The 288,358-nt window shown below is 43.8% G+C and overlaps 8 protein-coding genes across 19 annotated transcripts in view; 5 read left to right on the top strand and 3 right to left on the bottom strand.

The window, feature by feature from the left end:
* LOC125446727 (pro-neuregulin-4, membrane-bound isoform-like) overlaps positions 1-34,115 on the top strand; it is a 51,651-nt gene extending 17,536 nt beyond the window's left edge. Inside the window, exons 1-5 of one of the 2 annotated variants that reach the window (XM_059640193.1) lie at positions 17,355-17,686; positions 20,069-20,115; positions 28,140-28,230; positions 31,457-31,612; positions 33,937-34,115. In XM_059640193.1, coding sequence (XP_059496176.1) covers positions 20,103-20,115; positions 28,140-28,230; positions 31,457-31,612; positions 33,937-34,078 — 402 coding nt within the window. In that variant the 5' untranslated portion in view covers positions 17,355-17,686; positions 20,069-20,102 and the 3' untranslated portion in view covers positions 34,079-34,115. Of the gene's footprint in view, positions 1-17,354; positions 17,687-20,068; positions 20,116-28,139; positions 28,231-31,456; positions 31,613-33,936 lie in introns of those variants that run through there. The other variant, XM_048520486.2, reaches the window with a different exon arrangement.
* Positions 34,116-48,245: 14,130 nt separating this feature from the next.
* Positions 48,246-71,805, bottom strand: fbxo22 (F-box protein 22). Its single transcript, XM_048520846.2, has 7 exons — positions 71,437-71,805; positions 69,732-69,873; positions 67,148-67,232; positions 65,908-66,021; positions 61,742-61,909; positions 53,671-53,836; positions 48,246-49,194 (listed from the first exon to the last, which is right to left on the bottom strand). Exons 1-7 carry the CDS (start codon positions 71,544-71,546, stop codon positions 48,777-48,779), a joined length of 1,203 nt encoding a protein of 400 aa, XP_048376803.1. The 5' UTR covers positions 71,547-71,805; the 3' UTR covers positions 48,246-48,776.
* A 19,104-nt stretch (positions 71,806-90,909) lies between these two features.
* si:ch1073-459b3.2 (growth arrest-specific protein 1) lies at positions 90,910-92,883 on the top strand. Its single transcript, XM_048520711.2, has one exon. It carries the CDS (start codon positions 91,570-91,572, stop codon positions 92,359-92,361), a length of 792 nt encoding a protein of 263 aa, XP_048376668.1. The 5' UTR covers positions 90,910-91,569; the 3' UTR covers positions 92,362-92,883.
* Positions 92,884-105,376: 12,493 nt separating this feature from the next.
* On the bottom strand, positions 105,377-161,544 carry ulk3 (unc-51 like kinase 3). Its single transcript, XM_059640132.1, has 16 exons — positions 161,184-161,544; positions 157,241-157,381; positions 152,951-153,071; positions 151,414-151,518; positions 148,178-148,321; positions 146,406-146,488; positions 136,823-136,978; positions 135,541-135,646; positions 133,937-133,977; positions 130,902-131,004; positions 130,002-130,066; positions 124,741-124,819; positions 121,542-121,582; positions 121,315-121,362; positions 119,985-120,051; positions 105,377-108,649 (listed from the first exon to the last, which is right to left on the bottom strand). The coding sequence occupies exons 1-16, from the start codon at positions 161,280-161,282 to the stop codon at positions 108,633-108,635; spliced, it is 1,416 nt and encodes a 471-aa protein (XP_059496115.1). The 5' UTR covers positions 161,283-161,544; the 3' UTR covers positions 105,377-108,632.
* An 8,013-nt stretch (positions 161,545-169,557) lies between these two features.
* On the bottom strand, positions 169,558-210,190 carry scamp2 (secretory carrier membrane protein 2). Its single transcript, XM_048520617.2, has 9 exons — positions 209,989-210,190; positions 190,645-190,725; positions 186,646-186,741; positions 181,440-181,551; positions 180,532-180,660; positions 179,955-180,114; positions 177,316-177,417; positions 174,479-174,596; positions 169,558-172,208 (listed from the first exon to the last, which is right to left on the bottom strand). Exons 1-9 carry the CDS (start codon positions 210,043-210,045, stop codon positions 172,062-172,064), a joined length of 1,002 nt encoding a protein of 333 aa, XP_048376574.1. The 5' UTR covers positions 210,046-210,190; the 3' UTR covers positions 169,558-172,061.
* Positions 210,191-216,492: 6,302 nt separating this feature from the next.
* Positions 216,493-226,453, top strand: mpi (mannose phosphate isomerase). Of its 3 annotated transcripts, none has more exons than XR_009442988.1 (8): positions 216,493-216,599; positions 217,223-217,350; positions 218,405-218,605; positions 220,058-220,199; positions 221,562-221,741; positions 223,126-223,299; positions 224,281-224,495; positions 224,890-225,005. XR_009442988.1 is itself a non-coding variant. In XM_048520705.2 (8 exons), the coding sequence occupies exons 1-8, from the start codon at positions 216,584-216,586 to the stop codon at positions 226,278-226,280; spliced, it is 1,263 nt and encodes a 420-aa protein (XP_048376662.1). In that variant the 5' UTR covers positions 216,493-216,583; the 3' UTR covers positions 226,281-226,453. The 3 variants fall into 3 exon arrangements, 2 of the variants coding, with proteins under 2 accessions (XP_048376662.1, XP_048376663.1); XM_048520705.2 differs by lacking the exon at positions 224,281-224,495 and adding an exon at positions 226,068-226,453 and having other exon boundaries at positions 224,890-225,098; XM_048520706.2 differs by lacking the exons at positions 217,223-217,350; positions 224,281-224,495 and adding an exon at positions 226,068-226,453 and having other exon boundaries at positions 216,533-216,599; positions 224,890-225,098.
* On the top strand, positions 226,268-251,835 carry stoml1 (stomatin (EPB72)-like 1). Of its 3 annotated transcripts, XM_059640084.1 has the most exons (8): positions 234,505-234,842; positions 238,443-238,549; positions 239,860-240,009; positions 241,708-241,911; positions 243,975-244,209; positions 246,370-246,564; positions 250,044-250,113; positions 250,640-250,780. In XM_059640084.1, the coding sequence occupies exons 1-8, from the start codon at positions 234,539-234,541 to the stop codon at positions 250,668-250,670; spliced, it is 1,296 nt and encodes a 431-aa protein (XP_059496067.1). In that variant the 5' UTR covers positions 234,505-234,538; the 3' UTR covers positions 250,671-250,780. The 3 variants fall into 3 exon arrangements, with proteins under 3 accessions (XP_048376666.1, XP_059496067.1, XP_059496066.1); XM_048520709.1 differs by lacking the exons at positions 234,505-234,842; positions 250,044-250,113 and adding an exon at positions 226,268-226,374 and having other exon boundaries at positions 250,640-251,835; XM_059640083.1 differs by lacking the exon at positions 250,044-250,113 and having other exon boundaries at positions 234,509-234,842; positions 250,640-251,835.
* Positions 251,836-275,152: 23,317 nt separating this feature from the next.
* On the top strand, positions 275,153-285,572 carry islr2 (immunoglobulin superfamily containing leucine-rich repeat 2). 7 transcript variants are annotated; one of them, XM_048520918.1, is made up of 5 exons: positions 275,510-276,120; positions 276,837-276,955; positions 278,023-278,086; positions 278,427-278,777; positions 282,848-285,572. In XM_048520918.1, exon 5 carries the CDS (start codon positions 282,852-282,854, stop codon positions 284,736-284,738), a length of 1,887 nt encoding a protein of 628 aa, XP_048376875.1. In that variant the 5' UTR covers positions 275,510-276,120; positions 276,837-276,955; positions 278,023-278,086; positions 278,427-278,777; positions 282,848-282,851; the 3' UTR covers positions 284,739-285,572. The 7 variants fall into 7 exon arrangements, with proteins under 7 accessions (XP_048376874.1, XP_048376875.1, XP_048376877.1 ...); XM_048520917.2 differs by lacking the exons at positions 276,837-276,955; positions 278,023-278,086 and adding an exon at positions 275,153-275,499 and having other exon boundaries at positions 275,930-276,120; XM_048520920.1 differs by lacking the exon at positions 276,837-276,955 and having other exon boundaries at positions 275,510-276,144.
* The last annotated feature ends 2,786 nt before the right edge of the window (positions 285,573-288,358 follow it).

The raw sequence follows: 288,358 nt of genomic DNA, 5'->3' as shown, positions 1-288,358 counted from the left end.
TCTACCTGACTTTAGGTAATAATTGGAAATTAAACAGGTGGACAGTAATACCTAAAGTGAGAGCATCAGGTTTTTCTGATAAACTGGATTTGGATATGTTTGGGTCAATACTGCATTTTCCCACAAATTGTTTGGAGATAAAGCAGTCTTGATGGGATCAGACAAAGTCGAATGAAGGATCATGTGAAACTCAAACATGACCATCGACCACTTGGCCCCAAATGGCCTGCTCCATCAAATTCTACATCACACCAAAAGTTGACATGACATAATACTGGCCGTGGGTTGGGACTCTTCATGATGCTTACTGGATGTTGTTCCCTATTTAGTAGACATGGGCAGGAAGATTCAATCTGGATCCTAATTCATCACAGGACAAAAGAAACAAGGTCACACATGGGAAACCAGAGTTAACCAATGGGGGAGAGAGAGACAGAAGGGCTGGATTTCAGCTTTGTTCAATGATGTCAAATGTCATGGAGTGATTCCGTCTGATAGCAAATTAAAGAAAGAGGAGTTAGAGATGTTGCGAAATATTGGTAGCTCTGGTAAATTGGTTGGCTGTTGGTTTGTTCGCCCAGCTTGGCAAATGAGTTGCAATTCATTTGCCAAGCTCGGTGAACAAACCAACAGCCAAGAAAGAGGAGTAAAATACTTTGCTAATTCTCTGCTCCCCATTGACACAACGACCTGAATTTCACAATATGCACATGTGACCAGAGACTCATCCCTACGTAAATATCAGACATGTTCTCTGTCGCACTTATCAATAATTTCTCAAGCCCTAGCAACTCACTCTGAATTGCTTCATTTCCCTGTGATATGGAATGTAAATCTGACTGACCCACAGGGATAGGTCATGATTAGCATTGTAAGTACTGTTGTTTCTCTAAACAGATAGGGTGCTATAGGCTAGTTCACAGACAGTGGTTACTGGTCTGGCTCATTGCAGATGCAGAGTGTGACTGGGATCATAATCGGCAGCATTCTCTTAATGGCTTCTAGTTTGTTTGAACAGTATGAGTGAAAGATTATGGTTCGCTACTGCTGTAGCATAATACTGGGAGAGTTAGACTGACTCCTGCATGGAAAATCCTCTGTGACCTGTCAATATTCCAGAGAATGCATAACTCAGTGTACAGTAACAGAGTTCACTATAGCTAGTGCTATTCCAATACCTTCCTTTACAGAATGTTATGGAGTGTTGTTATTCTAGCTGCTATAGGCAGATATTGCATGTTTAAGTCTGGTGAGAGGAACACAAGAAATTGGAGAAATAGGCTCCTCAAGCCTATTCTGTCACGTAATGAGAGTATGACTGCTGCTCTTCTACAAAAAACTATTCTCTTGCACTATGTCTGTGTCCCTTGGTGTTTTTAATATCTAGAAACGTAGCCTTTTCAATCTTGAACACACTGAATGACTGAGCCCTCACAGTCCTCTGGGGCAGAAAAATTCAACCTTATCCAAATGCACGATCCTATCCGAGCCTACAGAGTGAATGCCAATGGACTTTATGAGCATGGAGGCAATCAGAGCTGTATCAGCTCCTGTCCACAGTTGGCATTCACACTTACTGACTGTCGGCCACTGGGGAGTGTACACAACTTTGGCCAAATTCTCCCCTCAGTAACATAGACTGATTATGTGGTCACTTGACTGCTAACGCGGGCTAAGAGCAGCTAACTTAATTCACCCGTTAGCCTTGTGTCCACTGAGCTAAATTGGTTACTGGCTGATCTGTGCCTCAATCTTAAAATTCTCATTTTGTTCAAATCCCTCCATGGCTATGTTTCAGGCCACTCCTGCAAACTCTTCCACCCCACAACCCCATAAGATTTATTCGGTCCTCCAATCCTGGCCTCTTGCACAAGCCCAGTTACATTTGCTTCTCCATTTGGGGATGAACTTTCAGCTACATGGGTGTAAAACCTGGAATTCATAGAACCCAGAGAGCATAGAGGCCATTTGGCCCAAAAAATCGCTGCTGAACCTTCGGGGAGCACCTCACTGTGCCGGTCCTCATTCCTTCCATGAATCTTTCTCTTCCTTCCTCCATCGAGTTGTTCCTTAAAACTATGGACTAAGCAATTGGTCATCTCCTCTAACATCAACTTCTGCAGAATGGTGTTGAATTTATCTTTATTAATCCTCTTCTTCTAATGCAACATGGAAAGTTTTGCTCTGTTAAAGTGCTATACAAACACCAGTTGTTATCACTGCAAGATACCATCCAATACAGTACTACCATACATTCAGACAGATATGAACTTTTGAGGTTTTGTGGTTGAATGAAGTAATCAGAATTCAAATCGTCCCTTCTCCAAGAATTTGTCATACCATCTCTAAACAGGTTGATATTTAAAAATATTCATTTTGCATTCCTCAAAAGTAATATCTTTCTTTTTTCTTATTATTCTTAAATTATTCAAAATGGCACCAAATTGTGATGACAAATGAAAGCTTTTCACTGTATTTGATTGTATTTTTACTGTAAAATACACATGACAATAAAATTAAAAGCAAAAATTAAATCAAATGTTCTATAGTGACTCTCAGCTTTCAGCCTTACATTGCTTCAGATCATTTACTTTCGGAATTTGCGGGGCAGAATGCATTTAATAAAAATGTTTTGAATTAAAATATTAATGATGTCCCCAGTGGCACGCTCTTATTGATATTTTCATTGTGAACAACAGCAGGTTTTTCCATTCGATAGAGTTGGCAAGAAAAGTGCCACAAATCTTTTCACAAGCAAAAACAGAAGTTTCCAGAAAAGCTCAGCAGATGTGGCAGACTATTTAAAGAAAAAATCAGAGTTAACATTTTGGGTCCAGTGACCCTTTCTTAGAGCAGATGGTAGCTAGGCAAACGTTGGTTTACATGCACAAGATAAGGAGGGACATGGGGTAGGGAGTAAATGATAGGGTGAAGGATAGAGGCCATAGAGAGAGAAAGGCAGTTGGATAGACAAAGGAATTGACAACCATCTGGCTAGGAGTGTAAATAGATGTTAATCTTTAAAAGTCAATTACTTCCAAAAGTCATGGCGAGTAAGAAGCCCTTTAAGAATTACCAATAAACAACAAATTCAATAATCTCTGTAAATAGTGGACGCTCATGACAATAGAAAAAAGAAAGATTTGTACTTAATGAGATCTTTCATATCAGTAGCTGTGCAGTGTGTAGCAAGATTCTCTCTGAATTACAAGGTTCCAAGTTCAATCTAGGCTTGACTATAAAAACCAAATCTTCTGTCTGAGTGCAGTTCCCAGGAAGGGCTGCACTGTTGCAGGAATGATCTATTGGATTTGACAATTAACCACGTGCCTCGGCTATCTGTTGGCAGATGTCAAAATTTCCATGGCACAATTTTGAAGAAGAGCAGGGGCATTATCCCAGCTGTCCTGGACAATATTTGCCCCTCAGCACTGCAAATAAACAGACCATCCAACCATGTGGACCTCGAATGGACACAGGGACCTCAAGTGGAGGAGAGTCAGCCCAGCGTGAACCTCAATGGGCTCACCATGGAGGACAGTGGGCCCAGCGTGAAGGAGAGTGGGCACAGCACAGAGGAGTTTGGGCCCAGCTCAGAGGAGAGTGGACCCAGTGCAGAGGAGAGTGGACCCAGTGCGGAAGAGAGTGGACTCAGCGCGGAGGAGAGTGGGCCCTGCACGGAGGAGAGTGGGCACAGAGTGAAGGAAAATCGGCTCAGCGTGGAGGAGAGTGGGCCCAGAGCTTGACCTCGAGTGAGACCCTATTTACTTTGCCAGAGTAATCAGAGGACCTGGAATTGGCAGCTGCTACATCGGCGAGGTAGACCCAGTGGCAAAGATGGTGCCTGAGGATTGGCAATTTCATTGTTTGTTGGGTCTGCCATTGATAGTGGCAAAGTAATGGCGGAAGTGCATAACTATGACATTGAGACAGGCCTTGCTGCAAGAGACTTGACTCTGACACTTGTCGGTCCGACACAGGTGGCAGCGAAGCAGTGGTGGATGACAATCGGCCCAGCAACAAAGGTGGCACCTGAGGACCACTATGTCACTGGTTGGGTCTGTATGTATGGTAGCACAGAGGTGGAGGAGTGATGGAGTCTCAGGCATCATTGATGGCGATGAGCTGGCTCAGGACCAATGCGGTCTCTTCAAGTTCTATCTTTCTTGTTTTTTTAACCAAGCCTTAAATTATTGAAAACAGCACCAAATCATGGTGACAAATGAAAGCTTTTCATTGCATTCTTACTGTATTCTTACTGTAAAACGCACGTGGCAATAAAATCAAAATTTGAATCAAATCAAATTATCAGGTGTAGGGGTTTGCTGGTTCGCAAAGCAGCTGTCATTTTCTTTTAGTTCTTTGAAAAGCTATGGGTGTCACTGCATTTGTTTCCAATCTGTAGTTGAACTTGAACTGAATGTCTTGTTGGGGCATTTCAGAGGGCAGTTAAGAATCAACCACATTGTAGTGAGTCTGGTGACACCTGTGGGTGACAGACCAGGCAATGACAGTGCTTTGATTTCCCTAAATGGACATTCGTGAACAAAGTGGGCTTTTTCAATCAAAACAGAGATGAGGAGGAATTCCTTCTCTCAGGCAATAGAGAATCTGAAGTTTTTTTTTACCACACAGGGATAGGCCATTAAGTATATTCAAGGCTGAGATAGACAATTTTTTTAACCAGTAAGGGTATCAGGGGTTTTGGAGAAAAGACCAGAAAGTGAAGTCTAGGATTATCAGAACAGCCATAATCATGGAATCCTGAATTCAGCCCATGAAGTCCACACCGACCCTCCAAAGAGCACCTCCACCCAGAACCAAGCCCCTCTATCCTATACCTTAACCTTGCATTTTGCATGGCTAACCCACATAGCCTGCATACCCCTGGTCACTATGGACAATTTAGCATGTCCAGTCCACCTAAATTGCACATCTTTGGACTGTAGAAGGAAACTGGAGCACCCAAAGAAAACCCATGCAGACACAGGAGGAACATACAAACTCCGTATAGGCAGTGACTCAAGGCTGGAATGAAATCTGGGTCCCTGGCACTGTGAGACAGCAATGCTAACCACTATGCCACCTCAATGTATGGTGGAGCAGACTTGGTGGGCCGACTGTACTATTGCTGTTTGTCTTATGAAGACAATAAAAGACTACTTTACTCTTTTAAAAGCTCATTAGCTTTTTAAATTCCAGATTTATTAATTGAAATCAAATTCCACTACCTGTTATAGCGAGAATTGAACCCATGCTGCCAGAGCATTTTACACCAATGGCCCCATAACATGACCACTATACCATTACCTCCCCATATACTACAAGCATGACAGTGACCACACTTAAAAAATATTGTATTGGCTGCCTTGTGACATCTTTGTAATTACAAATATAACTTTTTTTTACGAAGAAGTACTTTTGAAATCTCGTCAAATTTGCATTGTAGGAAACCAATTTACACACAACGAAGTCCCTGATAATAACTAAGCAATTCGTGACTTTCTTTGTCTGTTGATTAAGGATTGAACATTTGGGTTCCTAATACTGATCACCGTCCAGTGGTTTTGCCAGGAACCTGCGCGCACCAAGAGGAAGCACGTTCACGGTTGATTATAATTTCTCGTACCAGCATTTATTTAAGAAGCGTCACTGTGACGGTGGGGGAAAGGTTGCCGGGGGGCTGTCAGTCCATGTTCCTCCAACCTAGCGATGAAGAGGAGGCAACTAGAAAATCAGAAAAAAACTACACAATGCGTTCAGAGATAATGGGAACTGCAGATGCTGGAGATTCCAAGATAATAAAATGTGGGGCTGGATGAACACAGCAGGCCAAGCAGCATCTCAGGAGCACAAAAGCTGACGTTTCGGGCCTAGACCCTTCATCAGAGAGGGGGATGGGGAGAGGGAACTGGAATAAATAGGGAGAGAGGGGGAGGCGGACCGAAGATGGAGAGCAAAGAAGATAGGTGGAGAGGGTGTAGGTGGGGAGGTAGGGAGGGGATAGGTCAGTCCAGGGAAGACGGACAGGTCAAGGAGGTGGGATGAGGTTAGTAGGTAGCTGGGGGTGCGGCTTGGGGTGGGAGGAAGGGATGGGTGAGAGGAAGAACCGGTTAGGGAGGCAGAGACAGGTTGGACTGGTTTTGGGATGCAGTGGGTGGGGGGGGAAGAGCTGGGCTGGTTGTGTGGTGCAGTGGGGGGAGGGGATGAACTGGGCTGGTTTAGGGATGCAGTGGGGGAAGGGGAGATTTTGAAACTGGTGAAGTCCACATTGATACCATATGGCTGCAGGGTTCCCAGGCGGAATATAAGTTGCTGTTCCTGCAACCTTCGGGTGGCATCATTGTGGCAGTGCAGGAGGCCCATGATGGACATGTCATCAAGAGAATGGGAGGGGGAGTGGAAATGGTTTGCGACTGGGAGGTGCAGTTGTTTGTTACGAACTGAGCGGAGGTGTTCTGCAAAGCGGTCCCCAAGCCTCCGCTTGGTTTCCCCAATGTGTTCACCAAGCTATCAATCGGTATAACACATAACCAGCGCACGAAAATTTAACGTAGATTTAAAATAGTGTTCCCGCCAGATTCTATTGTGAATGCATTGCCAAGTAAACACTGTTTGATTTGTTATTTTTCATTCACAACACTATATTGTTTAGTATTGTTTTGAGCCAAATTGCGCAACTAAGTCACACCAGGCACAAATATAACGTTTCACTATAAAGACCTTGTGCAGAGAAAGGAGAACTTACTGTTATTGGATGTAAGGTATTATAGCGAGTACTTCATGTGGCGGCACTGTTTTATGGAGTCTATAATTCTTTTGAACGAAATGTCGGGGGATAAATCTTGAATTAGTTCCCGAAGTCCCTGGCGCAAAGAGCGTAATTCACACAATAAATAATGTATGTCTGTGCACTTTTTGAATCAGTTATCTTGGAAGGAAAGAAGAATAAAACGCTTTCTAAGTGATCAACGTTTGAACAGTGTTAAACACGAGGTAGGAATGAACAGGCTGTTTCTCTCTCCTTCCTATTCAAAGAAAAACAGAGGGACAATAGAAAAGCTGTCTTTCCCTGTGTGGAAGAGCGTAATCAGAAGCCAATAAAACAAAATTAAATATGGGGGAAGGGAGCTACGGTCAATTTATGTTGGAGGTCTCTTGAGATTTTCTCGTGTAGTTTTCTTTTGATTTTTCAGGGGCTACTTTCTGGTTTTCGGGAGCTGTTTCATCATTCTCATTAACGAATTGGTGATGCAAACACATGATAACATTACTCTCTACATTTGTGTTGGCACAAGGGGGTTTTGGAATCTGACAGAAACAGCGTTAGAAGAATACTAGAATAACCTGAAATATCATCACCCTTCCATTAAACCTAAAGCCACTGCACAAAAGAAAATGAATTTCAAAACACCACAATATTTCAATTGCTATGGAAGACGTTGGCAAAAATAGTAACTGATACACAAATGTATACACAAAAAGATCCCTCTTAATATGCCCTCCATCGACTGATGAGGCCACTGTAGCACAAACACATATTTATCTTAAACAAGAGATAACAAGGTGTAGAGCTGAATGAACACAGCAGGCCAAACAGCATCAGAGGAGCAGGAAAGTTGATGTTTCAGGCTTAGACCCTTCTTCACTGTTACTGCAGTTCAAGGATGTGCGATGTCTTAAAGGAAATAATACAGAAATGTGAATATGTAAGAAAAGACGTGTGCACCATTAAATTATCCAATTGACTGTGTTAATTACAATAGCAGTTTTCATACAATACTCTATTCCTTTGTTCGAATATTTCAATGTGTTTTCCTTCTGGTTGCTCTTCTCACTCCTAGCGCCTAGATTCAGTCTTGCCGGCTTTCCCACCCACTTATCCCCACCCAACACATCCCCCTGTTGAACCTGACCATTGACTGCCTCCAGGCTGTGACTAAAATATGACTTTAAGAGGTGTATTTTTTCCTGTTTTATTTTTATGAAGAGAGATTGAGGCAGAGGTATCGAGCAGTCTGTTACAAGCCAGTAAAGTAAATAGCTTGTGAGGCCTTGAGCATTTATTTTATAAGTTGGAACGATCGAAGCAGCATGAAGGCTCCCACAGAGCCAGGGTTTTAGTTTTGCTTTCAGCAGTTGCTGGGTTTTGAAGTTGGCTGCAGAAAGTGTTACATATCGCTGTTATAGTTAAAAGCTTGGGTTCTCTTTCTGTGCCAGAGTCTCACATTAGACAATCTGTTTTACTGACTTTACCTTTACCAAAAGTGTGTTTATGGGATGTTACTATATTGGAACATTGGCTGTTTAAGTAGTTAAATAATCTATTACTCTGTAATTTATTATTATTCTGTAAAGTTTTCCAGTAGAGTTAAAGTTATACCAGTTCTTCTTTCTATTTTTTGTATTTTAACTGCAGGTAAGAATAAAGTGTGTTTCGCTTGAAGTGGAGCATTATGATCAATTGAATTGATCTGGAACACAGTATCTTACACTTGCCTTTAAATAAGCATTGGGGTCTAGACTATCTCCTTGATATATTTGCAAGGGGTTTGGTCTGGTCCATTACAAGGCCCCACATGTTCTGGCCTTGGCAGACTTGCTCTACCATCACCCACTATCTCTCTACTCCTCCAATCACAAGCCGCTTCCCTCCCATCCAGGCTGATGATAGGCTCAGAGTGAACCTATCAGCAGCAAGCTCAACAGAGAACCAGCTTTTGATTGATGAAAGGGTCACTGGACCCTCTGATTTCTCTCCACAAATGCTGCCAGAACTGCTGAGCTTTTCCAGCAATTTCTACATTTGTTGTTAATTCGAGGGGCAGCACCTCACTAATTCCAACTGTTCCAGGGTAAGGAGTGACTTTCCTCTGGTTAGTCGTTCCCACGTTACATTTTCCTGAGCAATTTAGCCACTTTTAGAATTCACCCACTAGCATCATGTATCTAGAGCATTGGAAAGGAAAGGTTGTGGTACTGTGGTAATATCACAGAGTCAACAATATTGTGCTGATCATGGAAACAATGGCCGACTCTTATGAACCTAAATGGTTCTCTAATGAGCTTAATGGAAAAAAAACCATCCTTAACTGGTCTGACCAACCTGTGACTCCAGACTTAAAGCAACGGGGTAGATTCTTAACTGCCATCTGTAATAGCCCAGCAAGCCACTCATGGCAATGGCAATTGAAGATTGGCATAAATGCTGGCTTATCTCGTGATGCCAGGTAAAGCATAAAACAGAAGGCCACTGAAGTGTAATGGGGAATTCTGAAGAAATTTCTTTACACAAAGAGAGGTGAAAACTCACTCCCACAGGGAATGGATGAAACAAATTTTTACAGATGTAGTTCAGAGGACTTTAGAAAAACATAGGAAGAAGAGGACAGATGGTATACTTAAATGAAGATTGGCCGAGGCCTGAACATAGTATAAACACATGACTAATTGGGCTGATTGATCTGTTTTCATGTATCCCATGTACCAGAAGTTAAGTTGGCACCACAAATCAAACCCTTCTCTCTCACACTCAGATCTTAACACACAGTGCATTGACTATAGGCTTCAGACATGGGAGTGAATAATATTTTTTTATCACTGGATGAGAAGACTAGTAGCCAATACATAAATAGTTCAGTGAGAATTTACTCAGTTTTTAAGATTCAGTGACTGTGATCAAAGGCTAATTGGGTCAAATCTGATAATGGACAGAACTACTTCTGGCTGATGGAAGTGTGGAGTTTTCAGACTGTGGGAAGTTTCTAATTTTGTTTCGTGACTAACCTATTTAGGATATCTGGCCAGGAAATGCATTGTTAAATTTGGAGATCACCATCTATGCGATAAAAGGTGCCTATTGGCAAATAAAAAATTCTATATCTCGTCATGCATAACCCAGTGTTCAAGATCAATTTTAGGAATTTGGCTCTGTAGAGAATTTAAGAACATTTTCACTTGTGTAAATATAATATCAGGATGTGCACAAAAGATTGACCTACAAAGGTATTGCTACATCTAATGGTATGCAAAGAATGCATCCTTAAAATTATATTTTAAGTTCCTCTGAATTGATTGTTTTGAACTGCTATCCAAGTATTTGTGCAGTCAGATTGAGCTGTAGGTCAAAGGGTAGCCGTTTTGCTCCATTGAGTGAGAAGACAGGATCTTGAGTCCAACTCCAGAAATGTGAGAACAAAAATCTCTGTGCAGCACTCAGGGAAAGTCAGAATATTAGAGCTGCTGACTTTCAGAGACGAGTTTAGATTTTTTTAATCAAGCCATTCAGAGATTACATTACAAACCTCTGGAGCAGGAGGGATTTGAAACTGGGCCTCCTGGCTCAGAGGTAGCACCATGGCTCTCTCAGGTAGGCAGAAATGACCTCATGGTATTACTCAGTTGAAGTTCTACACCCCAGTGTCTTGAGCAGTATTTACTCCTTAGTCAGCAACACCAGAAAAACTAGATTACATGTTTATTATGCTGACTGTCCAGGGTCTAGCCATGCACAAATTGGCTGTGGCATTGATTACACTGCAAATATGCTTCATTGCCTGTCAATGGGTGCTTTATAAATGCAAGTTTTGCTTCTCTTTGAATCAGAAAATAATGGTGTATTTTTCTTTCTGTATAATCATCTGATTTATAAATAAATCTGATCATTAAATGTTAGTAAAAAAGTAAAAGTAAAGTCACCATAGTCCTACGAGACCAAAGGGCTGCTATCTCATTGGAGAGAGACGGCCGGCGATGGTTAAACCTGAGGGTCACTGTACTTCAGACGATGGGAAAGATTGAAGACAGTCCTTCATGGTAGCCTCAGCCTGGGTGGGAATTGAACCCGCATTGTTGGCATCACTCTGTGTTACAAACCAACTGGTCAAGCTAACCACCCATGCACCGTCCTCCCCCAACTTCTTAAAAGTGACTGTCTACCTTAATAGTATTTGCTGGCTTTCTCAGTACACAGAGTGGAGGGAGGATTTCTGTATGTTCTCAAATGCGCTGAACTGCACTAACCAAATAAATGTTAACTAGTTGGCACGTTGTTCCATTTGTGACACACATAAGGAAGAGGTTTTAGTTCATGGGTAAACGCTTTGGGTTTAATCCCAAAGTACAAACTGTGTTGGTTGGCACAGTCTTTGCTTGGCATTGTCCTACTGTTGGAGGGTCTGAGCTACAGGGAGAGGCTGAATAGGCTGGGGCTATTTTCCCTCGAGCATCAGAGGCCGAAGGGTGACCTGATAGAAGTTTATAAAATCACAAGGAACATGGATAGGGTGAATAGTCAAGGCCTTTGCCCCAGGTTGGGAGAGTCCACAACTAGATGGTGCAGGTTTGAGGTGAGAGGTGAAAGGTATAAAAGGGACCTAAGGGGCAACTTTTTCACACAGTGGGTGGTGTGTGTGTGCAATGAACTGCCAGAGGAAGTGGTCGAAGCGGGTACAATTACTACAATTGGAAGTTATCTAGGTGGGCATGCAAATAGGAAGGGTTCAGGTGGATAGGGGCCAAATGCGGGCAAATGGGACTAGATTAATTTAGGATATCTGGTCAGCATGGGCAAGTTGATCTGATGGATCTGTTTCTGAGCCATACAGCTCTATGACTCTATGTAGCCAACGGACAGCACTAAGTTTCAGATAGACTTCATGTTGCCTGCTTCTTTATAGTTGAGAGAAGAGAGATGTGCCCCATGCATCACAGTCACTTTGGTGAGCTGCTGTTTACATCCCCTCAGGCATTTCCACCAAATATTTCTGTTTGGAAACTGACAGGAAAATTGGCTTAATTTGGTCCAGTACAACTTTAAATGAAAATTCCTGAGAAACTCTGCTTAGCCGCTGCTTAGGATCGAGGATGACTTGTTTCCACTCCAGTTGGATGGGTGTTCTGAAATGGTGATCAGTGTGATACACAACCTGCATACTCTGGCACAGGATGTAACAGAAGGGTTGGATTGATGGGTTATTTGGAGACTTGTCAACTCCCTCCAATGCCTCAACCTCTCCTCTGCACATTCTTGATTAAGTCTCCTGACATTGGTTAGAAAAACTTTTTGTTAAAAATCCATTCCACAAAACTTAGAATAGAAAGATTTTTTTTAACATTCACATTTGGTTATACATTTGTTCTGGGAACATGAACACTAACCCCTTTGCATCTTACAGCAAGAAAGGCTCATTAAGCCTAATTTGTCCTGGGGTCCTTTCTCTTTTCTAATACTTTTGGTCCATTTTTCTTTTTCAAGTGTATATCCTTTTCCTTTTTGAAAGTGATGACTGAATCTTGTTGCACTGTTATTCCAAGTGTCATTTTTGAAAATTGTAATAAATTTGCTGCGTTCAAACACTTATCATCATCTGAAAACAAAAATTGCTGGAGATCAAAGCAAGTCATACAGCATCCGTGGAGAGAAAACATGCTTAACATTTCGAGTCCGGATAACTCTTCATCAAAGCTTTCAGCATCTGTTTGCTCCAAAATTCTCATCATCTCTCCCTCTGGTACTTTGATCAATTATGGCGTATCGGTGTCCTCTGGTTGCTGACCCGCTTGCCATTGGAAACACTTTCTCCTAATGTTGGGGGTTTGTGCGAGTACAGGTAGAGAGGAATGCAACAGGATTCATCAGCAATCATGCTCTGTAAGTACTGTACACACTCTAAATCAGAGAATTCATTGCAAGCTATGATCAGAGTCCTTTATGCCTCTACCCTGCTCCATATTTCACTGTTAACAGATAATTGTTGCCAGATTTTGAACAGCAGTTTATCCAATTAAAAGTCAGAGTGCCAAATGGTGAGGTAATGAGCTTATTACAATCCTACATTAGGGTAGACAACCCATTTGGAATTTCGAGAGGAATAGACAGGTCAAAAAGATTCAGACTCCCTCCTTGGCTCAGTGATTGAATACAATAGCCATTCTGGTACTGAACTGTATGGGCACAGACTTGGGAACTAGTCAGTGCTGAGCAAGCTGATCTCATTGTGGGTCACATTGCAGTTTTATGATTCAGGATTCCATCTAAGAGGGATATCTTTAATCAGACAGTGTTTAGAGCGTAGAAGTCACATGGAGTTTTTGAAGTGAATAGTGTAGATATTATTTAAGAGGAAGCTCGATATATATCTGAATCTCCTATATATATGTACATGGAAAGGATTAAAGGGAGCGGTGTATACTATGTACATATATTATGGGTTGGCATAAACTCAATGACCAAAGGACGTACCTCTATGCCATATTACTGAGAAAGACAGACATGTAGTCGAAGCTTTTCATATTGCACCCATCAGGACAAATGCAAGAATGACAAATTTCAAAGGGAACAAATTGACACTGCATGAGAAAAAGGAGCTGATTCATTGGCAAGAGATTTTCTGAAGAAGGGTCCCAACCCAAAACGTCAGCTTTCCTGCTCCTCTGATGCTGCCTGGCCTGCTGTGTTCATCCAGCTCTACACCTTGTTATCGCTGATTCATTGGCAAGCTGGCTTTCATTGGTTGAGTTGTTGCAGCAGGGAATGCACCAGGGAGCTGTTGTCTCCCAGGCCTTTATTAAACTGAAAAATGGGCATATAGTTCAGAATCAAATAGATACATTTCTAGACACTGAAGGTCTTTGACTTTGACATAGATGATGAGCCATGATTATGTTGAATTGCAGTGCAGGCTTGATGGGTTAAATGGCTGTCTCCTGTTCCTATTTTCTTTGTTTCAATGTCCCCTTTCCCTGCAAAGGACAGGTCTTGAGCATGGGCTGTCCAAGTACGGTCAATACCAGCTCACAGCTGAAGGGACATGCAGTTTGAAACAATGCTAATCATTGGAATATATGGCCCCTGAATCTGGCATCACACTGGCACTTCACATACCACATGTCTCATTTGTGTAAAACATCTTTTATAGAACCCCTACAGTGTGGAAGCAAGCCATTCAGCCCATCGAGTCCCACTGACCCTCTGAAGAGAATCCTATCCAGACACAACCACTACCCTATCCCTGCATTTCCCACCCCCAGACACAATGGGCAATTTACCATGATGAATACATCTAACCTGCACACCTTTGGACTGTGGGAGAAAACCAGAGCACCCAGAGGAAATCCACACAGACATAGGGAGAACGTACAAACTCGACACAGACAAGCACCCGCAGCTGGAATCGAGCCTGGGCCCCTGGCGCTTTGAGGCAGTAGTGCTAGCCACTGAGCCATCCCACTTTTTTTTCGAGAAAAATAGAATCCTTGTTGCTTGTCAGCAACATCCTATGAGTAGAAAATGCCAGTCATGTTGCCACTGCATAATGGAAAACTTTGTCTGTTGGTCAAATGTTTGAGATATCAGTGTAATCCAAGGGCAGTGGGGGATCCTTCAGATCTGAAAAGTGCAGTCTTAGGCCCATTCATAAGTATGCACAATATACAGGGAGCAGTGATTGACGATTAATTGGTTAACTATCTGGCAGGATGGCTTTCATGTATCAAGCTAGACTGAGGGGAAAATGGTTCAGACCCTATTTCCAAGATTGTCAATAAGGACAGGTTTATACTGTGTACAGTTGTAGGAATCCCAATGTGTATATTGACCAGTGATGGTGGGTGGCACATGGCAGACCATAGTAGAGAACTCATTGTGCCTATCCCAATGAGCACATAGCTAGGCTGCCCATTCACAAAGACGAGTACGAGTGCTGGATCATGAAATCATAGAATCCCTACAATCTGGGAACAGGTCGTTTGGCCCCTCACATCTACATCGACTGTCTGACGAGCATCCCACAGAGACCGACTCCCCTATCCTATCCCTGTGACCCTGCAATTACCATGGCTAATACACCCAAGTGTATATCCATGCACACAAAGGGCGATTTAGAATGGTCAATTAACATAACCTGCACACCTTTGGATAGAGTTTGCTAATTTGTGTAAGGAGATTGTTACATGTGACTGTAGATTCAGATATTACAAACATATCATCCACAATTCAGAAAGTCACAACATAATGTCTAACATTAGATTCTTCTGTAAAAGTTGGCTGCTTTGTTTCCTGCATTGCAAGAATTCAATAGGAACAACTGGCTGTGTGCCACTTAAGGACATCCAAGGGCACTACATAAATGCAAGGACTATTTCCTTCCATTCGTTGTTTTTTCTGCTTAACCTCAAACAAAACATGATTGGACTTTTATATCAGAGGAGCTCAGTTGCATTTGTGCAGTTTCCCAACACAGTAACTGGATGGGATACAAGGTGTAGGGCTGGATGAACACAGCTGGATGAACACAGCTGGATGAACACAGCCTGCACCCAAAACGTCAGCTTTCCTGCTCCTCTGATGCTGCTTGGCCTGCTGTGCTCATCCAGCTCTACACCTTGTTATCTCAGATTTTCCAGCATCTGCAGTTCCTACTATCTCTGAAACAGTGACTGGATGTCCAGGAAATGTACCATTGTCTAAGATTGGCTTTTCCATTGATAATGCTGGGGAAGGGAAAAAACAAGGGTTTGCCAGTAGAAGCTCCTTCATGTTTACACTCAGGGTCTCTGTGTAACATAATGAGACTGTACATCAACACAGACCAACTCGAACCACCACATTACACAGATTATGTGATCATGAACTACAATGACCCATCCAATCCCATGATCAACATTGGTTCCAATGTTGCTCTTTCCAATCCTGTCTGGGCACTTGGCTGCTCTTGTTTGTTCATTGAGTCTAGTTTTGGTAAAATCACTGATGAACAGGCAAGGCAAAACAGATTCAACAGCAAAGCTATTTATTCTGACTCACCAAAATCTGATCAAAAATGCCCTTTAATGGTTTATCAAAATACAGAGCAGCTGATGGCCCTGCATTATATACACTAAATGCAACAACAGTTTGCATCGATAGAACACCTTTAACATAGTATGAAATATTGAGCCGGCAGGGAAGATGATCAACCAGGTCCCCGGAAGCCTGGCCAATGTCAACCATATTAGAAAACAGAAGACTTGTATTGTCAAACTGTGAAGAAAAGTCATACAGGTTTAGTTTTCATTCTTTTGTGGGATGTGGGCATCACTGGTCAGGCCAGCATTCATTCTCCAGCCCTGACTACCCTTGAACAGAGTGCTCACTCGGCCATTTCAGAGGGTAATTATGAGTGAACTTCATTTGCTGAGGAAGGGTCACTCGACCCAAAATGTTAATTCTGATTTCTCTCCACAGATGCTGCCAGACCTGCTGAGCTTTTTCAGCAACTTCTCTTTTTGTCTCTGATTTACAGCATCTGCAGTTCTTTCAGTTCTCATTTGCTGTGAGTATGGAGTCACATGTAAACTAGACCAGGTAAAAATGGCAGATTTCCCTCCCTAACCACATTAGTGAGAGACTTGGGTGAGACAACAATTGGCAATAGATGTAATAGTCACCATGACTTGACTGGCATTTGATTTCAGATTTTATTTTTGCTCTGTTAATTGAATTTGAATTCCAGCAGGTGCTGGTGGGATTTGAACCCATGGCCCCTGAATATTAACCTCTGAATTATTGCTGTAGTAACATTACTATTGTGTGAGGTATCGGGTGTGGGATATGAGATATTGTGTAAAGTGTGGACGGGTGTATTGTGTCAGGTAGGGGAGCAATGCTTCGAGGTGGGGAAGGTATTATGTGTAGTGTGGAATATTTTATTACGCGTGAATGAAATAACACAAGTAGCGATTAACTTCTAGCATCTTACATTTGTTGCATCTATAATTGTAGAATAAGTTACCAGGAAAACTTATTAAAGTGAAGACGAACAATTCGATGTTAGGAACATTTCTAAGAGAGTAGAAATGATTGGTAATTGAATCAGAAGAGTACGTAAGGACAAATAGCCTTGGTCTGGTGCTTAGAAATCTTACATGCTAACTTTGAGAAGTGAAATAATTTTGTGCAACTGCGGTTTTTATGCAAACCTGTTGAACATAGAGTGTTGTTACATGTCCCGACTAGTTATACATCGGAATGTCGTAATGAAAGGACCACGTAGCTATTTGTAAGAGGTGGTTTCCAAATCACTATTGCCTCGGGTAAAAGTCTTCGATGGGAAAAGTTCTGTTCACATTCTGACACTCCGCATCCTTTTGTCTTAAAATTTCGCAAATTCGGCCGTAGCCTCCCTGCTCATTCGTCAAAATAGAGATCACAGATAAGGAAAGAGATTTGAGACATTGGATCACACTGGGCCATCAGCCAAGGCAGAGCATGCAGGAACAAGGAAGTAGCAGAGATATCAACGAAGATTTTCGGTCCACCCAGAGTGAGCATGTGACTTTGATCCAGCAAAAGTCAGTCAAACGATATTGTTCAATTGTTTACAGAGCGCGGTGTTGAGATGCCCTGCACTGAAGAGCCCATGTGCTTGTTATAATGAGCACTTCACCCCCTACTCATGGGCAATTAGGAATGGGCAACAAGTACTAGCCCAGCCTGTGAATGAAGGAAAGCAAAACTCTTCGCTACACAGTGATTTTGTTCCAAAACCGACAGATTCTTTCATTATATTTGCCTCAGGGGAATCGGAACAGATTTCACACCCAGCACACTCCTCGCCAGCAGTGACAGGCCAAGGACTGAATATAAATTGGGCAGATGTCAAAGTATCTGTAGAGGAGCGGTAACCAACTGTGGACCGCATTGGAAGTAAGTATGGAGTACTTCATTTTGGATTCGTTCAGTCTTGAGAAGGTTCAGCTTATGTAAATGTGGCCGTGTGTTGATTTCCGTTGCAGTGAAAGGAGCAATTTCATCTCAGTGTGACAAATGATGCTTGTGAGCTGTGTACCCTCTTTCTGACAGCCGGTTCACATCGAAAAAAAATAATCTGGCGTTTATAAAATGCATTTTACAGCAAATTTTGAGTGCATATGCTGTTGTAATGTAGGGAATGTGGCAGTCAATTTGCACACAGCAAACTCCTTATAGAAGACAATGGAAATCGCCTTTATACCAATGTTGTTTTCATTGAGATATGCCAATGCATAACTAGTTAGTGCGTGTGATGAGAAAGTGATTTGGTTTTATTTTAAATGTTTTTTATTTTATTTACTGATGGAAAAATATCGGTAACAGATTTATCTCGTTTATCTTTGAAATTGCATGAAAGGAACTTTTATTTTCCCCCTCAGAGGAAATGCAGAGCCTCGGTTTAATATCCAATCCATAGGGGGACATCTCTGACAGAGCAGTATTTCTGCAGCACTGTGTGTGAAGTACCAAGCAAGATTTTCATGCTAAAGTCCAGGAGTGGGACATTAGACCCACAACCTTCTGAGTCAGAGGCACCAACAGTGAGCCATAGCTGAATGAGAAAGCCGTTAACTGCAACGTGGAACCTCAAGTGCGAAAAGCCTCCACAAAACTGAAAGATTTTCAAGGATGTTGTCTGTGTTGGAGGGTTTGAGTATAGGGAGAGGCTGAATAGGCTCGAACATCAGAGGCTGAGGGATGACCTTATAGAAGTTTATAAAATCATGAGAATCATGGATAGGGTGAATAGTCAAAGTCTTTTCCGCAAGATAGGGGACTACCCAAAACTAGCAGTCAGAGGTTTAAGGTGAGAGGGGAAAGATTTAATAGGGACATAAGGGGCAACATTTTCACACATAGGGTGGTCCATGTATGGAATGAGCTGCCAGAGGAAGTGTTGGAGGCTGGTACAATTACTGCATTTTAAAGGCATCTGGATGGGTATATGAATAGGAAAGGTTTAGAAAGATATGGACAAATGAGAATAGATTAATTTAGGGTATCTGGTCAGCATGGACAAGTTGGACCAAAGGCTCTGTTTCCATGCTGTAAAGCTCCAGGGCTCTATGACTCTAAACCAGAGTCTCTGATTTAACTCTCAATTTGTCCAAATTTAGTCGACAGCTGTAACTCAATTCTTAACACTCTTGTTTCTGGGTCAGGGGATCACAGTCGCAAATCATGTTCCAGAGACTTGTATGTAAAAATGTAGACTGATAACACCACCATTCTGAGCAAGTGCAGAGCTGTTGTTACCTTGCAAATAGAAACTTTCCTCTCAACAAAGAAATTAGAGAAGGCTGTTTATTTTTTACGTCCCGGCTCATGTTTAACCCTCACCCAATATAACAAAAGCATATTATTGCTTTGCTATTTGTGACACCTTTTGATGTGTGTAAATTGTCTGTCATGTCTTGTTTATGACAAAGTAATTTGTTAACCACCAAAAGGTTTGGGACATCCTGAGGTGCTATATAAATGCACGACTTTCTTTCTCTTTGCTGATAAGAAGACGGGGAAGTAAACCAGCTGGCACTTTCCTGCTTCTAATTGGTCTGACTCCTGATAAACATCACTTGAGGCAGGCCCTTGGCTCATTTCCTAAACACTTAAAGCTTCACCTTGACCTGGTATCTTGGTAGTAACTTCTCAGTGATTGTTTGCTGTTGTTTTCAATAATCAGAGTCAGATGGTAGGTCGAGCTTGGCTAGAATAGGAATTGAACGAGGACAGTTGATGCTATTCTGATCCACACACTGGCCAATCAGCCCAACTCCAGAATTAAGCAGAGATGTGCTTCTCCATGGATCTCACCTCTCCCTACCACCACAGCCTCCTCCAACCCTACAAGACTTTTGCTCTCCTCCAATTCAGCCTCTTGAGCATCCTCCGATTTCTATTGCTGCATCATTGACATCCATTCTTTCTGCTGCCTGGACACCCTGAATTTCCTCCCCAAATTCTTTTCCTTCTTCTTTAAAACCTATATCTTAAACCAAGATCTGGTAACCCATTCTAAAATTTCCCAAAGTGGTTTGCTGTCAAAATTTGCCTGGCTGTAAAGAAGTTCGACTATTTGAAAGTTGTAATATATATACAAGTTGTTGTTGCATGCTCTCGGTAGATTCCATTCAGGCTGTAGACTCTCAACAAAGTGTTACCCTGAGCATTGCTGATTTCAGCTGTGACTGATTTTACCGCTGCAGTGTGATAAAATACTAGTGATGCCATGTGAGACCATACCACCACCTAAACCGATCTTTCTGTCTTTTGTAGGAAGATTAACAGGGGTCACAAGGAGCACTGGGACATGGCAACACCAGGTAAGAAATGGAATCAGGATTAATAGGATGTGATGTGCATCACACCAAAAGGGGAACAAAAACATTCTAAACCCCATTGGGATTCAGAATTTTGACCATGTTATTAGATGATGTTGCTCGCGAGTACTATACATTTGTTATACTGCAAGAGGGGGTGGCATTGTGGGTCAGCGGTTAGCACTGTTGCCTCACAATGTCAGGATCTGGGTTCGATTCACAGCCTTGGGTGACTATGTTTTGGAGTTTGCACATTATCCCTGTGTCTGTGTAGGGTTCTTCCACATACCCCAGCTTCTTCCCATAATCCAAAGATGTGTAGGTTAGGTGGATTGGCCATGTTAAATTGGCCAAAGTGTCCAGGGATCTGCAGGCTAGATGGATTAGCCAAGGGAAATATAGGGAGGGAGGGAGGGTGGGTGGGTGGGTAGAGGGGAAGTGGGGCTGGATAGGATGCTCTTTGGAGGGTTAGTGTGGACTTGTCGGGCCAAATGGCCTGCTTCCATACTGTAGGGATACTAGGTATTGGGTGGGGTTAAAACAGACAAGGAAGACAGGAAACATACCTTCTTGCACCATAATTAAATCCACAGGCTTGAGCAGTGCCACAGTAATGCCCCTACCTCTGGGTCAGGAGGTTTGGATTCAAGTCAAGCAATAATATTGTCGATTAGAAAATATTGGTAATTTTTTCTGTGATAAATTGAACTGCTTATATTGGACTTGCACAATATTCCCTTGACTTATATTCAATATTCAACTTATTTTTCAAACATTTCCCTTTGCTTTCTTCCCAGAATGTGTTGACTCCTAGGGAATAACGTCCTGTGATAACTTGTCTAAGATACTAATCACTTACCCCGAGCCTAAACAGCAAATGTTGCTGCTTGATTTGATGGTGGTATTGTGATCTGAAGAAGAGTCATACTGAACTCGAAATGTTAACTCTGTTTCTTTCTCCGTGGGCGCTGCCAGGCCTATTGGGTTTGTTCCAGATTTTCAGCATCTGCAGTATTTTGCTTTTAAATATTGGTCGTCTGTTTTAAAAATGTTTGTTTCATAGCATGTGAGCATCACAGGCAAGGCCTGCAGTTTTTGTCTGTCCCAAACTGCCCTTGAACTGAATGGGTTGTTAGGTGTTTGTCGAGGGTACTTTAGAGTTATCCATATTGCTGTGGGTTTGGAGTTACATGCAGGACAGACCAGGTAAGGGTAGCAGACTTCCTTCCAAAAAGGAGCTATAAGCCTTGAGCCATATGGGGAGGCTGCAAAAACATGGGTTGTTTTCATTGGAGCAGCAGAGGTTGAGGCGAGACTTGATAGAAGATTATTAAATTGTGAGATGCATAGATAGGGTTGACAGTCAGAGTCACTTTCCCAGAGTTGAAATCTCTATTACTCGGGGGCACGCATTTAAGGTGAGAAGGGGAAGTTCAAAGGAAAGGGAGGGGCAAGTTTTTTTACAGAGAGTGGTAGGAGTCTGGAACGCATTGCCAGGGGTGGTGGTGGTGGCAGATAGGATAGGGGCATTTAAGGGACTTTTAGATAAGCACATGAGTATGCAAGGAATGGAGGGATATGGACCAAGAGCAGGAAGAAGGGATTAGTTTAATTTGGCGTCATGTTTGGCACCACATCGTTCCTGTGCTGTACAGTTCTGTGTTCTAAAGGACATTAGTGAACCAGATGAGTTATTACAATAGTCAGTGATAAAATACATTGTTATCATCACTGAGACTATCATTATATTCCAGATTTATTCTGTGATGGGATTCGAACTGATGTCTCCAGACAATTATTATTGACATCTAATTTAGCCAGGCTGGTCACATTGTCACTATGCCATAAATTTTTCCCCCCTCAGTAGGGCAACCCGCAAAGCCACTTGTTCCAAATTCTATCCACAGGCATACTCACAGTAATAGATGCTGGCAGATGAGTAAGTCTGTGCTTCCTGTCATCTTTGCACCAAGTCTTCATCCCCTGCTGACAATTCAATTATGCACAGAGTCATACAGCATGGAAATAGACCCGTCGGTCCAACCAGTCCATGCCGACCATAATCTCATTTCAAACCCACGATCATTTGAACAAGACAGTAACTCTACAGGAGCAGCTATATGGGATAACTATTGGCCAGCACCCCCATCCCTGGGCAATAGTTATCCCATGTAGCTAAGAAACAGACTTTCTCATCATAGAAACATAGAAGATTGGAGCATGACTAGGCTGTACTGCCTGTTGGGAGTTCACGGTGCGTAAATTGGCACAACATTTTCTCCATTTGAAGTGATATTTCAAAAGTACCTCATTCATTATAAAGCACTTTGGGATGCCACAGATTGGGAAAGGTGCTATATAAATGCGTGTCTTTCTTATTTTGATTCCTGTGATTATGGTCTGTTATAGCCATCAAATAGCCATCCCTGAGGATAAGAACTGGAGAATGTAAGAATGTTATAGTGTCATCTTGCACCTGAGGGCAGAATGGAGAGCCTAATGGATACCCATCACTGTAATTTGTGCACATTATTTAGCCTGATGTGTTAGTGTCACACTGCAGAAGCCCAGTATTGACAAAGGTGCCTCATTTCAGATGAGACATGTCTGATTGCAAGAGCGGCTGTAATGGATCGTATGATGCTTGTTGAATGTGAGCAGGATCCTAGGCAGAAGTTCCCTCCTGTTCATTCCATTTGAGATGGCTATGAAGAGAAGGTTTTTCTCTCTCAGAGGACCACAAGCACGTGGAATTCCCTTCTCTAGAGAGGCAGTGTCAGTGCCTATTTTCAAGACAGATAGATAGATAGATACAGGACCAACGAAGAAGTCAAAGGATAATGGGGGTGAGCAGGAATGTGCCGGTGAGGCTACAATCAGTTGATTTTACTGAATGGTGGAGCAGGCTTGAGGGGATCAAATAGTCTACTCTGCTCCTAAACGCCTTCACCAATTAATTAGTAATTAATCTTATTTTCTGCTTGTGATGTGTGTAAATTCGCAGTGCCACCTCTGAAGTTGAGAAACAGTACAATATAAATGCAAGTGCTTCTTCTTTAGTTGAAAAGTAATCTTTGGCCCCTTTATACTCCTCTCACTCTTTCCAATTTGACAGGTTCTGAGTGATCGCATGGTGAAGAATGTCAGGGCTGAGTTGTGGAAACTACCTCACATTCATACCCATTGTCAGTGTCAAGCATTCGCAGATCATTCATAGCATTGGTCGAATGATTCTGCCTTATGTCAGTCATCCGTGAGTGAACCTTACAGTGTGCTAACAAGGCGAAAAGCTGAGGTTGTGCAGCTTCTTTCACAAGGAGACCTTGTGACAATCCTCACTTAATCTGGAGAATTCCTCTCCCACTCCCTCAGTAGCTCACGTGACCATGTGTACAGTATCTGCCGATCTGCATACCCACTATTTGATGCCTTCCCTGCCCCAGTCAGGAGCCTGCCCAGCTCATGATGAGAGAACGGCTGCACTCACAAGACCCGCTGGTAATGCACTCCTCAGGTTCTCTTTGGAAATTTGTTAGCAGCGATGGTGTAATATTTATGTGAAATAATCGCAGTTGCTTTGACAACCATATTGAATCTGGATAGTAAGTGTCAACAGTTGACATTTCAGATCCTTGACATCATGCATTTTTAGCTCTCCTCTTTGGCATTCGAACATTCTATCACCAGTGAGATTAAGTTGGCAAAAGCAGAAGTGGGTCTTTCAGCCCATTGAGTCTCTCCACCATTCAATGAGATTCTGTCTAATCTGATTATTCTCAACTCCACTTTCCTGCCTTTTCCTCATTATCCTTGACTCCCTTTCTGATTAAAAATCCATCTCAATCCTGAGACCCAGCATCCATCGTAAATAATTTCACAGATTCAAAGGTGAAGTTGCTATAGTTTATAAGGGCTGCTCTTTCATAAAAGAGAGAGAAAGAGAGACAACTGGTGGTGGGCTAACCTGAGGGTCACAGGCAAAGGAAAAGGTGTAGAAGGAGAGTTCTTCATGTTGATTTCAGCCTGTGTGGGCACTGAGCCCATGCCATTGACATTATTAACTAGCTCTGTGGCCAACTGAGTTAATTGACACTACAGCCGCACAACCTTCCGAGACAAAAAATTCCTCCTTATTTTTGTCTTAAATGTGCAATCCCTTATTCTGAGTTGATTCCCTCTGGTCCTATTCTCCCACAAGGAGAAACAAACTTTCGACATCTACCCTGTTAAGTCCCCTTAGAATCTCGTATGTTTCAATATCTTTAATTCTTCTATATTCCAACAAGTACAGGCCAATCCACTTAACCTCTCCTCATAAGATAATCCTCCTATACCTGGTATAAGCCTAAAAAACCTTCTGTATGCTCCAATGCCTAAATACCTTTCCTTAGATATGGGGCCCAGAACAGTTCACAATATTCCAGCTCACACACAGTTCTGAGGAAGGGTCCCTGGACCCGAAACGTTAACTCCGTTTTCTCCTCCACAGATGTGGCCAGACTGCTGAGCATTTCCAGCAACGTTGCTTTTGTTCCTGACTTACAGCATCCGCAGTTCTTTTGGTTCTTATGCAATAATCCAGCTGTTATCTGACCAGTGCCTTGTATAGTTTTACCAAATTCTCCCTACTTTTATGCTCTATTTCCTTTGAAATGAAGTACAACTTTCCCTTTCCTATTACCCAGTGAACCTAGACGTGAGCTTTTTGCAATTTGCGGACAAGGACTCCCAAATCCCTCTGTTCCATAGTTTTCTGCTGGCCTTCTCCATCTAAATAATATTCAGTTCTGCTAGTCTTCCTGCCAAAGTGTATAGCCTTACATTTCCCCACATTATATTCCATCTGCCAAGTTTTTGCCCATTCACTGAACAAGTCTATATCCCTCTGCATTTTCTTTGTACGTTCCTCACCACTCAACTTCCCAAATATTTTCATATCATTAACAAACATGGCTACAGCACATTCACTTTCCTCATAAAAGTCAACATTATATTGTCAACAATTATGGTTCCAGCCCTGATCCCTGTGTCACACGATCGGGTACTGGTTGCCATTCTGAAAATGCATCACCTTATCTCAACTGTGTCTTCTTTTAGTTCAACAATTTTCTACCCATGTTAATAGAACTGCCTCCAACGTCATTGGCTTTTATCTTATTAATTAGCCTAATGTGTAGTACGTTACCAAATGCTTTCTGAAAATCCAAACGTATTATGTCCATGCTTCTTCTTTTCTATCCTACTTGTTACCTCCTCAAAGAATTCCAGTAGATTTGTCAAAGCGTGATTTCTCCTTCATGAAGCCATGTTGAAACTGCCTGATCATATTAGGTTTTTCTAAATGCTCTGATATTACATCTTTATAATGAACTCCAACATTTTTCTCAACAATAGAAGTTAAGCTAACTGACTTCTTTATTCATTCATTTGTGGTATGAAGGCGTCACATTTACTGCCCATCCTTAATTGCCCAGAAGGCAGCTAAGAGTCAACCATACTGCTGTGGGTCTGGAGTCACATGTAGGCCAGGCCAGGGGAGGATGGCATTTTCCTACCCTGAAGGGCATTAGTGAATCAAATGGGTTTTTCCCCAACAATTGGCGATGAATTCATGGTCATCATTGAACCCTTAATTCCAGAGTCTAAGGATTAATTTCAGTTTTTTTGATATTGAATCCGAATTCCACCATCTGCCATGGTGGGATTCAAACCCCAGGTCCCTGGAATGTTATTTCACTTTCTGGATTAATAGTCCAGCAATAATACCACTAGGCCATTGCCTCCCAACTGATTTATAGTTGCCTGTTTCTTGACTCCTTTCTTTACTAAATAAAGGTATTACATTGGTAGCTTTCCCCATCTTCTGGGGTCTTTCCAGAATCTAAGAATACCTGGAAGATTATTATCAGTGAATCCACTATCTTTGTTGCTACTTTCTTTAACATCCTAGATGTATCCCATCAGGCCCAGGGATTGTATTGGTCTTTAATTTTCCTGGCACTTTTTCTCCACCGCCGTCCATAATTCCCTAACAGATCATAAGGAATGGGCCCAATTTATCTTTTGGAAATCAAGATGAAATCAAGAGATGGAGGTGGCAGGTTTAATTATAGTACAGTTTGTCCATGGCTGATGCAATACCTTGACTGTCCTGATTATCTCTTGGGAAACCTCCTATCTTCCACTCTCTACAACTGCCTACTCATTCCAGGTTCTACTGCCTTCCTCTTAACTCACAATGTCCCATTCATCACCATGTGCAAGGATCTTCATTTGCTCCTGATCACTGCATATCTACAACTCCAAATCCAAAGTCTTCATCTCCAAATCCCTCCATGGCCTCACCCATTTCTGCAACATTCCAACATTGAGGTTCTCCAACTCTAACCTCTTGTATCCTTTCTTCACTACACCCTGGTTACCTGTGCCCTCACCTCTGTAAACTCTAAGTCTTTTTGCCTCTCCTTGTCCACCGTCCCCCACATTTACAAGAACAATTACACTTCAAAGGTACTAACAGGTTTGTCCTGCTGCCACCGATGTTTGTATTGTCTGCACAGTTTTGACTCTGTCAATCTGTCTAGGTGAACCCCTGCCCCTTTAGCTCTTGTGCGCTGGCTACCATGAGATTCTAGATTCTGGAGTCCTGGGAGCTGCACGGTCTTCAGTGTCAATGTGCTGTCTGAAGATCTGTGCCTTAACTAGTGTGACCATGGTCTGACACTTAAGAATTCTAATCAGTTCTTTTATTTACACACTATAGAACAGTGCTGCAGTACAAACGTCATTGTATTGTTAGAAATATAGATTCTCATTGTCTTAGTTAACAAGTTTTGAATCATTGTGGAGTTAAGAAAGGTGCTGTGAAAAATACAAATCCTTTATTAAGAAAACATCCCTTTGATCAAGCATATAGCAAGCTTTCTTAATATCTCCTGCTTTAGATCAGTGTCACTTGTGAGTCTGGCGATCCATTATGCGACAATACACATTATTCATTTCTTTGTTGCTTCTTTTGCCTGTTTTATCTTAAACCTGTGTACTCCAGCTATCGACTGTCCTGCCAATGGAAACAAATTCTCCCTCTCAATTATCAAACCTGTTGAACAGCTCGAATAAACGTCTCTTTCACCTTCTTTAAGCCTGATTTATCTCCCCATAATTGGAGCCCTGATCACCAGGGCCTTTCTAGGAAACCCTCTTTGTGGATTGGGGCTGTGTAGGTTTCAGAGCTTTCCTCCGTTATTCTTCCACGGGATGTGGATGTCACTGGCAACATTAATTCCTTGTCCCTTGAGTGGCTCACTGGTACTATTTCAAAGGGTAGTTCAGAGTTGACCTCATTGCTGTGTGTCCGGAGTCACATGTAGGTCAGATTAAGTCAGGATGGCACATTTCCTTCTCTGAAAGCCATTAGTGAACCAGATGGGTTTTTAATAATGAAAACATTAGTTATTTGCTCACCATTTGACGAGCTCTGTATTCTAGATATTGCTTCTTTAAAAAATAGGATTCAAGTTGCTACTTTGGCTAGATTTGAACACACAACCTCCAGAACATTAGCCTGAAGGCTTTGGATTACTACTCTGGTGATTTTACCGTTACATCACTGCCTCCCCTTAATTGAATGCAATAAACCAGTTAAGGTCTGCCCAATGATTAATAAAGGTTGCAGGTTGTTTCAATTATACACAAGGAGACTGCTGTCTAGCCGACTGTTCAAATCCAGACTCCCCACGTTTGGTGTCTGTCTCTTGTTTTGTGGTCTATATTTTTGCTGCTGGTTAAGAGAACTGGATTCAGTAACGCAAGTACCAAGAGTTGGTGTAGTTTCTTGGAATTTGAATTAAACATGCAATATGTAGAGAAGCAATTTTTGGACAGCTTGATCATGCTGTACTTGAGCTGTAATGGAATTGTAAGTACACCAGCAATATAAGATAGACATTTTGCTCACTCTATGGTTATTTTTTTAAAACAATTTTGCCATGTTAATCCTTACCTATGACTTTTATCTTTTCTGTTAGCACATGGTCAGCTCTGTCCAAACACCTACAGTTCCTACTGTCTTAATGGAGGCACCTGTTACATTCTAAGAACATCCTATCCATTCTGCTGGTAAGTCACATGTAGCTGTCAGTCTGTAATCAATCAGAATGAGACCCCAACAAAATCATTACATTGCATAGAGCGGGCATGGTGTTCCATACAGATTGAGGGAGAGGTAGGAGGTCCCTCTGTAGGAAATGCAAATTGAACTTTGACTTGTGTGATGAGAACCTGTCCTGTTCATTGTAAGGGACTGAAATTGAATGGCCTCACATTTAAAACATCGAAGATTGGAGCAAGAGTAGGCTGTTTGACCCCTTGATCCTGTTCCACTTGTCATTACAATCAAGGCTGATCATTGGGATCAATACCCTAATCCCACTGTCTTCCATGTTCCTTGATCCATTTAGCAACAAGAGCTACAGATGTCTCCTTCTTGAAAACACAATATTTTGCCCTCAACGGGAAGTGAATTCCCCAGGTTTACCAGTCTCTGGGTGCTGAGATTTCCATCATATCAGCCCTAAAAGGATTGCCCCCTTATCCTTAAACTATGACCTTCTGGTTCTCCCCACTATGGCGACTATCCTTCCTGCACCTATCTTGCTTAGTCTCGTCAGAATTTGATAGGTTTCTGAGATCCACCCTCATTCTTCTGAACTCTAGTGAATGCATATCTAACCAACTCAATCTGTCTTTGTATGTCAGTCCTGCCATCCCAGAAATCAGCCTTGCTGCATTCCTTCTGAAGCAAAGACATTCCTCCTCTGATAAGGAGACCAAAGCTGCACAGAATATTCCAGGTGTGGCATCACTAATGCCCTGTATAAGAACATTCTGTCTGTTCCATGAGCTAAGCCAGCAATTAGTACCCATCCCAACAATTCCCCTTGAGAAAATGGTGGTGAACTGTTTTTTGAACTGCTGCTGTACCATATGGTGTACATACACCCACAATGCTGTTAGGAAAAAAGAGTTCCTGGCCTTTGACTCAGTGATAGTGAAGGAACAGTGACATATTATTGGAATAGAAGGTGGGTTGAAGTGAGCATTGCAAGCAATGGTGTTCCCATGTGTCTGCTGCCCTTGTCCTTCTAGATGATGGATGCCATCAGTTTGCAACATGCTTTGACAGAAGCTTGAGGTGCTGAATTGCAACTTGTAAATGGTACACACTGTTGCCACTGCGCGCTGGAGGAATAGGGAGTGAATGTTTAAGAGTTGGGACATTAAGCGGAGCTTGTAAAGTCATTGTTGAGGTATCTTCTGGCATACCCTATGTTCAGGTCTGGTGACCCTGCTATGGGAAGGATATTATTAAGCTGGAAAGGGTTCAGAAGAGATTTACAAGGATGTTGCCTGCAATCGAGGGTGTGATTTTTTTTATATAAGGACAGACTGGGTTGGCTGGGATTTTTTTTCACAAGTGTAGGAAGTTAAGGGGTGACCTTTATAGAGGTTTATTAAATCATGATGGGTATAGAGAAGGTGCATGGTAAATGTTTTTTTTTTCTCCAGGTTGGGGAATTTCAAGACTAGTGGCATAATTTTAAGGTGAGAGGAGAGATTTTTAAAAAAGACATAGGAGCAATTTTTTGGACAGAGTGGCTTATTTGTTGGATGAACTTCCAGAGGAAGTGGTGGATGTTACAATTACAACTTCTAAAAGACATTTTAGATAAGCATGTGAATAAAAAATGTTTGGAGGGATATGAACCAAATGCAGGCAGGTGAGACTCTGTTAGAAGATAAGTTTGGAGCTGGATGAACACAGCAGGCCAAGAGATCTCTGATGGGTCTAGGCCCGAAATGTCAGCTTTTGTACTCCTGAGATGCTGCTTGGCCTGCTGTGTTCATACAGCTCCACACTTTGTTATCTTGGATTCTACAGCATCTGCAGTTCCCACTATCACTGAGACTAGTTTAGTTTGGGATTATGTTTGGCATGGACTGGTTGGACCAAAAGTCTATTTCGGTGCTGCATCACTCAATGAATCTATAAATGTGGTCTTGAATAAGTTGACTGCTTTATCCTGAGGTGTACTTGTGTTAATAGAGTTGCACTCACCCAGTAAAGTGGCGAGTATTGCTTCACACTCCTGACTTGTGCCTTTGTGAGATAATAAAGGTTTTGGAATGTCGAAGATCAGGAGTTGTCATCAATTCAAGCTTTGTCCTGTCATACATGTATTGCTGGGACTGGGTGGTCAGTTGAAAATTCAGAACTGAGGTTGATGGATTCTTTCTAGCTGCTCAATTCTTTATGGGATATAGGCATTACTGGCAAGATCCATCCTTAATGTAGTGACTTACTCAGCCATTTCCAGAAGGCAGTTAAGAGTCAACCACATTACTGGTAACCTGGAGTGTCTCAATGGCTAAACCTGCAGGCTTCACTGACTACTGTTACCAGCTAGGTTTTTGTCAATGTGGTCATAGCTTTATATTCAACATCTGTTTACGGAAATCAAAACCCACCAGCTACCATGACGGGATTTGAACCCTTGTCCCCCACAGCATTTAGATTATTGGACCAGCAATGCTACCTCTATACTACCATCTCACCTTGGAATTCAGCATTGTTAGGTGGAGTTAAGAAACAGTTCACTATGCTCAAAATGCATGCTTCTGTATGATTTTTTATTTGTAAAAGGGTATAATTTCACTGGAAGCTATTCAGATGCAGTTCACTTAATTAATTCTGAGGATGAAGGGTCTGCCGCAAGACAAAATGTTTTGAGGTTGGAGTTGACCAGAATGAGAGAAGGTCTTATTGCAATGTACAAGATCCTGAGGGGACATGACAGGGGTGACGACTGGAAAACTGTTTCCTCTTGTGGGAGAGACTCAAATATGAGGGTCTCACATTTAAGATGGGAATAGTGAAAAATATTTTCTTGCAGAGACTGTCTTTGGAAACCATGGAGCAAGTGTCATCTGGATTTATTCCATGCTGTGTTAGACTTTTTTGATGGACAAAGCAGTTGAGTTAATTTTTTTTAAAAAATGGAGTTGAGACCAAATCAGGCAGCCATAATCATTTCAAATTGCATAGCAGATCAAAGGGCCAAATGGCCTCCCCTTGCTCCTATGTTCCTAACAGGAGGGAGGGGTAAGTGTCAGATCCCATTTGCATGTTCCTGCATGAACCTTTCAGCTGAGCTCAACTCCACAATGTATATAGGTGATTTAACTGGTGTTAGCTGATACATGTAAATTACAGTAACCATAAAGTGATCCACACTGAGCCTCTTGTTCTGTTGAATGGGCTAATTCAGAGTAATATCTTCCCTAGGTGCGATAACAGTTTCCAAGGAAGCCGATGTGAAGAGTTCCTGCTACCGAGCCGTCAGTCACATAGGACTATAAGTCCATCATTGATCATTGTTATTGTGGGGGCCTTGATTATTGTATTCTCTATAGCACTCTGTGTAGCATACTTCTTCTGCAGGTTAGTATTCCTGGGTTAACTGTCAACATGACCTGCCTATAAAATGCGTGAGCATGGCTGGACTTGGATAGTGAGGAAGGGAACATGACAGTGGCAAGAGGTCTTAATTTTCCTTTGCTGGTAAATATTCTACTGACATCTTTTCATCATACATCCTAAGACCCAGCACATGACCTGCATTGAACCCTCTCTGAATCTTCAGCATCCTTCACCTTGTCTGAAACTGAGAATATTTGTTGGGTCTCAGACATTTCTCCGTAACACCAATGTTTCTGTTCATTGATGTATGGTAGTACAGGATTTGAATACTTTAATTTTTGGGGGAACAATAGTTCTCAATTGCGTAATCCATGGTAGCCTTGCAACCAATTAGTGTTGACATGCCAACCAATCAACACTGTTTTCCTTTTATGTAACTTGTTGCTCCTTTTGAAATTTGGGATTCTTGTGTTGTCCTGATGAGTGATGAAGAGAAAAAATCAGCAGCATATCCCTTTGTTCAGCAAGACATTGTTGTATGTTAGACTGGACAGAAAAGACCTTGCATTTATTTATCCTCTTTCACAACTTCAGGATATCCCAAAAGTGCTTTACAGACAAAATTTAGGTACCTTTTTGAACCGTGGGAAATGCAGTATGAACTAACTCTACAAAGGCCAGTACCCCATCACAAGTCAGCCTTTGTTTACACATGCAAAGTACATGACACTGAGCCACACCCTAGAGTGAACAGAATCCCTGACACTCCCATTTATATCTGTCAGTCAGTGCTCCCTGATTGGACCAGGTTAACAGCCCCAAGCAGAGAACACAGATTCAATGATAAGTCACCTAGCTGACGTCATTCCAACCTCTACACAGTAAATATGTGCTCAGCGAACTTCCACAAGCAACAGTTAAATACAGCTCTACATAATCCATCTTAGTGTTGGGTGAGGGATTCCTGTCAGTCAGGGCACTGGGACAACTCTACTGATGGTCTCTGCATTAGCCATGTGATCCTTCACATCCATTTGCCAGGGCAGATAGGGCCTTGATTTAAAGTTTCATCTGAAAGGGGGCGATTCCAACAGTTTTATTTTCCCCTTCTATGGGACATATCCCTATGGGATGTGGGTATCACGTTTGTTGACCATCTCTAATTAATTGCTCTTGAACAGAGTGGCTTGTTATTGCTGTTTCAGCAGAGTCGGCCACAATAGTCTGGAGTTACATGTAGGCCAGGCCAAATAAAGACAGCAGATTCCCTTCTTTAAGGGACATTACTGGAACAAATGATGCCTGGCAATGTTTTTGTAGTCACCTGGTTTTATGATTGCATGTTTTATTGAATGAATTCAAAAGCCATCAGATGTCATGGTTGGACTTGAAGTCACCTCCCCAGGGCAATGGGGAGCTAGACCACAATGCCAACAAATCCCCAAGCACTGTAATTGTCGGCCTGGATTTTGTGCTGAAGCCCACAGTGTGGGAATTGGGCACACAACCCTCTGACTGAGGCTCTAGTGTCACACGCGGGCACCACAGTGTCACCAGGATGGTTCACCACGGGTGGAGAAATGTTGGATTAAACAGCACCTGTAACAGAGCTACAGGTTCCCAAGGAGCTTCGCAGAAACATTATCAAGGCAATTTTGACATCGAGTTACAATAGGACAGCCAAGAAAAAGTGTATCGAAGATAAAGTTTATAGAGTCACAGAGCTGTACAGCGTAGAAGCAGACCCTTTGGTCCAACTCATCTTTGCTGACCAGATATCCTAAATTAAATCTAATCCCATTCACCAGCATTTGGCTCATATCCTCTAAACTATTCCTATTCACATACCCATCCAGATGCCTTATAACAGGGAACATCTTAAAGGTGGAACAGGAAATAAGTTTGAGAGCTGGATACGTTTAGGAGGGTGATTTCAGATTTCAGAGCTCAGGGCTGGTCAAGGCACAACCATCAACAGTTGGAGCGACTGAAATGCTGGCTTGCTTAAGAGATCAGAAATGGAGGAACACAGAGGCTTGTAGGTCTGGGAGAAAATACAGGGATAGAGAGGGGTGAAGTCACAGAGGCACTTCGAAGCAGAGGTAGGAATTATAAAACTGAGATGCTTCCAGACTGGGAGCTAATAAACACAGGGGAAATGGCTGGTCAGGGCTTGGTGTGAGTGAGGATCTGGACACCAGAGTTTTGGATATTCTGAAAAAAGTCCGCACACATACCACCCCAAGATATCACAGAATACTCTTTGCAGAATTGCACTGTTTCACAGTGAGCGCTGAAGACAAATGTTATATACATGAACTTTTCACAGCTTCTTGCATTTACAGGAAATGGAGACAAAAACGAAATAACCAGAGGAACACCAGCCTGTACTACGCAGTGACGGCACGTAGAGCGATCAACGTCAGGGAGATTCTGTCGGTCAGATCTGGCATCAAAAAACAAGATGTGGATTCCAGACCTGTTTAGACTCCTGAGGAGGGCATGTTTTAGGTGACAAGTGTTGAAGTGGGTGGCCCTTGTGAACTGCTGCAGGGAATCTCTCCTGGAGTGAATGAACAAACTGTTTGAGATGATCATTGACCAGTGTGCCCTCTTGCCCAGATCCTTGGTAACAAGGGCCTCCATTTTCATGCCATATCTGATTCTTAAGGGGTTTGACAGATAAATGCTGAAAAGATGTTTCTCTCCTCATGGGAGACTCTAGAACCAGGCATCATAGTCTCAGAATGAGGGGTGACAGTTTATGGATGATTTTCTTCTGTCAGAGGGTTGTGAGTCTTTGAAACTCCTTGCCACAGAGAGCTGTAGGGATAGAGTCTTTGTTTATATCTGAAGCTGAGATAGCGAGATAGATTTTTGATCAGTAGGGAAATTAAAGATTATGGCAAGAAAGTGAATGTGAGGACTAGCATTGGATCAGCTGTGATCCTATTGATTAGTGGAGCAGGCTCCAGCCTCAGCCTACTCATGTCCTATTTCTTATAGTCTTTGTATTTTTCTCGAAACACCTCTGCTGCTCCACCTCAGTTATAAAACTCACTTATTTTACCAGTGATGAAACATTTGCGACAAAAACAAAATGTTTTGGAGAAGCTCAGCGGGTCTGGTGGAATCTGTGGAGAGAGGAAACAGAATGAATATTTTGAGTCTGATAGGATGAAACATTTGCAGCTGCAATTAACTTTTTGTCAGTGCCTTACCAGTTCCTGGATTTGCCTGAAAGACTCAAAAACAGATCGTCCTTGTCAGCCATCTGATGTGTACATTTGTAGGAGAACAACTGAGGCATTGCCCAACTGTTAAACAGTGATCACGCTATATGGTTCATGCATATTCTACTTAATTCAAATGGTGTCTTTATGTCTTGCTATCTTCCCTGAGATCTCTTGGACAAGGATTGGGATGTTACTTCAGTTGGCCAGTGAGCATGTACTTGGACCCACATAGCCTGCCTCCACCTCCACATGATCCAACTCCACCACCATCCCTGTTCATGCGCTGCTGAGATCCTAATCCTTGCTTTTCTTTCCTCCAGATTTGAAAACTGCAGTTTACCCTTGGCTGGCCTTGTATCTTCCAGCCTTTATAAACTGGAGCTCATCCAAAACTCCACTGCCCATATCCTGACCTGTATCAAGTGCCATTCGCCCATCACTTGGATCAAACAGGGGACCTTCAAGCAATCGGAGAAATTCTTAGCCTAGTTAATAAAGCAGTGACTTTCTTTGTCAGTCTGGCATTATATAATTCAGCTTTATAATATAGTCGTTTTTAACTTTTCCACTTTCTTCTGGTCTATCAGAGTCTATTCTCAACAGAAACATTGCTTTAAGCATAAACTCTTTTATTCTTTATTGGCTGTGGGCATCGTGATCTGTATCCACTGTCCATCAGTAACCACTTTGAGAGCAACAGAGCTACATGTAGGACAGACTGAGTAAGAATGGCTGATTTCTTTTCCTCAAGGACATTAGTGAACCCAGAAAAGCTTTTGAAAAATTGATGTTAATTTCTTTATTATTTTTATCAGGGTTAGCTTCAAATCCCAGATTTATTATTAGACTGAAACTAAATTCCATCAGTTGCTGCGGTGGGATTTGAACCCACATCCCCAGGATTACTAGCTCATTGTCATTCTCACCACCTCCTCCAGAGATATCTGGCTGATGCTTGAGGGCCAACATCTCGTCTGAAAGCGGGTGTTTACAGGGTAGCAGGAGGCTGTTTGAAAGAGCTAACCAGTTGGCTCGAAAGGCTTTACCAGAAGCCCTGCAATATTCTTTTCCATTCAAATGTTTATTCAATTCTCCTTTGGAAACTATGGTCTGATCTGATTTCTCCATCCTTTCAAGATTCTGTATCCAGACAATAACTCACTCAATAAGAAAATATGTCACATTTCCTTACTGATCTTTTGTCAATTATCTCAGGTCTGTGCCTTTTGTTTAATGGCCCTTTCAGCAGCAGAAACAGTTCCTCCTTATTTGCACTAATTTTAAACAGTTCCCTTTAATTGTTTCGCTTACCTTACCTACTTGTAGAAAAACAATCACAGTTTATTTAATGATCTGTTTGAATTCAAACTCAAACACTTGATTCATGACATAGCGTCATACAACACGCAAACAGACTCTTCGGTCCAACTGGTCTGTGCCGACTGTAATCCCAAACTAAATTAGTCTCAGCTCCTGACCCATATCCCCCCAAACCTTTCCTATTCAAGTACTTATCCAAATGTCTTTTAAATGTGTAACTGTACCAACATCCATCACTTCCTCAGGAAGTTCATTTCACACGTGAACTGCATGAAAAAATTTCCCCCATGTCTTTTTTAAATCTTCCTCCTCTCACCTTAAAAATGCACCCCTTAGACTTGAAATCCCCCATCCTAGCGAAAGAACACCCTATCTGTACCCCTCATGATTGTATAAACTTCTATCAGGTCACCTCTCAATCTCTTACATTCCAGTGAAAAAACTCCCAGCCTATCCAGTCTTTCTTTATAACTCAAACTTTCCATACCAGTAATACCCTGGTAGATCTCTTCTGAATGCCCTCCAGCTTAATAATATCTGCCCTATAACTAGGTAACCTGAACCAAACACAGTACAGCATAAGCGGCCTCACCAATGCCCTCTACAATCTCAGCAATTGACTTCCCAATTCCTAAATTTGATGGAATGAAGGCAATTATGCTAAACGCCTCTTTAACCACCCTGTCTATATGTAACACAAAATTCAAAGAATTATGTACCTGAACCCTGTGTCCTTCTGCTCTACAACACTACTATTAATTGTATAAGTTCTACCCCTATTTGTTGCACCAAAATGCAATACCTTGCATTTATCCAAATGAACTCCATCCGCCATTTTTCAGCCCATTGACCCATTTGATCAAGATCCCTTTGTAATCTTAGGAATCCTTCTTCACTGTCTACAATGACACTAATTTTGATGAATGTCTCTGCACCCTCCATTTCCTTAACATTCTTCCTAAAGTGTGTTGCCCAGACTTGAGACGCAATACTCTATTCAAGTTGGGACCAAGCCATTACTGTACAAAGACTTAGCATAACTTGCCTCCTTCTACTGACTGTGATTAAAAGAACCGTTAGATAGATGCGTATGGTGTCAACAATGAACAACATTTAACTCAAAGATCTCATTAATCTGTTTACATCTCAAGTTGCTGTCGCCAACCGACCTTGGCTTTATGATCTGAAAAGTATTTACCAAAGGAACAACTCGGTTATTTTCCAAATCTCCAAGCCTACTTCAAAGCAAAAATACAGGTTGATTCTGATCAAGTTGCCCGGGTTTTGTGAGTTGGTTTGCTAAGGCCCGAATGTGAGGTAGAGTGGAGGTGATGGGCATCTTGTCCACAGACGCAGTTTGTACACATTGTCAGATGTCTGAAAGGCACTGGCAAATTCTATAATATCCATTAACTATAGGATTAAGCTCCTATTTAGAGAAAATGATAGTGAAAACAAAACAATTACAAAGAAGGCAGAACTGTATAGCACAGGAACGTGCCCTACAGCCCACAATGTTGTGCCGAACATGATACCAAATAAAACTCATTCCTTCTGCCTGTCCTTGGTCCAGATCCCTCCATTCCTTGCATATTTATGTACTTACCTAAAAGTCCCTTAAACGTCCCTATCATGTCTGCCTCCACCACCACCCCTGGCAGTGTGTTCCAGACACCTACTAATCTCTGTGTAAAAATCTTGCCCCTCACATCTCCTTTGAACTTTCCCCCTCTCAGCTTAAATGCGTGCCCCTTAGTACTGGAAGTTTCAACTCTGGGAATAAAGATTCTGACTATCAACCCTGTCTATGCTTCTCCTAATTTTATAGACTTCTGTCAAGTCTCCCCTCAGCCTCTGCTGCTTCCTGGGAAAACAACCTGAGTTTTTCTATTCTCTCCTCGAATATTATCAATGAATATAATTTCAAACCCCCAGCACTGTACCATTGTTGTATAAAGTCATAGTGTTTACTGCAGATAGGCAGGATCTTCAGCCCATCATTGATCCATGATTCTAATTTGATTTCCCAGCACTTGTCCCTCATAGCCTTGTCTGCTATAGTGTATTAAGTGTTCATCTAAATAATTCTTAAATGTTGTAATGGCTCTCACCTTTACCACCCAGAGTCGGGCAGTGAATTCTAGATTCCCACCACCCTCTAATAAAAGGATTTCTCCTTAAATCCCCTCTAAATCTCTTGCTTCCCACCTGAAATGTAATATGCCTGGTAACTAACTTCTCTACTAAGGGAAAAAAACTTAATTTTCACTGACCCTGCATACACCACTCTCAAATTTGTAGACTCGGTCATTCTCTGCTTGATTGCCTCTAGCAATGTCAACAAGATACGATGCAGGAACTCAGCAACCCTCCTTTGACAGCTCCTTGCAATCCAAAAATCTCCATCACCTAGGACAAGGGCAGCAGACACATGAGAACTTTGATACCTACTAATTCACTTTCAAGACACGCAACATCCTGACTTGGGAACTAGACTTGCCATTTCTTCCCTGTTGCAGAGTCAAAAACCTGGAACTCCCACCCTACAGAACTGTGTGTGTTGCTACATTTCAAGGGCCACAGTTGTCAATCACCATCATCTTCAGTGGGGCAATTAGGGATGGGCAAGAAATGCTGGCCATACAGTGATGCCCACATCCCTTGAACAAATAAAAGAAAAACTCTCAGAGATGATGCCTCATGACACTGTACCAACTCCAGGAATTCCTGTAAAAATCAACAGAGGCCTTACGCCTTATCAATTCTCTTTCTTTACATCTTCAGTGTTCTTACAATCAACTGATTGTTTTTTTTTCCCATCAACAAATCACCTGTGACATTTTTCCATCCATTAAACAACACCAGTAAGTCATGTGTTTTCCAACTGATGAACAATCAATTCTCTTCATAACTCATTCATTCATGGTTCATACAGTGAATAGTTAGGGTATGGAATGTAAAGCCTGGAAGTGGGGTAGATGCAGGTTCAATTGAGGCATTCAAGGATGTGTTGGATGCTTCTTTGGATAAAAATGATATGCAAGGATATGGAGGAAAAGCAAGAGATTGGCAATAGGTAATGATGCTCATTTGAAAGGGCTGGCATGATGGGCTGAATGTCTCCTTCTGCGCTGTAATAGTGTTGGGATTCTGAGATGTGGGTATCATTGCCAATGGGGGCATTTATTGCCCATCCCTAATTATATTGAGCAGGCTTCTTAGGCTTCAGAAATCCATACTGTGAATGTGTTTGCATACTATTGTTTGTTCGGAAGTTGCAGGGATTTTGATCACAATCTCAGCTGATATACTTCCAACAATATTTTCATTCTGCTCACTTGAGCCTGGGATCTTTCTCATGGCTTTGTTCAGTTTGCCACATTGCCAAATGAGTCATCAGGCAAGCCACTGATACATTAGACTCTCAGTGGGTATCTTTAGTCTTGTTTGCATTTGTGTACTTTGTGTATTTTTAACGTATTCAATTCTAATTCTTTTCTGAAGATAAACAATGCTGTTTTGCATCTTATCAAATATAAATTTCTGCACAGCATGAGAACATCAGAAATCAGAGAGGAAGTAAGCTATTCGGCTCATCAAGACTGCTCTGCTGTTCAACATGATCATTGCTGACTTTCTGACACAACCTCACTTTCTTGCCTGTTTCACAAATCTCTTCATTCCTGGTCTGGCCTTGAATATACTCTAATGATACAGTCTCACCAGCCCTCTGGGTACAGAATGCAAATTTTCACAATTCTCCAACTGAAGACATTTCTCTACATCTTATGCTTAAATGATCCACCCTTTATCCTGAGACTGTGCCCCTGTATTCGAGATTCCCCAACTCAGGGCAACAATCAATCATTCAGTGTCTGCTTTGTCAGTCCCTTCAGAATTTTGTGTTTCAATTAGATAAAATGTCATTCTTCTGAATTGCAATACGTATTATCCATTATAAATAGAAATCAATCTTACGCACTTGCAGGTTTTGTCTCTGCAAAACCCTAAGTCTTTGTGTCATCTTTTTTTTCAAATCACACTTCTTTGTCAAGTTTTGTCATAATGAATTTCTATGGAAACTTGTCACATCGTAATTACCTTTCCCATCAAATGCAGCACTATAGCATCTTTGTTGCACCCTCCTACATTTGCAATCTGTACAGAAGACTATCTGCTTGTGTCCAGCAATCTCTACTTCACAGATTCTCGAATTTCTGACTTATTTTATAGAGTCATAGAGTTGTACAGCCCAGAAACACACCCTTCAGTACAATTCGTCCATACTGCCCAGATATCTTAAATTAATCTCGTCCCATTTGTCAGCATTTGGCCCATACCCCTCTAAACCCTTCCTATTCATATACCCATCCAGATGCCTTTCAAATCTTGTAATTGTACCAGCCTCCATCACTTCCACATAAGAAACAAACGAGAGGCAAAAGTAGATATTGGGCCGCTCCAAATTGATGCTGGAAGGCTAGTGATGGGAGATGCCAACAATTAAGGAGAGCCAGGGAACAGAGTTGAGTACGGTAGGCATTACAAAAGAGAGAGTGCTAGAAAAGCTAAAGGGTCTAAAAATTGATAAATCTCCTGGCCCCGATGGGCTACATCCTAGAGTTCTGAGGGAGGTGGCTGAGGAAATAGCGGAGGTTCTGGTCGTGATCTTTCAAAACTCACTGGAGTCAGGGAAAGTCCCAGATGATTGGAAAATTGCTGTTGTAACTCCCTTGTTTAAGAAAGGATCAAGGCAAAAGATGGAAAATTATAGGCCGATTAGCCTAACCTTGGTAGTTGGTAAAATTCTAGAATCCATTGTCAAGGACGAGATTTCTAAATTCCTGGAAGTGCAGGGTCAGATTAAAACAAGTCAGCATCATTTTAGTAAGGGGAGGTCGTGCCTGACAAACATGTTAGAATTCTTTGAAGAGGTAACAAGTATGTTAGACCAGGGAAACCCAGTAGATGTTATCTATCTAGACTTCCAAAAGGCCTTTGATACAGTGCCTCACGGGAGGCTGCTGAGCAAAGTGAGGGCCCATGGTGTTCGAGGTGAGCTACTGGCTTGGATTGAGGATTGGCTGTCTGACAGAAGGCAGAGAGTTGGGATAAAAGACTTTTTTTTGGAATGGCAGCCAGTCATGAGTGGTGTCCCGCAGGGTTCAGTGTTGGGGCCGCAGCGGTTCACCTTATATATTAATGATCTGGATGAAGGGACTGGGGGCATTCTGGTGAAGTTTGCCAATGATACGAAGATAGGTGGACAGACAGGTAGTACTGAGGAGGTGGGGAAGCTGCAGAAAGATTTAGACAGTTTAGGAGAGTGGTCCAGGAAATGGCTGATGAAATTCAACATGAGTAAATGTGAGGTTTTGCACTTTGGAAAAAAAATACAGGCATGGACTATTTTCTGAACGGTGAGAAAATTCGCAAATCAGAAGTGCAAAGGGATCTGGGAGTGTTGGTCCAGGATTCTCTAAAGGTTAACTTGCAGGTAGAGTCTACAATTAAGAAAGCGAATGTAACGTTGTCGTTTATCTCAAGAGGGTTGGAATATAAAAGCAGCGATGTGCTTCTGAGGCTTTATAAGGCTCTAGTTAGGTCCCATTTAGAATACTGTGTCCAATTTTGGGCCCCACACCTCAGGAAGGACATACTAGTCCTGGAGCGTGTCCAGCGGAGATTCACACGGATGATCCCTGGAATGGTAGGTTTAACGTATGATGAACAGCTAAGGATCCTGGGATTGTACTGATTAGAGTTTAGAAGGTTGAGGGGAGATCTAATAGAAACTTACAAGATAATGTATGGTTTAGAAGGGGTGGACGCTAGGAAGTTGTTTCCGTTAGGTGGGGAGACTAGGACCCGTAGGCACAGCCTTAAAATTAGAGGGGGTAAATTTGAAACTGAAATGAGACGACATTTCTTCAGCCAGGGAGTGGTGGGCTTGTGGAATTCATTGCCGCAGAGTGCAGTCGAGGCCGGGACGTTGAATGCCTTCAAGGCAGAGATCGACAAATTCTTGATCTCAAAAGGAAACAAGGGCTACGGGGAGAGTGCAGGGAAGTGGTGTTGAAATGCCCATCAGCCATGATTTAAATGGCGGAGTGGACCTGATGGGCCGAATGGCCTTACTTCCACTCTTATGTCTTATGGTCTTTTGGTCTATTCACATACGATCGTTTGTGTGCAAAAGGTTCCCCTTAGGTTCCTTTTAGATCTTTACTCTCTCAACTTAAACCTATGTGCTCTAGTTTTGGACTCCCCTGTCTTTGGACTTTGGCTGTTCACCTCATTCATGTCCCTCATGATTTTATAAACCTCTATCAAGTCTCGAGGGAGTGCAGCAAAGGTTTACCAGGCTGATTCTGGGGATGGCAGGTCGGACATCTGAGGGGAGATTGACTAAGTTGGGATTCTTTTCGCTCAAGTTCAGATGAATGAGGGGGGAATCTCATAGACTTATTAAATTCTAACAGGACTGGACAGGATAGATCCAGGGAGGATTGTCCTGATGGTGGGTGTGTCCTGAACCAGGGGTCACAGTATGACAATTTGGGGTAAGCAATTTAGGATGGAGATGAGGAGACATTCCTTCACCCAAAGGGTGGTGACCCTGTGGAATTCATTACCACAGGAAGTAATTGATGCCAAAATATTGAATATATTCAAGAGGTGACTAGTTATAGCACTTGGGGTGAATGGGAGCAAAGGTTATGGAGAGAAAGCAGGATTAGGCTATTGAGTTGGACAATCAGCCACAACCATAAAGAATTGTGGAGCAGACTCAAAGGGCCGAATGGCCTCCTCCAACCCCAACTTCTATGTTTTCTATGTTTCACTCCTCAGCTCTGACACACCAGGGAGAACAGCCACAGCCTATTTGCTACATCCCTATCGCTCAAACATTCCAACTTCAGCAACAACCTCGTAAATCTTTTCTGCACCCTTTTCAAATCAAACAACATCTTTCTTTGACTATCAATGATGTAAATTATTTTTTTTTAAAAAAACAGAATATATGCTCTAAAGTTGGGGACACACTAACCCTGAATACTACGATCTGACAATTAAGCCTTACCCAAAAGCTACTTGCAAAAACTACTTTCACATTGTAGGGTGCTATGTGTTCCTTTTCCCACATGCAAATTGTTGGAGTTATTAGAAAGATAACAGAATTCAACCACTATGGTTGGCCCAGTGATATTATCGCCAGACTATGCATCCAAAAACTCAACTGATGTCTGGGTACCCGGAGCGTGCCAAACATGAATTCAATTAAAAAAACCTGATGACCATGAAATGATTGTCAGAACAAAAACCCATCCGGTTCACTAATGCCCTTCAGGGAAGGAAGCTGCCATCCTTAACTGGTCTGGCTTACATGTGACTCCAGACCCACACCAATTTAATTGACTCTCAATTGCCCTCTGAAATAGCCGTGCAAGCCATTCAGTTGTATTATTCACTACAAAGTTTCTTTAAAGGGAAGAGTGGAAAGTGATAAATGCTGGTCAGTTAGTGATGCCTACATCCCCCAAATGAGTTTTTAAAAAGCCTAACTTTGCAATCTTATAAGTAATAGTTACCAAGAATGGAGACCGGAATATTTTTCAGGCAGAATTGTCAGGAGCTTGATTTGATGTGGTGGATGCCGAAATCATAAATAAATTTTGAAGAGTTGAACAAGTACTTGAGGATGAGGAACTTAGGAGTTACAGCCAAAATCAGTGTTGCTATCAGCGTACAGTTCTAAACAGAGAAAAAGACACTAATAATGTGATCTATTTACATACATTTATTTTAAACTGTTCCTCTATTATAAAAAGAAAGTTAATGAGTGTAATTAGCCATTTTAATTATAGTAACAAAAGTGCTTCCAATTCAGATAATGATCTCTGATCTAACAACAAACAGGTCACACCTGCTACAAAGCTGCAGTTATCCCATCATGCAGTATCCTCACACACAGGGACTGCAGGCTAAGATTAGAAATTGTTAGCGACAATGGGGCTAACATCAGTTGCTACCTCTAGTTTGACTAATGCCTGCAGGCTTTGACATGCGACCTCCCAACTCCAATGGTCTGGCCTCATCAGAGATTTTCCCCTGCCATCTCCATAATTAATAAATTGAAAGTATCCCAAGAAAATGAAAAAGAATACATTTGTAACGCCTTCCTTAATATCCAGCAGCTGTAAACACAAAATTATGCAGAAAAGATTAGAGATTTATTTATTTAATGAATATACAAATTTCTGAAGACAAGCGGTAGTCTCCTCATTTGCTAAATTTAGCGTGATTAGTTTGCCACTTATTCGGGGGGTGGGTGGGGGGAGTGTGTTCCTCTACAACGTGTAGCATTGTATGTGTCTCTTTCTGAATGAATAGGCATTTGTCCTGAAATTCCACTGGAGGAGGCAGGCTATGTGGGAGCCCTGGCTTGTCTTGAATCTGTTTAGCAAGGATCACTCTCTCCATGGTGGTTCAAACCCCACCATCTGACTGATGGGTTTTTTGCAAAGAATTGGTTAGTGACTTCCTATGCTTCCCATTCCTTGACCCAAAGGATGTCTGTGTGTGGCACTGATTTGGGAAGGTTGCTCCACAAACAAAAATTTGTTTCACTCGGATTTGTCAGGATCTCTGTCTGAGGTGGTGGAGGAAGCTGATGTCATTAATACATTTTGGAGGAAGGTGGACAAGTACTCGAGGATGGCCAAAAGCAGGGGTGCAGAATCTAAGAAATACTCATTCCAAAAGTCAGCACCAGCACAAGGGGCTGGATCGTCCCTTCTGGGCTCTTAAGTTTCTACAATATTTCTCCCAGGTTAATTGAAGAACTCAATTATATATAGTTATACATTTATGTAGCAGTTTCCATGACCAAAGTACATCTCAAAGCACTTTACAGCCATTAAAGTACTTTTTTTAAGTGTAGTCTCTGTTGTAACATTTGACACAGCAGGTAACATTCGTTCAGCAAATCCTCCAGAGACCAACGTAGTAATAACCTGTTTTAAGTAATACCATTTGAGGTCTAGATATTGGCCAGGAACTGGGGATAATTCCCCATTTCATTAAAATGGACTTGTTACATCCACCCAAGCAAGCAGATTGGTCTCAGTTTAACTGACCCTACTGCATGCCCATCAATGCCCATGGGATTGATCTTCAATTCCTGGAGATTTTCAGGCAATTGTGGATGGTTTGCAATCCCAAGACCATCCATTCACTTCTGGTTGGACAATTCCACAGATTTGAAAATGATTTGCCTCCATTTCAGTTTCAGTGGACACAGTCAACTGGTAAATTGTGTGGAAGATTGGCAGTCTTTGTTACTTACAGGACAGGTAGCATTTAAAGGATTGGACATATAGGGAGCTTAGAGGTCTGTGTGCTCTCCCTGACACCTCAAATTTGCTCCTGAGAAGGTAGTGTATGTAAAGTCACTTGAGAGGAGAAAGATTTGAGAGAGACCAGAGCAGCAACATTTTCACACAGGGGGTGGTTAGTATGAAGAATGAACTGCCCGAGTAACTGGTACATGCAGGTACAATCACAACATTTAAAAAACATTTGGACAGGTATGTGAATAGGAAAGATTTAGAGGGACATGGGCCAAACACAGTAAATGGGACGAGTTTAGTTTGGGAACTTGGTCAACCTGGTCAAATTGGATTAGATGGTGTTTCCATGTTGTATGACTCTTGAGTATTAATCCAGAGGGCCAGGCTGACACTTTGGGAATAAGTCCCAATAATGGTAACTGGTGGAATCTAGTCAATTATTAAATCTGAAATTAAAAGCTGATCTGCAATAATGACCACACAATTATCCAATTGTTGTAAAAACCCATGTGATTCACTAATGGCATTCAGAAGGAAAAAAATGTCATCCTTTCCTACGTGGAATTTCAGAATCAGGAACGTGGCTGATTCTTAACTGCCCTCTTAAACATTTAAGTAAACCACCCAGTTCAAGGACAATTACTGATAAATAATAAACATCGCCCTTGCCAGTGATTCCCAAATTCCATGAAAGAACAGCCCTCATTTTTGGTCAGTTGTAACACAGGAACTGACAGGAGACTGTGGGAATGTTCAAACTTCTCAGGGATTCCCGTAACATTGCTAAAGCATTTTTTCTGTCCCCCCGAGAGTGTCCAGCTACACAACCATAAAAGGCTGGAAGAATTTAGTTCATTTAAAATTTTCAGCTTGGAGGGGGCAGGTAGAATGGGGAAGGATGTTTGTACATTTTCATTTTTTAAAAAAAGACAGTCATTACAGATTTTTTTAAAAAATGATAAATTTCCCAGCTCCGGGTTATATGACTTGACTGTTTGTAAGTTCCACTGCAGTTGTTCTTCCTCCTGATCCCACTTGGTCTCCTTCTACAGAACCCGTCCTCATTGCCAGACCTCGATCAGTGTTTGGAGAGAGGCGCTGTAGGGGCAATAACTCACACTTGATAGGTTACGTTTTGTTTGATTCTGCCTACATTAGTCACTTTGTTTATTTACTTCACCAATGACAGCTCAGAAAGAACTCAAAAACACTATTCTAGACCCATTCCAGGGAAGGGCTAAATATACTGGGCATTTTCCAGAATTTAAATTGAGATAGTGTCAGTACAGTCGTACAGTCATAGAATTGCACAGCATGGAAACAGAACCTTCAGTTCAACTCGTCTATGCTGACCAGATATCCTAAATTAATCCAGTCCCATTTGCCAACATTTGGCCCATATCCCTCTAAACCCTTCCTATCCATATACCCATCCAGATGCCTTTTAAATGTTGTAATTGTACCAGACTCCACCACTTCCTCTCTCATACACACACCACCTTCTGCATGAAAAAGTCACCCCTTAGATCTCTTTTAAACCTCTCTCCTCTTACCTTAAACTATGCTGTCTAGTTTTGGACTCCCCCACCCTGGGGAAAAGACTTTAGCTATTCACTCTATCCAAGCCCCTCATGATTTTATAAACTTCTATAAAAGGTCACCCCTCAGCCTCTGATGCTCCAGGAAAAATAGCCCCTACCTATTCAACCTCTCGCTATATAACAAACACTTAAACCCTGGCAACACCCGAGTAAATCTTTTCTGAACCCCTTCAAGTTTCACCACATCCTTCCTATAGCAGGGAGGCCATGCATGTAGTATTCCAAAAGTGGCCTAACCAATGTTCTGTACAGCTGTAACATGACCTCCCAACTCCTACACTCAAGGCACTGACCAATAAAGGTAAGTGCACCAAAAGCCTTTTTCTCTATCCTATTCAACGTGTAGCACTCCAACTTCTAAGTCAGAAAGACATGGGTTCAAGCTTCACTGCAGAGAGTAGAGCATAAAATCGAGGTTGTCACTCGAGCACAATGCTGCCTACACTGTCATCTTTCCTCAAAGATGTTACAGCTGAGACAACACGTGCCTCTCAGGTAGATACAAAAGATCCCATAATAGCATTCAAAGAGTAGTTTCCCTTGTACCACAGCCAATGTTTAACCCCCAGACAACATAATTGGAGCAAATTGCATGACTATTATCATGTGTCCAACACTGACTACACTGCAAATGTATCTTGTTGGCTATTAAACATTTCTGGATGGATGTGAGTTTGCTTGCTGAGCTGGAAGGTTAGTTTTCAGACGTTTCGTCACCATTCTAGGTAACATCATCAGTGAGCCTCCGACGAAGCGCTGGTGTTATGTCCCGCTTTCTATTTATCTGTTTAGGTTTCCTTGGGCTGGTGATGACATCACCAACCCAAGGAAACCTAACCAGATAAATAGAAAGCGGGACATAACACCAGTGCTTCGTCGGAGGCTCACTGATGATGTTACCTAAAATGGTGATGCAACATCTGAAAACTAACCTTCCAGCTCAGCGAGCAAACTCACATCCAGAACCTCAACCTGAGCTACAAATCTTTTCAAAATTTCTAGATGGCCTGAGTTTGTGAAAGGTGCTTTACAGATGCAGGTGTCTCTTTTCTTTACAAATCTGTTTGTTGATATGTGCATGTTTCCTGCATTCCCGTTTTCACCATTATTACTCTTTACCAAAGCATTAACAATAATCACAACAGAGATTCAACCAGCAGATTTATTGGAATGGTTCAGAAAGTTTGAGATTTTCCCTTAAGTCACAAAAAATCACAAGTTTTAAAAATTACATGGGAAGGATCACCAAAAATATTGTTTGTTTATTCATGATTAGTTCTGCATTCCAGTGTAATGAAGAGCAAAATCAGAACCATGTCAAAAACTATGAATCAATTAAACTGACAACATCCAAAAGCTTAGTTTTACCTCCTGTTCTATTGGGACATAAGAGAATTGTTTCAGTAGATCACTTAGCTCAAACATGAGCCTGTTTATTTTTAATCAGACCCCTCCCATTCAAAAATGTTGACACACCTCTACAGCAGATGTGACTTGACCCTATACTGTGCCATTAGAGTCCGAATTATTTGTACCCACTCTGCAAATTTGCTTGGTCCAGTAGAACAACTTTGTGCAAATATCTTCAAAATGACAAAGACAATCTCACAACAGCTATGCATCGTTGCATACCATGGGACCAATGTTCGAGCCTCTTGAAAAGATTTTCTGGTTTTTATTTTACAGGTCCCAGATGGACAAGCGCAATCACTGTAGTGTATCCATGAAGCAACTCATCACAATCTGAAGAGTTGCTACACTCCCTCAGAGAGAAGTTTTCAGTCACAATGCGATCACAGCCAATTTCTCCGTTTCCAAAGAAACCGAATAATGGAACGCTGGGAAACTGCTTCCTGAAGGCGTCTGCTTCCACGTTTTCCTTGCTGGAGTAATAGTTCTGACCCCGCCCGATGCACGCAAACATGAATCCCACTGTGTTGACCTCGGGTATGTTGGCCGCTTTGAGACGCTGCATTGCCGCTTCAGCGCTCTTGGGCGTCTCTACATCCTCGTCCAGGAGAATAGATGCTGCCTGGATTGATTTTCCACTTAATGACAAGCCAACAAAGCCGTACATGTGCCGTATGTCAATACTAGAAAGGTTTGGGGTGGTGGCGGTGAGAGGGAAGAAATGAAAGTAAAACATCGGCTGTGAGAGACTGCGCGGTCATAGGCAACAGGAAAAGTTTTCTGCAGTTTCAATGGAATAGAACAGAATGGATATTCGGTCCTTAAAGCACAATAATGTAAAATAACTCTATTCAGCTTATACATAACTTTGTTTCCAAAGCTCACAGGAAATGGCACATTTACAGAAATAATGTGCAAGCAGCGGACTGTTATAAATTATGTTGGGTGTCTCTCACCTCCGAGATCAGAGTTGGAATCACACCAGAATTAAGGGATGAAAATATCTTCTCTGTAAGCTGCAAAAGTCTAACTTTAAACAAGATCGTAATATCTTCATAAATTGGACAGCAGTGTAAAACCATCCTGACTGGATAAAGCCCACTAGTGGAACAAGTAGGACTCTTTAAAGGTTAGGATTATGACCCAATGTTTGGGGAAAATAGCGAGGATTATATGAATCTAAATTACACCTAACTTGACAGTAATCACTTAATCCTAAAGTTTAACATCTTATTCTGCTAAACATCTCTCACTTCAATGAGCGTAAAAATCACAAGAACAAACCAGGTGGCAGAAAACAACTTTAAGATCCATTTTACGTTTTAAGTTACTTGTTTAATTTAGTCACCTCAATAATGGACAGGTAAGAGGACTGAATTATAATTAAATGCTTTCCTTCTCTCTGTGGGTGTTAATTCTGTAGAATTTGTAAATTGGATTGAAAAAAACATTTACAGCTGAGCCCAGGTGGGCCAGAAACTAAAATAAACCAAGAGCATGACTCTCCAATGATTAACAACCGGTGAACAAAATCACTCGAACATATGGCTCTGAAATGTGGAAGTTCTAAGGCAATTCTAGTAGTGGATTTCTAATTAGGAAGACAAATACACTTCGCTACTTATTGTTGAGTCTGTAATTTATCGTCCAAGTTTTACCTCTCCTTGATCCTTCATATCTTTGACTAGGTGCTACTCGGTACTGTATTCTGCAATTTGTTTCATCACCTGGGAGTTCTTTGTCCTTACAGCATTGACTCACTTTACGCTCTAACTGGCAATCGATACAAAAAATGATGATGGCACTACCCACAGGAAATGAAGAACATACCTTTTGAAATGATAAGGATTGGATAGGAAAGCGATTTGTACTGAAACGAATGCCATTAGGGCTTTCCTCCTCTAAGATGCAAGTTCAAAACACAGTGAAGTCTTTTTTTAATGCTGACGATTTACTAGTGAGTAGACAAGGGCAGATTATCACTTTAATCAAGAGAACACAGGAAGTAAGCACATTCATTCTGACTGACAGGAACAGTCAATCACACAAATGCACTGAAACAATTCAGCCAATTTCCATCAACTGTGTCAAAGCAATCATTCCAATATTGAATTCTCCGCTGTATCTACTTACAAGGATTGTTTCTGTATACACGTGGAAAATTTTTCACTCAGCTTGGACATTAAAGAAATACCAGGGTCAATGCCAGCACATTGCATACATTAAGCTTTGGATGTGACAGGCAGTAGGAGCACCCTTGTCTGTTTTAAGAAACACTACGGGGTTCTCTCAGCTGCTCCTCCTGCAGAATAAAAAGTCACCAGAGGCAAGAGTTGTAGGAAGGATATTATTAATCTGGAGAGTGTCAGAATGGACTTACCAGCATGTTGCCATGTTTGGAAGGTTTGAGTAATAAAGGAAGGCTGGAGAGGCTGGGACTTATTTCACTTGAACATGGAAAGTTGAGAGGTGACCATACAGAGGTTTAAAAAAATCACTAGGGGTACAATAGGGTTAATGGCAGATATCTTTTCCCTAGGATGGGGGATTCCAAGACTAGGGGGCACATTTTTAAAGGTGACTGGAGACATTTAAAAAAGACATGAGGAGTAAATTTTTTACAGAGAGGGTGGTTTGTGTGTGGGATCAACTTCCTCAGGGAGTGGTGAACGTGGAATTTACAGCATTTAAAAAACAGTTGGATAAGTTTGGAGGGATATGGGCCAGGAGCAGGCAGATGGGACTAGTTTAGTTTGGGATTATGGTTGGCATGTTCTGATTAGTCGAAAGAGTCTGTTTTCGTGCTGTATGACTCTAAGACTGTCTTACCTTGATGAGGCGTTGCTGACGCAGAATGCCTTCCACTTTTACCTACGTGCAACAGCCCTGTCCTACTTCAGCTATTGTCAAAGCATCACAGGGCATTTGAACTACGTGATAAAAGATAGAGAAAAATGTATATACAAATTCTGGAAGCTAATCAATGTGAAATGTTAACTGTGCTTCTCTCTGGAGTGATGCCAACTATCTGCCCTGTATACCAAAAAGCTTTTGTTTTTGTTTGGATTTCCAGCATCCGCAGAATATTTTGCTTTTGCACCAATAAATATGGGTTGTTTTCCAATATATTTGGTACTTCTGCACTAATCCATCTTTTAACTTCACGAGATTGTCAAGGTTGTAAGACTGCAATATCAAATCATTGAGGGCTGAAAGGGGAACATAGATATCTGATCAAATTCTCATAGTTTAGTCACTCGCAAACATTGTTTCAATTGAATGACTTGGATAGTGATATAGGGAAGTTCTTAATCAGCACATCTTGTATGACATCTGTCTCAGTTTACTTATTTTTTAAAACAATGTATTTCACTTACTGCAGAGGCTAAGGACCTGAAATTTCTTATATTCCTGCTAAACCACCTCAGTTAGATTAGATTAGGTTTAGGTTCCCTACAGTGTGGAAACAGGCCCTTCGGCCCAACAAGTCCACACCGCCCCTTAGACCATCCCACCCAGACCTATCCCCCTATAACCCACACACCGCTGAACACTACGGGTGATTCTAGCATGGCCAATTCACCTAGTCTGCACATCTTTGGACTGTGGGAGGAAACCGGAGAACTCGGACGAAACCCATGCAGACACTGAGAGAATGTGCAAACTCCACACAGACAATCGCCCAAGGTGGGAATCGAACCCAGGTCCCTGGTGCTGTGAGGCTGCAGTGCTAATCACTGAGCCACCGTGCCACCCCACAATTGACCCACCGTGCCACCCCACCACTGAGCCACCGTGCCGCCCCACCACTGAGCCACCGTGCCGGATATTCCATCTGCCAAGTTTTTGTCCACCTGTCTCCTTGAGTAGAGTTTTTTTGTTGCTTTCATCAGTTGTTTTGTGTCTACTTTTGCAATATCACAAACGTGGCTATCCGACATTCACTTTCCTCGTACAAGTTATTCATATGTCTTGTAAATGATTATGGCTCCAGCTCTGTTTCCTTTGGAATTCTAATTGCTACTGCCTGTCATCCTGTAAATTTCCCCCTTATCCCAACTCTCTCTGTTCAATTAATTCGCTAATTGACTTTCCATGGTACACGCTGCCCAGTTAGTCATCACATGTAAAATGGTTGTAGAATAGGGCATCATTTGGGCCATTGAGGCCATTCCAGCTCTCTGCAATAACAATTTATACAAATCCCATTTCCTGCAAGTTTCTTGATTTCAGGCATTTTCCCAATTTCTTTTGAAAATTGTGAAAGAATCAGGCTCCAATACTTCCGGCAGTGTGTTTCCGCTTGTAATCAATTGTGAACAGCTTTCCCCTCACGTCACCTTAGATCCTTTTGCCAACTGCTATAAATCTTTAACCTCTGGGTCTGAACCCTACCATCAATAGGTAGTTTCTCCCTATCTACTCTCTGCTAACTTTGGAAGAATTTTGAGCTTGCCTTTTTCAATTTCATCTCAACCTTCCCTTTTTTAATTAGAACAACTCCAGCTTCTCCAACAAATCCATGTAACTGAAGGCCCTCATCCCTGGAATAATTCTTGCAAATCATTTCTGCACCCTTTCTAACTCTCTCATATCCTTCCTCAATTGTGGTGCCCAAATTGGATACAATACTTTAGTTCAGAACTCATCAATTGTTTATAAAGACTCACAATAACTTCTTTGCTTTTATACTTCACACTTCTAATAATGAAGTCAAGGATTTTGTGTGTCTTGTTAACTGCTTTCTCAGCATTTCCCTTAGAAAAGCACTTCCAACAATCGTTCATGAAAAAAATGCAGGAATCCTGGGCAACATTACCTCTGATTCTGCTGGAGACAACGAGTAACCTTCCTCCTCAAGAACAACTAGTTCAGCACAGAACATGGAACAAATCTGAGACTTCCGTGGTCTGCGTGCACTTACCCCTGGGCCTTCGGGGGAGCTGATTTGCAAATTTTACTGCAATCTGGGAGCATGCAGTTACACGGCAATGTGATAGAGTAGAGCTTAATTATACTGCAGGGAATCAGCTTGATGGACAGATAAATCATTCAGTGTCGTGAAATGAATTAATTGCGTGAAGAAAGCACAGGAGCATTTCTCCCCAGTGTTAACAAGGTATATGTTCACATAAAGACTCATTCATACAGGCACGTACCTTTCAGAACTGGGCGAAACCACTTGGTCAATGTGGCCCCCAATAACAACAGTGCTGCTCACATTGAACGATTTTGTGAGACGCTGAATGAAGTCGGCAGCTGCAGGTTTAAAGGTGTTGTATCCAAATAGGAAGACGACACGCAAATCAGGGTTATCCTGAAGGCCTGAGAGAGGAAGAAAAAAAGAATAATAAAGCTGTGCCTACGCTTTCTCAATGTACCCTGATCTGGGACAGATTTTCTTACAGGCATACGAATAAAGGCAAATCTAGAATTATTTCCAACAGGGAACTCATTATCTTTGTATATCAAATGAAAAGATGCTAGTAATGGCTCATATACATGCAGTCTGAAGACAATATTAGCATATACGTCCTTTTTGTTTCATTTTCACTAATATACAACAATAGGGGTTCCACTTTCTTATCCTTTATGGATACAATTTCAACTGGCTGCCAAATGTGTCTATGTAACCATGAATGCACTTCACAGCTATTCATCATTTGTGAAAAGGCTTTAAAAGATGTGACGAAGCCCTGTACAGGACACAGTCAACAACCTTCATAGGAGTCAATTTTGACAAATTTTCTAATTAATCAAAATCCCACCAAAATCAATCACAGAGCAATATCACTGTATTCATTCCAGTCCCTGAACTTTTCTAGTGGAAAGCATGGTAATGGACGACTACACTGAAATGAGCTCTAATGTTGATTGAATCTTTTCCAGAGTTTCACTGTGGATCCTATGCAATAATTCTCAGTTTAGGCACCGAGCAACACAACACAAAGCTTTAACGTAGCACCATCCAGTGGTGACAGATCAGATACCAAATAGCTTTTAAAAAGAAAGAGAAAACTGTGAAATGTTAAGAAGCTATGCAACTTGGAATTCCAAATGGCATTCATCTCTGCCTATAAAACAACTCCTCCACCGAAAAAACAGGACATCTCCAAATCCTTCTAATGTTACCACGCAAAAGAACAAGCGTAGCAAAATCAAAAGCACACCATCACCTAACGTCACAGTAACCTAGCTTGGAAATACATCATGGCTGATCTGCTCTAGGACAAGCGCAGCAGATATATGGGAACACTAACCCCTGCAAGCTCCCACTGCTGTCAACTCAATATTTCAAATCTACAAAAACCAAAAGAACTGTGGATGTTGGAAATCAGAAACAAAAACTGAAGTTGCTGGAAAAGCTCAGCAGGTCTGGCAACATCTGTGGAGAGAAATCAAAGTTAATGTTTCAGGTCCAGTGACTCTTCCTCAAAACTCCAGTTACGGAGGAGGATAAAAATTGCAACATCCCCACACCACCAACCTACAAACAAAAATAAAAAGTAATTCACTGACATAAAGCAACAACATATTTCCCAAAGACCTAAGATGGTATGTTTTCTCTCCTTCACATAAGCAAGGCACTAATACCTAGCTGTCCATCATTGACACTGAGTAGCAGCTGCGTGTATCATTACAAGATGCACTGCAGAAATTCACCAAGGATATCACCTTCCAAACTCACGACTACTTTTATCTAAAAGGACAAGCGCAGCAGATATATGGGAACACTAACCCCTGCAAGTTCCCCTCCAAGCCACTCACCATCCTGACTTGGAAATATACCACAATTCCTTCACTGTCGCTGGTCAAAAGCCTGGAATTCCCTCCCTAGTGGCACTGTGGGTCAACCTACAGCAGGTGAAATGCTGCAGTTCAAGAAGACAGCTCACCAGCACCTTCTTAAGGGCAACTAGAGATGGGCAATAAATGCTGACCAGCCAGCGATGCCCACACCCTACAAAACGAATAAATTTTTAAAAAGACAGAAGCTTAGAGAGAGCATTGCTGCCTGATCTGGATGCATATACATAGGTCTTTGAATGTGGCAGGACAGGTCGAGAGAATAATTAATGAAGGTAAAAGATCCAAGAGAAAAGGAGTTATGTTGAACTTGTCTTAAATATTAGTTGGACCTCAGTAAGTTACTGTGTCCAGATTGGGCTTTCAGGAGGATGAGAAGGCATAGGAAAGGGTGCAAAAGGATCAACAAGAATATTTCCAAAGATGTGGAACCTCAGTTATGAAGATAGATTGGTGAGGTTAGGACAATGTTCCCGAGAGAAAAGAAGCCCTAGAAGATATTCATAATCACGGTCAAGACAAGTGAACAAGTAGAAGCTGTTCGCAGTACTGAAAGAATCAGAAATGAGAAAGATATAAAGTAACCACAAAAGAAGCAAGAGTGACATGAAGAAAACTGAGTTCCTGTAGCAAGTGGTTAAGATCTGGAAGGCACTGAGTGTGCACTGGAGACCGAAGCACTTAAAAGGGAATTAGACAGTTATCTGGAAAGGAAGAACATGATAGTTTACTGGGTTTGGAATTAACTGATATGCTTATTTGGAGAGTAAATGGGCCAAACAGTCTCCTGCTACACAGTAACCCAAGAGAATTGGAAAAGCAGTTTGACCTTGTTGTCAAAATACTTGATTACATTATATTACAAATCTAGACTGTCAAATCAGTTGTGGGATAGATACAACATTGATAAAACAGGCCGTAGGGATTAATTTAAAACTGTCCAAATACTCCACTTAATACATTTAACAGCAGTTAAGACAGCAAAATGCAAGGTGCCTTAAACCTGCCAACTAGGCAGGAATCAAAAATGTAGACTCCATAAGGTCATGAGTCAGTCTGTGTAATGTCTGGAAGGCAAAGCAAAAGAGCTTGCTAATAAATTGGAGTTTTCCACATTAAGTCTGTCAAAATCCAGTAAATGGGCTACATGCTCAACCACCAGCACTTATTATACAGAGTCTTTATGAAATTTTGCTCTGTATTTGCATACTACTGGCTATCATTCTCTGAGACACAAATGCAGTTAGATCCATTTAAACATATTATGAATGGAAATCAGACATAGGAACAATTTTTGCAACAGGGATATCATTGTTGATTTGTTGTAATTGCTACTTTAGGGTTATGAGTAACTACGCTTTGCAAAAGAATGTGGAAGACGGTCAATTATTAAACAAACTTGCTATAAGAACGTAAGAACAAGGAGCAGGAACAGGCCGTTTGGCCCTTCGAGCCTGCTCTGCCATTCAATAAGATCGTGGCTGACCTTTTCATGGACTCAGATTCACTTACCGCGTTCTCACCGTATCCCTTAATTCCTTTATTGTTCAAAAAAAACCTTAGCTTTAAAAACGTTTATTGAAGTAGCATCAACTACTTCACTGGGCAAGGATCAACAACCCTCTGGGTGAAGATATTCCTTCTCAATTCAGACCAAAATCTGCTCCCTCTAATCTTGAGGCTATGCCCTCTTGTCCTAGCTTCACCTGCCAGAGGGAACATCCTCCCTACTTCTATCTTATCTATTCCCTTCACAATTTTATTTGTTTATATGAGACCAGTTACTAGTGGTGAAACGCAAGGGTCGGTGTTGGGTCCACTGCTGTTTGTCATTTTTATAAATGACCTGGATGAGGGCGTAGAAGGATGGGTTAGTAAATTTGCAGACGACACTAAGGTCAGTGGAGTCGTGGATAGTGACGAAGGATGCTGTAGGTTGCAGAGAGACATAGGTAAGCTGCAGAACTTGGCTGAGAGGTGGCAAATGGAGTTTAATGCAGAAAAGTGTGAAGTGATGCACTTTGGTAGGAGTAACCGGAAGGCAAAGTACTGGGCTAATGGTAAGATTCTTAGCAGTGTAGATGAGCAGAGAGATCTCGGTGTCCATGTACACAGATCCTTGAAAGTTGTCACCCAGGTTGACAGGGCTGTTAAGAAAGCATACAGTGTTTTAGCTTTTATTAATAGAGGGATCGAGTTCCGGAACCAAGAGGTTATGGTGAAGCTGTACAAAGCTCTGGTGCGGCCACACTTGGAGTATTGTGTACAGTTCTGGTCACCGCAATCTAAGAAGGATGTGGAAGCTTTGGAAAGGGTGCAGAAGAGATTTACTAGGATGTTGCGTGGTATGGAGGGAAGGTCTTACAAGGAAAGGCTGAGGGACTTGAGGCTGTTTTCATTAGAGAGAAGAAGGTTGAGGTGACTTAATTGAAACATATAAAATAATCAAAGGGTTAGATAGGGTGGATAGGGAGAGCCTTTTTCCTAGGATGGTGACGGCGAGCACGAGGGGGCATAGCTTTAAATTGAGGGTTGAAAGATATAGGACAGATGTCAGAGGTAGTTTCTTTACTCAGAGAGTAGTAAGGGAATGGAACGCTTTGCCTGCAACGGTAGTAGATTCGCCAACTTTAGGTATATTTAAGTCGTCATTGGACAAGCATACGGACGTACATGGAATAGTGTAGGTTCGATGGGCTTGAGATCGGTATGACAAGTCGGCACAACATCGAGGGCCAAAGGGCCTGTACTGTGCTGTAATGTTCTATGTTTCTATAAGATCCCTCCTCAATCTTCTAAATTCCAATGAATATAATCCCAATCTACTCAGTCTCTCCTCATAAACCAACCCCCTTAACTCTGGAATCAACCTCGTGAACCTCCTCTGCACCGCCTCCAATGCCAGCACATCTTTCCTCAAGTAAGGAGACCAAAACTGCACATAGTACTCCAGGTGTGGCCTCATCAGCACCTTGTCCAGCTGCAACATAGCCTCTCTGCTTTTAAACTCAATCCCTTTAGCAACGAAGGACAAAATTCCATTTGCCTTCCTAATTACTTGTTGTACCTGCAGACTAACCTTTTGTGATTCATGGACAAGGACACCCAGGTCCCTTTGCAAAGCAGCATGCTGCAACTTTTTACCATTCAAGTAATAATCCCTGTTACTGTTACTCCTACCAAAATGTATGACTTCACATTTATTTACATTGCATTCCATCTGCCAGACCTTTGCCCACTCACTCAATGTATCTATGTTCCTCTGCAAAGCTTCACAGTCCTCCGCACACTTTGCTCTGCCACTCATTTTGTGTCATCTGCAAACTTTAACACCCTACGTGTGATCCCCAACTCCAAATTATTTACAATAAAAATTGTAAATAATTGAGATCCCAACACTGATCTCTGAGGCACACCACTAGTCACTGATTGCCACCCAGAATAGAACTCATTTATCCCCACTCTTTGCTTCCTAGTCAACTAATCCTCTATACTTTACCCCATATAAAATGATGCATCTAGATTTCTCGATACGTATGCAAGCCAAAGGTGTTCTTTAAGTGGCAAAAAGCAGGTTACAATGAGCTCCAATATTCAGAGTTAAATCACATAAGTCAGCAACAGCTGTGCTTCCAAATGTGATCTTTTACTGGAAATGTTACATACAGCTATCAGGTTGGAGTCGGCCTAAAACAGCACCTTCTCTCAAAGCAGTCCTTGACCCTGCCTTGGAAACCCACAAAAGGGATGTGTCTTTTATTACAGTAAAAGTACAAAGTGCTTTTCCTGCCACGTGCCAGCATCCTCCCAGATGGAATTGGGTTCTTTTATTTTTAATCCAGTGGTTTCGATGTGCTTTGATACACCTCTGTGGCATCACATCCTGAAGCAGGACATAACACCATACTGGCCTCAACCACCACGCCATCTGATCACTAATGATCCGCAACTCATCTCTGTTTCCCCACTTTTGATCCAATCTCTGGACACAATTGCCCAGTGAAATGCTTTGTAACTTCGTTCAAAAAGGAATACAGAACACATAGTGAAAATCTGAAAGGAGTATTTGTTCTAATACCTGGGGTAAGTACAGCAACAAGCTGTATGTCCTGGTCAATCTTGGATTTTATTTAAGTAAAAGATAATGCTAATGCTGAAAATGCTGGTCCACTGAGCACATATAACTTAGGATGCATATATAAGCACTAGTTTTCCTGGGATCTTGTGACACAGCAGGAGTGTTGCACTTCAGGATATGATGCCCAGAAGGCATATCAAAACACATTCAAACCTGCTGATTAAGAACAAAAGAACACAACTCCAGCTGGGAGGTTGCTGCTGTGTGGATAGAAAAGCAGTTTGCATTTATGCTGTACAGAGAATTCTGAATAAACAAACCGTGGCAAAGACAGACCAGGTCTTGCTTCTTCCTTTGCCAGGTGGATATTTAACAGATAATACTTAGTCAGTTAATTTAGAATTACTAGCTTTACCTCTGTTTTACAGTGCTATATGGATTGTAGTCAATCTGAATACAACTGGATATGGTCAAATTTTACATCTGCTTGCACGCTATCACATGTACAGTCAACAAGGCTTTTAAGTCTTTACATCCATTGCTCAAGCCAACTTTCATTCCAGGATTTCTTGCTCTTAGCAATAACATGCCTTCTGTGTTTAAACTGTAACATCTTTATTTGGAAATACCCTTGCTGTGAATGTTCCTTGTGGAGAGCTTCACAAGCCATGCTGGCAGGAAATAGAAGCCTCATTTCAATGATGGATGATTTGCCGCCGTCAAAGTGGATCCAAAGCAGCCTAAATACTCCAATAGTCTCTCTCCCTTCCAGCCACCCACTGTGCAAGTAAAGCACACACACTAAGCTCAAGTATACAGTGAGTAAAATGTGACAGCAGTTCAAACATTAAATTACAAGTTTACTTACAAGAATCTTAAATCTTGTAGCTAGAACAATGAGATGCAATATGTTCTTATCAACCTTGCAAACAAATAACAAAATTTTTGAAAAGTTCACTGACAAAGGTGAATAACTGAATGGTTACAGCAGAGTGAGACCATTAAGCCCATCTCTATAAAAACAACTCAACTAGTCCCAATTCTCCACTTCTTTCCCAAGTATGATTTCCCTCCACCCCCCAATTTTGGATAATAGCCCAACTCCTCTTTGAAGGTCTCGATGCGAGCTGGTTCCACCACATTCTTAAGCAGTGCATTCCAGATCCTAACCATCCACTGGGTTTAAAAAAACGCTTTCCTTCAGGCTCCCACTGCTTCTTTTGCCAAAAATGAAGCTTAAAAATTTCACATCCTGAGTTTTCATAGTCAAAGGATACAGGGATAAGCCCTGCAATAGGGATAAACCTTCTCACTCCATCGGTTGTCTCAAACAAATGGCTGCTCAGCCATTGACTAAATTCAAAATGGAGTGATCATTTTCCTTGGCTAAAGGGAATTGAGGAATTATGGGGATCCGTTAAGTGCAAAGCTGAGATGAAAGGTTAGCCACGATCTGAGTAAATAGAATGGGCTCAAAGGACTGTGTGATCTATACCTGCATCTTTTTATTGTTCTTATGTTTGCAAGTGCATTGCAACTGGAATTCTCCAATCAAGCAATGAGACTATCCTTCTGCTAACCCACCATGATACAAGACAATACAGATGTACTCGCTAAAGTTGAAGTTTCTGGCCCACAAACTGAAGTAACTTCCAAATACCAAACAACAGTCAAAGCTCCTTACCAATAAATGAAATTCAATGGATTCAGCACATTCAATTATTGTCAAATTAGACAGTGTTCTCAGGGACTCTTGCGGTGTAGAAATCCATAGCAAACACAGGGAAAGCCGAACAAAATCAGCAGATCTGGCGGCACTCAGAACCCCAGGCAACAGTGTCTCTGCGCCAGAAGATCTGACTTCAAGTTCCACTTGTCGCAGAGATGTGTCATAACATGTCTGGACAGGTTGATTGAAAATAATTCTTTTTAGTTAGTCAATTATTTTATTAACTAGTAAGGATTTCCAAAACTAAATTCTTAAGTACTTTTTGTTTTAAGAAGTTTTACATCCTTGTTAACTATTCAATTATTGACTTGAACAAAAGCCATGATCTTTGCTAATAGCGCTTCAACTGTAGAAAGCATCCTTGGAGCATAAAATATCTCCTTTTACCTCATGGTAATTAAAGAGGAGGAGACATAGGTCATACAGCCCTTCATGCCCATTCTGCCATTCAATACAATCATGGGCAATCTTCCATCTCAACTTCACTCTCTCACCGGATGCCCATAAAACCTCAATTCCCTCAGTACACAAGAGATTTAATAAGCTCTCAATATTTCCAATTCAATGTTACACTTATCCCAACAATGGATGAGGGGAGAGCAGGAAGAAAACTTGCCTGCTTCTTGCAGTTTTTCTTGATCAAACACATTATTGTTCAAATCTTTGTTCGACAGGTGAAAGAATTTGACTGTCACTCCATCAATTTTGGGCAAGAGCAGGGCAAACCCTGCAATTCCATCTTCTATCTCAAGAGGTCTCTGTGTGCCACATCCCATAGGCGTGTCTGAAAAAACAAATCATTAACCAAGTGATAAATTCAAAGTTACAAAATATGAGGGAATAAAGTATTTTCTTTAGAGAAAAGATCAACCTTTGGTCATGCTTTTAGGTCAATATTTAACATTGAAACTGCCTCTGTAAACATTTAGAAAGGAAACTGTGTGTATAAACAATGATAGAAAATATAGGCTCTGGCCACTGGGTTTCTGAAATTTCTACTGCCAACTTTTCACACAAAAAATGTGTGCATCAACTGAGCACAGGCAAAACAATGGACAATTGCTTGTAAAATATTATTACTGACATTTAATCCAAAGTACAGAACGCTCAATAATATTACTAGTATAATCCCTTTGCCACCTCAAAATACTTCAATTTCCATAAAATGCTTTTACTTGCCTGAAATTTCATAAAATGTTCAATTACATTCGACTGTCTAATAACATATCCCTACTGTAAATGTCAGCAATTTAGTTCATCACTTTGACAGCTCATCTGAAACACAGATGTTGAAGATGATTATGTTTAAGTTGGGCTGTGAAACTGAACAGCATAAAATAAACAGAATGTCAAGTTTTCCACCTCAAATTAGAGAACACAAGGGAAAAGACCTCATTTTCCAAGTTAGGGAGATTACCATGTTGGAGTCCAGTTCAAGGAAAATATCCAAAGATAGCTTGTCAGCATCGAGTTGCTAAGCCATTTAACTTTTGGGAAATTGCTCCATGAAAGACTGGATGGCACAACTGAAAACTTAACTCCTTTTCTTTTACAGATCAGGATCTGGTGAGATGTACATTGAAACAATGTGCTCATGCTTAAAAGGCAGATAACCAACTATCGTATGCTATAACCACCATAACTGAGTGCAGTTCCACATTTCCATTCCAATTACACAGTCCATCTACTGAGCATCAGAATCGACTAATGATCACAGGGTAACAATTTATTGAAACCTTTTCTCTCCTTGAGGCATGGATTGGATAATCTATACCTTCCATGAAAATACAAAGCTGTAAATATTGTCAAATGTTCAAATTATGCAAAAAGTATTTTTATACCAAGTCTAATCACCCTGAATAAGTCCTGGATTTTACATTCATTTGGAAAACAAGCAGGTTGGACAGGCTCAAGGTCTTCAAAACTCCCAACGTGCAGGCGGTTTTAGTGCAGATTATAAAACTTTCAACACAGTTTACACAAGAAACTAATATGGGTTTGATAAAACATGCACCATCATTCCCCACTAAAAGGTGCGAATTTTGGTATACAGCTCTGCAAAGCATGCTTGGGAAACAAAAATTAGCTAAGGGTCCTATCGCTAAAGGGCAAACTAGGAGTTTCTGCTAAAAAGAATGCACAAGCATGTTGGCAGAGGTCAGAATCAAATTTAGTTTGTTTGCTGTTCCAACAACTAAACAGCCAGAAGGCATTCGCTTTCTTGGCACACATGACTTGTGATCATAGAATGGTTGCAGCATAGGAGGCCATTCAGCCCATCCTGTCAAAAACAGCACTCTGCAAGAGCAACTTAGTTAGCCCCATTCCCTCGTCCTTTCTCCATATACCTGCAAACTTTTATCTCTACAGATAATCATCCAATCCCATTTTGAAAGCTACACTGTAATGATTGGAATGAACACCAGGTGGATCTCATTGAGTATGAGATCCTTGATTTGCCTAGTTTAACAATCCCAATTAGAGTCTGCTGGCTGACATATATAAACAGGAGATTGTTACTGATTCCCTGGCCACATTGGTGTTTTTCCTGGTGCTGAAAATATTGAATAAAATTATTATTGGTGTTTTCACCGAGTCCCTATACTTACACACACACAACCGGTGTAGTGGGGGGAAAGGTAAGCACTACTGCTATACAGCATAGTGTGGGGATAACAAAAAAAACCAAAAAATAATAAACAGGAGATTCAGAGAGTCTCCTCACTCTACGGAGTGGCTCTAAGCAGGCTGGTGAGAGCCCATGTTGACTAGGAAACAATTCTGCGATTCTGCAAGCCTGCCCAGTGCCATTTGCCTTATGGACAAAAGTAGAAGCAGAAATCAGGAGACTAGAAAACAAAGGAATCATCAAACCAGTACAGTTTGTGGAACAGGCAACGCTAGTCATACAGATTGTGAGGCCTGATGGCTCAGTCCCCCTTTACAGAGATTTTAAGCAAACGGTAAACTGCTTCTTGTGGCTGGATAAATACCCATGCATAGAGGCCATGTACGCAAAACTAGCGTGTTGCGGGAGGGGTGTGGCACTGTTCTTCAAAAAGTTCGAAATGAGCCACGTGTTCCTACAATTCTGATTAGATGAGGGGTCCCAGAAGTATGTCACAATTAAATCAAATAAGGGTTTGTATTAATATACAAGACTGCCATTTGGAGTATCATCGGCCTGCGCACTTTTGCAGCGGACAATGGAGAACATTTAAAAGGCCTAACCCAGGTCACTATTTATTTGAATAACGTGCTAATAACCTGGAAGTCTAATAAATGGCACTTGGACATAGTGTTTAAATGTTTCTCCCAGGCGGGCTTACACATTCGAAGGGAGCAACGTGCATTCCTGGTGCCCTAAGTGGCCTAGTTGGGTTGCAGAGTCGACAAGACTGGTTACACCTGTTGGAAGATAAAGTGAAGGCAATTGAAGGTTCTCTGGCTCCCACATGTGTACCACAAGACGCCTTGAGTCGGCCGTCATTGACATACACCATCGGTGTTGACTCCCCTGAAACAGTCTGTTCCAATTTTAAACTTTCTGGACATCCTTCCCACCACTGCTGACAATATCTGATTGTAGACACTAAAAGATAGTGTCTTGGTAAAACTAAAGCGGCTGGTGGTTAAGGAGAAAACTAAAGGGCCATCGCAATGAAGAATGAAACCTTTTTGAACCTAGGGAGCAAGAGTGATTTTCCTGAGTAAAGGTCACTGCCAGATACTGGCTGAATTCCACCAGGATCATCCAGGGGGTTGGCAAGATGTTATGTGCAGTGGCCAGGACTGGATGCTGACAAGCTGCATTGGTGTCAACAAGGACAAAAATTACTGCCAGCAGCACTGCGATGTACCGTGGACTTGTGTGGGGCTACTGGGAGTCAAGGAGAAGTGGTCACGGGTACCGCATGGGCCCCACCAACGCCTGTCTCTTTGTGGGGCACGTGGAACATTCTTTGTTCCAATCCTAATCCAGCCCCCACCCACAACTCTGTCCTCAGTGTAACAATGATATCATTGGTGTGCTTCCCTCTCTTGTTCGGAATTGGAAAGTTTATCAATTTCACTTCCAGTTTCCACCACCATACATATATTTCTGCACCACCACCAAACCCCACCCCCCGCAACAATTCCTTGTCAGCCTTCCAAAAGGACCGTTAACTCCAGGACACCCTGGTTGACTCTTCCTTCACTATCAACACCCTTCCAAAGCCCTGTGGCACCTTTCCCTGCAACTGCAGAAAGTGTAACATCTGCCCATTCACCTCCTCCTCTCTCCGCATCTAAGGGCCCAAACACGTCTTCTAGGTGAAGCAGCACTTTACCTGCACACTTCATTCAATCTAGTCTACTGTATTCGTTGCTCACAATGTAGGCTCCTCTACACGGGGGAAAATGAAGCATAGACTGGTTGACCCCAGGTCTCCTCTCTAACTTCTAAGATCAGTCCCAGCTTCTTCAATTTAACCGAAATACCTCATTTCTGAACCTATCTTAAATCTTTTCGGCGCCCATATGCCTTCTCATCTTTGCGAAAGTGTGGCTCCCAGATGTAAAGGGTCACTCCTAATGCAGACAAAACATGCAAGTGTAGTAACAACCTGCAACCTGTGACTGACATCACAGCAGATCCCTCACATACAGAAGAATGATACTGATGGAATTTTAATATAGTTTCCCCCGTAAAGATTCTAACACTGAATCTTTTCAAAGTTTCAATCCAGTCCACTACACCTTGTTCAAACATACGAATGTCAGGACATACAGACAACTTACAGACAATTCCAGGGGAACTGACACCCAAAGTTTTGCACTCCGAAGGCAAAAGATTTTCCAATTTTGCTGCCATTTCCGCCGCTTTGCTTCTCTTTGACAACCCATCCCTTCTCTCTGTAACATTCAAAGTCAAAAAGATGGCAAAGTATTAGTTAAGGTCTAATGTATATATACATACAAATACAGAACATAAATGGAGACAGTGGCAAATGGTAGTGAAAATAACAACTAAACTATTTGGCATTATACCTGTATAAGGTAGCAGGGAGAAGAAATAAACTGTAAAAGGAGCCAAGAGCATGAAATTGCCATAAATCTTAAAAACCACATACTTGGAACTATACAATCCCTGCAGTGTGGAAGCAGGCCATTCAGCTGTCAAGTCCACATCGATCCCCTGAAAAGCATCCCACCCAGACCCACTCCCTAACCCATCCCTGTAACGCTGCATTCTCCATGGTCAATCCATCAATATTGCACATATTTGAACTGCGGGAGCGTACCGGAGCACCCAGAGGAAACTCACACAGGCACAGGGAGAATGTGCAACTACACAGAGACAGTTGCCCAAGGCTGGAATTGGAGCCAAGTCCCTGACACTGTGAGGCAAAACTGCTAACCACTGAGCCACCCCAACTTGGTTTGGAAGTATGAAGACAGATTTTAAGAAACTATTTTCAAAGTTTAATTTATCAACTTTCATTAGGTACAAATTTAGAGAATGCGATAATGAGATTTCTCTTCAGCATGAGATTGTTTATTGTTATTCAGCACTATCATTCCATGAATAAAATTGTGAGGAAGCACAGCTTTAAAATGTTGGAATGAGTAAATGGGTGTTAGTAGGGAGTGACACACTCAATGTCTGATTTTGCATTGAAAGAAGAATTGCCATTAGTTTTTAAAAACCAGGATGGTGAAAATCTGAAACTCACCAGCATAAGGACTAGTTGAGGCAAAGAGAGCAAGTGTGTTGAGGGGAAGCTTGTTAAGTATGAGGGAGAAAGGAATAGAAATAACTGTTATAGGATTAGATGGAAAAAGGTGACAGAAAAGTCACATGGAGCATAACTGAGAACCCCAAATTAAAAATAAAATAAATCTGGGTAACTGATCAAGTCACAGATCATAATACAAATTATTTGTTAACTCAATTAAAACAACTGTGTTATTTATAACTTAAATTTTAAATACAAAAAATAATTTTAAAGACATTTATATCCGAAGTACTGCATTTCACCTTTCTTCCGCCTGTTAGAACTCTGTGTGCTGAAAGTATCAGTGCCAGCCATGTAAAGTACCATCTCTGGCAGCATATACACTTCCTAATCAAGGGAAAGAGAGAGAAAAAAGAGTCAGAGAATCAATGAAACACTCTATTTAACAGGAAACAGTCTACAAACACTGTGAGAAGACAAAAGAATAATGCAAAAATGCTTTTATTTTAGAAGAGTAAGTACAGGTAAAACGTTCTTAAAGCAACAACATCTGGACAAGTTACGTGCTGGATTTCAGATCTTGCCAGTTTTGGGTGAAGCAGTGCAATGTCAGAATGGGTCAAGGGTCACTCAGACCATGGACACAACAGACACACAAGGCCATCCAGCTATTTTGCTCAACTAATAACAAATAAAATTCAATCACAATTGCTTACAGCTGGTCCTTCTGACATTGCCGTATATGGACAGCCATATATGAGATAATCTGAAATTGAAACGGGGAAGGCCAAAAATTGTAAAGGTGATAACTGGGTTTGCTGATTTTCATTGAGGGTGTTAATTACTCTTCAAAATGACAAAGTTACATTGAAAATATGTTGTTTATGGTCTCTGAGCAAGAATTGATAAACTCCTTGCAATCTGTAAGCCTTTTCACCCTACACTAAATAAACTCTGACTGGCCTCTGATTATGGAGGTATTAAAGCAATGCTTTAAAATACATCAACATCTTAATCACAGAATATATCGTTCCATAACAAAAGAACATGAATCCCATTCTTTGCGCTGAGGATGGCACCCGTTAGGAACGGTAAGTTCAGTTGAAACTGAACTGGACCAGGCACTGCTGCTACAAAAGCAGGTAAGAGGCTGGGAATGCTTCAATGGAGAATTCACATCCTGACTCCTCACTGCCACCATCTGCATGAAGCAAGTGCAATGAATGCTCTCCACTAGCCTGGTTAGCTGCAGCAACACTTAAAATGTTCAACACTATCCTAAGGTACATTAGTGAGCCAGATGAGTTTTTCCAACAATTGACAATGGTTTCAGAGTCATCATAACCTTAATTTGTTTTTTTTAAATCAAATTCAAATTATACCAACTGACAGTGGGATTTCAACCCAGTGCCCCACAACATTATCTGGTTTTCTGGATTAAGAGCCTAGTGATAATACTACTAGGCCATTAGCTCTCCAACGTAGCCAGTATGAATTGCGCCCTATTCACCACTGACAACTGGGTGGCAACAAGGTGTGCCATTTATTGGATGCATTGCAGTAGCTTACCGAGGCTCCCTACAAACTTGTAACCACAATGGGACAAGGGATGCAGATGTCTGGGGAAACCCGCAAGTTGCCCTCCAAACCACATACCATCCTGATTTGGAATAGATGTCACTGTTTCTTCACTGACATTATGTCAAACCCATCCATAACAGCATTGTGAGGGCTTTGAAAGAGGGTCACAGTTTAAAAAAGGCAGATCACTAAAACCTTCTTGAGGGCAGTCATGGATAGGCAATAAATGATGGCTCTGCCAGCAATGCCCACATCCCATCAACAAATATAGAATCACATGCAGGAAAGTGTTGTAAGGCAGTGGTTCTATTACTAGGACTAAGAACCAAAATATCAAATTTACATTTCGCCCTCCTCACCTCACTGCTAACTTGGAAAATTGACCTCAATAAATTTGGTGAATGTGATCAAACATTAATGAGGGGAAAAAAGTTATCTGTCAGATTTTTCCAAAAATACAACTGATTCACTGAAGACACTGTTAATCCTTTTTGCCAAATTCGTCCCTCAACTTGGAAATTATGACAGCAAAGTGATGACAATAAATTTAATGATAAATGCAAATATAACACCTCCCATACTGAAGGGCACATGACATTCACTGAGGCTAATGGGAAACAAGTCAGACACTGAGCCAAAGAGAGAGAAGGTTGACAAAGGCTTTTGTATTTAGATTTTAAGGAAGAAATGGAGATGGAGAGCAGAGTTTTGTGATAGGGAATTGATTGACTCTTGACTTCTGTAGATTAGTGAGTGGATTAAATATTCCTCTTCCTTTGATCCTCGTCCCTTGTTGGGGCTGAAATATCTGTGGGTAAGGATGTTGAAGGATGATGGAACAAAGGTGAGTAAATGCAAAAGAACCATGATGTATTTAAACTGAGCAGGTGTAAAGTATTAAATAGCATTGTACTGATCCTAACCTGGGTAGTTTAAATACAGGTAAAACATCCTGAGATGCTTCAAAGCAAAATACAGAAAGAAATGCTATAAATCTTACTTGAAATACAAAAACCAGACGAATGTAGTGTTACATTTGTTCCAAACTCAAGAGATGCTAATAAAATAAAACAATCCTATCACAACGCACACAGCCACACAATGTCCCAAAGCACTTTACAATGAGTAATGTACTATTGAAATGAAGTCACTACAGCAACTTCAGAAATTTGTGCTGGCGAATTGGCATTTTAGATCACCTCTCATGTCATTTTGACTTCACTCCATCAAACTTCTATCATTTACAGCAAACATCATAAAGTAAGAACAGCAACAGAGAAAGCCATTCGGCCTACTGAACGTTACCTCCAGGTCAACAAGCATTTTCTTCGCCAGGAAATGATGGCTATCATCATCAATGTAAGATTGGCCTCTTGTAGAGATCCATGACAGCCTTTGGCGTGTCCGAATGACCCTACGTGCACAGTCTCTCCACAGTCTGCAAACCCTAAAATATTATTTATTAAAATGTTAAAACACAATATGGCAGATTCTGCTTTGGAGTTCAGGATGACAAGTGATTTATTATTTTAGGAGGCTAGTTGCTGAGTGAGACTCCCAGGTTTTTCCAAGTTGCTAGGAGGGCTCACTCATGTCACAGTTGATGTGTCCCTATGCTTGGACCAGGAGGCTCGGGTTCAAGACCCACCTGCTCTGTAAGTGTGTAATAACATCTCTGAAATGTGTTGATTAGAAAAACAGGCGCATAAAAAAAGAATTCAAGTGATGGGGAGGGCCTTTTGTGGCATGGGGAGAGTCATGCTGTGCACATCCTTCCATTTCATATACCCACCCAGATGCCTTTGATAAGTTGTAATTGTACCAGCCTCCACCACATCCTCTGGCATCTCATTCCATACACACACCATCCTCTGCAGGAAAAAGTTAACCCCAGTCCTTTTCAAATCTTTCCCCTCTCACCTTTAACCTACACCTATCCTGAATGGATAAGTTGGACCGAAGGGCATGTTTCTGTACTGTAGGACTCCATGATCCTAGAAATAGGTTAAATAGAAAACAATTGCAAGTGGCATGAGAGATAATGGGAACTGCAGATGCTGGAGAATCCGAGATAACAAAGCGTGAAGCTGGATAAACACAGCAGGCCAAGCAGCATCTTAGGAGCACAAAAGCTGACGTTTCGGACCTAGGCCCTTCTCTTCCAGGCCCGAAACGTCAGCTTTCCTCTTCCTAAGATGCTGCTTAGCCTGCTGTGTTCATCCAGCTCCACATCTTGTTATCTTCCATCATCCTAGCCTCTCCAACAACAGAAACATCCTTTCAGCATTCAACCTGTCAAGTTCCCTTGGGATCATATATGGGGTGGTGTGTACAAATTGCAATCTACGAGGATGTAATTTTAATCTAACTTGTTTCCTTGGGATCATAATTAATAAAATCATGAATGGGTACTGAAAAAGCCTATCTATTTGTCTGTCTATCTATCTCATTATGGAAAACAGTTCCAGTGGATCTATTTTTTGTCCTTAACATTATTTGGAAATTTCTTACATACAAAATCTGTCATTGTTAGGTTGTCTGACATGCACATATGTTGTGCTCAATTCAAATATATTCTGGCTCAATGCAAATCTGTGTGAGCTGCTGTGCAAGTCAATTAATAGTGTTTCAAACCTATTATATAATTGTACTTCAGTTAAATTCTTAGCAAGGTGAGAGTGGTTCAACAAAAAACATTTTCTGACATTTTCATACAGGGTATTTTGTTTTACCTTCTGTTGTGCCAAGGGGGTGTCAGGGGGAGGGGGGGCAGGAGGAGGTGACACGGGGGGGTGGGGGCGCGCCGGGGAGGGTGACACGGCGGGGGGTGACCAGGGAGGGTGACGGTGGTGGTGGGGGGGGGAGGTTAAGGGGGGGGAGGTTAAGGGGGGGAAGGGGATTTGACGAGGGGGTGGGTGAATAGAGCAGTTAGTGTGGCAGGGGTTTCGTTGAGGGGGGGCGATCCGAGGAGTTGGGGTTGCTATGGTGGGGGAGGGGCTGTTGTGATTACCTGGCACTCCTCTGAACAGACTTTGTTGGCAAAAAGGTCAGGATGCGCTCCACCACCTCTGCCACGTTGCTAAGTACCGAGCTCCCGCTCCTTAAGTGCGCGATATCCATCGCTGCTGAGCCGCAGAGTCAAAAGCAACACCGCGGCCCTCTTCTCCCGGCTTCCGATGCAGGCGCCGCAACGGGCCCGGTCACGTGGACGAACGCGCCGACGCAGACTTGCGGGGCGGAAGTTCTCCTGCGGGGCGGACGTGGCCAAGGAACTGACACATAGTATCAGAGATAATGGGAACTGCAGATGCTGGAGATTCCAAGATGATAAAATGTGAGGCTGGATGAACACAGCAGGCCAAGCAGCATCTCAGGAGCACAAAAGCTGACGTTTCGGGCCTAGACCCTTCATCAGAGAGGGGGATGGGGGGAGGGAACTGGAATAAATAGGGAGAGAGGGGGAGGCGGACCGAAGATGGAGAGCAAAGAAGATAGGTGGAGAGGGTGTAGGTGGGGAGGTAGGGAGGGGATAGGTCAGTCCAGGGAAGACGGACAGGTCAAGGAGGTGGGATGAGGTTAGTAGGTAGCTGGGGGTGCGGCTGGGGGTGGGAGGAAGGGATGGGTGAGAGGAAGAACCGGTTAGGGAGGCAGAGACAGGTTGGACTGGTTTTGGGATGCAGTGGGTGGGGGGGAAGAGCTGGGCTGGTTGTGTGGTGCAGTGGGGGGAGGGGATGAACTGGGCTGGTTTAGGGATGCAGTGGGGGAAGGGGAGGTTGCAGGAACAGCAACTCATATTCCGCCTGGGAACCCTGCAGCCATATGGTATCAATGTGGACTTCACCAGTTTCAAAATCTCCCCTTCCCCCACTGCATCCCTAAACCAGCCCAGTTCATCCCCTCCCCCCACTGCACCACACAACCAGCCCAGCTCTTCCCCCCCACCCACTGCATCCCAAAACCAGTCCAACCTGTCTCTGCCTCCCTAACCGGTTCTTCCTCTCACCCATCCCTTCCTCCCACCCCCAGCCGCACCCCCAGCTACCTACTAACCTCATCCCACCTCCTTGACCTGTCCGTCTTCCCTGGACTGACCTATCCCCTCCCTACCTCCCCACCTACACCCTCTCCACCTATCTTCTTTGCTCTCCATCTTCGGTCCGCCTCCCCCTCTCTCCCTATTTATTCCAGTTCCCTCCCCCCATCCCCCTCTCTGATGAAGGGTCTAGGCCCGAAACGTCAGCTTTTGTGCTCCTGAGATGCTGCTTGGCCTGCTGTGTTCATCCAGCCTCACATTTTATCAACTGACACATAGTGTCGGGTCCTAGGGAGCACATTAGTCTGTAAAACCGCCGTCCCAAGTGGCCTATGAAATTCTATATAAATTTGAAGTGGTTGTCTTTGTTGAAAACTGCTTTCATGTCTTGTTTTCTTTTGCATTCTTCATCCAACCCCGATCTATGTAAACATTCCGTTGTCCTCAGACCCTTTGGCGTAGTGAATCTACCTTTGTAACCTTCGTCTGCTTTACACCCCAGCCTCTGTTTTCCCTCCTCAAACGTTGGTATCCTGCAGAGCTTGTTTCCAATTCCTGCCTCCTGTTCACTATCAGCAGCAAAGCTCTCAGCTGGCTTTGCACTACTGCCCTTTGTCTTCTGGATGTTTCGTGACGGAAAGATTTATATTTCTTTAGCATTTTACATGGCCGATGACATCAAAGTGCTTCACAGCTAATACAATACTTCGGAAGTTCCTATTATCTCCATTACTTCGGAAGTGTAACCACCTGTATTCTTATCTGTATTGTGGGAAGCACAAACTGATTTGTGCACCCCCGCCCCCCTCAACCTCTCACCCTGGCCATCCTAACCCTCAGCTTGGCAATCAGTCCTTCCCCTGGCAACAATCTCTGGTGAACAACACCTCCTCCTGCTAGGTGGTAGCCAGCTCACAAGAACAGCGATGTGGTGATTTTCAGGAAAAAAATTCTGGTGAGGTTGCTTGAGAAATGAATATCACTCAACAGGCTGGGGTATCTCCACACTCTTCTTCCAAAGTGAGTCACGGGGTCTTTTACATCCACCAGAGCTGATAGTCTGACATCATGTTGGAAAGATACCAACTCCAGCAGGGCAACATTCCCTCAGCAACTCACTGGAGTGTCAGACTAGATTTTTGTACTCAAGCCGTTGACTTGGAGCTGAATGTAGAATTTTGTGACATTGTGCCACAAAAGATATCAAAACATTATAATGTCTAACCTCACATTTGCCTTCTTTGCACTCCTTATGTGCCAGTAACAACATAATGCATCTATTAACAACTGTGTTTTCTTTTTCTTTTCATGGGATGTGGGAACCATTGACAAGGTAAACATTTATTCCCTAATGCCCTTGAACTAAAAGACTTTGTTGGGACTTTTCAGAATCAAACAGGTTGCTGTAAGTCTCAAGTAAGACAATGATGGCAGATTTCCTTCCCTAAAGGGCATTAGTGAACCAGATGGGATTTTAACAATACTTGTTACGATCGTTGTTGCTAAGACAAGCTTTGTATTACACATTTGATTGGTGCATCTGAATTCCACCACAGGTTTTGAAGTTATGCCCTGGAATAGCTCCTGGCATACCTTGTGCACTCCACATTGAATCCAGCGTTGGTCTCCTGATTTGATGGTGAATACGGTTCTAAAGGAATGCCCTTAGTTCTGGTGAAAAGTAATGAACCTGACACTTTAACCCTGATTCTCCCTCCCCAGCTGTAGCCTGACCTGCTTGTGTTGATGGTACTGGTAGAGTAAGGGATATGAGGTTACAGATTGTGGTGCAATGCAATTCTGCTGTTGTAGCTGCTGGTGATCCATCACTTCCCATTTATATCCAGACTTGAGCTGTTGGATTCTAATATCCACTTAGGGGATTTTATCTCCGTGAGGACTGCAGTCACTTCGAACAATACTTGCCTCTATCGGTCAGTGCACTGAGCATGGGAGTTGGGAAGTCATGTTGCAGCTGTGCGGGACATTGTTCAGGTCACTTTTGGAATACTATGTGCAATTCTGGTCTTCCTGCTATAGGAAAGCCGTTGTGAAACTTGAACGGATTCAGAAAAGATTTACAAGGAAGTTGCCAGATTTGGAGGGTGAGGCTGAAAATAGGCCAGGGCTATTTTCCCTGGAGTGTTGGAGGCTGAAAGGGTGACCTTATAGAGGTTTATAAAACCATGAAATGCTTGAATAGCTCTAGGTTGAACAGCCTTGGTCTTTTCGCCAGGGTTGAAGAATCCAAAACCTGAGGGCATAGCTTGAAGGTGAGAGGAGAACGATTTAAATGGGACCTGAGGGGCAACTTTTTCATGCAGAGGGTGGTGCGTGTAGAGAATGAGCTGCCAGAGGAAGTGATGGAAGCCGGTACATTTGCAACATTTATAAGGCATTTGAATGAGTACATGAATAGGAAGTGTTCAGAGGGATATGGACCAAATGCTGGCAAATGGGACTAGATTAATTTACCATATCAGGTCAGCATGGACAGGTTGGACCAAAGGGTCTGTTTCTGTGCTGTATATCTCAATGTTTCTATGACTCTAATATCAGTCTCTGGATTATTAGTCTATGACATGACTGCAAAACCACTGTGTTCGCCTTAAGACCAGAGGAGGTCACTGAGGTCATAGGAGCTAAGTCATGGAAGGATTTTTAGACAAGGCAAGGAATGACAGACAGAATCATTTCTTTGTATTTTATACATTGATTCTGAGCAAAAAAACACTTGACTCAGCAAGTTGGTTAGATTTGGTCTTTTCTGCTGATTGGAATTTTTTTATTGATTTAAGTGACTGAATAATAAATTACATAATAATCACATTTATTTCACTATCCTGCACAATATTGGAAAATGCAAAAGAATGCCAAAATATATCCAGAATAAATGACCATGATAAATACTGCCCTAAGGTTGTTTTTAAACATTGTTGTTTCTCTCTTGGTAGCTCAGCCAAGTCAACAGTTGTATGGAAATGCGGAAAGTCTCAGACTCAATGTCAATCAATACTTTGTTAGCTGAATTAGCACTTTAGTTTCAAGAGCAGAAAAATATCTAAGTCCTGATTGCTATCCCATGCTGGGTATCGCATAGTGTGAATAGCTCAGTAAGCACAGGATCCAGTCAATCTGTAGTAACCCTTGTGAGATCTCAGTAAGTACTGATACCCACGGCACACCCACTGTCAGAAATGTCCATTGGACTTAGAGTCATAGAGTCATACAGCACATCCTCTGGCAGCTCATTCCATACACACACCATCCTTTGCATGAAAGCATTGTCCTGCAGGTCCATTTTAGATCTTTCCCCTTTCACCTTAAACAGATGCTCTCTAGTTCTGCAACCCTGGAAAACCTTGACTTTTCACCTTATCTATGCCCCTTGTGATTTTATAAACCTCTATAAGGTCACCGGAGGTACATATTTGCATCTCGTGATTTCTGATGTTTATTTTGCTACATCTATGGTTTGATTGGTCCATCCTGTATTAGCGGCATCTCACAAAATTTCAGGCTGAAGCCCCCATTGCAGTGTTGAGCGAGCACTGCACTGCTGGAGGTACCTCTCGTCTCATGGATACGAGGTCTCTGGGTTCCATGCTAGACTTGCAAGTGAAGCAATGTCCCAAGCCCAGAACATTGGATGCCCACTTGGAATGGGTTAGAAAAAGTGGACAGCGCTGAACCTCAGAATGCATCACAAAAGGAAAGCGATACGAAAAATTACAAGGGAACCACAACAGTGGACAGTGAAATTAAAGATAACCTTGACAACACAATGACTCTTCACTAAAAGTTCACATAGAATTACTTAATGCCTGAACCTCCTGCACATCAGTCTGCAGGAAGTGGCTATTAAAACAAACCCTGGAGAACTAATTACAAAGAATCAGCTACTCTGTTCCTGTTGAGAAAATTGTTCTTGTATATGATTTCCATTCATAATACATTTAAATAGACCTAATTACAGTCACATCTCTCAGAATGGTAACTGTTAATATGCAAATTAAAAATTACATTTCACATTGGATTAAGCACTTAGTCAAGCCTTATTACTGCACACTGTGCTATCCCTTGTGTACTTTACGGGCTGGTAAATCAGTCATGATCGAACTGAGTGGCTAAGCTGACTCAAAAGATTCAATTGTTCCTTTTACTCCCCAAATTCACCTTTGTACATATCTGTCTCTTTAATGACTTTAGATCAAGTTTCATGACAATGCTACAGACATATTCAGGTCAGAGCAATTTCCTGGAGCAGTTTCCGTCGCCTAAGGGATTTCACATATTTTGTTTTACCCCCAAGTGCAACCCCACTCCAATTTGTTCTTGGTTTTCTAAATCAGTGTTTTGCCTCTCCTGAGCAATCACTTCCAATTAGGAGCATGCTGAGGCCATTCAGTTCCTGCTGCACCACACAATATGAACATGGTTATCTGAATCCAGACTCAAATCCGCTTTTCTGCCTGTTCCCTGCTATCCCTTAACTCGCTTGTTCATCAAAAATCTTCCCGAAAAATATTTCATGACCCACGTCCAGTGACATCTGCAAGAGATTTCCATTGATCCACAACTCTCTGAGAAATGGTCTCTTCATCTTCATCTTAAATAGGTGACCCTGTGGGTTTAATCTGTGTCCCTTCATCCTAGATAATGGAAACTGCAGATGCTGGAGAACCCGAGATAACAAGGTGTGGACCTGGATGAACACAGCATGCCATGCAGCATCTTAGGAGCAGGCAAGCTGACATTTCGGGCCTAGACCCTCCATCAAAAAATCAACATCATTTGATGATGGGTCTAGGCCCGAAACATCAGCTTTCCTCTTCCTAAGATGCTGCTTGGCCTGCTGTGTTCATCCAGCTCCACATCTTGTTATCTTCCATCATCCTAGCCTCTCCAACAAGAGAAACATCCTTTCAGCATTCAACCTGTCAAGTTCCCTTGGGATCATATATGGGGTGGTGTGTACAAATTGCAATCTACGAGGATGTAATTTTAATCTAACTTGTTTCCTTGGGATCATATTTAATAAAATCATGAATGGGTACTGAAAAAGCCTGTCTAACTATTTGTCTGTCAGTCTATCTATCCCATTACGGAAAACAGTTCCAGTGGATCTATTTTTTGTCCTTGACATTATTTGGAAATTTCTTACATACAAAATCTCTGGATGTAAGTTTGCTCGCTGAGCTGGAAGGTTAGCTTTCAGACGTTTCATCACCATTCTAGGTAACATCATCGGTGAGCTTCCGATGAAGCGCTGGTGTTATGTCCCGCTTTCTATTTAGGTGTTTAGGTTTCCTTGGGTTGGTGATGTCATTTCCATCGTTGGTGCCAAACAGAGACATGCACGAGAATTCCTAGAAGCATGGCATTCCAACAGGAACTCCATCAACAAACACATTGATTTGGAGCCAATCTACCATCCGCTGAGAAAAAGAACAGGAAATGACATCACCAATGCAGGAAATGACGTCACCAACCCAAGGAAACCTAAACACATAAATAGAAAGCGGGACATAACACCAGCGCTTCACCAGAGGCTCATTGATGATGTTACCTAGAATAGTGATGAAACATCTGGGAACAAACCAGCAAGCTCAGTGAACTAGCTTACATCTGGAACACAATAAAGACCCACTCTCTTGTGGACCAAGAGGAGGAGAGTGCTGTCTTGGAGGTGAAAGGAGGATGTCGGGTTGGCTGTGCACCCTTGTGACCAGTGGATCTTAAGCTGGCTTCGGCCTAACACTGGTTCAGGGGAGCAGCCAACCTGCAACGATGGCTGCGGCAAGTGCTCGTGCCCCAGGACAAGGGGTCCGGAACACCATCCGTGTTTCCGTGAAGAAGGTCAATGAAGGTGCACCTGTGGACCGCACCTTCTTCGTGAAGAGGGCCCTGTTGGACTGTTGTGGGTTCGCTGCTGCAGACATTTACTGCCTGCAGGATTTCCCCGGAGGAGGTTTTTACGATGTAACCTTCAGGAGTGCCAAGCTTTGCGAGCGCTTCCTGGAGGTTTTCAAGGAGAAAGGAGGTGAGGGCCCCCTCTCTGTATTGACCGCTGTCCCACTGTTTGTGATGCCAGCGCAGAGGAGCCGTACGGGGACTGTACACATGTACAACCCGCATGTGCCAGCAGTTGATGTCCTGACCTTCCTTGGAAGGTACGTGAAGGTGGAAGGGGACCAAACCAACATCATGGACCCCTTCGGGATCTGGACCAGTAAGAGACAGGTCAGGGTGACACTGAGGACGGGCGTGGACGGAAACATCGTACACCCACCGTCCAGCTTCACAATCGGTGGGAGCAAGGGCTACCTGACCTAAGCAGGGCAACCTAAAGTCTGCCATGCCTGTGGTAGGTCAGGTCGCGTGGCGGCCGACTGCAAAGCCAACATCTGCAGGGAGGGGGGACACCTTGCAAAGGATTGCCCAAAAGAAAAAAGCTGCAACCTTCGCAGGGAAGCGGGCCACCTCTATAGGGCATGCCCGCGGCGGGGTCCACCTACGCCCAGGTCGCCGGCAGGGGCAATGCAGGGCAAGCCCCCACCCGGAGAAGGGGAAGGCACCAGGCCCCTGCAAGGACCCCCCTAATGTGCAGGAGGGCCAGGTTGTGCAGGAAGTCCCAGCCCCGCAGGATGGACCTGAGGCCAGCAAAGCGCCCCTGCAGGCTCCGCTCCCCCGCAACAACCCGAAGTCGATGGAGGAGGTGACAGGTGACCCAGAGGAGTGGGCGACGGTCCAGAAAGCAAGGAGGAAGGTGTGCTGGCGGGCCCCGGCACCGCAACCATCAGGCGGGAAGAGGCAGCTACAGGGGGTGCTATAAGAGCTCCTCTGACGAGGGAGATTCGGAGGAGGCCCGCCCAAAGCAGAAGCTAAAGATCTCAAGGGAGAAGGAAAGCAGCACCCCAATTCCAGGTGACGGGAGGCATCCTGAGGCTCCCTCTGACACCCAGCCATGCGCTGCTGGGGCCCTGGAGGGCCCCCCGGAACTTCCAGGTGGGAAGCAGGAAACAGCGTGTCCCCAGCCTGACCCAGAGCCGGACTCTCCTGCCTCTGTACCCCCGACGGGGGGATGCCACCCGGAAGGCAGCACGGAAGGTTTCCTGAGCCCAGAGAGCGTCCGGTAGTTAGCCCGGGCAATGGGCATGAAGGGACAGATAGAGGGGCTGGACCTTGGACTCGGGGAGGGTACTGCGGTCACTGCCCACAATGGGGGTACGAGTTGCGAGCGTCAATGTGTGCAGCGTCAAGTCCACACAAGATGTGTGTCCACGTTGGCCTACCTGACCACCGTCAAGGCGGACCTCCTGTTCCTGCAGGAGTGCGGGATACCGCACCTCAGCAGGTATGGGAATTGGTCAGGTGCCTGGACCTGTGGGCCTTCGATCTGGTCGGGGGGTAACGACTGTCGTGCCTCAGGCCTGGCTATTCTGCTGCGGGGGCGCAACTTCACCATCTCTCAAGTTCAGGAGGTGGTGGGGGGACGCCTCCTAGTGGCTGACATCACCTACAGGAACGCTCCCCTGAGGCTGATCAACGTGTACGCCCCAGCGGTACGGAGTGAGCGGTTGGCCGTCCTGCAGCGGCTTCCACCCCTGCTGGCTGCGTCCAGGCCGGTCATCCTAGGCGGAGACTTCAACTGCATCATCGATGCAGGTGGAAGATCCGGCGTGGGGACAGTGGGTGGGGGGAGTCAACTGGACGTCACGTCCAGATTCCTGATGGGCACGGTGAAGGACGCCAAGCTGCTTGACGTCTTCAGCACCCCTGCAGACGGAGCGCAGCGGAGATACACCTGGTCACGGCCAGATGGGTCTATCTGCTCAAGGATAGACTTTCTGTTTGTGTCACGGGTGTTCTCGGTCAGGTCCACCGGTGTCGAGCTGATGTTCTTCTCTGACCACTGCCTCCTGCTGGCCGACTGTCATTTACAGGATGACCAGCCGGCTGGCAAGGGGACGTGGAAGCTCAACACAACTCCGTTGACCCCAGAGAACGTTGAGGAGCTTAAGAGGGAATACGCCGGTTGGAGAACCGTGAAACCCCTCTTTGAGTCTCCGGGTAACTGGTGGGAGACAGTGAAGGAGAACATCAAGAGGTTCTTTGTCCTCAAGGGTGTTTGGAAGGCGAGAGAGAGGTGGGGAAAGCTGTCCCGACTCCAGATAAGGATGCAGAACCTGCTCCTTCTGCAGTCGATGGGGGCCGATGTCACGGAGGACCTCCGCAAGGTGAGGGGCCAGCAAGCCTCGCTCTTCACCGCGGATGCCTCCAGGATAATCTTCTGGTCCAGGGTCTGCTCCGTGGAGCAGGACGGGACGTGCTCGCGTTTTTTCTTTCAGAAGATGCACAAAGAGAGCTCTGTGCTTAGCCGGCTGAAGGAGGACGACGGCTCGGTGACGTCATCTCGGCCCGACATTTTGAGGGTTAGCGGATCCTTCTATGCCGGACTGTACGACGCAAAGCCCACAGACATCATAGCCTCCGAGTTGTTCCTGTCGTCTATCACGGGGGTCTTAGACGACAGCATGAGGGAGTGGCTGGACTGGCTGATATCCCTGGATGAGCTGACCAGAGCCCTCAAGTCCTTTGAGAGGAATAAGACTCCTGGGAGCGACGGCTTACCGGTCGAGCTGTATTCCGCTCTGTGGGACCTGGTCAGCCAGGACCTGCTGGAGGTGTACGATAGTGCGCTTCGGGCAGGGGAAATGTGCAAGTCCATGAGGAAGGGCATCATCACCCTCATTTACAAGAGGAAGGGGGAGAGGGAAGAAATTAAGAATTGGCATCCCATTTCATTATTGAACGTGGACGACAAAATCCTGGCCAAGGTCATAGCCAACCGGGTCCGGTCTGTCCTGGAGTCGGTGATCCACCCTGACCAAACCTGTGCTGTGCCGGGCAGGAAGATCGCTGAGAGCCTCGCGCTCATCAGGGATATGATCGCCTATGTGCAGGACAGGCGGGTGGATACCTGCCTCGTCAGCCTGGACCAGGAGAAGGCCTTCGACAGGGTCTCTCATGCTTAGGTGAGGGACGTCCTCTCCAAATTGGGGTTCGGGGAGGGCATCCGCAATTGGATCTGGCTGCTCTACACCAACAGCGTTAGCACAGTCTCAATCAACGGGTGGGAATCGGACAGTTTTCCCGTCATATCTGGAGTCAGGCAGGGCTGCCCGCTCTCTCCTGCCTTGTTCGTGTGCTGCATGGAGCCCTTCGCCGCATCCATCAGGAAGGACGTGAGCCTGAAGGGCGTGACTATCCCAGGCAGCGGAGGCCTTCAGGTCAAGACCTCCCTGTGCATGGACAACGTTGCCGTCTTCTGCACTGATCGTTGGTCGGTGAGTAGGCTGTTGGACATCTGCGGCCAGTTTGAACTGGCCTCGGGTGCCAAAGTCAATAGGGATAAGAGCGAGGCCGTGTTCTTCGGGAACTGGGACGACCGCTCCTTCAACCCCTTCACCGTCAGGGCAGACTACCTGAAGGTGCTGGGTGTTTGGTTCGGTGGAGCTGGGGCATGCACTAAGACTTGGGAGGAGCGTATCACCAAACTGAAGCAGAAGCTGGGCAGGTGGACGCTTCGGTCCCTCTCCATCGCGGGTAAGAACCTGGTTGTCAGGTGCGAGGGGCTTTCGGTACTGTTGTATGTGGCGCAGGCCTGGCCTATTCCCTGGACCTGCGCCGCTGCAGTCACCCGGGCCATCTTCCACTTCATTTGGGGGTCGAGGATGGACCGGGTCCGCAGAGACACCATGTACAAAGACCTGGGAAATGGGGGAAAGGGCGTACCGAACGCCACCCTCGCCCTGACGGCTACCTTTGTGTGCGGCTGCATCAAGCTGTGCGTAGATCCTCAGTACGCAAACACCAAGTGTCACTACTTACTGAGGTTCTACCTGTCCCCGGTGTTGCAAAGGATGGGCCTGACCTCGTTGCCACAGAACCCTCTGAGTAGTTGGACCGTCCCGTACCACCTGTCCTTCGTGGAGAAATTTTTGAAGGGAAACACCTTTGACCACAAGGCCGTCAGGCAGTGGTCAGCACGTAGTATCCTCGAGACCCTTTGGGAAAAGGAGAGGGTGAATCCCGTCGTGTGGTTCCCCACGCAGACTGCCACAGTCGTTTGGCAGAATGCCTCATCGCCAGAACTTTCAAACAAGCACAAGGACATTGCTTGGCTGGCGGTGAGAGGGGCTCTGCCAGTGAGATCCTTTATGCATGCCTGGAATCTCTGCGCCACCGCACGCTGCCCTCAAGGCGGCTGCGGTGGGGACGAGACTGTTTATGACCTCCTTCTGGAGTGTGCCTATGCGCAGGAGGCCTGGAGGGGGATGCAGTGGTATTTGTCGAGGTTCGTCCCGAGCAGCTCTGTGACGTGGGACTCCGTGCTCTATGGGCTGTTTCCCGGGACGCACACCAAGACCGACATTAACTGCGTCTCGAGGACCATCAATGCGGTGAAAGACGCTCTTTGGTCTGCCCGCAACTTGCTGGTCTGCCAGCTGAAAGAACTGACCCCGACCGAGTGTTGCAGACTGGCGCACTCCAAGGTCCAGGACTACGTGCTGAGGGACGCGCTAAAGCTTGGGGCAGCCGCCGCCAAGGCGCAGTGGGGAAAGACCACGGTATGAAACCCCTCGTCCAGAATAGAAAAAAGGGCCCTATCTGGTAACTGGGCCCGGCTGGCGCCTTCCCCAACTGGTCAGGGGGCCAACGGGGACTGTGCGGGGAGACGACTGCCGGGGTATTTTCTTTGCTTTGTTTTTTTTTTCTTTGTTTTGTTTTTTCCTTTTGTTGGTGTATGTACCCCCTGGGTAACCCGGAGCGGCTTGCATGACTGGGTAGGTGTATAAATACTTTATTCATAGAATGTACAAAAATATAAATTTTTTTCAAATTAAAAAGAAAAGATGACGCAACGTCTGAAAACTAACCTTCCAGCTCAGCGAGCAAACTCACATCCAGAAACTCAACCTGAGCTACAAATCTTCTCAAAACTCGCTACAAAATCTGTCATTGTTAGGTTGTCTGACATGCACATGTGTTGTGCTCAATTCAAATATATTCTGGCTCAATGCAAATCTGTGTGAGGTGCTGTGCAAGTCAATTAATAGTGTTTCAAACCTATTATATAATTGTACTTCAGTTAAATTCTTAGCAAGGTGAGAGTGGTTCAACAAAAAACATTTTCTGACATTTTCATACAGGGTATTTTATTTTACCTTCTGTTGTGCCAAATATAGAATGACAAAATTTCTAAATTATTAACATGCAATGTTATATTTATGTTATATATATATATAGATTTTGCACAATACTATAATACAATATTATAACATTTATTTATGTTGTTTCATTAACATTTTTACCTGAAAGCCTCATCCAATCCTGGCATGCAATTGTAATTTTAATTCAAATCTACCAATCTACTTATTTCAGGGAGATAGAACAGAACAGTTGGGCCAAATGGCCTGTTTCTGTGCATTAATTTCCAAGTAGCTGCATGCCATTACAGGATTGTCTTACCAAAAGCAATCACTTTCATTGTTCAGCAAGTAATAAGAAAGGCACATGGCGTGTTGGCCTTTCTTTTAAAGAGGAGAAAAATAGGGAACAATCAAAAACAGATTTCTGGAGAAACTCAGCAGGTCTGGCAGCATCTGTGGAGAGAGGTGATCTGAAGGAGAAGAAAGATATATTGGACCATCATTGGAAACAGTCCAGAGAATGTTCATTTGGTTGATCCCAATTATGAGGGATTGACTTATGATGATGGGTTGGGTAGGTTAGGTTCGTACTAAATGGGGTTTACAACAGAGAGGTAATCTTGTTGGCAGGGTAAACACCAAGAGGTTGTTTGGTGGGTCTAGAACCAAAGGAAGTGCTTAAAAGACTTCCTGAAGGTTTCCGTCTAGAAATGCAACATGGATATTAATACCTGTGAGACCTTCACTCAAAAGAAACTAACTTGGAGGAAGCTCCTATAGATTTCGCCTAACACAGGCCTTTTGCAATCTAAGATAACAATGTGTAGAGCTGGATGAACACAGCAGGCCGAGCAGGAAGGCTGGCATTTCAGAAATTTTCTGGAGAAGGGTCTAGGCCCAATACGTCAGCCTTCCTGCTCCTCTGATACTGCTTGGCCTGCTGTGTTCATCCAGCTCTACACCTTGTTATCTTAGATTCTCCAGCATCTGCAGCTCCTACTATCCCTGTGCAATATAACCTTTTTGCCTCGGTCTAAGTCTTTTTAATCTGTGCATTCTTGCTTCCTATGGTCTGCTTGTACTGCTCATAAATAAATCTTTTCACTGTGCTTCGGTACACATGACAATCAATCAATTCCTTGAGAACTCCCATCAGCAAAACATAGCACAGGGAGGTACCTGAGAAAGGAATGCCAGCAATCTCAAGGCCAAGGGTCAATTCCACCTCTCGGAAACACCTGCCAAATGCACGGTCACAGATGCAGCGCTAGGATCAAACTCACCATGACCAGTGGCATGGAACTTCCTAGGCTACAACGTCATTCAGCATGGAATAAGGCCCTTTGATCAAACTTGTTTGCACTGACTAGACATCCCAATCTGACCTAGTCCCATTTACCAGCATTTGGTCATGCCCCTCTAAACCTTCCTATATGTGTACCCATCCAGATGCCTTTCAAATGTTGTACCCACCTCCACCACTTCCTCTGGCAGCTCATTCCATCCATGTACTACCCACTGCGGGAAAATGGTACCCCTCAGGTCCTTTTTAAATCTTTCACAATCACCTTAAACCTATGCCCTCTAGTTTGGGATGCTACCACCCTAGGAAAAATAATCGTACTCATTAGCAACTGATTGCCGGCCAGGACCAGGAGGCATATTCTCAGAATAAAGGGTTGTCCATTTAAGACAGAGATGAAGGAAAGTTTCTTCTCTCGGAGGATAGTGAGTTTGTGACATTCTTTATCATTGTGGGCTTCCTTCAACTGATCTGAATTGAAATTGAAACTTTTATAGCTAAAACAGCATGTAGTTCACATGGGAGCCTGTGTAGTCAGTTCAAATGATTCAGGATAGGGAGACTGCGCAGTGAGTTTCAGTGTATCAAGATAAACAAACTGTGGTGATTTCTGGTGTGCCAGGATAGAGGGACTGTGGAGCTGAGATCAGGGATGTATAGGTGAATTCTGTAGTAGGAGCAGTAAATCTGAGGCACATGAACTAATTTAGGATGTACATTTACAAATAGTTTAGAAGTTACTTACATTAACCTGATTAAAAAGTACTGGCAACTGAAACACTTTTATTTTGTTTCTTTTTAAGAACATAAGAAATTGGAGCAGGAGTAGGCTCACTGAGCCTCCTTTGCCATTCAATTAGATCATGGACTCACCTTTTCATGGACTCAATTCCACTTACCCTCCTGCTTACCTGAATTCCTTTACTGTTCAAAAAATATATCTATCTTTGCCTTAGAAACATTCAACGAGGTAGCTTCAACTGCTTTACTGGGCAGGGAATTCCACAGATTAATGACTCTTTGGGTGAAAAGTTCCTCCTCAATTCAGTCCCAAATCTGCTCCCCCTTATTTTGAGGCTATGCCCCCTAGTTCTAGTTTAGCCCACCAGTGGAAACAACCTCCCTACTTCTACCTTATCGATTCCCTTCATAACTTTATATGTTTCTATAAGGTTTCACCTCATTCTTCTAAATTCCAATGAGTATAGTCCCAGTCTACTCAATCCGTCCTCTTAAGCCATCCCTCTCAATTCTGGAATCAACCTAGTGCACCTCCTCTACACCCCTTCAATGCCCGTACATCCTTTTTCAAGTAAGGGCTCCAAAACGGTACATAGTACTAAACATTTCTCCCCATTTGCAGTGGTGGGATTGAACCTGTATCCTCAGACTATTAGGGAAAGCAAGAACTGCAGATGCTGGAGTCGGAGTCAGCACAGTGTGGAGCTGGAGGAACACAGCGGGTCAGGCAGGATTAGAAAAGCAGGAAGGTTGACGTTTTGGGTTGCGATCCTTCATCAGAACTGTCATGTGTGCACTTCAGGGGTATAACCCTATGGTGGTTATGTTACTGGACTAGTAACATAGAAGTCTTAGTGAATGCTCCATAGACATGAGCTGAATGCCCTCTGCAGCAGCTGGGGGAAATAAATTTAAGTAATTAATTAAATTTGGAACAGTAAGCCAGGAGTGGCTATGGTGACTGTGAACCGGCTACGTTTAGTGTAATGTTACTGGACTAGCAATCCACACGTCCAGGAAAATGCTCTGCAAATGCAAGTTCAAATCCTATCTCAGTAATTAGGTAAATGTGACTGAAACAGAAAATCAGTATCACATCCAGAAGGCATAATCTTGGAGTAAGGAGTCACAGCTAACAAGGATTATTTTTCTTGCAGACATACATAGAACATAGAACATTACAGCACAGTACAGGCCCTTCGGCCCTCGATCTTGTGCCGACCTGTCATACCGATCTCAAGCCCATCGAACCTACACTATTCCATGTACGTCCATATGCTTGTCCAATGATGACTTAAATGTACCTAAAGTTGGTGAATCTACTACCGTTGCAGGCAAAGCGTTCCATTCCCTTACTACTCTCTGAGTAAAGAAACTACCTCTGACATCTGTCCTATATCTTTCAACCCTCAATTTAAAGCTATGCCCCCTCGTGCTCGCCGTCACCATCCTAGGAAAAAGGCTCTCCCTATCCACCCTATCTAACCCTTTGATTATTTTATATGTTTCAATTAAGTCACCCTCGACCTTCTTCTCTCTAATGAAAACAGCCTCAAGTCCCTCAGCCTTTCCTTGTAAGACCTTCCCTCCATACCACGCAACATCCTAGTAAATCTCTTCTGCACCCTTTCCAAAGCTTCCACATCCTTCTTAGAATGCGGTGACCAGAACTGTACACAATACTCCAAGTGCGGCCGCACCAGAGTTTTGTACAGCTTCACCATAACCTCTTGGTTCCGGAACTCGATCCCTCTATTAATAAAAGCTAAAACACTGTATGCCTTCTTAACAGCCCTGTCAACCTGGGTGACAACTTTCAAGGATCTGTGTACATGGACACCGAGATCTCTCTGCTCATCTACACTACTAAGAATCTTACCATTAGCCCTGTACTTTGCCTTCTGGTTACTCCTACCAAAGTGCATCACCTCACACTTGTCTGCATTAAACTCCATTTGCCACCTCTCAGCCAAGCTCTGCAGCTTACCTATGTCTCTCTGCAACCTACAGCATCCTTCGTCACTATCCACAACTCCACCGACCTTAGTGTCGTCTGCAAATTTACTAACCCATCCTTCTACGCCCTCATCCAGGTCATTTATAAAAATGACAAACAGCAGTGGACCCAACACCGACCCTTGCGGTACACCTCCAGTAACTGGTCTCCAGGATGAACATTTCCCATCAACTACCACCCTCTGTCTTCTTTCAGCAAGCGAATTTCCGATCCAAACTGCTATATCTCCCACAATTCCATTCCTCCGCATTTTGTACAATAGCCTATTGTGGGGAACCTTATCGAACGCCTTGCTGAAATCCATATACACCACATCAACCGGTTTACTCTCATCTACCTGTTTGGTCACCTTCTCAGAGAACTCAATAAGGTTTGTGAGGCACGACCTTCCCTTCACAAAACCGTGCTTACTATCCCTAATCAATTTATTCTTTTCTAGATGATTATAAATCCTATCCCTTATAACCTTTTCCAACACTTTACCAACAACAACAGTAGTGAATCAGAGGGCTATTGAGTGTTGGTCATTAACTATATTCAACACTGAGATTTTTAATCATTAGGGAAATCAAGGGCTACAGGGATAAGGCAGGGAAGTGGAGTTGACAATTGTTGCATCAGCTGTGATCTCATTGAGTGCTGGAGTGAACCTGATGGGGCAAATGGCATACTTCTACTCATTTTATAGATTGTTGTAAAACGTGTTTAGTTTACCAAGGCCCTTAGGGAAGGAAATGTGATATCTGACCTACAGGTGACCTGCATCAATGTAATTGACTCATAACAGCCCTCTGAAATGGGGGCAATCTGTTGCTCCACTCAGCTACTTTCTCAAGGGTAATTGAGTTTGGGCAATGGAGTCTGACCATGTCAGTGTCACCCACATCCCATCACTGATTGTTTTCAAAATCAAAATACTCCCAGTGCATGCACTTTGTAATAAATTACACATGGCCTTCACTGTAGTATATGCTTTATAATTGTAAAATACATCTAGATCTTAAGTCAACTAATCTGTTAATTTCTTTCTTCCTAAACTCCTGTTTTCAAGTTTTGTTTTGAAAGATTGGGAATGCATTTTTGGTATCAGGAAAATAATAAGTAGCTTTACAATAATTCCCTTTATTGTCACATGTACTCACATGAGTACAATGAAAAGTTTACAAGTTATCACTGATAGTGCCATCTTAGTGACCAAGGCACCTAGATACAAATTCTTAAGTTCAAATTCTTAAGGGGAAAAAAATAGAAAAATAAAGCAATAAAGGCTGGGGAGTTCAAGTCCATGGTAAGGCTGAGGGTTCAAGTCCACGCTGAGGCCGGGAGTTTGAGTCCACGTTGCGGCCAGGGATTCGAGTCCATGCTGAGGCTAGGGGTTCGAGTCCTTGGAGAAGCTGGGGGTTCGGGTCCATGCTGAGGTCAGGAGGTCGAGTCCACGTTGAGCCAGGGGGTTGAGACCACGCTGAGGCCGGGGGTTCAAGTCTACGCTGAGGCCGGGGATTTGAGACCACACTGAGGTCAGGGGTTCAAGTTCATGCTGAGGCTGGGGGTTCGAGTCCACGTTGAGGCCATCGATCGAGTCTATGCTGAGGCCAAGAGTTTGAGTCTTTGCTGAAGCCAGGATTTTGAAACCACGCTTAGGCTGGGGTTTGGGTCCATGCTGAGGTTAGGCGTTCGAGAGCATGCTGTGATATTAGGACTGGTTAATCCACTTTTGGAATACTGCATTCAACTCTAGTCTCCCTGCAGAAGGAAAGATAATGTTAAACTTGAAAGAGTTCAGAAACGATGTTGCTGGGATTGAAGATTTTGTGCCAGAGGGATAGTCTGAACAGACTCTTTGAAGCATCAGAGGCTGAGATGTGACCTTACAAATAATGTTTATAAAATAATGAAGGGCATGAATAGGGTGAATAGCCAAGGTCTATTTCCCTGGGTAGAACAGTCATAACTAAAGGGCATAGGTTTAAGGTGAGAGGAGAAAGACATAAAAGGGCCCCAAGGGGCAACTTTTTCAATGCAGAGCGTGGTGTGTGTATGGAATGAACTGCCAGAGGAAGTGGTGGAGCCTGGTACAGTTACAACATTTAAAAGGCATCTGGCTGGGTACATGAATAAGAATGGTTTACAAGGGTATAGGCCATAGGAAGGCAAATGGGGCTAGATTAATTCAGGATATCTGTTCGGCATGGAGGAGTGGGACCGAAGGGTCTGTTTCCCTGCTGTGCAACTCCGGGGCTCGAATTTTTTTTTAAAGAGCTCTGAGCAAGTTAGTGTTGATGCCTTCAGAACAGGATTTGAGACGCCTGCCAGAGATGGGGTGGAGGGCAGGGGAGAGGAGAAGCCCCTTTCAAGGAAACAAAACTGGAGTCTCGTACTTTCTCTCCCTTCAGGATGAATCTCCCACCCTCTTTCTTATCCCCGACTGTCAAACGCGGTCATGGTGTCAGCCGATTTACTCCTGAATTCGTCGCTTTACATCTCAATGGGTGATGGGTGGGTGGAGAGACAGGAATCAAACTGGGGGCTGCTCGCCGTTTGGGGCGAGCTGTGTGTATTTGTGTGTGGTGAGCTTATCAAGTGAGGTTGAATGGGAGAATCTTCGGTACGTTTTTAAAAAGGGGACCCCCCCCCCTCCCATACACACACTCATTCCATCCCCCCGCAACCGCCTGAGCTTTTGGAAAACACTCACTGACCAGAGAGAGAGAGAGAGGGGGTGGGCCCCCATTCATGGCTTGCAGGGCGGAAACAATTCCCTCTGGCGTCCCGGCATGAGAGGTCTGCATGCAAACCCATCTCCCACAAAGTGAATCAAACGGTCCAGAAAATGCTATTCACCGCCCTGACTGGGTGTTGGGGGGGCGGGGGGGGGCGTTGGGTTGTAGATAGAGGTCGGCCTGAATCTCTTGCTGAAATGCACCCTGGCAGCTTCTGAGAATTACCCCTCCCCCGCAAAGTTTGAGGTTGCAACATCCACTTTTGCAAAATTAAATGACATTGAGGTTTGCTTGCAAGGGGTCGGCTGAGATTTCAGATTAAGCGGAAGCTGCACATTCAGATGCAGGCCCTGCTCCCCCTGCTGGTTCGCTACTTGTTAACACAAAATAACATCGAGACCACACATGTTGCTTTTTTTAGAGAAAATATATATACACTTATGTAAACATTTGCGCCAGTATGTAACGTGCTGGGTTTGCCAGAGAGAAAGAAAATAAGATGCTATGAAGATAAATCCAGGCTGCGCAACGCTCGTTGTTTTTAGAAAGGATCGACCGACTGAGTTTGGGAAAAAAGATTTTTTTTCTCGCTGTCTTTCTCTCCCCCTCCACCCCCCCGATTCGGGGAGAGAGGGAGGGGAAGGTTGGACAAGAGTTTGAGCTTGCTAAATCAAGCGTGATGTGGAACACTGGAGTGCAGCTATAGTTTACAGAGAGGGAGAGGGAAGGGGAGTCTGTGAGAAAGAAAGTACTTTGACAATTTGCATTTGGCCAAAAAAAACCGCGGCAAATTTCTGTTCTATGTGAGTTACAATTGCAAGGATTCCAGGACAAAGGGGAGGGAGGGTGGATAGAAACTTCGGTTCTCCGGCTGAATTGCTGAATTCTCCCCGGATGCAAGTTTGTTTTGGAGTTTTCTGGAATAGATTTTTGACTTTCTCGTTGTGGAAAGCGGGGAGATTTGGAGGGGAGGGTGGAGGAAGTGGGTGGGAGATCACTGCACCCGCTGTTATGCAACTCAGAAGGGACTCTGGAAAGCAGATTGGGGAGACGGTTTCCGGATGTATCCGATCCGGTCGCTCTGAGCCAGGGAGCTGCGGATGGTGTTAAAGGATGCCCCAGGCCGTGAGGGTCAGTTGGTACTCGCTGGCGATCTTGGCTTGTCTCAGCTCGGTGAGCGGAGCTGAGCCGGTGTGTTGGCAAGCGGTACTCCGTTGTCAGGAGGAGAAGGACTGTAAGTGGGCTTACAGCCAGTATAGCGCCGCCTGCGAGCCCTTTCTCAAGGGGCTGAGACGCCAGTGTCCGAGCCACTGTATCGGCGCCTTGGTCAAACTCAACCAGACTCAGAACGGTCCCGACCTGGAGAACTGTGACTGCGACCAGGACGTGCAGTGCAGGCGGGCCAAGCGGGCCATCGAACCGTGCATGCCCAGGCGGTACAGGGGCCAGTCGCCGGACGCGGCCGACCTAGGCTGCACCGCCGCCCGGCAGCGCTGCGAGGAGGAGTCGGTGTGCCACGGTGCCATGAAGGACTACCTCTCCAAATGCGGGCAGCTCTTCAATGGCAGGCGCTGCACCGCCGTCTGCAAGAGCACCATCCAACACTTGCTGTCCATTCCCAGTGGGATCTTGCTGAACACATGCGTCTGCGACGGGGTGGAGAGACCCTTCTGCGAGGTGGTGAAGGAGAACATGGAGAAGTTCTGTTCCATCGAAGGCCCCTCGCTCTTTACGGCCACCCCGGACTCGGAGGAGAACTATGAATACGATGATTATGAAATGAACAAAACGGATTTAAGGCCAGAAACTACAGACGGAGTGGACTCGCCCCTGAATGACTCTGCAGGACTGGAGACACACACGTGGTGTGCACTCCTCCTCCTACTGAACTTGTGGTTTCCCTAATACTTTGTGCAAACAATTATTTGCAGGTTTGTGTGTTTTTATTGTCAGTTTTAATTATTTGTAAACTCTGTGTGTATCAGGCACCGTGCGCCTCTGGTGTTTACAAAACACTTCACTGAAGCTGGGCACATCACGTGCTGATCAAATTAAAAACTTGGGTTATACAGTCTTCCTCATAGCTTCCACCTCCCGTAAATCTTTTTTTAACAAAGATTTATTTTTTTAAAAAATCTCACACGTATAAAACGGAACATTGTAAATTGCTCATCGAAGCCGCCTTGGGACTTGGTTCGATTTGAATTTAAATAAAACGAGAGAAAAGGCGTGTACAAAATGTTTCTTTTCGATGGTTCAGCTGATCTTTAACGCAAATAAATGGCTAAAGCTTGGGTCACTCGATTTGCAACTTTTCGACAACTTTTGTATAAACGACGGAAATGTTTTTTTAAACACTGTTTATGGATTTGCAGCCAGTACTTTTTTAAAAAAAGAAACAAAAATCAGGTTACAGTTTTGTATCTGTTTTGTCTAAAACAAACCCGCCATCTCCACCTCCATTGCCCTGTTGTTCATCAGCACGTCTCCCTCGGTCAGGCTACCCGTTTTCCCCTCCTGCCAGCGATTCCATTCCATCCCCGCAAGCCACTTCCATGACTCTGTGTCCAAACGTGGGTGCCCTCTTCGGTCTTTACAGCGCCCGTAAATCTTCCCGGTCGCCTACATCCAGACCCACATTGCCTCCTTCCTTACCTCAGCTCCTTTGAACCCCTTCTGCTTGTCTCATTCTACCTCCAGCGTTTGATAGAATTTCTCAGCCTCCACAAACCTGACAGTCGTGAAAGTCTCCATTGTCTGGAGGACCATAGGGGCTCGTGAGAGAGACGATGTGATAGTCTAACTGGAGGGTCACCATGCCTTCGGCAAGGGGCTACAGATTGTCGACAGACCGTTGTGCTAACCTAGATAGCAAAGTGTAGAACTGGATGAACACAGCAGGCCAAGCAGCATCTTAGGAGCTTTTCTGCTCCTAAGATGCTGCTTGGCCTGCTGTGTTCATCCAGCCTCACATTTTATTATTCTGTTGGTATTACACAATGGATTAGCAATGCAGAATCCAAGCCCAATGCTCTAGTGATATGGTTTTAGATCCTACCATGCCAGACGGTGAGCTTTAAATTAAATTTTTTTTTAAACACAAAACATCTGGACTATAGGCTGCCATAATAACCCATCTGGTTCACCAGTGTCCTTCAGGGAAAGATATCTACCAAACTTCTCTGCCCTTCATCTGACTACAAATCCATGGCAAAGCAGTTAACTCTTCACGGAATCTCAGAAGTGCTACTAGTGCAGAAAGAGGCCATTTGGCACATCATGCTTGCATCAGTTAACTCTTAAATGCCTTCTGGGCAATAATTGCTGGCCTAACTAGGGGCACTGAACAAATAAAAATTAAATCATCCTCAACTGGGTTGAAGCTGTTCCACCCAGCATGCCACATCCAGCTCTTTCCCTCCCATCTGTTCTCACTTATTCCTCACCTTGTGTTTCAACCTACAACTCCCAATTCTCTGCCCCTTTCACATGATTTGCACATCCTTCCCACACCATTAGCTACAGACCTATTAAATAAATCTGCTTTGTAATTGCCCCAAATTGTCCACGGATGTGCAAGCTAGGTGGATTAGCCATGGGAAGTGCAAGGTTATAGGGGTAGAGTAAGGAATGGGTTTGGGTGGGCAGCTCTTTTGAGTGTCATTGTGGAATAGATGGGTGGAATAGCCTTTTTCCACACTGGGAATTCTATGATTCTAAATCCATCATTAGGTCTGGACTGTCCTTTCTGTCACCTTAATTTCCCAGTTCTGCATTTACCCCTTTGTCATTACCTTTATTTGGGTTTAAATACTAGATTTAGTTCTGAAACAGTAGTCTTAGACCCACACTTGTCAAGTTCACGCTAAACCTGAAATTTTACCATGTTATAGTATTACTATTGTATGGAGACAGTGATGTAAGTCCTCATGTCACTGTGCAACTAACTCAGACTAATGATCAGACTAAGATATCAGGCTGACCATGAAATTGTTGTTGATGTTTTAAGGAGAGAAATCTGCCAACCTTGCCTGGCCTGGCCTATATATGACCCCAAACCCATAGCAATGTACTTGAATCTAGTTGGGACGGCATGGTGGAGATAATGGGAACTGCAGATGCTGGAGAATCCGAGATAACAAGGTTTGGAGCTGGATGAACACAGGAGGCCAAGCCGCATCTTAGGAGCACAAAAGCTGACGTTTTGGGCCTACACCCTTCATTCGAACTTTCTTCTCCTGAGATGCTGCTTGGCCTGCTGTGTTCATCCAGCTCCACACATTGTTATCTGGGGTGGCATGGTGGCTCAGTTAGCATTGTTACTTCACAGCCCCAGCGGCTCCGGTTCGATTCCACCCTCGGGCAACTCTCTGTGTGGAGTTTGCACATTCTCCCTGTGACTGCGTGGGTTTGCCCCAGGTGCCCCGGTTTCCTCCAATAATCGAAAAGTGTGCAGGTTAGGCGAATTAGCAATGCTATAGTGTCCAGGTGGATTAGCTATAGGAATTACAGGGTAGGGGTGTGCTGGTCTGGGTGGGATACCTTTCAGAGGGTACGTGGGGGACCAAATGATCTGCACCCACAGTGTATGGATTATGTGATTCTAATTGCCCTCTGAAATAGCTCAGCATGTCAGTCAGCCGAAGAGTAATGGGCAACAATTGCAGTGGAATAACAAGAATTGTCAAGGAGCCTGGGACTAACTGTCTAAATTCCCTCCACTTTTAAATCTACTCACCGCTCACCGCTTTCTTAGCCTTCGTTTGGACATGCGTTTTCACTCACCACATCTTTGAAGTACAGTTGATTCGATTTTAATACTGTTATGGCCCTATATAATAGCTTTTAAAAAATATGGCTCAACAGCAAGTTGGTTAAAATGTGCCAATCCACCGAGTCAACAAGTCACTCCCGCCTTTGGAGCTGTCTCATTTATTTAAAAAAATCTATTTTCATTGTGCTTTGCGCTTCATTATCCAAATATTTAAATAAACAGTACTGAGCCCCGAAGCGTGGCGGTGTAGGACGTGTTGTAGTATGATGTTGTTTATTAAACAGCGAGGAGAAAGTTTACACTGGCAGAGTGGGACCATCTGGATATATGTAGCTCCCAATGAATTCTCCCCGAGCGCCAGCGAGTGCAGAAACTACACCAAGTTATATAAACATTTCGAAAGTGAACACACACAGGAACTTGTGGAAAGTGAGTTTGGGGTATGTTGGGGGGGGAAACAATGAGCCATTCATTGTACAGGGGGAGCAATGATCTCAATAGGAATTGAACAGTGGACTGGGGGTAGGTCGGTTTAAAAAAAACCCCACAAGGGATTCGGTACCCAACAGAGAGAAAGGATAGGAGCTTTTGTGTTCCACTGGAACGACGTACCCAGAACAATCTGGTTGCTATTACAATTTTACTGCCACACGCTTAGGCATTAACTCGCAGTTTCTTTTGGTCTCGTTTCATTTATGTACAGTATTTTTTTAAAAAAGTGGCAGCGTTTGCACATCAGCCAATACCCGGAGCATTTATTTGCAGTCTGGTAGTTTTAAAGACCCCGATCTGATACGCACAACAGCAACAGCAGATTAAACCCTGATTAAATTACCCGCAGCCTCACAGTTAAAACATTCCATTCTTTAAATCCCCGAGGGGGGATTTCAGTTTGTGAACAAGTGCTCCATACAGATTCTGAAGTTTTATGTTACACTCCCACCCCTTCCAATCCGATGCAAAAATCACCGAGTTTTCACGCCGATTAAAGTGAGCGCTACTGAAGTTCTTTGAAAAATTCCGAAGGTTAAATTTTCTAAATTCTCCTCGAATTTTACTCTTCCATCTCCTGGGTTGGAGCAAACGGAGACTCACTGATATATATATTTATTCTCCCCTTTTCCATTTCACTTTACAGTTTGGTCCCTACTCTTATGTAAAGGTTCGGATAAAGGGGTTTACTTTAATTTTAAGAAGTTGCCGCTGACGGGAGCGCGAAGGTGGATATGTTCGGAAACTAGCTGTGGAATGGCTAGAGGAGCAGCCTCGTAGTTTGAACTGTCTTTTTCGCAGTCAAACCGAATCGCTTTCTAGGTATTCCCTCCCGCCCCCGCCAGTCAATCTGTCCAGACGTGTTGCGGTACATCTGTGGAGCAGGTGGGACTTGAATGCAGCCGTCCGCACGTATCCTCCCCTCCCACTCCCATCCCCCTCCAAAATGATAAAATGTGAGGCTGGATGAACACAGCAGGCCAAGCAGCATCTCAGGAGCACAAAAGCTGACGTTTCGGGCCTAGACCCTTCATCAGAGAGCTGCTGAGATGCTGCTGGGCCTACTGTGTTCATCCAGCCTCACATTTTATTATCTTGGAATCTCCAGCATCTGCAGTTCCCATTATCTCCCATCCCCCTCCACTCGACTTCACAAACCCCAACCCCCACAACTGACTCCCATTCCAGAGGCAGAGACGCTTTCACTACACCTGGACAAAAGAATCTGGATGCCAGGCATGTACATCTATTAGTCAGAGTTAGTCAGCTGGACCCCAAACGACAGGGGAGTTTATGGATCCAATCTGTAAATATACATCTTAAAAACGAGAACACAAAACAAATTTAAAAACCTAATCAATATCCTACCATTCAGATCAATTATACACGTGATTTCTAAATTTCTTTACGAGTGCGTTGCCTCGGACAGAAGCAAATTGGAGTAAATTAAAATTATTAATAGCATTTGTTGAAGTAGAGAGGTTTTCACTGTAGATCGCAATACTAATGACCTAACACAACACTCGACGTTTACTCTGCTTTTTAGCCAATCGTGTAGCGAAGAAAAAACAAAGCATTTTGAAATTATAAAAGCTGACAGAGCATTGAATGCAGGGCTAGGACTGTAGTTAAATTAGAATCAGAACAGTGTCAGGGTCTGCAGATTTTAAGCGAACACGGAAAGCGCTGGTGGATGGTATACGCCGAGGCCTCCACGTGGAGATGTTCCACAGAGAGTCAAAAACTCGATTGAGGGATCAGTAACGTTGTCATTAACTCGCCAATCTAAACAAATTTGCTCTCTTGAAAAAGTGCGGGAATTGATTAAACACTTCAAATGACTCCTTCAGATAATGGGTCAGACTATTTCTGGAGGACGGATACAGCCCATACAAGTGTCAAGTGGCCGTACGCTTTATCATTCAGATTAGCCTGGCAAACAGCGACTCGTTCATCTCCCAGCAGCAGCTCCAGAAACTGCTGAACCCAACTCTTTAATTGTCTTGTATGAGACAATGTCTCTCGGTGGGCGGGGGGGAACACACGTGGTAGGGACAGAATATTTTGTTTTGTTTGCCTGCCATTCTCTCGAGTTGGCAGAAATTTACTTTGGTAACCCGCACTACAACAGTCCAAACTACCCAATTGTGACTACTTCAATTTGCCTTGTCAACTTTCCTACCGTGGAGGTGCCGGTTTTGGGCTAGGGTGGATAAAGTCAGAAGTCACACCTGTTCGAACACCTAGCCGAACCCTTGTTGGACTATAACCCGGCGTGCTGTGACTGTTGACCTTATCTTTCCTATTATTCGTAGATTTGATGGAGTCGAATCACAGAATCCTTACAGTAGGGGAAACAGGTCACAGAGGCTCAGAACACAGGAGCATGCCCTTCAGCCCATGGAGTCTGTGCTAGTCAAAAACAACCACCTAACAATTCTAAGATAATAAAATGTGAGGCTGGATGTGCTCCTGAGATGCTGCTTGGCCTGCTGTGTTCATCCAGCCTCACATTTTATTATCTTGGAATCTCCAGCATCTGCAGTTCCCATTATCTCTGATACTAACCTAACAATTCTAATCCCATTTTCCAGCACTTTGGCCCATTGCCTTATATGCCTTAGTATTGCAAGTGTGCATCAAAAGATACTTCATAAATATTAGACATAGAAGATGATCAGTGATAATGGGAACTGTAGATGCTGGAGAATCCAAGATAATGAAATGTGAAGCTGGATGAACACAGCAGGCCCAGCAGCATCTCAGGAGCACAAAAGCTGACATCAGCTTTTGTGCTCCTGAGATGCGACAAGATGATCAGAGGATTAGATAGGGTGGACAGTGAGAGTCTTTTTCCGAGGATGATGACTTCAGCTTGTACAAGGGGGCATAGCTACAAATTGAGGGGTGATAGATTTAAGACAGATGTCAGAGGCAGGTTCTTTACTCAGAGAGTGGTAAGGACATGGAACGCCCTGCCTGCCAATGTAGTTAACTCAGCCACATTAGGGGTATTTAAACAGTCCTTGGATAAAGATGTGGATAATGATGGGATAGTGTAGGGGGATGGGCTTAAGTTAGTTCACAGGCCGACGCAACATCGAGGGCCAAAGGGCCTGTTCTGTGCTGAATTGTTCTATGTTCTATTGAGGGTTTCAGCCTCTACTACCCTTAGACAGAGAGTTCCAGATTCTCCCAATCTCTAAGGGAGAGTCTTGAAAATAAAACGCTGTCAGAGACAGACATTGTCAATTAAAAATACAAATGGATGTTCCAAACATTCAGAATAAATAAATGTAATAAACACACAGGAGCAGGTCGAGTACTAACTGTGTATAGAATCCCTAGTGCAGAAGCAGGCCATTCAGCCTATTAAGTCCACACTGACCCTTTGGAGGGCATCCTACTCAGACCCACCCCCTACCCTATCTTGTAACCCTGCATTTCCATGGCTAATCCACCCAGCCTGCACATCCCATGGCACTATGGGCAATTTAGCTTGGCCAATCTACCTAGGCTGCACATCCCATGGCACTATGGGCAATTTAGCTTGGCCAATCCGCCTAGGCTGCACATCCCATGGCACTATGGGCAATTTAGCTTGGCCAATCCACCTAGGCTGCACATCTTTGGACTGTGGGACAAAACCAGAGAACCCGGAGGAACCCACACAGGGAGAAGTGCAAGCTCCACACAGACAATTGTTCAAGGGTGGGATTGAACCTAGATCCCTGGTATTGTAAGGCAACAGTGCTAACCATTGAACTACCCTAGATAAAAGTTCAGACCTGTAAATTATGGAAATAAGAAATGGGGCAGCACGAAGAGACAATAGTGTTATCAATGAGATGAGAAAGTATTTGGAGGTGCTTTAATTCTGTATACAGGTAGAAAGGATGAGGAACAGAGGTTCAAGATAAATAGCAGAAAAAAGGCAGGATGAGAATTTGTTTTCAATGGAGCATTTGTTACAATCTAGGATGTGGAGACAAATTCAACAGTAATTTTCATAATGGAATTGGATACATGGTGAGAAAGGATTCATTTCCATGGGTCAAGGTTAATTGGATAACTTGAAGAGCCATTACACCAATTGTGGGCTGAATGGCCTCTTTCTGGGCTGTAAGGTTTTGCTTTTCTGATTGATGCAATGTATGCATCTTTGCCAAATGCCAGCAGTTATCACCCATCCCTAATTGTCCAGAGAGGGTGGAGGTGGGCTGTCTCCTAGAGTCACTGCAGTCTTTGTGGCGTAGTGACACCCACAGCGCTGTTAAGGAGTTTCGGGATTTTGAGACAGTGACACTGAAGGAACAGTTGTATGGTTCCAAGTCAGAATGGTAGCTGACATGGAAAGGAATTTATAGGTGATGGCATTGCCAGGCACCTAGAAAGAAGAGTTGTTGTAGTTCACCTTGTTAGATGGTACACACTGCTGCAACTGTGCATTGGCGCTGGAGACAGTGAATGTATGGGTGGAGTGCCAACTGAGCAGGCATTTTTGGCCTGGATGGGTCTATGATGAAGTGGGGGTGTGGTGAGGCAAATCATAATGAGATTGTATACACACCAAAAACTGAGTGGCAACTGAATGGTCACAATTGATAATGTGGGCAAAATCTTAACAGACCAATAATGTGCAAATAGGAAAACAGGAAGAGATGGAAAAACTAAGGACTTTAGCAGGATATTGCATGGTTTGTAGGGTATTAGCTATGAGAAGAGATTAATAAACTTGGTTGTTTCATTTGAACATCAAAGGATGTGGGGCAAACTAATAGAAATTTACAGAATTATGAGAAGCATCGATAGAATAGATAGTCAGAGACTTTTTCTCTGGGTAGAAATATCAATTACTCAGGGACATAGATTTAAGGTAAAAGGGTATCGGAGGCAGGTTCTTTTTATACACAGAGGGTGGTAGGTGCCTGGAATGTGCTGCCTGAAGAGGTGGAGGACGTCACTTAAGAGGTATCTTGACAGATGTATGAATAGGCAGGGAATAGAGGGATACAGACCATATGGAGGCAAAAGATTTTTAGTTTAGAATGGTATCACATGTTGGCACAGTCTTGGTGGGACAAAGGGCCTGTGCTGTTCTTTGTTTTTTGAAAACATAAGATGGTACCCACCAATGTGTCCTTACCATAATGGTGCTCTTGTGGCACAGTGGGTAGTACTACAGGGCTAGACGGTCTAGCTGTGATAGGGTTAGGGTCCACCTTTTGACCAGATGGCCGTGAAAGGTGTGCTCATAACATGGCCAAATAAGTTGATTGTTATCTGTTAAATATGTCCAATTTTGCACGCAAGAATTAAGGAGCTTCCTGGAGCAGTGCAACAATCTTCTGGCCTTAAAAGGCTCTACATGCAGCCTCCTGCATTGGCAGGTGCCCTCCTTGTTCCATGGGACAAGGGAACACGCCAACTCTGCTTGTATTTAATTCTGGAGGTTGTTCATAATCTCCCATCATCCAGTCACACAACTTTATCTCTAATATACAACCAATAAACTATCACGTTCAAAGCAAATAGGTATTGAAACACACCTACTGCCCTTTGACTTTCTGCCATTGTTTTTAGTTATATTCTGGAAATCAATCCCTGATTCCTGGAGACTTCAATTCACTTGGCCACCAAACAAAACATGTGTGTTGTCCCATGGTTGATCGACTGATTTCCTTTTTTTTTCTAGATTTAACCTTGTTTGTTTTATGAAAGGTGTATGCTCCAAACAACACTTGATACAAAATAAAACTACCACAACTTACTTACAACTTTGCAATCCCTGCTGAGAGTAAGGTGTCACTTAAAGACCACGATCATAGGATTAACAGCTACAATTACAACTACAAGTCACTGTTGTAATGTAGGATACACTATATATACATATCAAGGTGCCACAAAAGACAATCCATTTCACTAGAATCCACCTCCTCCCACCCACCTTCCTGCAAAAATGCCATTCCCTATTCCCAATTCCTTTGCCTCCGCTGCATCTGCTCCCAGGAGGAGGCATTCCACTCCCGAACAACTCAGATGTCCTTGTTTTTCAAGGATGCAATATCCCCCCCATTCAGTGGTCGAGAACGCCCTCAACTGTGTCTCCTGCATTTCCCACAACTCATCCCTCACACCCGCTCCACGCCATAACAACCAAAACATATTACCCTTCGTCTTCACGTACCACCCCACCAACCACCAGATCCAACGCATCATCCTCCGACTCTTCCACCATCTGCAATCCGACCCCACCTTCAAAGACATTTTTCCCTCCCCACCCTTATTTGCTTTCCAGAGGGACAACTCTCTCCGGGACTCCCTTGTCTGCTCCACACTCCCCTCCACCACCACCACACCCGGCACTTTTCCTTGCAACCGCAGGAAGTGCTACACCTGCCCCTACACCTCCGCCCTCATCCCCATCCCAGGCCCATGTTCACTTGCACATTTGCTAATGTGGTATACTGTATCCATTGTGACCTCCACTACATTGGGGAAACCAAGTGGAGGCTTGGGGACCACTTTGCGGAACACCTACGCTCAGTTCGCACTAAACAACTGCACCTCCCAGTTGCAAACCATTTAAAATCCCCCTCCTATTCTTCAGACGACGTCCATCTTGCAGTGCTACAACGATGCCACCCGAAGGTTGCAGGAATAGTGCCTCATATTCTGCTTGCGAACCCTGCAGCTGAATGGTATCATGTGGACTTCACAAGCTTCAAAATGTAACACCCCCAACCACATCCCAAAACCAGCCCAGCTTGTCCCCGCTTCCCTAACTTGTCCTTCCTCCCACCTCAAGCCCCACCCCCATCTCCTACCTACCAGCCTCATCCTGCCCCCTTGACCTGTCCGACGTCCCTGGACTGATCTATCCCCTCCCTATCTCTCCACCTACACTCACCTTTACTGGCTCCATCCCTGCCTCTTTGACCTGTCTGACTCCTCTCCACCTATCTTCTTCTTTATCCACATTCCCCTCTCTCCCTATTTATTTCAGAACCCCCTTCCCCTCCCCCATTTACGAAGGAGGGTCTCGGCCCAAAATGTCAGCTTTTCTGCTCCTCTGATGCTTCTGGACCTGCTGTGTTCATCCAGCTCTACACCTTGTAATCTCATTTCATTGATATTGGTTGAAGGATAAACTTCGCCAAGTTCATGGGGGGTGGAGGAGGATTTGTCTGCTCTTCTTTTAGAATAGTGGCATAGGATCCTTCAGATTGACACGAAGACAGAAGGGGCCCGAGTTTATCAACTCATCTGAATGTCAGCATCTCTGACAACATAGCACTCTGCACCCTGATTGTCATCCTGGATCTGATGTTCAAGCCTCCAGAGTTTCATTTTAAAATTTGTTAATGGATGTGACCTCCTCCGCGCCTCAAAATAAAACCAAATTAGCGAAGGCAGGCTTGGAAAATCAACTCCATTTAACTGTCACCCATCTTCAGTATTGCTTACTTAGTCTTTCTGACAAGTTGGCCAAACCCCTCTCTAATTCGCCTGGGTTTAACCAGTAGACCTTCTTTTTAAAAAAAAATCAGATTTTTAAATACTTAATAATTGCAGGAGTTAATCACTGACTCCTCTTCTATTAGCTGTCACTTCAATTCATCCCAGTTTGTAAAACAACTTATGCCTATGTAACAAAAACATAAATTGGTGGAAAGGTTCAGCAGGTCTGGCAGCATCTGTGGAGAGAAATCAGAGTTAATGTTTTGGATCAAGTGGCCCTTCCTCAGACCATCTCTGTTTTCTGTCTGAAGATGCTGCCAGACCTGCTGAGCTTAATCAGCAATTTCTGTTTTTGTTTCTGATTTACAGCATCCATAGTTCTTTTGGTTTTTATTATGCCTATATAAATCTTGTAACATCGTAAACCATAGTGAGGTGAAGTATAAATTTAATGCTGAGCTCCTTCAGGAGATATTAAGACACATGTTTAAATGGTTGGACAAAGAAGCAGATTGCTGAGCAAGGTGAGGGCCCATGGTGTTGAGGTGAGCTACTGGCTTGGATGGACGACTGGCTGTCTGACAGAAGGCAGAGAGTTGGGATAAAAGGCTCTTTTTCAGAATGGCAACCGGTGACGAGTGGTGTCCCGCGGGGTTCAGTGTTGGGGCCGCAGCTGTTCACTTTATATATTAATGATCTGGATGAAGGGACTGGGGGCATTCTGGCGAAGTTTGCCGATGCTATGAAGATAGGTGGACAGGCAGGTAGTACTGAGGAGGTGGGGAAGCTGCAGAAAGATTTAGACAGTTTAGGATAGTGGTCCAGGAAATGGCTGATGAAATTCAATGTGAGCAAATGTGAGGTTTTGCACTTTGGAAAAAAGAATACAGGCATGGACTATTTTCTAAATGGTGAGAAAATTCACAAAGCAGAAGTACAAAGGGATCTGGGACTGTTGGTCCAGGATTCTCTGAAGGTTAACTTGCAGGTAAGAGTCCGTAATTAAGAAAGCAAATGTAATGTTGTCATTTGTCTCAAGAGGGTTGGAATATAAAAGCAGCGATGTGCTTCTGAGACTTTATAAAGCTCTAGTTAGGCCCCGTTTAGAATACTGTGTCCAATTTTGGGCCCCACACCTCAGGAAGGACATACTAGACCTGGAGCGTGTCCAGCAGAGATTCACACGGATGATCCCTGGACTGGTAGCTTTAACGTATGATGAACGGCTAAGGATCCTGGGATTGTACTGATTAGAGTTTAGAAGGTTGAGGGGAGATCTAATAGAAACTTACAAGATAATGTATGGTTTCGAAGGGGTGGACGCTGGGAAGTTGTTTCCGTTAGGCGGGGAGACTAGGACCCGTGGGCACAGCCTTAGAATTAGAGGGGGTCAATTTAAAATGGAAATGAGGAGACATTTCTTCATCCAGAGAGTGGTGGGCCTGTGGAATTCATTGCCGCAGAGTGCAGTGGAGGCCAGGACGTTGGATGCCTTCAAGGCAGAGATCGACAAATTCTTGATCTCAGAAGGAATCAAGGGCTACGGGGAGAGTGCAGGGAAGTGGTGTTGAAATGTCCATCAGCCATGATTTAAATGGCGGAGTGGACTTGATGGGCCTAATGGCCTTACTTCCACTCCTATGTCTCAAAATAAGACCATAAGAAGTGCTGTAAAAGAAAGGGATGGAGAAGTTTACAGTGGAAATTCCAGAACTTAGGGTACAGGCAGCTGAAGGTACTATTAAAACTCCTGTCGGTTCCTCAGACAGTAGAAATAAACCAAAAGATGCCCCAATGTGCTGAAAATGTTAGGATGTGCAATTTAAGCTGACTTGTCAGCTTTTCACACTAAACTGTACTTTGGAAAGTGGAGCTGGGTAGTGGAGGGTGCAGAGTCTTCTACAAAATTGGAGGGACGGTGGAGAAGACAGAGAGAGAAGGAGATGACTACGGAACTGGAAAGAGCTTAGCTCCTGCAGCAGCTGTGTGCGCGCGCACGCACGCACACGCGCACACACACGTTTACTGAACTGTTCAGAATTAATGACCAGGTCTTTACTGTTGTCCATTTAGTTCCCAAATCCTGCACATCATTCAGCTGTCACTTCTCCTAAACAGTTCCCTTCAATTATCTCATAAGCAAATTTAAAAAGAATGCTCAAAATAAACCCAGAGACCAACACCAGCAGCAGGTAAGAATAACACAGACATTATTATTTCTAACAGTTTAGTTTCATAAAGGCAATGTGCATATTGAGACCATTTCATTGATCTTTCTTCTGTCTTGAGGTAAGTTCGGAACTGAATCAGGTTTTAACTTGGGACAGCCTCCTCAAGTATTTGGAGGATTCTGAAATGTAAATCTTTTTCAAGGTTTTATAGGGTCTTAAGTAGATTGGATCCTTTCTTCTTCTGGAAACGTTGAAAACCAGGAGCCATCAACATAAGACAGTCAGCAAGAAATCCAATAAGGAATTCAAGAGACACTTCTTCCCATATGGAGCAGGAGGGGTGAGAAGCTCTGATACATTTCAGGGAAAAGTGGATAAACACATCAAACCCTTTCACAGTCACAAAGACTTCAATCAGGTCATTACTCATACTCACTTCAAATTCAAATTTTTAAAATTCAGTGCAAGAGAAACGGTTGATTCAGCCCTTAAATTATTTCTAGAAAGTCAAGTAAAACTATTCAGGCATTAACGTGACTGGTGTCAGCAACAAAAACAAACTTACAAACGACATAAGCTGTCATAGAAATGATTTGCTACATAACATGTACAAACTGCTTCACAGGCTAAACAAAATTCTGCTTATAAGAGGTCATGTTAACTTATTTGTAAGTTTGAAATATCTAACCATAATGATCAGTGATATTGAACTCAGTTCTGTTTCCCAGGGCATTTAATTGGGGGTGGGGTTTGTCATTCTCGCTGTGAAAGCTGTGGCTCTGATTGAGAAATGGAACCAAATAAACTGAGCTAAGAATTCACCCACCACCTTCGTAAAGCAAAGATGCCATGATTGCTTCTTGGGTCACATGGAGAATGGGAGAGAAATGGCCAGGTTTATAGATAAATCAGCACTGAATGATAAAGCTTCACCCTCTGCTCCTGTACGTCCCCCTCCAGCGGCACGGTGGCTCAGGGGGCGGCACGGTGGCTCAGTGGCTAGCACCACAGCCTCACAGCACCAGGGACCTGGGTTCGATTCCAGCCTTGGGTAACTTTCTGTGTGGAGTTTCCACATTCTCCCCGTGTCTGCATGGGTTTCCTCCGGGTACTCCAGTTTCCTCCCACAGTCCAAAGATGTGCAGGCTAGGTGGATTGGCCATGCTAAATTGCCCGTAGTGTTCAGGGGTGTGTGGGTTATAGGGGGATGGGAATGGGTGGGATTCTTCAAGGGGCGGTGTGGACTTGTTGGGCCGAAGGGCCAGTTTCCACACTGTAGGTAATCTAATCTAATCAACCTGGACAATTACGTTCTAGGTGACTGAGGTGGTGGGCAGGGTGGTGGAAATTATGTTGACAAAGGTTACTAGATTTCATTTCAAAATAAAAAGCTCCCAGCACAGCTGTGATCTAATTGAATGGTGGCACAGGCCTGTGGGGCTGAATGGCCTCCTCTTCAACACACAGCTGTATATTCACAGGAGGTGGGCACCTGGTAATGGTGATCAGTGTCTCCTGGACTCATCCTGGTCACTTCAAAAAGAGCAGGGTGTTTCAGGAGAGTCTTTCTTCTTTCTTACATTCTTGTCTATTTGCCTCACGTCTCCAGGGAGATCATATCGACACAGCAGGCATGTGGAGTGAGTTCACCAAGAGATACCCTGACTGTCAGGGACAGGGTGGAAGGGCTTGCAGGTTATTTTAGCTCCTGCCTGTCACTGGGTGAACTTTAGACTTTCTGATCATTTCCAGAAGCACGTGAACCTCTCGGAGCAGAATTCCCATCAAGTGAGCATTCCTCCAGGTTCTAGTCTGCACAGGATTACAGCAACGAGGGCAAACCCAAACCCCTCTCTCCCAAAGAGGGTCTGGCTAGACACAGAAGCAATTTGAATCAATAACGCAGGCAGGGGTGGATGACGGCATTTGGAATTGGATAGATGCTACCAGATAAAACCACCACCCCTCACCATTGGGGTACCCTGGTACTCAGAAAAACATACGAGTCTGAAATCGGTTATCAAAATTAAGATCAAAATATAGCAATACAGTAGGCATAATATCAAGAAACAGTTTGAAAACTAATGCTGGAACTGGACAATCTGAAAGGACTTTTTGGAATTCCTTCTTGAAGTTTGGCAAATTCTCTAGCATGGCAGAAAGAATTTATTTGGAAACTTCAGTTGCAGCCATTCCGTTTACTCTTCAAAAAGTCACTGTGTCACTAAAAGGTTTGGATACAGTACCATCTAATTGCAAGCTCTTCCTTTTTCTAAACTTATTTGGCTCATTGTCTGGATGGTTAGTTGATATCTGCATTTCTGTATCCAATCAGTGGATACAAGTGTCACACATATGTAAGGCGAAACAGAATGATTAACAGCAGCCATGACGAGAAAGCAGCATGGAGTCATTTCCAAATTCAAAAGTCTAACTGTGGCCAAAATTAAACAGGACTGCTCAAGTGACAAAAATATTATGTCGTACCCATGAAAGGTTAAACATCCGGGTTTGTGATTGTGTAAAGAACAACTTGTTGCCAAAAATTTTCTTCTTGCATCCATCAGGACAAATTCCAGCAGTTTAGCTGATCGAATCAAATAGCAAGCTGTGTTTTTTTCATTTTTAATAAACAGATACAGACCAAACTCATTCAGCCCCCACCTCCAAAACACAATGCAGAACCTCTGTTTGATGTAGTTCCATGGAGGGGCAACTGCTGAGCAATCCAGAGTTCACTAATAGCTACTCTGACAGCCAACTTAAGGCAATCAAATTAAAACAGTTGAGCTCATAATATGGCTCATTTACACTTGCTAACAGGAACATACATTCATTCGCATTAATCTGTTCTCTGCAAACAAAAGGAATATGTTCAAGCCTTGCATCTTTCTGAACTACCCTGGATCTTAGGGAAGCATTTAGTTATTTGTTGCTACCTTAAGAGCAACACCTCAACTAGAGGTGTCAGCCAATGAGCATCCTTTTCTCCTGTAATATAAACTTGATTGTTTAGAATTTGGCATTCTTGTTCTTGTCCTGATGAGTGCAAGGTGAAAGGCTTCGACAACATGTCTCTCTTTTCAGCAATATTCAAGTTCTGCAATTTTGTTTTAAAGTGCAAGCATAAAACTGTTTCCCAGAAAGACTCTTGTACCGATATGATTTGTAGTACTATCGTTGCTTCAGTCAAGAGATTGTGATTCAATACCCTCAAAGTTACGTCCAGGAGAAAAGACAGCAGCCAGGTGTGAGCAAAGTGAAACTGACGTTCAAGATCACTGGAGTGAACAACCTGTAACACAAATTAAGAAAAGAATACAAATACAATTAAAACTTGGACAAGTGAGCTTACAGCCTTAAATTTCCTTCTCAGGAACTGCGGCGGTTATTAGAATTTGTAAATTGGGAGGAATCTTCCCCAATTACAAACTGCACTCATAGTGATAAATCTATCCCAAATCACTTCAGAGGAGTCTTTATTAAGCTTTAGCTTACAGTAAGAGACATTCAGACAGCTGATCAAAAAAAAACTGGCCAAAGGATGTGGTGTTAATGAGTGCCTTAAAGGAGGAGAAAGGATTTCTTACAGAAGGAATGAATCTGAGTTTGATTTAGTGTTGTCACACGTACCGAGATATAGTGAAAAGTGTCATTTTACATGCACTACAGCAGATCGTACACTGCAAAGTGCATCAGGGTAGCAGAACAAGAGTGCAGAATGTAGTGTTATAGCTGCAGAGAAAGTGCACAGGGAGAGAGATCAACATTAACATTTGAGAGGTCTGTTCAAAAGTCTGATAACAGCAGGGAAGAAGCTGTTATTGAATCTGTTTGAATGTGTATTTGAACCTTTATATCTTCTGTGCGATGGAAGAGTGTATGACCGGGGTGGGAAAGTTCTTTGATTATGTTGGTTGCTTTCCCAAGGCAGTGGGAAGTATAGATGGAGTCAATGGATGGAAGGCCAGTTTGTATGATGGACTGGGCTGTGCTCACAACTCTCTGTAGTTTCTTGATGTCTTGGGAAGAGCAGAGATAGGATCCTTCCAAGGTACCTCTTTAAAAATTGCTAAGAGTCCTATGGAAATACCAAATTTCTTTAGCCTCCTGAGAAAGCAGAGACATTGTTGTGCCTCCTTCACCATCGTGTCAACAGGATAGATTGCTGGCGATCATCAATCCTAGAAACCTGACGCTCTCGACCACTTCTACGTCAGCACCATTGATGCAGATGGGGTGTGCCTCTGCTTCCTGAAGACAATGACCATTTCCTTTCTCTTGTTGACAGTGGTGGAGAGATGGCATGGTATAAACACAACAATAAGCACTCAATCTCTTTCCCACACACTGTATTGTCATTGTTTGAGATCCAACCTACAACTGTGGTGTCACCAGAAAACTTGTAAAGAGATTTCAGGTGGAATTTGGCCACACAGTCATGTGTATATAAGGATTATAGCAGGGGGCTTACAGTGTTGAAGATTATGTTTGAGGTATGTTTATCATCTATTCTTACTGATTGCGGTGTGTGGGTCAGGAAGCCAAGGATCCAGTTACACAGTGGGGAGTTGAGACCTAGGTCTCAGAGTTTGGAGATTAGTTTGTTTGGATTTATGGTGTTGAAGGCAGAGCTGTAGTCAGTAAGTAGGTATCCCTGTTATCCAGATGTTCCAGGGAATAGTGTATGGCCAGTGAGATGGCATCTGCCACGGACCTGTTGTGCCAGTAGCTAAACTGCAAAGGATCAAGGCTAGTGGGTAGGCTGGAATTAAAGCGAGCCATGACTAAGCTCTCGAAGCACTTCATAATTATGGGGGAATCAGAGCCAACAAGCAGTGGTTATGAGGCATGCTGCATAAACTTTCTTTGGCACTGGGATGACGGTGGCCTCCTTTAAGCTTTGAACCTTGGCAGCCCAAGGCATGATTTGCCAATGGGGAATGTGCAAAAGACCAGAATGAGAGTAGTACAGACATATCAGAGGGTTGTGGTATTTAAGGACATTTCAGAGATTGGGTATCCTATAGCAATATGTGGTCCAACTTTTAACTTTACAGGAGCTGGCCATAGCTCAGAAGGTGACACAATGAGGATGGGTGAAATTCCTAGCACAGAAGTGAGAGAATTCTGCACTGCCAGCAGTGCCGATTTTGACTTTTGAGACGTTAAACTGACACCTGCACAAGGCGAATGCAAAAGATTTCACTCCATTATTCTGAAGAACACAGATGTTCCCTCCAGTCGCCTGGCTAATATGTAACAATCAACCAACATCACTAAAACAGATTTTACTACAGTCTACTACCTGTTGTCTGCAGGATCTTGCTGTGCATAACCTGTGCAGGTTAGGCGGATTGGCCATATTAAATTGCCCGTAGTGTTCAGGGATGTGTGGGTTATAGGGGGATGGGCCTGGGTGGGATGCTCCAAGGGGCAGTGTGGACTTGTTGGGCCAAAGGGCCTGTTTCCACACTGTAGGGAATTGAATCTAATTTAATAAGCAGGTTGCCGAATTTCCTGTAACTGTGAGTGCACTTTGAGAGGTCATCGTCTGCTATTTTGGTCACCCCATTTCTGGGATTTTCCATTTTTATTTCAGATTTCTGCACTATTTTGCAGTGGATTCATTGCAGACAGTAGGTAATGGGGCTGAGAAGTGGTTAGGGACTTCCTTTAAAGTTATGAGTGGCACTACAGAAACGCACATTACCTTTGATGATCAGTCAGTAGTCAGTGAGAGGTCTGCTGCACCAAAAAAAACCTCAAATAGTAATAAGTCAAACACACACCAGATGGAAGTACATTTCAAGATCCGTGTTAGAACTCAACAGCGGCACAAGGGGCTGTTTAATGCAGTTATCCCAGCCTCCTGCTTGAATCACAATTAACACAAGATCCACTCAAAATGCCAACATTGTATCTGCTCTCACACTCTCCTGCCTCCACTTACCCCTTCACAGCATTAAATGGGAATATTAAAAGCATATGTCTGCTTTACTGCTTCAGCTTTCTGCCTGTAATTTGTCCCAGAATGGAGACCCACCAATTTAACCCAGGCTCGCATTCTTTTCGGGCCACTGTCTTATTAGTTGCATCATTATTGCGATTTACCAGGCTGTGTTTAGACTGCACAGAGCAAGCAAGTCAGAAAGCCTTACAAATATGTGCCTTCTGCGCAGTGGAAATATAAACTGTGTCACACGATACATTAATTACATATTGTAAACAAAATTTATTGCTGCTGATCCAAATATAATCAAAACAAATGGCTCTTTGGCTTCTCCAAACTCTCTCTCCAGCAGCTGCCCCCCCCAGCAGAGAGAATCTCGCTGGGATTTTGTAAGAGATCAGGAACGTGCTGGAGATTCCTGGGATCCTGCAGATCTGGATGTTGGCAGTGTCAGGACACTTAATCCTGTATCCAAATATTACCTTCTCTTCCAGTGAAAGTTACTTGTCGGAAGAGCGGAAGAGGACAGGGAATTGCTTCCTGGTGTCCCAGTTAATATTCATTCCTCAATCACCAAATACAAAAGCTCGCATTGCAACAAGTTCCCTCAAACAGCAATGTTATATGCGCAGTTCATGTGTTTTAGCACTGATGGCTGATGTCTTATGCTTCAGTTGGACAGACTGCTGCATGAACACCAGGTTGCTGTAGGAAGCAGGTTCCCCGAGTATTGAGGTGACCATTCTCACTCAGCTACTCGCACTGGACAGGTTCCTGCATCAAAAATCCAAACACTTGCCCTCCAAAACTCACACTCTACTCTAGAGTATCAAAGGTCACAGGGCAGCCGGTGGAAACTTTTCAAAGACACCCTGAGAGCTTATTTGAGGAATACCAGCTTTGACCTCAATAACTGAGAACAGAGAGTACCATATGCCAAAGTATACAAGGCAGAAACTCTCATAACACTTAACAAGTAATTAGATGTATGCTTGTGATGCCAAGGCAAGCAAGGCTATGAGCCAAGTGCTGAAAAATGGGATTCCAATAATCACGTGGTTTGTTTTTGACTGGCGCAGACTCAATGGGCCAAAGGGCCTTTTTGTCTGTGCCTCAGACCTCTCACTGATCATCAATGTGGATTGGGCTTTAATGCTGTTTTCCCTTTGCCCCACCTCTGTTTCCTTTCACTGACTTCACCCACGTCTTTCAAAGCCTCTGTGTCTTTTCCTCTTCTCCTTCCTCATTCTCTCTTACCCTTTGTTCTCCCCCTTCTCCTTTCTTGTGTTCTCTTCCTCTTTCCCTTTCTTTCTCTCTCACTTCCTCTACAACTCTATGGTAGGCACCCTCCTCGGTCTGAGGGACTGCTGAGCAAGGTTGAAGTTTCAATGTTGGACAGGAGTTAGACGGAACACCACAACATCATCTTCGAAATAATCAAATCTTTCATGTATACCTGTGACAGAAGATGACACCTACATCTTAATGTCAACCTTGCACACAGTGTCAGACTGGATTTTGTGATCAGTGGGAGACCCTCTGACTTTGAGGTGAGAGTGCCACCTACTGTGCAGAAGGAGAAACTGTTTCCACTGGTCGAAAGATTGAGAACGCAAAGGTGCAATGTAAAAAAGGTGTAGAATATATTATCAATTGGGAATTTACATTTTAAGTTAGAATTAAAAGACATGTGGTTTCAGTTCTGTGAAGGCAATTTCTTTTTTTAAAAAGGTCAGCAAGTCATTTTGGAACAGTGAACTGAATACATGCTTCCCAAGAAGGTAAGTGATTTTAAGTCTAACACTTAGCAGGATGTCTGTGCAATTAATTGGTGAAGTGTTTACAAAATTAAGTGTTTATAACAGACAGAAAACAGGCTGGGCCCAGATACTAGCTTTGGCCATCAGAACGAGAAAGATGTTCCTCAGCTATTAGAAATAAAAAGGAATCCAGGTCATTATAGCCTGAAAGAATCAATTAGGCAATAAATTGAAGAGTTAAGCTTGGAGAGACACTTTCCCTGGATTGAGTATCTAAAGTATGTTGCTGAGAAACATATTGAAGCTTTTTTTTTGTATTTACATTGAGGTATTTCTAAACTGGTTTTTATACATACCATTTTCAATTTTAATTTGTGTAATTAACCTCTGATCTTTGTTAGAGAATATGGACAGTCTCATGTGAATATAGGGTGAAGGGCAGCATGGTGGCTCAGTAGTTAGCACTGCTGTCTCACTGTTCAAGGGACCCGGGTTTGATTCCAACCTGAGGCGACTGTGTGGAGTTTGCACATCCGCCCCATGTCTGCATGGTTTTCCTCCCAAAGTCCAAAGATATGCAGGTTAGTACATGGCCATGCTAAACTTTCCATAGTGTCTAGGGACTCCATAGTATAGACTAGGTGGATTAGCCATGGGAAATGCAGGGTTACAGGGATAAGGTACAGGGTTGGGTCTGCATGGGATGCTTTTCAGAGGGTCGGTGCAGATTCAATGGGCAGGATGACCTGCTTTCACATTGTATGGATTCTATATTCAGTATATGTCTGCAAAAACTTAAACATATAATTTGTCACACTGGGTTTCACTCCATGGATCTGAGTTGCCCGCTATTATAAAGGGGTGACATTATAACAATGGATTTAAGGTAACTAGCAAAAGCAGCATTAGTGACATGAGGAGAAAGTTTTACACATGAAGAGTGGTTACGATCTAGAACATGTTGCCTGAGGGTGTGGTGGAGATACGTTGAAATGAGGCATTCTAAAGGGAATTAACCTGTTATCTGAAAAGGATGACTATGTAGGGCTCGGGGCTTTGATTCTGTCAAGGTAACACCAACAGCTGACTCAGAGAATCAAACCCAAGACACAGTGCACTACATAATCCAAACAAAAACACCCCAGCTCAGTGCATTGACCCAACTGGAATGGAGCTGACAGTCAGACTGTACTGGGTCAGGAACCTGATCATTTAACCCATTCGCATTTCAACTTAAAAATCAGTAAGGCGGGACAACAAAATGAATGAGAAAAACAAGAGAGGAAAATAAGTGAGAAAACACTCATGTCCCACCTGAATCAAGAGAAAGACTCTCTTTATTTGAAAAGTCGACAAAAGTTTGCACACTGCCACCTGCATCCACTGTAAGGAAGGGGAGTGGAACACAGACTGCTTTGAAATGATTCAGTTCTGGTGACAAAGCATCACTGTTCTGTAAGCACTCAAGCTGACACTCAGACAATGTCAAAGCTCAGGCACTGAAGGACAACCGTAATTTTGCAGACCCCCCACCTTTCAGGCAAATGTAAAAGCTGACACGGTCCAGATGTTAAAGAGGACTGGAGGTTTGCTTGTTGGCAGAGGGGGGGGAGCAGTAGAATTTTTGACAAGAGCTCCTGTTCTCTACAGCAGTTATTTCAATTAGAACCCATGAATCAGCAATTATAGCCCACCTGGGATGGGAAATCATTGGTATCAGGGTGGGGTTAAAACTGCTGCACAAATACAAGGGGGTGCTGACTATGTGTGGGATACATGCTTCAATGAAGAAATCATGAATAGCAGAAGAATGAAAAACACAGATTTACTTCCCCGTAAGAATTAATACATGAATTGTTGGCAACACACCAAAATAATGATTTAAGTATGACACAGCTGAACAAGTAACATAAATTGTGCCCTAATAAAGCAGCATAACAAGCAACATAAGCTCCTTGTATGCCATGGTCATTTTCTTTCATTCTTTGATCTGGACTCACTGGTTTACTGTCCATCTCTGATTGTCCTTGAACTGAGTGGCTTGCTGGACCATTACAGGGGAGAGTCAACCAGATTGCTAGGAGTCTGAAGTCACATGTAGGCCAGACTGGGTAAAGCTGGCAGATTTCCTTCCCTAAAGAACATTTGTAAACCAGATGGTTTTTACAACAGTTGATGATAGTTTAATGGCATCTGCAAGCTCACTTTATATTCCAGATATTATTAATTAAACTTAAATTGTGCGCTCAGGATTTGAACCACTATCAGCCCAGGGATTCTGCATTATAAGCCCAGTGACACTGTTGCTATGACACTGTCTCCCCCTACAGTCACGAAATCACAGACTACTGACCAATCACAGTGAGGTGTGTAAGAATGCCACCCAATCACGGTCAGTGATAGGAGATCATTGTCCAATCACAGTGAGGTGTCCGAGGCCACCACCCAATCATGGTCAGTGATAGTAGATCATCGGTGGGTGGGGGAGACATCACACTACCACAAAGGAGCGATAGAATTGTACATCGCTATTGATTTGCTTGTTGGCAGAGGGGGGGGGAGCAGTAGAATTTTTGACAAGAGCCCCTGTTCTCTACAGCAGTTATTTCAATCAGAATCCACGCGACAACGGTGTGAAGTGACCAGTTTTCTCCCCAACACCAGCTGCACGATGAATTCTGTGGCAAATTGCAAATTTGGCAGCTCAGCAAATCTGCAGGTAATTGCTGTCTACAATCTGACATCATTTCAAAAAGTGACATTTTTAAAATATATATTAGCTGGCCTGGCAGTCTCTGTGGAGAGAGAAACAGAGTTAACTTTTGAAGCCCAATATCATTCACTTGTAGTACTCTTACAAAGTCGTTCCAAAGTAGAACTCTCAGCTATTCGCATTCCTCCAATTCCGAACTCTTGCAAATTCCCAATATTTTTCTCCTTTTTCATAGGATGTTGGTGCCACTGGCAAGTCCAGCATTTATTATCCATTCCTGATTGCCCTTAAACTGAGGGCAGTAAAGTGTTAACCACATCGCTGGGCCACATCACAGAATCCCTACAGTGTGGAAACGGGCCATTCAGCCCACACTGACCCACCAAAGAGCATCCCACCCAGACCCCCACCCCGACCTAGCATTTCCCCTGGCTAACACACCTAATGTACACATCTCGGAACACTACAGGCAATTTGGCATGGCCGATCGGCCTAACTTGCACATCCTTGGTCTGTGGGACAAAACTGGAGAAAACCGACGCAGACACAGGAGAAGTGAAAACTCTGCACAGACAGTCACTCAAGGGTCCCTTCATCATAGCCATTCATCATAGGCAAGGATGGCAGATTTCTAAATGCTCTGCACTGTTTGTGATTCCTTGGATACTGAAACAGTAGTCTAAATGCAGTGAGACCTAGACAATAAGCAGGTTTGAGTTGAAAGGTGGCAAGTAACACTTGTGACACACAACTGCTGGATAGTCAGAAGCTGAACTGGAATACGTATATATTCTGTGGCTACAAGGGCAGCTCAGAGGCTAGGAATCCTGCAATGGGTAACTCACCTCCTGACTCCCAAAACCTGTCCACCATCTACAAGGCACATGTCAGGAATGTAATGGAATACACCCCACTTGCCCTGGGAGTGTGCAGCTCCAACAACACTCAAGAAGCTTCACACCATCCAGGACAAAACAGCCTGTTTAACTGGCACGAAATTCAAAAACATTTATTCCGTCAACCACTAATGCTCAGTAGCAGCAGTGTATACAATTTACGAGATGCACTGCAGAAACTTACCAAGGCTCCCTAGACTGTGCCTTCCAAACCCAAGACCACTTTCACACAGAAAGACAAGGGTAGAAGATATGTGGGAGACCCTGCAAGATCCTCTCCAAGCCACGCACCATCCTAACTCAGGAATATATTGTCGTTCCTTCAGTGTCACTGGGTCAATTCTAGGACTCCCTCCCTAAGGGTCTACCTATGGCACATGGACTTCAGCGGTTCAAGAAGGCAGCTCACCACCACTTCTCAAGGGTTATGGTGTTGGGCAATAAATGCTGGCCTAGCCAGCAACACCAACCTCCCATGAATTAATTTTTAAAAAACCCACAAGTAGAACATGATGGAGTTTGAACTCATGCCCAGAGTTTTAGCTTGTGCCTCTCGATTACTATTCCAGTGACAACACCACAAGCCCGGTCACCTCCTGCCAGTTTAAACTGCTTCACTGCTGGATGGTTGTTCCTTCAGAAGTATTTATCCTACCATCTGGAATTCTCCCTTAAACTGCTTCATGTCTCGAGCTGGTTTAAGTCACTTCTTAAAACCTACCTTTTTGAGCATCTCTCTGGCATGTCCTCATGTGGCTCGATGCCCCATGATAGATTTAACTGCACTAAAAACTCCAAACTTTCTTTTTAAAGGTGGAAGGGGGGTTTCCCTAAGGCAAAGCCAACATTCACGTGAAAAGCTCCATTGCAAGCTGGATAACCACTGGAAAATGTAATCCCCACCCACCGCATGTGGTCCCCACATTGTGGAGATGGAGCATTCTGCAAGAAAATGACCTTTGACTTGACAGACAGAATGTTGGGAGGAGGGAAGGTGACAGTCAGCACAAGGGGAGACAGTCAGACGAGGGGTTAATTCACTCTCTCTCAGTGCTTTCCTCATTAAAATTGTCAGAGTGGAATCAAACACTGACAACATGTCTTACTTCAGCACAGAGAATCACGAATAAATCAAATTTATATTTAGCTGCAGCCTCTTGCCAATGAGGTGATCTTCTAAACTTTGGCCTTGTAGTCAGCTCCACTAATAACTTTATGAGACCTCTCTCTCTCAGCATTGTGGAACCATTCATAAAACCATTCAATGCATCATCTTCTGTCAAGCGCATCTAGGCATGGTCACTCCATGTCACTGAAGACAGGCCCATTATATTTGGGACTTTGTAAATAAATACAGATTGTCTCCGAGCCCTTGTGGCCTGTATCTAAAATCCCACTGAGACCGACTCACTGCCCCCACATGCTCGCTGGTCCCCACAATGACTCTCAATCGACCAACATCTCAGTTTTCAAAACCCAACCTTGCATTTAACGTAAGAACAGGAATAACAGGAGCAGGAATAAGCCTTCTGGCCCATTGAGCCTGCTCCTCCATTCAAAAAGATCATGGCTGATCTTTTCATGGACTCTGCTCCACTAACCCTCTCCCTGACCATAACCCTTAATTACTTTACTGTTCAAAAATCTATCTTTGCCTTAAAAACAGTCAACAAGGTAGGGTCAATGGCGTCACTGGGCAGGGAATTCCACAGATTCACCACCCTTTGGGTGAAGATGTTCTTCCTCAGCTCAGTCCTAAATCTGCTCCCCATGTATTTTGAAGCTATGCCCTCTAGTCCTCCCTGCCTCTATCTTATCCATCCGTTTCATAATTTGAACCCCCCCCACCTCATTCTTCTAAATTCCAATGAGCATAGTCCTCAGTCTATTCAATCTCTCCCTCTCAACTCTGGAATCAACCTAGTGAACTTCCTCTACACCCCCTCCAGTGCCATCCTTTCTCAAGTCAGGAGACCAAAACTCCACACAGTTTCAGAGAGAGAGAGAGAGAGAGAGAGAAAGAGAGGGAGAGAGACATGAACTCAATGGGGTGAATTTTGCATAGTTTGGGGGGTGGAGGTAGTGTTCATCACCGTTCCCCATATTCCTCCAACCCAGTAGGAAGAAATAGCTTCAAAACTTCAAGGTGATACGATCGGGATGGGGTCTTCTGCTAGGGCAATGGATTCTGTTGCTCAGGATTTGCCATCCAAGTGGCCTCAGCAGCGACAGAACACAGTAGTGGCCATGGCTGGAACCGCAACGTGTAGTCCATGGATGCTGGACTTACGGGATGTCAGGCTGTAGAAGGGGGAGGAGGTCAGGTTTCTGAGTCCAAGGAGAAATGCACAAAAGTGAGGGCGATCTGGTTTTGGGGTGGAGTAGAACTCCTCCTTGCCACCATGCCCTCACTGCTCCCCACCACCCCACCCCCTGCCCCTGAACAACCATTTTGCCTCAAGCCCACAAGTTGTGAGCTGGCCACAAAGACAGAAATTGCTGGAGAAACTCAGCAGGTCTGGTAGCATCAATGGAGAGAAAGCAGAGTTAATGTTTTGGGTCTGGCGACCCTTAGAAACGTTAATTCTAATTTCTCTCCACATACGCTGCCAGACCTACTTGGGTTTCTCTAGCAATTCCCGATTATTGATTCTGATTTCCAATGTCCAGTGTCCCGAGGAAGGGTCACTGGACCCAAAACGTTAACTCTGATTTCTCTCCACAACTGCCACTGCACTTGCTGAGCTTTTCCAGCTATTTCTATTTTTAATCCACAACTCTTTGTATTTTTTTAGGAAGAGTGAGCTACTTTCCTTCTATTTTCTCTTCCCGCATTTTTTTTTGCAAAGAGGCAGGTAGGACTTGAACCTAGATCTTCTGGCCCAGAGTTAAGGACACCACCGCTGTAGACTTCCTCGTCCACTGTATTATGGCAACAGAGGTGGAACCAAGCCTCTTTGTTCTCCTTTAGGAAACTCCTTAAAACCTACCACTTTGAACAAGCCTTCTTCCCCTCTTGTAGTCACTATCCAGTCTCACACTCCTGACTCCAAGACTGTCCTAATAATGTCTAATACAAGGTGTGGCACCCAAGGCAATGTAGCAATCCCTCAGTACCAGCTTAGAACCGTACTGGAAGGGAATTCGGATTGGAGCTTCCATCGGGCCATCCCTCAGTTGCCCATGTCAAGGATAAACAACCAGCTTTCTCCAGACTTTGCTCTGAATTCACTCAAAGATCAGCTTGTGACAGTCAGGCTACACTAAACAGTGAGAGGAAGAAGCGTAGCAGATCTTTATTTACTCACTGCTTTTGACGGACTCAGAGAACGGATCCTGATCCATAGTAGCTGCCTCTTTCTGAGTCTCTCTCATCTGAGGAAGACAAAACAATAAAATTCACTTTGACATAACTGCACCCAAAACAAAAAGATTGACAAAAATGCTGAAGTAACTCTTCAGGAAGAGGAGGAGCGAAGGAATGGCAGAACTGGCTCAAGGGGCTGCATGGCCTCAATAAGACGACGGCTAATCCACGATTTAACTCCCTTTAAGGACACATCGAGGAGACTCGGCTTGCGTCATCAAGGGATTAGAGGCAATGAGAAGTGATATCATTGAATCTTACAAAATTCTTAGAGGGTTTTTTGCGGTAGACGCGGGAATGATATTTCCTGTGGCTGGAAGGGATTTTAGGCCATGAGATATAGTCTCAGATTGAGAGGCAAGCCATTCAGTCACTGGATCATCACTGAAATCATCATTTCGCACCCATATGGGTTTGGTCTCTTTACTGTTGAATGGAAGCCTATAGATTGCAATGCTGGCCCATTCATGTCGTCCTGAAAGGTCTCAATGAAAACTTTGGGAGCCCAAAGGTTTCCCAAGGGACTTGTGCTGCTGCAGTGGATGCTGGGGTGGCCCAACATCCATTACATTATGTGGAAATAGTTGGAAATCCCTCAGATGGGTGGACTGTAAGAGAGAGAGACAGAGGGATACAGAGAGTGACAGAAAGTGAAGGAGAGAAAGAAAGACAATACAGCGAGAGAGAAGTAGGAAGGAGAGAGAATAAAAGGAACGGAGAGGGGAGAGGAGACAGAAAAAAGAGGAGCGAAATGGGGACAGAAAACAAAGCAAAGAAAGTGGACAGAAAAAGTAAGGGAACAGAGAAAGCAAAAGGAGAGAAAAAAGGAGAGGAGAGAGATGAGAAAAGAGGGAGGAAAAAGTCAGACAGAAAGGAAAAAAGAAAAAGAGAGCAAGCCAAGAGAGAAAAAGAGGAGATGAATAAAATTAGAGAGAGAAAAAGGAGTGAGAAAAGAGAGAGAGGGGGAAGGGAGAAGAAAAAAGAAGGAAAGGAAGGGGAGGGGTGAGAAAAAAAAAGAGAATGAATTGTGGATCAAACGTACTAGCCGTTTAGTTTAACACTTTATGATTGTATTTTTGATGAGGAAACTAGCTTCATACACACAGCATGTGTTATAATCTCAAAGCTGGTGTGTTTTGGACATTGACAACTCCAGGTTGCTGGTGCCAGCTCCCAGCTCCACACTGAGGCAAATCATTGCACAACAACAGGGTCAGTATTCCACTTCACTTTTCATTCTTCACTTCCTGTCAACAAACAATCAGCCTAACCTTGCGTTGTTCCTTCAGGTATTCAGCTCGGCTCATGAGGTTCTGAACCTGAGGAAATTGCGAGAAGAGGAGGTTTAGAATGTTTGAAGATATTTGTAGAACTTATTCGAGCAAGAAAAAAAAACGAACAAATAACATGCTTGATTCAATTCAAATGCAAACAGCAAATTTTGTCAGTAAATCAGTGCTGAATTTGTGATCTGAACAGGCCAGGCATTTAGACTTACCTCTTTATGTAAAATCACTCGTCTCCTGCCCTGTGGCTCACCTGTAATAGAGTTAAGAGAAGAGGTTGTTTCTTTACTGTGATGTGGAGACCAGTCCGATAGAATTTCGGCCAATTCGAAGAAAAAGTCAAGGGGAAATTTGATAATTAAGCTGGAGAGGGTTCAGAAGAGATTTACCAGGATGTTGCCTGGATTGGAAGGTTTGAGTTATAAGGAGAGGCGGGGACTTTTTTTTGCTGGAGTGTAGGAGGTTGAGAGGTAACCTTATAGAGGTTTATAAATTAACGAGGGATGTAGATAAGGTAATTAGAGGGTGTCTTTTCCCTAAGGTGGGGTTTTCATGATGAGGGGGGCATATTTCTAAGGTGAGAGGAGAAAGATTTTAAAAAGACAACATTTTTGTGGAATGAACTCCCAGACGAAGTGGTTTACGGAGGTACAGTCACAATGTTTAAAAGTCATTTAGATAGGTACATGAATAACAACCGTTTGGAGGGATATGGCCCAGGAGCAGGCAGGTGGGACTAGTTTAGTTTGGGATTATGTTTGGCATAGACTTGTTCGATTGAAGAGTCTGTTTCTGTGTTGTATGACTCTATGACTGTATAAAGTTGAAAGGCATTCAAAATCATGCGAAATCTGGACAGCGTATACAGGAAGAACTTGATCCTGTTCCCGTTGGTGGAAGGATGAGAGGACACAGATTGAAAATAACTGACAAAAAGGAGCCACGGCTATGAGGAAAGTCTTCCTCACGGTTTCAGATCTGGAATGCATTGCCCGAGTGGGTGATGGAGGCAGTTTCAATTGAGGCTCTCAAGTAGCAAGTGGATTAATATCTGAAAAGGACGATTATAGGGAACAAGGAGCAGGAATGGCACCAGATGTATTACTCATTTGGAGACCCAGGCAGACACAATGGGCTGAAATTGCTTCCTTCTGTCCTTCCTGCAAGTCAAGTGGTCGAAAGGCACAGCCATTCAGTGGGGCTCCTTCAAGTGAAGGGTGACGACAACATGTGTAACACCAAAGCACTCGGGTCACAAAATCGATCGCTGATTTCCATAGGTTTAACCACAAGCTCAAAATCAGCCAAGCTGTCAATCTGCCTGCAGGTTCAGCAAGAAATTTGGAAGGCGAACTGGAGTAATAAGGAAGATTCTTTAAATTTGTACAGGGTTTTGATGAGACCACATCTGGAACATGGTGCGCGATTCTGATCACCATATCTAAGAGACAGCACAGTCCTTGTAATGATGGGGTTGTCCTATCAGGCAATGAATTAATGATATTTTTTATTTCACATATATCTAGGAAGATACAGTGAAAAATGTTTTGTCACAATTCAACACCATTCTGAGTTACAAAAGGAATAAAAATAAATTACTTATTAATAGTTAATCTCTTGTTCGTTAGTCTCATGCATACTCCAGGGCATCTGCATGGTCTCTGCAAAGTGTTCCAGACCTCCAGGGGCTCCCCCCACTGCCCTGGGCCGACCGCAGCCAGGGATCCCAACACCACCCGCTCCCCACCCTGGGCTTACTGCAGCCAGGGCTCCCCCCTGCCCAGCCCGGGCCTACCGCAGCCAGGGGTCCGCCACCCCAGGCTCCCACCACACTGTCCCGGGCGCTCCCTCTCACCCCGGGGCTCCCACTCCACTGCCCCGGGCCTACTGCAGCCAGGGCCGCCCCTCACCCCGGGCCTACCGCAGCCAGGGCTCCCCCTTGCCTCCCTCAACCCGGGGTTACCGCAGCCAGAGGATCCTGCTCCATGGCAATGACGCTGCAGCCATAAAGGTGAAGAAATAAAAGAGAAGAGAAAATAACAAAAAAGGAGAGACAAAGAGACAGAAAAGAGTTCCACCTGCCTGCAGCAGATGGGCTCAGGTGCCCAAACACTACCTTACCAGTGCCACCATCTTTGTTCAATTGTAATCTTTCAGAGACTTTTAGAAGAATGAGAGATGACATTATTGAAATACAAAAAAATCCGAATGGGCTTGATTTGGTCGATTCTGAGAGATCATTTCACGTGGCCGGGGAATCCAGAGCAGGTTGGGTGTTGGCAACACCATTTCAAAGTTAAGGGGCTGACCTTTTACGTGACTAAGGTGAAAGAGAATTGGCTCGTTCAAAGGGCTGTGAATGTCTGGAATCCTCTGCCACAGATGGCTGTGGATACAGACGGACCTCAGATCTCTCGGGGAAATCTAGCAACTGGGGCAGCAGGTGGGGAAATGGAGTTGCGACCAAAGCTCAGGCAGGATCCGAGGTGAAATGGCAGAACAGGTATTACAGGCCGAGTGGCCTGCTCCTGCTCCTATTTCTTTTGGGTGGTATTGTAGTACAACAACTAATTGCATTCGAATGTCACCCTTAACAACAATGAAACATCCTAAAGTTCACAGGAACACGAGTGGAAAGATTGCAGGTAGATGTGTGGGAAAGACCAACTGCTTTAAAGTTTACCAAGCCGGCCCATACCGCACTTCCATGTCAAATATCAGTGAAAGCTCACGCATTCGGGGAGTAATAGCATAGTGGCAATGTCATTGGCCCAACAATTCAGAATCCCAGGCCAATGCGCTGGGGACAATTCAGAATCCCAGGACATTGCAGCTGGTGAGATTTAAATCTAATAAAATGCAGAACAAAGAGCTGACCTAATGGTGACCAAGTAACAATGTCAATTATCGCACAAAGACAAACTCATCTGGGTCATCGATATGACTTTTAGAGATGGGAGGAAATCTGCTATCTTTACCTGGTCTGGTCTACATACAGTCAGAGATGTACAGCACGGAAACAGACGTTTTGGTCCAACACGTCCATGTCAACCAGATATCCTAAATTAATCCAGTCCCATTTGCCAGAATTTGGCACATATCCCTCTAAACCCTCATATTCATATATACATCCAGATGCCTTTTAAATGTTGCAATTGCATCAGTCCCACCACTTCCTTGGGAAGCTCGTTCCATACACCCTCTGCGGGAAAAAGTTTCCCCTTTTAAATCAGATCCCCCCTCACTTTAAAACTTATCATTCCAAACTGGCTGACTCTTAACTGCTCACTGGGCAATTATGGGTCTGTTAATGGGCTAGAAACACAGGAATAGGGGAGGCCATTCAGCCCTCCTCAAGCCTGTTCCAGGGCTGCATTATAAACGATTGCCTTCCCCAGAAGATCGACTCACTCGCCAACATGAGCAGCAGTTCCCCAAGACTCTGTTGATAAAGGTCCAGAGTTTTCTCTGAATCATCACCTTCTTCATCCTGGTGGCAAAAACAGAAACAGAAGATAAAACATTCATGCACAAGGCCACATCCACAAGCTCACTCCTACCGGCCATATACAAAACCGAGCCCATCGACACCATCTAATTCATCTCCTGAGAGCACTGCTCCAACATACCTTCACTTCTTGGGAGGGTCCAATGAAGGAAGACTCCAGAACCTGCTGCCAACCTCCCACTGCTCCATCTTGCATCATTCCTCTTTCCAGACAGCACCCCCTATCTCCCAGTCTCAGCAGCGCAGAAATCAACATCTCTCTCTTTTAGGGGATGTGGACATTAATGACAAGATCAATAATTGTTGTACATCCCTGGAACAAAGTGGCTTGCTTAGCGATCCGTGTGGGCAGTTAAGAATCAATAATATTGCTGTGGGTCTGGGGTCACGTCAGCCAGACTGCACAAGGATAAGACCATAAGCCACAGGAGCAGAAATGAGGCCACTTGGCCCATCAAATCTGCTCCGCCATTCAATCATGGCTGGTAAATTTCTCAACCCCACAACTCTTGATCCCCTTGACAATCAAGAACCTATCTATCTCTGTCTTAAATATATTCAATGACCTGGCCTCCACAGCCTTCTGTGGCAGTGAATACCATAGATTCGCCACTCTCTGGCTGATGAAGTTTCCCCCCATTTACGTCCTAAATGGTCTTCCTTTTATTCTAAGGCCGTGCCCTCAGGTCCCAGTCTCTCCTGCTAACGGAAACATCTTTCCAACATTCACCCTGTCCAGGCCATTCAGTATTCTGTAAGGTTCAATTAGACGCCCCCTCATCCTTCTGAACTCCAACAACTATAGACCCAGACTCCTCAAACGTTCCTCATATATGAAGCCGTTCATTCCTGGGGTCATTCTCATGAAACTCCTCTTGACCCACTCCAGGGCCAGAACATCATTCCTGAGGTATTGGGCCCAAAATTGCTCACAATGTTGTAAATGTGGTCTGAAGTCCCTGCTTTTATATTCTTGACCCCTTGAAATAAATGCAAATATTATAATTGCATTCCTAACTACTGGCCCAACCTGTAAGTTTACCTTAACAGAATCCTGGACTAGGACTCGCAAGTCCCTTTGCGCTTCAGAGGTTTTAATTTTCTCCCTATTTAGAAAATAGTCTATGCCTCTATTCTTCCTACTAAAGTGCATGACCTCACGATTTCAAACATTGTATTCCACTTCTTTGCCCACTCTCCTAGTCTGTCTAAATCCTTCTGCAGCCTCCCTGCCTCCTCAATACTATCTATCCCTCTATTTATCTTTTATCATCTGCAAACATCGCCAGAATGCCCTCAGTTCCTTCATCTGGATCATTAATATATTAAGTGATGAGTTGTGGTCTCAACACTGACCCTTGCGGAACATGCTCGTCACTGGCTGCCATCCTGAGAAGGACCTTTTTATCTCCACTCTCTGCTTTCTGTCACACAGCCAATCTTCTATCCATGCGAGCACCTTGCCTCTAACACCATAGGCCCTTGTCTTACTCAGCAGCCTCCTGTAAGGATAGCAGATTCACCCCCCAAATGATTTAAAGGAACACAAGCTTTTGTTTAAAAACAACAATTGGTGATTGCCATTCCGGAGAATAATTCCCGATATTTGTTCTGAATTAGAAGTCCATCAGCTGCGATGATGAGATTTTCTTGATGAAATTTCCAAGACGACCCTTGTTCCTGAAGCAGCAAAGTAAGCGCAAAATACTGCGGATGCTGGAAATCTGAAATAACAGAGGGACATGCTGGAGAAACCCAGCAGATCTGGACGGGCTTTCCTCACCGACTCCGGAGAATGACAAGCAGCAACCAAACAAGACCACAAGAAATTACAGGGAGTGGTGAACACAGCCCCGTTCGTCTCACAAACCAGCCTTGCATCCACTGACTCCATCTACACTTCCTGCTGCCTCTGGAAGGAAACCCAACATAATCAAAGATCCCTCTCTTCCCAGTTATACTCTCTTCCACCCTCTTTCATTAGGCCGAAGATATAAATATTTGAATACACGTACAAACAGATTCAAGAACAGCCTCTTCCCTACTGTTATCAGTTTTTTTAAATGGATCTCTCAAAAGTTACTTCTGATCTCTCTCTTTCATGCAATTGCAACACTGTATTCTGCACTTGATGCACTTTATATGGTACGATCTGTGTGTACATTATGCTAAACAATATTTTTCACTGTATCTCGGTACATGTGACGCAACAAAATCAATCAAAAGCATCTAAAGGGACAGAAACAGTGCTAACATTTCGACCTGCTGCATTTCTCCAGCATTTACTAATTTTATTCCTGCAGCGTTAGTCTGGGCCTCTAGAATACCAGTTCAGGAGGGGTCACTGCTTCCTAAAACAATTTGTTTTAATCTCTCAAGTACAGTGGAACTATCCTGCTTTTTCACTGCATATTGTATTCATGTTAGTTGTGGCTCAGTGGGCAGCATTCTCGCCTTGGAGTCTGAAGGCTGAGAGTTTAACTCCCACTCCAGAGATTTGAGTTTTAGACCAGCGTCCCTGTGCAGCACTTTATTTTTGAGTAACAGAAAATACCCCCTTCCAATGTGAACAGATTCAGCTGTCAGTCTGTCCTCCTGAGAAAATGAAACAGATTTCTCTTCTGTTCTCCTGGTTCCCCAGGAAAACCTGTGGAAGATAGTGAAAAACTGGGAGAAATCAGATCTAAAATGAGCCAGAAAGTGTTTTATTCATTCACGGGAGGAGGCCATCACATTTCTTGCCCACTCTTAATTGACCAGAGGGCAGTTAAGAGACAACCCCATTGCTTGGGTTTGGAGTCACATACAGTCCAGACTAAGGCAAGGATGGCAGTTTCCCTCCCTAAAAAACATTAGTGAGCCACATAGGTTTTTCCAACAGTCGATAATGGTTTCATGTTCATCATTACAACCTTATTTCCAGGCTTTTGTTGAATTTAAGGAAATAGATTCAATAGGAATCTCATAAGGAACATGCCATGGGACTAGAATCATAGTCATAAAGTCCTATAGCACAGAGACTAGCCCTTCGGCCCAAACGGGTCCGTGCTGATCAAAACGTCCATCCATGCTAACCCCGTTTTCCTGCACTTGGTCCATGTCCTTCTAAACCTTTCCTATCCCAGTATTCGCCCTCATGCCTTCTCAATGTTGCTAATGTATCACCTCAACTACATCTGCTGGCAGCTCATTCCATATGCGTATCACCCTCTTGTGTAAAAAAGCTGCCCCTCAGGTTCCCACGTATTCTTTCCCCTCTTACCTTAAACTGATGCCCTCTAATCCTCGATTTCCCAACCCTAGGAAAAAGACTGAGTGCATTCACCCTATCCATGCCTCTCATGATCTTATTCACTTCTATAAGATCCCCCCTCAGTCTTCTACATGCTAAAGAAAAAAGTCCTAGATCGTCCAGCATCTCCCCATAACTCAGTCCCTTGATTCTCAGCAACATTCTTGTAAATTTCTTCTGCACTTTTTCCGAGTTTAACATCATCATTCAGAAAGGTGACGAAAACTGAACTCAATGCTCCAAGCGCGTCCTCACCAATGATCTGTACAACTATAACATAACTTCCCAACTTCTATTCTCAGTGGCCTAACTAATGAAGGCCATTGTATACTTCATTGCCCTGTCTACCTGTGACCCCACTTTCAGAGAACCATGCACCTGAACTCCATGGTCCCTCTGTTCCACTACACTCCCTAAGGCCCTACCATTCACTACAAAACTCCTACCTTCCTTTGACTTTCCAAACAGCAACGCCTCACACTATTCTATTTTAAACTCCATTTGCCATTTCTCAGCCCACTTCCCCAGCTGATCCTGCTGCAATTTCTGATAACCTTCCTCACTGTCCACAATACCGCCTATTTCAGTATAATCCGCAAACTTACTAATCATTCCTTGTACATTCTCATCCAAATCATTGATCTAGAAAGCAAACAGCAAGGGCCCTGCACCGACCCCTGAGGCACACCACATTAACCACAGACCTGCAGTTGCAATAAACAACTGCACCTCCCAGTCGCAAACCATTTCAACTCACTCTCCCATTCCTCAGACGACATGTCCATCCTGGGCCTCCTGCAGTGCCACAATGATGCCACCCGATGGTTGCAGGAACAGCAGCTCATATTCCGCTTGGGAACCCTGCAGCCCAATGGTATCAATGTGGACTTCACAAGCTTCAAAATTCCCCCCCTCCCCCATTGCATCCCAAAACCAGCCCAGCTCATCCCATCCCCCCACGGCATCCCAAAACCAGCCCAGCTCGTCTCCACCTGCCTAACCTGTTGTTCCTCTCACCTATCCCCTCCCCACTCCTCAAGCTGCACCTCCATTTCTTATCTACTCTCCTCATTCCGCCCCCTTGACCTGTCCGACCTCCCCGGACTGACCTATCCCCTCCCTACCTCCCCACCCATACCATCCTCTCCACCTATCTTCTCCTCTATCCATCTTCGGTCCGCCTCCCCTCTCTCCCTATTTATTTCAGAATCCTCTTCCCATCCCCATTTTCTGATGAAGGGTCTAGGCCCGAAACATCAGCTTTTGTGCTCCTGAGATGCTGCTTGGCCTGCTGTGTTCATCCAGCTTCACACTTTGTTATCTCAGATTCTCCAGCATCTGCAGTTCTTATTATCTCTGATCTCCCACTATTACTTCCTGCCTCTGGCCACCTAAGAGGGATTCTATGATAGAAATCAGTCAAGTGAACCTTGGGCCTGACCTGAAACGTCAGCTTTCTTGCTCCTCTGATGCTGCCTGGCCTGCTGTGTTCATCCAGCTCTACACTGCGTTATATTAAGTTCTGGTTGTGTTTGACAAAGTAGAAGCTGAGAAGCTGCTCCCTCTTGTGGGGGAGTCTGTAATTACGGGGCATAGCTTCAGAATGAGGGGGATGGAGGTGAGGAAGATTCATTCTCTGAGGATTGTTGGTCATTGCCCCAGTGAGGAGCAGAGGCAGAGCCATTGAATACACTTAAGGCTGGGTCAGGCGGATTGACAAAGGCAGACTGACAGGGAAGTGGAAGTGAGGCCATAATTGGATAAGACACTCGTTTAGCCAAACCGTCTTCCCCGCTCCTTTCCCTCTGAACACACGTGCACAATTCTACACGGTGCTTCATAAAATTTCAGGGAATGTCAACCCAGTCTTACCTTGGCGATCGCAGCAGATCCGACTTCCAGTGCGGCCAGGAGTCGTGGTTTGTCCTGGGACATTTCTGAAACAAAAATCAGAAGTGGGGGGTGTTAGGGCGCTGGGAGGTGAAAGTACAGATTGCTGTTGATACATCCTGACCAAGCTCAAACTGAACATAGAGCAGGTTCAAGGGGTTTAATGACTTCCACTTTTTTGACCGGGGCATCGAGAAAACTCTTCTTTCAGCAAAGCTCCTGTGGAATAGTGGCAGTGCCCCTGCCTTTGGGCAGGAATGTCCAGTTTCAAGTTCCACCTACTCCATGTCTGAACAGATTGATTTAAACTCTTTTTTTTCCTAATTCCTTCAAGGAATTAGGTGCTTATGGATGGTGATTATGCATGAGAACATTTATTGGCCATCCCAAATTGCCCAGAGGGCAGCTCAGAATCAACCACATTGCTGTGGGTCTGGAGTCACATCTAGGTCAGACCAGGTAAAGATGCCAGTTTCCTTCCCTATAGGACATTAGTGAACCAGATGGGTTTTCCCTGACAATTGGCAATGGTTACAGTTAGACTCTTAATCCCAGATGTTCATTCAATTCAAATTCCACCACCTGCCCTGGTGGGATTCGAACCCAGATCGTCAAAACATTAGCTGTGTCTCTCTATTAATAGTCCAGCAATAATACCACAAGGCCATCATCTGCCCAGATATCTCCCCCCCGCCTCGTCCAGTCGCTTTAATAGCCCATCAATGGCCTTTGACTTTTAGTATCATATGCCAGAACATGGCTCCTCAGGCTTTGCATCATGGAAAGGGTGGGATAACAAGGGGAAGTACAAGTCAGGAATAATGCTCAGGGTGGAAACTTTGGTTTGAAACTTGTGCTGATTTCTGGGAGAGGCATCCTTACCTTTCAGAATGTCCCTCGTAGATTTGGCCTGTTCAAAGTTAGCCCTGTTCCTCTTAGTAACTAATATCTTCAACTCCTCTGCCCTGGAGAGGTACTGAGTTACCTAGCAACAATTAAAAAGGAAAAAAATAAATGTGCGGGCTGGCTGGGAAATTTCACATGAATCAGGGGCTAGAGTAGGCATTCAGCCCCTCAAACCTATGCCACCATTCATTACGATCAAGGCTTCTTGGTTCAATAAGGCTCTAAAACCCTGGTGGCAGTTCAATGCTTCAATTCACCTCCACCTGAGAACAGGCAGCAATCTCTTGAGCCTCAATCTTAGAACCACAAAATCTCTACAGTGTGGAAGCAGATTATTCAGTCCATCAAGTCCACACCAAACCTCTGAACAGCATTACCCTATCCCTGTAATCCTGCATTTTCCACACTAACCCACCAAGCCTGTACATGCCTGGGCACTACGAGGCAATTTAGCATGGCCCATCCACCCTAGTCTGCACATCTTTGGACTGTGGGAGGAAACCCGAGCACCCGGAGGAAACCCATGCAGGCACAGTGAGAATGTGCAAACTCCCACACAGTCACCCGAGGGTGGTATCAAACCCGGGTCCCTGTCGCTGTGAGGCAGCAGTGCTAGCCACTGAGCCACTGTGCCACCACTAGAGCTCCTCAATCTTATTGAAGCAAATATTCAGTATTCTATTTGATACTACACGGTTTTCGTGCAAATTTGCAGCAAATTCCAAACCATCACTATAACATAATATCACAATTAATCACTTATGGGATTTATGTTGGTGAACAGCTACTAACTTTAAACCAGTAACATGGTTTTGTACAGGCACAGATGAGTGTTTAGTCAATGATGGCACACTGTGTGATCATGAATGTGTCAACATGCACAGAAGTACATTTACAATGTGTTAAGAAGGATTTTTCACAAGTTCCAATGATAAGTCCTGGCTCAGAGCTTCTACTTGCCAATGTGCAATTATACAAGGCACTGGTGAGACTGCATTAGGAGTACTGTGTCCAGTCCTGGTCCCCTTGCGTGAGGAAAGATATAATTGCCTTGAAGGCAGTTTAGAGATGGTTTATTAGATTAATTCCAGAGAGTTTTGAGAAGATTTGTAGCTCAGGTTGAGTTTCTGTATGTGAGATTGCTCGCTGAGCTGGAAGGTTAGTTTTCAGACGTTTCTTCAGCATTCTAGGTAACATCATCAGTGAGCCTCCGACGAAGCGCTGGTGTTATGTCCCGCTTTCTATTTATCTGTTTAGGTCTCCTTGGGTTGGTGATGTCATTTCCTGCATTGGTGATGTCATTTCCTGTTCTTTTTCTCAGCAGATGGTAGATCGATTTGGAGCCAATGTGTTTGTTGATGGAGTTCCGGTTGGAATGCCATGCTTCTAGGAATTCTCGTGCGTGTCTCTGTTTGGCTTGTCCTAGGATGGATGTGTTGTCCCAATCAAAGTGGTGTCCTTCCTCATCTGTACGTAAGGATACGAGTGATAGTGGGTCATGTCGTTTTGTGGCTGGTTGATGTTCATGTATCCTGGTGGCTAGCTTTCTGCCAGTTTGTCCAATGTAGTGTTTGTCACAGTTCTTGCAAGGTATTTTGTAGATGACGTTCGTTTTATTTGTTGTCTGTATAGGGTCTTTTAGGTTCATTAGCTGCTGTTTTAGTGTGTTGGTGGGTTTGTGGGCTACCCTGATGCCAAGAGGTCCGAGTAGTCTGGCAGTCATTTCCGAGATGTCTTTGATGTTGCTGCAATAAACCCAAACAAACAGACAAAACGGGCTCAGAAACCATAATCACTCTCCTCTACATCAAAGACGTTTCCGAAACGACTGCCAGACTACTCGGACCTCTTGGCATCAGGGTAGCCCACAAACCCACCAACACACTAAAACAGCAGCTAATGAACTTAAAAGACCCTATACAGACAACAAATAAAACGAACGTCATCTACAAAATACCTTGCAAGAACTGTGACAAACACTACATTGGACAAACTGGCAGAAAGCTAGCCACCAGGATACATGAACATCAACTAGCCACAAAACGACATGACCCACTATCACTCGTATCCTTACGTACAGATGAGGAAGGACACCACTTTGATTGGGACAACACATCCATCCTAGGACAAGCCAAACAGAGACACGCATGAGAATTCCTAGAAGCATGGCATTCCAACAGGAACTCCATCAACTAACACACTGGCTCCAAATCAATCTACCATCCTCTGAGAAAAAGAACAGAAAATGACATCACCAATGCAGGAAATGACATCACCAACCCAAGGAAACCTAAACAGATAAATAGAAAGCGGGACATAACACCAGCGCTTCGTCGGAGGCTCACTGATGATGTTACCTAGAATGGTGACGAAACGTCTGAAAACTAACCTTCCAGCTCAGCGAGCAAACTCACATCCATTAATTGCAGCGTTGAAGAATTTATCTCATGGAGACACTAGAGTTTAGAAGGGCGAGAAGAGATCTAATTGAGGTACACCAGATGTTAAAGGGGATTGACAAAGGAGATGTGGAGAGGATGTTTCCTCTTGTGGGGCAATCTAGAATGACAGGTGATAGTTTTAGGACAAAAGGTAGCAGATTTAAACCAGGCTTCTTTCAAAGGGTTGTGAATCTGTGGGATGGGATGAGGCTGGGACACAGAGTCAATGTAAGGAGGAGAGAGGCAGACTTTTAATCTGTAACAAGTACAAGGGTTATGGGGAGCAGGCAAGAAAGTAGCATTAAGGCTGAGTTGAGATCAGCCACAATTGTAGTAAATGGTGTAGGAGACTCGAGGGGTCGAATGGCCTACTCCTGCTCCTGGTTGTTACGTCCTGGTGTTGGTGAACTGGAAAACAATGTGGATCAGCGGCCATGGGGCTGAGGGATACAGGTTGCAGAGGTTTGGGATGAGCTTTAAGTTTATGAAGTGAAGGGGGGAGGCTGTGTAGGAAGGAAAGGGAATCACACACGAGCCATTCCTAAAAAGGAAGAGGCACCGCTCTCTTACCTTTGACCTGATGGCTGCCTTCCGTCGTTGATCTGACTCATCTAATGCATTAAATCAGAAATACCAAATCAAGGTTAGCAGAATTGTGCTAGCACCTGCCACTCATACACTGTACAGATTCACTGCCAGCACAGGTCCCAGCCTTGTGATGGCGAACATACTGCATTCAAGGCTGGAGGGTGCTGGTTCAACAGTAACTTCCAAAGGAATTGGATAGACACATTAAAAGCCTTCAATCACCGTTTATTCCTACACTGCTTTGATTTTTAAGCAACGCTGTGGGGCTGGGTTAGCTCAGTTGGCCGGACAGCTGAATCTGCAACCAAGAGTGACACCAACAGCGCGAGTTCAATTCTCAAACTGGCTGAGGTTACTGTGATGGTCCCTCCTTTACAATTTCACATGCTGACCCTCAGGTTGGAATCCCAATCCCTCTCCCATGACACAGCAGTCCTCTGGGACTGTGGCATCTTTACCTGGAACGCAGCTTTTAAAAGTTATATTGCAGATGTTGATTTGTGTGATTGAGTTTTAATTACATCAAGTAATTCATTGGATCAGCAGTAATATTATGACCTGCGGATCAGATTTTTCTCCCTTGCTGGCCAAAGTAGGGGAGGTGCACGTTTCTCTTGTATTTTTTGTTCTTCTTGAGATGTGGTACAATTAATTTGCTTACAATTTGACAAGTCTTGACTATAAGGCAGGGCAACGAATAGCCTCACACATGGGCTGGCCAATTATGGCAAGAGTTTGATTAATAATTTAGCACATCATTTGGTCTTGAATCACTCCTGTTACACTCAAAGCTCTGAACTTAAGTAAAACCCTGCAAAGAACACTCACACTTGACAGGAGCAGACAGTTTTTTTTGGGGGGGGGGGGGGGCGGTGGAAAGAGTGCAGGTAGGTAAGGTGGTCTATTCAGAATGCTTTTTCAGAGACCCAGCATCATCAATAGGTGTCCCCGCTCACCACCACACCCTGAGCCTCTTCAGATAGTGTTTTTCCTTAAAACTGTCATGAGATGATAATATATACTTTTATAAACATTCACTCATGGGACATGGGCATTGTTGGCTGGGTCAGCATTTATGGCTTGTCCCTATTTGCCCTGGAGAAGATGATGGTGAGCTGCCTTCTTAAACTACCACAGTCCATGTGCTGCAGTAGTGCTGCTAGGGATGGTATTGTAGGTTTTGGACCCAGTGAAGGGATATTCACGGACAGTGTTACTAAGAGTGGACTTGATGAGTTAGATAGCTGCTGTGTTCTGTTGGGGGATTCTGGAATAGGCTTTCAATCCAGTCTATCCAGGACAGGGCTTGAGGAAACATTCTTCCACACAAGGCCAGGGTAGGGGCTGCTCCTCCTCACAAGGAAATTAGACTCACCGTAAGTCTCTGGTCAATTGAATCTTACACAACCAGGGGAAATTGAGCCACTTAAGGTGGAGGAGTTAAGATACAGATCAGCTCAATGGGTTTGTATGGTCTCCTGGCAGTATCGAATGGGCACTAAGTCCTGTCCAAAAGGGAATGGGTTCTTCGAGAGAGTTCACTATCCGCTGAGCCCTGGCCACAAGACAGAGCAGCGAGGACTCACAGTGCAGAGCAGGAACAAAGTACTCCAGTGACTTGCAGTAGAGGGACAGAGCGGAAGATAGGTCCCCCAATTGATCCTTTTTCACAGCTTCCACGACCAACGCAGTCTGAAGGGCAAACAGTAAATTAGTGAAAACAATTTAAAAATGCTAACTTCTCAGGACACAGGGCAATGAGAAAGATGGACACAAGAAGAGCGTGCGAGGGAGGGAGAGGGCGGAGGACAGGGGGAAAAGGGGGGGGTGGAGAAGGACAGGGGGAAAGGGGGGGAGAAGAACAGGGGGAAAGGGGGAGAGAGGAGGGGGGAGGAGAGAGGAGGGGGGAGGAGAGAGGAGGGGGGAGGAGAGAGGAGGGGGGAGGAGAGAGGAGGGGGGAGGAGAGAGGAGGGGGGAGAGAGAGGAAGGGGAGGGAGAGAGGAAGGGGAGGGAGAGAGGAAGGGGAGGGAGAGAGGAAGGGGAGGGAGAGAGGAAGGGGAGGGAGAGAGGAAGGGGAGGGAGAGAGGAGGGGGAGGGAGAGGAGGGGGAGGGGGAGAGAGGGGGGAGGGGGAGAGAGGGGGAGGGGGAGAGAGGGGGAGGGGGAGAGAGGGGGAGGGGGAGAGAGGGAGGGGGAGAGAGGGATGGGGAGAGAGGGATGGGGAGGGAGGGAGGGGAGAGGGTGGGGGAGAGGGTGGGGGGGGGAGAGGAGGGGGGTGGGGGGGAAGAGGAGGGGGGTGGGGGGGAAGAGGAGGGGGGTGGGGGGGGAGAGGAGGGGGGTGGGGGGGGGAAGAGGAGGGGGGTGGGGGGGGGAGAGGAGGGGGGTGGGGGGGGGAGAGGAGGGGGGTGGGGGGGGAGAGGAGGGGGAGGGGGAGATGCAGTTTTAAAGTTGTGTCACAAAGGAGAGGGAAAAGGCAGGGATGTTTAAGGGCCATCCCAGAGCTTAGGGCCCAGGCATGAAGACATGGTCACCGATGGTGGAGTAATGGAAACTGGGGGTGTGCACTGAGCTCCGAGTTGGAGGAACACAGACATCTCAGAGGATAGTGAGGCTGGAGATGGTGACAGAGATAGGGAGGAGTGTAGGGGCTGGAAGAGACAGGGTGGAGTGTGGGCACACAAGCTGATGAAAACAAGAATGTGAATTTTAAAATGAAAGCCTTTCACAGGGAGAGCTAGGTTGAGGTTCAGCACAAAAGGTAAACATCACTGAGATATCAGAGTCACAGTGTGGGGCTGTGATGAGTGAACACTCTGTTCCCCTCAAACTGTGGAAACATAGTTACTGAACAGCACAGTGCATTCACATACCGCCTTCTCCAGGCTCTCCTCACTCGGCATGTGATCCAAGTCCACAAATGGGTGTGTAAAGAATTCCTCAAAGGTTATCCTCCGTTCCGGATCCCTCTCTAACAGCCGCAGCAGTAAATCTCTACATTCCCTCGAGACCCGGGAGCCTGGGGGAAGCTGAAGCCAAACAGGGTTTGGTAAGCATTTGGAAAAATGTCAAGGAATTACCCTGGAGGAGGATGAGTGCGGGAGGAGACGTGCGACAAATGTTGCACCTTGTCAGTACATATTGTGTTTGCAGTTTCAAATTCAGGACAAAATGGTAAATTTAAACGCATGTCAATATCAGATGTTTTTAGTGATTCCTATCTTCCTGTTGGGGGTACACCAGCTTCACACACAGGAGATCCTCAACCCTGCAGGATCCACCACTTCTGGCTAAGGGTCAGGAAATATTAACTCTGCTTTCTCTCTCCACAGATGCTGCCAGACCCGCTGAGTTTCTCCAGCAATTCCTGTTTTTGTTTCAGGACCCGCTAGTTAATGTGTCTCAGTATCATCAGAAACCCCAGTAAAGTTGGTATGCACGTCGGCATGACAGACGAACATCCAGATTCCACTAACAGTGTTCCTGGCTATGAAATGATTAACAAAGTAGAAATAGCAAGATTAACTCTTATCGTCTGTTGATTTGGGGATTGATATCACTCAAAACTCCAGATATAATTCCCCTGCTCCTCTTCAGGATACACATACCCCTGAACCTGAACTAAAGTCTCACCCCTGAGAGTGTAGCACTTCCCCCAGCGCTGGCTTCAGTTTTTAATGTGCTCAGCTCTCTTGAATGAGACTGGAACTCACAGCTCTGTGACTCAAAGGGGACCTGATCTGTAGCCACAGAGATCCTATAAAAAATTTTAATTGTGTAGGTGGAGACCCTCACAAATGCTCCAACGTGCTTTACATCACAACAAACTCTGTAGGGACTGCTCAGCGTGTATGCATAGCAAGATTCCACAAATGTAACCAGATATCCACGAGCATATACGTGGAGAGGGTTGATAGGAATGAACATTTCCCTTTAGTGTGGTGGAGTTAACTACCGAGGGGAGTTGGGGGTGGGTGGGTGATGGGGGGCAGGGTGTATAGATTTAAGGGATAGGAGATTTAGGGAATTCCTTTTCACCCAGTTGGGAATCTGGACCTCACTGCTTGGCAGGGTGGTTATGACATTTAAGAAGAATTTAGATGATCACTTGCAATGCCGTAGCAGACAAACGGTGGCCAGATGCTGGGAAATGGGAATAGGGTAACTAGGTGCACGGGGACTGGTATGCACACCATGGGCCGGAGGGCCGCCTTCTATGCTGCAAAACTCAATACTTTTCTCTCTAATTGCTGGTGACGCGGTGCAGTGCGAGCCACGGTTGCATAGCTGGCAGGAACCCAGCAGGTGAAGAACACTCACCGGATGACTGGAGGTCACAAGGATCGTTAGGGATCTGTCTTCAGCCTTGGGCTCTGACTCTCGGGACAAAGCGCGGCCCCAGCTGCAGTTGAAGGCAACAAACCCATCGGTGAACTGGAGAGAGGGGAGGTTGTGGGGAGGGGAAGTAGAACCCACAGTCTGTCCGATTGTAACCAAGGGGAAGATCCTGAGGGCTAATGGTGTGGAAACCCTGAACTCAGCCACATATTAGACCAGCCACACTCGGGCTCTTGTGGCCCAGTGGTAATGTCCCTGCCTCTGAGCCTGAAGACCAGGGATCATATTCCATACGTCTGAACAGATGTATTGATAGTGTCCAAGATAACAAAGTGTGAAGCTGGATGAACACAGCAGGCCCAGCAGCATCTCAGGAGCATAAAAGCTGACGTTTCGGGCCAAGACTCTTGCTCCCCAGAGGAGCTTGAACAGTTCATCCACTTCACCAACACCCTCAGTTCACCTGGGCCATCTCCAGCACATCCCTCACCTTCCTGGATCTCTCAGTCTCCATCTCAGGCAACCAGCTTGTAACTGATGTCCATTTCAAGCCCACCGACTCCCACAGCTACCTAGAATACACCTCCTCCCACCCACCCTCCTGCAAAAATTCCATCCCCTATTCCCAATTCCTCCGCCTCCGCCGCATCTGCTCCCACGATGAGGCATTCCACTCCCGCACATCCCAGATGTCCAAGTTCTTCAAGGACCGCAACTTTCCCCCAACAGTGGTCGAGAACGCCCTTGACCGCGTCTCCCGCATTTCCCGCAACACATCCCTCACACCCCGCCCCCGCCACAACCGCCCAAAGAGGATCCCCCTCGTTCTCACACACCACCCCACCAACCTCCAGATACAACGCATCATCCTCCGACACTTCCACCATCTACAATCTGACCCCACCACCCAAGACATTTTTCCATCCCCACCCTTGTCTGCTTTCTGGAGACCACTCTCTCCGTGACTCCCTTGTTCGCTCCACACTGCCCTCCAACCCCACCACACCGCCCTCCAACCCCACCACACCAGGCACCTTCCCCTGCAACCGCAGGAAATGCTACACTTGCCCCCACAGCTCCTCCCTCACCCCTATCCCAGGCCCCAAGATGACTTTCCACATTAAGCAGAGGTTCACCTGCACATCTGCCAATGTGGTATACTGCATCCACTGTACCCGGTGTGGCTTCCTCTACATTGGGGAAACCAAGCGGAGGCTTGGGGACCGCTTTGCAGAACACCTCCGCTCGGTTCGCAATAAACAACTGCACCTCCCAGTCGCAAACCATTCCCACTCCCCCTCCCATTCTTTAGATGGCATGTCCATCATGGGCCTCCTGCAGTGCCACAATGATGCCACCCGAAGGTTGCAGGAACAGCAACTCATATTCCGCTTGGGAACCCTGCGGCCCAATGCTATCAATGTGGACTTCACCAGCTTCAAAATCTCCCCTTCCCCCACCGCATCCCAAAACCAGCCCAGTTCGTCCCCTCGCCCCACTGCACCACACAACCAGCCCAGCTCTTCCCCTCCACCCACTGCATCCCAAAACCAGTCCAACCTGTCTCTGCCTCCCTAACCTGTTCTTCCTCTCACCCATCCCTTCCTCCCACCCCAAGCCGCACCTCCATCTCCTACCTACTAACCTCATCCCACCTCCTTGACCTGTCCGTCTTCCCTGGACCGACCTATCCCCTCCTTACCTCCCCACCTATACTCTCCTCTCCACCTATCTTCTTTTCTCTCCATCTTCGGTCCACCTCCCCCTCTCTCCCTATTTATTCCAGAACCCTCACCCCATCCCACTCTCTGATGAAGGGTCTAGGCCCGAAACGTCAGCTTTTATGCTCCTGAGATGCTGCTGGGCCTGCTGTGTTCATCCAGCCTCACATTTTATTATCTTGGATTCTCCAGCATCTGCAGTTCCTATTATCACTATTATTGATAGTGTCCAGCCCATCCACACTATAAAATGCATGTTGGCCTATCCATGTAGGAGGTCACCACCTTGTGTCAGGATATGAAATAGGTTGAGAGGCTCATTTCCTGCTTTGCCATGAAACGAATTGAATGAATGAATTACACTTAATGTTATGTGCACGAGCGCTGTCTCAGGTTGGGGCTACCTCAGCACAGATACTTTAGCATTTGGTACAAAATTGAAAAGAACAATAAATAAAAGTCCAGCATAAGAACAGTAATGGGAAATAACAAGTACTCGAATTACATCCACTTTCACACCAGTCCATGCCATAGCGCGCTGGTTCAAAACTCAAGGCCTTGCCTCCAGTCCACAAAGGACTCGCATCCCCCTAACCCCGGGGCCTGGGGCTCACCTCTTCTATCCCCCCAACCCCGAATAAGTTTAAAGTTAACAGTTGAAAAAAAACTCCAGGTCGGGGGAGGGGAGGCAGAAAAAGTAAAAGAATGGGCAGAACAGAGGAGCTCAGGATGGAGCATTCTACACTGCCGCCAACTTGACCATCAAACACTCAAGAGATGGTGAAGCCTTTTGGCAATAACGATGGTGGTTTCGCTGGGAATGACATGGGGGTGTTTAAAATGGTTTAATGGTGAGAAACAATATATCGGATTGAGGCTTACAAGATTCCGAAATAAGCAGGAAGTGCTAGAGAAACTCAGGATTGCTGGAGGGGGGGGAGGGGGAGAGAGATAGAGATAGAGAGAGAGAGAGAGAGAGAGAGAGAGCGCGAGAGAGAGTTAATGATTCTTCTTCAGACCTGCTGAGGGCTAGAAAAATGAGAGGACATTGAAGCAAATCACTGCTTCACCTTGGATGTGTTTTGGGCCTTTGGACAATGAGGGGATTGGGGGAAGGTAAAGGGAGACCTCTGACTTTACATGGGAATGTGACATGGCGGAGGAGTAAACGAAGGGGGGCTTCCAAAGGAGTGGGTCAAGGTGCTTCAGACGGAAGACTCTGGAGACTGGTTGGAATGGAAGATTCCAAAGTGATTTCATCGGGGAAAATATGGAGAGATTGTCGCTGTTGTTTGGGGAGATTAAAACACAAGACACAGTATCAGGATAAAGGATAATGAAGGATTCAGATCAGAGACAAGTAGAAATTTAGTCACTGAAAAGGTTGTGAAATTATAGGGGAGGCAGCAGCCTGGTGGTATTATTGCTGGACTGTTAATCCAGATCTGGGGTGCTGGGTTCAGGATCCTGTCATGGCAGATGGTAGAACTTGAGTTCAATAAAATTCTGGAACTAGGAACCAAATGATGACTATTGTCGATTGCTGGAAAAACCCATCTGGTTCACTAATGTCCTTTAGGGAAGGAATCTGCCGTCCTTACCTGGTCTGTCCAACAAGTGACTCCAGACGCACAGCAAATATGGTTGACTATTAACTGCCCTCTGGGCAATGAGGAATGGGCAATAAATGCTGGCCTGGCCAGTGGCTCCCACATTCCATAAAAAAAACTCTGGAATTCCCGACTCCTGAGGATTGGGAATACTCCCACTGTTAAAAGCTGGAAGAAACCATGGCTTCATCATAGGGAAGGGAATTGAGCCTCAATGGGCTGAATGGTGCATTCCTGCATACATTAATTTTGTTTCCTCTTGCAGAGGGGGTCCAGAACAAGACAGGTATAACCTTAAAATGTAAGCTGGGCCATTCAGGGAAGTTCTCCTTCACATAAAGGATGTGGAAGTCTGGAACTCGCTCTCCCCACTAAATATCATTGTGGTAGCAGATGCAGGGAGGCTTAGTTAAAAATTTAAATAGAATTTTTTTTGTCGGTTAGGGATTTTAAAGATGACTGAACCGAGGAGGGTGTGTGCAGTTAGGGTTCAGATTAGTTAAAGCTTGGAACAGTTTTGGTGGGCTGAATGGCCTCCTCCTGTTCCTATGTTGCTGTAATGGTCTCACCATACCCCAGGCTCTGTGCCCACTGGCTCGCATCTCACCACACCCCAGGATCTGTGCCCACTGGCTCGCATCTCACCACACCCCAGGCTCTGTGCCCACTGGCTCGCATCTCACCACACCCCAGGCTCTGTGCCCAGTGGCTCGCATCTCACCACACCCCAGGCTCTGTGCCCAGTGGCTCGCATCTCACCACACCCCAGGCTCTGTGCCCACTGGCTCGCATCTCACCACACCCCAGGCTCTGTGCCCACTGGCTCGCATCACACTATACCCCAGGCTCTGTGCCCACTGGCTCGCATCACACTATACCCCAGGCTCTGTGCCCACTGGCTCACGTCTCACTGGTGTGAGACAGCGACTCCAGATTTGGATCCGGCCATTCCTCGTGCCTGCTTCAACAACAGCTTTGAAGACAAGGTGGGTCTGAGCACGGGATTCCAAAGGCCCGAGTTTCCTGGCAGTTTCCGACGCGTCTCTGTGGTTGGTCCGGCCCGGCCCAGGATCTCCTTTCCCTGGCTTTGGTGGCTGTTTTCAGCAGCATCAGCCTGAGTGTCCTTCCAACAGCTTCAGTCAGTCCATGACTCCATGAGGAGTTTTCTTCAGCGTCACAGCAGGTCCAGCCCAGGATTCCAATGGGATCTGGGGGTGTGGGGGGTGAGGCGTGAGGCGTGTCGGGTTCTCGAGCACAGAGCTGGGAAATGCACTCAGTGAACTTTGTCCTAAATCCGCATTTTTAACTAATTTTTAACAATTGTGGAATGATTGCTATGTTGAACATTTTAATTCCTTATTTTTCATAGAATTCTTACACAGCGTGGAGGCAGGCCATTCAGCACATTGAAGACCACCCCACCCCACCCCCATTTCTCATGGTTAATCCACCCAGCCTGCACATCCCTGGACACTGTGGGATAATTTAGCATGGCCAGTCCACATAACCTTCACACGAATACCGGGAGAACATTCAACATCCACCTGAGGATGGAATTGAACTCAGGACCCTGGTGCCATGAGGCAGCAGTGCTAACCACCCAGCCGCGCCTAATTTATTAGTATGATTTTGTACTTTTGATGGTCTGTAATGTTGCTTATTTTAATTTCCTTATTTTTCTGCTTCTTTTTCCGAAGAATCTGTACACAGGTACCCTTGTACCTAAGTTACCTGACTGGCAACTTATAACCTTTTCACTGTGCTCCTGTGAGTATATGTGACTATAAAGCTAATTCAATTCAGGCCACTGACCTACATTTAGCTCCTTCTGATCGTTCATTCTGTTTCGCCTGTTAAATACAGTGCGGTCAGGAGATGGCTGGGGAATTATTAACGCTAATTACAGCCTCGCACCAAGGAACTGCGATAAGCAGATGTAGCTGTGTGAGATACCCAGAGGAATTAAGCATTAGATTCACACTTGTAATGGTGTGAACCAGGCAAGTGCTACCCTTGCAGAGTAACCTTGTGCAGGAATTAGCCGAAGTGTGATAAACACAAGGAAAAGGCGGTATGTACGTTCCCTGGTTAACAATGGTTTGTGCAGCCAGCAGTGACTCTGTAGTCAGCACACTAGCCCCTGGTTTGGTAGGTCATGAGTTCAAGACCCACAGCAGGGAAGCTGAGCACCAAATGAAAAACTGTGGATGCTGGAGATCTGAAACAAAAACAGAGATTGCTGAAGGAAACTCAATGAGCCTCCCACAGAACTGGGCAAACAGTCCCATGTGTGGGGCTGAGAGGGGTGCTGCACTGTCAGGAACATGGTCTTTTAGATGAAACACTGAGGGTGGTCCCACCTGGGTGCACACAGAAAAGAAAATGTCCATGTGTGTTCATTTGAGCACGAGCACCCCCTGGGGTCCAGGGACAATATTCTCATCTCTAAACAAACATTGCAAGAAGTTAAGAGGAAGCTGGATAAACAGGAGGCAGAAAGGAATGGACGGTCCTGCTGGTGATGCAGGTGGAACCTTGTATAGAGAATATAAACACCTTGTACAATGTTGTCTGTCGGTGGGAGCTTGCTGTGCTGAAGTTGGCTGCCGTGTATCCTCCTGTCTAACAATGATTACATGCTCAAAGTAATATAGCGGTACCAACGTGATTTGGGCCACCCCAAGACTGTGCAAAAGGTGCTACTTGAATGCAAGCTTTTCTTCCTTCCAGGAAAACTCCAACATGGACTTCTGGCTGGACATGAGTTGACTGGGCGATGAAATGTACTCTTCAGAGGGCAGTATCCCATCACCAATCACCTTTGTTTAGGCTTTGACTATAGCACTGTCTCTTTCTGAGTCAGTCACTAGAGTGTCAATTCTCCTGACATTCACCCTTTTATGTCAGCCCAGGCTCCTTGATTGGACCAGATTAATAGCCCCAATGAGGGAACTCATGTTCTACAAGGTCCAGCTGGCTGACCTCATTACAATCACTACAGGCACCAGTTGGCAACTTGAATGGAGTCACAGTCCCTCATTTCCCCAGGCTATGAAGAGCTAGAAGGGGGTCCTGAGCTAGGGTCTCCCCTCCTGATGGTTACCTAGCGTCTGCAACCAAAAAAAGGCTTAGAATGTGGACCTTGAGTGCCAGACTGGACCACCATGGTTCCTCAAGTAACGGCCCACAGTCGTTAAATGTACAGAAGGACGACCCACACCTACACACGCCTCCAAACTCATGACCTCTAGGAGGTCAAGGTCAACTGATGCTTGGCAACACCACCTTGTTCCCCTCCAAGCCGGTCACCATCCCAACTTGTAGAGTTATAGCGTCCTACAGTGCGGAAACAGATCCTTCCGTCCAATCAGTCCATGCCGACCTTAATCCCAAACTAAACTAGTCCCAACTGCCTGCAACTAGTCCATATCCCTCGAAACATTTCTTATTCATGTACATATCCATCCATTGATGGATCACTGGGTCAAAATCCTGGACACCCACCACCCCCAACAACACTGGTTGGATGTGTCTACAGCAGTTTAGGGCAGTGGCTCGCCATCTCCAGAGGGGTTGGAGACAGATAACAACCACTGGTGCAGACCCATAGCCCATGAAAAAATTAATATGCCCAGGATACATCAACATGACCAGGAGATACAAACAAAGCAGACTAAACAATTCCATTTGAAACTCCATATCCCACCTTCAGGTTGCACAGGGAAGCAGATTCCAAAATCCCTGTTCATCACCGGAATTAGAGATTGCAGCTTCAATTTTCCTTCCGGCCCACTCACTCCTCCCAAAAAGACACCCACCAAGAAGTTGCGACATTGTAGTTCGATTCTCTCCTTCATGTCCAATTCACTCCTTACCCCCATTCAGTAACCTCCAAATCCATGGCCCTCCCAGATCTCCCGTCACTGCCCCACCCTCTTAGCCCTCCAATTTCCACCGTGACAAACCCCACCCCCACCCTACCTTCAGCCACTTGGAAGACTCCTGCCCCGACCCTCAACACTCATCCCGACCCTCATCCTCCACTTGCTTCAAACTTGGAAGGTCCGGCCACAACTGTCCAGAATTGAAGATTCTCGTACAAACGTTTCTGAAGAACTCAGATTGGTCTCGAAACGCAAACTCTGTTTCCCCCTGCACAGATGCTACCAGACCCACTGAGTTTCTCCAGCACTTTCTGCAAATGCTTCAGATTTCCAGCAGTCGTAGTATTTTTCCATTACTCCTTCGAACTTACCTCCTTGCAGCCACCCTCCCCCCACCCAACCCCCTCCTAATACCTTGCATGTCACTCCTTCGTCCCCAGGGGATGTTTCACTGCGCTACACAAAAGCGAGCTTCCTTTTTCCTTTATTCATTCACAGAATTAGGGTGCTGTCGGCTAGGGCAGCATTTATTGCCATTCCTCATTGCCCAGAGGGCAGTTAAGAGTCAATCACATTACTGTGGGTTTGGAGTCACATGAAGGCCAGACCAGGTAAGGTCGGCAGTTTCCTTCCCTAAAGGGCATTAGTGAACCAGGTGGGTTTTGCCCGACAATCAACAATGGATTTATGGCCGTCATTAGACTCTTAATTCCAGGTATTTTGTTGAATTCAAATTCCACCATCTGCCGTGGTGGGATTTGAACCCGGGACCCCAGCATGTTATCTGGGTCCCTGGATTAACAGTCCAGCGATAATACCATTGCGTCCCCCTGTTGTTGCCACTTTCCCGACCCGTGAAAACACACGTTACCCTGACCCCTGGTGCCGCCCGCGGTCACCCACCTCGACGGCCTTGTTGCTGCGGATTTTCTCTTCCAGCTCCGTGAACGATTTTGATGCAAAAGGCGGCCGTCCAAACAGAGCTTCTGTGGGCCGGAGGGGTGACAGAGAAGACCAGGGTCAATGAGGTCCCTTTAACTACATCCCACGCCCTCACCCTTTGGTAATGGACTACCCCCAGAGTGTTATTAGAACAGGTACCTGTGTAGGTTAGGCCAGGTAAAGGTGGCAGATTTCACTGAATCCCTACACTGTGGAAGCAAGCCATTCAGCCCATCTAATCCGCACTCTGCTCCCACCCTATCCCCGTACCCCCACGTTTCTCACGTCCAATCCACCTAATCTGCACATCTTTGGTCTGCGGGAGGAAGCTGGAGCACCCGGAGGAAACCCGCACAGACATGGAGAGTATGTACAAACTCCACACAGACAGGCACCTAAAGGTGGAGTCAAACCTGGATCCCTGGCGCTGTGAAGCAGCAGTGCTATCCACTGAGCCACGATACCACCAGCATCACTTGGTGTAACTTTTGACACTTACTCCTGGATATTTAATTTGTTTCCTTTTATGATCAGTGCAACAACAAAGAATCCTCCCATCCAGAAGGAAACCAGAAACTATCGTGGTGTTCCATACTCTTAACTCCTCCCTTTGTCCCCTCGGCTCCAGGACCCCAAAACTGTGCAATCCCTTCACTTCCCCTTTGTTTTATAGAGCCTGTGTGAACAAAAGGCCATTCAGCCTTCAACATAGAACAGCAACCCAGGACGACAGCTGGGACAAGTGGGTTCAAATCACACCACAGCAACTGGTAGATTTCAAGTGTAATGAGTGAAATCTGGAATTGAAAGCTAGTGTCATCAATTTATCAAGTGCCACAAAAGCTTGGTTCACTAATGCTCCTCTCGGGAAGGTAACATGCCACCTTTACCTGGTCTGGCTGACATGTGAATCCAAACCGACAGCAACGAGGGTGATTCGCAAATGACGTAGCGGGACTCTCTAAGGGCAATCAGGGATGGCCTTGCCAGCGATACCCACATCCCCTGCAGAAATAAAACTAGAAAGACTTGAATGAACCAGAGGGGGTTTTACAACAATTATATGGTCTGTATTAGACCAGCTCCTTATACCAGATGTTTCAAACTGAATTCACATTTCATGCCTTGATGGGATTTGAACCCAGAGTATTAGCCTGGAGATGTGGATTACCAGTTCAGTGGCACTGACACTATGCCACCACCTTTGCTATATCTTCCCTTTAATCTTTCTACCCATTATTTTTAGATCCAGGCGACTAGTCACTGTTGAACAGGCCGACATCTACTCCCACACAGCTGAGGTTACCATGTAGGGCCTGCCTTCTCAACCTGTCCCATCCCTGAGGTGAGGTGACCCTCAGGCTAAATCACCACCAGTCATCTCTAATGGGGGAGAGAGCGAGAGAGAAGCTCTGATGTCTGGTTAGAACTAAGACAACTTTTATCCCAGATCCCTCTCAATTTTGTATATCTCAATTGAATCTCCCATCAGCCTCCCAATGGGGCCAATCATTCCTCAATAGTGGTGGATTTCCAATTCTGCCGAACTCTTCTGCTCCCTCTCTAGTTCAATCATCCCTTTTTGGGAGTCTATATGTAAAACTGAAACCGGGAATCTCAATCCCCTTTGCACTCAGAGGCTTTCAAATGGACAATTCCCTGGGCGATGAGAACCTCAGTGGAAATCCCCGTTTCCCAATCCCAGGATGTGTCGGCCAACATGTTGGACTCACCGTACAGGATGACGCCCACTGACCACAGATCCACGCGGGCATCATACTGTTGGCGACAAACCATCTCTGGTGCCATGTAGAGCGGGGACCCTCGCAGAACATGCTTTTCATCCCAGGGAGACATGTGCTGCGCAAAGCCAAAATCTGCATCAAAGACAAGACACCAGATCGTCACCAGGACCTTCCAAAAAGACAGAAGGTTTTTCAGTTTCTTTTTTAAACACAAATGCAGCATGGGAACAAGGGACTGTATTCGTATGTTGCGTACAATGTTGTGAGTCTCTACAAAAGGCACGTCACCGGAGGATTAGAACATAGAACACTACAGCGCAGTACAGGCCCTTCGGCCCTCAATGTTGCACCGGCCTGTGAAACCAAACTGAAGGCCATCTAACCTACACTATTCCATTATTATCCATATGTTTATCCAATGACCATTTAAAAGCCCTTAAACTTGTCGAGTCTACTACTGTTGCAGACAGGGCATTCCACGCCCTTACTACTCTCTGAGTAAAGAATTTACCTCTGACATCTGTCCTATATCTATCGCCCCTCAATTTAAAGCTATGTCCCCACATGTTAGCCATCTCCATCTGAGGAAAAAGGGTCTCACCGTCCACCCTAGCTAATCCTCTGATCATCTTGTATGTCTCTATTAAGTTGCCTCTTAACGTTCTTCTCTCTAACGAAAATAGCCTCGAGTCCCTCAGCCTTTCCTCATAAGACCTTCCCTCCATACCAGGCAACATTCTGGTAAATCTTCTCTACACCCTTTCCAAAGCTTCCACATCCTTCCTATAATGCGGCGACCAGAACTGTACGCTATACTCAAAGTGTGGCCGCACCAGAGTTTTGTACAGCTGCAACATGACCTCATGGCTCTGAAACTCAATCCCTCTACCAATAAAACCGAATACACTGTATGCCTTCTTAACAACCCTATCAACCTGGGTGGCAACTTTCAGGGATCTATGTACATGGACACCAAGATCTCTCTGCTCATCCACACTACCAACAGATTTTACCATTAGCCCCGTACTCTGTATTCCTGTTACTCCTTCTAAAGTGAATCACCTCACACTTTTCCGCATTAAAATCCATTTGCCACCTCTCAGCCCAGCTCTGCAGCTTATATAAGTCCCTCCGTAACCTGCAACATCCTTCCGCACTATCCACAATTCCACCGACTTTAGTGTCATCTGAAAATTTACTAACCCATCCTTCCATGCTCTCTTCCAGGTCATTTATAAAAATGACAAACAGCAGAGGCCCCAAGTCAGATCCTTGCGGTACACCACTAGTAACTGAATTCCAGGATGAACATTTCCCATCAACCATCACCCTCTGTCTTCTTCCAACTTGCTAGTTTTTGATCCAAACCGCTAACTCACCCTCAATCCCATGCCTCCGTATTTTCTGCAATAGCCTACCGTGGGGATCCTTATCTAATGCTTTACTGAAATCCATATACACCATATCAGCCGCTTTACCCTCATCCACCAGTTTGTCACCTTCTCAAAGAACTCAATAAGGTTTGTGAGGCACGACCTACCCTTCACAAAACCGTGTTAACTATCCCTAATCAAATTATTCCTTTCCAGATGATTATAAATCCTATCTTTTCCAACACTTTACCCACAACCGAAGTAAGGCTCACTGGTCTGTAATTACTAGGATTGTCCCTCCTCTCCTCCTTGAACAAGGGGACAACGTTTGCTATCCTCCAGTCTTCTGGCACTATTCCTGAACATAATGATGACATAAAGATCAAAGCTCTGCAATCTCCTCCCTAGCTTCCCAGAGAATCCTAGGATACATACCATCCAGCTCAGGGAACTTAACTATTTTCACACCTTCCAGAATTGATAACACCTCCTCCTTATGAACGTCAGTCCCGTCTAGTCTAATAGCCTGTATCTCAGTATTCTCCTCGACAACATTGTCTTTTTCCTTTGTGAATATTGATGAAAAATATTAAGTTAGCGCCTCTCCTATCTCTTCAGATTCCACACACAACTTCCCACTACTGTGTTTGACCGGCCCTAATCTTACTCTAGTCATTCTTTTATTCCTGACATACCTATAGAAAGCTTTAGGGTTTTCCTTGATCCTACCTGCCAAAGACTTTCCATGTCCCCTCCTGGCTCTTCTTAGCTCTCTCTTTAGGTCCTTCCTGGCTAACTTGTAACTCTCAAGTGCACCAACTGAGCCTTCACACCTCATCTTTACATAAGCTTCCATCTTCCTCTTGACAAGAGTTTCAACTTCTTTAGTAAACCACGGTTCCCTCGCTTGACCACTTCCTCCCTGCCTGAAAGGTACATACTTATCAAGGACATGCAGTAGAGCTGTTCCTTGAACAAGCTCCACATTTCAATTGTGCCCAAACCCTGCAGTTTCCATCTCCATCCTATGCATCCTAAATCTTGCCTAATTGCCTCATAATTGTCTTTCCCCCACCTATAACTCTTAAATTTGTTTTCACACAGCAGGCCACCTAAGGAGATAGTGTGACAAATGGCCTGTCGAAGTGACAAAGAAGAGGCAGGGAGGGGTGCAGAAGGAGGGAGAGAGGGGGCAGGAGGGAGAGAGGGTTAGTGTGAGGAGGGGTTGGCGGAAGGAGAGGTGGCATTAGGTGGTCAGAAGCAGAGAGCGGGGGAGACGGAGAGGGGGCAGAAGGAGAGGGAAAGTTGGACGGCAATTGAATCTGGTTCAGAGAGCATTCCAATTCCAATCTATTGCTGATTTAAGCCCAGATTGCATCTGTTCTGTCACAAGAACGTAAATCATCCCATGGTCACTCTTCCCTGGTGGTCCTGCCCAGCTCTTTTATGACGTGACAGGATGTGGCCATCGCTGGCAGGGCCAGCATTTGGAGTCTGTCCCTTCTATTACCATTGCAGAGAGCAGGTGAGAATCAATCACCAGGTCTGGAGTCACATATAGACCGGGCTGAGTAAGGGCAGCAGATTTCCCTGCCTAAAAGGACTTATGGGAATCAGATGGATTTTTACAACAACAAGGAATTCAATTCCAGCATTACTCGTTGAATTAAAATTCTACAGTGTGTGGTGAGATTTGAACCCATGTCCTCAGGGCTTAGGCATTGTTAGCTGGCAGAAGGTGCTACATAAATGCACGTCTTTCCTTTCTTTCAACTTCGACCTTCATTGCAATTTTGGAAACACAGGGATTTGTGGGGTGTAGGGTAGAGGAGAGAATCTGAGCTAACTTACCAGCAAGTTTGAGGTGAGGTGTGCTCCGGGAACTGACCAGAACATTCTGTGGTTTCAGATCGAGGTGAGAGATGTTTCGCTCGTGGAGGTACTGGAGAGCTGACGCTGAAAGAAGAGGAGAGAGAGAGGAAAGCTGCTAATTCTTAGAATTGATAGAAGTCTTATGAACTTCTAGCACCTACAATAACACCTTTGCGAAGTTCACAGGTTGATACAAAGGCTCCCGCAGAGCTCAGAAAGATCTTAAGATGAGTTTTGTCCTGGGTGCAGACTCTAAACTGCTAGCAATCTGAAATAAGAACAGAAACGCTGGTGTAATGCGCAGTGCTGTACTGTCAGAGGCAATATAGCATTAAATGCTGAGTCAGGTACACGAGATTGCATTATTCCAAACAGCAATGAGGTCAATGTTTATCCCTCCATTAACATTATTTACCTGTAGACCCTTCTGTGCACAGACAGAATGGGTTGGCCATACTGAAAAGAAATAATTGCATTTATACAGCGACTTTCACATCCCAAAGTGCTTTACAGCCAATGAGGTGATTTTGAAGTGCATAAAGGTAATGGCAGAGTCACCGCTGTCCCAGAGGATCGCAGGGTGGCTCTCTCAGCCAAAACAGGCAACTGGTGGTGGCTCAACCTGAGGGTCATCACACCTCAGGTGAGTGAAGAGGTGAGACCTTCATGGGAACGCTCAGTCTGTGAAGTCACTGTTGTAATGCAGAAAACACCAACACAAACACACAGCAAGATCCACCACACAGCAATGTAGGGACAACCTGACCCTCTGCTTGTTGATTGAGGGATGAATCATAGAATCCCTACAGTGTGGAAGCAGGCTATTGGGACCATCAAGTCTATACTAATCCTCCAATGAATGTCCCAGGCAGACGTATGCCCTTACCCAACCCTGTAATGCTGTATTTCCCCTGGCTAACCCACATATCCCTGAGCACTGTGGGGCAATTTAGCACTGCCAATTCACCCAACCTGCAGATCTCTGGATTGGGGAGGGAACTGGAGCAGCTGGCACAAACCAAGCAGACAATGGGAGAACGTGCAAACTGCACATAGACAGTTGCTCAAGGGTGGTATCGAACCCAGGACCCTGACGCTATGAGGCAGCAGTGCTAACTACTGACCCACCGTGCCACCCTGGGTTGGAGATTGAGGGGTGCGGAGAGGGAGAAAACTCTCTTTCATTGACAGGTACCAAAGAATATTGGACAGGACAGCTCTACACAGTTTGGTGTGATCTTTTATCTTAGCTTGTTCGAAAGATGGTTTCGAAAGATGGAACCTCCAACAGCGCAGCCCACAGCCCCCTTTTGGTGTTGGCATTACAGTGTGCCAGTTTGGTTCTGTGTTTACATCTCTGGGGTGGGAGCTGAACTCTCAACCTGCTGAATCCAATGAGACTGCCTCTCACTGAGCCAGGGGGAGGGAGATGGGTGTGGATGATACTATCTTGGCCCAGGAAGCACGTTGGAACATCCAGTGGATGGGAAAGGCGATACGCCAATGCAGCACTTACCCAGCTGCTGTAGAAAGCGCCTGGCCACTCTCTCAGGAAGTGCCCTACGAGTGCGGATAAAGTGGGAGAGATCGCCGCCAGCACAGAATTCCATGATCAGGTAAATGTTCTCGCTGTCCCACTGTTGAGTCAGGGTCAAAACGCAGGTTAGAAACTGCAACAACCAGGAGCCCACAACCCACACCTGACTTCCCTCTCCAGCTCCTCCCCACGTCTCTACAAGCAGGAACATCCTGCCACCAAGACTCTTCCCAAACAAACGCCACTGATTCACTGAAGACAGACTATACCCACTGACATAAAATCTCCACAGTGTAGAAACAGGCCGTTCAGCCCATCAGGTCTGTATCAACTCTCCGTACAGCATCCCACCCAGATCCACTCCCCCATCCTATCTCCATAACACTGCACTTTCCCCATGGCTAATCCATCCAGCATGCACATCCCTGCACACTATGGGACAATTCAGCATGGCCAATCTGCCCAAGCTGTCCATCTTTGGACTGTGGGAGGAAACTAGAGCACCTGGAGGAAACCCGCACAGACACAGGGAGAATGTGTAAACTCCACACAGACAGTCGCCCGAGGGTCAAATTGAATCCAAGTCCCTGGCGCTGTGAGGCAGCAGTGTTAACCACTGAGCCACTGTGCTGCCCATGAAGGGGATCGTTCTGACTCCATTATTTTCAGTAAGCGAGTTACTTCAATGCATGATGATCAGAGGTTACCACCCATTACCTACATCTTTATAGTTGGAATACTGAAGTATTTTGTTTATTAATTGAAAAATATTGGAGATTGGGAGAAATCCTCCTTCATCGACAGGTACCAAAGAATAGGTTCCTTTTCCAACTGACCAAGATAGATGGACAAATGGAGGACCTGAGGGGGCAGGGCAACGAAGAAAAATAAAACTTCCAGGAATACTCCCAACTCAAGTTGGTGACTTAAGTCTTGGGTTGGCTTGATCCTCCGAAGTAGCCAAGGAATAGGTTGGCGCTTTAAGACTGGCTTCTGGTGTTCCATCAGTCATGGCCACAGCCCTCACTTCAAGAACTCTCCATTCAATCTTCACTGAACGTAGAAAGGAGGTTGGGGACAGGGAAAGAATCTGCCACACTCCAGTTCCCTCACCCCACAGACTGGCAGAGGATAGGAAAGACAAACACACACGCACACACACACAGACAGAGACAACAACAGAGCCAAGACGTACAAGAGCAGTAATGCATAAACACATCGATGACAATGCAGACAAGATACACAAAAACACAGAAAACAGAAGCAACAGTAGACTCTTTGGTCCACTGAGCCTTCTCCACCATACAATATGATCACAGCTGATTCCCTAGCTCAATGCAATCGCTCTGCTCCCTCCTCATATCCCTTGACACCTACTGTATTTCAAAATCAATTTCTTTCTTAATTTTATTCAGTAAATAACATCCCAGGGCTCCATGGGCAATTGAGCATGGCTAATCCACCCTATCCTGCACATCTTTGGACTACAGGAGGAAACTGGAACACCAGGGGAAACCCACCCAGAGTTGCGGGAGACTGTGCAAACTCCACGCAGTCACTCAAGGGTTGTATTGAACCAGTGTCCCTGAAACTGTGAGGCAGCAGTGCGAACCACTGAGCCACCATGTCACCAATATACTTTTTACGTTCCTGACTGCTTGCTCACCTGCATGCCTGCTTTCACTGACTAGTGTACAAGGACACCTGACCATCCTTGTACATCAACATTTCTCAATCTAGCATTGCTTAAACAAAATTGTCATTCTCTTTTTGCCTACTGAAGTGGATTACTTCACACTAAGCTGCAACGTACTGCACCTGTCCACTCACCCATCTTGTCTAAATCACCCTGAAGGCCCTTTACTTCCTCCTCATCCCTCTCAAATTCCTCCTAGTTTTATATCAGCAGCAAACTTGGAAGTATAAAATTTAATGCCCTCATGCAAATAGTTGATAGATATTTTGTTGAAAGCTGGACCCAAGCATTGATCCCTTGCTAATCCACAAAATGATTGCCTTCCACTCCGAAATAAAAATAATTTACTCCCACTCTTGCTTTCCCTGCATGTGAAAACATTTCCAGTCCCTACCGGTACATTACCCGCATTCAATGGGCTTTAATCTTAGCACATTCACCTCTAAAGTAGGACTTCAGCAAAAGCTTCCTGAAAATCCAAAAAGACTACGTACGGGAAGGGTGTGGAGGCTTTGGAGAGATTGCAGAAGAGGTTTACCAGGATGCTGCCTGGATTCGAGGGGATGAGCTATAAAGGAGAGGCTGGAAAAGTTCAGAACAAAAACAGAAGTTGCTGGAAAAGCTCAGCAGGTCTGGTAGCATCTGTGAAGAAAAAAAAAAAATCAGAGTTAACTTTCTCAGTTCTGAGGAAGGATCACCGGTCCTGAAATGTTAACTTTGATTTTTTTTCTTCACAGAATTTGACAGACTTGCTGAGCGTTTCCACCAACTTCTATTTTGTTCCTGATTTACAGCATCCGCAGTTCTTTCAGTTTTTATCCGAAAAAATTTGGGTTGTTTTCTCTGGAGTGCTGGATGCTGAGGGGAAACTTGATAGAAGTCTGTAAAATTATGAGATGCATAGATAGGGGCAGCGTGGTGGCTCAGGGGCTAGCACTGCCACCTCACAGCGCCAAGGACCCAGGTTTGATTCCACCCTCAGGCTACTGTCTGTGTGGAGTTTGCACATTCTCCCTGTCTCTGTGTGGGTTTCCACAGGGTTCCACAGTCCAAATATGTGCAGATTAGGTGAATTTTGTATGCTAAATTGTCCCATAGTGTCCAGGGATGTGTAGGTCAGGTGCGTTAGCCATGGGAAATGCAGGGTTACAGGGAACGTTTCGGGACATGGTTCTGGGTGGGATGCTCTTCAGAGGATTAGTGTGGACTTGTTGAGACAGATGGGCAGCTTCCACACTGTAGTGGTTCTATAATTTAAAAAACAAATAGTGGAGCAGCTCAGTGGTAAGTACAGCTACCTCACACAGCCAGGGACCCAGGTTCGATTCCAGTCTCAGACGACTGTCTGTGTGGAGTTTATACATTTTTTTCCTGTGTCTGCGTGGGTTTCTTCCAGGTGCTCCAGTTTCCACCCACAATCCGAAGATGTGCAAGTTAGGCGGATTGGAAGATAGCCAGGCTGAATTGTCCATAGTATTCAGGGATGTATAGGTTAGGTGCATTAGCTGTGAAAAATACAGGGTTAAACGATGGCCTTCAGACTTGCTGGACTTGTGTGGACTTGCTGGGTCGAATGGCTTGTACCCACAGTGTGGGAATTCTACAGGTAGAATTAACAGTCGGAATCTTTCTCCCAAAAGTTGAAATATCTAATACTAGGAGGCATGCATGTAAGGTGAGAGGGGTTTTAGTTCAAAGGAGGTGTCAGAGGTAAGTTTTTTCCTCTGACAGAATGGTAGGAGTCTGGAACATGCTGGCAGGGTTGGTGGTGGAGGCAGATACGAATGGGGCATTTAAGGGAAGCATGAGTATGCAAGGAATGGAGGATATGGACCAAGGGCAGGCAGAAGGGATTAGTTTAATTTGACATCATGTTCACACAAAATTAAGCTGTCCGTGTGTTTAAACAGAGCGAGGGGGCGCGAGAGATTCATAGAACATAGAAAAGTACAGCACAGTACAGACCCTTCGGCCCACGATGTTGTGCCGTGGAATAATCCTAATCCTAAAATAAAATAACCTAACCTGCATTCCCCTCAATTCATTGCTGTCCATGTGCATGTCCAGCAGTCGCTTAAATGTCACTAATGACTCCACTTCCACGACTACCACTGGTAAACTATTCTATGCGCTCACAACTCTCTGGGTGAAGAACCTCCCTCTGACGTCTCCTCTATACCTTCCTCCTAACACCTTAAAACTATGACCCCTCGTGGCAGTCAATCCTGCCCTGGGGAAAAGTCTCGGGCTATCAACTCGATCCATGCCCCTCATTCACAACCAAAACACACCAACACACTGACACAAAAGACTGTGACAGATGTCAGACAGATGAAGGTACATTGTTACAGCCTTTCTCACACATACATGGGAAATCAAATGCCACTGGAAATCAGATAGAAACAAGCTGTAAACATCCAGCAAGTCAAACAGCCTCTGCAATGTTAATGCTACTCAAGGGAGAAGCCTGGGGGGAAAGGTGAAGGAAGCCCCCAAAATGAGGAGTGAAGTTACTTATCCAGCCCTTTTTTTTTAAATAACAATATTCGTTTTCAGTCTCCACTCAAACACACTTGAAAATCCTTCAGCTGCACAATATGAGGATGCCTGACTGTCTTCAAGATCTCGATCTCAGTCAGCAGATTCTCCACCGAGGCTTTGTTCAAACTTTTCTTACTCACGCACTTAATGGCCACAACCTCGCGACTGTTCACCTGTTGGAATACAGTGAGAACCACTTTAGGGAAACAGTTTCACAATAGATTGACTGTGTGAGTGGACTTCACTTGTGATGAGGAACAGTGAAAGCATTCTCGTATTGGTGCAGATTAGCCAGTTACAGTCAAGGTATGTGCCCATTTATCACTATCCACACTGTCAGAGAGGTGGTGGGGTAGAGGTAAGGTTACTGGACTTTATCACCCAGAGGCTTAGGCTTTGAGGGCCTGGGTTCAAATCCTGCCACAGCAGCTGGTAAAATTTAAGTTCAATTAATGAAAAGCTGGATTATACAACTGTGTCCAGATCTGGTCTCCCTGTTATCATAGAATCCCGAAAGAGTGGAAACAGGCCCTTCGGCCAAACAAGTCCACACCGAACTCAGAGCATCCCACCCAGACCCATCCCCCTATAACTATCCTCATCTACACATCCCTATGGGCAATTTAGCATGGCCAATCCACCTAAACTACACATCTTTGGACTGTGGGAGGAAACTGGAGCACCCATAGAAAGGATGTCATTAAGCTGGAGAGGGTTCAGAAGAGATTTGCCAAGGTGTTGCTGGGAATAAAGGGTTTGAGTTATAAGGAGAGGCTGAGTAGAGTCATACAGCACAGAACCAGACCCTTTGGTCCAACTCATTCGTGTCAAGTTTTCCAGACTAAACTAATCCCATTTGCCTGTGTTTGGCACTATTTATTTATTTCCTATTTATGTATCTGTCCAACGTCATGTCGTAACTGTACTTGGATCGACGTTCTGTCAGCTCAGACAGGTTGGGACTGTTTTCACTGGAGCGTTAAGTTGAGGGGTGACCTTATAGAAGTTTGTAAGATCATGAGGGGCATAGATAAGGTGAATGGCAGGTATCTATTCCCTATGTTGGGGGATTTAAAGACTTAGGGGACATATTTTTAACGTGAAAGGAGAAGGATTAAAAAAAAGGCAAAAGTGGGCAGTTTTTTTTTTCAAAACACACAGAGTGGTTCATGGGTGGAATGAACTTCCAGAGGAAGTCGTGTACAGTTACAATGTTTAAAGCTATCCAGATGAGTGTATGAATAAGAAACCTTTGGAGGGATATGGGCCGTGTGCACGCAGGTGGGGCTACTTTAGTTTGGGATTATGGTCAGCGAGAACTGGTTGGACCGAAGGGTCTGCTTCCATGCAGTATGATGACGCTCCGTAATAGGGGCCATAACAACTATAATGGATGGCTGTAGATTCACTAATGTTCTTCTGCTTCCCTTATCTGGTCTGTCCTATGCGTGACTCCACAACCACGTGGTTCACTGTTAACTGCCCTCCGGAATAGCTTGCAAACCACTCAAACAAAAACAGACGTTGCTGGAAAAGCCCAGCAGCTCTGGCAGCATCTGTGAAGCAAAACCAGAGTTAACGCTTCGGGTGCGGTGACCCTTCCTCAGAACTGATAGGAGCTAGGAAAATGTCAGCTGTATGCAAAAGATAGATGGAGGGAGGGGGTAAGAAGTAAGCAATGGGTGGGGAACAGAGCCCAAAGAGAGAGAAGAGCAGTTCAACAGACAAAGGAGTGGATAACGATCTGGCCAGGAGGGTGAATAGCTGTTAATGGAGACTGTTAGTGGCTTACAATAGGTAGTGTGTAATGGCAGGTTATGTGATAACAAAGCCTGGAGTGTGGGATTGGGGGCTAGAACACGGGAGAATTCTTGAACTCGGTATTGAGTCTGGAGGGCTGCAGGGTCCCCAAGAGGAAAATGAGGTGTTGTTCCTCCAGGCAGCAGCATTGCAGCAATGCCTGTGTTCAGAAGAGATGTCAAACCAAGGTCCTGTTTACTCTCCCAAGTACCTGTAAAAGGTCCCACGAGACTATGTCAAGCGCAGGACAAATTGTTCTCTAGTGTCATGGTCAATATTCATCACTTGACCAAATCACAGTAAAACAGATCATTAAGGCGATATTTCTCTGCTGTCTGTGGAGCCTTGCTTTGTATAAATTGCTGCTCTGTTGGTTACAACAATGTCATAAATGCTTCACTAATGTTGTTTGGGACACCCTGGGGTTCTAGGTGAATGCAAAACGTTCTGTTCTGTTTTCTCAGCTAACACCAATATAATTAAAATTACTATACAATTAAAAGTAGGGCCTTGAGTAATGTTGTAAAACAGAGAGATCTAGGGATCCACGTACATAATTCTTTGAAGTTAACATCACATGTAGACAGGGTGGTTCTTGGCATGCTTGCAAAAATGCCAAAATGCTCAGGCCTTTTAGTATAGGACATCCTCTGGAATACTGTGTCCAGTTCTGGTCGCCATGTTATAGGATGGATACTGTTAAGCTGGAGGGGGGAGTTCAGAAAAGATTTACCAGGATGTTGCTGCAAATGGCGGGTTTGAGTTATAAGGAGAGGCTGGGATGTATTTTCCACTGGAGCTTAGAAGGGTGACCTTGTAGAGTTTTACAAAATCATGGGAGGTAATAGTTAAGGTAAATAGCCGGTTTCTTTTCCCTGGGGTGGGGAATTTCAAGGCCGGGGGTATATTTTTAAGGTAGGAGGAGAAAAAAAACATGGGGGCAATTTTGTTTTTTCTTTTACACAATGGTTTGTTGTGGAATGAACTTCCAAAGGAAGTGGTCGATACAGGTATGGCTTAAAAGACACTTAGATAAACATGTAGTAAGAAATGTTTGGAGGGATGAGGGCCAAGTCCAGGCAGGTGGGACTAGTCTAGTTTGGGATTATAGTTGGCATGGATTGTTTGGACCCAAGGGACTATTCCTATGCTGTATGACTATATTAGAGATAATGGGAACTACAGATGCTAGAGAATCCAAGATAATACAGTGTGAAGCTGGATGAACACAGCAGGCCAAGCAGCATCTCATGAGCACCCGAAACGTCAGCTTTGTGCTGCTTGGCCTGCTGTGTTCATCCAGCTTCACACTGTGTTATCCTGTATGACTATATTACCAGCTTCAAAGCAGAACTGTACAATGCTGAAGATACCAGGTTTATTTATACTTCAGCCTGTGTTTGATTGAAACAGACAGGGCCGTTCACGGTGTGACACCATCGTCAGACTGGACCGTTTAAAGAGGCACTGAGGTCAAGCTAAAGTTTTAAACACAGATGAAATAAATGCGGTTCAGAACTTGACTTTACTTCAGACCATTAGGACAAGAAAGACACAAAAGACCCTGCATTCATATAAATACTTTTCACATCCTCAGGATTACCCAAATTGCTGTCAATATAGACACAGCTAAAATACGTGGTCCGTGAACATGATGAAAATATGATCAAGTTAGAGTAGGATAACAGGTCAGCACAACATTGTGGGATGAATGGCCCGTACTGTGCTGTACCGTTCTGTTTTGGTGGTGCTAGGCCAGGGTTGATCAGGAGATCTTCCAATTTTTCTAAACCAAACACTGTGGGGGTCTTTCATATCCTAAGCAGGTAAAGAGCTCCTGCATGCCCAGTTCCATCCCAGTAATGGACCAGATGAGACGTAAGTTTTAAAATACTAGACAGACTCCAAACAGAGGCAAATAAATTGAAATAAATTAAGTCACACGGATGCTCCAACCAGTCTCTCACCTGTGGCACTGATACCATAAACACACTCACTCCTGGCACTGCTGCTATTTATAAAGATGCTCTTTCTAATGCCTCATCTCTGACACAAATGTCTTTAATACACACGTTCCTGCCAATCTCTCACCTTCAGCACAAGTACCCTGACCAGTTTCTCACCTGTTACACAGGTGTCATTGCACAAAGCCCCTGTCTGGTTAGAACTGCTCACCTTCCTGTAGGCTTTGTACACAGTGGCATAGGTGCCAGCGCCCAGTTTCTCTGTGAGAATGAACTCCTCCAGTTTGGGTGGAGCGCAGCCAGACGCCATCCACCAGCTCCATTCAAGGGGGTTCGAGACCGACCGAAATCTAACTACCAATGGAGGTGGTGGGGGTGGGGGAAACGGGAGAAGAGAAATTCAAACCAGTGTTAACCCTCAAACTCCACCCACCACTTTCACTTTGCAAACTGACCCTGGTCACCCCGACACCAACAACAACTTCCTTCTCTGAGAATGAAATGCTTCCGGGGGCTGGAACGTTACGATTAAAGTCGTGCTGCTCGCAACTGTAGCGTATGTACTGAAGAATGTTGCGTTAATCCTGTTCAAATGCACGGGTATCGTTTGTAAACGTTTACTCTTTTGCAACACACTTCTCGATTTGTGTTGTGCAATTTAAATTCAGGAAGTTCGCTACAGAATTTACAACGCAAAAACAAACTCGGAACTTGCAATGCATGAATTTGTGTTTGTGGTGTGTTTTTTTTCCGCAATTTCAATCGAGGAGAGCAAATTAGAGGACATTGGGCATAGACCGGATTTAAACCAGGGCATTATTTTCTGGTTTAGCAATTTCGTTCCTGTTATAAAGCAGTTTCTTGAGAGAGGAGTTGTCGCTCATTGGAAGTGATACGGTCAAATCGCCTTAGACTGAAAACAACGAATCGATTTTAAAATATTTAACGTATCAGTGCTGGGTAAACAAGCATGTTGAATGGCAGTATTACTTTTCAGTAGAACGAAACATTAAACTGCTGGAGCACCTGCGAAAAGAGGAGAGTTAACGTTTCGAAAAAGTAAATAACTCGAAACGTTAACTCTGCTTTCTTTTCACAGATACTGCCAGGCCTGCTGCATTTCTCCCCCAATGCCTGCATCGTTTCAGATCTCCAGTTTTTTTGTCTTCATTTCACTCGTCATTGACAGTACAGAAGGAGGCCATTCAGCCCCTACTGAACTGCCCCAGGGCGTAATTTAGTCAGTTTCCTTTCCTTCACTCTAGACCATCATCCTGCAAGTTAGTATCCTGCAATTGTCCATCTAGTTTCTTTCAACTGTTTCTGTTTCCACCATCCTCATAGGCCGGGAGTTACTAGTCATGACAGTTTGCAGTGGAACAAAGATCTTCCTGCCATTCTGTTGCATCTTTAGTTGCAGTCTTGAACTAGTGAGCGCTAGTCCTTGTAGCATCAGCTAATTAGGACGAGTTTACTCCTTTACATAAAGCTTGTCAATATCTTATACACGTCATCAAAAGGACAGGCGATGATCTAGGGGTATTGTTGAACTATTAATCCAAAGACCCAGGTAATGTTCTGGGCATCAGGATTTGAATTCCATCAAATTAAGAGTCTAAAAGATGACCACAAAACCATAACCAATTGTCAGAAAAACCCAGCTGGTTCGCTAATGTCCTTTAGGGAAGGAACCTACCCTCCTTACCTGGTCCGGCCTACATATGACTCCAGATTCACAAGTGTGGTTGACACTTAATTACCCAAGGGCAGTTATTGGTTATCCTTAAGTGCTGACCTAGCCAGTGACACCCATATGCTGTAATGAGAAAATTTTTAAAATTTACTCACTCAATCACCTTTACTCCAAGGGAAACAGACCCTCCACCCACCCAACATCTCTGAACTAACCTCAAAACTCAAATATCCTCTCCCCTTACCCCAGTCTAAATCCTTGGAACCTCTTTGGTAAATTTACTCCACACCTTTTCAAGGACCTTCACATTCCTTACTAAAAAGTGTGCAGACCAGAGCTAGTCCTCTGGTTAGGACCTTGCAGAATTTTATAAACATTTGGCATAACTTCCCTGCTTTTGTGTCTAATGTGTCCAATTATAAATTCCAGACTCAATACAGTGTGGAGGTGGAGGAGCACAGTAGGTCATGCAGCAGAGGAGCAAAACAGTCTATGTTTCAGAAGGGTCCCAACCCGAAACGTTGACTCTCCTGCTCCTCTGGTGCTGTCTGACTTGCTGTATTCCTCCAGCTGCACACTATTGACTGACTCCAGCATCTGCAGTTCTTGGTATCTCCAATTGACATAGATATTGCTAAATCTGAGATTCTCTAGCACTCTGTTTCCTCGCTGTCTCTCTCTACTCTTCCCACCCCACCATCTCCTGACAAGTTCCAAATACCTACCCTGTCAACAATTAAACAGAGTAGTGTAAAGCTGCCCTTGTCCTGTAACAACCACAGGACAGTGGTCTCATTAGATGAGTAGCAATGGTTTATCGGAGGGCCAGCACAACATTCAAAAGTGGAGGGCAGCCCTTCATGGTAATCTCAGTCAACATCGGAATTGAACCCATGATTGGCTGTTTTTTGATGCCATCCAGCCAACTGAGCTAATCAACAACCATGAGCTATGTAGCCTGAAGCTGCTGGGAATATCCCAGTGCCTTTTTATGAACAGAGAACGGGAACCTTCTCAATCAGGGGCATTTCCCCTATGTCTGAGGAAGATTAAAAAAGGTGACAAGCCCTTCTGACATCTCCCCTCCACTTTCTTCATACACCCAAGGTTGCTATCTTCCAGACTTAACCAATCTTCTGTAACCATAATCAGTCTTTGCAGGATCTCCCCAGTTTCAATTCTATCTCCATTGTATCTACTTGTACAAATCTCAGAATCCTCAGTCTTAACATCAAAATCGCTCACAATAGATTCTAGCCTTGTTGTCCTGTCCACGTGACGTTGTCATGTTCCTACTATTGAGCCAGGAGGCCAAGGTATATGCCCCACCTGATCCAAAAAGGTGGGCAATAACAACTCTCAGTCAATTAGAAAATATCCATTTCACTCTTTGAACCCACCTCCACATTTTTAAACTGCTTGCTTACTTTTGAGTTACTGGTTAGAATAATTTTACTTGCATTTATGTTGATTGCCATTCTGTTCTCTTACTCTCACCTTGGCAATCTTAATTTCTTCTTCATCCACCCCTCAGCCTATTGCATTTGACCTGGTTCTCACTAAATCTACATGATAAGCAACATGCGCCCCCCCCCCCCTTCCTTTGTGATCTCATTAGCCTTTTATTTACATTTCACCCCTCTTGCGCGAATCCCCAGACAATTCCTGATGCATCTCTTCCTCAAAAAGCTATAATGGAACAATGGGTGATTTATCTGTTACTCCACTAGTTGCATTTTATCCTGTCAGATTCTTATATTTAAAAAAGGTAGCCTCTTCCAATTTAAAATTGTATGCTAAATTCTTCCTGGTATTTCCTCCATTGCTAATGATATGATGGTGACTCTGACCCAGGTGGTGCCCTACAGACATTTAAGAACACAACATAAGAACTAGGACCAGGAGTAGGCTCTCTGGCCCCTTGAGCCTGCCCCAACATTTAACGAGATCATGGCTGATCATTGGAGCCTCAGCTTCACTTACCCACCCACTCACCATAACCCTTAGTTCCTTTACTGTTCAAACATTTATCTAGCCTTGACTTAAAGAGTGAGGTGGCTTCAACTGCTTCACTAGGCAGGGAATTCCACAGATTCACAGCCCTTTGGGTGAAGAAGTTCCTCCTGACCTTAGTCCTACATCTGCTTCCCTTTATTTTGAGGCAATGCCCTCTAGTCCTAGTTTCACCTGCTAGCAGAAGCAACCTTTGTTTCCCTTCATCATCTTGTAGGTTTCTACAAGATCTCCTCTCATTCTTCTGAATTCCCATGAGTATAATACCAGTCTAATCAGTCTCTCCTCAAGCCAACCCCCTCAACTCTGGAATCAACTGAGTGGATCTCCTTGGCACAGAGGGCTAGTATATTGCTTCTCAAGTAAGGAGGCCAAAACTGCACACAGTACTCCAGGTGTGGCCTCACCAGGACCCTATACAGCTGCAGCATAGCCTCCCTGTTTTTAAACTCCATCCCTCGAGCAATGGCAGACAGAATTCCATTTGCCTTTTTAATTACCTGCTGCACCTGCAATCCTACTTTTAGCGATTCTTGCACAAGGACACCAGAGTCCTTCTGCACAGCAGTGTGCTGCAGTGTTTTTAACCATTTAAAACAGTCCATTTTGCTGTGATTCCTACCAAAATGGATGACCTCACACTTATCAACATGGTACTCCATCTGCCAGACCTTTGCCTACTCAGACTACCTATATCCCTCTGCAGACTGTGTATTCTGCACTGTTCTACCACTCACCTTAGTGTCATCTGCAAATTTTGACACACCACACTTGGTCCCCAACTCCAAATCATCTATGTAAACTGTAAACAATTGCGGTCAACACTGATCCTTGAGGGACACCACTAATCACCAACCAGAAAAACACCCATTTACCGCTACTCTTTGCTTTCTACTTGTCAACCAATCTTCTGTCCATGCCAATAGGTTACCTGTAATACCGTGCAACTTTATCTTACATAGCCTTTCGTGTGGCACCTTGTCAAATGCCTTCTGGAAATCCAGATACACCACATCCACAGGTTCCCCACTGTCCACCATGCAAGTAATGTCCTCAAAAGCATTCACACCAAATTAGTTAAACATGACCTACCCTTCATGGACCCATGCTGGGCGTGTTCCCAATGGGACAATTTATATCCAGATGTCTGCTATTTCTTCCTTAATGATAGATTCAAGCATTTTCCCCACTCCCAAAGTTAAGCTAACTGGCCATTTAAACCACTTAGTTTCTCATTACCAGATCCAGCTATACTTCCTATCTATAGGGCCTAGCACTGATGAAGTTCTTCTGACCATAGTTCAGTAATTCCCCTCCTAACTCCAACATTATTTCCAAACAATTCTTGGGCAAATAACATTTCCCCCGTATCACCATCACTACTTGTATCTGGTTCATGCAGAAACAAACAAGATACTACTAGAGAAACTCAACATGTTTTTCTCCTCTTAGATGCTGCCACAAGTTAGCTTTTCAACTCCCATATCTCTTCAGAAGTGGAAAATTACGGTATCAATGTTGTCGAAAAAAGGGAGCACTAATGACACCAAAGGAATTGTGCTTATGCAAAATATGTGTTAATGAGATCTGTGGAGTGACCAAGATACTGTGGCAAATGGATGTGATCAAGATAGGAGACTGAGATCATGGTCTGAAGTTGAATTTAAAAGTTCAGTCCCAAAGGCGATAGAAAGATAGAAGATAGGAGCAGGAGACCATGTGGGCCCTCAAGCATACTCCACCATTCCTCATGATCATGACTGACCATACAACTCAATGGCCTACTTGCCCCAGTGCTGTATCTAGTCACCTCTTGAATACATGCAATGTTTTGGCAATGAGATGCAGTTCTGCATGCCCTAAACATCAACTGTTTCTTTCTGCAAATGCTACCTGACCCAAGTACTTTTCAGCAAATTTACTTATTTCTGATTTATACATTTGATTTGTTTGGAACAAAATATAGATCAGAAGAAAGAATTGAACAGTTTAAAATAGGGTCTTACTGTGTGAAGTTCTAACTTCAGGTTACCTGAATAGTTGATGCAATTTCAATACTCCTCCCAGGGAGGATGGAATGGATTGGCTTATGTACTTGTCCCTAATAAAAAAAATGAAACTCAAGCAAAAACAGCCAAGTTGAACAAACCTCCCTTTTAAATCATAACCTTTTCAGGTATTGAAATAACTAAACTGAAGCATAAAGTCTGAATTTCAGTGTTTTACAAGAGTAGTAGTTCACCTATCATAAAACCATTCCATGATCCAAATGAGTCGAGTCTTTTTGGTTCATACATCCATACCATTTCAGAACTAGACCTCTCCCTGACATTTAAATTTTGAAGGATACTGTTCTCCACTTGGACCTATGACCGTATTGGGCGAGACTTGGCCCCACTAGACCCCAGTCACTAGTATCCCCTTGTGATGGTATCCAAAATGCTACAAATAATCAAAAAGATTGCACCATTTTACCTTCAACAATCACTTCAAAATGCTCATACTCATCTTTCAAATCTCATGATCTCAGCCCTTCCCTCCTCTAAGTGTAAAATTCTGAGATTTCACATTCCAGTTGTGGCTTATCGAACATCTGATTCTCACTGCTATGGCTTCGAATTATAGCTACTCTTCAGCCCTGAAATTCTGTCCTTAAACCTTGTCTACCTTAGTTTTCTCCCGAGATGCTATTAGTCTACCTTTGCATAGAGATATTCATGCAAGCCACATTTCATTGCTGCAGAGATAATGGGAACTGCAGATGCTGGAGAATCCAAGATAATAAAATGTGAGGCTGGATGAACACAGCAGGCCCAGCAGCATCTCAGGAGCACAAAAGCTGACGTTTCGGGCCTAGACACTTCATCAGAGAGGGGGATGGGGTGAGGGTTCTGGAATAAATAGGGAGAGAGGGGGAGGCGGACCGAAGATGGAGAGAAAAGAAGATCGGTAGAGAGAGTATATGTGGGGAGGTAGGGAGGGGATCGGTCAGTCCAGGGAAGACGGACAGGTCAAGGAGGTGGGATGAAGTTAGTAGGTAGGAAATGGAGGTGCGGCTTGGGGTGGGAGGAAGGGATGGGTGAGAGGAAGAACAGGTTAGGGAGGCAGAGACAGGTTGGACTGGTTTTGGGATGCAGTGGGTGGGGGGGAAGAGCTGGGTTGGTTGTGTGGTGCAGTGGGGGGAGGGGATGAACTGGGCTGGTTTAGGGATGCAGTGGGGGAAGGGGAGATTTTGAAACTGGTGAAGTCCACATTGATACCATTAGGCTGCAGGGTTCCCAGGCGGAATATGAGTTGCTGTTCCTGCAACCTTCGGGTGGCATCATTGTGGCAGTGCAGGAGGCCCATGATGGACATGTCATCTAAAGAATGGGAGGGAGAGTGGAAATGGTTTGCGACTGGGACGTGCAGTTGTTTGTTGCGGACTGAGCGGAGGTGTTCTGCAAAGCGGTCCCCAAGCCTCCGCTTGGTTTCTCCAATGTAGAGGAAGCCACACCAGGTACAGTGGATGCAGTATACCACATTGGCAGATGTGCAGGTGAACTTCTGCTTAATGTGGAATGTCATCTTGGGGCCTGGGATAGGGGTGAGGGAGGTGGTGTGGGGGCAAGTGTAGCATTTCCTGCGGTTGCAGGGGAAGGTGCCGGGTGTGGTGGGGTTGGAGGGGAGTGTGGAGCGAACAAGGGAGTCACGGAGAGAGTGGTCTCTCCGGAAAGCAGACAGGGGTGGGGATGGAAAAATGTCTTGGGTGGTGGGGTTGGATTGTAGATGGCGGAAGTGTTGGAGGATGATGCGTTGCATCCGGAGGTTGGTGGGGTGGTGAGGGATGTGTTGCGGGAAACGCGGTCAAGGGCGTTCTTGATCACTGTGGGGGGAAGTTGCGGTCCTTGAAGAACTTGGACATCTGGGATGTGCGGGAGTGGAATGTTTTGTCGTGGGAGCAGATGCGGCGGAGGCGGAGGAATTGGGGATTGAAATTTTGCAGGAGGGTGGGTGGGAGGTGGTGTATTCTAGGTAGCTGTGGGAGTCGGCGGGCTTGAAATGGACATCAGTTACAAGCTGGTCGCCTGAGATGGAGACTGAGGGGTCCAGGAAGGTGAGGGATGTGCTCCTTGACCTGTCAGTCTTCCCTGGACTGACCTATCCCCTCCCTACCTATACTCTCTCCACCTATCTTCTTTTCTCTCCATCTTCGGTCTGCCTCCCCCTCTCTCTATTTATTCCAGAACCCTCACCCCATCCCCCTCTCTGATGAAGGGTCTAGGCCCGAAACGTCAGCTTTTGTGCTCCTGAGATGCTGCTTGGCCTGCTGTGTTCATCCAGCCTCACATTTTATTATCTTTCATTGCTGCATATCACGTTGTGTTCCTGCTCCCATGCAGCACCTAGGAACATTTCACTCCTTTTTAAGAAAAAGTGCTTATTACAAGTTAATTGTTTTTATTGCAGAATTTGTACCTGGAAGAGGACTGAAAAATGAAAAGGTCAGTCAACAATACCCAAAAAGGGAACCAACTTCAGAATGTGAAAACAAATACTTAAAAACAAGGTTACCAAATTGTTACAACAGTTGTATCATGAGTGCACAAACCTACAGAGCACCACTGGCAGTACACAGTTTCAGAGTAGGTACTGTGGATGCCAAGAGTCTGATCAAGAATTCCTAATTGGTCCCCAAAGATCCAAATCTATAGCACATTCCAGGCATGATCAGTGAAGAAGAGCTGGATGTCAAGTGATTCAGTTCTAAAGATCTATATGCATGGTATTAGAGAATGGAGGATACAGTCTTTCAAATCCTTGGAGCTCAGATCAAACATTGAGACTCTTCCCTCAGGAGGTCCACGATAACAAAATTCACACTTTGCATGCCAGTCCATTCATGGAATTGAATATTTTACTCATTTTCATTCAACAGAACGATGCACCAAGATTTATATTAAAAAACAAAATTGCATTGTAGGGAACATTTTTACTTGGTCTGAAGAGTCAAAGAACTATTGGAATCAAGTTAAATACCTTTATTTGAGCACAAAATGTTTTAAAAAGGTCATTTGCATGGAATTATTCATTAAGACAATGAAAAGCTAACACCATTCATTCCATTGGAAAGCTTGTTCAAGCAAATGACCATCCCATTTACATTTGTGAAATCAAAAATATTACATCAGTTCACTTTGGTGTTTCAACAATACTCAAATTAAGTCCTGTAAACCAAGAGCTCTGAAGCTAAAAGACAATCCCTAAACTGACAAGTCATTCTGTATAGTTTTGTCCTAAGCTCAAGTACCCATAATTTGTTGGTAGTTCAGCACATATTACATGCCAAATTAAACTGAAGGGAAAAGGAAAGATCTTCATGAATGATTCAAACAAATTTTATAGCTACAGTCTCTTGCGTATTTTAATACCTCAGCAGCAATTACACCAATAGCACAAAAATGGTTCCACTCTAAGCTCGAGGATCTGAAAGACCAATTACCAATGAGTGAGGCCTGAGGAAAAATTCATAATTATGGGAGTATTGTTAAGACAACATCTGGTAGATGTCTGCAGCAACAGTGCTGGAGAGTATCTAACTTACCAACGAGATTGAGGAAAATAAATCCCAGCCTCAACTAACATTCATACACTTCTGGTTTGCTATGGGCATAGTTTATCCGGTTATCTACAAGGGCAAGAAATAAAGCAGAGCAAGTTCAATCATGGTGATATTTTAACAATTCCATGGAAATCCTGTTTACACAGAACATCAAGTTGCTTTTGTTTTTGAAAGGGCAAAGTTACTGAAATAAAGTTTCCACACTATTTAGTTTTTGCCAAGTATAAACCAAAAATAATTCCTTCATCAGAATCCCAGTATGGAGCTGGTGTTACATGCAGTCTTTTCAACAAAGAAAAACTTCTTTCACAACAGTAGTCCAAAACACAAGAAAACAAATGCAAAGTTCTGAAGAGGGTATCTCAGTTTCAAGAGACAAAAGGGTTTACAAAAATTTAAGAGACCCCAATGACTATAGTTTAACCATTTAAAATGAGTTGAAAGAAAAACATTTGTTTGCTCTGAATGAGATCAGGAAGAATTAGCTAACAGGTTCCTTAGCCTGAAACACTCTTCTTCCACCACTTCAAATATTTCTAGCATATTTCTGCCCTCATTTCAAGCATCCACAGTATTTGCCTTAATGTTAACAATCCACATGATTAAGAGAGTGATTAGATCTGATCAATTAACTCTGCAGGAAACCTACAGCCAATACGTGCTCCTCTCTTACCTCCCCCCGCCACCGCCAAACACCTTGGGGATCATTTAAAAAGATGGGGGTGGGTTGAGATGGTTCCTACACCAAAAAAATTAAATGTCCCAGAGCAGACATGAAAGTAATTGCTTTCATGAAGGAATACTATTTCTGCCTAAATCAGCCTTAAGTAATTTTTTTTGGAAACACAATGCAAATGTAGGAAAATAAAACAGCACCTGTGAAACAAACAGATGTTTGTCATAGAATTGACTATTTCAATCAACAGGAAGATGCATCAGGTTTGTGGACACTTGGTCAGAAACAGAATTACAAGCAAACACATTTGAAATAGGTAATATAGTGAGTGGAAGGAGCAAAAAACTGCATGCATGTCTGCCTCCTATTATGTCTCAAGCATTAATATTTGTCTCTCCGTAGAAGCTGCTGGTATGCCGAATGTTTCCAGAAGATTCTACATTTAAATACCCAATTTCTTTTTTTTGAAACACAGACCAACATACAAGAATTTATGATTAAGAAAATGATTAACAAGAGTCAAGCTCAAGCTACATGCTCAAAGCTTTTACCAATGAATTTGCAGTATTGTCAAGATGCTGTCAGGTTTCTGTGATGCACCTTCACCCAAATGTGATTTCATTTAAATGAAAAGAAATGCAAAGTCCAGCCCATGATACCAAAATCTAATCAACAAGACAGATGTAGTGCCACAGAATAACACATGACCAGCTTTGGCATAGAAACAATGTCATAGTGGTGAACAATACTTCAGGTGCTAGTAAAATCCACTGTGCTTTTTACTGAAGACACTTAAAATATGAAGACTTCAAAAAGTTAGTTTGATGTTTTACTCTCTTCTGTAAACGTACCTCCCTAAGTGAGCCAACACACCGACCAATGATTCTTCATAATCAAGAAAAATTCAAACTGTTGAGCAGCTGGTTTTCTATAGTAGAAAATGCAGTGATATTATCAAACAATCTGTTTGAAACCCTTTGATTAAAGCCTAATATATCCTTCCCCCTTAATAGGTAGACACAAAATACACATTTTGTCCAATGAAAGTGCATCTTTATAAAGAACGTACAAGAGGATAACTTTTGAAAACAGTAATCTCCAGTATTTAGTTTCCTTGCAAGGTGCTTTGTGCAGCAGCTGATGCAGCAGTAGCTGCAGCATTGCGCACTGTTGTATTGGAGAAGACCCCGTGGGAAAATTCTTCTTGTGCTCTCTGAAAACTGGCTCCTGTGCTGCGGAATATTGCATGTACCTAGAAAAAAAAGGAAAGAAAAGGTCTTTAAAACACAGACTTCATTCTGATTTGTCCAATCTTATATCTCTATTTCTTGAACATGTATCTTCTCACATGGGAAAACATCAGAAGGTTCTTCAGAGGCAGAGGGTAAAAATGGATGTGGAGTTAACACAAAAATTCTGCCAGCTAGTGAGCGAAAGACTCATCAGGAAGTAGGCTTTATGGAAGAAATCATTGGTGGAGAAGTTGGGTGTGTGGGTGGGTAAGAGAAGTGGAAAATAATTCCTAGCCAGTGAAGGCAGAGCTTAAGACTGGAACAGAAGAACATCGCAACATTAGCTCTTCAATTCCGTTCTCCAATTTTAAATAAAGGTCAGAGTGACATGCTAATTCCCACATTCCTTAAAAGCTAACAAAATATTAATTTAAAAGCAGCGATTTGCTTCGGAGACTGTAGTTAGGCCCCATTTAGAAAACTGCATCCAATTTTGGGCCCTACACCTCAGCAAGGACATACTGGCCCTGGAGTGTATCCAGCGGAGATTCTCACGGATGATCCCTGGAATGGGAGGTTTAGCGCATGATGAACGGCTAAGGATCCTGGGATTGTACTCATTAGAGTTTAGAAGGTTGAGGGGAGAAGATCTAATAGAAACTTACAAGATAATGTATGGTTTAGAAGGGGTGGACGCTAGGAAGTTGTTTCCGTTAGGCAGGGAGACTAGGACCCGTGGGCACAGCCTTAGAATTACAGAGGGTAAATTTAAAACAGAAATGAGGAGACATTTCTTCAGCCAGAGTGGTGGGCTCATGGAATTCATTGCCAAGGAGTGCAGTGGAGGCCAGGATGTTAGATGGCTTCAAGGCAGAGATCGATAAATTCTTGATCTCACAAGGAATCAAGGGCTATGGGGAGAGTGCAGGGGAGTGGAGTTGAAATGCCCATCAGCCATGATTTAAAATGGTGGAGTGGACTTGATGGGCCTAAATGGCCTTACTTCCACTCCTATGTCTTATGGTCTAATTTCAGAATTAAAATTGATTGTGAACATCCACCACTTCTTGCAACAGTTTCACACTTTTCAGTTTTCTTAGATGTCTTGCCCAATTTTGTCCTGAATGGCTTGACTCCCAATTTAACAGGGCGTGTGTCATGGACTCATCTACCAGTTTCTACTACTTTCTATCTAGCCTATAAATTCCCTGCAGAACTCAATCTTAATCAAATCAAGTCTTAACTGTATATTCCCTAGAATAATTCAATGTAATCATTGGCATCTTGTTGACATTTAGTGCAATATATGTGTGTCCAAAACGAATATATCTTGTAAACGCTGTGGTGGTTAATATAGTACACTCAATATAGTGATGTCGTTTAACAATGCCATTGGTGTGGCAAACACCACACTCCTCCCACCTGCTTTCCCTTCTCCCTCTTATCCTGACCCAAGGGATGTAAAGGCTGACATTTTAGTAGTCTTTTGATTATATTCTATGCCTGACCATTGCATTTTAATGACTTATGTACATGGACTCAAACCACTTGAACCGTAAAGGGTCATTAAATCAGAATCCCTACAGTGTGGAAATAGGCCATTCAGCCCATGGGGTCTGTACCGACCCTTTGAAGATCTTCCCACCCAGACCAATCCTGTTATCCCGGCATGGTGTGTTTGAGATAACAAGGTGTAGAGCTGGATGAACACTAGCTGGATGAAGGCCAAGCAGCAGGAAAGCTGATGATTCGGGTCTAGACCCTGTGCTTACCATGGCTAACCCACTTAACTTGCACATCCCTGAACACTACGGGGAAATTTAGCACGGCCAATCCACTTAACCTGCACATTTCTTTTGGACTGAGAGGAAAAAGAGCATCGGTGGGAACAGATATGGAGAGGGCGCACACACACACACACACACAGTTACTCAAGGTTGGAATCAAACCTGGGTGCCTGGTGCTGTGAGGAAGCAGTGCTAACCACTGTGTGCCGCCTGAGGGACAAGATCGCAGAAGTATTTAAACATTAGGATTAAATCTAAAAAGGTAAGGGATTACGTGGATCAGGAATCAATGTAGATCGGCAAAAGTAGGATGAGTGAGATCACCATACAAACAGCAGGGTTTGGATGATCTGACGTTGAATGGAGGGTGAAAGATGGACAGCCAGCACAGCGGTGGAATGGTCAAATTTAGAGACCGCCAAGGGCTTAGCTAAAGGTTTCACTGGAAGATGAACAGAGGTCAGGAGGGAGAGCAAGCAATGCTACGAAGATAGAATGCTTACCCTCTGTACCAGCAACAAAGACAAGACTGCACACACTGTGAAGAATACTGCTACTACCATCATGACCACTGCCACAGCAAGATTTTTTGTCGTCCAACTAAGTGCTGCAATCCAACCACTGAAAAGAGAAATATTAATGGGTTAAGCTAGTGGTAAGTTAACATTGTTTTACAGAAGCCAAAAAGTATGATTTCGGCTAGAAAACTAAAACTGCAGATCATGCCACATTTATAAAAACAAAATAAGCCAGTGAGAGAAGTATGGGGAAAAGCTATTGAAATCTTATAAAAAGCAGGTCAAGCTGCAAGTTTCTTTTTGCTAAGTGCATAGGTCACAGTCAGAGAAGATGACAGATTCATGGTTACTGGGCATTCTGAATTTCAGTGTGCCAGAGATAGCTCTCCTCAGATTCAGTGCATCAGCTGCTCCCTTCAGCAATCTAATCACATTTTACTCAGGTTACCTCTCCCTACTGTGCATTTTTTTTTTTAAAATAGTGACTGTCAGTCCCGACAGCCCAATGAAACTCACGCTCTAGATTGCATTTCTGTATCTTACACATGGACAGAGTTAATCTCAGAACAGTTGACGCTAACATCAAGTTAAATGTTGTTCTGTGCAGTTTGAGCGTTATTTTAGGGCATAATAGATAAAACAGAGAACACAAATCAATTTGGTACAGATTAGTGGTTTACAACACAAGCTCACACTAAACTATTACAGGCACTAATTCACGCAATGGGCCCTATTACAAGGCAGCACCAGATCAGCCTGACCAGAACAGGGTTTCTCTTGGAGCGTGGCACTGACTGCCTTATTGTCAATACACCTGCTTTCAATCAGGTCTTTCTTCAAGAATCTTTGCTCCTTGAATGATTAGGCACTGCCAGTTAATTTCCCATTGTTGGTCCTTCAAATAATCTGTTCTCCTCCTGCAATTAAAAAATATCCTGTTTGAGAAGAATTTCAAATTGAGCAGATTTATAAGTGTGGGGAATGTCATCTTGAACATTTCTGCCTTCACTCGTGGCACCATTCAGATTCTGTTAGACACAGATTACGCTCTCACATCATCATTCCTCGAAATTTCAAAATTCAATACGACACTAAGTCAGCATGGGAATCTGTGCACTACTCCAGGCTCCCATGCTCACTGAACTAGATCAGCAATTTGTTTTGCATCAGGACCACAGTCACACATTTCACATTGGCTCAGTCCAGTTGCATTTGCTCCCCCTTCCAGGGCAGCCTTCTTGCTTAATCTTAAAGACTTAAGTTGATGTAGAGTGATAGTCACATTTAAAGACCCTATAAACACAGCAATTTTTTTTTGCCAATTCAGCAACCACTGCAAGGAAGTTAAAGTTCTGTCTCTTCTGGAATTTGAAGTCATTGAGAATACAAATTACAATACAACAAATCTTGGACTAAATTTCCAAGTTTGGGGCTACCAGAAATACCTCCTCAGGGTAGTGCCTGAAATGCTTTCGCAAGTGATGAAATCACTGCTTATTAATCAAGTTGCCTCTCCCAGCTTTGCACGTCCTAGATTGGCAGTCAGTCTGAAGAGATACTTGAATGATCCCACAACTGCAGTACAGAGCCTCCAGCCATCTCTTGATATCATGTGGAGTGCATTGAACTGGCTGAAGACTGGCAGTGAATCTTGGGACATTCAGTGGAACACAAAATTAATCATTCCCTCAGCACTTCTGGCTGAAGACTGTTAACAGTAAATACCACAACCTTATCTTTTGCATTGACACAGGAGTGCCCCATTGAGGATGGTGACATTTGTGGACCAACCTCCTCCAGTGGATTCTTCAGTTGTCTACCATTATTAATGGTAATGTGGCAGTACTGCCTGGCAAATTGAAGTTGATTGTAGACTCACTCAGAGCTATCACCTGCTACTAAAAACAGTTTTGCATAAGTAGTCCTGATCTGCAGCTTCATCAGGTTGACACCTCATGTTTTAGTATGCTGCCTCTGGCATTTCCACTTGCATTCTTCATTGAGTTGGTTTTGGTTCAATGAACTCAATCCGGATTAGAACTGTTTTATTTCAGGAACACAAATCAACCTGGTCCTGCTGAAGTTTCCACTTTGCACTGCAAAGTTAGGATAAAAGGTGAGGGAGAGTAATGCAAACCATAAAATGCTCTCTGCAAAGTGTACTCCCTAACCCAAAATTAATTAGATAGAATTACGAGATGACAAATTCTTCAGCTACTTTGAATATGACCATTTTATTTCCAAAATCCAATTCAAATTGCACAGTAATTCAATTTGGTTCTTCGTATAAAGACAGATTGGGTGAGTTATCAAGACTAGGCTGCTTTTGATAAGTACTTCATATTAAAATCAATTTAACTAGACAATGCAAGGAAACATCTGTACTGCCAAGAGTATATGCAATTCAGCTGCAGGAACATACATCTTGAGCCAATACAGAAGAGCCTGCTTTGAGAGCTGCAAAGAATGAGCAGTACAGCAACCATGAAAATGTTACAAGTGGGCATCACAAAGGGGTCAAAGACAAACTTGTTTTGGGATACCTGAGCCAAGATGACCTTAAAGAAAAGGCACGCTGATGAGGTTTAAAAACACATAACTGCAAGCATGGGGTGGAAAGAATGGTCAGTAGAAGAAATACATGCCTCTCCAGTGGCTAAAATAGTCAGCAGGACATGTGTCTTATCAACTGTCTATACACACTACTGGAATCTGTTGAAGAAAGGGTACAGAGAATATGCAGAAAGCTAGACAGCTCACAGAAGACAAAACTCACACTGGAGAATTACATTTCTTTCACTCAGTACCAAAATGATACTTACCTGACACCCCAATTGGGAATGCCGACTGCCTGAATGACATAAAGAACAATTTGACAGAAGAACACAAAGAAGAAGAAAAAGAAGTTGAATGAACTGTCGGACCTGAAAAACAAGTTTTAAGAAAAATTAATCTTTATGTAAAAAAAGTTCTTGTGACACAATTAACTATTCCCACAGTTCATTCAAACATCAGCATCTTGCCATCGATTTTCTTCTTACACAAACAATTCTGAAATCAATCTCCATCCCCTCTGATTCGGTTATGTGAAATAAATCACCTTTGGCAGATGTTAATAATTTGCAGTAACACCAGTATTATAAATTTTTTGAAATATCATTTCACATACACATGGACCAACAGTTCATGCTGTTATGGACCAGACTAGATCCCCTCAAAATATCTTTTAAAAATGTTATGGTCTGGGCTACCTTCTTATTGTCAAGGCAAATATAAAGTGCTGTGTTCCAGATGCAAAGGTAAAACTGGTAAAACTACTTAAAGTTAAGCAAAACAAACTTAAACACTGTCATTAACACACAAAGAAAAAAGGAATTTAAAATAACTCTACTGGAAAACCTAACAGAATAACAGATATAGCAACTATTACTAATTAACTATGCCAATATTGTAATATCCCATTAACACACCCCTTGGCAAAGGAGGAGAGTTCAGACAGATTCACATTCAGTTCTCCCATCCTGGAGGAAGAAAACATTGAGAAAATTCAAAGACAGTAGTAGCCAGGAGCCATTCACTAAGCTTCAATCTCTGTTGAGACCCCAATAGCTTCTGGTTCTACCTAGAACTCTAATTAGAGTTAGCCACACCCATTCAAGCTATTTACAAAAAACCAAAGACCTCCCAAGCTGTTTACTCAATTTGTCTTAACTAGCTAGCTTGTTATGTCTTATTCAATCTCTCAAAACAGACCAGGACAAAATAACCTCCTATGGCTTTGGCACTGTCATAGTACCCATCCCTAAAGGCCCCCAAGGTGTGAGTGAGCTGCCTTCTTGAACCACTGTAGTGTATTTGGTGTAGATGGACCCACAGTTTGATTAGGGTGGGTGTTTCAGGATTAGGACCCAGCAACAAAGAATAGCAATACAGTTCCAAGTCAGGATGAAGTAGCAGCTTGGAGGAACAACTTGGGAGGTGTTGTGCTCCTTGAATCTACAGCCCTTGTTTTACTAAGTGGGCTGCAGATTTAGAAGGTATCTTTGAAAGAGCCATTAATACTTACACAAATATTTATGGAGTTTAATTCCATCTCAGACTTCAAGATTTGATTTAAATTGTCATAGTTATATTTCATCTGGCCTTCAACTCTTAGATTGGACTTAAAGTTTAGGCCTCAAATCTCGAGACAAAGGTTTTCTCTTCCATTCTTATCTTAGTCTTTTACAATTTTTAAAAAAGTTGTAGTTTTTACATTCCTGAAAGCAGTCAAGTAAAAGTGCAAGTGATAAACATGCAGGAGAGCTGATCCAAAAATAATGACGAAAGGTCACTAACAGAACAGAAACGAACAATCCGGAAAGTCCGAAAGGGTTGGGCTTTTCTCAATTAGGGTGTGGTGTAACCATTATAAATCCTTACAGAAGATGTCATCACTTATGCAAGAATCCAGAACGAGAGGGCAAAGTTGTGATCTATGCAGTTATACATACGATAAAGATTTCAGAAAAAAAATCTTCACCTAGAGGTTAAGTAGAATGTGGAATTGGCTACCACATTGAGTAGTTCAGGCAAATCAAACAGACTTAAGAGGAAGTTTAAGTACAAGAGGGAGAAAGGAATAGAAGGATATTCTATTACAGTTAAATGAAATAGGGTGGGAGGGTGCTCAAACACAGCTGGGCCAAATGGTCTTTTTGTTCTGTGCCTTGTACATAATTTGATCAATTAGAATGTTATATACCCAGTTCAACTTCTAACATTACTGAAGAGTGCAGTTTTAGACTTTAAATCATCATTTTCTTGAAAACAGGCTACAATCATTCTGCAAGTGAAGAGCAGAGAAGTTGGATCCTATAAGCCTGAGCAACAGAATGTTCCCCAAGTACCAATACTCCAGGTGTTTCAATTCCCTATCAACAGGAACGATTCAAGTAGTCAGCTCAACAGTACCTTCAGGCGCAGTTAGGGATGCTGACCTAGCTTGCGACACTCATATCCTGTCAATGAAGATGAAATATGAACAGGAGCTCCAATTTGGCTTTCCTCAGACTCTTCCTCCTTTGGAGATAGCTAGCAAGAGGATGCTTTGCTGAAGTTAAGCCAAAGGCCCAACAACAATTTAGTATGTCAGGTTATGGAATGATGCCTTTGTATTTATCTATATAAAAATGCTGTATGTGCTCACATTTTCATACTTTAGCTCAATTGTCCTTTACACACATTTGTGCACAGATCCAGTGGTCTCCCATCCTCCAAATTGGTTTAACCCAGACTACATTCAGTTTACAATGTCACAGGAGGTCAAACCTCTGCCTCGTATGGCATTTTGCATGTTACAACAGGATTACATAAGCACAGCAAACAAACCAAAAGTTAGGCATTCTGATACAGACTCCTTCTCGGCGAGGTGAGTGGCAAAGTAAAAAGAAAATCATCTCTAATCTGGAGGACGTTTTACCTGAAAGCCTTGTAAACTGGCCGATACCAACACAGGAAGGCACAAGGTGTGAAGAGTAAAAACCATAAGATTGCCAAGCCAAAGTCTACTCCAAATTTTGCATCATTAATAAACTCAGCCAGGCAAGCGAGGAGGTTCAAGAACAATGTGACAGTATGGACTGTTGGAAGAAAAAGAAATAAGATTTCAATGACTTGCAATGAGGACAGTTAACTTGGTATAAATCAACTTTAACCGTAACCTTGAAATCTCCATTTTAAAAACATCTCCAGCTGAATTCTGTAAACTCTTTCTCAAACAGTACAGAATTTGACCAAATTACATCGTTGAGTTGAGGCTAGACTGACTAGCTTAATGCACACCAACACTGCAACGCAACACCCACCATCTGTTTAATTGGCTCGTTTGTCTTTTACCATCTGAGACATAAGGATTTCGAATCAAGTTGCAGCTCAATTTATTAGCTTATACCAATAATTCGTAGTGTTCTCTCTAAAATGCACAATTGTGAAGTTGTACAAAAATACTGCAGTAATGAGGTGAAATAAAAAGGCAGGAAACATTGGTTGCAACTTACACATCCACAAGTAGTATAGCATTTTTACTGTCCTCTGAAAGCCTGATGGGATCTCTGCTGCAAAGTCCTGGTAGAAGCATGGTTTGATGGGGCAGAACGAAGGAAAAGGAGGCCAGTTATTTCGTTTTGCTGTACGGAGGAATGAAGAAATTTTGTTTTCAAACATTAAGCTTAAAGGTGAAGTGTACTTTGAAGACCCGAGATTCTGAATATTCTAAAAAGAGAAACAAGTAAACTGACCCCTTCATCTGATGAGCTTTACAAATTATTATTATTAATGCCACTTACAGACAGATATGTTAGGCAGAATTCAACTTGCTATGGCATTCTATTTCATTATATTAACTTAATACAACAATTCTTTAAGAGGTCTAAAGATAGTATTAATAGCCTTGCAACTGCAAAACCACTTTGAAAATTAGCTCAAAGTTACTTTGGTCTTGTCTCAAAAATTAGAAGGCAAAACGTAGTACGAGTCTTACAGCACAATGGAGGTATTGCAACTACAAAACTGCTTCTGGAAAGGAGTTTTAGTCTTGTCAATATATTTTTAAAAAGTGCAGGCAGTTGGGGAGATAGGTATGTCATTAGCTGACAGACTTATCCTCGCCCCAACATGCAATGTCAACCCCATGCACATAATCCAACCCTTTCTGCAGGCTCAAACAACCCAGCCACCCCACCTGCATAATCTTTAACCCTCCCCTCCCAGCTTGACATCCTCCTACACCATCCTTCCGCAAAACCCATTCCACATCTTATCTCCTGCACAAACTCCACAGCCACACTACTCTCTCCCTTCTCGTGCACTCCTCCCGCTTCCTGCACAGCCATCCCCAGATAACCACCTACCACCCCACCTAATGCATACCCATCACCCTCGTACACATCTGCCCCCACATTCTTACAAGTGTAACTTTCATTCTTCAGTTCTTGCTCTTTGCGGTCTAGTTCAGCAGCTTTTCTTTCCAGCTCTTCCTGCTGTCGAAGCAGTGCCAGCTGTGCAGCTGTAGCACTGACCTGAATAGTACACAAGTAAATGTAATTAATGGCAAAGCACCCTTAAACATTTTGGGATAAAAAGCTTTGGGTGAGTGGGTTCATAGACCAATAAGAGCACAATGATCAGCAAACTAGCAGTTTATATAATCCTTACACAGTACTACTACTACTCTTCATTTTTCATTCCTTCTTTGCTGTCTTGCATCACTTTTCATAACCAAAGCTTGATCAAACAATGCAAAATTAGAACTAAAGGGCTGGTGCCAAAGCCCTAATCTAACTGATGTAATGCAACAAAATTCTCTTTCTGCTAACTGCAAGTGTTCTACAGTGAAATGAGCACATGGCAACTCATCCCAGTTTTTGATCATAGATGATGGCATAGAGGCAAAGTTACTGGAGTAACAATCTTGACAGTCACAGTAAGCTTTAGGAAATGGGTTCAAATTCCACTTGGTCCAACTGGCAGGACTCCAGTTCAAGAAACAAAACTGGGATTGAAAGACAGGCTTCGTAAGTTCCATTAGAGTTTATTGTTGCGATAAAGTCCACGAGGTTGCTTTTAAGAAAGGAAGTCTGCCATCATTACCTGGTCTGGCCTACATGCAAGACACAACTCAGAACAATGCAGTTGACTGTTAACTAGCCCCTGAAATGGACTAGCAAGTCTCTCAGCTCAAGGACAATCAGGGATGGATCCAAAGGAAAAGTTAACACACAAAAATAACAATGATAGTATGTGAAAATAAAAATCATCTTATTTGCACTTGGAAGCACAGACAAGACCAGGGCTTTGTTGCTACGGTCACATAAGGGTTGCTTTACGTGGCATCCCACAGTGAGAACTAAATTGGGAACACTGCAGTTTTTAACTGCATAAATCACAGCCAAAACAGAAAAGCAATTCACTTTCAAAATGTCCAACATGTATTGAATTTTTGTGCAATGGTCATTGTTGAACTACAATATGAAGAATAACATTTCTCTTCCTACATAGCTAACTAAAATGATATTAACAATGGTCATGAAATAATTTTCAATTTAAATGGAGGCAACCATGTACAAGGTGCTCATTAGAGGTGGCAGATTTAAAAGACCTGATGGGAAACACAGGAAGGGGCAATACCCTGTTGTATCACACTTATTCAACTGCATGTTTTGGATGAAGCTACTAAAACTGAATTTAAAAACAGCATTAGATTTTAGTATTAGGATTTTAATTTGGCATTTGTGTTGATACCCACCATGATACCATAATAGTTACTTCGCACAAACAAGATCCACATAAAGGTGTACTTTTCAAATAACTGATTACAGAAAAGGAACAATTTGTGGGACAACATATTAACAAGCATAACATTACAATTTGAGCTAATAAAAACACCTTTTTTCAGGAAACAGCTAGTTTGCCTACCTGATCCTATTTCCTTCTCACCTTGTCTTTACATTCGAAAGGAATTCCCCCTAACAAACTGCAGGTCTCTGAATACTTGTCATTGTTAATTGGTGGAGACAGTGGACTGGATAAAGTAGTCAAAAACTTCCTGGCCTGCTGAAACAGTAGTATCTGCAACACAAGCTTAAGAGTCTGACTCCATGATCTTCAATGACTGCAATAGCCCATCTCAAGAGTTCGCACTGATTATAATCTGAAATCCCAACAGTATACAACCACGGACTTTTGGAACCCCAAAAAGAAAAAAAAAATAATCACAAGATCAGCATGAATTATTCAAGATGAAAAATAATTATGCCTTCAGTAGTGAAAAATATTCAAGATTTTAAACAAACCCTCAAAAACAAAATGTAAAGTTTAAAAGGTACTGGAAAGTACAATATGTGAATAAATCAAACAAGTAAATGCAATGTCAAAAATATTAACATGAGCAGATTGAAATCTGCTTCATTCACAAAATCATTTCACAATAATCTGCTGACCCAATGTTTGGGAAGGATTATAAGCCTTAAAACCAATGAGACCCATATAAATTTGGAGTAGAACTGAGCTTTTGAGACAGACTTTTGTTTTACCAACATAACGTTCTGGCATGACCTTAACTTAAAATTAATGGCAATACTAAAAGGTACTATCTAAAATAATGCTAACCAAATTCTAACTTTTCCTATAGTAACTTGCTGAGTTTACTTCAACTGAGTGATGCAACATTGAAAACTCAAATGGTTTATAAAATGTCAACATATATATGATGATAGTAATTCAATCTCAATCACTCTCAGGCAATTAAAAGCAACAAAAGTGAATTTACAAAAGCAACAGTGCACCTTGATCTTTGATTGCAAGGTTGGCAGCATGAATTGGTTACATGTTTACTTTTTAAACTTTCATATGGAAATCACATGTATTTATGGAGCTGTGGGATAAATCAAAGGATCTTTCAAAGAGTATGTGCACTTTTAATATTAAAATACAGATCCAAAAATAAACATTTCTCCAAGGCATGCCTACTTGGGAGTGAAGAGCAGCCTTCCATTATATGGATTTCAACATCAGCATTCCCTCATACAAACAGATGCTCTGACCTCTTCACGGATATGGTTTTGGCACTACATTGACATTTGAGCCATCTATACATCTCCACAGTTCCTTATGTCCTATTTGTACAAGGTGACAATCAACTTACTTGTTGGCTGAACTGTTGAGGGGAATGGTAAAGCATAACATTTGTAGCAAACCTCAAAGCTATCCATAAAGATAGAGCAAGCTCTGTACCATGATGTTATCTTTTCCCAATGGTAATATAAACCAGCACCCAAGACAAAGGAGTATCTTGGTGCACAGTTACAGTAACTTCAGCAAGCACATAAAACACAAGTGTCAGACAGTAAACCAAACATTAAAAACATTCTTCTCTTTGAAGTTTAATTTTTAGACTGCAAACTAAGCGACTACCATTACTTTTGCTTCAATCTTATTTAAACAAAATACCTTTCAAAAAACACCAAAATATTTAACATTCAAAATAAACATTAACTTCACGGTCAGAGGGGCTGTTGGGCATTAATTATGAGAACAAAAAGGTTTTTACACAGGATTATGGAATGCACTGCCTGGAAATGTGGTGGAGGCAGGTTCAACTGAGGCACTCAAAAGAGCATCCGATAATCAGTTGGATAGAAATTGGGTGCAAGAGCATGGTGAAAATTCAAGGCATCGGCACCAGATAACGATGATTATTGAAAGGCTGGTAGAGGAACAGTGGGCCAAATGGTCACCCCCTGCACCATAACAATTGTGATGTAAAGGGATCAAATGTTATGGGAGAATGCAGGAACACTGCACTTAGCTGGATTATCAGACATGATCATATGGAACAACAGATCATGCTCAAAATGACCAAGGGACCTATACTTGCTCCTATTTTCTATGCTTCTACGTGCAGCAGCTCAGGATATTGGGAATTAAGATCAGCATATTCAGATGATACTGATAATACCAAATGATAACAGATAACTGTCCTCAATCTAAAAAAAATTGACTTCACAGAAACTCAAACCCAAACAAGAATAATGAATGCAAATGAGTCCACGCCAAGTAAGTGTGCCCGCAGAACAGTGACACAATATCATTGCTGTAATATAGTGCAACATAATGGTCAGATGAGCTGGAAGACTGTTTTCTTGCAAAATTAATGCTGCTTTCTACTCCATACAAGCAACCAAATTTCATCAGACTATTGTTCCAATCAATTTCCTAACTAAAGGATGTCACAAGCAAAGGCCTGAAAACATGTCCATCCAGCCACGAAGAAATTTCAAATCTAGGATTAGTTTTTTTTTTAAACAATCGCTCTTAAAACTGTGGTCAAAACAGAAAATATTGACTTGAACAACAGTGCAATTTGATATGATCTGTAAGGAAAGAGTGATGAACCTATTAAAAAGATTTGTAAAATGATTAAGTCAGATTTTAACTGTCCTTATTATTTCACCACTCAGGTAATTCAAATGATAAAACTGCATTAATTTAGCACATCAGATCCCCAGCATATTTGAGAACTACAGTAACAAAGTTACATAGTGGGGAGCAAACAAACCAACCAATTTGCTCATAGGAAATGGTTTCAGCTTGCTTTCAAAACAAGGAAATGCTGGTCAGGGTTTAACTCTCCTTTCTTCAAAACAATGCCATGGAATCTTTTACATAAGTCTGGGCAGAGAGACACCCTCAGTCTGAAGTACAAATTTGAAAGATTATTCCACCGGCAACTTAACATTACCTCAAATCTGCATTGAATTGACAAAGACTTGAATTGTGTGTCCTTCCTCCATCCTCACCATCCAAGGCCCCAGACACCTCTCAGATGAAAAGCAATTTATCCGCACTTTTCTCCATCTAATCTACTGTATTCACTACTCACATTGCGATCTACAGGGGAAATGAAGCACAGACTGGGCAGCTGTTTTGTGGAACACTTATGTTCTCTCTGCAAAAAGGGCAATGAACTTCTGGCTGCCTGCCATTTTAAACACATCATGTTACCTGGCCAACATTTCTGTCTCAAGCTTGCTGTAGTGCTCCAGCAAGCTGGAAGAATCTCATTCTCTTCTTGGGAACCTGGCACTTCTCTAGATTCAATACTGAGTTCAACAACTTTAGGTCAGGAGCACTTTTTCGCATATCCTCACCCCAAATCCCATGCACCAGGCTTTGTCGTCACTTGGGCTGCCAGCACAAATGGTCCCCATTAGCAGCAATTTATTATCCCAGGCTGACTTTTAACTATTCCTTTGCCTAACTGTTTTTCTCAGTTTCATTTCCATTATTTATTCCTAGTCACTCCTCTCATCTCATGGTTGGCATTGATACCAACTTTTTCCTCAGCTACACAATCAGTTCAAGTCCAGTGACCCTTCTTCAGAAACATTAGTTCTGCTTTCTCTCCGCATAAGCTGCCAGACCTGAACTTTTCCAACAATTTCTGTGTTTGTTCCTGATCTCCAGCATCCGCAGTTCTTTGGGCTTTATTTCTGAGTTGTGCGTTCATATGTCACTTGAACCAAATTAAGTTGGTCTCTATAAAGTCTACTTTCTCTATAATATTTCTCAGTGCCAATTGCTCAACCAACAAACACAGACTCATCACTCCATACCTGTGGACTGGGTTCCACTGTAGGCTGTAATATCGCTGGCTGAGAAGGAGTGGTCTTCTGTCCAGCTAGCACTTGGGTATCCGAAATAGGTGGCGTCTAAAGAAGAAACAAAAAGAAAAGATACAAATGAACTGCATTGCTAGTTAAGCAGCTGCACTGTTCTTCACAAAATGCACACTGGAAGTTCACCGGGTAATACAACAAATACAGCAGCCTTCTTCCGAATTTTCTGAAAGGTCCCGACCTGAAATGTCAGCTTTCCTGCTCCTCTAATGCTGCCTGGCCTGCTGTGATCCTCCAGCTCCACACTTATCTGACTCCAACATCAGCGTTCTTACTATCTCCAAATACAGCAGCCAATGTTCAACAATATAATTCATGAAGTTTGAGGTAAATGACAAGGTAGTGTGTATTTTTGGTAGCAACTAGCTAAGACAGAAACATTGGTCAAACAGTAGGTGAATGCGCTTTCTTTTAGTTGCTGCCATGATATGGAATGCCCAGGAGAATCAATTAAATAAGTAGCAAGAGCCTCGATGCAATTTCCCATTTGAGATAATGTGATAATTCAATAGTTATGAATCCTGAATTTATAGATTAGATTATTGCTGTACAGATTTTCAACTAAAGTGTCAATTTAATAAAATTGAGTTTTAACTTTTCTGAAAAGAAAAACATTGATAAGTGTGTTTGGGATTTGTCACCAAAGCCAGTTTGTAGGAAATCCATACATAATTAATTCAGAAAAAAGATAAATAAATTGCTTGAGAAACTCAGGTCTCTGCTGTTTGAGCTTGATTACTCTTTGCAGATGCTGTCAGTCTTACCGAGTCTCTCCAGCAATTTTGGGTTTTATTTCAGATTTCCAGCATCCACTCAGGGCTGTGACAACATGTTTAATTTAGGTCAGATTCATGGTATGTAATGGTTTTGAAATTAAGTTATGTGCACTCTGAATAATGTAGTAAATTAGTAGCTGAACAAAAACTATTTGCAATAAAACAATGAATCTTGACTGATCTGTTACCAAAAACAACTAGAATTTAATGTGATATACTCAATTTAGCTATTCAGGTGTCCCACAGATACCAGCCCCCAATTAAAAAAACATTTCATTCTTGGTTTATCCCAATGACAATTTACAAAATCTACAACTTGTAATCAGTTTAGATCATGTTTCAATACAAGGGAGTGACCATTATCAGTCACTGTTCAGAACAATCAAACATTTAGTTAAGGTTACATTTATAGCATCACAGCCTTAACCAAGTTATTTGCAAACTAGTAATATTCAAGTGAATAACAGCTTGCATTCAACCAACAGAGCTCTATGTTATACAGCAAGGTAAGATATACTAAGCTTATTCTTCTGATTTTAAGTTCACATCTTTGATAGTACTATATATAAAAAAAAAAGGAGAAATCAGCCAATGGATCTTCATAATCATGTCTGTACCATCACCAGTCAGAACTGGGGGCATTTGCGGATGATTGTACTATGTTCAGAACCTGCCACGCCTCAGATACTGAAGCAATTTGTGTTCAAACACAAAGATTTAGACAATATCCAGATTTGGGCTGAATAATGGCAAGTTACATTCGTACCATACAATGCAAAGCAATGGCCATCTCCAATAAGACTGCCCTTTGAATTTCAACTGGGTTATTGTCACTGAATCCCTTGTATCAACATCCTTGGTTTTTCTTTTTTTTGGGCATTGGTAGTGGTGGCGGCAGCAGTGTTTACCATTCAGCAGAAACCTAATTGAGCTCACCATACAAGTTATTTGACTACAAGCATAAGTCAGAGGCTAGGAATGCTAAAGCGAATAATTTGCTGCCTGGCTTTCTAAAGCTTGTCCACCATCTACAAGGCTCAAGTGGGGAGGCACATGAGACAAGTCACTTGAGGTGGTGATTACCTAGTAGTATTGTTGCTGGACTGTTAATCCAGAGACCCAGGTAACAGTCTGGGTAACCAGGCTCAAATCCCACCAAAACAAAAACATGGAATTAGAGAGTCCAATGATGATCACGATACCACTGTCAACTGTCCACAAAACCTGGGTATCTGCATTCATTGATGTCTTTTAGGGAAGGAAACTGTCATCCTTACCTGGTCTGGCTTACATGTGACTCCAGAGCCACAGCAACGTAGTTGACTTTGGGACGGTCAATTAATGCTGGCACAGTCAGTGATGCCCTCATCTGGGGAATGAATTAATAACGCCAGGAGTGATGGGATGCCCCCAGTTACCCAGGTGAACAGAGCTCCGGTAGCAGCTTGACGCTATCCAAGTCAAAGTAGCCAATTTGATTGGAACCACATCCACTGTCTCCACGTGCAGTAGCAGTGTGTACCACCGACAAGAAGCACTAGAGAAATTCACTAAGGGGTCTTAGACAACATCTTCCACAACCACTGTTCCAGGAGGACGGCAGCAGAAACATGAGAACACTCCCATCTGCAAATTCTCCCAGCTTGGAAAATAGCACTGTTCCTTCAGTGTCACTGGGTCAAAAATCATGGAATTCCTTCCCTAAATGCACTATGTATCTACCTACAACACATGGGCTGCAGTGGTTCAAGCAGACAGTGCATGACCACCTTCTCAAGGGCAACTAGGGATAAGTAAAAATTCTGACCAGCCAGTGATGCCCACGCCCTATGAATGAATTTTTAAAAGTTCACCCTTAAAGCGAAGTGATACCTGGGATCCTCTCATTAGTCCAAGGCACACGGCCAAGGAAGAGGGGAGAAAAAGATCATACATTATTGATCCTTATCAAGTGTTCTCTGCTGGGAATACACATCAGGTCGTAACCATGTCAGATTTAGGGGCATTTGATTCCTACCTTCACTATCAGCCCACTTAGGTGAGGTGATAAGTCAATGGGTTAAAGTCAATGCCAGTTGGGGTTGATACCTCAGTGGGGTGTAGAGAAAATCAGAAGAAAACAACTAACTTATAGATTACATTTACATTTGCTGTTCATAATGTCTGAATAATGCAGATCTGAAATAACTGGTTTCCAATAGCTAATATATTATTTCTGGCTATTCTTCACATTTCCTCTGATGAAACCTGGCACAGCCATTTGTGTATGTTGGTAATATTTTTATTATTGCACTAAATTAAACTATTAAGTAGACATTTAAAACGAAACCACCAATAAAACAAATCCCAAAACAGTACCATGCAAAAATATTTCATACTAAATCACATCTTTCTACAAATAAGTAGTGTGTTAAAATAAAAGTTGACGTGTTAATAAATCACAAAGCAAAAATCTCTTGAGGAATTTTCAGTTGGCCAAAATTATACAAGCAACATTTTGACAGCTTTCTGCTAAGTTTTCAATGTTGCCTTAGTTACTCATCTAACCAATCATCTACATTGAAAGGAAAGCAATATAATCTTCTGAAATTACTTCTTCAACCCAGTTAAGACCAAAAGCTCAAGTGATTAACAATTTTTCTTGGCTGCAAAGCAGAGAATACACTGGACTCCATTTACACAGCTCGCTGCCGCAGGAAGGCTGCCGACAAAGTCCGCAGTAATGATCTCCTGCAACTACTACTGTCAGGCAGAAGATATAGAAGCCTGAACACACGCCAGCAGGTTCAAGAATGGGTTCTTCCCAACCATTATTAGACAGACAAATGGACTTTCTGGCCTCAAATAATGCTGATTTTGGTAACATTGATCTCGCATGCCTTACGCAACGTAAACTGTATGAGTGTCTTACTCTTTTTACAACCTCTCATCTATACATCCTTGCCTACTATGAGCTGCTTGTAAACAAAGCTTTTCACTGTACTTCAGTACATGTGACAATAAATTCAATTAATGCTATCATTTCCTTCCTGTCTCTGAAGTAAAACTCAAGCAGTCTGAACCTATTTTTCCAGTTTGTGCGCAGCCCAAGACATAAGGAGTGCTGAAGTTTGTTTTTTGGCCCAGAGAGCAAAAATGATGATGTAGCAATCAAACTTACCAGCCTGGAGTTTTCAGTGAATGGATTGAAGTCATCAATACCTTGCTGGTTGGCATTCGTCAGCTGAGTCACTGACGGATCCTGAGGAAACAGAAACATACTGGCTAAGAACACAAGCGATAGTATTCAAAAGAACAAGATTCTCTCAAGGAAGTGGGAAGTGTGAAAGTGAAGATCTGAATCTAGATTAGTTAGTGGGTGAATATTAAACTGAACACAGAACTAGACAGGTGGCTTTCTGATCTCATCTCAAATAGTACTATACTGAACATCCTCATGTGTTTCTCAATCTCTCCCTCTGGCTTCTATTTAAGCAACGGTATTTGCAATTCACAACACCAGCAAGGTTAGTGAATAAAATAATTGAACAAGCTTACTTTTCCAGTCAACTACCCTTACTCCATCATGTTAAGTACTAACTCACTGATGTACTGATCCTCGAGAGCCAGGCATCCTCTGGTATTTCATTTTCAATGCCTAGATAGAGACAATGCTATCTTTTCTTGACAGTAAAGATTACCATAATAACTCAGATAGCCCAGACAAAGCATCCCTATCTCCGTGACTGCCATAAAATTAAATCAAGGACACAACAGAATAATACATTTGCCTCTGATGTCACTAAACTTAACTGACAACAGAAATGCTTCATTGCTGTATTAAAACGACTGCCATACAGTCACATATGATTGCACCCATTCAAAAGCCAACAACAGTTTATTAATGTCATGAATAAAATGTAGAGACTTGTCCCCTAAAAAAATTCAGGTGAACAGAATTTTCCAAAAGCGCCCCCCCACCGCCCCCGGGGTAGACAAAAGCACAATGTCTATTCATTTGAATTGGTGGCAATTAAGTCGGGGACTTCTAACTTAAGCTGTTCAATTGCATACCATTCTTCAACAGTTCCACGAAGAGATGCCATTCTTTTACTTCAATGTTCTTAAAAAAAAATTGTAATATAGTGGAAACCTTTTAATGCCTGGCTTACCATAAACCTTTGGCACCACTGTTTCTAAGAGATTCATGGATTGCCTTCACAACATTGCCAAAGTAGGGGGTTGTCCTTTTGTTTATGGACAAAGAAGAAAATCAATTTGCCAAGTTTGAAGGTACAGCTGGATATTAAATTGCATGCTGTATTGAACAGGCCCAGTTGCAGTAATACATGTTTTATGGCTTAAGAAATTAAGTCTTCAATTTTGCAACTGATGAAGCGCTCATTTACAACTAGTTCAGAAATCAGTGCATTAAAAAAGTGTCTCATTTGTCAGGGTGGATTTCTAGATTTAGCAGTAAATTCCCTGGTTTCACATCCCAAGTGAATTTAACAGGGTGTTTGGGCAAAGTAGCAAAATGTGCTTCAACTGATTTTAGCCCCCGTATAGAGGCAGTATTGCACTGGCAAAGATGTCATCTTTCAGATGGGTTATTAAACCAAACCAACACAAGCTTTCAACAAATGTGTCACTATTCCGAGAGCAGAAAATGTTGTCAGGTGCCTTGGCAGCACTTATTAGAATGATTTCACAGATCAGCTGAAAACGTATCTTAATATTTTAACTGTAACAGCTGCTACGACTACACTTTGTAGTATCTCCTGGAGACACAAATATACAATTTTCTTTGTTTATTTTGTTTCTTTAGCTGAAACTGAAGCAAATGAAATTTTAGTAAGCAGCACCAGATATCACCATGAGCTAAGTTGATGAAACTGATTCCATTTTGGTTATTCCCATTGGTAATCTGAATGGCAATTTCAAGTCTAATTTTGAAGGTTCAGAATGCAGGTTGAATAATGATCTTTCTCCATCAACTGTGTCTTTCAAATGCCAACAATAATTAGCCCCAACTGACTGAACACCAAAAAAATGCATTAACATTTGGCATATACATCAGTAATGAAGTTACTTTGCAAAATTGAATCAACAAGTTAAATATTAGGGCAAAATCAGAAGTCTACTTTCTAGCTTAAGATCAAACTAGCTCACTACTCCAATTAATGTCCTATATTAGTTTACCACCAATTACTGTCCTCAGTATATTGTACATTTACTGAAAAGATGCCTAAGGTGGCATTCAACTTGACTAATCAAATTCAGTCAAGCTGTAAAAGCAGAGAAAGATAGCCAAACTACACGAATTATACAGCTTCATTATCATCCAGTCCTACCTTGCCCTCCCAAACCTTTTCCAGCTTAATAATGTTTGATTAGCAGCCACTAATGAGAGAACTCTTGCTGATTGGCAAGATCAGGCATGCTGGAGGGTTTAACAAGCTTAATGCAGCTGATAGTAAATGCAGAGGCATTCTGGGGTTTTTTTTTAAAAAGGAGTTAACTTAGAACTGCAGATGCTGGAAATCTGAAACAAAAGCAAACTACCAGAGAAACTCGGCAGGTCTGGCAGCATCTGAAAGAAGAGTTAACTCAAAGAACTGAATGTTTCAACTCTTCATCAGAACAGATTCTCTTAGTTCTTTGATTAAATCCTCTTCAATGTTCTCTTCACACCCCCAGCAAGTTCTTGAAAATGAAACCATATAACTCGAGAAGCTAAAATTTTAATCCAAAGATAAAGATTCACAAGAGCCATCCAGAAAAACCAGTTCTCCCATCCAGGTATGCATTTATTATTCAAATAACTTCAAGGTCTTAACTTTTGTTTAATCATTTCTATTTTCTGCCTGCAATTGTTTCATACATTGATCTTTTTATATAAAAAAGTCCTCAGAATCCACCTACACTTACCTTCAACTCAAATCAGCCCTCTTGTTTTAATTTTTACTTAATGCCCAGCTTTGTTTTACAATACTATTTCACGAGTTGAGGTCATTTCAGGGGTGAGAGGCCAATGTTCTCCTTCCTATCTTTTCCATACTCAATTCTTCACCAATTGGGAATAGCCCTTTGGCTCTTGTACTGGCATGAATGCCACTTTTTCACATTGTTGATTGAAGTTGGACATATTTCTCAAAGTATAGTTTTACCAGAAGCCTATTCATTTTTATCTTAGATAATAAAATGTGAGGCTGGATGAACACAGCAGGCCAAGCAGCATCTCAGGAGCACAAAAGCTGACGTTTCGGGCCTAGACCCTTCATCAGAGAGGGGGATGGGGGGAGGGAACTGGAATAAATAGGGAGAGAGGGGGAGGCGGACCGAAGATGGAGAGTAAAGAAGATAGGTGGAGAGGGTGTAGGTGGGGAGGTAGGGAGGGGATAGGTCAGTCCAGGGAAGACGGACAGGTCAAGGAGGTGGGATGAGGTTAGTAGGTAGCTGGGGGTGCGGCTTGGGGTGGGAGGAAGGGATGGGTGAGAGGAAGAACCGGTTAGGGAGGCAGAGACAGGTTGGACTGGTTTTGGGATGCAGTGGGTGGGGGGGAAGAGCTGGGTTGGTTGTGTGGTGCAGTGGGGGGAGGGGATGAACTGGGCTGGTTTAGGGATGCAGTGGGGGAAGGGGAGATTTTGAAACTGGTGAAGTCCACATTGATACCATTAGGCTGCAGGGTTCCCAGGCGGAATATGAGTTGCTGTTCCTGCAACCTTCGGGTGGCATCATTGTGGCAGTGCAGGAGGCCCATGATGGACATGTCATCAAGAGAATGGGAGGGGGAGTGGAAATGGTTTGCGACTGGGAGGTGCAGTTGTTTGTTGCGAACTGAGCGGAGGTGTTCTGCAAAGCGGTCCCCAAGCCTCCGCTTGGTTTCCCCAATGTAGAGAAAGCTGCACCGGGTACAGTGGATGCAGTATACCACATTGGCAGATGTGCAGGTGAACCTCTGCTTAATGTGGAATGTCATCTTGGGGCCTGGGATGGGGGTGAGGGAGGAGGTGTGGGGACAAGTGTAGCATTTCCTGCGGTTGCAGGGGAAGGTGCCGGGTGTGGTGGGGTTGGAGGGCAGTGTGGAGCGAACAAGGGAGTCACGGAGAGAGTGGTCTCTCCGGAAAGCAGACAGGGGTGGGGATGGAAAAATGTCTTGGGTGGTGGGGTCGGATTGTAAATGGCGGAAGTGTCGGAGGATAATGCGTTGTATCCGGAGGTTGGTAGGGTGGTGTGTGAGAACGAGGGGGATCCTCTTGGGGCGGTTGTGGCGGGGGCGGGGTGTGAGGGATGTGTCGCGGGAAATGCGGGAGACGCGGTCAAGGGCGTTCTCAATCACCGTGGGGGGGAAGTTGCGGTCCTTAAAGAACTTGGACATCTGGGATGTGCGGGAGTGGAATGTCTTATCGTGGGAGCAGATGCGGCGGAGGCGGAGGAATTGGGAATAGGGGATGGAATTTTTGCAGGAGGGTGGGTGGGAGGTGTAGTATTCTAGGTAGCTGTGGGAGTCGGTGGGCTTGAAATGGACATCAGTTACAAGCTGGTTGCCTGAGATGGAGACTGAGAGGTCCAGGAAGGTGAGGGATGTGCTGGAGATGGCCCAGGTGAACTGAAGGTTGGGGTGGAAGGTGGCTGTGGGAGTCGGTGGGCTTGAAATGGATTTCCTTCCCTTAAAACAAAAGGGATATTAGGGACAACAATTCATTTGTACAACAATGATCAGTTTCATGGTTACCATACTGAGATTAGCTTTCAATTCCAGATTTACTAACTGAATTTAATTTCCACCAGGTTCCATTATTGTACTTTAACTCACAATCAGAATGGCACCCTGGGGCTCTGGATTACTAGTTCAGGGCTGAAATGTTGCTACACTACAATGGCCCCATAAACATATGTTTACTGTCTTATTTCAAATAACACACCTAAAATCTAACTTGCAATAGTTTTAAAACTTAATTGTCTTACAATAACAATTCAATTTAACATACAAGACTGTTACTTTAGAAGTATCCTCACCACTTATTTTAGAAACATCATATAGTGAAGAGTTATCTACACCATAAATATATCAGATTCAATTTTGGCCGATATAGAAACGGAAAGTCACAGTATTAAAATCCACCTCATTACCACAGTTCAGGGAAGGGGGTTGAGTGTGTTTAAAAAAAGCAGCTACCATCCTCTTTTGTCTAGCAAGATCTACAGAAAGCAAGCACGTGAATTCCAGGTGAACAATCAAGATTACCTCTAGCATCCCAATACATCCTCTATAATTAGAGTGTCTCAGTAATAACACGCATGAAAAAAGGGATTTAGGCTAAAGATAATTAAGTACCAAACATTTTTCATAGAAACCAACTGTAACAAGGTCTGTAAGCAGACCTCTAAGTCTTGTGGCACAGTGAAGGTATCCCCACTTCTAAGCAAGGAGGCCTGGTTCAAGCCCCACCTGATCAGAGGCATATAACAACATCTTTGAACAGTTTGATTAGAAACTATGCATCAAGGAGTCGACCTTCAAAGAGATGTGAGGCAAGAGAAATCAAGGAGACTTTCTTGAACCACAAGTATTAAAATATCACAGGTTGTTTGCACCTAACAAATCAATGCGTTACTGTGCTTTGTAGATAGAACTACTAGTGCTGAAGCAGCTTGAGGTGGTTTGTGTGTAAATATGAATTCCACTTCACTGAAATGAATGACTTAATAAATATTTGCCAGAGATTTATGGCAGTCTCCATAAAATGTTTTTGTGAAAGTATTACATTTGATTCTTGATTCCAAGCATGGTCAAACACACACTATATATTCGTGATCATTCACCAAAAACGAGATGCTAATTTGTCTCAAAGTTACTGTCCAGATAGTTTAAAGTGGTCTGGGCATTAGTGAAGTTACATTGATCAAACTAAAGTTTAAATCTGTCAGAGCAAAGTAGCAGCCATTGCATGAAAAATCCTTTAGGGTTTACACTACACATTATAAAAAAGTTTATTTATAATTAGTGGATAATTGCAAAATATAAATGCATTGAGGGACACTCAGCAATATTTTCATGCACATTTTAAGACCCCTGGACCCAAACTTGAAAAAAGTAAAAACACCTGAGACAAAGCTTAAAACTCAAAGCTGAAAGCAATGTAATAGAAATACAAGATAACAAAATGTGTAGCTGGATAAACACAGCAGGCCAAGCAGCATCTCAGGAGCACAAAAGCTGACGTTTCGGGCCTAGACCCATCAGAGAAGGGGATGGGGAGAGGGTTCTGAAATAAATAGGGAGAGAGGGGGAGGTGTACCGAAGATGGATGGAGGAGAAGACAGGTGGAGAGTGGATAGGTCAGTGCGGGGAGGACGGACGGACAAGGCAAGGAGGCGGGATGAGGTTGGTGGGTGGGAAATGGAGGTGTGGCTTGAGGTGGGAGGAGGGGATAGGTGAGAGGAAGAACAGGTTAGGGAGGCGGGGACAAGCTGGGCTGGTTTTGCCATGCAGTGGCCGGCGGGGGGGGGGTGGATTTTGAAGCTTGTGAAGTCCACATTGATACCATTGGGCTGCAAGGTTCCCAAGTGGAATATGAGTTGCTGTTCCTGCAACCTTTGGGTGGCATCATTGTGGAACTGCAGGAGGCCCATTATGGGCATGTCGTCTAAGGAATGGGAGGGGAAGTTAAAATGGTTTGCGACTGGGAGGTGTAGTTGTTTATTGCAAACCGAGCGGAAGTGTTCTGCAAAGCGGTCTCCAAGCCTCTGCTTGGTTTCCCCAATGTAGAGATACAATGCCAGTTAATGAAATATATGGAAATGACAAAGGAAACTATCAGATTTCCCTTTTGGGTACAGGTTTGCTAGAGAACAAATATGAAAAACAACCTTGAACAAAAGTTAAGTTTGTCCATCAAAAAAATCTAGTAAAATTTCCATAGCTAAATTACAGAGAATGCAACAGGCCAAACGAATGTAACTGGTTGGCTAAATTTGAGATGGATATACAAATATTAGTTGCACTAACTTACAAATGTCAAGTACAATACCTGTATAAAATACAGAGGTTGTATAATAAATGTGCATTTTAGTGTGAACTATTGACTTATGGAGATAACATGCATGATTTAATAAGAAAAAGACACTTACGTATTGAGGAAAATGGCTGACTTAGAAACAAACTGATACAGTTGAACTGGAGGTAAAAGTTGATTGATTAAACAGAAAAAGATTCAAATATTTGCTTCTTTTTAAAAATTGTATAGAGCAAACAATATTCCATTCCTTCAAGTGATAATACAATTAAAGTCAGCTGGAACTAAAAGAAGGGGTTGATGTCCAAAATTTCCAAAGTTTGCTCGTGTTAGCAAAGATTAACTCATCTCTTAGCACATTGTTACAGATTGAGGGCCAGGAGCACATGCTTTGGGATACACAAAAGCTTAGGATAGTAACCAAAAAAGCATACCACTGAACAATAAATCCTGTGAAACCCCTTGACTTGTAATAGACAAGAGAGCATAAATGTATATCATGCAAGAAAAGCATGATTACAATAAATGTGGGGACTTCAACAGGGAGATGGACTAGATCAGTTTGGTAGTGAATCTGAAAAGGAATTTGTGGAACCCCCCGACCCCCCAGAGAACAGTGACCATAATATGACAGAAATCACCGTGCAGTCTGGAGGGGAAGATGGTGGCATCTGATATAACAATATTTACGATTGAGTAAAGATAACTACAAAGATATGAGGGAGGACATGGCCAAAGTTGATTGGAAGGGGAGTCAAGCAAAGAGGATGGTACAGCTGCAAAGGCAGGAGTTTCTGGGGGTATTTTGGGAGGCACAGAAGTTCATGTCAAAGAAGAAACAACATGCCAAGGGAAGGACAAGGCAACCGTGGCTAAGAGAAGTGAAGGGACAGCATAAAAGCAAAACAAAAAACATACAATGTGTGAAGATTAGTGGGAAGCCTTTAAAACTAGAACATTATTGAAAAAAATGCAATAAGAATGTAGGTGAAACGTGAATGTAAGCTAGCCATATTAAAAATACCCTTGGAATCTTCTTTTAAGATATCTACGAGGTAAGACAGGCAAGAATAGACATTGGGCCACTGGAAAAGGAGGCTGGAGAAACAGTAATGGGGAACAAAGAAATTGTGGAGGAACTTAATAGATGCTTTGCATCAGTTTTCACAGAAGATGCTTGCAGCATACCAGAATTTCGAGAGGCCATCACCAAGGAGGGGGTGCTGGGGAATCTGAAAGCATCCAAAGCAGCTGGATTACACACAAGGTCTGAAGGAGAGAAGAGTGGAGATAGGGGAGGCATTGTGATCTTTCAAGAATCAGTGCAATCACAGACTATTGTTACACTCCTGCTTAAGAGAAGAGAGAAGCAGGGACAATGAATTATAAGCCGATTAGACAGAGCCCAGTTGATGGAAAGATTTCAAAATCCATTATTAAGGATGAGATTGCAGAGTTCTTGAAAGTGCATGGTAAAATAGGGCTGAATCAGTGCAACTTTGTCAAGGGGAGGTCATGCCTGACAAATCTGTTAGAATTCTGAGAGTAGGCAACAACAAAGTTGAACAGAAGACAGCAAGTGGACATTAATTAAGAAAATTTCTAGGAGGCCTCTGACTAGGTGCCACACAGGAGGCTGCTAAATAAGATAAAAGACCAGTGTTAGGGGCAAGGTATGGCACAGATACAGGATTGACTGATTGGCAGAAACCATACAATGGGGATAAAAGGAGCCATTTTTAGAATAGCGGCTGGTGACTAGCAGAGTTCGCAGGGGTCTGCATTAGGATTACATCTATTCACGATATATTAAATGATCTGGACAAGGGCATTGTTGCTAAATTTGCAGATGTCAAAGACAGGTAGTGGGGCAGGTGGCGTTGATGAAGTGAGAAGGCTGCAGAAGCATTTGGACAGGCTAGGAGAGTAGAAAAGTGGCAGATGGAATACAATGTGAGGCTATGGTTTAGGCGGGGGGAGGAAATAAAAGATACACGGACTATTTTCTAACTGTGGAATGGCATCAGAGATCTGAAGCATAAAATTGGGAGTACTCGTTCAGGGTTCTCATGGTTAACATGTTGGCAGTTAGAAAGGCAAACGCAACATTATCATTCATTTCAAGAGGGCTAAAACAAATCGCAGAGATACTGTTGAGGCTGTTTAAGGCCCTGGTCACATTTGGAATATTGACAGGAGTTTTGAGCCTCATACCTAAGGATGGATGTGCTGGCCTGCAGGGGGTTCAGTGGAGGATTATAAGAATGATCCCAGGGATGAAGGGCTCATCATACAAGGAATGGTTGAGGACTTTTGGGTCTATACTCAGTTTAAAAAGGATGAGGAAGGATCTGATTGCAACTTACAGAACATTGAAAAGCCTGAGAGTGAATGCGGAGAAGTTGTTTCCAGAGTAGGAGTGGCAAGGACCAAGGGCACAACCTCAGAATGAAGGGTTGATCCTTGAGAACTGAGACCAGGAGGAATTTCTTCAGTCAACAGGTTGCCAATTGGTGGAACTCGCCACAGAGGCCAAGTCATTGAGTGTCTTGGAGCAGGAGATTGGGAAACATAGCAGCTATGATCAAACGGCGGAGAAAACTGTATATGCTGAACTGTCCAATTCAAGTTCTCTCTCTTATGGTCTCATTGTGGATATAACCTGCACCAGGAGGTGTAATGATGCATCTCATTTAAGTTTACTGAAAGCCAATCTATACAGCATTATTAAATTTGAACTGTTACAAAATGCACTTCTCCAAATTTCATAAACAAAGAATGTTTTAACCAAAAATTACTGCTCCTCACTTCCACAATAACTTATTTTTAAACCAATAGAGCATTTTAATGACTATTTACTTTAGAATAAAAGGGAGATAGTGGAAAACAGAACATGTAATATTATATAGTTCCTGGCAAAGTATTTTACTTTCTCAGTTTATTCAAAAATTAGGCTCAGTAAATGCATCAGTTTGGCACTAGGCCACAGAGATGACAGCAGAGACAGATTGCCTAATTCAGCGCAGAACAAGTACAGAACCTGAACTGCAGACTTCAATACCACTCATCTGGATGTGGGTGTGGGAAAGGCAGGGCGAGAAAGAGAACAAGGAACAAAATACAGGAAAAAAAAAAGTTGATTGAATTTCAAGCAACTTTTGGTTGTCAGTCACGACTTGAGTTGCCCATGCCTAAATTGGTCACCATAATTCTCTACTCAGATTCTTGTGAAAAATAGGGAAATAGTCACAGAGCAAGAACGTAACAGTTCTGTGATAAAACTCTCAAACTGCTTACCCAAACAGTCTTGGCAAACATTTGTTTATATCAGTTCTGCATAGCAAAACTTAATATTTTACATTGGAAAAAAAAGACAGCAGAGGTCAATTGCCACTATACCTGAAATCATATCTCCACACCTGGGTTCAGTCAGCACAAAAAAAAACCAAAGACTATATTCTCCGTGCAGTAGAGGTGCTTTGAGATTCTTGTGTTATGAAAATGGCTATATAAATGCAAATTTTGCCTTGTTTGCTAGAAGACAGTAAAGTTACCCTGTGTCACATTAAAGTGATGAAATTTTTACTCATTTAGTGGAGTCACAATTTGATGATTGCTCTTCTATAAATAAGAATGGAGAACAAGATGTTCATCACGGTCAGTGAGGAACTGAGTAAAATGTACTTGAGATATACAAGGGCCTCCTGGGATGTTCTGAACAAAAAAGAATATCTAAGCAGATTGCAACATTGTGAAGGCATCAGCCATAGCACTAGTTGAAATGATTAAGACATGGAATTAAACTGGTCTAAGTTGTATTCACCAAATAACTTGCAGTGAAACTGTCACAAATTTATTTGGAAATTAAGCAAAATTTACCAAAGCTGAATCAGAAAGAATCTGAAAAATATACCTGGTCTCATTTGCCACAATTTGAAATACAAAAACACAGACTTTTGACTGCTGATAGGGGATTTGTTCAGGAACTCAATATGGAAGCTTAGGAAACATGCAACTAAACCAAAAAGGAACACATGAGTGCAGTGTAGATTCAAATAAGTTGGTAAAATTAAACAAATTGTATCAGATTATCATTTTCGTAGAGAATCTGTTGAATTAACAATTCATCGCTTCCACATAAATGAATTTGTTCTGTTTCCCCACCATTTTCAATCTTGGCTAGTCTATCCATTTATTTTTTAAAACAGTTGCTTAAGTAAACTGAACATTATCATGTCATACTGGTCCAAGCCAGTAATGTCAAATTGTTGCCTCTCCATCTCTGGGTTGGCCTCTCACATTCCACCCTTCCTAGCTTGTACTCAGCCAGATTTCTGCTGGTTGCACTTGGATCAAATTCTTTTCCCTCATCGCTTGCTGATTTACACTGGCTCTTGGTTTGGAAAGACTATTTCAATTCTCATCATTTCCTTGATTCTACCTGCCACTCCTCCAAATTCCATCTTTATAGCTTCCTCCAGCCCGAGAACCCTTCACAACTTTTCTGTTCTACAAATTCGACCTCAAAGCAGTTAAAATCAGCAAAGTGTTCATCATCAGTAGTTTGTCTTTTATTAAAAAAAATTAGGATCACGGGTAAGTCACTTAGTTCAAGTTTGCTGTCCCATGAAATGGAGTTGGCCATCTCACCACATTGCTATTTACTCCAGCAACCCATTTTTGAAGGGAGTTCTCAAATATTAGCTGTACTTCAGCCCCAGACATCTGATGTGAGGAGGTGCAGACAAGTCAGAGGGCGTTCTCATGGGTCTATTCCTGCACCTGAACAAGTTGGCCTTAATGGGTCCAGGCAGCAAACTGCAGAAGGGGTCACGGATCCTACAGTTTGTCCCTCTTTTGCAGAGATGTCCATGCTTGGGTGTCCCTGGATAGGGAGCATGCGGTTTTCAACAGTAGTACAAATAAGACCTTTCGAGACTGGTGGGTGTCACAAGGGATGGAGGTGCATCATCACTCCAGAAAATATGATTTTAATCTTAAGTTTCCATTTCCTTACACAAGAGTTGGTAATTTTTTTCTTGCAACAGCACTCCACTGGGGGGGTTGCTTAATATTTTCTGACTTTGCCTTTAAAAATTATAGGGAGGTTTTCTCATTTAAATAGCCGTTTTCATAACAACAACCTCAAAGCACCTCAATATTGCACTGAGAATATTATCTTTGATTTTTGTGCTAATTGAACCCAGGTGTGGAGGTATAATTTCAGGTATAGTGGCAATTGCCCTCTATCTTATCTCAGTATAAAATATTAAGTTTTGCCATGCAGAATTGAAACAGGTGTTTGCCAAGACTGTTCGGGTAGACAGTCCATGTGATTTTTGTCACAGAACTGTTATGTTCTTGCACTGTTAATGTTTCCCTCTATTCATCACAAAAATTTGAACACAGAATTATGGTCAGACATAATGGGAACTGCAGATGCTGGAGAATCCGAGATAAAGTGTGGAGCTGGATGAACACAGCAGGCCAAGCAGCATCTTAGGAGCACAAAAGCTGACGTTTCGGGCCTAGACCCTTCATCAGAAGAGGGCGTTGGGGAGAGGGTTCTGAAATAAATGGGGAGACATATCAAAGATGGATAGAGGAGAAGACAGGTGGAGAGGAGACAGATAGGTTTAAGGGGCGGGGATGGGGCCTGGAGAGGTGATTGTAGGTGGCGAGGTAGAGACAGAGGGGTTAGGTCAGTCTGGGGAGGATGGAGAGGTCAAGGGGGCAGGATGAGGTTAGTAGGTAGGAAATGGGGGTGCGGCTTGAGGTGAGAGAGGAGGGAATAGGAGAGAGGAAGAACAGGTTAGAGGCAGGGATTGAGCTGGGCTGGTTTTGGGATGCAGTGGGGGGGGGAGGGGAGATTTTGAAGCTTGTGAAATCCACATTGATACCATTGGGCTGCAGGGTTCTAAAGTGGAATACGAGCTGCTGTTCCTGCAACCTTCGGGTGGCATCGTTGTGGCACTGCAGGAGGCCCAGGATGGATGTGTCATCTAAGGAATGGGAGGGGGAGTTGAAATGATTCGCGACTGGGAGGTGCAGTTGTTTATTGTGAACCAAGCGTAGGTATTCTGCAAAGCAGCCCCCAAGCCTCCGCTTGATTTCCCCGATGTAGAGGTAGCCACAATGGGTACAGCAGATGCAGTATACCACATTGGAAGATGTGCAGGTGAATATCTGCTTGATGTGGAAAAATTCTCTTGGGGCAGGGGAGGGGGGTGAGGGACCAGGAATGGGGACAAGTGTAGCACTTCCTGGTGTGGTGGGGTTGGAGAGGAGTGTGGAGCGGACAAGGGAGTCATGGGGAGAGTGGCCCCTCTGGAAAGCAGACAAGGGTGGGGATGGAAAAATGTCGTTAGTAGTGGGGTCAGATTGTAGATAGTGGATGTGTCGGAGGATGATGTGTTGGATCCAGGAGGTTGGAGGGGTGGTACGTGAGGACGAGGGGGAGCCACGTGGAGGCTTGGGGACCGCTTTGCAGAACACCTCCGCTCGGTTCGCAGTAAAAAAACTGCACCTCCCAGTCGCAACCATTTCAACTGCCCCTCACATTCCTTAGACAACATGTCCATCCCGGGCCTCCTGCAGTGCCACAATGATGCCACCCAAAGGTTGCAGGAACAGCAACTCATATTCCGCTTGGGAACCCTGCAGCCCAATGGTATCAATGTGGACTTCTCAAGCTTCAAAATCTCCCCTTCCCCCACTGCATCCCAAAACCAGCCCAGCTCGATCCCACTCTTCTAACCTGTTCTTCCTCTCACCTATCCCCTCCTCCCACCTCAGGCCGCACCTCCATTTCCTACCTACTAACCTCATTCTGCCCCCTTGACCTGTTCGTCCTCCCCAGACTGAACTATCCCCTCCCTACTTCCCCATCTACACTCACCTCTACAGGCCCCATCCCCACCCCTTAAACGTGCCTGTCTCGTCTCCACTTATCTTCTCCTCTATCCATCTTCAATCTGCTTCCCCCTCTCTCCCTATCCCCTTTTTCTGATGAAGGGTCTAGGCCTGAAACATTAGCTTTTGTGCTCCTAAGACGCTGCTTGGCCTGCTGTGTTCATCCAGCTCCACACTTTGTTATCACAGAATTATGGTGACCAGTTTAATCAGAGGCAATTTAATGGGGACAGTGCTGACAGCACTTAGAGTTTAAAACAATAGGCTTTTCACTCAAAGGAAAGTTATTCTAAATCTGTCTTACAAGTGAACAATTACTTTGTCTTTATCAAGTTCTGGAGAAGGGTATTCCAAGACTGACAACTGTCAGTCCCAAATGGCAGTCTAAAATGGTCTCTGACTCAAACTATGTCCACTACTTTTGCTTTCTACCACAAGGTGAAACAGCATTGTGACATTCAATAGCTTCATCATGGGGGTTCCCTACTATTCCATCCTGGGAGTTATCTGAACTGGGCTAACCCCAAATACTCTGACTATAGGAAAAGTCAGAGGTTAAGAAACCAGCAAGTAACCCTTCTCTTCACTGTCAACGCCTACCTGCCATCTACAGAATACTGGTCAGGACTGTGCTGGAGTAATCCCACTTGCTCGGATGAGTGCAGCTCAAGCAACACTCGAAGCCTGACACCATCCAGGAAACATCAACCCACTGGAATGACACAGTCACAAGTGGTCATTCCTTCTGCTGCTACTGAGCATCAGTGGCATGTACCAGCGACAAGTAATACCACAGAAACATTCCAAACTGATGATCAAATATTCCCTTTAAGCTGCACAGCTGCCTGAAGGTTCCGCAGATGCCAGCCAACGTGCTGAAACAATAGCTTTTGCTTGCAGAAGTCGGTGCCAGGCTCAGACCTGAGGTCCACGCAGAGTATATAAAAGGGGGAAGCAATAGCTCACAGCCACACCCACCGACAAAGACAAGGGCACCTGAAGTGTGGAAACATCATCCCTCCAAGCCACTCATCATTGTGACTTCATTGTGTCACCAGGTCAAAATTCTGGAACTCTAATATTATTGTTAGTCTGCCTACACCAAGTGTAAAACAGAATTTCAAGGCAGCAATTTACCACCACCTAATCAACAGCAACCAGAAGTAGGCAATAAGTGCTCAGCCACTGACACCCACATTCCATGAATGAACAAAACAAATATTCCTGTCAACATCCACCCTGCCAAGCCCTCTGAAGATCTTATCAGTCTTCAGCTGCCTATGGCGTGGACTTGAATTCCCTCCTTAAGTTCCTCCACAGCTTTATCTTTCACGTGCTCCTCTGTATGCAATTCTGACAATTTCTTGAAAGTTGTGTCCTAACCGAAAGTGTATTAATAAAACAAAACACATGATCAGTAATTATAACAAGTACCCATCAAGATGAAACCATTTTGTGGCTCTGCATTGCTCAAAAACAACTGGTTTATCATCAGTTCATGTGTAGCTTTCATTTATAAAAATAGTTTTACTCAATTAGTCAATTATATATGTTTACATAATAAAACATCCCATCATGTTCAGCCAGCCTCTATTTCCAATAGTCTACTTTAGGCTGTTTGCTCTAAACTGTTTGTTCCTATTTACAATATTCAACACAAGGCAGCAAGCTTTTCCTCCCAGAAATAGTATTATACTGGAATGCTATAGTTTTATGATAAATTTGACATTGACAGCCTACTGCCCAAATTGAAGTGACAAGTGTTTGTTTAATTCCACAGCACAAAGCCAGATATTTTAGCTGATGGAAGGCAACAAACATAAAACATTAACTATTTCTCTTTCTGTAGATGTAGTGTGGCTACAAAGCAATTTCCTTTTGTTTTTCATTTAATAGCTCACCTCCTTCAAATCTAAACTTATTTTTCCATAATTATTTCTGAACAGAATATTCTATCTTTGGCCAAACTATTCCAGAATCTGAAGCTTGCAACAGTAATCTTTGACAGGCAATCTACCTCTAGACATCAGTTTTAAGCTTCCACCAAAACTTAAGTGACCTATGCTCTAATTGCAACAGGTCAATTGTTCAGCTGCGCAAAAGCCAAGATAACAAACTAGTTCTTCCACTTTTTATTAATGAAGCAAAAGTAGACCATTCAGCCCCTTGAGCTTGCTCCATCATTCAACAAGGTCATGGCTGATCCTTCATTGTTTCAAATTCCACCCTGTCATCTAACACATCCACCCCACATCTTCTTGTCTAATAAGAATCTATTCACCCATCTCAAGACTATTTATTAACCCTGCTTCTATCACCTTCTGAGGCAGAGTGCACCAAAGTCGCATAACCCTCAAAACAAAAATTCTCCTCACCACTGTCGTTAAAAGGTGATGTCTAATTTCAAAACAGTGCCTAGTTCTGGATTATCATACAAAAATGAAACAGCCCTTCACATCAACCTTGTCAAGACCATTCAGAATCTTCAATCAAGTCATTCCCCATTCCTTTAAACTTTCACAGAAACAAGCTTAGCCTGTGTAAAGCATCGTCAGACAACCTACCGATTCCAGGTATTAAATTGAACTGGCTCTGAATATCCCTGTCAGCTTTTTATGTCTTTTTAAAAAAAGTGACAAAAACTGCACATAGCATTCAAAACATGGTCTCACCAATACCTTATTTAACCGAAGCATTCCATCCTTATTTTTATGTTCAATTCCTGTCAAAGGATAGTATCCTCCAGCAAGAAATAATTTGCAAATATTCTGCTGCATCTTAGAAACCAAAAGCTCAAAAATGTGAGGAAATTACAACTAACTCAAGAGGCTGGAAGTCTCTCCTGTTTTAAAATGTTCTTATTACACTGCCCCACAATGTAAGTATAGATGTTAACATATTAAAAATAAAAACGTATTCAGAGGATCAAAGAGATCAGAAAGTGTCACGGTTTAAGAAAAAGACGGGCTGACCATGTCATTAACAGCCACAAATTACACATCCAGTTCATTTCTCAGGGGATGATCTTGAAAAGCAGGTTATGCAAAACTTGGTTTGACCACATTTGGTACTGTGAACTGTTCTGCTCTCAAATTTTATACAAACGATGTGGTAGTCCTAGGGAAGGTGTAAAAAATAGACAAACTGACAAGGACAATACTTCAAATTCCTCAGTTATTCTAAAACATTACACTAAATATTGCGGCTTTTTGGTCTCGCGAGACAACTAATTATTATTCATGCAGGTGACAGAATAGAATTCTTTAAAAGTTTAATGGGGCATACAGAAGTGCTTTCATGTTGGGTAAGAGTCTAAAATTAGAGGTTTCAATATTTGACTAAAAATGCAATCAGGAATTTGGGACAAGCTCCTATAAAAACGAGTGGTTAGAATATGGAAAAGCTACCAATTAAGTCCGAGACAAACAGATGCACTCAAGAAAAATCTAAACATTTACAGGAGAGAAAATACAGAAGGCTCCAAGACAAAGCTGCCTATGTGATCACAACCCATGGATTACCATCAACATTTACTCCCTACAACATCAATACACTGTGGCAGCAGTGGGCTGCATCTACTACAGCAATTTGAGAAGGCTCTTCCTTCAGCACTTTCCAAACACTCCTCCTACAAATTAAAAACATGACAGTAGGTACATGGAAACACCAACAAGCCACAGCAAATTCAGACTTGGAGCTTATGTACTTCCTCCCTTATTGTCACTGTACCTTAAATCTGGAAGAGCCTCCCGAAATGCATTTTAGGTTTACCCACAAAAAAAAGGACTAATGCGGTTCAAGGCAATTCAGCATGACTTACTTGGGGATAAGCAACAAATACTTCTTTGCCAGTGATGCCAACATCACAAGAGGCAAGTCAAATGATGGCATATATAGACTGGATTACTTGCAGATAGGGTTCTAGCTGGATGTCTTTACCCAAGTACTCGTAACAGAGGTGCCAGAGTTGCACTGTGGTGGTTAACTGACAAAGGAGCACTGCTCCAAAAGCTTGCAATTTCAAATAAAACTGTTGGACAACAACCTGGTGTTGTGTAACTTCTGACCAAGTGCTCTGCAAAACGCACACAACTGGAAATATAAACAAGTGGGTCTGAAGTAATATAAAACTGATGCTTGAGGTGTGCCTGTGTAGATTAGCTCTGGATCTTAAAAGTAGGTTATTTTAAACCTGCATTGAACCTTTGTTAGACCACATTTACACTACACTGCTCTTCACACTTCAAAAATGATACAGTGCTACAGCCAGTACAAAAAAAAAGAAATTGTTAAGAATGCAGTTATAATGCTTTTGGTATTCTTTCAAGGATAGTTTCTGAAATGAAAGTATAGAAATAACTGAGATGGGTGTCAGCCACAGCTTGTTGTGCAATCTTTGCTAAGGAGTGAGCTGCACCTGCTCCCAGCCAAACCCCAGTCTGGCAAAAATCACTGAAAAACTTGTAAAATATTTTACCAGGTAACACTGCAGCAGTCTCACAATATCTCAGGTAGTATTATATAGAGTCGGGGGGGGGGGGGGGGCGCACCCATTTAAGACTGAGGAGGAATGTATACTTTCAGAGACAAGTGATTTGGAATTCTTCAGCACAGGAGGCTGTCATTAAGCATATTCAAGAAGACTTTTAATCAGTAAGGGAGTCAAACTCTGAAGAAAGGTCACTGCACTCGAAACATTAACCGTGTTTCTCTCTCCACAAATACTCCCAGACGTACTGGGTTTCTCCACTACTTCCTACCCATGTTTGTAAAGGGGATCGAGGGCAATGAGGGGAAAAGGCGAGGACATGAAATTGAGGAATGTCAGCTCAGCCCTGATCTCGTCGAATGGCGGTGCACATAACTGAACGGCTTACTTCTGCTCACGTCTTCAGATAAATAACTCGAGACGAGAAAGGAGAGGGTTATGCTAAACCCGTACTGATCACATTTCGTGATAATAAAATGTGAGGCTGGATGAACACAGCAGGCCAAGCAGCATCTCAGGAGCTTTTGTGCTCCTGAGATGCTGCTTGGCCTGCTGTGTTCATCCAGCCTCACATTTTATTATCTTGGAATTCTCCAGCATCTGCAGTTCCCATTATCTCTGATCACATTTCGTGTCGCGAACGGATCTCGTCTCCAGATTACAAAAAGTGATAAAACGACACTGGAGGTGGTGGTGAAAAACAAAAACAGAAACAAAACCGACGTGAATAATGACTATAATGCTTCAGGACATCCTGTCAGGGGAGTATTTGGAATAATAAGCAGTAGCTTTTATGTGATGGGTGTGGGCAACGGCTGCTGCGTTTTCCAGCGACTTGCGGTGAAGAGGCAGAGAAGGCAACAAAAAGGTGCGGCAGCAACCGAACGCGCTGGAGCCCTCCGACTTTCCCCCGCCCCCGCCCCCGCTGACTGGGCGTGGAAAGCAGGCACGAGCTCCTTGATTGGTCGGACACCACGTCAATCAGCCGCCCAGCAGGTTCGGTCGACTCAGGATTGCGCCTCGACGCTCCGCTGCCCAGCGAAAACCGCCCCGGAAAAAAAATTGTTTACTCTTACGCACCAGCACCAAATTACAAACTTACCTGAAAGGGATTGATATCCACCGGATCCGCGAACGGATTAGCGTCGAATTCCGACATCGTTTCCGATTCTCTTAACGTATCACCTCCTCCCCTCACAGACACAGACGTCAGAAAAGTTAACGAACTGCTTCACCCTCCACCTACCCTCCACCCGCGGCCTCCTCCTCCACCCGCCAGCCTCTCACGCTCGCACCCTTCTGCCGAGTGGAACCGCGCACGCGCGAATAACTCACTCGCCGTTGCCGGCCAACCGGTGTCTTCTATTGTGATGTCACAAAGGAGGTCCCCCGCCCTCCCCGCCGACGTCACCCGGAACCTCCTGCCCAGTGCGTCACACCGGGCAGGGTTTTGGGACCAAGTTGCAGTTCGGGCGATCCAGATTTCTTTGGGGCAATGGGTTAAAGAATTTTTCTTTTTGCCTAGCCCACTCCCACCCTTTCTATTCCGTGCAAAGTCTTGCAGGTTGCTGGAAATGTGCAATTGTAAGGAAACCGAACACGCTGAAGAACTTGCCATCTGCGGCTCGACTTAAACTGGGACAACAACAAACCTGTAATTCTCCAAAGCAAAGAACTGCAGATGCTGGTTCGCTTTTTTCAGGCCCATATGAATTTTCCTGCAGCACTCAACTTTGAAGAAAAAGCTGTCAATGGAAATAATAATGCTGAGTCGTCTCTGAGGTTCCAAGTTACCGTAAGCGGTGTGATCAGACTCAATCTGTTGCTGCACCTTATACACTCAACCCGTGCCTCAAGCGAAATACAGCAGATGAATCTATAGTAAATGCTGTAGATGTAAATGATGCAGCATCTAAAAGGACTTCAGCCATTGAAGATGGTGGCTCAGCAATTATCAAGGGCCTTACAACTTCTTTCACCGAGAGGGTCGTGAAATACAGGAACTCACTGTCCAGAAGTGTGGCAGAGATAGGAAATCTCAGGCCCGTTTCTATCTCCTTCTCAAAATCCACAAACCTGCCTGCCTTGGTCGACCCATTGTCTCAGCCTGTTCCTGCCCCACCGAACTCATCTCCACATATCTGGACTCCATTTTCTCCCCTTTGGTCCAGGAACTCCATACCTACGTACTTGACACCACCCACGCCCACCACCTCCTCCAGAACTTCCAATGCCCTGGCCCCCAACACCTCATTTTCACCATGGACGTCCAGTCCCTAGGCACCTGTATTCCTCATACAGATGGCCTCAAGGCCCTTTGCTTCTTCCTGTCCCGCAGGCCCGACCAATCCCCCGACACCCTCATCCACCTAGCCGAACTCGTCCTCACCCTCAACAACTTCTCTTTCGATTCCTCCCACTTCCTACAGACAAAGGGGGTGGCCATGGGTACCCGCATGGGCCCAAGCTATGCCTGCCTCTTTGCAGGTTATGTGGAACAGTCCCTCTTCTGCACCTACACAAGTCCCAAACCCCACCTCTTCCTCCGATACATTGATGACTGTATCGGTGCCGCCTCTCGGGAGCAAGAGGAGCTCAAACAGTTCATCCACTTCACCAACACCTTCCACCCCAACCTCAAGTTCACCTGGGCCATCTCCCACACATCCCTCACCTTCCTGGACCTCTCTGTCTCTATCTCAGGTAACCAGCTAGAAACTGATGTCCATTTCAAGCCCACTGACTCCCACAGCTACCTAGAATACACCTCCTCCCACCCACCCTCCTGCAAAAATTCCACCCCCTATTCCTAATTCCTCCACCTCCGCCGCATCTGCTCCCAGGATAAGGCATTCCACTCCCGCACATCCCAGATGTCCAGATTCTTCAAGGAACGCAACTTTCCCCCGAAGCGGTCGAGAACGCCCTTGACCGCGTCTCCCGCATTTCCCGCAACACATCCCTCACACCCCGCCCCCGCCACAACTGCCCCAAGAGGATCCCCCTCGTTCTTACATACCACCCCACCAACCTTCGGATACAACGCATCATCCTCCGACACTTCCGCCATCTACAATCTGACCCCACCACCCAAGCCATTTTTCCATCCCCACCCTTGTCTGCCTTCCGGAGAGACCACTCTCTCTGTGACTCCCTTGTCCGCTCCACACTCCCCTCCAACCCCACCACACCAGGCACCTTCCCTTGCAACCGCAGGAAATGCTACACTTGCCCCCACACCTCCTCCCTCACCCCCATCCCAGGCCCCAAGATGACTTTCCATATTAAGCAGATATTCTGCACATCTGCCAATGTGATATACTGTATCCATTGTACCCGGTGTGGCTTCCACTACATTGGGGAAACAAGTGGAGGCTTGGGGACCGCTTTGCAGAACACCTCCGCTCAGTTCGCAATAAACAACTGCACCTCCCAGTCGCGAACCATTTTAACTCCCCCTCCCATTCTTTAGATGACATGTCCATCCTGGGCCTCCTGCAGTGCCACAATGATGCCACCCGAAGGTTGCAGGAACAGCAACTCATATTCCGCTTGGGAACCCTGCAGCCCAATGGTATCAATGTGGACTTCACATGCTTCAAAATCTCCCCTTCCCCCACTGCATCCCAAAACCAGCCCAGCTCTTCCCCTCCCCCCCACTGCATCCCAAAACCAGCCCAGCCTGTCTCCGCTTCCCTAACCTGTTCTTCCTCTCACCCATCCCTTCCTCCCACCTCAAGCCGCACCTCCATTTCCTACCTACTACCTCATCCCGCCTCTTTGACCTGTCCGTCTTCCCTGGACTGACCTATCCCCTCCCTACCTCCCCACCTATACTCTCCTCTCCACCTATCTTCTCTCCATCTTCGGTCCACCTCCCCCTCTCTCCCTATTTATTCCAGAATCCTCTCCCCATCTCCCTCTCTGATGAAGGATCTAGGCCCGAAACGTCAGCTTTTGTGCTCCTGAGATGCTGCTTGGCCTGCTGTGTTCATCCAGCTTCACACTTTGTTATCTTGGATACTCCAGCATCTGCAGTTCCCATTATCACTGACATTTAAGAACTCTTCAGATCAACACTTAAATGCCATAACATACAAGGCCACTGCTGGAAATAGTATTAGAATAGATGTTTATTGGCTGGTACAGAAAAGATGGGCTGAAAGGCCTCTCTCCATGCTGTAAAAACTGTTATACTATCACTGTTTAAAGACTTTATCTTTAAATTCTCAGGTGGTCAGACGATTGTGGAGACTAGCCACAATCCTGAGTTTGAGCACACAACCCAAGCAGATACACAAAATTACAGAACTTTACAGCACTACAGATGAGCAGTAACAGACCATTTGGCCTGTCATTTCTGCTTCACCTTTCAACATGCTAAGACCATAATGCATAAAAGCACAATAGGCCATTCAGTCCATCAAGTCTTCTCCACCATTCAATGAAACTGACTGATCTGATAATCCTCAACTTCACTATCTTGTCTTTTCTCCATAACATTTCATTCCCTTAAACATTAGAAATCTTTTGTAGCTTTGAAAAATCTTGACAACTCAGCCTCAACGGCTCTGAGGTAAAGAATTCCATAGATTCAACATCCCCTGAGAGGGAAAAAAAATCCTTATCTCGGTCTTTAATGGGCAACTCCTTACTCTGAGATGATGCCTTCTGGTCTGAGAGTCTTCTCATCTGCCCTGCCAAGCACCCAAAGAATCTCACATGTTTCAATATGGTCACCTTTATTTCTTATGAACTCCAATGAGAACAAGAAGAAGGGTCCCGACCTGAAACATCAACTTTCCTGCTCCTCCGACACAGCCTGGCCTGCTGTGTTCCTCCAGCTCCACACTGTATTATCTCTGACTCCAGCATCTGCAATTCTTACTCTGAGCCTAATCTACTTATCCACTTCTCATACGAAAATCTCTCCATAACCAGAATGAACAAAGTGAATCATTTCTGCACTGCCTACAAAGCCAGTATATCTTTCCTAAGGGGTGAAAAACTGTTCACAGTATTCCAGCTGTGTTCTGACTAGGTCCTAGCAAGACTTACCTGTTTTAATACTCTGTTCCCTTCTTCACATCAACTACACTACCAATTTTGGTGTCATCTGCAAACATACTATCCATACCTCATATTCACATCCAAATTCATTTCTTTAAATAATGAAAAGCAGTGGATTCAGCACTGATAGCTGTGGTACACCGCTGGTCACAGGCCTCCAGTCCATCACCACCCTCTGTCTCCTACCTTCAAGCCAATTATGTATCCAATTGGCTGGTTCCATCTGATCTAACTTTGCTAACTAGACTGCCACGCGGAACCTTGCTGAACACTTTGCAGAAACCCATATAGACAACATCCACCACTCTGCCTTCATAAAACTTCTTTGTTACTTGTTCAAAAGACTCAATCAAGTTAGTGGAACATGACTTCCCATGCACAAAGCCATGTTGATTTTCCCTAATTAGTCCTTGTCTTTCCAAATGCATGTAAGCCCTGTCTCTCAGAGTCCCCTCCAACAACTTATCCACCACTGATGTCAGACATACCAGTCTATAGTTCCTGGTTTTCCTGACTACCTTTGTTAAATAATGGCACCACATTAGATAATTTTCAGTCTTCCAGCACTTCACCTATGGCTATCGATGTTACAAACATCACTGCAAGGGGCCCAGCAGTCTCTTCTCTAACTTCTCACAAAGTTGAGGGATACACATAATCAGTATTTATTTGCCTTTATGTAGTTGAAGATATCCAGCACCTTTTCAAGATATCACTATTTATTTCATGATGTGTATTCAAATAAACTTGTTGGATGATACCTGTTGTTGTGTGGTTTCTCATCAATTTATTTCCCAAGTTCTTTAGATTTCATGTGTTTCTCAGTAAATATTAAAACAAAATATTAGTTTTAGTATCTCACTGATCTCCTGTGGTTCCATACATAGATAGTTTTATTGAGTTTTAAGGGGTCCTAATCTCTCCCTACTTACTTTTTTGTGCTAATTATTTGTAAAATCTCCTTGGATTCTCCATAACTTTATTTGCCAAAACTATCACGTGCCTTTTTTGCCACTTTATTTCCCTCTTAGGTATACTCCTACTGTCCTTATACTTTTCTAGGGATTTACGTGATCCCAGCTGTCTATACCCAACATTGATAACAAAGTGAGAAACTGGATGAACACAGCAGGCCAAGCAGCATCTCAGGAGCACAAAAGCTGACGTTTTGGGCCTAGACCCTTCATCGGAGCTATACCCAACATTGCCTCTCTTTGTTGACCAGAACCTCAATTTCTCCAGTCATCTAGCATTCCCAACACCTGCCAGCCTTGCCCTTCATGCTAACAGGAACATATTGTCTCTGAGCCCTTGTTGTCTCATTTTGAAGGCCTCCCACTTTCCAACCATCACTTTACCTGCAAATAGCCTCTCCCAGTCAAGTTTTGAAAGTTCCTGCCTAGTAGCGTCAAAATTGGCCTTACTCCAACTTAGAACTTTCACTTTTAGATTAGATAACTATCCTTTCCCATAACTATAACATACCATGGCTTATACATTTATGGTCACTGGTCCCAAAGTGCTCCCCCACTGACACCTCAGTCAGTTGCCCTGCCTATTTCCCAAGAAAAGGCCAGGTTTTGCTCCTTCTCTCGTAGGAACATCAACAAAATAAATAAGAAAATGTTCTTGTACATACGTAACAAATTCCTCTCCACCTAAGCCGTTAACACTATGACAGTTCCAGTATATGTTTGATGACATGGTGCAAGAAATTGTATACCTCGTCAAGTGGATTAAAATTACTAATCAGAAAAACAAGATTTCTGAATGCTTTGACCAACATGACTTTTAATGAACTGGTTATCACGTTTGTCTGCGTAACAAATATAACATTTCAGAGAAGTTGCAGTGCCTTAGAAGTCCAGAGAATATGCTAAATTACATGAAAAATGTGAGAATTTCTGTTAACAATCTAAAATTAGGTTGGGAAAAGTGAGTCTTATGAAGCACTTTCATTCCAACGAATCTTTGGTGAAAGCACCAAGACTCAGCATTGCATATCAGTTTAAACTGCAATTTCATCTAAAACAGAAATCGAAAAAGCAGAATACTGTGGACGCTGGAAAACTGAGAGAAAAACATAACACTGCTGGGGGAGCAACCTCAGTGGCGAGTTTAAGCTGTGTCTGTGTGGAGAGATAAAGACGATTGACATTTCAGATCTGTGACCTGTTACCAGCAACAAACTTAACTCGGCTTATCTTTGTCTGTGCACACGTTGCCTAACTTTACTATACTTCCTTTTACCAGCTTTTTGTGATCTTGCGTCCTCCAGAACTGAGTGATAATGGAAACTGCAGATGCTGGAGAATCCAAGATAATGAAATGTGAGGCTGGATGAACACAGCAGGCCAAGTAGCATCTCAGGAGCACAAAAGCTGACGTTTCGTGCCTAGACCCTTCGTCAGAGAGGAAGGGTCTAGGCCCGAAACGTCAGCTTTTGTGCTCCTGAGATGCTGCTGAGCCTGCTGTGTTCATCCAGCCCACATTTCATTATCCTCCAGAACTAACTCGACTTTGAGGGCGGGACTACAAGTCCCGGCAGACACCACGGCAGCGACCATCACGTGACTGCGGAACCCTGTGATGATGCGGTTTGGCGCATGTCGGCCGGAGTGTAGGTGATGGCGGCGGTGAATGGTGAGCGCAGTTTCACACCCGGTTAACATCAGGGGACTGGCGGCACTAAGTGATGGTCACATAGGGCGTCTAGGGAGACTGTAGGCAGGAGGGTGTGATTTGGGGGTTCGGTGAAGGCGGACAGTTGTGCCGGTTTATAGGTCACAGTAAGGGCCAAGTGCGGGGCTTCAGGGACAGCGGCCTCACTGCCGCAGCTTTTGGATGTGGCTCTTGTTGGTATTATGTCCCACTGAGGCAGAAGCAGTGAGGTTCAAACAGCACTCTCTTCGTTCTCCATCCGCAACCCAAACCCCAATTGCCCCCCTCAAACGACTGCACCCCACCCCTGTTTCTCTTCCCCCAATCCCTGTTTCTCTTCCCCCAATCCCTGTTTCTCTCCCCCACCCGATCCCCTGTTTCTCTCCCCCCACCCGATCCCCTGTTTCTCTCCCCCCACCCGATCCCCTGTTTCTCTCCCCCCACCCGATCCCCTGTTTCTCTCTCTCTCCCCCACCCGATCCCCTGTTTCTCTCTCTCTCCCCCACCCGATCCCCTGTTTCTCTCTTTTCCCCGCATCCCATCCCTTCTACTTACCCTTTGTTATTTGCAGACCAATAGTTATCTTCAATCTCTTGTTTCTCCAGTGTTCCCGCTGAAGTGTGCTGTGCAGCATTATGCCTGGGGGAAGGTTGGCCTGGAGAGTGAGGTGGCAAAACTCACTTTAAGTGATGATCCCTCCATACCCATTGAGCAGGAGAAACCCTATGCTGAGGTACTTTAATTCCCTTCACATTGTACGAACAAAATCCAAGGTTGTTGTTTTACATAGAGGCACATTGGGGTTAACTTTCAAAGAGCCCTGTGGTGTCAGTAACTCGTTTTCTTGGGAGTGAGTGAGCTTTATTTCCCTGTGCATTATAATGCTGATACCTCTCTGGCCTCCAACCTTGCTGCTCTGAGCTGGTTACCCAGAGTTTGTGCTTTGGAAGGCTCAGATTTTACCTGTCAGCAGTTCTGCTTGAAACTGGGCAGATCTGACGCTAGATAATGTGGGTCATTCACGTGATGCCAATCTCTAATACTGTGCTTGGAGCTCCATCTTAAGAATAATTAAGTAGGTAGTTAAGGAATGTTCAAATCAACATGACCCAGCAAAAGACATTTCAGCTGTCAATTTTTGTGTCGATTTCAAAGATTTGAACACACAATCTATGGCACTTTTTATGCCATGTGACACAAGCTGCATTGCCTTTTTTTGATGGGATGTTAAACAAGTTTCTTCAAGAAGATATATGTAGATGATTTGGCTTTACTGATCCATATTTATCTAATATTGGTGTACAATTTAATTTAGCCTGTAGTCAGGCCAACAATTTTCAACCCAGCAAATACCAGTACAAAACTTTCTTCACTAATCCCAGAAGTTTGCTCAATGTGCTACCTCACTCATTGACTGGTACAGAAAAGAATTGTTCTTCCTACTTTTGTATCAGTTCAGCACTCTATTCTGATTGATTAAAATTTGAGAAGCAAACAAATCTGTTGTGTGGTAAATCCTACTTCTTTGCTTTGGCCAACACTGGGATTCCTACAGTTCATTTGGAAATAAAAGAATGTTGTTAGTTTCAAATGGTAGCATTTATAAAATAAATGACTTGCCAACATGAAATTATTCCTAACATATTGCAAATTACCTGGTGTTACCTTGTTAATGAATAACATTTAAAGCACGAGAGGACTAAAATGTGTGAAATAATTAAGGGAAATACAGGAATGATTAGCTGAAAAGTGATTTTTAAACAAAAATTGTTGTGATTTTCTATTAGCTATGGATGGGAGCGCATCCCAAAGGAGATGCCATTATCTGTGACAACAGAATTCCCCAGAAAACTCTTGGGGAATGGATTGCCAAGCATCCTGACTGTTTGGGATCAAAGGTGAAGGATATTTTCCAAGGGCAGCTTCCCTTTCTGTTCAAGGTGCTTTCGGTCAACATTTCATTATCTATTCAAGCTCATCCAACCAAAGTAAGTGAAGAAGTGGTTAACTGTTTCCCATCAACTGGGCAAGTATCATGTTATGTAAATTGAGCACTTTGATCGTGGAATTAATTTTTATACATCCGGAATCTTATAAGTATGGGCTTGTTCAGAATTTGAGAGCAGTACTTAGTTTTCCGCATAACTGTCATTTTCAAAGGTTATTGAGTTGATGACAAAACATACTGTCAGCAGTTATTTGCATCCCCAAATGTTGATACATTTGCAGCTGCCCCACCTGACCTTTAAAGGTGGGAACAGTTGACTATAAGAAACGAGTTCTTTTGTTTCACAATAATTATTCTTTTGGGATCTAGCAATGTGAAGAAACATTCTTCTGGTCAGAAAATATTGAGCTATCAGAACTGGATGTTTGTACGGCACTAGACTTAACAAAACCTAATGAATTCTGGTACTTTGTCATGGGCCCCAGTTTTGTCTTGGATAATATTGACAGTTGGATCCAACTGTGGTTATTTTGATAATAAAATGTGAAGCTGGATGAACACAACAGGCCAAGCAGCATCCCAGGAGCACAAAAGCTGACGTTTCGGGCCTAGACCCTTCATCAGAGAGCTGCTTGGCCTGCTGTGTTCATCCAGCTTCACATTTTATTATCTTGGATTCTCCAGCATCTGCAGTTCCCATTATCACTGTGGTTATTTTGATGCTTTTTTTGGGGGACACTAAACACGAGTTTAGTGAAAATCATTTCTGTGGAATGGCAAGCTGCTTATTTTGTTACCTTGACAAAATCAGTGGTTTAGAATGAACGAGAATGCATTGAACTGTCATTCACAGTGATTGAGCACGGAATTTAGTGTTTCCAAATATGAAGCAAATATTTACATTTTTAGACCTTTTTGTTTGAAACATGGTTGATTTATGGAGAGTGTTGATGTGCTCTTCTATTATCTCTGGTACTTTAAATTCCAGCTAAGGATGATTGATCAATTGTATTTAGCTTTCTGCCAGACTCAACTATCCTTAACTTAACTGCTGCAAACTGCCAAGTATAGCTGATTTTCATTTATGTGAGCACTTCAAGACAGACTGTTCTAAGTTGAAAATTGAAGTTAAGCCAGTGGGAGATTATATAAATAAAATCTACTTTTATTTTTACTGTTTTACAGTTATGAATATGTTACTAATGCATTTAGTAAGGAGTTTGCTAGAAATATTGAAGCAGGCCACCTTCTAAGTTGGTGGGGTAAATTTGTGATTCCACACTGTTTAGTCAGAAATTGATCCTCAGATTTTGCTACATTTGGAGGGACATCATCAGTGTCTCAAAGCTTAAGCATTTGAAAAATATATACGTAATATGTTTCTACAGGAATCAGCACTCTATACTGAATTATTAGGAGCTTTATACTGTTTCTTCCTAGATCATTCAGTGCTGCATTAATCATAGTTTAACAAAGTTTATGCCTTTTTCAGGAATTAGCTGTACAACTGCACACTCAGTTTCCGGATCGCTATCCGGATAAAAATCACAAACCAGAAATGGCCATTGCACTGACCCCGTTTGAAGGGCTGTGTGGATTTAAACCAGTGGAGGAAATTATTGGATTTCTGAAAAGTAAGAGGATTTCTGACATGTATTGGTAAGAACACTAGGGAATCTTAATCATAGACCTCTGGATTAAACATCGCCCTTTTCCCATGTTCTAAACGCACCACCTTGTTGTTATGCCATGGAATCTCATGGGTAATGTGCGGACTTCACACAAGCTGTTATCAGTACTCTGATTTGGTAGTACTGTTACTTTCAAGACAAACGTTGTACTTCAGGGTTCACAAAAGTCTTGAGGACATCTGGGCTAATATATTGTAGTAATACAGAAGGCTGTATTATTACTGTACCAATGGTTTGCCTATTCTGGTGGACATGAAGTATCATGTCACTATTTGACAAAATGTTATGCTATTTGTCAGACATTACTAATGCAAGTTGGTTGCTGAATTTACCTCCGTAGATGCTGGGTGTTCTTCCCTGAGCTGTAAATATCTTTGATGAATTGAGGATGTTATGAAGTCCTGGATAAATATAGATTCTTTCTATTATTAAATTGAGCCCTTACAGCTGGGATATCTGTTTATAACATTAACACAAATGTGTTCCAATATCATTGGTTTGTACCAGAGATAATAGAAGAGCACATCAACAAAATCCAAATTTAAAAAAAAATTGTTTAAGGCCCTTAGCTTTTTTTTTAATCTTCTGATGTAGGTAGACTCTCTCAAATCTTACTCCGCCTCAGTCTGAAAACACGATAGATTTTGGAACTTGTGTTTCTTAGCAAGAGGTTTGGACCATGTTAATTAAAATCGGAAAACCTTAAGCCAGTGAACAGGGAATACGTGAAAATTAGTTGCTGTGATTGCAAAGCAGGTCATCTTAATTGCCAGATTGCTGCTGTCATTAATTCACTTCAAATGTTTTGGATTTAATGACGCTTTCCTATTTGTCCCCATTTCCTACATCACAAACTATTTGAGCTGAGGAAAAAACTGTAAATAATGTTGAGACAACACCAGTTTTGGTAGCTGGATTTGAGAGTGTACCTGCATTGTCCTTTTTTTGTCGCTTTTCCTAACGGGAGTGACTTGTATGGGATCATGACCCCTCATTAAAACAGCACCCTCCAATTCCTTGTGTAAATGGCCATTCTAAAAGTTCAGGTATGGATGTTCAACAATGCATGTTCTTCCACTTAGATCTGCCCCACTCCTCACTTAAGAGTTGCACTATGCATTTCAAACATTATTGGTATTACAAACAGGAGTTTTGGTTGCTCTTACCCATGTCTACTTTCTTAATCCTTATGAAGTGTTGCACCCAAAGCATCATCTAGCCTTCTGCTTTGGGATGGAAACTGAACAAATATCTGATCTGCACTGGACCCTCTTAATGTCTTGAGATGCTTTCGCTTTGTTTCAGATGTCCCAGAATTCCGTGCAGTGATTGGCAATGAAGCTGCAGAAGTGCTTGAAAATAGCATTGGTGACCCACGTCAGGTATCTGAGGCTTTGAAGAAATGCTTTACTCGAATGATGAACTGTGAAAAGAAAACTTTTATTGATCAACTAAACATGCTGGTGAAGAGGGTGTTGCAAGAAGGTTTGTTGCGTTCATGATCTGACTGAAGAAATGAGATAAAGTCAAATATAAATTAACTTGCAGTCACTGAGATAATGTTCATAGTGCAATATTTCTTAAACAGTTTTGTGTGAGCTTGTTGACATACAGGACTCTTAAACAAATATTTGCATTTGCCTACCAAGTCCTGTCTGTCAGAAATGACTGCAGGCAATTACTTGAAATACAGTTGTTGGTTGGCAAGTAATGTGATAGCCATTTTATTGCACTGAATATATTAAAATATTAGTAGGAGGAGGCCATTCAGCACATTGGGCCTGCTGCACCATTCAGTGAAACTGTAGCCGATTTTCAATGTCACTTTCCATCACTATCCCTGCATCCCTTGGTGTTTTTACTGTGTAGAAATATCTCACCCGTGGTCATGAATATTCTCAACAACTAAATCTCCACAGCCCTGTAGCATAGAAAATTTCAGACTCATAATCCTCTGAGTAAAGAAATTCCTCATCTCAATCCTAAATGGACTGCCTGCCTTCTAGAATCCCTCATGGCAAGATTCCTCAACATTAATAGAATGAATTACTGGGTTGGTATTGCTGAGACTGATATTACCTATGACATCATGAAAACTTCCTTTTCTTGAGGTGGTGCTATGTGATCTTCATCCACAGGATTACCAGTGTCTAGATCTCTTACCTACAAGACAGTGACAGTGCTGTCTGTATTTCATTGCAACTTAGCTCAGTCTTGGAATGTGGCTTGAACATTTGAACTGAAAGTGTTACCAAGTGAAGCAAGCTGCCATTTAGTGGCTAGGACCTATAATTTAAACAACTAAATTCTATGCTATCAGTTTTCTTCATATCCCTGCAATATTTGGTCTTTTCCAATATTTATAAAATTCCTTTTTTGAGTTGGTATTGAATTATCATTTCAGAGCGCATTGCACTTGCAATGATTTGCTGCATTAAGAAAAATTCTCTACATGGTCCATCTGGGACTTTAATTATCTTAAATTTGTGTGCTGTTGCTCATCTGGTAGAAACTGTTTCTCTGTCTTCTCAAAGCCCTCTATTTTGAACCCATCTCTTGAAGTTCCTTTAAACTTCTCTGATCTTTGAAGAGCAATCCCAACTTCTGTGTGGTTGCAATACTGCATAAAGCTGCAGATGCTGAAAATAAACTTATTTAGAGAAATGTTGTAATTGCATAATAGTGAGTTGGCTTTGCAAAGAAAGACTGGTCACTATTTCAGGCATGCCCTTCAATGAGGCTGATAAAACAAGCCACCTGAAAACAAGACCTCTACTTTTTGTGCTTTATGTTTGTGGATTGAAGTGTTTACCATTCTGATTACGCAATGCATGCCACAGTTCAAAACTAACAGTGACATGTTCTGTAGAGACTGCAGGGAAGGACACTACAGGAAGTAATGGCGAGCTCTTGCTACGGTTGCACTCCCAGTTTCCAGGGGACGTTGGGTGTTTTGTCATCTACTTCCTAAACCTGGTGAAACTGCAACCTGGAGAAGCCATGTTTCTGGGAGCTAATGAACCTCACGCTTATCTGTATGGAGGTAAGACTTGAGACTTCTTTATAAAATAGCAAGACATGAATGATAAGTTGTAACATTAACTCAATAAATTTTAAAGATTTGGTTGCTCAGTGTTTGCATTGTTGTATTATAGGGATCAAATTCTAACCTCTCATTTTGAGAAAAACATAATTGTCATCATTGGGAGATAGTGGAAACTGCCGATGCTGGGGAATCTGAGATAACAAGGTGTGGAGCTGGATGAGTACAGCAGGCCAGGCAGCAGCAGAGGAGCAGGAAAGCTGTCGTTTTGGGTCTGGACCCTTTTTCAGAATTTTGAAGTGCCCGTTTGGCTTGGGCTCCTATGGTTACTTTGACCCAGTTAAACTGATGGCCTTCATTGTCTGTGCAGATATCAAGGAGAGTTCATCATGCTGTTTTGCTACTAGCTGATGTTCGTGTATTCTGAAAGCTACTTTCCTTCCTGTCTGATTGGGACAAAGTAACCATAGTAGCCCAAGCCAAACATAGACAATGCATGGGAATTCCTAGAGGCATGGTTGTCGGCCCATACTTCAATCAACAAACATATAGAATTGGACCTCATATATAAACCCATACAGATCAAAACCAGAAATGATAGTACTCACCAGAATGGATTAAACAGCATAAATTCCAAGTGGAGTAGAATAATATCACTTTAGCGGAGGCTCCACTGATGTCACCTAGCATGGTAACAAAACATCTGAACCAAAACAAGCCAGCTCAGTGGACAAGTCAACAACCTCATTTATTGTCCATTCCTACTTGTCATTAAGAAGATGTGGGTGAATTACCTCCTTGAATTACACAATTTATGTGGTGTAGATACACCTGCAGTACTGTTAGGGATGGAATTCAGCATTTTTGACCAAGCGATAATGAAGCACCAGCGATATAGTTTGATGTGAGGATCTTTTGTGATTTGTAGAGGAACTTGTATTTGGTGGTGTTCCCAAGCATCACTTGCCCTTGTCCTTTCAGGTTGCAGGTCTGGAAGGTGATATCAAAGGAGTGTTGCTATGGTTTCTGCAAAGAATCTTGCAAATATTACACACTGCTGCCAATGAGTCAGTAATGGAGGGTGTGAATGTTGAAGGTGATGTATGGGAACCAGTCACGCATAGCTGTTGAACTATAGTTCTGTAGAGCATTGAGATTCTTGAGTGTTGCTGGAGCTGCATTCATCCAAGCAAGTGGTGAGTATTCCATCACAATCCTTATCTTGTGCCTTGTGGATGGTAGATGGCTTTGGGGAGTCAGAAAGTTTGTGAATTGCTACAGTATTCCCAGCCTCTAACCTAACCTTAATCACTATTCATATAGCTAGTTCAGTTTAGTTTCTGGTCAGTGATAACCCCCCAGGATGTTGATACAGGATTCAGCAATGGAATGTCATTAAATGTCAAAGAGGGACAAGGATTACTTGGTGCTTGTATAGTGCGAATATAACTTGCACTTTTAAAATTTAGCATCCAAAATCTGGTTCTACAACTAACACACCAGCTATTCTGGCTCTAAACTGCAGAGTTATGCAAGTGATAGTGTGTGGAATGACGAGCAGATATTGATTAATTTTCTTTTATTTTCTAGATTGTATAGAATGTATGGCATGCTCTGATAATACTGTGCGAGCTGGGCTCACTCCAAAATTCATTGATGTTCAGACGCTTTGTGAAATGCTCAATTACACACCTGCCCCAGCAAGGGAGAAGATCTTTCCATCTGTTCGGGATCCTTGTGACCTATGTGTTTCTGTGTATGACCCTCCAGTGCCTGATTTCACAGTAATGAAAATAGAGGTATGGCTCAAGCTGTAATCAATGTCAATGTACCACTGGGAAATGCTTGATCTTCTGCAGCTATTCACCAATGTATCTTTTGGGTAGACCTGCATTCCAGCTCTGCTTTTGCAGGGATGTTCTTTCTATATTCCTGTGCTCTCAAAGAAAGAGTGTGAAGAAATGCAGACACTTTTATGATGAGAGCAGGTTGTACTGTCGCTCCACAAGAAACTGACTTCACACACAAACTGCATATTGCAGACCTTAGTGTGAGCAAGCACTGGTGTTAGATGAGAGAGGAGAATATGTAACAACACTGCAATGAAATGATTACTTTGCATTACATAGAATTTATGACACAGGAACGGAATATTCAGCCCATTAGGTTTGTCTCTGTGTTAATCCACGACACCAGCTGTTTCCCTTTCCCAGCTGCTTCCTATTAACACACGTATTCTACTTTTTTTTTACCTTCCTCATGCACTATTCTATCTAAATACAGTTGTTCTGAATTGCTGAAACATGCCATGTGATGAATTTACTCCCGGATCCCTTGTTGGTTTTATTAGCGATTTTACAGCCCCTCTATTTTGGACTCGTCTCCTCCACCCCTTCCCCTCCGTATGTGCACCCCCCCCAACCTACCTCTGCAAGTCCCTTCGTAATTTTAAAATCCACCACCAGTTCGTTTGTTCTCTGTTTCTAGAGAAAATATTTCCAGCTTGTTCTGGATTTCTTTTTTCCAATGGTTGAATCCCTCAGATAAGGTATTGTAGTAAATCTTAATTGTACTGCCTCCAGTACTTTGTGTTCCCTGTGTAATGTTGAGGTCAGAATTGCACACAACGTTCTAAAGCTTGAGCTCAGCAATATCTTGTCCAAGTTTGTAACTTCCCTGAACAGTACCTACTGAGGAAAGGGCTGATTCTGTTAGCTTTGGTATCACCTGATAATTTTATAATCCCAAATAAAATCTCTTCAATCCAGGTTCCAAGTTCAGTGAAACGGTACAAGGTGGCCTGCATTGATTCTGCAAGTATCCTGTTGGTCATTCGAGGTGAAGCCACAAGCACTGCTGCCCTGTCTGAAATCAACATTCGGCGAGGATCTGTGCTGTTCATTGCAGCCAACGAGGGAGTTGGCTTGTGTATTCGTTCAGTGGATGGGATGCTGCTTTTCAGGGCGTGCTGCATGCTGTAACCCACCTCAACATCGATTCTATATCCCTAGGATTACAAATGCACTACACAGTAATAGACAAGTGGATATATTGGATTGGATCAATGTGAACAAGGTTAATCTATTACGTATTTGTGATGAAACTCAAAATTTATGCTTCAAATTTTCATTCAATTACATTGTATTTGCTGATGCTTTTTTATGTCACTGTTGCTTTATTTGAGTTGAGATAATCTATCTTTTCTTTGGTTGCTTTCTACTGTAACAATGCGTCTGGTTTAATTTTGAACCGCTTGGCTCTACGTACTTCAACTCCTCAGATTCATGGTTTTCTGCCTGACAGTATCACTGTGCACCCTTATTCATTGGTAGTCAGGTGCCACAGCATTTGTTGGTGAACCTTGGTGCCCAGCTCCTGATAGATGGGGAAAAGAGCACGTCTTAAACAGTTCAAAGAGCACCTTTTGTTTTTGAGCAGCAGCCAAAATTGTTGCTTGACCACGTTTAAAGACCAATGGTCTACCTTCTGGCATTTAACGTCTCATTTTGTGGTGTAAAAGTGACAGCTACATTAAATCTTCGCCATTGATTTAATTTCTAAAACAATTTGCTTGTGGGAAGTGTGTGTCACTGCCTAGGCCAGCATTTTTGCTCAAAAACTGGTTGCCTTTGGATGTAACAGAGTGGCTTGCTAGGTCATTTTAGAAGGCAGTTAAGAGTCAGTCCATATTATCATTGATTTTTGAATCCTGGGAAATCATAGGTCATAGAATCCTCACAGCGTGGAAACAGGCCGTTCGGCCCAACACGTCCACACTGCCCCTCCGAAGAGCAGCCCACCCAGATCCCTTCCCTAATTTCCATGTCCAACCCACCTAACCTAAACATCCTTGTTCACTATGGGCAATTTCGCATGGCCAATCCACCTACCCTGCACATCTTTGGACTGTGGGAGGAAACCAGAGCAACAGGAGGGAACCCACATAGACACGGGGGGAATGTGCAAACACAGACAGTTGCCTGAGGGTGGAATCGAACATGGGTCCCTCGTGCTGAGAGGCAGCAGTGCTAACCACTGAGCCACCGTGCTGGAAATATTGGGAAATGGTGACCAATGCACCAACTATTCCAGCAGACTATCTTTCAGGACTTCTAATTGTAAACTGTCAAGTCCTGTCGCAGTTTTTGCTACATCAATAGATGGCACTCTAACATGGCTACATCTATCTACTCATCCATGTGCATTGTTCCCTTCATAACAACATACTGAAAACAGTCACCTAGTGATGGATCAGAGATAATGGGAACTGCAGATGCTGGACAATCCAAGATAATAAAATGAGGCTGGATGAACACAGCAGGCCAAGCAGCATCTCAGGAGCACAAAAGCTGACGTTTCGGGCCTAGACCCTTCATCAGAGAGGGGGATGGGGTGAGGGTTCTGGAATAAATAGGGAGAGAGGGGGAGGCGGACTGAAGATGGAGAGAAAAGAAGATAGGTGGAGAGAGTTTAGGTGGGGAGGTAGGGAGGGGATAGGTCAGTCCAGGGAAGACGGACAGGTCAAGGAGGTGGGATGAGGTTAGTAGGTAGATGGGGGTGTGGCTTGGGATGGGAGGAAGGGATGGGTGAGAGGAAGAACAGGTTAGGGAGGCAGAGACAGGTTGGACTGGTTTTGGGATGCAGTGGGTGGAGGGGAAGAGCTGGGCTGGTTGTGTGGTGCAGTGGGGGGAGGGGACGAACTGGGCTGGTTTAGGGATGCGGTGGGGGAAGGGGAGATTTTGAAGCTGGTGAAGTCCACATTGATACCATTAGGCTGCAGGGTCCCCAAGCGGAATATGAGTTGCTGTTCCTGCAACCTTTGGGTGGCATCATTGTGGCAGTGCAGGAGGCCCAGGATGGACATGTCATCTAAAGAATGGGAGGGGGAGTGGAAATGGTTGGCGACTGGGAGGTGCAGTTGTTTGTTGCGAACTGAGCGGAGGTGTTCTGCAAAACGGTCCCCGAGCCTCCGCTTGGTTTCCCCAATGTAGAGGGAGCCACACCGGGTACAGTGGATGCAGTATACCACATTGGCAGATGTGTAGGTGAACCTCTGCTTAATGTGGAATGTCATCTTGGGACCTGGGATAGGGGTGAGGGAGGAGGTGTGGGGGCAAGTGTAGCATTTCCTGCGGTTGCAGGGGAAGGTGCCGGGTGTGGTGGGGTTGGAGGGCAGTGTGGAGCGAACAAGGGAGTCACGGAGAGACCAGCCGGAAAGCAGACAAGGGTGAGGATGGAAAAATGTCTTGGGTGGTGGGGTCGGATTGTAGATGGCGGAAGTGTCGGAGGATGATGCGTTGTGTCCGGAGGTTGGTGGGGTGGTGTGTGAGAACGAGGGGGATCCTCTTTGGGCGGTTGTGGCAATGGATGCAATGTCACATGTCCAACATGTGAAAAAAAAATACAATGAAGCCTAACATAGCGGGAGGAAGCTAAACTATTTCTTGGACTCAAGGAAGAAATTAAAACTCAAAAATTTAGTTTATTGGGGACAAGTTAAGCCTGTTTTCTTACATTTTTGCTAATTGTACATTGTTTGGAGATGTACGTCAAACCAGGATAAGAATTTGCTTCCCTAAGGGGCATTAGTGGAATAGCCGAGTTTTTATAATAGATAATCATCATTAAAGTATTCCAGATTTTCATTGAAATTCCATCATCTGCTGTCGTGGGATTTGAACCGGGTCCCCAGAACATCACTGTCCTCTGGATTGTTGGTCTAGTGACAATATTATTGGGCCAGTTCTAGGACAATAATAGTTTTAATGTGCTAATGTTTAGTGAATATCCCTTTGCTTGCACAGCTGTATCCTTAAATTCAAACTGGATTTTTTTTGTTATCACAGGATGACAGTGTCGTTGACTAGGCCGGCATTTATTGCCCAGACTGCAGTTAAGAGTCAATCATGTGGGTCTGGCATCATGTAGGCCAGACTGAGTAAGGCAGATTCCTTCTCTAAAGGACATTAGTGAACCAAATGGGTTTTACTTGACAAGCCACAATGGATTCATGGTCACCATTAGACTCTTAATTCCAGATGTTTATTGAACCTGGGTTTTCCAGAACATTACTTTGGTCTCTGGATTAACAGATCATCATGTCCCAGTTTTTTAAAAAATATTAGATAAATTATGTTTTTTAAGACTTCATCTTGTTGTTTGGATCCCCGATCACAGTTATGTTACATATCGCAGAAACATACAGTATATAGAGACAATCAAACCCATCCTAGCTGTGTGAAAAAGATGCCTGATTGATGTTATAAATATTTCTACATTGTAACTGTGGTGCTTTGTTTTTGTTTTTGATCATATTTAAAACCATACCATATGTTTATTGTGACAATGGTATGAAAAACTTGTTCAAATACTTAGAGATACCTTGGATTTACATGTTTTAACTGCTGCTAGAATCTTAACAGATACATTTTTTTTTGTCCAACTTATGTGGCAGCAGTGCTAACCTAGCACTGCTGCCTGTCAGCACCAGGGACCAGAGTTCAATTCCACCTTGGGACGCCTGTCTGTGTGGAGTTTGTATCTTCCTCTGTCTGTGCGATTTCCTCCGCATGCTCCGGTTTCCTCGTACAGTCCAAAGATGTGCCAGTGGATTGGCTGCACAAAATTATCCATCGTGTTCAGGGATGTGCAGGCTAGGTGGGTTAACTATGGGAAATGCAGGGATAGGGTAAAGGATGGGTCTTCATTTGGCTGTTGGATTGAATGACCTGTTTCCACACTACAGTGGGTTCCTTGTCTTATAGCCATGCTTATTTCTGACAATCCCCACAGGAATGATACTTCTGGCTGGTTTCTTGTTTGAGTTAGCAGTCTGTTACACTTTGGAGCACAATATTTGCAGCTCTGCACCACTACAGCTTAGGGATTGACTACTGGTATGGGAAGTAGTATAACTGCATCGAACCTGAAATACTGTGTTCTCAAGGTATTAGAATCACTTGTGGAGTTTCAAAACTTATCTTGGGCAGGTGATGACCTTGCCCTACTGTCAAATGAGCGCTAGGGATAAGAATTATTCTTACCTCGACAGAATGGCAATTTAACTGCTTCTGCCCATTCCTTATTGTGTCAAGTGACTATCTGTGGATCTTTTTTAAAGAATAGAATATCTTTTATTGTTACCTGTACTCAAGTACAGGAGTAGGGTGAAACATTTTACAATGTTGTCTCTTATGGCACAATCTGTGGAACAAGTACTTGGATAGAAATCTTTAGATGCAAAAGAATAAAAAAGGAAAGTAGTCGCACTACTTTACAATGTTTAAAGAATAAGTTAGAAATAAGACATATTTAAAGGATTGACTTTACAGTCAGATTAAAAAAAAGTCAAATAAATATTGCATTGCCGTAGCTGTGTGCAGGAGCTTACACACCTCTGACCCCCTGCGCCAGGTCCCAGTCTAACAACCATCCTGTTCTACATCAACTGTCAGCTGCTCCAGGGTGAATTTTCTGTAGGACTGCTTCCCCTTGCTTGTCTCCGTCCGGGACTTGCTCTCTGTGCCAGCAAGTTGCTGGAAAGAAGACTGAGGCTGAATGTCACTTGCTTACAGTATGCATGCTCTAAGCCCCTGCTGACAATGAGGGACATGATGTGGAGGTGCTGGAGTTGGACTGGGATGGACAAGGTCAGAAATCATACAACTCCAGGTTATAGTCCAACAGGTTCATTTGAAGCCACAAGCTTTCGGAGCTTCACTCCTTTTTCAGGTGTTAGTGAGAGAGATAGTATCAGACATAATTTTTAAGTTAAAGATACTATCTCTCGAAGGAGGAGTGTGGCTCGGAACGTTTGTGTTTTCAAATAAACCTGTTGGACTATAACCTGGTGTTGTGTGATTTTTGACAATGGGGGTATTGTTACAATAGTATTGTTAACATTCTGGCTAGGAGAAAATGCTGCAGACAGATCTGAACAGATGGCTTTGAAGGCATGTTGCCTTGCACTCTGTTTGCTCATTTTAATTGCACACTAAAAATTTACCGCATATCTTAAAACATATGCTGCTATGAATTGAGGGTCCTTTGTGTGGTCTGGGAATTGTGTTAAAATGAGGAGGAGAGGAAGAGGGAAGTATTTTAATGAAGATATACAGTTGGGTTTTTTCTTTATAATTTTATGAAACTGAATTCATTAAAACCTTACCTTAAATTGAGCAGTCAAGGAACATGGTGCACAACATAAGAAACATTTGGCTGATTCAAGAAATGATTTTGAAATTCTTCTTCCACTAAACACATTGAGATATTATTTAGTGCTTAGTTTCTCCTCTGTATCGGACTTAATTTACTGTAAAGTCTTGAATGGGTCCGAGTCAGGTCATTTAACTGGTCATTATAAGATGTATATGATTGCTAAAGATTCTGTAAACATAAGTGCGAGTGTAGTTACAAGTTAGGAAAGGGCTTCTGTACTTTTGTACAGTAGGAGTAGAATCTTGCTGCAGTCCTGAGCCCATAAACTAGATGCTGTGGTGCGTGGTAGTGATCTGGAAGCAGCCTCACTGTTAAAGGCTGTAAGCCGCAGGATCCTTGTATTGATTATTTGAAGCTAATTATTGACCAGTGATTGGAGTTCATTCCTCAAGGTAGTGGCAAATAAAAAGAATTCTTAGAATTCCTACAGTGTAGGAAGCTAGGAAGCTGGCTATTGGGTCCACACTGACTCTCCAAAGAGCATCACACCCAGACTTACCCAGCAACCACCCCCCCCCCCCCCCCCCATCATCCCTGTAACCCTACATTTCCCCATGGCCAATCCACCTAACCTGCACATCTTAGCATTATGGATGACACTCAAACACCTTGAGGAAATCACGCAGACACAAGGAGAATGTGCAAACTCCATGCAGTTAGTCACCCGAATGAAATTGAACCTGGGTCCCTGGCACTGAGAGATGGTAAATTTGAACTGTCATTTGGTTGACATCAAAAAAGCAAATATCGAGACGAGTTGAAATTTGTACATTCATCTTTCACTTCCTGGTGGAAACACATGGATGAGGGTGGATTGTCCAGCTACTGAGGCAAAGGAAGTTAATGTTTTGATGACCCAGGAGCTGCTTAATTATTATGGAATAAAGAATTAGTACTACTTATGCATAGTATTTACAAGAATGAAGCAGGCAGTCAGAGTCAACTAAGATAATAAAATGTGAGGCTGGATGAACACAGCAGGCCAAGCAGCATCTCAGGAGCACAAAAGCTGACGTTTCGGGCCTAGACCCTTCATCAGAGAGGGGGATGGGGTGAGGGTTCTGGAATAAATAGGGAGAGAGGGGGAGGCGGACTGAAGATGGAGAGAAAAGAAGATAGGTGGAGAGAGTATAGGTGGGGAGGTAGGGAGGGGATAGGTCAGTCCAGGGAAGACGGACAGGTCAAGGAGGTGGGATGAGGTTAGTAGGTAGGAGATGGGGGTGCGGCTTGGGGTGGGAGGAAGGGATGGGTGAGAAGAAGAACAGGTTAGGGAGGCAGAGACAGGTTGGACTGGTTTTGGGATGCAGTGGGTGGAGGGGAAGAGCTGGGCTGGTTGTGTGGTGCAGTGGGGGGAGGGGACGAACTGGGCTGGTTTAGGGATGCGGTGGGGGAAGGGGAGATTTTGAAGCTGGTGAAGTCCACATTGATACCATTAGGCTGCAGGGTTCCCAAGCGGAATATGAGTTGCTGTTCCTGCAACCTTCGGGTGGCATCATTGTGGCACTGCAGAGTCAACTAGTCTGTGCTAGTGTTTGTGCTGTGCACAAGCCTCTTCACACCTTTCCACATAAGTTCAACAGGTCATATGATTACTTCCTCCCTCATGTGTTTACTTAGCCGATCATTAAATGCATCGCTGGAATTTGCATGAACTGTTTCTTGCAAGTTGCACATTCTAACTACTCTGGGAAAAGAGTCTTGTGAGGCAGCAAAAGGAATATTAGAAAATTGAAGTATATGCTAAGAGTTAGGTGTGTAAAAAGGTGAGGACTGGAAAAAATGACTGTTTTGCTCCAGAGAGATAGAGGGGAACAAAAGGTTAGTGTAATGAATATAATGATTGCCCCACACCTTCGGCAAAACCACCGCTCCATAACATAAGTCACCTGTCCTTTCACTCTGTGGTATGAACATTTGTTTGCTATTCACTATTGTGTGACTGAAACTAGCATATTTCTAAACTGGCTTGTTGTCAGTGGAGGGAGTGCAGCAAAACTGAGATTCTGGTTAGAATGTGGAGTCTGCCAGTATTAGTAAGCAGGTCCATTATTCTCATAGATTGCAAGACTTATACAATGCTACCTGTAGTTCGCTGTTGCAGTCTTGTGGGTTTATTTCTCCAGCCTTGATTAAATGTTGCTTCTACTCTTGAAAGCTGGAGTCCTAAATTAGTCCTAAATAATCTGGAAAGGATGCAGATTATGAGTATAATATGCATGTTCAGAAGAAAAGGTGTCAACATTTGAATGAAACGTGTCCTGTCCTTGCATCCAGCCTCATGGCCTGTGAGGGAAAGCACAGCCAGCAGTATCTATCATCAATCAAAGCGAGACTTGGCAGGGAGCATATGTGAGCACGCCCCAAACATGTCATGCTGAGAACGAGTAGAACAAGAATGGTGTGGTGCTGAAGATTTTAACAGGTTTAGAAAGGTTAGGTAAGGAAAGCCTGTGCCCAATTGCTTATTGCACAAAGGCTATGACAGAAAAGATTTAAGATTTTAGACAAAAGAAATTAAGGGGTTGTAAGGAAGAAATACTTATTACATGAACATTAGTAATGATTGTGTTGCTGATGATCAATGATTTAGAAAGATGTTTGATTAGAGTGGGAGAATAGCACTGCTGGATTACTGAATAGACTGAAGGGTATTGAATAGCCTCTTGTGCCTTCGGGACTCTGGAAAACACAGGTGCTGATAGTAGAATTCTCGATAGTCGCTTGGTAGCTCAGAATATGAATATTTCTGGAGAAATGGCTGCTTAAGCGTGTTATCCTGACCTTAGGATGAATGGCAGTTTATAAAAGTGATCGCTAACTTGTATAAACTGTTAAGCTATTATCATTAAAGGGATTGGTCCTACGCTTCAAAATTAGTTGAAAATAAATCAAGGACTACTTGGACCGTCCCTTCAAAGAGCTTGTACAGTCCGATGGGTGGAATAGCCGCCTTCTGTACGGGATGAGTTCTTCCCAGCCTCCAGGTGGCGGTGTCGCAGTCTATTGCGATCCGTTAGTGGCCATGCGTGGCCGCCCGAGCACCTTGTCGACGGTACACTATGGTGACAGCGGCAGGGGCAGGTCACAATGTGCGGTCCGAACGGAGCGAGGGAACGGGGGAGGTCGAGCGTCGAGAGGGAGAGGGTGTGGTGGAGAACCGGGGGCCGAGCACCGAGAGAGAGGAGTCGAGGGGAAGACCGGGGACCGAGTGAGGGAGCTCTGGAGGATGAGTTACCAGCCGGTCCCCAGCGAGGAGGCGGCCCATGGAGTCAGGCGCCACAGCACGGAGCACAGCTCGACCCATGCTGTGAAAGACTTAAGACTCGGTAACATCACGGTCCAGGGGCTTCAGGGTAGGGGAACGGGAAAGGAGAAGAGAGGCTGGGGTGGGGAAGGAGAAGGGTCTTGCGATAACGCAGTGTAGAGCTGGAGGAACACAGCAGGCCAGGCAGCATCAGAGGAGCAAGAAAGCTGATGTTTCGGGTCAGGACCCTTCAGAAATGGTGTTAATAACGCCAAGGTCATGGGTTCAATCCCCACACTGACCAAGACGTTTGGGTTTTAGCCACAAATTTAATGCCGAGTTTGGAAGTCACGTTTCCAGGGGTTTGGGGGTAGGGAGGGAACATGGTAAGGGGAGATTACAGGGGTAGAGTCCGGTTTGAGGGGAGGGATGGGTGAGAGTGGTGATTGGTGCTAACCACAGAGCAAAAGTCCCAGTATTGGACTGCCTTGCTGAGAGGGATACTGGTCATAAGGAGAATAGCCCTTATTTAATAGTACATAGATTTATTGTAAACAAAACTGTATTCAATAATTAAACACCAATCCAGTTTTTGTAATTTTGTTGTAAAGTTATGACAATTTATAAACATTGTTTTTTTAATTGGTTTTTGATATGATGTTCAGTGTTATAAAATTTAAAATGTCTAAATTATAATCCAGAAAGAATTGTTGCTTTTTAGAGTGAAGTAAAATTGGCATTTTATTCCTCATTAAATGGCTTTGCCCTTGAACGTATCCCTTTGTAACCTGCTCCTGAGGTCATTTATTACAAGCTAGTTCTGTTTTGGACTCTTCTGATTTTTCCTCCTTGTTTCCCCACCCTACATCTTTTACTTGGATCGAGAACTGGATGGAGAAAGGGTTAAGCCTATGTTTGCATTATTTACTGTGTGTGTTAGACTTAGGAGCAGAAGATGACAAATTAAGGCTTTGGTTTTAAAAGCAAAATAAGCAATCGTCACTACTGATGGTTGTCACTTGACTTTTGCCCTGAGACGCATGATGCACTTAGGCATGTGATTTTTTTTAACATTCAGTCAGAGCTATCATCTTGAAGAGGGGAAACATATTTACCAGCTTATGTTGTAATGTTTGAGAAAGCTGATTTGTTGAAAGGAATAATTAATTTAGTAGTGAAAAAGAGACTTTAAGTGGATTTCTGCAGTGCAGAGCAGAAGGCTGAATAATTTCTTTCAAAGTGCTTGCATTCAAATGATGGGCTGCATGATCCCCTTTGTATGTTGTGAAGACATCTGTGGATAGAAATACCGATATAGATATTAATTGGCTGCGAAGCCCTTTGGGACATTCAATGGGATTGACAGGCGCTATTTAAATGCAATTCTTCTCTTTCTGTGCAGTTCATTTTACGTCAGACTTCAGCTCACATGGCTTTTGCACCTGAGACGCATGATGCATAGGCATGTGATGTTTTTTAACATTCAGCCAGAGCTATCATGTTCTGGAAGAGGGGAAAAAGTCTTGTATAGGACAGAAATGGAATGTTTGGTTCTTGTACTGATGTTCATACTGCATGCAAGTCATCACCAACCCTTCTCAACCTAACCCAGTCAGCATAGACCTGCTCCTCTTCCTCTTACTTTTTAATCTATCTTACCCATAAATGTACTACATCGCAAATATCCACTCCGTGCTCTACTGATGCGCAGTGTCAGTGTGTGTTACAAAATGCAATTAAATTCCCTAAGGCTTCTTAGATAGCACCTTAGAAAGATGGTACAGTTTAGAATGACAAAGGGAGCAGGAACATGGGAATACCACCCCAACTGCAAGTTCTCCTCCGAGTCTCACATTCCCATCTGCACTTGGAAATAAACCGCAATTTCCATTATAGAACATAGAACATAGAACAGTACAGCACAGAACAGGCCCTTCAGCCCACAATGTTGTGCCGACCATTGATCCTCATGTATGCACCCTCAAATTTCTGTGACCATATACATGTCCAGCAGTCTCTTAAATGACCTCAATGACCTTGCTTCCACAACTGCTGCTGGCAACGCATTCCATGCTCTCACAACTCTCTGCGTAAAGAACCTGCCTCTGACATCCCCTCTATACTTTCCACCAACCAGCTTAAAACTATGACCCCTCGTGCTAGCCATTTCTGCCCTGGGAAATAGTCTCTGGCTATCAACTCTATCTATGCCTCTCATTATCTTGTATACCTCAATTAGGTCCCCTCTCCTCCTCCTTTTCTCCAATGAAAAGAGACCGAGCTCAGTCAACCTCTCTTCATAAGATAAGCCCTCCAGTCCAGGCAGCATCCTGGTAAACCTCCTCTGAACCCTCTCCAAAGCATCCACATCTTTCCTATAATAGGGCGCCCAGAACTGGACGCAGTATTCCAAGTGCGGTCTAACCAAAGTTTTATAGAGCTGCAACAAGATCTCACGACTCTTAAACTCAATCCCCCTGTTAATGAAAGCCAAAACACCATATGCTTTCTTAACAACCCTGTCCACTTGGGTGGCCATTTTAAGGGATCTATGTATCTGCACACCATTACTGTGTCAACATCCTGTAACTCTCTGCCGAAGACTAATATGGTTATACCAAATGGACTGCAGCAGTTCAAGATGGAAGCCCACCTTCTTCCTCCACCCCCATGATATTTAAAGCTGGGTAATAAATGTGACCATCAAAGTTTGCATCCCCTTAATGAATTGAAATAAATACGTCTTTGCCATTTGCCTTGACTTTTCATTTGTAATAGCCAGATCCATGTTCTTACAACTCTATGGATGAAGAGATTATCTTTTGTGATATAATGCAGATGAATGTTTTATTGGTTTTATCTTGAAATTCCTTTAGCTGATTGATCCATTTATGTTAACTCAGTTAATAACAAAATGAACAGGGATGCCCACATGACTGCAATTATATCTGTAATCCCACAGTCTCAATGCAATTGTGATTGTTGTAATTGGCTTCAGGAATAAATGGCTCCCTTGTGATAGACAAATCTATGCCACGTGAGCTGAAGTCTGATGTAAAATAAAATGCAGAGAAAGAAGAATTGCATATAAATAGTGCCTGTCAATCCCATTGAATGTCCCAAAGGGCTTCACAGCCAATTAATTTTGAAAAACATACCTCGTCCAGCATGCAGTCTAACGTATTCCCTGTAAAAGCCACAACAGAATCTTCCACCAGTGAATGTAGGTCAGGCTAAGATGGACTATGTCATTTATTGTCAAAACACATGATTATATGGAAGTACTAATAAATCAGATTTTCAACCCGTCCTCCATTATTGACGTTCTTATAAGCTGTCATTCTTAAAACGTATTTTATATTTTTCTTAGGCTTTATAACAAGGGGTTTGAAACAAAAGGCAGGCAATTGGTGTTGAATTGTACTGCAGACACAATCTAACTGAATGAGAAGAGGATCAAGAGGCAAAAGGCCTTTCCTGTGTTAATGAGCAAGATAATTCCAGCAGTCTGAAAAACATCCCGACTTTACAGTCAAGTTCTTCATATGATTCTGGTTATAATTCAACATGCCAACAATTTGTCTTTTTGAAACAAAATGAAACCTGTCACTGTATATTTTGCCTTAATTTCTCACTCTAAATCTGCTCTCCTTTTTAAAGTCTTGCCCCCCACATCTTTCAGGTAATACTCAGGGCTGCCCAGAGTTGGTGTGCAGTTGGATTCTGATCGTCCTTGCTTGTATCTTTATGGTCCTCACTTTTCCAGTCACAGGCTGGTTTGTGCTAAAGGTATGTCAAACGACATGGCAAGTCTGATTTGTCCTTTTCCTTTGTTTCTAAGGTAACTTCTGTAGGAAAACATAAAGAGCAGGCGACCCTATGTTACCAGGCAGTGCTGAATTACCAGGTTATAGTTGGGACACCAGCTGCACAAGGGGTGGAAAAATTCAACTTGTACGTCTGTTCATAATGGGTGATGTCTTCTCACAAATGTGTGTTGACACTCAGTGAGGATACCATTAGGTTCATCTGTGGTGCTGAATTCCAATGACAACAGAAAAATATTTCCTTGAAATATGATGGCAAAAGGATATCCTATACTTCTGCATCTCTTTATATCACTGTGTGGAATGAGTTAACTTGAAGACAGTTACTGTTATGGAAGCTGTGATGTTGCATGTAGTAAAGATCCTACAAACAACAGTAAAAATGTGCGTGAAAGATGCTAGTTCAGCTACTGTTGTTCGAAGATGTATTGACTAAGCCAGCAGGGAGCCCTGGTGCTGTCCAGTTAGTGCCTTAATATCACTAACTTCTACCTTGCTATTAGGGTTGGGCGATAAATCCTAGTTTAGCCAGTGACATTCTCATCCTATGCATGACTATTTAAAACATATCTCATTTGGATTTTGGACATGTGGAGGGAAAGGCACCCAGAATTTGCAGCTTCCATCCTCTGCCCGTTTGCCTTCAAGATAGATTGCCTCTTCTCTAATAAGCCAGCAACCACATTTTCAGAAATTATCAATTATCAGAGTCCAGATATCAAATAAACTCAGCCTTGAATTTTCAGAAATTTGAATAAGACCTGAAATGCTGGGATGGTCAGGTTTCATAACCTGATACTATAGTTTCCAGTGGTTTTTACTAAATCAAATTCTGCTTTGATTATGCGATAAATCTGGAATTTGAATCTTATTTCAGCAATGGTGACCATGATGACTATCATTGACCTTTTTGTAAAAACCCACTTAGTTCACTAACACCATTTAGAGAAGGAAACCTGCCACCTTTACCCAGTCTGGCATGTACGGAACTCCAGAGCTACAACAATGTGGTTCATCTTTGAGCCTCTGAAATGGCCTTGTAAGCTGCCCAGTTCAAGTCAATTTGGGATAGATAACAAAAACAACATAACTCGTGGGGGCCTATGGTGGTGTTTGTGAACTGCACCCTGAAGTTCTGCCCCATTTTTCAAATAAAACTACAAATGCTTTGTCTTGGTTGTGACTAAAGAGCAACTGTTAAATTGTAAATGCTTCATGTCAGATGGAAGGGACCGGTTCATCACTAACAGCTGTTTCTGTTTGTAACTGCAGTCGGTGCCGAAGTATGAGCGGTTTGTTGTGTTCCGCTTAGGAAGGATTCTAGGCAGCAAAGGCCCTGGAATGATCCTCCTGTTGCCTTTCATTGACCGGTGGCAGAAAGTTGACCTCCGACCTAAAACTTTCATTATTGCACCATTTGAGGTACGTGACCTTGCCAGCTTTGACTTCAAAAGAAATAAGAGAGAGTGGACAGTTTGGCCCAGTGAACTCTGCCATTTAATATTATCACGGCTGGCCTTGGATTTCGACACCACCTCCTGCCTGCTTTCCATGTCTCTACCTTCCTAACAGACAAGAAATCTCTTTATTTCAGCCTTAGTTCAACCTCCTCTGAGGTAGAGAATTCCAAAGATTCTCAATCCTTTGAGTGAAGTAATTTCTCCTCATCTCAATCTTAAATGTTTGACCCCTTATCCTGAGGATCTCTGTTTCTGCTGGTCAAATAACATAAAAACAATCTTTCAGCATCTCCCCCATACAACCTTTCTAGAAGGTAAATCCTAGGCACTCATTTGGTGGTCTTAGTTAACCAAATGCAAACAACGTTTCTGCTGAGGATGTGAGACCATTGATGAAGTTGAAATGAGGCTGCAAGTGATGCCAAAACTATTAACAGTCCTAAAGGAAGAAACCACACCTTGAGCTTATAACATCTCCAGTGATATGCAACAGGTTGGAATTTTGCGTTTTTGGTATGATAGTTGGGTCCTGAAACTTTAACTTGTGCTCTTGGAATATTGACAGAGAATGAGCTGGTTTATAAGAAAAATCACATCTTTTGTTAAAACAAAAAATATGGTGGCTCAGTGGTTAGCACTGCTGCCTCACAACACGAGGCACCTGGGTTCAATTCCAACCACAGGTGACTGCCTCTGAGGAGCTGGTACATTCTCCCCATGTTTGTTTGAGTTTCCTTTTGGGTGCGCCGGTTTCCTCCCACAGTCGTAAAAATGCACAGGTTTGAAGGATTGGCCATGCTAAATTGCTCATAGTATCCAGGAATGTGCAGGCCAGCTGGATTACCTGTGGGAAATGTAGGATTACAGGGGTAGGGTAGGCGGCTGATGTTTACAGGGTCAGTGCAGACTCAATGGGCCAAATTGCCTGCTTCCACATTGTAGGGATTCTAATAAGTGTTATTCTGTTAAATTTGTAGGTGTGTGCCACTTAAAGCTTCCACAGTTTAATTGCTGTAAAATAAATATAATAAAAGAAGCTAGAGCAGGAGGCCACACAACCTGTTGAGTCAGCACCACCATCCAACAGGGTCTTGCATTATATCTCTACTCCATTTTTCCATGCAGCCCCTATAACCCTCAATTATTAGAGTCCAAATATCAAATAAACTCAGCCTTGAACGTCCTTAATGATTGAGCATCCACAGCCAACTGGGTGGAAAATTCCTGAGATTCACCAGCCTTTGAGTGATTTGAGTCTTTCTCGTCATCTCAAATTGAAATATCTGATGTATTAGTCTGTAACGTCCTGCTTCTAAACTGCAGCTGAATTGAGGTATTAGCCTCTCAGCATCTACTCTGACAAAAGCCTCCGCGAACTTTAAAAATTTCATTGCAATCACCTCTCACTCTCATTGGTCCATTCTGTTCCAGCTGTGTCTGAACTACGGAGATGAATTAAAACACTGCAAACGTTGAGTTCTTTGATTTCTTGAAACTTCTTCATGTGTAGCATAGAAAGCTGACTGGCAGTAAGTTGTAGACTAGATTTACATTTTATAAAGATATAGGCAAAATGCAGTTATATTTTTGTTAGTTGGTGAGATTCTGATACAGACTGTCATGCAAAAAAAAACACTAAACCTTCATCTCCTTCACACAGGCAAAATGTCAAGATGGAGCCCTGATCTCTGTGGGTGCAGAAGTGCAGTACCATATCTGGAACCCAGTCCTGTCAGTGGCACTAGTGGAAGATACTGACAGCACTACGGCTTACACTGCACAGAATGTAATGAGGCGCTTGATGCACAAGGAAACCCTGGCGCAAATCCAGGATAACAAAAGTGAAATTGGAGAACAGTTAGCGGTGAGTATGGTGTCTCCATTTTTTGCATTGCCTGGTGTGTCAAACACGGACACTGGGGCTGCAGGAATTCCCTGTAACTGGCTTGCCGTGAGCTCACTTGCAGTCACTGTAAAATTGTGGCCTAACTAACTGAGCAGCATAGCTTTCTGTAAAGATCATTTCTTGTTATTGTCTTTAGCTTCAGGCTATTCAGATTAAAAAAATGAAGGAACTGCTTTTAAACCAAAGAGACTGTGCAAAGAGATGATTGTACTTCTGAAAATCATGTTTACTGGAGCACATTTTGAGTTGTATACAGTTTGCCAAAGCAGTGAGAACAGAAGCAGACACCACAGAGCTGATTGGTTGTAGTCATAGAGCACAGAATCAGACCCTTCAGTCGAACCAGTCCATGTAGACCATAACCCCAAACTAAACTAGTTGCACCTGCCTGCACTTAGCCCACATCCCTCCAAACTTTTCTTAGTCCTATTTTTATCCAAATGCCTTTTAAGTGTTGACTGTACCCACATCCACCACTTCCTCTGGAAGCTCATTCCACACCTGAACCACTCACTTTATTTAAAAAAAAGTTCCTCTTCCTTTTTAAATTTTTCTCCTCTCACCGTAAAATTTGCCTCCCAGTCTTGAAATCCTCCACCATTGGAAATACCTGCCATTCGCCTTATCTGTGCCCTTTGTGATTTTAAAAACAAACGCCTTGAATGAAAGGAAAATTACTTGACAGCGATATTCTGACTGGCTCCTGTTCAGGTGATCACGACTCGTGTAGAGTCGGTGCAGCAGTGAACCATTGAGCAAAGAGAAAGCTTGTCTCTCTTTGGTGTAGACGTAGTGGAAAGCCTCTAGTGACAACTAGATGACTCCAGTCAACTTTCTTTTCAAAATTCCTACTGACTGAAGAATAAAACATCATTTAAAAAGAGTGAAAGGATGAATTCTCATTGAGTTAAATGAGGAGATATTTGATATGCAAGTAACCCAATTCAACAGCAAAGAACTAAAAAGGAATTGAAGGTAAGAGAAAGAAAACATGGAAAGATGGAATTCTGTGGCCGATACTGATGACATTGAACTGTGTTCCCCTGATTTCTTTTTTCACACTGAATGTCTAAGCCTTGTCTTTGTGTCTGTCAGTTGTGAAGAGGGCAGTTTAAAAAAGGATAATGGGAACTGCAGATGGTGGAGAATCTTCTCTGATGAAGGGTCTAGGCCCGAAACGTCACCTTTTGTGCTCCTGAGATGCTGCTTGGCCTGCTGTGTTCATCCAGCTCTACACTTTGTTATCTTAGTTTAAAAAGGGATAGAGTTTAAGGTGTAGAGTTACAGATTAGCAATTCGTACTTCGCAACAGTTATTGGTTAAAGACTTATGATCATAATAAAGGTAGTTTCTTGTTAAGTTGGTGAATGTTGTCTTTTCACCTGGGGTTCTCCAGCCAGTTAAATTGGGGATTTAGGGTACTCTGAATCTTTTCACGTTGGGATGACTCTAGAATCATGAGGCTTGATTCTAAAATGCTACCCAGTGATTTGGCAACAACGCCAATGGTGGAATGACGAAATAAAAACTAAACCAACTGGTTTTAAAGAAGTCTCAGCAGGTTAGACAGAATTTTCCAACCTGTAGCATTAATTCTGTTTTTCTCTCTCCCCCCCTCTCTCTCTCTCTCTCTCTCTCTCTCTCTCTCTCTCTCTCTCTCTCTCTACACACGGTACTGCCTACCTGCTGAAATTTGATTCCCTAGCTGTTTCAGTTTTTTTTATTTCCAATTTCACCCAGACTGTCCAAGTTGCAGGAAGAGACCAGTCTTGGCTGGTCATAGGACTGGAGAATATTAGGGAGTTGGGCTTGCCTATTTTCATGTAAAAGATTGTGTGAGCCAATGGTTAATGCAGGGATCCATGGAATCGTGCTAAAGAAGAGGCAGCGTGCACAGGGAAAGGCAGAGAGTGCAAGAGGGACAATTTTAAATGTGTGTTTTTATCTAAAAAATCTAAACCTTGAACACAAGTTCTCAAGTACAATAAGTTCATTTTGTTCTGAATTGCTTCCCTGTGCAGTTTGAGATCAACAGAAAAGCCAAGCACTGGGGTATGGAAGTGCAATGGGTGGACCTGATTCTGCACAGGGTGTTAAGTGAACCAAAAGAGAATCGACCAGACTCCCAGACCTCTCCACCCAGTAGTCGACTAGACAAGCTTCCTGCTCCTCTACGGAAGTTGGCAACGCAAATGCTGCAAAGCAGACGATCTCCGCAACCAGTGCAGCTTTCTTCACATTCCAGTGAGAGCGAAGGTGAGCTGAAGTTCTCTTTAACCAGGCTGAATGAAAGCATGTGATCAATTCATGTCCCTTGTCCCTGAGGCATCATTTAGCAGAGTTCAAGCTTTTGATCTACGTAGTCACTTTACTTGCCGGGTCTGCAGTTTAAACTCGTATTCCTGTTAATTGCTTGTATTTCAGGTTGCTGCTGCTGCTAGTACATCTTGGCATTCTGAGATTGTTATAATCAGTCAGCAAGCCAGAAGCACACAGTGCAGCCCTTTCAGAACCACTGGGGCAACTGAACTCAATCAAAACAAGCTAGACAACAAGAAACATGAGCATAAAGATGGCTGCATTGCCAAGCTCGTATGCCACATATGCAAAGGTTGTAATTGGGGCAAGAGCAGTTGAAACCTCAAAGACGATACCCACCAAATTTGGCATATAAGAGTATAGCCATCCTTGGCTAGAAGTACCTCCATCTATCCCCTTGTCTTAGCTCAGGTCCGTAGACCAGGTCTGTGCCGTACAGCAATTCTTTAGACATCATTTTCATTTTCATAAAACAACCACGAGTGTTCACAGACAAAATGTGATAAAGAGGCATGGTCAGAGGATTTTAAGAAATAACTTTGAGGAGAAAAGTAGTGAGAGGTTAAGGGAGGGAATTCCATGACTTGGGATTGATCTAGCAGAAAGCAAGCCTGTTGTGCGTTGTTGTAGAGAGGACAACTGAAAATGCTTAAAAGGCCTGAATTAGGGTTATAGTGCTGGGGAAAATCATCAGTAAAATGAAGGAAGGTGTCATCAACAGTGCTATCAAGCAGCACCTGCTCACTGATGCCTAGTTTGGGTTCTGCCTGCTTCATTCAGCTCCTAACCTCATTGATTCAAACGTGAACAAAAAAGTTCAATTCCAGAGATGAGGTAAGAGTGACAGCCCTTGACACTAAGATTGCATTTGACAGTGTGGCATCAAGAAGCCTTAACAAAACTGAAATCAATGGGTATTGAGATTGAAATCTTCCCTTCCATCACAAAGTCAGAAGTGGAGATGTTTGTGTAATCATTGGCAATGTTCAGCACCATTCATGACTCCACAGTTACTGAAGCTGTCAGTATTCAAATGCAGCAAGATCTGGACAATATCCAGGCTAGTGCTGACAAGTGGCAAGTAACATTCGTGCCACAGGAATGCCAGACAATGAGCATCAGTAATAAGGGACAATCTATCCACCACCCCTTGACATTCAATGGTTTTACCATGACAGAATCCTCTTCTGTCAGCATCCTACAGATCGCCATTAACTAGAAACTCACCTGGACTCTCCATATAAATGGACCATCTACAAGAGCAGTGCAGAGGCTAAGAGTACAGCCACGAGTAACTGGCCACCTAACTCACTAAAGCCTGTCCACTATCTGCAAGACATAAGTCAGGAGTATTTTGGAACACTCCCCACTTGCCTGGCTGGGTGCAGCTCCAACAACAGAATAAGCTTAACACCATCCATGTCAAAGCAGCCCACTTAATTTGCACCACATCCTCAAGTATCCACTCTCAACCACTGACGCTAAGTAACAGCAGTGTGTGCTGTCTACAAGATGTGCTGCAGAAATTTAACAGAGATCCTCAGACAGCAGCTTCCATACCCATGACCACTTCAATCCAGAAAGACAAGCGCAGCAACATACCTGGGAACACTTCAAAAATCCCTTCCAAGCCACTCACCATCCTGACTTGGAAATATACTGCTGTTCCTTCAGTGTCACTGGATCAAAATCCCGGAATTCCCTCCCAAATGGCATTGTGGGTCTTAACCTATGTCACATGGACTGCAGCAGTTTCAAGAAGCCAGCTCACCACCACCTCAACGGTAAATAGGGACGGTCAATAAATGCTGGCCAACCAGTGATATCCATTTCTTATGAGTGAATAAAAATAAATACAGAAATAGAAGGAGACTTTCCGTAGAGGGATTTGAATACAAGAATGTGTATTTTTGAATAATTGTTGCCCTCAGAGCTAGTGTACATCAGGATCACAGAGCTGAGGTACATGAATCTGAGTCAGGCTCCAAACAGCAGATGAGTTTGCTTAGAGATAGGGGAAGATGGCATATTTGTAAATTAAGTTCTGCCTTATCCAGATGACCAATCTCTCTGAAATGCTGTTTGAGTTCCTTGCAGACAGTGTTCGGACCCCATCTGAAATGACTGAATCTGAAGATCTGGAGAGTGACGTTGTCAATCCGGACTGGATACTTTCTAAAGTGAAAGCATTCCTTTCTGAGGACCTTGTGAAACAGATTGGAGCCCGTTATCTTTTCACTGTTAACCAGAAGGATGGGACTCAAAATTTGTATTTCCTGGACCTCAGCAGAGGTGAGCTAAACATTTCTTCGTTTGTGTTGTGGAGTACAGTGTTGTTTAGATGTAATACTAATAGCAAAATTACTTCTGTGGAAGCTTGTGTTCTCATTACACTAATTTGAAGATTGTAATTAGACTTACTAGCTGAAATGCACCTGTATGGTAACAAAAGCATTTTGCACACTTGCCTTCATTGGTCAGAGCATTGAGTGCAGGAGTTTTTTTTCTTTATTCATTCTCGGGATGAGGGTGTTGTCAGCTAGGCAGCATTTTTTTTATTGCCCATCCCTAACTGCCCAGAGGGCAGTTAAGAGTCAACTGCATTGCTGTGGACCTGGAGTGATATGTAGGCCAGACCAGGTAATGAAGGCAGTTTCCTTCCCTAAAGGACATTAGTGAACCAGATGGGTTAGCGAGTTTTGAGAAGATTTGTAGCTCAGGTTGAGGTTCTGGATGTGAGTTTGCTCGCTGAGCTGGAAGGTTCGTTTTCAGACGTTTCGTCACCATTCTAGGTAACATCATCAGTGAGCCTCCGACGAAGCGCTGGTGTTATGTCCCGCTTTCTATTTATCTGGTTAGGTTTCCTTGGGTTGGTGATGTCATTTCCTGTTCTTTTTCTCAGGGGATGGTAGATTGGCTCCAAGTCAATGTGCTTGTTGATGGAATTCCGGTTGGAATGCCATGCTTCTGGGAATTCTCGTGCATGTCTCTGTTTGGCTTGTCCTAGGATGGATGTGTTGTCCCAATCAACGTGGTATCCTTCCTTATCTGTATGTAAGGATACGAGTGATAGTGGGTCATGTCGTTTTGTGGCTAGTTGATGTTCATGTATCCTGGTGGCTAGCTTTCTGCCTGTTTGTCCAATGTAGTCTTTGTCACAGTTCTTGCAAGGTATTTTGTAGATGAAGTTCGTTTTATTTGTTGTCTGTATAGGGTCTTTTAAGTTCATTAGCTGCTGTTTTAGTGTGTTGGTGGGTTTGTGGGCTACCCTGATGCCAAGAGCTCCGAGTAGTCTGGCAGTCATTTCGGAAATGTCTTTGATGTAGGGGAGTGTGGTTATGGTTTCTGAGCCCGTTTTGTCTGTTTGTTTGGGTTTGTTGCACAAAGGAACTACGCAGAGTAGAGGAAAATCACCTATACAACGTATTCAAAAAGAATGGGTACCCTATGAACACAGTCCGCCGATTTCTCAGCAACAAACCCAAACAAACAGACAAAACGGGCTCAGAAACCATAACCACTCTCCCCTACATCAAAGACATTTCCGAAATGCCTGCCAGACTACTCGGACATCTTGGCATCAGGGTAGCCCACAAACCCACCAACACACTAAAACAGCAGCTAATGAACTTAAAAGACCCTATACAGACAACAAATAAAACGAACGTCATCCACAAAATATCTTGCAAGAACTGTGACAAACACTACATTGGACAAACTGGCAGGAAGCTAGCCACCAGGATACATGAACATCAACTAGCCACAAAACGACATGACCCACTATCACTCGTATCCTTACATACAGATAAGGAAGGACACCACTTTGATTGGGACAACACATCCATCCTAGGACAAGCCAAACAGAGACATGCACGAGAATTCCTAGAAGCATGGCATTCCAACCGGAATTCCATCAACAAACACATTGATTTGGAGCCAATCTACCATCCCCTGAGAAAAAGAACAGGAAATGACATCACCAACCCAAGGAAACCTAACCAGATAAATAGAAAGCGGGACATAACACCAGCGCTTCGTCGGAGGCTCACTGATGTTACCTAGAATGGTGACGAAACGTTTGAAAACTAACCTTCCAGCTCAGTGAGCAAACTCACATCCAGAATCAGATGGGTTCTTCCGACAATCAAGAATGGATTCATGGTCATCATTAGACTGCTAATTCCAGATATTTATTGAATTCAAATTCCATCATCTGCCGTGGTGGGATTCGAACCCAGATCCCCAAAACATTATCTGGGTCTCTGGATCAACAGTCCATTTGCGGTCATGTTGCGACTATCAAAGAATTGTTGGGGCCACTTTGGGAATACTGTGTACAATTCTGCTATACGATGGCAGAAAAGATTAGGGATGTTACCGAGACTAGAGGGTTTGAATTACGTGGCAAGGTTGGATATGCTGGGACCTCATTCTCTGGAGCATGGGAGGCTAAGATTTGACATTGTAGAAGTTTGTAAAATCACGAGGGTCATAGACAAGGTGAGTAACAAAAGTCTTTCCCCAGGATAGGAGAGGCCAAAACTAGAGGACATAGGTTTAAGGTGAGAGGGAAAAGGTATAAAAGGGACATTAGGTGCAACTTTTGCCCCAGAGTGGCACATGTATGGAATGAACTGCCAGGGAAAGTGGTAGATGCAGGTAGCTACAACATTCTAAAATGCTTTTGGTTAGGTACATGAATAGGAAAGATTTACAGGGGTATGGGCCAAATGCATGCAATGGGACTATGTTTAGTTTAGGAAATCTGGATGGGTACAGACGAGTTGGACTGTAGGGTCAGTTTCCATGCTGTGTGACTCTTAACGGTGCTGCTCTGTTCTTTAAGCTGACATTGTCAATAATGGAATATCAAAACATGGATGATATGCTGAAGCTGTATGAATCATTAGTTCGACCACAGCTTGGGCACTGTGCAGTTCTGGTCACTTCGTTGTAGAGAGGATGTAATTGCAGAGGTCAGAGGAGAGTAATGAAGATGTTGCCAGGACTGCAAAAATGCAACTGTGATGGAAGATAAGCCAGATTGGGGATGCTGAGGGACTTTTTGATTGAAATATACAAAATTCTGAGGGGCCTGGATAGAATGCATGGAAGAGCTGATTTACCTTCAGTTAGAAGGCAGTGACTAGTGAGACAGATTTAAAGTAGCTGCTGGAAAGATTGGTGGGGGGAGCGCGTGGGGCAAGCATGTTGGGTGTTTGGCGGGGAGCGTTTGGGTGGGATTGGATAGTGGGGGATGGGTGGTGAGGAAAAATGTTTTCATTTGGAGTGTGGTAGGTGTCTGCAATTCAACTGCCTGAAAGGATGGGGTAGAGGCAGAAACCGTCAGTTCATTCGAAAGGTGTTCGACAAGCACTTGAAATCCATGAACCTGCAGGACTACAGACGAAATACTGGAAATTGGGACCAGGGTGGCTCGGTTTTTGGCTGGTATAGGCACAGTGGCCTGAGCGGCCTTTGTTGGTACTGTGAGCTTTCTATATACTGTCTCATTGATTTGTACAGAGATGTTATTACGCACCTCTAGTTCAGGTGGGACTTGTATCTGAGCTTCATAGCTCAGGGGTAGCCATGCTTTCACAAGGGCCCTTTATCATAAAATTGCTATGATTCTGCAGTAATGAGCCATTTAATGAGATGAAATCTCCATGGTGTTTGTTAGCCTGCAGCATATTGACTACAGTGTAGCTGCCACATAAAGCTTGGGAACCCTCTCATAGTTTCACTTTGCATTTGTGTTAATTTTTAAGAGGCTCTAAAAGAGGAAGAACAGCAACTAAAGCCGCCTCCACCTGCTTTCAGTGAGGATATTGACACTCGGTAGGTATTTGCATCCTAAAACCAATTCAGTGAAAAATTCCACCAACAAGAGAAAGAAATTAAAAATATGCAATATGCCTTTTTAAGATGATTATATTTTGGCAACAAATTCCATAAAAATGCACCATATGTCTGAAGATCAAACACCGATGGGGTAAGGTGTTCTCTTGAGATTGCAGCTAATATTTCTATGTGACAAACAGTGAACATTGGAGGAGCGCAGGAGGTCTTGAAGCATCTGTTCAGAGAAATAGTCAACACTTTAAGTCCAGTATGACTGTTCTTCAGAAGAGTCCCACCAGAGTTTGGTTTGAATGCTGAGTTTCCCCAATATTCTCTGTTTGATTCAGACTTCCAGCATCCCCAGTACTTTGCTCATGTTTCTGTGCCCAGAGGACTCTTGATGCAATAAAAGACTTCATTGTCCAGCATCAATGTTCTTCAATTAAATGTGAGCAAAAAGTAAATCTTCCGGTGTAAGAGATTAATTACTGACTGTCTATAACTTCCTGTCATTAACCTTCAGATTCTGGAAGTGCAGGCTACGGCATGCCTGAAGGAGACGCTGATGTCACTCTGGAAGTGACAGAAGACACCATGCAAGCTTTGTTCTCAGGGGACCTCAAACCCTTTTCCGCCTACATGAGTGGACGGATACGCATACAAGGTGATTTGAAACTCGCAATGAAGCTGGAGGATCTCATCAAGAAGCTGAATCGATGATGCAGCAAAAAAGTGCACACCCTGCCTGCCCCTGACACACTCCCAAGTATCATGTCTTGTATTTTATTTATTTTTGTTAATTTTGCTGTACTATCGTATTGTTCATAGTTTTTATGGATGCATTTTGGGTATAAAAATTTTTGTAATGCTAGATTGGACTGCCATGCTATACTACCTAATTCTCCGGTATGTGGCAGCAGTTAGCTTTGCGTGCCTCTGAATCTCCCAAATGTTTCTAAGGAGTTTGTGGTTATGGTCCAGAATATGTTGCCTGAGGAGGTTATTAAAGGCAGATTCAGTCGTGACTTTTAAAATAGGAACTAAACCTGCCCTTGGAGGGGAGATTTGCTGGGCAGTGGGACTAATTGGATGACTCTTTTTAAAGGTCCGGCCAGATTTGTTAGGCCAAGTGGCAGCATCTTGTGAGGTCACTCAAGTGGCTGAAATTCTCGTGGTTTTGTACAAGTCTAACAATGAAGATTAATTAGAACATAGTGCTTTATTCCTTTTATTTAAAAAAGTAATAATTTAAATATTTGGTGGATTAGCAATTCTGTTACTCAGTAAAAATTAACCTCTAAATCATTTTGATAATGCTGTCCATTGGAGCTGCCTGTTTTCCTACATTACAGTGGTAACTTACGTCAAAAAGTACTTCATTAATTACAAATTGCAAAGGGCGATTCTGAGGCAATGAAAGGCGTTATGTAAATGCAAGTGTCCTTACTTTTTAATGCCAACTTCTCTGAAGGTGAATTGCAGGAAACACTCTTAGCTAGGTCTGTGAATGTTTGAAAGCTAATTTTGTCTTAATTTTTTACTGTCAAATTAATTTAGAGTTAAAACAATGGGAAGAGCATAGTGCAATATTGATTGTTTATAAAAATGTAATCAAGCTGAAGGAGGAATTCTGATCAATTTCTGAATTGATTAGCTGCAAATGAAATCCAAGATACCAAATTTCTGTACTGGGATTGAAATAAATTGTCAGTTTGTAAATTTGGAGCCTGTGATTATAATTTGCTCATGGATATTATGAATACTCTGTCATATCCAGTGTGCTATACCCATTTTCTAGAATTGGTTACCATGTTCATGAAATTGTCTTAAATGCTTTGTTTCTTTTTACCACATGTTTTTACTAACCAGTTATCTTGCAACTGAGAGCAGAGGTGCAGAGCCCTGTTCAGTTTCTCTTAGTATGCTGGTGTCAATGTGTGTGGGGTCAAAACCAAGTTTATGCCTCACCATGGGGTATGGCAGCCCATCCCTCCTTAAGTGCAGGTCTTGCTTGGCTCAGTGTGGTAAAGGAAAGCCACTTCTTGGTCTGACTAGAACGGACTCCTGTATTGAACAAGAATTTGTTCATTGGCCTTTAGTAACTAGTTGCATTGATACGAAGAGCACTGTTACAGAAACTGAGGAGGACCAGGTCTCACTCCTTCCAGTTCTTAAGCTGGTCTGCCCATAAGACATCAAAGTGGGTGCTTACATCTTATCCCTTCCATAGCGTTGTGCCCTTATACAACAGGAGTTACTGGCTGAGCCAGTATTTGTTACCCATCCCTAATTGTCGCAGAGATCATTGTTGGTCCTCAATGCCATATTTTTCTCCTTACCCCTTGACTCCTTTTAAAATGTTACTAAATATTTTCAAGAAAATTTTTTTTTTTTGAGTTGGCCTCCACAGCCTTTTATGGTAGAGAATTCCACAGGTTCACTGTCCATTTGAGCGAAGAAATCATTCCTCATCTCAGATCTGAATAGCCTACCCTGAATCCTGAGATCTTGAGCCCTGTTTCCAGACTTCCCAACGAGGAAAAATTTCTTGCTGTTTGGTCTGTCGAGACCTTTGAAATATCCATATTTCAATCTGATCCATTTCTCATCCTTCTAAACTCTAGAGAGGGCTCATCCTGGGATCAGAAGGCCTAATACAAACTTCATTATTTCAACTACTATTCTAATGTAATCTGCCTTGCCAATTATACTTGAAGATCTTGATGTCTCTTGGTTCAGATGAAACTTTGATTTCTCAGAGGGCAAGAGAAATGGATAACTCTACCTTATACCTCACTATCTCTCTACCTCTATTCCAGAGCTGTTGGATTGACTTTGTCTCTTTGTTTTCCAGCCCTGATATTCACCTTCTCTTTGATCTTTGTCTCTCAGGTTTCCACAAGTTTTCTGTTGTGAATTGCATCCAATACTGTTCCAAAATTAATGTTTTAACGAAGATCTGTAGCTCAGGTTGCAGTTGAAGTGTTTCGTAAATTACCATGCAGCAACTGCACGAAACACTACATAAGACAGATAGGCAGGAAACTCGCCACCAGGATACATGAACGCCAACTGGGAGCAAAATGGCGCGACCAACTCTCCCTTGTTTCAATCCGTAGAAGGACATCAATTGACATGAGAATTCCCGGAGGCCTGGTTTTCAATCACCGATGCAATTAACAAACATGTTGAAATAGACTGCATCTGCATACCATATTGGTACAAAACTGGAAACTAGACAGCCCACCATGACAGACAGGACCATATAAATTCAGAGCAGGACAGAACAACAGGACTTCAACGGAGGCTACACGGCACTGATAATGTCACCTACAAAGGAGACAAGATATTTGCATGAAAACCAGTCAGCTCAGTGAACCAACCAATAACTCCGACCGTACTCAATTGGAGCTAAAATTGAAGTATTTGTCACAGTGATCGTTGTATTGGTTAAAAGGTTGCTATCTTATTCCCCAGTGCCAAGTTTGTTGAATAATCCTTCCTTACAGATCCCTGTCAAATCTGTTTATGATTGGAGTTGGGCTTTGTGGTTCCTCCAATAAAGGCCAGATAAAGGCATCCAAGTGCCAGGGGAACAACCTAATGGGATATATCCCAGAATATTGAGGGAGGCAACAGAACAAATTGCTGGAGCATTAACAAACCTCTTTTGTCTCCTCTTCGGCCACAGGAGAATAGCTGATGTTGTCCCAGGGTGGTGGAGGCAATCCAGGAAATTACAGGCCTGTGAGTCTTTCATCGATGGTAGGGGAAATTGTTGAAAAAAATTCTCAGGGCCAAGACCTACAAGCATTTAGTAGCAAAACATCATGGATTTTTGCGGGGGAGGTGTTGCTTCACTAACTTGATCGAGCTTTTGAAGATGGTTGAGAGAAAAGCGGGTAATCTACATGGATTTCAGTAAAGCCTTTAACAAGGTCGCGGATGGTGGTTTGGTACAAAAGATGAAATCACATGGTATTAGGGGTGAGTTGGTAAAATGGATACAGTTCTGGCTTAGCCTGAGGGGGTAGGGGTGGAAGAATGCTTTTCAGAATAGAGGTCCGTGACTAGTTATGTTCCACAGGGATCAGTGCTGGGACCACTGCTGTTGTGATCCACAGAAACTATTTGGAAGAAAGTGTAGCCAGTCTAATTAATAAGTTTGCAGACAATGCAAAGGTTGGTGGAATTGCGGATAGTGATGAGGATTGTCAGACGTTACAGCAGGAGAGAGATCAGTTGAAGGCTTGTGCAGAAAAATGGCAGAAGGAGTTTAATCTGGACAAATGTGAGGTGATGCATTTTGGAAGGTCAAGCATTGGTGAAATTATACCGTGAGTGGCAGAATCCTTAAGAGTATTGATTATGCAGAGAGATATATGGGTGTGCAGGTCTGCAGATCGCTATACGGCAACACAGGCAATGAAAAAGGCCTTTGGCATGCTTGCCTTCATTGGAAGGGGCATTGAGTATAAGGAAAGACATGGGAGAGATTAGTTAATGTTTTGGTTCAGTGTCCCTCACCTAGCAGATAACCTTGTTCCCCGAATTATGGATATACTTCCAGAGTACAAAACTTTCCCTGAGACTTTGGTATTCTTGAGTCTCAGCAACCTTAGAAATGACAACATGGTGTGCCCGGTGCACTTGGCCTTAGTTCACAATGTATATTTTTGAAATCAGTCCAACTCTTAGAAATTATGTTATGTGCAGCGCATCAAAAAAATGGCAAAATTAATCTGGCTAAAATGCTGGCAATTGCAGTGGGTCCGGCAGCATCCATTGGAGAGAGAACAAGCTAATGTTTTGAGTCTAGATGACTCTTCATCAGCTCTGATGGCATGCCAGGGAATTCCTGGAGACCTAGCATTCCAACTGGAACTCCTTTAACAAGCACATTGAACTGGCCCTGATCTACAAACCACTGAAAAACATAACCGGGATACCAACCACCGCAGCGAACTGAGGTGTATAAATAACAAGCAGGACGGAACACCAATGCTTCACAGGAGGTGCACTGATGATGTTATCTAGCAAGGTGATGAAACGTCTGCAGGCAAACACATCAGCTCAGTGAGCGAGACTTCAACTTCATCAATTTTCAACAATTTTAGGCCTTGAGGCACCTTCTCCCCTGCCCTTGCCCTTACCCTAACCCCAACACTCCAGGCCTGTTGTCACATTGATCTGTTACCACACGCTGTCCATTGTTATCCACTAATAATCCCCATTAACTGCTATTCATTCTCCTAGGTTAATCGTTATCCTCTCATAGAATCGTACAGTTGTACAGCAGAGAAACAGAGCCTTTGCTGCTATTCATCCATGCTGACCAGATATCCTATATTAATCTAATCCAATTTACCACCATTTGACCCAAATTCCTTTTTAACCCTTCCTATTGATGTACACATCCCCTTTAAATGTTGTAATTGTACCCATGTCCACCATTTCTTCTGGCAGCTCGCTGCCTGCTGAAAAAACATTGACCCTTGGAAACTTTTGTTTGTCCAACTGTTTTCTCTGTTTGGGTTCTGTTTACACCTTCCCCCACCCCGTATTCTGCATATCAATATCATCTGATTTTGCTCCACGGATGCTGCCCGACCTGCTGAGATTTTCCAGCAACTTCTGTTTTTGTTTATAATTAACCTTGCATCAGCTGCTGCCTCTAAATCACGTTTTCAATGCAGACGAGAGTTTGCTTTTGGTGTGGGGAGCTGTCCTAAGCATAACTAGCTCAGGTGGGAGCAAACACCAAATTCTATGTTGGTTAGAAACACGGGTAAGACAATCAACCCCTCGATCCACCATTCAATTGCAGAGCATCAACATTCCTCAGTATCATTATGTCAAACTCTTGGAACTTTCATCCTAATATCACTGTGGTGTACAAACGATGCACAGTCACAGACTAAGACAGTTCACTACCACTACAGAAGAGTGCTTTGAAATGGGTAATAATTGGTCCACATCCAAACAATGAGTTTAAACAGAAAGAAATTGGCTCATCAACCTGTTGATTCTGTTTACCTGCCTTAGCTGTGTTTCTCTTATTAATAAAAAGATATCTACCTCAGTCTCAAGAAATTAAATCAGTTCAGGTGATCTTTATATGTGACTATGAGCGGAGAAGTGACAGGATATTGTCAAGTTAATTTACACATGGTGGCAGCCATGTGCATGAGCCTGCACTTGTATTGAAATGCACCACAGCTGTTCTGTATGTTAATTCCATTTTTCCGCTTTGATTTTGGATCACAGGTGATTGGGGAACGTAAAAGAATTAAGCAGCTCATGAGGCCCTCATGTAGCACAGTGGTAATGTTGCTACTCCTAGGCCAAGAGTACCAGGTTCAAGCCTCATCTGCTCCAGAGTTATGTAAAATAAAAATTAAACACAAATTAAAATAGAGAGGAAAAGAAAACAGATCCAGGGACCCTGTTGTGGGGGGTGGGGGGGAAAAAGAGTATCTTGTTAGTTCACATAGTGCTACAAACATTAAAGTCATGGATTCAACCCCAAACTGGATTTCAACCAAGTTTTCAATTTGGGGATGTCCCTCATATGGCACAGAGGTAGTATTCCTACCCCAGATGTGGGAGACCCAGGTTCAAGTCCCGTCTGCTCCAGAAGTGAGTAATAATGTTCTAATCAACTAATGCAAAGACAATAGGTTTTATAAAGTCATCCACCTTGATTTTGAGACCCTGAACTACCTGTTGCCTGCCACTTCAACACAGCACCCTGCTCTCTGACCCATAATCTGTGTCTGGATTCCTGCAATGTTCCAGCGAAGCCCAACACAAGCTGGAGGAACAAGACCTCATTTTCTGCTTGGGGACCCTACAGCCCTCCAGACTCAATATTGAGTTCAATCATTTTAGGGCCTAAACTGTCCCATTTCCCAGCAACCCCCACCCCGCACACCAGGCCTTGTTACGACATAGCCTGCCATTACAAACCTTTTGTTGTTAGTCATTAACAGTCCCCATTAACAACTATTCACCCTCCCAGCCTGATCGTTAGCAATTCCTTTCTCTGTCCAACTGTCTTTCTCTCTCTTTGGGCCCTATCCTATCATTTACTCCATCAGCTCTGAGGAGGAGTCACCAGACCCGAAACGTTAACTCTGCTGCCAGACCTGCTGAGCTTTTCCAGCAACTTTGTTTTTGTCCTTAATTTTGAGAGCTTTTGTGGCACCATGGTAGTATCCCATCTGTGAGCCAGGGAGCTGTGTTTGAGTCCCATTTTCTCTGGAGGTGTGTAATAACATCTCTGAACATGTTGATTAGGAAATACTTCCACTTTGATTTGGGTCTATTGTGTGGCAATGGTCAGCTTGCCCTGCCTCTGGACCTGGAGGCCTGGGTTTAACTATCTACATCAAAGGCATATTATAACCTCTCTGAACAGGTTATTTGGAAATATTTAGATTCCACCTTCGTTCCCACAATCTCCTGAAACCCTTATCTAATTAAAGATATTGATTTCTGTTTTGAAATTTCAAGTTATAGATACTTACAATACAGAAAGAGCCCATTTTACACATCATGCCCAACATATATCAACAAGAATCTGATATCGCTAACCACATCTTCCTGTTTTTGGCCTGTAATCCTGGATGCTATGCCAATGCAAGTGAATGTTTAAATGTGGCTTAAATGTTATAAGAGTTTTTCACTCAACCACTTTTTAACTTCCAGAGTTCAAACTGACATTCCCAGCTTTTTAGAGGAACAAGTTCCAGATTTAAAATTAAATCGCTAAACGTCTTGATGAAATATTCCAACACATAGTCTTTCTGCATGACCACAAAGCAGATTGCGGCATTAAGTAAAAAACAGCATGTTCCCTATTTCTCAAACTGAAAGTTACTTTTCAAATTCAGATGTAACATTTTAACAGCAGCTGTCACTTTGCTGGTTGTTGGTTAATTTACATGCTTAGTGTCTATTTTAGTTAATTATCAGGAATAAATTGTAATTACGTCCTGGATGAGCATTTGTTGTGGACTTGATTTGGGAATTTAACACAGCAGGGATTTCCAGGGCTTGAACACTGATGCACATCAGAGACAATAGCTGAATATTAATTGCAGTTGGGTTTTCTACCACCAGGTGGTGCCAGCTGCTGGGAATTGGACGATCTTGCTGATAATTGACAATTAGGTGAGAGACTAGATGGAAAATTATCTTTAGCATTGTTGAAAGGCTTTATTTTATTCCAACAATATGCATGGTGCAGACAAAATGTCTTTATTTATCATTGTACAGAGACAATTACTAGAAAACACTGGCGCCTGTTACATGTTTGTTGGTGTCAATGTTCCATGTTGGAATTTAGAATGATCTTGCTATCAGCCTAAAGCAAATATTCTAGTTTAAAAAAAATCAATATTTCCACTGTGATGAATTTTGAAAGATACTTTAATGAGAAACATGAGATGCACAAGCAGCTGCTGCTGCCAGCCTGACTCAGTAGGTAGCCCTCTCACCTCTTAAGTCAGAAGGTTATGAGTTCAAATCCTCCTCCAGGGACTCAAAAAAATTCAGGATAAAAAGCTTCAGTGCGAGTGCCACAGGAATGCTACATTGTTGGAGGTCCCTTCCGCTTTGTCAGCTTGATCTAAAAGATCCTGCAGTGCTATTTGAAGATTTAAGAAACCACTTCTTCGCTCCCCTACTTTACTCTGACTGCTACTTACTCCCTGAACCAGCATCCTAAAAAAATCAATTTGCTGTTTGTGGGAGCTTGCTGTGTAAGCATTGGCTGCAGTGTTGAGTCCATTGTAACAGTGACCACATTTGAAAAAGCAAAAATAATGCTGGAAGTACCCTGTGGGTCAGCCAGCATCCTTAAAGAACTGAGCTTGGTTTCCAGCACTTTGTTTTTATTACAACATCCAGGGGATTTTGTTTTTGTGGAAAAATATTTCTAGCTCAGATGGGGGTGGGACGGTGGCTCCGTGGTTTGCACTGCTGCCTCACAGCCCCAGGAACTTGGTTTCAGTTCCACCCTTGGGTGTCTGTGTGGAGTTTACATGTTCTCTATGTATCAGCTTGGGTTTGCTTCAGTTTCCTCCCTTAGTCCAAAGATACACAGGCTAGTTGGATTATTCATAGAAAATGCAGGGCTACTGATATGGGGTGGTCTGGGTTGGCTGCTCTTTGGACTGTTGGTGTGGACTGGATGGGACCAAATGGCCTGCTTCTACACTGCAGAGATTCTATGATTCTAAAGTGCTTTGGGATGTTCTGAGTTTGTGATAAGCAGTATTTCCCAAACTATTTTCCCACAGTGATCCCATTTCAAGGCTTCAAAAATGATCACAACCACATGTGAAGGACAGTGAGCTGGGCTGCGGTGTTGCTATGTGAGCAGGACTCTGTTAGACTGGGAGCATACTTCATTACAATTGTTGGAGCTCCAGAACAGAGAAGAGTTTGGTTAGCTCCGTTGGCTGGACCTACAGTGATTGTCATGATCTAAATTGATGTCAACAGCATGGATTTAATTCCTACACTAACTGAGGCTACAATGGGAGACTCTCCTTCTTCACCTCTCCCCTCGCCTCAGGCGTAGTGACCCTTGTGTTAAACCACCCACCGATATCTCTCTGAACTGGGAGAGTTGGGTGTTTTTGACTTCACTTTTAGTCCCTCCAAGACTTTCAGCAAGTGACCCCACTTTGGGAAGCCCACACTAACCAACTGCAAGTTGGTTTTTTGCATTCAGGAAATAATTCAACATTATATAATTTGGCTGTTTGCTGGTCTCCTGTGCCTTTGCAAGCTGTGACTTATTTGATGAATCAAAGACATACTCTCTCAATGCTGAAGAGGCGCCACTGAAGGGGCTCACTATTAAAGATTTAAAGTATTTGCTTTGTCAGTCTGTTGGATTGGGATTCTGTTTGTCCCTGTTTCGTTCTAGGCTGCTTGGTATCCAGGAACTGGGCTACCCCATCAGCCATGCTCAAACTCACAGCAATGATAAAACAAAAACGTGCGGACATCTGAGGGGTCACTGCACTTGAAACTTTAACACTGTTTCTCTCTTCAAAGATACTGCCACATCTGCTGAGTTTCTCCAGCAATTTCAGTATATATTTCACAACAATAATAGGAAGTAAACTCCCACTGTCCCTCACCCCTTTACTATCTTTACTAAATCTCACTTTTAAATGCAACATTCATTGCCAACTGGACAATGTTCAGACAAACAACTGCCTTAAGAGGTAAGGTTGAGAATTGATTTGCTCTTTATTCTAATACGCATGATATGTGTGCTCAGAATATAGAATGTGCAGATAAAACGTGTTGCATTCAATATCCAAACAAATTCCATGAACATTTTTGTTTAGATATTGATTTTCTTATAAACAATCTAGGATTGCATTTCTGCCTTGAAGTAGTTTATGTCCTGTATAGCAATCAACTGTGAGTAGATTGTTTTGAATACAAGAGACAAAGCCTTTTACTCTAAAATATTTCAATTTTTCTGAGAGAAGCTGTGAAGAAGCCATGGGAATGAGACTGATTACAGTTTAAACAGGCAGCAAATGGGATTCGTGACAAAATGTGGCTTCACTGAGAAAACAAGCTGGCCCTGTCAATCCTACCTAATGGATCTGCTTAATTGGACAGTCGGTAATCAAGGAGAGGCACAGCTGAGGCCAAAATTATGCAGCAGAGGGAGAGAATAGAAAACAATTAATATCTCAAAACCCAACTCACGCGCTTTGCAGGAGACAATACTGAGAAAAGACAAACCCAATTATTAGTTAAGACCTGAACAGAACTAGAAACATGCAAGGTGAAAGAGCAAGGGGAGTGTGGGAGGTGTGAGTGGTGAGATTAATTGACATTTCTTTCAAAGAGCGAGTAGAATCAGGATGGCTGAATAGGTTTCTTGTCTATTGGATAACTCTTTGAAGGGTGGACCTGTTTGTAGGAGAGCTGGTAGCGCAGCAGCAGCTATATTCAAGCTCCTGCGCCCTATCTGTCCTGGGCAGCCACTTCCTCCTTTCTTTCCCTATCCTTTTGTCTTCTTTCTTTTTCTTCATCTTCATCTTCTTCCTGTCCACGGCAGCAGAGAAGTTGACATCGTAGAGGACAGCGGCCAGCGAAGGGACTCTTGGCAGTGGCTGGCCTTGCAGCAGACCCAGCAGCTCCTGGGTGTGGTAGGCCCCAGAGTCGGGGACTCCTGGTTGTGGTAGGCCTGGAGCCAAGGACTCCTGGTTGTAGTAGGCTCAGAGCCATGGACTCCTGGGTGTGCTAGGCCTGGAGCCGGGGACTCCTGGGTGTGGTAGGCCCCGGAGTCGGGGACTCCTGGTTGTGGTAGGCCTGAAGCCAAGGACTCCTGGTTGTAGTAGGCTCAGAGCCGTGGACTCCCGGTGTGCTAGGCCTAGAACCGGGGACTCCTGGGTGTGCTAGGCCCGGAGCCAGGGACTCCTGGGTGTGCTAGGCCTAAAGCCGGGGACTCCTGGTTGTGGTGGGCCTAGAGCCGGGGACTCCTGGTTGTAGTAGACTCAGAGCTGTGGAGTCCTGGGTGTGCTAGGCCTAGAGCCGGGGACTCCTGGGTGTGGTGGGCCTAGAGCCGGGGTCTCCTGGTTGTAGTAGGCTCAGAGCTGTGGAGTCCTGGGTGTGCTAGGCCTAGAGCCGGGGACTCCTGGATGTGGTAGACCCAGAACCGGCGGGGGCGAGGGAGATGGGCTCCTGATTGAGGGGCGAGTGTGGACAGTGATTAAGAGATGGCACCTGAAGAGTGACGTCGCCAAAGTTGGTAGGTCTGGCTAAAGGTTGGGGTGGAGGTGTCATTGGTTGGTCATTTCAGGATTCAGGATTTATGGTGAAGGTGGCGAAATGAAGATGGACTCTTTCAGCTTTACCTTTTTATTCTTTAAAGTACTCAAAGGCATTAGATTGTGGCGACAATTGAAGCTGTATTTTACAGTGTTGTTCATTGTAAAGTACAAGCGACAATAAATTGTCATTTTCTCAGCTAGTCATTAAATGCTTATGTTAACACATAGAGGATCGTGGGTTCAGATTGTGATGGGTGTTAAATTAATTAATTCAGTTTCTTAAATCAAAGTGATAATCTGTTAGCAATCATGATTATCAATAATTGTGAAAACCCATCTCATCTGCCTCAGGGCAGGAAATCCATTGTTCATATCTGATCTGGCCTACATGTGACTCCAAACCAAAGCAACATGGTTGACTCTTAATTGCCCCCATAAAAGAAAATACAAAGCCAACACCTTCATTAGTTTAAACCAAATCTTAGTTACAGATTGTGTAATTTTGTTACGACACATCTTGCAGTCAATTTCTTTGGAAGTCACAAAAGGCAACAGGCAATGAAAAATGTACAAAAATATACATAGGCAAATGTATATACAAACATATTTAGAAAATATACATTTACATACACAAACATTGCACCCTCCAAAAATTGCGACTGTCCATATGAAGTTTGCGCATTCTTCCTGTGTCTGTGTGGGTTTCCTCCTACAGTCCAAAGATGTGCAGGTCAGGTGGATTGGCCATGCTAAATTGCCCATAGTGTTCGGGGGTGTACAGGCTAGGTGGGTTAGCCTTGGGAAATGCAGGGTTGCAGGGATAGGGTGGGGTGATGCGTCTGGGTGGGATGATCTTCTGAGGGTTAGTGTGGACCTGTTGGGCCAAATAGCCAGGTTCCACATTGTAGGGTTCCTATTCTATGGAAAATGTATATAAAATGAGCAATATATAACTGGAACAGTTGCACTTGTGTGTTGTATTTCACAGTGAAATGTTGGTTTTAAAATTCATCACCTTGTTAATATTGATTCTAATAGCCACATTATTGGCAGAATTTGATTTAGTATTATGACTACAAAGATCGTTTTTTTTCCATGGAACTGAATCACAAACAGAATAGCTGGAGCTCTGAGTGACAGAGAAGCTACTGCTTTCACTGACAGGATGACTGGGCCCAACTTCAAGGCACTCTGAGGGAAATGAAAATTAACATCTTTTATGCAGCAAAGGTTGCGATCTGGAAGCACTGCCTCAGAGGAAAGTAGAAGTAAATTCCGCAGGATCCTTTAAAAGGGATGAATAATGAAAGAGGAAGAAAGTGGAAAATATGTGTGGTTCTTTGGAGCGATAGTGTTGTGCGTGCGTGCGTGCGTGCGTGTGTGTGTGTGTGTGTGTGTGTGTGTGTAAACAGCAAATGGAGCCAGGAGTGAGGAGCAGGCATTCTGGGTGAAGAGTGGAGGGAACCTGGGTGGAGAATGTTGATGGGGTGGATCTCAGTGAAAACTGGAGGAGGTCTGGATGAAAGTTTGGAGGTTGTGGGTCTCGGTGAAGAGTGAAGGTGTTTCTGGGTGAAGATTGGGGGTGTCTGGGTAAACACTTTGTGTGTTTGTGGGTGAGGATTGGAGGGAATATGGGTGAAGACTGGGGTGTGTTTCTGGGTGAAGATTGAGGGGATGTTTCTGGGTGAAGATTGGGGGGGCAATCTGGATGGAGAGTTGAGGGGGTCTGAGTGAAGAGTGGAGGGTGGGGTATTCTGGGTGGGAGAGCAGAGCCTGGAACGGGACAGGGTCTGAAAGGTAAACACTCTCCAGTTTATGTCTTGACTTGTATTCATTGTAGAATACGTTTGAGGCTGGGAGATGGAGATATTTAGGCTCTTTGGGAACATGGAGTGGGAGGAAAATGTGGTTAAAACCAATGATCGGCCATAATTGTATAGAATGGTGGAGCAGACTTGATGGGCAGAATGGCCTACTCCTGGCCCTATTTCTTACGTTCATGGAGAACAGGATCTGCCTGGGGAGCAGAGCCCAGAAAACTGGGGAGAGGGAAGCATGTCAAAGGGCAGCAAGTCTAGGCTTGGAAAAGCTGGAAGAGATTTTTCAGCTGTAATGTCGAAAGGAATAACTTCGATGCTATTTGTTCAGATAAGGTTATCTGACATCCTTCCAGTACATAGCGTCTGTATCACCAACATTACAGAGACATGGTTCTGGCTCCAGAGCTTGACACGAAAGGTTTGCACGAAAGCCCCAAAGGCTTTTATCCCATGCAGATTTCTTCTGAATCTAACAAGCCATCAGCAGAATTCAGACTTAGTATAAAAATGAAAGGATGATTCCTGGTGACACTGACACGAGCTGAACTGAAGGAGCTGGGGCAGTTTACAAAACAACAATAATGTCTATCCAGTTTCAGCTTGCAGCAGAGTGGCTGCATTTGTATACAATTTAATCAATTGCCTTTTGCACTTTAAGCTGTCACAACAGAGTCGATTCACGTTATCCTTGCGGTTGCTCATCGCCGAGAAGTTGCAATTATGACAACTGAGTCACTGCCAGTTTGTTACCTGCTCTCTGATGGGCTCCAGTTGCTGCTCTGGGGCAGTTTTGTTATAGTCCCTGAACAGAGCAGCAACTGAGAGCAGAACAGCAGCCCGCTGAAACCTAACTCCCAGCATTGATTGATTTGCTTTGCTTTATCATTGTCACATGTACATTGGTGCAGTGAAAAGTTTTGTTTTGCGTGCAGTATAGGCAGATCATAGCATGCAAAGGTGATAGAACAGAATGAGGAATACAAAGTTATGACTACAAAGATGGTGCACAAAATGCAAGTTCAATGTTGGATTTGAAATTTGGGAGGTCCATTGGACCAGCAGCTGCCTGGCCACTCTGGGAGAGGCCTAACTCCATCTCAGGGTATTTGTGACTGCTTGACTAGCACTCTTACTCCAAGTCAGATGATTATGGATTGGGAACTCAGCTACAAGCAGGAGGAGGCCCTTGAGCATGCTCCCTCCATTCAACAAGATCATGGCTGACCTGATTGCGACCTCAGCTCTTCTTGTCTGCCTAGCCCATACATCTCTCTCATTCATCAAGATTCAATGTCTGGTTTTCACCAACATCCTACCGGATCACAGGGGCTGCCTTGTCATTGATGAGAGACAACTGGTGGTGAGTTTAACCTGAGGATCATCACCCTCGGGAGAGGTCAAGAAGGAGAGTCCTTCATGGTAACGTCAGCTGGTGCAGGAATTGAACCCACATCACTGCATAGGCAAACCTGCTGCCCAGCTAAATGAGCTAACGATTAGTTTGCCTCTAGCTCAAAAACATTCAATGACCTAGCTCCCTACTCTTTTAAGGAAGGAGGTCCTGAAAAGTGACGACTTTCCCAATAAAATTCTCCCAATTCCCCATTTTAATCCCCTAAACTCAGTCCAGCTTCCTTGTCACTCCAATGAAGGCACATGTCCTATCAGCAGCCATCCTGTCAAACCCCCTTAGGATCTGGTGTGTTTCACTATTATGCTTCTTAATTCCAATAGACACTGTGATGACACTTAGGCTTTAAGAAGTGTATTTTGTCCTGGATCCTTTAAAGATAGAGATTGAGCGAGAGGCGCTGAGCAGTCTGTGGTAACACAAATAGCTAGTGAGGCCTGGGGATTTTTTCTTAAAGTTGGAACAATAGAAGCAGCCTGGATAGGTGTAGCCAGCTCTCACAGACCAGAATCTCTAGTGTTTTTTTTAGCTTTTAGATTCAACAGAAGCTGCTGGAGTCTTCCAGAAGTAGAAGCTGTTTTCTCCGCCTCAATTAAAGCTAGAAGCTGGGGTTTCTCTTCCTACCACAGGCATGCATGTGAGAAAATCTGATTTCTGAATTTATCTTTTTGCCAAAGGTTGTGTTTATAGAATGTTACTCTATTGGAACAGTAATAGTTACTGCGTGTATTATTCTATTGAGTTTTCTGATAGGGTTAAGTTATTCTAAGTTCTTTCTTTTGTTGTATTTTAACAATAGTATTTGAAAACATTTTGGTTTGCTTCAGATTGAGCAGTTTGACCAGTTGATTCACACCTGGAATAAACACTCTACCTTTTACTTTGCAGCCTTTAAAATAAGAAAACGTTGGGGTCTAGGCAAACTTCTTAAAATATTTTGAGGGGCTCTGGTTAGGTCGGTAACAACACAGGTTCTAGAATCCATACAGCGCAGAAACAGTCCACGCTGACTCACCCCCTCACCCTGTAACTTTACATTTCTCACTGCTAAACCACCTAACCTATACATTTCTGGACACTATGGGCAATTTAGTATGGCCAATTCACTGTGGACTGTGGGAGGAAACCCATGCAGACACAGGGAAAATGTACAAGCTCCATGCAGACAGTTGCTGAGGCTGGAATTGAACCCAGGTCCCTAGTGCTGTGAGCCACCGTGCTTCCCCCACCTCCATCTGAGGTACCAGTGAACTTTCTCTAAACCACTTCTAATGCAGTTATGACATTTCTTAGGCAAGGTGACCAAAATTGTGCATCAGAAGCGACAATACTGACTGATTCATTTCCTCCTCTCATTACCCCAGGACATTAAATGCACCAGTGACTTCCTAACTACTGCCTGAGGTGAGATTAGCTAACTCAGGATTAATGAGGAATTGAACCTGAGAGATAGGTGGGCAGGGGATCATTTTGTTTGAAGCATTATATTTTAATTTAATGATATTTAGTGAGGAGGGTTACTGCTGTCACGTTGTCTCCCTAGCGTCATAGCTAAATGCAAGACTCCCATTAAAGAATGGTTTCATATAGGATGTGAGTTTGCTCGCTGAGCTGGAAGGTTAGTTTTCAGACGTTTCGTCACCATTCTAGGTAACATCATCAGTGAGCCTCCGACGAAGCGCTGGTGTTATGTCCCGCTTTCTATTTATCTGGTTAGGTTCCTTGGGTTGGTGATGTCATTTCCTGTTCATTTTCTCAGGGGATGGTAGATTGGCTCCAAATCAATGTGTTTGTTGATGGAGTTCCGGTTGGAATGCCATGCTTCTAGGAATTCTCGTGCGTGTCTCTGTTTGGCTTGTCCTAGGATGGATGTGTTGTCCCAATCAAAGTGGTGTCCTTCCTTATCTGTATGTAAGGATACGAGTGATAATTACATACAGATAAGGAAGGACACCTCTTTGACTGGGACAACACATCCATCCTAGGACAAGCCAAACAGAGACACGCACGAGAATTCCTAGAAGCATGGCATTCCAACCGGAATTCCATCAACAAACACATTGATTTGGAGCCAATCTACCATCCCCTGAGAAAATGAACAGGAAATGACATCACCAACCCAAGGAAACCTAACCAGATAAATAGAAAGTGGGACATAACACCAGCGCTTCATCGGAGGCTCACTGATGACGGTACCTAGAATGGTGACGAAACGTCTGAAAACTAACCTTCCAGCTCAGCGAGCAAACTCACATCCAGAACCTCAACCTGAGCTACAAATCTTCTCAAAACTCGCTAATGGTTTCATATCTTTGAAATGCCATTTAGTGGCAGAGACAAGCTTGGTGACAGTCAGTCCATTGCAGCATTGGTTCAGTCGTACTGAAACCATAGCATCCAACACTTTCGGGATGTTGGAATTCAGAGAAGTCGGCATGAACTAACCCTTTAACTGTTTCACTCTGGAGTTTTGGAATAATTGATGACTATGGTAAAATTCAGACCAAATGACACCAGGTGGGTCTTGCCTCTGAATCAGGAACATTGTGGGTTCAAAATAATGTGCAGGCTAGGAGGGATTAGCCGTGGTAAATTGCCCATATTGTGAAGGCTGGGTGAGTTCGCCATTGGAAATGCAGGGTTGCAGGAATAGGGCAGAGGGAGGGGCCTGGTTGGGATGCTCTTTGGTGGGTCACTGTGGACTTGATGGGCTGAATAGCTTGCTTCCACACTGTAGGGATTCTATAATAAGTCCCACTATAGGGCTTAAGCCCCAAGTCAACGCAGATGCACAGATGCAGTGCCGAGAAAGCACTTGACTGTCAGTAGTGTTGGTCCTCTGGATGAGACCATCTTCTCAGATGGACAGACAGATCCCAGGGTTCTATTTCTCTCTGTGGATGTTAACTGAGCTGCTGACTGTTACTGACTTTGTTAGTTTTTATTTCAGATTTCCAGCAACTGCAATGCTTTGCTTTTGTAAATATGCTTCTAATTTGGCATCAAATTGACAATGAAGTTGTCTTACGAAGCAAGATGGCTTAGGTACAATGGGAAAAGCCGCATCAATCTTATTATTTTCCTGGTCAGATGATTTTCAGACTCCATCGGAAACCATATTTCCTACATTACAACAGACTACACTTCAGAAGTACCCCATTGGCTGTGGAGTGCACTAGAATGCCCTGAGATTGTGAATGGTGTTTTATAAATAGGTTGCTTGGCTCATAACACAGAAACGTGCCATTTGCTTCAATTAATACAATCAGTGTTTATACTCCACTTGAGTCACCGACTATCATCATTTAATTAACCATCTCTTTCCTTGATTCCTTCCTGGCCTCCTTGCTAATAGGAAAGATGTTGTTAAACTCGAAAGGGATCAGAAAAGAATTACAGAGATGTTGCTGTAGTTGGAGGGTTTGAGCTATAGGGAGAGGGGCAAATTTCCCTGGAGTGTTGGAGACTGAGGGTGACCTTATAGAGGTTTACAAATTCATGAGGGACATGGAAAAGCTGAATAGCCAAGGTCTTTTCCCTGGAGGAGGGGAGTCCAAAACTAGAGGACATAGGTTTAAGGTGAAAGGGGAAAGATTTAAAAGGGACCTAAGGGCAACCTGTTCACACAGAGCGTGATGTGTGTATGGTATGAGATGCTGGAGGAAGTGGTCGAGGCTGCTACAGGAACAACATTTAAAAAGCATCTGGATGGGTACATGAATAGGAAGGGTTTAGAGGGATATGGGCCAAATGCTGGCAAATGGGACTAGATTAATTTAGGATATCTGGTTGGCATGGATGAGTTGGATTGAAGAGCCTGTTTCAGTACTGTGCAGTTCTTTGACTCTATGTTTATTCCTACACAGGATGTGGGCATTGCTAGCAAGGTCAGCATTTGTTGCCAATCCCTAACTGCCCCATATGAAGCTGACTTCATCAACTGCTGTAGTCTATGTGGTGGAAGGACACCCACAGTGTTATTATGGAGCGAGTTCCAGGATTTTGACCCAGGAGCTATTAAAGGAATGATGATACATTCCCAAATCAGAATGGGGAGTGGCTTGGAGGGGATGTTCCCCTGCATCTGCTGCCCCTGTCCATCTGATGGTAGAGTTCACAGGTTTGAAAGATGTTGTTGATGGAGCCTTGGAGATGGTTGTTGATGTTGCCCTTGTTCTATTAATTCCTCTGTGTGTTAATGAGTTCCACTTTCTCACTACTCTCTGGGTGAAAGTGAAGGTGTTTCTCCTGAATTCTCTATTGATGGCTGCATCCTTTTAATGACTCCTTATGCTTTCGCAAAGTGGAAGCATTGCTCTCTCTGACACAGTATCTCACAATCTTGAATACAAGGCTCTTTATCAATGAAGAGACTCTATAGCAACTGTTGAGAAATTGATTTAATAGAATTTCCAATTGCCTGACATGGCACATGCTCTATTTGCAACTGGGGTCTATGCAATTTGCTTACATCCAATGGGCTCAGGCTAAACTGGCAGTGACATTGTTCAGGAGCTTCCAATCAGTTAAACCAGCTAAATCCATGCAAGAGAGTGGGAAGAGACTGGGTATCAGGGGGTCGGAGAGGCTGGAGCAGGTGTGAGATGGAGCTGTTCCCTGCACCCACCCATCCCCTGAGAAACTGTGCACAGTAACCCGGTGTTTCAACACATGCATGGGCACTGTGCCACCTAGTTGTGGCATTTACAATCAACACACCCTCAAAGGAAAGGATGGACAGGCTGGGATTGTTTGCACTGCAGTTTAGGAGAGTGAGGGATTGACTTGATTGAAGTGTGTGAAATCCTGAGTGGTCTTCACAAGAGGGGCATGGATAGGCTATTTCCTCTTGTGGGTGATTGGGGGCATTAATTAGGGGTTACCCATTTAGGAGGGGGTTATGAGGAGTTTATTTTTGCTCAGAGGCTTGTGCAACTTGAGAATTCTCTGCCTCAAAAAGTGGTGGAATCTGGATGGCTGCATATTATTGAGGCAGATAGAGGTAGATTCTCGAACAAGAGTCGAAACATTAACTCTGTTTCTCCTGCTGTCCGGTCCTGCTGAGTTTCTCCAGTGTTCTCTGTGTTAGTGATAGATTAGATGAAGGAGCAAAAGGCTTTTGGGGGAAATGGGAATGTCAAATTCGACACACAAACACCTTAGCCACGATCTTATTGAATGAAATGGTAGAACAGACAAGAGATATCAAATGGCCTACTCCCGTTCCTTTCTTGTTTGCTTGTATTTGTCATCAGTCCCTGGCTCCATGGCCTGTGCTGTCTCTTGGAAAACCCCTCTAGGACATTAGACTCTTCACACTGGTCTGTCATTATACATTTACTTGTGCACATTGTCAATGTTGCCAGTGACCCAAACGTTCTGCATTACCATCTGGAGGAGGTGACGACCCCCAGTCTGAGGTCTCTTTATGGGAGATTTCTCCTGATGTACACCAGGGATTTGGTCTGGAAGGTATTACTCATGTGCATCAAACTGTTCAGTCAATCTGTGGATTCCCAAGCTGTCTGTCATTCCTCTGAATTGGAGAAGTTCGGTCTTTTATACAGGCTATGTAAGTTTGCAGACCGTCGTCTTTCTCTGATGGGCTTGCATGTCATTCTTATACTCCTGATCTTCAGATACCTGCTGCACAGTTTGAGATTGTCAGACCTCCAACCGACGGAAACTTCTTACCTTTAGGAGTACTGCGTACAATTCTAATTGCCCATTACCAAATAGGCAAGGGTGCAAAAAAATTTACAATGATGCTACCGAGGTTGGAAGGTTTTAGTTATAAGGCGAGGCTGGATAGGCTGGGACTTTTTTTACCTGGAGTGTCGGAGGCTGAGGGGTGACCTCTTGGAGAGGTCTATATAATCATGAGGGGCATGGAGAGGGTGAATAGTCAAGGTCTTTTCCCCAGGAAAGGAGTGTCCAAAACTAGAGGGCATGGGTTTAAGGTGAGAGGGAAAATGTTTGAAAAGGACCTAAGGGGCAACTTTTTCACTCAGACTGTGGTGCATGTATGGAATGAACTGCCAGAGGAAATGGTAGATGTGAGTACAATACAGCATTAAAAAGACACATGGATAAGATTTCTCTATAATATGATTTTCTACGATGCAAGGTCAGAAGAATGCAACTATTGTGTTATAAGAGAAATACCTGTACATGGATAGGAAAGGTTCAGAGGGACATGGGTCAAACACAGGCCAATGGGACTAGTTCAGTTTGGGAAACCTTGTTGGCATGAATGAGTTGGGCTAAAGGACCTGTTTGTGCGCTGCAAGACTCTAGTAATCTTGTCTATCCCATTAAAAATTTTGTAGATTTCAATCAGATCACCTCTCATTAGTGATGCCACTCCCAAGTGGAGCACTCAGTTCATTTGTATCGACTGCCTATAAATTAGATCAAAAGAGATATAAGTAGACATAGACTGCAACTCTTGTTGAGTTAGGAGATGTTTGCTAGAAATGCCTATCCTGCAAATAAACGCTAATAGAAGTGTGTAAAGATTGGAAATAGTTCCATCCTTCAACTAAACAAAGCTAAGCAAATACTGGAAATCTGAAACAAAAACAGAAAGTCTGGAAAAATTCAACAGGTCTGGCACCATCTGTTGAGAAAGTTAACATTTTCAAAGAAGATTTATATTGGACTCAAAACCTTAACTGAGGAAGAATGTTCTTTTTATAAAGGGAGTGCAACTGAGGTTTACCAAACTGATTCCTGGGATGGTAGGACTGATATATGAAGAGAGGTTGAATCGGTTAGGATTAAATTAATTGGAATTCAGGAAAATGAGACAGGTTCTCACAGAAATCTATAAAATTCTAACAGGACAGAATGGATTAGGGGTGGGAAGGGGAATAGACTTTAAGTGTGCTGTCACCTACCAGAACAGAATATTGAATCGAATAGAATAGAAATTTATAGTCACGTGGACTTTTGCATGAAAATACAGTGAAAGACTTTACAATTTGCTATACCATAACACCTATATCAAAGACAGAAGTTATATGTAATAATTTTAAACAAGTAAAATTAAGATAAAGTTTATAACAGTTCCTGGGCACAGGAAAGCTGATTAAGGAACAATGGAATACCCTGAAGACATAACCAAGATGAGACTGCCACACCGTGCCACTGGAATACCGGGCCAGAAACTTCTGCTGAAGGAGACCACCATGTCACACTGGGCTGCTGGAAGCCACCTGGTCGCTGGGCTGGGACAAACTTCCTGTTCACCATCTGATGCTCCTCCAGATACTGCTGCTAATTCGCCATCCGTCCCTTTCGCTAATGCTTCCATTCCTTCAGGTGCCTGGGCCTAGCTGCGGACCTGGAGCCTCAGTCTAGTCTGGGGGAATCAGCCCAGGACCTGCTCCTTGCTTGCTGGGTCTGTATCCAACTCATTCTGACGTTGCTGCTGCTGCCTTCTTCACCCACCATTCTTCAGGCTTTAAAGAAAACAAATAAAGAAGAGGAAAAAGAGCAAAAGTGAAAAAATATAAAGAAATAAAGAAAGCCAATGGGAGTGGCTGAGCCCTGGTTTCACCTCCCATACTTGATTGAAAATATGCTTTCACACCTTCCACTTTCAGACAAGCGGTTCTGTGCTCCATTTACGGTCACCCTTCCAGGTAGATGCAGCAAAGATATTCCCAATGGTAGGGGAGTCCGAATCCAGGGGACATACTCTAAGGATACAGGATAAACCATTTATGACTGAGAAGCAGTGAAATTTCTTCACCCAGAGAGTGGAGAACCACAGTATTTAGGTGAGGCCCAAACATTGTATGATTTCAGGAAGGAGTTGGATATAGCACTTGTGGTGAAAGGGATCAATGGATGTTGGAATGGGGGGGATGTGGAATAGGAGGAACACGCTATTGACTTGGATGATCAGCCATGATCATAGTGAATGGAGGAACAGACTAGAGGGACTGAACAGCCTAGTCCTGCTCCTATTTGCTCCCACAGTCCAAAGATGGGCAGGTTAGGGTGGATTGGCCATACTGGGAACATAGTGGCCATGGATATGCAGGTCTAGAGGATTGCCTAGAGGTGTGGTTTGGATGGGATGCTTCTTGGAGGGTCAGTGTGAACTTGACAGGCTGAATAGCCTGCTACAGCACTGTAGGGATTTTATGATTTTCTATGTGTATTTATTAACTTTATTTCTCCAACCGTCCTCTCCCCTTCCCCTCCCCACAGATGCCCCTGACCTGCTGAGTCTTTCATTCACCATGCCGGGCCTTTGGCTCCTAACAGACAGGAGCATGTTTGTGGAATTGGGTCACTGTGGCTGGATTGGGAGTGAGATTACCTCTCCTGCATAGACGGGTGCACCTGTCTGAAACTTTCATTATCCAGTGCAGGCAAGGCAGCTGAATAACCTCCTTCCGGATCACAGCATGTCTTAATTCTGTGATCAAGGGGAAGTAGGAATGGGCAATAAATGCCGGGCCAACACCCTCCAGGTGCTGTGAACAAATATAAACTCTTAAAATCCCCATGGGTCCTCAAAGAGAACCAATTTACCTGCCTCCTCCTCCCCGATAAAGATGATTATGGACATTGACATTATATTGGGGAGGGAGCTTAATGTGGTACATAACCTGGAAATGACTACACTGACACACCGATGTTGGAACACGTGACCCATTTCCCAGCACTGAGATGTTTCTCCTTGATCTGTATAATTACATAAAGGTGAGGGGACAAAAACAGCACTTTTAAATACATAAAATGTATTGGGGATTTAACATTTTTATAAAGAGTTCTTGGGCACTTTGGAAATGGTCTTTTTCCCAGGATAGGAGAGTCTAAAACTAAGGGCATGGATACGGTAAATAGGCGAGATCTTCTCCCTGGGGCTGGAGGGTCCACAGGCAGAGGGCATAGGCTTAAGCTGAGAGGAGAAGAATTTAAAAGAGACCTGAGGGGCAACTTTTTCAGCAGAGGGTGGAGCGTGTATGGAATGAACCGCCAGAGGAAGTGGTGGAGGCTGGTACAATTATAGCATTTAAAACGAATTTGGAGGCGTATGCGAACAGAAAGAGTCTAGAGTGATATGGGCCGAATGTTGACAAATGGGATAAGATTAATTTAGGATATCTGGTCGGCATGGACGAGTTGGTTCGGAGAGTCTGTCTCCCTGTCGTATGTCTCAATGACTGGCCATGTCTTTAACAAATCGTGCGTCTGAACTGAAGGACGATGCAGATTGAATCCATTAGAAAGAGCTTGCTAACAGAGGTGACCACAAGCGTGCAAAAAAAAATACAACAGCTCTAACCGGAAAAGTGCACGCAGCCCCAGCAGAGAAACCCATTACAGTTACAGCAGGAAAGGTGACAGTAGCTGGAGCATAGAGCTGCATGTCTGAGGGTGGAAAGCGTGTAATCATAATTTGCAGATTTTTTTTCTTCCTTTGGCGAGTGACAGTAAATTTAAAATGCATCCACGCCCCGTCTCGCTCCCCGCAGTCACCAACAACAAAGAGCCCACAACCAGGGACAAATTTCACCTTTGTGTTTCTTTTGTTATGCTCCTGTTTCTGCACCTCTTAACGTAATACGCATGGCACTCTAATTAGGAAACAAGTCGGAAATGCTAGAATGTGTAGGAAGGGCCGAGGAGCCTACACAGGAATGTTGCAACATTCTGTGGTTCGATTTTTTTTGTGTTGAGGGGTGAACAGAGATTGGGAACAGCCAAAATATTGTCACTAAATATGTTGATAAATTACTTTTTTTGGGCAAGATTGCAGGAATGCAAGAAGTTTTTTTGATGAGACATCCCAGCGAAATCAGAACAATTCCTTTCGAACGGGCATAAAAAACTGCAAATGGTGGAACTTAGAATCTAACAGGGACAATGCTGTCAACACGACAATATGACATGTATGAAGGCTGAGGGAAGAGATCATTGTTCAAACATGCATCTTTACCCTACACGCACACACAACATACACACACACACACACACAGACACACAATGACACACACACAGACACACACAGACACACACATACTCACACACACTGACACACACACGCCACACAAGATTTGACAGTGGAAAGATGAGCTAACATTTTAATTTTCACAATCAGATAAAAATGGGCGAACATTGAGATAACTGTCTCGAACTTCTTCCGTTTAATTTCGTATCAAAACAGCTGCAAGGTTGAGGAAAGGGTGTCCACTGTAGAAATTACTGGCGAACGACATTAACTGTCACTTTTTTCGCTTCGATTTCCGTTCCCCACTTTTCAAACATCGAATCTCTGGGGTAGCAGAACACGTAAAAATCTTTAGTTTCGCCTATAGGGGTACGGATAACGTATTTTCTTGTAGCGCTCTAATATGTGGCATTTTAACACAGCTCTGAAGCCGTTGATTTGAAACAATCACGGTGTTAGAAAGCACAAAGAGACCTTTAGGAGAGGCACTGACCATCAGCACAGAATGGGGCCGTTAAAATTGCAATGGGGGCCAAGATATTACACAAATCCCTCTGCTGTATTGACCGGGATGCTGGACGCTATTTTAAAGTGGCTGTGTTGACGAAGATCTATTTATTTTAAAGTGGGTCACGATTAAAATAGTGGGCAGAGCAATGTAATGGTCTTATTAATAATCTTTCAGTGCTGTTAAATTTGCATTTCATTGCGAGTTCAGTTACAAACCAGAAGGGTGGTTTAATATCTAGGCTAAAGTTTAATTTGTACTGATCTATTGCTTGTAACAATACGTCCATAGCTTTCTTGAGGATGTTGCACTGGGGATAAAAGGCGGATCCAATCGCCATTAACCGAGCCAAGATTGCACATCTAATGGCGGAACTCTGAAGCAATTTCGAGCGAGCTGTCAAATCCCACCTTTTATTCTACCTGAGGTCAACATCTCTCCGCGCCATCCGCAGACTGTGAAGTGGGAGCTACAAGAGCAAGGTGAAAATACCGTTTTGATTCCCGGTAAGGAGGGTGGGCTTCAATGTTCGGGAGGATTCGGTGAGTCGGTGAGATCAAACAAAACTCCAATCTTGCGTTTGCGATGCTTCATTGAATTTCTAAACTGCTTCAAATCGAAAAGTGGGGGGGGGAGCAGGCGATCACTTCAAACTGAGATCTTCGGGCAAATTCAGCCCGGACTGAGATGTTTTAATTCAATTTCTTATCTCGGACACACCTTACAGTAAACCTCAACTTAAAGTAAAAGGTTCAGTAACTCTCTGAGCACAATGATCTGCAAACAAATATGTTTTGTTATAAAAAACCCACACTTTCCGTTTGATCTTAATTCATATTATCTCCGGAAATTCACGCGGTCGATTTGCTCTGCGGTTTCAGAGAGAATGCAATAAATTAAACACGAAAAATTCCCCAATAGCAGTGTTACAGCTGTGCTCACAATGGTGAGCTGTTTGTAGTGTTTTAATGATTTTATTTACACGTACATTATTTGCATCTAACGGCGACTGAATATTGTAAAGAAAAACTCTACAGAAAGTGTTCAAATATTTCAAAGCCATGAGCCGAGGGCGAACTCAGATGAGATAGACGGCAAAGAACAGAGCACACGGGATAAAGTGAGCGTGTCACGCCGGGGCTGGGTTTCCGGATTTAGATTAACAGCAGGCAGCACTCCCATATCGCCCTGGCTGCAGGTTCCCCGCTCGGACCAACTGGATGGTGTTGCCCGAGGGTTGGGCGTGAGATGCTTCCTGTGAACTAGAATGCGCCTGTCATGAAGAAGACTGCTGAACATCACACTCATTATAACAGAGTATGTGTGTGTGCCTGTGTGTATGAGAGAGAGAGAGACAGAGAGAGAGAGAAAGGGCGGGGTGGCGAGAGACCTCACTGGGAAGGGAGAACATTTTGACCGATTATACAGAAATCAAACATTAACGCCGTCTCTCGCTGTAGTATTACGAATATTTTGTGCTGAGAATGGCAGTCATGTGGCGGATAATGTACAGACCTATACAACGATGATATTGTATAACGTATTTCTGATACTACAAATATTGTTTAAATATCTGACTCTCTCTACTTACGTATATTTCTACCTACCTACCATCCATGGCAAGGGAGCACGCTAATGTTTCGAGTATGGATGACTCTTCATCAGAGCTGCAGGGAGACAGCTGCCCCCTGTACACCTCACTTCAGGTCTGATGAAGAGTCATCGAGACTCGAAACATTAGCGTGCTCTCTCACCATGGATGCTGTCTGACCCCCTGTGATCTCCAGCATTTTTCTGGTTTTCAGTATGGATTCCAGCATTGCAATAATTTGCTTCTACTCCCCACCTACCGATAGATCCACCTACCTATGTCTCTATCTACCGATAGATCCACCTATCTGTCTCTACCCACCTATCGATCCATCTACCCATGTCTCTATACACCTTCATACCTACCTAATCACTTCCTTGTGAATCTATCTCTACTTGTTTACCTTAATTTGAAGCTATTTGTCTCCGTACCTGTTATGCATCTGTCTATGTATTTACATAGCTATATATCTATGTAACTATCTATGCATCTGCCTGTACATACCTATGTATTCACATATGTATCTGTCTGTATACCTACTTATTATAGGTATCTGTTAATGTGAATATACACGTTTCACTGTATTTAATATTGAATACACGTGACAATAAAGGATATTCTGTACCATGCGTGTACCCATTTATGCATCTACCTATATATACCCACGTTTTAGATAGATATTCATTTCGCTATGCGTGTATTTCCGTTCCCATTTCAGCATCTACCTATATATACACCTGTACATCTATTTCATGTATCCCTTTGTAACGTATCTTTCTGTCCATATCTCCAGTCACTCCGTTAAGCTGCTGTGTGTGGGCTGGATCTATCACAAACAGACCGAGGGAGAGCTGCAGGTAACTGAGAGATCTCTGCGTCTGCACTGAGGTGTGGGGAATGTACTGGGCAGGGGAATCTTCGCTATCCCAATGCCAACTTCGAGCACGGGACTCGGCCTGTCCTGTTAGCACCTCCGCCGCAGCTACCAGCTCTCCCTGAGTGATTCTTTAGCCAGCTCTGGGAGGTGGTTTGGGGCTCTGTGAAATAAATTAAGAACTGGCCCGGATTTGCGACTGTGTATCTTAGAACTGAAAATGGGATTTCTGTATATCTGTTCCAGATCTCTCTCTTTCTCTCTCTCCCTCACTAATTCTCTCCATCTCTGTCTCTCTCTCTCTCTCTCTCTGCCTTCCGCAGGCTGTTGCTCTGAGCAGGAGGAGGCGCGGCACCTGCGCGCACCCGGAACTGACGGGAGCGCGCCTGGAGATCCAAGCCAAAATTGAGACAGCTCAGGCGAGGGGTGTATGTAACATTGTCCCCATCCTCACATACACATACAACAACAAAAAAAATCCTGTCCTGTTCAAGAAAAGAAAAATGCCGGTTGGATTACTGGCCCCTTTTGTAAAATCCGCGACTGTACGCCCCAACCTGCGCCCGCCAATATCTTCGCTACATTTGCCCCGAATCGTGTAACAGCGCTGAAAAATTCCGACACTTACCTGGGCGTACTGTAACCTGCAGGAGTGATCACATTCAGAGACAAAGGTAAGAGAAATGACATTTCTGCATGCAGAGTGAAACTGACCTGGACGGATTTACACCTTTCGCTAGTCGGCTGGAGTTGAAATTCGGATTTTGCAGAAGGCGGGCTAGTGGATCAAATTTCCACGGATACCACCCCCAGCTATCAGAACGAGTGGGGACTGCGAGCAATTTTATTGCGTTCTCCGTCCAGGTTTAGGCTCCGTTTCTACATATTCCCAAATATTGCCCTGTATCACACGCGCGCGACTAACCCTTTCATTCATGTTTTAAAATAATCCGTAACTCCACGGCCCAAATAATCTCCGGAACGAAATCTCGGCAAAAATGGAAAGAAATGGATTCGAAGGCGATTCAGAAATGATTCAGGACTCCATTCTGCAGTCTGTGCTAAATGACTCTAATTTATTGCAAACTGTCTCCAAACGTGGTATAATGTCTGTGTACATATAAAAAATTTGGTTTGTAGATGGGCTCCCATTTTCCCATTTAGTGCCATGTCAATGCTACAGTCTCCTGCCCATCTATATAAAACCGAACTGGTTGCAACCACGAGATTAAATATACATAGACACGAAAAAGTAACTAATTGCAAAATTCAAACACAGTAGAAACGAGAAGCTGGGGAAACATTTGGACTGATTCCGAATACTGACCATAAATATTTAGGAGGCGTCGGGATTCTATCATGACAGATGATGAAATATTTGTACTTTAACACCAGTGTTGTAAGATCTTAATTCTTATCTAATGTAATGCAATTTCATTTCCTGACACCGAAATTCGAAACTTGAGAACTTGCCACGATTTTATTTTACTGCGCTGTTAATTTTGGGAAGTTTATGTTAAATGGGAAAAGGACTATAAATATTTTATTTGAAGGGTTTGAACTCCCCATTTAACCTACCCGTCCTGGCCTAGCTTTTTAATCACGAACTAAATCAAAACAGATTAGACTGTAACACATCTGACCGGCACCCGTCTGAAACTATAACGGCATTTTTTTCTTGTATCAGTGAAAATCAGATTGGCTTTTAATAAATCACTCCTCTCAGTTCTGTAATCAAAGATAGCAGCGAATGAATCTCTGACGCTTAACTGGTCTGCAGTAGCATTTTACTTTTTTAAAAGAGATTCTGAATCCTTTTTTTTGTTTTCAGTATTTTACTTTTATTTAAACACTAACGTACACACACGCTACATCCACCCCACACATATACACACACACTTTCTCCCCACCACCCTCACCCCCCCACACACTCCTCCCAATTTCCCCCAACCGCTCAAGCACAAAAAAGACAGACAGTGTGTATGTGTGCTAAGATATAAAGATGTGTTTGCAGACCAAATCAGAGCCTGTCTGGGTAACAGGCTGCTCAGTAACCGAGGCGGCCCCGCCCCGGGAGATTGTGTTCTGAGGGTATGGGACCGCTTCCTCAAAATGATTCTGATTCGCTAAATGATGGGGAAAGGATACTGGCCCCTGGGGCAGTGGATGACAGGGAGCGAGTTGGTTCAAAGGACCAGGAGGTGGTTGGGGCTCAGGGGAGGGCCTGGTGGTCAGAAATAGCAAGGGTCCCTCCCGAGAAGGTGAACTGCGGTGTCTGGGGAGGGGGCTGGAAGCTGGTTCACTCTGGGCAAATTGGACACTGAGCTCAAGCAGGAAACCTTTCCAGTAAGACAGGGCAGGGGGAGTTACAAGCAGAGAGTAGAAAGCAAGGGGAGGGGAGTGATATTACAGGGGGAGACGGAGTGGGATTAAAAGTGGGATGGACTGGAACGAATAAAAATGGGGAATCGGGTGATAAAAGTGGGGGGGGGGGTTGGTGGGTATAAAGGGAGGGGGAGTGGTGGTCGTTAGAAAGGGAGCAGTGTGGTAAGGGGACCATGCGGGATTATAAAGGGGAGGAGTAACTGGAATCCTGGGGGAGAGAGGTTTGGGTGTGAGAGAAGAGGGAGAGGAAGGAGAGAGAGTATGGAGAGGGTAGCCGTTGGGGGAGAGGAGGGAGATGGGACACGTGGAGGAGGAAGAGGGGAGGGTTTGGGGAGGGGGAGGGAGAGGAGCGGGACGGGAGGGGGACACGGGGGCAGCGAGAGGAATTTAAAGATGAGATGATGGGAACTGCAGATGCTGGAGATTCCAAGATAATAAAATGTGAGGCTGGACGAACACAGCAGGCCAAGCAGCATCTCAGGAGCACAAAAGCTGACGTTTCGGGCCTAGACCCTTCATCAGAGTCTCTGATGAAGGGTCTAGGCCCGAAACGTCAGCTTTTGTGCTCCTGAGATGCTGCTTGGCCTGCTGTGTTCGTCCAGCCTCACATTTTATTATCTAGGAATTTAAAGATGAGCGGTTGGGATTACTGGGAGATAATGGGTGGCTTCACAAAACCTGATCCTGGCTGGAAATGTGAAAGAGGAACCAACAAAGAAAAATACACAAGATGACAGAGAAACACAGTTCCCTGGTGGCGATGGTGAAGAGTGCGGGGCTGGGGTTGGGGGCGGAGTGGAATAGAAAGCTGTCTTTGAAAGAGCTGGCACAGGTGCGAGCGGCCGAGTGGCCTCTATCCTGTCAGTAGAGTTAGAACGCGGGGGAGGGGAGGATGGTCTTGGGGATAGGGAAGGGGTGATGTGTAAAGGTTGCCCTGTAGTAACCTGTATTTGTACTCCACCCACCCTCTCCCCCCACCCATCCCCTCCACTCCCTCTTTCCCCGTGCCCCTCTTCCCTCCTTCACATCTCAATCCATCTCTCTCTCCCCAAACTCCATCTCTTCCCACCCCTTCCCCCTCATCTCCCTCACCACTTCCTCCCTCCTAACTCCCCACTCGGACTCCTCCATCTCTCCATATCCATTATCGCCCTCTCCTACCCATCTCCGTAACACGGTCCCCATTTCGCCCCTCCCTTCCCTCTCCCTCTCTCCACTCCCCGTCTCCATCTCCCTCTCCTTCTCACACCTCTCCCTGCCCCTTCTCCCACCTTTCTAAACCTCTCCTTACCCCATATACCACTCCCCACTCCTTCCCCCTCCCTCCCGCTCCTCTCCCTCTCCCTTCCAACCCCTCCCCTCTTCCTCCTCCACGCATCCCACTCCCTTCTCTTCCCCACCCTCTATCCTCTCCATACTCTCTCCACTCCCTCTCTCTCCCTCCCTCTCTTCTTTCACACCCACACTGTCTCTCCGCCCCCAACCCCTACCTCTCTCCCACTCCTCATCCTCCCTCCCCCACGCTCTTCCCCCACCATCTCTCTCCCTCTCTGCCTCCTAAACCCTCTCTTCCTTCTCCCCCACTCCCCGTCTTCCCCCACATCCTCTCTCTCCCCTCCCCAACATCCCACTCCACCTCCTCCACTCTCTTACTTCTTCCTCTCTCTCTATTTCCCACATTCTCTCTCCCCTCCCCCTTTCTTTCCCACATCCTCCCTCTCCCATACCATCTCTCTGCCCTCCCCAATCTCTCCCCTCTACCCCCGCACCCTCTCCCCCCTTTCTCCCCTCACCTTCCACACAATCTTTCTACCCCCCTCCTCTACTCTCCCCTCCCACCCCCACACCCTCTCCCCCCACACGCTCTCTCCCCTTCTCTCTCCTCCCACCCACACCGTCTCTCCGCTCACACCTTCACACCCTCTCTCCCACCCCACACCCTCTCTCCCCCCTCTCTCTCCCACTCCACACCCTCTCTCCCCCTCCCCCATACCTTCTCTTACCCCTCTCTGTACCCACCCCACACCGTCACTCCCTCCCCCTTTCTCTCCCTACCTCAACCCCTCTCCCTTTCCCCCACACCCTCTCTCCCCCGTCTCCCCACACCCCTTCTCCCCCTCTTTCCACCATTCACCCACACCTCTCCCCCTCTTTCTCTACCCACCCCACACCCTCTCTCCCCCTCCCCCTCTCTGTACCCACCCCACACCGTCACTCCCTCCCCTCTTTCTCTACCCACCCCACACCCTCTCTCCCCTCCCCCCTCCCCCTTCTCCCCGCACCCTCTCTCCCCACCACCCACACTTCTCTCCCTCTTTCTCTACCCACCCCACACCCTGTGTGTGTCCCCACCCCCCAGGACGATGCTGCTGGCCGTGCTGTGCCTGCTGTCTGGATGGGTGCTTGCCGCTGGGGGATGCCCGGAGCGCTGCGTGTGCCAGGATAAATATTCGCAGCAGTTCGCTGACTGCGCCTACAAGGAATTCGCGGCGGTGCCAGCGGGGCTGCCCCCGAACGTGACCACCCTGAGCCTGTCGGCCAACCGGATCGGCTCGCTGCTGCGCTCCTCGTTCGCCGGCCTGGCTCAGGTCGCCTCCCTGTGGCTGGCTCACAACGGACTGAGCCGGGTAGAGGAGGGGGCCCTGGCGCCGCTTCGGCCCCTCAAGAACCTGGACCTGAGCCACAACCGGCTGAGCACCTTCCCCTGGGGGGACCTGGCCAACCTGAGCTCGCTGCAACTCCTCAAGATGAACCATAACTTACTGAGCAGCCTCCCCCTGACCGCTTTCTCCGGGCTCCGGGACCTGCGCTCCCTCCGCATTAACAATAACCAATTCTACACCCTCCAGGAAGGGGTTTTTCAGCCCCTCAGCTCCCTATCCCACCTGCAGATCTACAGCAACCCGTTCTCCTGCGGGTGCCGCCTGCTGTGGTTGAAGAGCTGGATCCTCGACGCTCTCATCTCCATCCCCGAGAGGCAGAGCATCCAGTGCTCGGATCCTCCCGAGCTCAAGGGCTCCCCGGTGGTGGAGCTGCCCGAGTTACAATGCAGCTCCCCCTCGGTCACCGTCAGCTCTCAGCCCGGCACCGGGCCCAGCTCGGTTTTCCCAGCCGGTACCAGCCTCGCCCTGCATTGCACGGCCACCGGGAATCCTCCCCCCAGCCTGCGCTGGACGCTGCGGCCGTTCGGCCGGAGCCAGGAGCTGAGCCCCGGAGACGGGAAGGGGGAAGGGGCCGGGGAGGTGTCGGTGTTGAAGAACGGCACGCTCCTCCTGCCCAGGCTCCAGAAGGGCCAGGAGGGTCGTTATAGCTGCGTGGCCACTAACTCGGTGGGCAGTAACCAGTCCTCCCTGGAAATCAGGGTTAGCAGGCCTGCCCCAAAACAGGTGCCCGGGCTTAGGGTCGAGCCGGGCAACAGCGTATTAAAGCCCGAGAGAACCTCCCTCCCGGATTCCCCCGCCTCCACCCCAAGACCCGGAGGGACCACCGCCCCCCCCAGCCTCTCCGGCCAGAATTGCTCCCCTCACCCGGGCACCCACTTCACCTCCAACCATGCCTTCAACCGCAGCTCCTCCATGAAAGAGCACATCTTCGATTTCGGCCTCATCGCCTTGGAGGTGACCGAGACAGACGCCAGGGTCCAGCTCACCCCTTTCCAGAGCTCCCCGGGCCCCAGCAAGCTGCGTATGCTCTACCTGTGCGCGGAGGAGAGGGGCCGAGCGGCCGCCGTGGTGCAGTGGTCGATGATAGAGAGCGGGGTGAACTCGTACCGTTTCCAGGGTCTGAGGCCCGGTACCAACTACAGTCTGTGCCTGACCTCCCGCGGCCAAGAATGCCGAGTGCAAGTCGCCTTCAGCACCAGGAGGAAGATTCCGTCGCTGCTCATCATGGTGGTGGTGAGCTGCTTCCTGCTGGCGCTAGCTACTGTGCCGCTCCTGGGTGCCAGTTGCTGCCATCTCCTTTACAAATACCAGGGGAAGACCTACAAGCTGATCATGAAGAGCCAGGGCCCCGGGGAGCTGCAGGGAGGGGACGCAACCGGCGCTTTCCCCGGCTCTGAGAAGCTGTACCCAGCCAGCGAAGAGGATGCCAGCGAGGTGCCCGAATCCCTAGCCGGCTCGCAGGGCAAAGTGAACGCCCAGGAGGAGTTCGAAGCGGGCTCCGAGTACAGCGACCGCTTACCCCTGGGCGCCGAGGCTGTCACCATCAGCCCGGAGATCAACGGGAACTACCGGCGTCCGGTGCGCTGATTCCCGGGCCGGCAAGGCAGGAGGTAAAAAAAATCGCGGAGCAAAAAAAAACAACCCCACAAGCGTGAAGAACAGAAAACACCCAGGCGTTAGGAACCCACCCACCCTCCATTCCAGGAGGCTTTGCAACAGATAACTCTTTCACTCTTCTTTCTGCTACGAATATTTGACAAGTCACACGCAAAACTGTAATCCTGGTATTTCTAAGAGAAAATAAAATTTCGGAAATCCACAGGAAAATTTCCCAACTGGGAGTGAAATGCAACGACAGCAGTTTTGGAGGACAGACCTGGACATATTTGCCGTACTGTTCAAAATCTCTGGGTGCTTCATTGACAGAACCACCGCATTATCCCTTCGTCGTCCTGTCATCCCTGAGCAGCATGCATCCCATTCCCAAAACTATCCACTTTCCTTTGAATACCCCCTTTCTCCACCCACCCCCCACCTGTGAGCGTGATCTGTGTTACCTTGTTGGTGTTTGCTAATGCAGTGTTGTAAAGTGACATCCTGAAAACTGAGCACTACAGCATTTCATTTCCCCTTTGCTGGAGGAACTAAAGTTTATGTTAAAGAGATCAGTTCATTTTATATACCAGTGATGTTTTGCACAGAGTGCATTCATGTTAATAAAAAAGGGGGGCAGTCGTGTTGTTTTAAGGGGGAAGGGGTGGCTTAGGGTCAGAGGGATATATTGAAATTGAGAGATCTATGGGGTCTGATGTGTGTGTGTGCGTGTGTGTGGTGTCATCTTTAACATTGATCGCCTCCCACTCACCTCTTTTTGATAGAGGTCTGTCTCTGTGTTCAATAAATTTAAATCAAAAAGCAAAATGCACATCCAACTGTTGTTTGGAATTGGTCTAGAAGCTTCATTTTTGGTGCTGGGGTTTGACTGTGACCACATTCATAGAATTACTACAGGTGGACCATTCAGCCATACAAGCTCACACTGACCCTACACAGTGCATCACACCCAGACCCAGACCTATTATCCGATCTCTGTAACCCTGTATTTTCCATGGCTCATCCTATGGGTAATTTAGCATGGCTAACACACCCAGCTTGCACAGGCCTGGACACTATGGTAATTTAGGATGGCTAACACATGCAGCCTGCACAGGCCTGGGCACTATGGGCAATTTCCCATGGCTAACCCACCAAGGCTGCACAAGCCTGGACACTTAGGGTGGATTGGCCATTGGAAATTGCCCTAACCTACACATCTTTGGACTGTGGGAGGAAACCGGAGCACCCGGAGGAAACCCAAGCAGACACAGGGGAGAATGTGCAAACTCCACACAGTCACCCAAAGGTGGAATCAAATCTGGGTACCAGGTGCTGTGAGGCAGCAATGCGAAACACTGAGCCATCATATGGCTGGTGGCTCACTGGAATACAAAAACTGGAGGAGGCCATTCAGCCCCTCAGGCCTGTTCCATCATTTGGTGAGATCATGGTTAGTCTGTACAGCAGAAAGGTCACATTATCCAAACAGCATCCACTATTCGTCGATCGCATTACAGCCAACTCACTTTAATGAAGCACATGTTATAATGTATTTAACAATGAAGGGAGGGGGTGCTAGTGGAATAAGTTATGAGATTAATAACCCTTTGAGTGATGATATTTCTCCCTATCTCAGCCCTAAATGATCAGCTCCTTATCTTGACTGCACCCTAGCCAGTGTGACCAATTTTTCAGCATCTACCTCATCAGACTCTTCAAGATCTTGGAATGTTTCAATGAGAATATAAGCATTAAGTTGTCCTCGCGCAGCTCTCTATTCTAAAATCTTAAAGCATCAAGATGTCAGCCTACATGACATGCTCAGGTCCTGAAGTTGTGTTAAATTCAGAGTAAACTTCGAGACAAGCCAGCTCCATTGAGCTAACAGATTATAAGTTCTGTTATGATTGACAAAAAACCTTTGTTGCTAACGTTGATATTTGACTGCCAATCTATTTTCTGACTCCAATTTCCACTGGAAGAATAAATGCTCTTCAGCTGTTGTAAATTAAGGAAAAACTTGCCCTCGTATATCACCTTCTATGACCTCAGCCCAAAATGTTTTAGATCTAACCTACTTTTAAATTAGAACCACTTTAAACAATAGCCAGTATGCACAAAAACATTCACCCATACCCAACAGCAATGAAGTAATGATCTGAATTTAACAATATTGGTTGGGACATAAATACTATTCAGGACCCCAGGGAGCTCCACTTTGAGTTGAATGTGTGTTCAGCATTGGCAACGTGTAGCTGAGAGGGTGGTCAGAGCTTTAGTTTCACATTGAATCGGGTCAATGGCACCTCCAACAGTGTAGCAGTCCCTCAGTACTATATGGAAAAATGTCATTTTTGACTTTGTGCAGGACAAGGATTCAAACTCACGATCTGCTGAATTGGGGCAAGAGATCAAATACAAAAGTAGGTCATGTTTCTGAAAAACAAGAAAAAATTCTGGAAATAGATCAAATAACATTAGGGTGTCAAGGAAGCTTTGTGAAATTGTGGGGGCATCATAACGGACCTTTCCATTTGATCACTTATGTATTTCTTCCTTTATTCTTCCATGGAATGAGTGTGTCACTGGTGAGGTTAACCTTTATTCTTTAATTGCCTGTGAACTGAGTGGCTCATTGGGCCACTTCAGAAAGTGACCATATTACCATGCCTCTGGAGTTACATGCAGGCCAGACCAGGTGAGGACGGCAGATTTCCTTCCCTGAATAGTAAAGCAGATGCTTTCTTTCTTAAAAACAACAGATTGAGATGAGAGTAGTCATGGCCTCCATCCGTTATTTTAGCTTCCAATTATAGATTTATTAAGTGAAATCAAACCTTCTAGTGGTGGTATTTGAATGCCTGTTCCATTAGGGACCAGACCAGACTCATCCCTCAAAATACACGAAGATATCCTTGACCCTAACTTTTTCCTATTTTAAAATTCAGTATCTGGCATTTCATTCCAGATGCAATTTGATTAGCCAAACTACTGGATTTAAAGCATAACACACTTTATTTTATCCACTATAGTTAAAGTACAACCATACAAAGAAGAAATTGGAATAACTTAACTCTATTGGAAAACATAATGGAATAATGGATTATTTTACTACTAAACAGTAACTGTTCCAATATACTAATATCACGAAAACACACCCTTGGCAAAAGGCAAATTCAGAAAACAAATTGTTTCACATGCAAGTGCAGTAGCAGGAAGAGAAATCCCAGCTTTTAGCTGTAACTGAGAGGGATAAAAATAGCTTCCACTTCTTTTAAGTCCTCAGCAGCAACTGTCAAAAGGGTAAAATTAAAAATGACGGTTCTGTGCGAGTTTGACCACACCCGTTTAGGCTGTTTCTATTGTTTCAACTTTTAAAAAAACCCAAGATTGCACAAGCTGTTTAGTTTACAAGTTATCAATTGAGAGCTCTGCACCTCTGCTTTAAAACCTCTCCAAAAAAAAAACCCAGAACAAAATACACCTCTTGAAGTCATAGTATCATCACAGCGCCTAGAACCAGCCTCTGGGCACTGGGCCACTGAAACCATCATTACATCATTGTGTGCTTCTACTAATTTCTACTTATGGTCACAGGAGTGGAATCTCAG

Source organism: Stegostoma tigrinum, chromosome 36 (genome assembly GCF_030684315.1).
Source record: "Stegostoma tigrinum isolate sSteTig4 chromosome 36, sSteTig4.hap1, whole genome shotgun sequence".
Classification (NCBI taxonomy): domain Eukaryota; kingdom Metazoa; phylum Chordata; class Chondrichthyes; order Orectolobiformes; family Stegostomatidae; genus Stegostoma; species Stegostoma tigrinum.
This window is presented reverse-complemented; position numbering and strand designations above follow the sequence as displayed.

Coding starts and splice junctions, on each gene's coding strand:
- islr2 (XM_048520917.2), top strand. CDS start 282,852: ATGCTGCTGGCCGTGCTGTGCCTGCTGTCTGGATGGGTGCTTGCCGCT.
- fbxo22 (XM_048520846.2), bottom strand. CDS start 71,546: ATGGATATCGCGCACTTAAGGAGCGGGAGCTCGGTACTTAGCAACGTG. Junction 61,910..65,907: donor CAGTTCCCCTGGAATTGTCT/GTAAGTTGTCTG, acceptor TTGTTTTTTCAG/ACACGCCTATGGGATGTGGC. Junction 49,195..53,670: donor GTTTCGCCCAGTTCTGAAAG/GTACGTGCCTGT, acceptor AAACCTTTCTAG/TATTGACATACGGCACATGT.
- scamp2 (XM_048520617.2), bottom strand. CDS start 210,045: ATGTCGGAATTCGACGCTAATCCGTTCGCGGATCCGGTGGATATCAAT. Junction 180,661..181,439: donor GAAGAATGAAAGTTACACTT/GTAAGAATGTGG, acceptor TCCTCCGTACAG/CAAAACGAAATAACTGGCCT. Junction 177,418..179,954: donor CCAGTTTACAAGGCTTTCAG/GTAAAACGTCCT, acceptor CTTGTTTTTCAG/GTCCGACAGTTCATTCAACT.
- si:ch1073-459b3.2 (XM_048520711.2), top strand. CDS start 91,570: ATGCCCCAGGCCGTGAGGGTCAGTTGGTACTCGCTGGCGATCTTGGCT.
- mpi (XM_048520705.2), top strand. Junction 218,606..220,057: donor TTCAAGCTCATCCAACCAAA/GTAAGTGAAGAA, acceptor TGCCTTTTTCAG/GAATTAGCTGTACAACTGCA. Junction 221,742..223,125: donor GAAGAGGGTGTTGCAAGAAG/GTTTGTTGCGTT, acceptor CATGTTCTGTAG/AGACTGCAGGGAAGGACACT.
- ulk3 (XM_059640132.1), bottom strand. CDS start 161,282: ATGGCGTCTGGCTGCGCTCCACCCAAACTGGAGGAGTTCATTCTCACA. Junction 157,382..161,183: donor TGTACAAAGCCTACAGGAAG/GTGAGCAGTTCT, acceptor GTATTCCAACAG/GTGAACAGTCGCGAGGTTGT. Junction 120,052..121,314: donor ACCTGAAGGAACAACGCAAG/GTTAGGCTGATT, acceptor TGTCTTCCTCAG/ATGAGAGAGACTCAGAAAGA.
- stoml1 (XM_059640083.1), top strand. CDS start 234,539: ATGCGTGGCCGCCCGAGCACCTTGTCGACGGTACACTATGGTGACAGC. Junction 240,010..241,707: donor TCATTATTGCACCATTTGAG/GTACGTGACCTT, acceptor TCCTTCACACAG/GCAAAATGTCAAGATGGAGC. Junction 244,210..246,369: donor ACATTCCAGTGAGAGCGAAG/GTGAGCTGAAGT, acceptor AGTTCCTTGCAG/ACAGTGTTCGGACCCCATCT.